The sequence below is a fragment of the Amaranthus tricolor genome, chromosome 17, assembly GCF_026212465.1.
Source record: "Amaranthus tricolor cultivar Red isolate AtriRed21 chromosome 17, ASM2621246v1, whole genome shotgun sequence".
Taxonomy (NCBI): Eukaryota; Viridiplantae; Streptophyta; class Magnoliopsida; order Caryophyllales; family Amaranthaceae; genus Amaranthus; species Amaranthus tricolor.
Window position 1 is genome coordinate 5,250,980 of NC_080063.1, and position 286,966 is coordinate 5,537,945.

At 32.7% G+C, this 286,966-nt stretch overlaps 28 protein-coding genes and 1 non-coding gene across 42 annotated transcripts; 14 read left to right on the plus strand and 15 right to left on the minus strand.

Annotated features, from left to right (window-relative positions):
• Nucleotides 1-8,383: 8,383 nt before the first annotated feature.
• Nucleotides 8,384-36,828, minus strand: LOC130804737 (uncharacterized). 4 transcript variants are annotated; one of them, XM_057669291.1, is made up of 28 exons: nt 36,374-36,828; nt 35,152-35,311; nt 32,334-32,426; nt 32,069-32,195; nt 31,804-31,972; nt 29,900-30,074; nt 28,403-28,528; nt 26,722-27,282; nt 25,256-25,858; nt 23,805-23,873; nt 22,332-22,448; nt 21,996-22,241; nt 18,115-18,162; nt 17,892-18,029; nt 15,338-15,502; nt 15,183-15,245; nt 14,982-15,089; nt 14,777-14,860; nt 14,635-14,682; nt 13,063-13,137; nt 12,382-12,477; nt 12,166-12,246; nt 11,998-12,069; nt 10,629-10,673; nt 10,463-10,546; nt 9,490-9,593; nt 9,239-9,400; nt 8,384-9,115 (listed from the first exon to the last, which is right to left on the minus strand). In XM_057669291.1, exons 1-27 carry the CDS (start codon nt 36,595-36,597, stop codon nt 9,247-9,249), a joined length of 4,035 nt encoding a protein of 1,344 aa, XP_057525274.1. In that variant the 5' UTR covers nt 36,598-36,828; the 3' UTR covers nt 8,384-9,115; nt 9,239-9,246. The 4 variants fall into 4 exon arrangements, with proteins under 4 accessions (XP_057525274.1, XP_057525273.1, XP_057525275.1 ...); XM_057669290.1 differs by having other exon boundaries at nt 31,804-31,978; nt 36,374-36,827; XM_057669292.1 differs by lacking the exons at nt 35,152-35,311; nt 36,374-36,828 and adding an exon at nt 33,479-33,558 and having other exon boundaries at nt 31,804-31,978.
• Nucleotides 36,829-42,329: 5,501 nt separating this feature from the next.
• Nucleotides 42,330-46,141, plus strand: LOC130804739 (uncharacterized). The gene is made up of 3 exons (XM_057669296.1): nt 42,330-42,518; nt 42,612-42,655; nt 44,521-46,141. Exon 3 carries the CDS (start codon nt 45,123-45,125, stop codon nt 45,711-45,713), a length of 591 nt encoding a protein of 196 aa, XP_057525279.1. The 5' UTR covers nt 42,330-42,518; nt 42,612-42,655; nt 44,521-45,122; the 3' UTR covers nt 45,714-46,141.
• A 583-nt stretch (nt 46,142-46,724) lies between these two features.
• Nucleotides 46,725-51,249, plus strand: LOC130804738 (uncharacterized). The gene is made up of 3 exons (XM_057669295.1): nt 46,725-47,100; nt 47,182-47,624; nt 50,631-51,249. The coding sequence occupies exons 1-3, from the start codon at nt 46,936-46,938 to the stop codon at nt 51,067-51,069; spliced, it is 1,047 nt and encodes a 348-aa protein (XP_057525278.1). The 5' UTR covers nt 46,725-46,935; the 3' UTR covers nt 51,070-51,249.
• Nucleotides 51,250-53,390: 2,141 nt separating this feature from the next.
• On the plus strand, nt 53,391-63,902 carry LOC130804741 (PHD finger protein ALFIN-LIKE 1-like). Its single transcript, XM_057669298.1, has 5 exons — nt 53,391-53,735; nt 53,833-53,865; nt 58,792-59,014; nt 61,458-61,578; nt 63,428-63,902. The coding sequence occupies exons 1-5, from the start codon at nt 53,645-53,647 to the stop codon at nt 63,683-63,685; spliced, it is 726 nt and encodes a 241-aa protein (XP_057525281.1). The 5' UTR covers nt 53,391-53,644; the 3' UTR covers nt 63,686-63,902.
• A 2,006-nt stretch (nt 63,903-65,908) lies between these two features.
• Nucleotides 65,909-73,258, minus strand: LOC130804740 (calcium-dependent protein kinase 13-like). Its single transcript, XM_057669297.1, has 7 exons — nt 72,358-73,258; nt 69,992-70,135; nt 69,682-69,834; nt 67,942-68,057; nt 67,690-67,857; nt 66,435-66,665; nt 65,909-66,352 (listed from the first exon to the last, which is right to left on the minus strand). Exons 1-7 carry the CDS (start codon nt 72,998-73,000, stop codon nt 66,203-66,205), a joined length of 1,605 nt encoding a protein of 534 aa, XP_057525280.1. The 5' UTR covers nt 73,001-73,258; the 3' UTR covers nt 65,909-66,202.
• Nucleotides 73,259-86,671: 13,413 nt separating this feature from the next.
• On the plus strand, nt 86,672-90,277 carry LOC130804554 (protein FAR1-RELATED SEQUENCE 5-like). Its single transcript, XM_057669021.1, has 3 exons — nt 86,672-86,974; nt 87,527-89,748; nt 90,128-90,277. Exons 1-3 carry the CDS (start codon nt 86,899-86,901, stop codon nt 90,275-90,277), a joined length of 2,448 nt encoding a protein of 815 aa, XP_057525004.1. The 5' UTR covers nt 86,672-86,898.
• Nucleotides 90,278-91,171: 894 nt separating this feature from the next.
• On the minus strand, nt 91,172-92,742 carry LOC130804742 (uncharacterized). Its single transcript, XM_057669299.1, has 2 exons — nt 91,436-92,742; nt 91,172-91,339 (listed from the first exon to the last, which is right to left on the minus strand). The coding sequence occupies exon 1, from the start codon at nt 92,735-92,737 to the stop codon at nt 92,162-92,164; it is 576 nt and encodes a 191-aa protein (XP_057525282.1). The 5' UTR covers nt 92,738-92,742; the 3' UTR covers nt 91,172-91,339; nt 91,436-92,161.
• Nucleotides 92,743-95,449: 2,707 nt separating this feature from the next.
• Nucleotides 95,450-99,343, minus strand: LOC130804555 (protein FAR1-RELATED SEQUENCE 5-like). The gene is made up of 5 exons (XM_057669022.1): nt 98,753-99,343; nt 97,209-98,200; nt 96,112-96,818; nt 95,979-96,015; nt 95,450-95,599 (listed from the first exon to the last, which is right to left on the minus strand). The coding sequence occupies exons 1-5, from the start codon at nt 98,826-98,828 to the stop codon at nt 95,450-95,452; spliced, it is 1,962 nt and encodes a 653-aa protein (XP_057525005.1). The 5' UTR covers nt 98,829-99,343.
• Nucleotides 99,344-103,859: 4,516 nt separating this feature from the next.
• LOC130804556 (protein FAR1-RELATED SEQUENCE 5-like) lies at nt 103,860-107,750 on the plus strand. The gene is made up of 3 exons (XM_057669024.1): nt 103,860-104,447; nt 105,000-107,221; nt 107,601-107,750. The coding sequence occupies exons 1-3, from the start codon at nt 104,372-104,374 to the stop codon at nt 107,748-107,750; spliced, it is 2,448 nt and encodes an 815-aa protein (XP_057525007.1). The 5' UTR covers nt 103,860-104,371.
• Nucleotides 107,751-108,644: 894 nt separating this feature from the next.
• On the minus strand, nt 108,645-110,323 carry LOC130804743 (uncharacterized). Its single transcript, XM_057669300.1, has 2 exons — nt 108,909-110,323; nt 108,645-108,812 (listed from the first exon to the last, which is right to left on the minus strand). The coding sequence occupies exon 1, from the start codon at nt 110,208-110,210 to the stop codon at nt 109,635-109,637; it is 576 nt and encodes a 191-aa protein (XP_057525283.1). The 5' UTR covers nt 110,211-110,323; the 3' UTR covers nt 108,645-108,812; nt 108,909-109,634.
• A 446-nt stretch (nt 110,324-110,769) lies between these two features.
• Nucleotides 110,770-111,546, minus strand: LOC130804557 (uncharacterized). The gene is made up of 2 exons (XM_057669025.1): nt 111,357-111,546; nt 110,770-111,217 (listed from the first exon to the last, which is right to left on the minus strand). Exons 1-2 carry the CDS (start codon nt 111,512-111,514, stop codon nt 110,770-110,772), a joined length of 606 nt encoding a protein of 201 aa, XP_057525008.1. The 5' UTR covers nt 111,515-111,546.
• Nucleotides 111,547-115,903: 4,357 nt separating this feature from the next.
• On the plus strand, nt 115,904-124,427 carry LOC130804744 (uncharacterized). 2 transcript variants are annotated; one of them, XM_057669302.1, is made up of 5 exons: nt 115,927-116,028; nt 116,243-116,541; nt 123,012-123,394; nt 123,878-123,994; nt 124,089-124,427. In XM_057669302.1, exons 3-5 carry the CDS (start codon nt 123,047-123,049, stop codon nt 124,164-124,166), a joined length of 543 nt encoding a protein of 180 aa, XP_057525285.1. In that variant the 5' UTR covers nt 115,927-116,028; nt 116,243-116,541; nt 123,012-123,046; the 3' UTR covers nt 124,167-124,427. The 2 variants fall into 2 exon arrangements, with proteins under 2 accessions (XP_057525286.1, XP_057525285.1); XM_057669303.1 differs by lacking the exon at nt 116,243-116,541 and having other exon boundaries at nt 115,904-116,028.
• Nucleotides 124,428-127,563: 3,136 nt separating this feature from the next.
• LOC130804747 (uncharacterized) lies at nt 127,564-130,250 on the plus strand. Its single transcript, XM_057669307.1, has 4 exons — nt 127,564-127,778; nt 127,905-128,106; nt 128,185-128,335; nt 129,968-130,250. Exons 2-3 carry the CDS (start codon nt 127,915-127,917, stop codon nt 128,314-128,316), a joined length of 324 nt encoding a protein of 107 aa, XP_057525290.1. The 5' UTR covers nt 127,564-127,778; nt 127,905-127,914; the 3' UTR covers nt 128,317-128,335; nt 129,968-130,250.
• An 818-nt stretch (nt 130,251-131,068) lies between these two features.
• LOC130804745 (protein PNS1-like) lies at nt 131,069-134,549 on the minus strand. The gene is made up of 2 exons (XM_057669304.1): nt 133,704-134,549; nt 131,069-133,148 (listed from the first exon to the last, which is right to left on the minus strand). The coding sequence occupies exons 1-2, from the start codon at nt 133,797-133,799 to the stop codon at nt 131,865-131,867; spliced, it is 1,380 nt and encodes a 459-aa protein (XP_057525287.1). The 5' UTR covers nt 133,800-134,549; the 3' UTR covers nt 131,069-131,864.
• A 127-nt stretch (nt 134,550-134,676) lies between these two features.
• LOC130804746 (thioredoxin domain-containing protein PLP3A-like) lies at nt 134,677-140,159 on the minus strand. 2 transcript variants are annotated; one of them, XM_057669305.1, is made up of 9 exons: nt 139,917-140,159; nt 139,641-139,747; nt 137,325-137,399; nt 136,948-136,995; nt 136,697-136,839; nt 135,531-135,603; nt 135,297-135,358; nt 135,074-135,171; nt 134,677-134,977 (listed from the first exon to the last, which is right to left on the minus strand). In XM_057669305.1, exons 2-9 carry the CDS (start codon nt 139,722-139,724, stop codon nt 134,871-134,873), a joined length of 690 nt encoding a protein of 229 aa, XP_057525288.1. In that variant the 5' UTR covers nt 139,725-139,747; nt 139,917-140,159; the 3' UTR covers nt 134,677-134,870. The 2 variants fall into 2 exon arrangements, with proteins under 2 accessions (XP_057525288.1, XP_057525289.1); XM_057669306.1 differs by having other exon boundaries at nt 139,641-139,740; nt 139,917-140,140.
• Nucleotides 140,160-144,825: 4,666 nt separating this feature from the next.
• On the plus strand, nt 144,826-148,160 carry LOC130804748 (uncharacterized). The gene is made up of 2 exons (XM_057669308.1): nt 144,826-145,760; nt 147,489-148,160. The coding sequence occupies exons 1-2, from the start codon at nt 144,977-144,979 to the stop codon at nt 147,782-147,784; spliced, it is 1,080 nt and encodes a 359-aa protein (XP_057525291.1). The 5' UTR covers nt 144,826-144,976; the 3' UTR covers nt 147,785-148,160.
• Nucleotides 148,161-149,933: 1,773 nt separating this feature from the next.
• On the minus strand, nt 149,934-150,417 carry LOC130803669 (mitochondrial phosphate carrier protein 1, mitochondrial-like). Its single transcript, XM_057667871.1, has 2 exons — nt 150,107-150,417; nt 149,934-150,012 (listed from the first exon to the last, which is right to left on the minus strand). The coding sequence occupies exons 1-2, from the start codon at nt 150,415-150,417 to the stop codon at nt 149,934-149,936; spliced, it is 390 nt and encodes a 129-aa protein (XP_057523854.1).
• Nucleotides 150,418-167,586: 17,169 nt separating this feature from the next.
• Nucleotides 167,587-172,081, minus strand: LOC130804749 (trihelix transcription factor GT-3b-like). The gene is made up of 3 exons (XM_057669309.1): nt 171,536-172,081; nt 170,282-170,396; nt 167,587-168,460 (listed from the first exon to the last, which is right to left on the minus strand). Exons 1-3 carry the CDS (start codon nt 171,860-171,862, stop codon nt 168,012-168,014), a joined length of 891 nt encoding a protein of 296 aa, XP_057525292.1. The 5' UTR covers nt 171,863-172,081; the 3' UTR covers nt 167,587-168,011.
• Nucleotides 172,082-179,840: 7,759 nt separating this feature from the next.
• Nucleotides 179,841-185,326, plus strand: LOC130804750 (selT-like protein). Its single transcript, XM_057669311.1, has 4 exons — nt 179,841-180,100; nt 180,179-180,243; nt 183,418-183,733; nt 184,861-185,326. Exons 1-4 carry the CDS (start codon nt 179,921-179,923, stop codon nt 184,981-184,983), a joined length of 684 nt encoding a protein of 227 aa, XP_057525294.1. The 5' UTR covers nt 179,841-179,920; the 3' UTR covers nt 184,984-185,326.
• A 1,716-nt stretch (nt 185,327-187,042) lies between these two features.
• LOC130804751 (uncharacterized) lies at nt 187,043-204,205 on the minus strand. 2 transcript variants are annotated; one of them, XM_057669313.1, is made up of 24 exons: nt 204,070-204,205; nt 203,790-203,917; nt 202,805-202,889; nt 201,149-201,202; nt 197,852-197,943; nt 197,634-197,737; nt 195,890-195,965; nt 195,206-195,662; nt 192,304-192,639; nt 192,029-192,223; nt 191,824-191,922; nt 191,661-191,733; nt 191,414-191,541; nt 191,024-191,300; nt 190,716-190,933; nt 190,513-190,637; nt 190,175-190,289; nt 188,757-188,812; nt 188,568-188,658; nt 188,302-188,485; nt 188,161-188,214; nt 187,916-188,031; nt 187,729-187,791; nt 187,043-187,383 (listed from the first exon to the last, which is right to left on the minus strand). In XM_057669313.1, exons 1-24 carry the CDS (start codon nt 204,124-204,126, stop codon nt 187,273-187,275), a joined length of 3,294 nt encoding a protein of 1,097 aa, XP_057525296.1. In that variant the 5' UTR covers nt 204,127-204,205; the 3' UTR covers nt 187,043-187,272. The 2 variants fall into 2 exon arrangements, with proteins under 2 accessions (XP_057525296.1, XP_057525295.1); XM_057669312.1 differs by having other exon boundaries at nt 203,790-203,920; nt 204,070-204,187.
• A 94-nt stretch (nt 204,206-204,299) lies between these two features.
• Nucleotides 204,300-204,372, plus strand: TRNAA-AGC (transfer RNA alanine (anticodon AGC)). The gene has a single exon. It is a non-coding gene; the product is annotated as a tRNA-Ala (tRNA).
• A 41-nt stretch (nt 204,373-204,413) lies between these two features.
• On the plus strand, nt 204,414-211,950 carry LOC130804752 (acyl-coenzyme A oxidase 4, peroxisomal). 2 transcript variants are annotated; one of them, XM_057669315.1, is made up of 14 exons: nt 204,414-204,561; nt 205,122-205,226; nt 205,994-206,100; nt 206,378-206,455; nt 206,537-206,660; nt 206,827-206,900; nt 207,220-207,279; nt 207,385-207,494; nt 208,400-208,559; nt 210,015-210,091; nt 210,178-210,349; nt 210,675-210,767; nt 211,479-211,607; nt 211,709-211,950. In XM_057669315.1, the coding sequence occupies exons 1-13, from the start codon at nt 204,528-204,530 to the stop codon at nt 211,599-211,601; spliced, it is 1,317 nt and encodes a 438-aa protein (XP_057525298.1). In that variant the 5' UTR covers nt 204,414-204,527; the 3' UTR covers nt 211,602-211,607; nt 211,709-211,950. The 2 variants fall into 2 exon arrangements, with proteins under 2 accessions (XP_057525298.1, XP_057525297.1); XM_057669314.1 differs by having other exon boundaries at nt 211,479-211,602.
• Nucleotides 211,951-212,088: 138 nt separating this feature from the next.
• LOC130804753 (protein RESPONSE TO ABA AND SALT 1-like) lies at nt 212,089-213,992 on the minus strand. Its single transcript, XM_057669316.1, has 2 exons — nt 213,485-213,992; nt 212,089-212,770 (listed from the first exon to the last, which is right to left on the minus strand). The coding sequence occupies exons 1-2, from the start codon at nt 213,871-213,873 to the stop codon at nt 212,416-212,418; spliced, it is 744 nt and encodes a 247-aa protein (XP_057525299.1). The 5' UTR covers nt 213,874-213,992; the 3' UTR covers nt 212,089-212,415.
• Nucleotides 213,993-222,957: 8,965 nt separating this feature from the next.
• Nucleotides 222,958-233,984, minus strand: LOC130804754 (phosphoinositide phosphatase SAC8). Of its 3 annotated transcripts, XM_057669319.1 has the most exons (21): nt 233,540-233,677; nt 232,785-232,915; nt 232,612-232,686; nt 232,190-232,317; nt 232,004-232,095; nt 231,808-231,865; nt 230,049-230,105; nt 229,903-229,936; nt 229,665-229,745; nt 229,478-229,584; nt 227,077-227,163; nt 226,921-226,998; nt 225,371-225,435; nt 224,890-224,988; nt 224,686-224,785; nt 224,431-224,539; nt 224,245-224,317; nt 224,069-224,162; nt 223,889-223,975; nt 223,283-223,349; nt 222,958-223,185 (listed from the first exon to the last, which is right to left on the minus strand). In XM_057669319.1, the coding sequence occupies exons 4-21, from the start codon at nt 232,313-232,315 to the stop codon at nt 223,058-223,060; spliced, it is 1,542 nt and encodes a 513-aa protein (XP_057525302.1). In that variant the 5' UTR covers nt 232,316-232,317; nt 232,612-232,686; nt 232,785-232,915; nt 233,540-233,677; the 3' UTR covers nt 222,958-223,057. The 3 variants fall into 3 exon arrangements, with proteins under 3 accessions (XP_057525302.1, XP_057525300.1, XP_057525303.1); XM_057669317.1 differs by lacking the exon at nt 232,785-232,915 and having other exon boundaries at nt 233,540-233,980; XM_057669320.1 differs by lacking the exons at nt 222,958-223,185; nt 223,283-223,349; nt 223,889-223,975; ... (1 more) ...; nt 224,245-224,317; nt 232,785-232,915 and having other exon boundaries at nt 224,648-224,785; nt 233,540-233,984.
• Nucleotides 233,985-234,904: 920 nt separating this feature from the next.
• On the minus strand, nt 234,905-240,240 carry LOC130804756 (bifunctional monothiol glutaredoxin-S16, chloroplastic). Its single transcript, XM_057669322.1, has 2 exons — nt 239,754-240,240; nt 234,905-235,569 (listed from the first exon to the last, which is right to left on the minus strand). The coding sequence occupies exons 1-2, from the start codon at nt 240,162-240,164 to the stop codon at nt 235,069-235,071; spliced, it is 912 nt and encodes a 303-aa protein (XP_057525305.1). The 5' UTR covers nt 240,165-240,240; the 3' UTR covers nt 234,905-235,068.
• Nucleotides 240,241-243,534: 3,294 nt separating this feature from the next.
• LOC130804755 (protein trichome birefringence-like 3) lies at nt 243,535-252,572 on the plus strand. Its single transcript, XM_057669321.1, has 6 exons — nt 243,535-243,819; nt 244,760-244,991; nt 245,455-245,626; nt 250,288-250,487; nt 251,262-251,420; nt 252,157-252,572. Exons 1-6 carry the CDS (start codon nt 243,666-243,668, stop codon nt 252,488-252,490), a joined length of 1,251 nt encoding a protein of 416 aa, XP_057525304.1. The 5' UTR covers nt 243,535-243,665; the 3' UTR covers nt 252,491-252,572.
• Nucleotides 252,573-254,129: 1,557 nt separating this feature from the next.
• On the plus strand, nt 254,130-257,497 carry LOC130804757 (uncharacterized). The gene is made up of 5 exons (XM_057669323.1): nt 254,130-254,236; nt 254,359-254,443; nt 256,872-256,933; nt 257,019-257,080; nt 257,166-257,497. Exons 2-5 carry the CDS (start codon nt 254,367-254,369, stop codon nt 257,184-257,186), a joined length of 222 nt encoding a protein of 73 aa, XP_057525306.1. The 5' UTR covers nt 254,130-254,236; nt 254,359-254,366; the 3' UTR covers nt 257,187-257,497.
• Nucleotides 257,498-258,318: 821 nt separating this feature from the next.
• LOC130804759 (protein SCO1 homolog 1, mitochondrial-like) lies at nt 258,319-268,258 on the plus strand. Its single transcript, XM_057669330.1, has 6 exons — nt 258,319-258,736; nt 263,655-263,745; nt 264,093-264,305; nt 264,552-264,641; nt 266,381-266,513; nt 267,729-268,258. Exons 1-6 carry the CDS (start codon nt 258,416-258,418, stop codon nt 267,835-267,837), a joined length of 957 nt encoding a protein of 318 aa, XP_057525313.1. The 5' UTR covers nt 258,319-258,415; the 3' UTR covers nt 267,838-268,258.
• A 415-nt stretch (nt 268,259-268,673) lies between these two features.
• Nucleotides 268,674-281,370, minus strand: LOC130804758 (AMP deaminase-like). 5 transcript variants are annotated; one of them, XM_057669326.1, is made up of 20 exons: nt 280,789-281,370; nt 279,535-279,707; nt 279,153-279,357; nt 278,143-278,321; nt 277,949-278,000; nt 277,691-277,818; nt 277,425-277,604; nt 277,116-277,183; nt 276,863-277,005; nt 274,329-274,390; nt 273,565-273,678; nt 273,251-273,391; nt 272,304-272,456; nt 271,091-271,144; nt 270,731-270,841; nt 270,459-270,632; nt 270,304-270,384; nt 270,014-270,112; nt 269,644-269,770; nt 268,674-269,133 (listed from the first exon to the last, which is right to left on the minus strand). In XM_057669326.1, the coding sequence occupies exons 1-19, from the start codon at nt 281,120-281,122 to the stop codon at nt 269,702-269,704; spliced, it is 2,520 nt and encodes an 839-aa protein (XP_057525309.1). In that variant the 5' UTR covers nt 281,123-281,370; the 3' UTR covers nt 268,674-269,133; nt 269,644-269,701. The 5 variants fall into 5 exon arrangements, with proteins under 5 accessions (XP_057525309.1, XP_057525311.1, XP_057525307.1 ...); XM_057669328.1 differs by having other exon boundaries at nt 268,674-269,191; XM_057669324.1 differs by having other exon boundaries at nt 279,153-279,369; nt 280,789-281,351.
• Nucleotides 281,371-286,966: the final 5,596 nt, after the last annotated feature.

The following is a 286,966-nucleotide window of genomic DNA, read 5'->3' on the forward strand; positions in this document are numbered from 1 at the left end:
AATGGTGAATTAAACATTTGTGAGCATAAACTGGATGCTACCATGTGGAAAAATCTTACAAAATGGTGAATTAAACAGAAATTAATAAGAATTTAACAGAAAATGCTACGGCAGTTATATAGTGCATAAATTGGATGTTAACATGTGAAAAATTCTTACAAAAGTGCTATCACTGGCGTTTCATAATGCTACCATGTGAAATTTTCCAATTCTAATCTTACATAAGCCATAGAGGACAATTTGAAATAAAAGGCTTTTTTAATAGAAAGATAGAAAAATATAAGCTTATTATTAAAAAAAATTTCTCAAAATAAGCTTTTGAAAATTTTAATGTTTGATATAAGCGTCTGTTTGCCCGAGCCTAAGTTCATGTATGTTCGTTGTACTAATAGCGAACAAAGAAACTGGTTATAAAAAGTAAAAATTCTTTGTTCGCTATTACTAACACCGAACAAAAAAGGAAATAATGTCCTAATGTTGAAAGGGATTAAAAAATTAATATATGTTTGTTTGCTGTTAGTAATAACGAACAAAAAACGAGCAAACATGTTTTTACTTTTTTTTGTCCCTTTTAATACTATGATATTGTCTCTTTTGTTCGCTATTAATAATAACGAACAAAGAATTTTGACTTTTTTTGGCCTGTTTCTTTGTTCACTGTTACTAACAGCGAACAAACATGTTTTCACTTTTTTTGTCCCTTTCAATACTATTATATTATCTCCTTTTGTTCACCATTAATAACAGCGAACAAAGAATTTTAAATTTTTTTGGCCAGTTTCTTTATTTGCTGTTAGTACAGCGAACATATCTAACTTTAGGCTCGGACCACTAGTGGAAAAAACATCGTTTGCTGCGGTTTTTTTGTGTAACACCTCGACTCCTCGGATCGCTGGTGAATACTCATGGAGACTGTAGACTGGCCCCACAAACCAACACAAGTCTTTCCAGCGCACTTTGGCCTTACTCGTGCGCACTCGGGAACACTTTCCAGGAGGTCACCCGTCCTAAGATTGCTCCCCACCAAGCACGCTTAACTGTGGAGTTCTTAGCAAATGGGCTCCCTAGAAAAGAAAATGCACCTTATTGATATGAGTAGTCTATCAATCCTTTTTCAAGTTAAATCTGGGGTATTACAAGTATAATAAGCATCATAATAAAATTTTAAATTAATAAGTGCTTATATATTTAAAAACTATGTACCTGTAGCACTGGCTCCGTAGTTGGCTCCGGATTTTGAGCAACGAAGTTTATGTTCTCCGGTGTGGTGTTTTCCCCTTCAGGGGTATTAGTAATGAGCTGGGGTGCTACGGGGGTAATGGGCTCGGGTGTTGGCTCGACCAAAGCGTTAGTATCCCCATGTTGACTTTTCTGATCCTCAACAATCAGGTTTGCCAAGTCCACAATGGGTGCTCCCATCTTCTGCAACACGGCGGCCAGCTTGGCGAGAACGTCCTTCGTAATCTCCACTCGGAGGGTTGCTGCTTCTTCCTGCAGTGCCGTTCGGGATTGAGTAGCAACACACTCTTTGCCGAATGCCTTCTGTAACCCCACGCGGACGCCTTCTTTTCCGACTACCCGCCCACTGTGGTCTTTCCCTAAGACCATATGCAATGCGTCAACATTGCCTCTTGGGGTGAACTCCCCCGTAGCTTCTTTTTCCTTCCAGCCCATCTGTTCAAATAAAAAGTGACATATATAGCAATTAGTATAAGTACATCAAAGCCAAATAATACAAAACAAATGAAGAATATACTTAATAATTTCAAAAACTCACCACAGCATCAGCAACCTTCTTCGTTCCCGGATCATTAATGGTAAATTTACCACTTGCATCTCGAGAATGAAGCCCGCAATACCAATCACGCACCCGATCTCCAGCATGAGTATTCACGGATGCGGAGGTAGTCGTAGATGAGGGCGTGGATGAACTTTGATTGGGGTATAAACCCGCATCCACCCACTCTTTTCGGACCTCATCGTACGTTTTTCTGGCCTAAGTGATGGTAAAACTTTCTTTTGCTTGCAGAATCAGAAGCTTTACCACGCTTTTCCTAATTAATCAATAGAAATTGAATGTCATGTATTAGTTTAATGACTGAATCAAAAGAAGTAAATTCAAATTGGTAAACTATAATATAATATGAAATACTTACAACTTCTATGGGAGTTGTTCTTTTAGCAACAAAGGCCTCCCAATCCCTCTTCGATATGTGACCCCATATTTCGTAGGGCATCTTCGAAGGTGCTTGCTCTCCACCTTCGTTTCCCGTTTTGACCTTTTTGGTCGTACGGGCACGACTCTTCGTAATCCAGCCAGTTACTAGCTTGGATTTGAAATCTCTGAATCTTTCAGCAACAGCTGAAAGAAACATATTCTTCTTGTCCTCATCGCTCTCGATGTGGAAAAGATTCTACAAAAAAAATTTATATTTTTTACAATCAATTAAATTAATTTTAAAATGAAAATAAATGAGTAAAAATAGTAAAGTTGCTTACTACAGTATCATGCCATAGAGAGTTCTTCAAACCCTCTAGAACCTCGTTCCATTCGTGCAATATGGAAAGCTTGCGGATACATAGACCCACTTGTTTTCCATATTGCTTACGCCATTTTCCGCAGGGTTGACCCAATGCATTGTATTCCAAATGCATGGGTTCTGTGACTTTGAGGTTTTTTGTAGGAACTCGCCCTTTTCTTTTCTTACTGGTAGTGGGAGCATCTATTGGTGGGGCGTCTTCAGTTTCAAAATCATTGTCAATCGGTGGAGCGTCTTCAGCCATACGCTCGTATCTCACAATTTGGTCTTCTTCGCTGTCATAACTACGATGCTCATTATCCGAGGTCTCAATCTCGGGGACAATTTCGTCTCTGAATAGATGCATTGTATATCAGTACCTGAAAGAGTATAAATAGAAATATATTAGAACATAAGCTAAGTAATATTAAGAATATGACTAAAACAATTCTAATACGTTCAACACAATAATATATAACAAATAGTGTTATGTGCAATGTTTCATGCAAAACAAACCAAGTGCCAAAAAAACTTTAAAAAGCTTTAAATTCATACCTTGTGAATCACTTAATTCAAATGTATTCCTTCCGTGTGATCTACACGCATATAACCAACATCTACATCATCTACATCATCTTGATCCACTGATTTTGGATAAATAAAGGGAGAGGAGTCTTCAAAAGCATCATATTCTTCCTCATCCTCAACATCACCTATACCAAGGATACTTCTTTTTCCCGGTACAACAATAGACCATTTTTTATCAGACGGGTCGACAATGTAGAATACTTGCTTGGCTTGTGTAGCTAGTATGAATGGCTCCTCACTATCACGCAAACGAGCTAAGTCTACAAGAGTGAATCCACAAGGGTCGTCATTTTTAATGCATCGTCGATTATTATCTACTCACTTACATTTGAAAAGACCAATATTGAAAGTAGAGTAGTCAAGCTCCCATATTTCATGTACCCGCCCGTAGTATACCAATTTAGCATCAACCGACGCTTGATCCTTCGCACTCGCGTAAAATGTAGATGACGCCAAAATAGAAACCCCACTATTCTGTAGATACGATGACTTATGGTCTTGACCCTCAGTCCAAAATGTGAAGCCATTGACATCGTAACCCTCATATTTGTTGACATCATCACGAGGACCAAAAGCTAACCACTTAACAATTTCGGATACACCCTTGAGTTCTTCGCATATTACTCGATTATGAAACTAATTAATAAACGTCTTGTTATGCAACTGCATCAATGCCCTATCCCCTTCAGAAGGATGTTTTGCGCGCAATATATCAAAATGCTCACTCAAAAAAGGATGAACTTCCGGAATATGATGCAACACATACAAGTGTGCTTGTAGAAGGCTTTCTCGAGGAGGTGTGACCGATTTGGAGCCAATTGTTCCTTTTCCCTCAAGCCTTCCTTCATGTCTAGAGGTGGGAAGTCCAATAGGCTTTGCCATGGCCAAATACTCGGCTATAAAGTTACTAATCTCATCGCTCACAGTGCCTTGAATCATACTCCCCTCGGGTTGTGCTGGATTCCTCACCTTGTTTTGTAAAACACCCATGTGTCTTTCAAAAGGATAACACCACCTTAAAAAAACTGAACCCAAAAGCTTGATCTCACGAACGAGATGGACAATAAGATGAACCATTATGTCAAAGAAAGAAGGTGGAAAATACATCTCAAACTTGCATAAAGTTACAATCACGTCGAGTTGAAGTGCATCAAGTTTAAAGGGATCAAGAACTTTACTACAAATTGTGTTGAAGAACGAACATATCTCGGTAATAGCATATCTCACATGTTTTGGCAGTATTCCACGGATTGCAATTGGTAAGAACACTTGCATCATTACTTGGCAATCGTGAGATTTCATACTTCCCAACTTCAGCTCACCATTTAGGCTCACAAATCTCTTCATGTTGGATGAGTACCCAGACGGAACCTTAATGCCATACAAGCACTCACAAAATGTCCGCTTCTCTGCTTTGGACAATGTGTAGCAAGCTGGAGGCAAATAAACTTTGTCATTACTCATCTTATTCTTACTGCCACCAACTTCATCAGCTCTATTTCTTTTCTTACTCACCTTAACATGTGCCCACAACTCCGGACGAAGATCCTTACATTCAAACCAATCTCGCACGGCCCTAACATCTTTTGTCTTACCCGGAATGTTCATAAGAGTCCCGAGTATGGCAACGCATGCATTTTTCTCTATATGCATAACGTCAAGACAATGCCTAACCTGTAGATCTCTCCAATATGGAAGCTTCCAAAAGATTGATTCTTTTTTCCATAATCGGTCTTCACCCCCTTGCACTTGCCCCGTTTTACCAAATACAGTCTCAACTCCCTTAACCTGTTCATAAACCTCATAACCGGTCAACGGTCGACGAGCTACACGGTCCTCAACCTCCCCGTTGAACAACTTCTTCTTCTTACGATATTGGTGGTCTCGTGGGAGGAACTTTCGATGGTGCATGAATACGTGTTTGCACTTAGGAATCCACGTGGATTCCATGTCATCGATACATATTGGGCATGCTTTCTTCCCTTTGTTGTTATACCCCGATAAGTTGCCATACGCCGGAAAATCATTAACGGTGCATAAAAGCATTGCACGCAAGGTGAAATCCTCATTAGCATATGCATCAAACACTGAAACGCCTTCATCCCACATTTTTGTCAAATCCTCAACGAGAGGTGCAAGATACACATCTATGTCATTGCCAGGTTGTTTAGGACCTGAGATAAGAAGCAAAAGCATTATGTACTTACGCTTCATACACAACCAAGGTGGCAAATTATAGATCACTAAAAGTACCGGCCAAGTACTATGTTGAGAACTAAGATTGCCGAATGGGTTCATTCCATCCGTACACAGTCCGAGCCTTAAATTACGAACCTCATCCGCAAAAGTCTTATGCAACCTATCAATACTCTTCCACTCCGGAGAATCAGATGGATGTGTGAGCAAGTGACCTTTCTTCACCCTATCTGCATGCCACCTCAAATTTAACGCATCTTTCTTTATAGAAAACAAGCGCTTGAATCTAGGTATTATTGGAAGATACCACAATACCTTAGCCGGGGGCCCTTTAGCATCCCAAGCCCCTTTACGCTTGTAGCACGAAAACCCACACCTAGGACACTCTTCTAAGTTCTCGTTTTCATTCCGATACAACACACAATCATTCGGACACGCATGAATCTTCTGGTACTCTAAGCCGAAAGGACACATGAGCTTTTTGGCATAATATGTCGACTTTGGAAGTTCATTTCCCTCAGGAAGCATCTCACCTAACGCTTCTAATAACATTGTGAAACTAGCGTCACTCCAATTGAACTTTGACTTAATGTTGAAAATTGTCATCACTGCTGTTAGTTTGGTGAACTTTGTACATTCAGGGTACAAAGGCTTTTGAAAAGCCTCTGTCAACAAGTCAAAAACACGAAGACGTTTTCCTAACTCATCCTCGACTCCCTCCATCATCTCATCAACACGATCCACATCCTCATCGACATTCTCTTCATCTGTCTCATACCCATCAACATGATCTACTACATCCTCATTGACATCGGCCACATTATTGACGTCCTCAACAACACTTTTCTCTTTGTAAACTCCCTCCTCACCATGCCAAACCCAAACATGATATTGAGGCCTAAACCCACGTCGAAGTATATGCTCCCTAAGGATATCAACACTATCTACCTTTGATACATTGCCGCAACTGACACATGGGCAATAAAAACCAACTCCCCCCGTCCTAACTTGATGTTCAACCGCAATACTACAAAATTCTAATACGCCATCAATAAATTCCGACGATTCAATGCTTCCATACATCCAAGAACGATCGTTTGTCATCCTAATTAATGTGATTAATTGATTCAAAACAAAATTAATACACAATTTTTAAACATATATACTTATTTATAACAAACATATTTACTAAATATGCAAATAATTAATTAACAAACCACAAACCACAATATAAATAATAAACAACAAACCACATTCCTAAAAATATATACTTTGAATAATTAACATTGTATAACCTTAGAAATATAACATTCAAAATATAAATAATAAAGAGAATAAATAGAGTAAATTTGAATAGAAAATAGAAATATCTTAAAATAATACAATCTATTCAATACACGATAAAATAACTAACACTAAATTAGCTTTAATACTCCTAAGTTTGTTTATACTCTTTATATAGCTATAATGTGAAACTCAAGTGAAAAAAAAAACACCTTCAATTATATAAAACGACATTTGATATAAGTATAAGAGCACATTTTTTGATTTATACAATTACATATTACATATTGCTAAAAAAATCAAGAAACATAAATAAATATTGAAATGATGAAACATTATTGTAGTTTAGATAAGACGAGCCCTAGTTCCTTTATCTTTTTCCTTTTAATCATATTAATAAACATTAATATAGAAGTATATAGTTTGAATTGTTGATTCTTTGTGAATCACATGAGGAACATTGTGTATTAATTACAAGCATTTCTGTCAAACTTTAATTATAAGGTAATCAAATTCATGACTTTGCACCTTTACGAAATGTTAAATCACAATTTTAATTCTACGATGATCACAAGTGGGTAGTTCTCTAACACAACTATAACCAAATCACAATACATGCCATAGTCTATCTAGTAAGTAGTATCTATCATCATGTACTACAATAAACGTGATTCACCATGAAGCAAGACAGAAGCAAGCTGCGACAGCCAACAAAATTTTGGTTGAATAACAATTAAAAGGTCACAACAACAGCAAAATTAGAAAAACTTCAAAAAACAAATCAGTGAATAAACGAATAAAGAAGATGAACAATCGACATAAGTTTTGAAGATGAAAAATCATATAAAAAAGAGAAATAATACCTTAATTCGTGAGTTTTGAAGAAAAACAAGCAAATGCCTTTGGTTTCAAATGGTTTTGAAGAATGCACACACACGCAGATGAACAAGCAAATGCACGAAACAGCAAGCAAACGTTTGTGAACAACGGTTTTTGAATGAACACAGTAGATCAACGGTTTTGAATGAACAACGGTTTGTGAACAACAGTTTGATTTCTGGGTTTGTGAATGAAAATGAAGATGAACACAATAGAACAAGCAAATGCACGAACGGTTTTTCAATGGGTTTGAGAAGAGGAAACGTTGTGTATGTAGTCGAGTTTTGTGAAAAAAATGGCGGGCTGTGATGAAGAACCGTGTTGTATACAATATTACAACGATTATTTGTTGCGATCACTAGCCAACCGCAGCAAATGATGAGCAGCAAATACGTTTTTTTCCACTAGTGGACAAGAAGACGCTTATTTTAAAAAATAACATTTTCAAAAGCTCATTTTGAGTAATTTTTTTTTGATATCTTCCTAACGGAACGTTTGAAAAAAATAAGACAATTAAACAACTTATTTCCCAAAATAAGTTCCGTGAAAACTTATTTCCCAAAATAAGCGTCTGTACATCCAAACCTAGGTTTGGCAAGAGTCACTGTTAGTAACAGCAAAAGAGAAAAAAAAATTAAAAGCCCAAAGTCGCTGTTAGTAACAACGACTTTAAGGTTAACTGGTAACTCCTTCACCTCGTCAGCTGGAATAAGGAAGTAACTGAAAACTGAAAACTTAAAACGCATTAAGTCGCTGTTATTAACAGCGACTTAAAAAAATAAATAAATAAATACATTTTTTTTTTAAAGTCGCTGTTAGTAACAGCGAGTGATCCCTGAGGCTAAGCTTGGATGTACGGACGCTTACTTTGAGAATTAAGTTTTCACGGAGCGTATTTTGAGAAATAAGTTGTTTAATTGTCTTTTTTTTTTTCAAATTTTCACTCTTTGGTGGGTATACAATTTCCTTCAACCAAGTCGGTAGGCATAAAGGCAAGGAGCCAAAGACGATACCTTATAGCAAGATTAAGGTAATTCAAGATTGTTGGTCTCTACCTTTTGGATTCGGTTTTGGTTTATCAACAAAATTTTATCTATCCTGATTCGCTACACGGAACGATCTTATAAAACATGAACTCAATCAACCCAGTATTATGAAGTACTTTTTAACACCAATTAGTAAAATTAATTACTCATAAGATTTCTTCCATGTAAATTATGTGGAGTAGAACAAGCAAAACTAAGTGAAAATTACAACCGCTGCATTAGAAAATACATATTGTGAAATGCCTTTTTATCTTTTCGATAATTTTAGGTAGAAGGTACAAGTTTACAACTAATCAACAATACAAGGGACGGTAGTATCGTCTCCTGTACTCCATAATTAAGAGGGGACAAACTCCCATAACACACTGTTTGTACTCCTTTATCAGCCTTCCTAAGCCCATTTGCAATGGAGGATACTGGACATTCGCACTGACAACTCACACATCACATTCCGATTTTCTTTTGATGAAGTCTTCATAAAGTCCAACCCAAAAGATCGCTTTCATAATATCTCTATATATGACAAGTCTTATAGTTGACAATTTGCCAACAGCAATTTCATGCATACTCATACGGGAGGACGGTTTTCATACCCAAGTTCATCTAACAATAATTATCACCATGCCGAAAAATTAGTCGTTAGATTTCAATTAGAAAAACTAACTTCATTTATGGAAATAGCTTGAGTTGAATGCAACTAACTAATTTTATTACAAGCACTATTACCATGTCTGTTAGCTCCCACTCCCACCAGATGCTTCTTTACTCTTCTCTGTGACAACATCCTTATCAGAGCTAACTGCATCCCCACCAGCCTCCGGTTGGCCTGATTGTGACTGACTTGGAGCTTGAGATTCAGACGCGATGCCAAGTACCATAAGAACAGACCTAATTTGAGATGTCCAATCATAATTCTCGTTAGTCTAGGATCTTGCGGCATAATTAGTCGCCAAAATAAAACATTGTTTAGGATAAACCTCGGGAGTGTAGATTTTATGTCCTGTTCGTTTACATGCGTAGCTAGTGGTGCCTTCAGTGCTGGAATTTTATTCAGAGCAGCTTCAAGCTGAGCTTGTGGTAGCTGGAAAGAAATACCAATAAATCAAAGCAGAACTCCAAAAGCATAAAAACAAAAGATATTTGCCAATTACACTCCTAGCATCATATAAGGGTCACATCTGCTTTGAACAGAACCTATGTCAGACCATATGAACGCTATACTTCTACAGCTGACTTCCAATGTGATTTATCATCCATATGAAATTTTAATTAACTTCAAATTAATATCCTCACAATCCAATGATATAACAAAAAACTGCAATCATAGAAAAGGAGACGGCAAACTTCCAATGCAATAATACGACTAACATGGTACTGATGGCGACAAACATAACTAGTATCAAGAGCTCGCTTTTCTAGTTCACAACTTATAGAAACTCTGCACATATGTATTTCCTTTGCCCCTTTGAGTTTGCACCATATCACTCAAATATGTGAAAGTTTTTTGGGTCATATGGCACAAAGTGCAAACTCAATGGGACAAAGGGAGTATCAAAGAAGGCTAAAACCTAGGGTTGTTCTTCAAGATCATTCAACAAGAAGACATAAATCAATGAGCTAAGGATCTTAAATTTTATTAAGAGGAGAAAAGAACATTTGGAAGCGAAGAACTAAAAATTTAATAAGTTGTTTTCTCTCTGCATACTGGGTAGCAGGAGGAACTGAGATGCTACTATAATATGCATTCCCAGTAGCCAAATGGTTATTCTTATGTTGCACTCGAGCTTTGCATACAACTATTTTAATGTAGTGGTTCGATCATAATTTTTCTTCAATGCTTTTTTCCATTATAGAAAACGGCACACGTTTTTCAAAAAGAAAGTTTACCATATTGCTTAAATAGACGGTCCATAAAAAACATGGAGCCAGATATTAATTAATTTGCCGTACCTGAAGCAACACTATAAAAGAATGTGGCTGTGTCAATTGCACACATTTGAGGAATCCTACCCATAACTTCGGGTATTTCCATATCTGTTAGACAAAGAGCCAATCATACACTTTAAGATAACAAAAAAAAACTAATATTAGGGCAATTCCTTGTTAAAACTGGTACCTGCTTGCTTACAAGCCGAGAAAGTATGTCCATTATGAAGTCCACCTACAGTGTCAGAGAAGTGTTTTAATGGAATGTTCCGCAAAGAAATCTACGAAACAGTAGTAGCAACACTGACAATTTCATGAAAACTCTTAGTTTGATGAACAAGTCAAAGATTTGATTGTAAATAAAACTCTAAGGTTGATTGGCAAGCAGGAGTAAATTCAGTTATTGGAAGATATCTGTTTACTGGTACAACATATGATAATGTAATCCATTTTTTATTAATGTTGTCCCAAGAACATTTCACATGATGACCAATCAATACATAAAAACTTATAGAATCATAGAATGAAACAAAGGCAGATTTTGTCCCTAACCACAATACTAAGATTAACTTTTGCAAACCACCTAATACACAGACCACTACCACCATCTTTTCCATCTAGTGGATCCCTATTAAGTATTAACACACATCAACTGCCGACCTTTTCTTTTTTGATTTATCTTGTCTTTATTCTATTGACCTAACTTAAAAAAATATGAATGTGCACATTAGCTGAAATTGTGAGAGCACAATCCATTGATATTATTAGTTGCTGTGTGAAGTTTTTTCCTATTCACATATGATGAAAAGGAGGGAAATATGATGATGGGTGGAACCTGCAATATCACAAAGTTGATATCATATAGAATTATTCTTTCACTGGACAAATAAACCTTGAGAAAAGTTGCTTTATCCAAAAACTTGGCTTCAACGATGATATTACGAGATTTCTCTAAGGGAAAAAGTTTTTCTGGGATATTTACATTTCATATTCTTATAGGCATATATTTCAAAGCCTATTAACTTTTCTCAGACCATGTAAGTGCCAATGTCGTGTTGGTTATGTTAATGAACAGTAGTCATACTTTCATTTTTTTCAGATAAGGTGCTAAGGTGTGTCAAATTTGCTCATTTCTTTTCAAAAAACCAAGGAACTCAGTTTCAAGAAGAAGATGATGATTACAATTCCTTGTGGCATAGAATTCTATGCAGGAGTTGAAGATTGTTAAACTGCAATAAAAATAAAAAGTTCCTGTTCGACTGTTACAAGTAAAGGACCTGGCTCTTCCAAGGGTCCTCCCAAAGAAGTGGAAGGACGGATTTGGAACGACAATTTTGGTTTGGAATTTAACAAATCTCAGAATATAGAAATTCAAGGATGAAATCAGTCTGACCACAATACAGGTTTTAGTGAGTTTGGGATTCCTTTATGAAGCCAATTCATAAAGATGTCTAGAAAAGGAATTACAGAACATAGTTTCAAAGGGCTAGAAGGTCGAAAGAATATAGACATTAAATGAGTAAAGACGTGTGAAGAGAAAAAATCCTCATAAGTCGTACCAAAGCTGGGAAAGCACCAATTGCTTGTAGAACTGTTCTCATGAACAATAATGGAAGAGGAATTTGTTCAACCTACAAGAAAAGAAGAAAACGAAACCAAATGATACATAAGTTTAAAGGTCAAAACAAAAGCAAAGCAAGAAGCCCCGAAGATTGTCCAGAACATACCAGCTGGTTCAGAACTTTGGCAATCACTTGCTGTGTGAACATTTGTCTTTGCTCAAAACAAGCATTACATGCATCAGTAACCTATAATGGATAATGAGAAACAAAAGCTAGATAGAGTTAGGGTGGGAATCTATAATCTATGCGTAAGCAGACGATAATAAAAGCAGTCAAGGCTCATCTTTTAAAATAAATAAAAATATTATGTAAGAAAAGTGCCTTCTTCAAAGGGATTCCGTCTTTATCAGGATCTATGCTGTGGATAGCAATTAAGATTTCTGATGGTGTTAACACAGGCCCAGAAGGAGTTGGCCCCTGCAGACAAAGTAGCTCAAGAAGTTACATAATTATTCATAGAAGTATCAGATCTCAGACATTTATGGGTAATTTGTTCATGCTGTGTCAGGTAGACAAGAAACAACAAGGGTTAAGGTGCTTGATGCTTCTCCAAACCTAACTACATTTCATCCATAGCTCTAACTTTGTTCGCATTTTTCACTGATACCCGGGTGAGACTGAGAAAATCGCTAAATATAAGAAACCTAGCAAGCCGAAATTGTTCTATAAAAGCTCAGTTTCACATGTTCTAAAGGATCTATGATACTTCCAAAGACGAAAAATTGGTCAATACAACGACGGAATAATTAACCACTTCCAATCACAAAAGCGAACAAGTTTCATAATTTTTCAGTAAGATGACAACAGCACAAAGGAAGATCTAAAGGCTAAAGCAGCTATTCAGAAACAAACCACAGCACTGAGCAAAAGGAATTTCCTTTTCTCCTGAATTTATCTTTAGTTGAGATGATACAAGGGAAGCAATGATGATTAGCAAGCCACCATTTCTAATGCTTTAATGATCCCCCAGGAAAAGTAGATTTAGTTGGAAGGAGAACATACCTGCAGCAAGCGTGCAAGAGCAGCCTGGAACTTCTCTTGTGGGAGATGAATAACGTGAGGAAAGACCCTCAACACCTGATAATACAGAGTAAAAAATAATTAACCCAATTATTATCTAAGCGACTAAGCCACAAAAAATGATGGAAAGGGCATATTTAAAAATTTTGGAGATGGAAAAGGCCTTATAAATACAGGTAGAATGAAAAAGGGTGACTTGGCAGGCAAGATTTTTTTTTTTTTTGAGGAATGTATCTGCACAAGATTAATTCCAGTTGAGGCCCATAATATGAAAAAGGATTTAAGCAAAGGTGATCATGAAAAACAAGAAAGATGAGACAGGTGCTCTCGAATTTCTAGAAGCCCCTGAGTTAACGCATCACTCTAATATTCCATGGTATAGAAGTGAGCAGCTCCAGCCTCTTATTCAGCCAAAAGGTTACAAAAAATTCTAGGTGTTAATGCACAGTAGTTAGATTGTGATGCTACTTCATTATACAAACTCCTGAAAAGATGACGTAAGTGTGGAATATAAGCCCTTGTGAATAAAATTTAAGATAAAGAATAGAAATGGACTGTAAAGTTATTCTCATATGCTCGAAGACTACAGGCGGTGGAAGTAATTCTCTCAAATATGCAAAATTATTGATCACATTTTTGAGCCACCCAAAAAGCTCATCAAGAAAATTTAAAGCTATTGCTGGCTGTCTTTATGAACAGGCAGTGTCCACTCTTCTGAAGAGGCTCTTGATTCAAGATTATATGTTATTAGTATAGCTAAATTTTTGCATATGAAAGCCTATTAACACTTCTTAGAAGGTGAGATAGGTATATGTTACTCAGACTCTTCATTTTTACCTCAACACCCATGTCGAATCCTAGAAGTTCGGACATGAGTAGGATATTTGACACTTCATTTGAATCAAAATTATGGAATTTTTCCAAAGTAGACTAGTCTGTCACTTAGTTTAAAAACCGTGCGTAAGACGAGCACCTAGGGGTGATGGGATAGAATAGTTGAGTCCTTAAGTCGGTTGCCTTAGGAGTGTCTTTCTTTCTTAATCCAAAAAAACTAATTTGATGCGGGCAGCCAGCAGTTATATTCTCGTCCTTTTTAAAAAAAATTTCCTCTTCTTTATTTTCCTCTAATTGTTTTCAAATTATATTTTCTAGGTTTTGCGCGCCTTTTCTTGAAACCTAAAGCCTAGGCTATGGGATCCTTAGTGCCTAAGCACTCCTCAGGCCTATTACAACCTAAGGTTGACACTTGGACACATATACGTGCCAGCAGAAATAAGTTGTTGTGTCGAAGTAATATAAGGATAGGTTAAACACTGATATGCTTTATGTATTATGGTTTAGCTTTGGTGTGAGTTTCTTTTTTTTTTTTTTTTTTTTGTCTGCCTTTTCTTTCCAGTGATCAAAAATGTCTGATTGCCAAATAAAATAAAACATAAAAGAACACTAGTGTCCCAGCAAATTCAAATGAACAGAATTTTCTAGTTACATTGATGAATAATATGAATAACAGGAACACAAGAGAAAATGAGGGAAAACATAAATGTCAAAAACAACCTCTTCTTTCGGTAGAAAAGACAATATTGGAAACAGAATCTCCATATCCTGTATCATTCAATTGTAAAGATGCATTAGTATGTTTTCCTGCTGCTTGAAAGTAAAAGAGATGCAAAACAATTGGGACAAAATAAGAATTCACCTTTATCTTGGTCTCATAAAGTGTCTTAATTGTAGAAATCAATTCTGCTGAAGGAACTCTGCCATCCGTGAGAGTATGCAAAACCTAATGCGAGAAAAAACTGTGCGCCTCAGTGAAGAGTCGTAGGCCATCTTCAATCCCCTTAGCCCCACATAATATAAAACAATTTTAAATAAAATATTGGGTATAATAAACCCCAGAAAACCTGCATCAGAAGTTTCTCACTTCCATCAGGGGGATCAGAGATAATCTCAAGAAGGGCTGGTGATGCACCCATAGTCCGAATAAGAATAGGCATGTGGCTATGAACAGCCTGTACAATAAATATGATGAAAATAAGAAAATAAGCAATAGAAATACGTCCATATCATGTCTAATAGAAAACACATGCATAATTTGTACATACTTGTCTCACAGACTCCGGCGAGCTTCTAAAAATGATGAATATTTGACGAAGAAGAGAATGTTTCTGCAACCCAAGATTGATCAAAAAGCGTAAATGGTCTATTATTCATTACCTGCCCAGAAATAAATGAAAAAAAATTGTGCGAAAATGTGAACCTTAGTACACAGGGCAAAATACAGTGACATGCATCGTTGTGCATCAGACACAGAAGTGTCAGCAATACTTCCAGGGGAACAAGATTGGGAAGTATGCGCAGAGGGGTCTGTAGCCATTACTTCCCCCGACATTTGATCTTTAGCAGCCAACACTGATTCAGTATTCTGATTAACTCAAAACAAAATACACAAGCACAACCACATCAGACTCATAATTCAGATCAAATACGAACAGTAATGATTCAATTTCACCGAAGCTAAAAGACATCATTTAAAATTCAATAGCAGATTCCGGATACATTACCTCAAGAAGACATGAAAAAGGAACTAAAAATGTTTAGAAAAGTGTAAACTAAAGTGCATCTCCAACCATGAATATAAATCAGTCATTTCTGGGATAAGAAGCATATTTGCAATCATGTCCTTGGAAGGTCTTTCAATGAATGATAGGAGAGATTATTACCAAAGTACTTATCAACTTACAATTTTCTTATTTCAACTCTTGAGCTTCAGTCTTCATTTGCATGAATAAACCTTCACCAAAATCTATTATCCTTTTAAAATATTATACTCCCACCTATAGAACTTATCAATTTGTCCCATTTGAAATTTGACACTATTCATCAAGTAAGGTACTTGGTTTATAATAAATTCTAAATCTTTAAGTTAAAACATAGTCAAGTGAGATCTTGTTTGATTCACCACAATGTAAATTTTACTAATACAAACTATTTATAATTTTTATGCACAATTAGAGTAATTAATGATTAAAATTAGTGCATCAATAAGTGTGCAACCTCAAATGGGACAAATTTCAATTTTAAGGAATGTATATGAATCATCTCATTACAACCTCAATCATAAGCTACATTGTCTGCTTTGTCAATGTGCTTTGTTATGACATATATCTAATTCCAGGGTTCACATTGTATAATGTATACAGCAGTTTTATACGAAAAATTGCATTTCTGAGATTGTAGAAGCTTAAGAAGTTGTGTTTGGAAAAATAAACATCTAGCAGCATACAAGCTTGTCTTTTCTAAAAGACTTTCATTCAAGTACCTGCTTTTAATCAGCAAATTTATTTAACCTTATTTCTTTTTAGCGAGCTTTATTCAGTTACTATCCTTCTGAAAAGATCCTTCTTTGAAGTGATAGTCCTGAATAGCCCAGATGTATAAGCATATAACCAAATGCTGTCTAGAACAACGCTAACATCTCTACCCAAAGACATAATTTTGAACCACTCTAAGGTTAGCCTCATAATAGTACGAAAAAGCTTTTGTTAAGCTTGAGGAGAAGTGATCTAAGTTTTCATTTATTCTTTCCAGATATACTCTTTCTTATAACATCGACCTTGTCGACTGTTAACAATGATTATAATTAGAAGTATTAATTTGAAAGAATCTAAAAAAGCATAAACATCACAAGCACTAAGGTCATTTAAGGATTTAAATGCAAAACTGAAAAAGCAGGTCCTAATATATATAATATACAAATAAATTGGAGAAGAACCACTAAAACATAGTCCAAAATAGAAACATTTCCTTTAGCCTCAATAAAACAATTAAGCAACAGAAACTTTTTAAAATCTGACTTCACAGAAATTATTTACGTCAAGATTTTAAAAAATAAACGTAAAATTCTAAAAAAAAATAGAAAACCAATAATTCACAGGGAAAAAACCTAAAACAGCAAAGGCTAAAGCAGAGAAATGAACAGCAGCCCAAGCAAAGGTACCTGCTTTTCTAGTTAGAATTTACTTTATATGCAACTGATGTAATTGTACGTTTCAGGCTTAGTCATCACAAATTCATAAATGTCACCTTTAATCACATAAAAGTTAACTTTCTACTTCCCAAGAGTTACTTGCAGTGATCGACTTATATGAATTTCAGGGTGACTTCTACATTTAAGAGAATAAATGTATGCAATACCTGCTGACGTACAACATAAGTTGTTCAATTGTTCATGGTAACGGTGGAAATTTATTCGTCTCAAAGTTAAGCATACAAACATCAAAGTTTCTAAAAGTTCCACTTATTCATTTATCAATGATTCTCCTCCACATTTGAATTTTCACATAAAGTTTCATCACTACTTCCATTTCTTTATGTTTATCCATATTAGTGTAGCTTGTGAAAGAGCAGTGATGGATGGACATCGAATGTATATACCTATCCAGATAACCATCACACTACTCAAATTTTTTTGAGTCAACTCAAGTAACAGTACCTCTCTATCAGATCCTTTGGACCTCTGAAACAAGTATGGACACCTCAACACTTCATTTGGAGTAAAATTGAAGGAGTTTTTCACAAAATGGCCAAGTTGGCACTTAGAAACATAGGTGTGTTCAACACAAGTACCAAAGTTTGGATAGTGGAGGAATCACAACATTACATTGCTCCAGTCCCACTAAAGTGGCGTACACCTCGACAAAGTAAGGACATCAAGTGTACCTATACCTATCCTAATAACGGATGTTTTCAATCAAGGGTCAATCACAAGCGATCATAATTGAGAAACAGATAAAAATTGGAAAGTATCACACCTTTTTCCATTGAATATTAGAATTTTCAGTGCCCTCAGTAGCAGAATCAAGTGAATCGACCACAGATAGCAGCTTCTCCTTTGCAAATTCTTCTATTTGCAGGGAAATTGACGACAAAGGATATAACTTATTTGCAACCTGAAAAATAACAATGAAAAGATGAAAGGTTCACTTAAATATAGATCTATTATGGTGATATCCTTAGATAGCATCCTCAGCGTACCAGACGTATTGCCTTCATACGCACTTCCTCCATATGATGAACTGCACTCTATAGAAGAAAGAGAGCTTATTAGTCCATCGTACAATTTCTTACATATTGCATGCATGTTTATCAAGTCACCAATTAAAAAAATCAAACATACATCACAAAAATTAGTACACAATCATCTGTAGTGTTCCACCGATATTAAAAGCATCACCTTCCTATTCTGAGAGAATATATATTCTTTGCTTTCTTTTTGGTAGGTCATTTCTTTTCTGTAAGGGGGGGGGGAGGAGGGGGTCCATTGCTCTCATGTGCATTTGTACAAAACAAACGACTGCAAACATAAAAACTCATTAGAAAACAGAAAGAGATATGAGAACAACATATCCAAATAACCCTCATTTTATCCCTACAATCTTTCCCATTTCTTACTACTTCCATTGATCATATTCCATTTCAAACACATCTTTCCTCTTATGGTCCTAGAACCACTCCTTCCTTCTGCCCCAAACCCTTCTCGCTTCCTTTTCCAAGACTCCCATCATCACCCCCACTAGTCATTAACGCTCACAAAAAAAAGGAGGACGGAAGCAAACAACTACGAAAGAGAAAGAAAACAATAACAAAATTTTAAACATGACAAGGAAAAAGAAATCAAGGAACAATAGAGTACAAAAAAATGAATGTTATACCTCAAGTGATGAAGTTTTCATAAATGGAAAAGGTTAATGATATTGTTACAAAGTTTTTTGTGATCGATGAGATTTCTCTACAATACATATGATTCATAAATTAGCCCAATTAAAAATAAATTGTTAGGTATGCCAAACCATGAATGGCAAAACTAGATTTCTTTTTAGAAGGAATTACAACGTCAAAGTTAAGAGATAGTCATTTAATATAAATTGCACTCTTTTTAAAGGTGATTACAAATTTACAATAAAAAAAATTGTAAATAAAACGTAGTGAATGACATAGTCTCAATGCCATTGCCTCACAAATTTTGTTGTAAAAATGTGTAACTGCTCTAATTTTAGGAGTGAAATATGTTTGCTACTTTAATCTTAGATCAGCAACAGCTGTAAATTGGCATTCTTCGGTCTTTGGAAATTGATTAAACAATCATAGCATTGTTGGTCATTTATTTTCCTTGCACGCCCATTTATGATCCTAAACTCTAAAACATTTAGATTCAAACACTTGTATGGTTATGTTTATCAAGACCTATATTGCCATCGTGGTAACCTCCAAAAACTTTACAATACAGTCCCTATACGGTAAATCGGTGATGCAACTAATATTTAGCACCATGAGTCTGAAAAAATTTTAAATGCAAAAAAATCATAATGTTCTTTGGTTTTGAATTATACAACAACAATGTCATAGTCTTAATCCCAAAAGATTGTGGTCGATTAAATGGACCAATATATTAGTTGCAACTTGCAACTTGCAATGGTCATCCACATGGATTCATCTTTTCCATTCATTCCTATTTTCTATCATCTCAATTTCTGAGTCTAGAATTTTTATATCCTTTTCCACTTTTTCCTTCCAAGTTATCTTTGATCTTCCTCGCCCTCTTTTTAAGTCTCCCAAGCTCCAACTTTCTATCTTCTTTACCGATTCGCTAACACATTGCACATGCGCAAACTGTCTTAATTGACTCTTTTTCATATTTCCGTCAATATTTGCAACTCCAAAATTTTTTCTTATACTTTGTTTTGAATTCTATCCCTCAAGGCATGTCTACTCATACATCAAAGCATTCACAAATCTGCCACTCTCATTTTCTGAAAGACTATAATATAATGGTTCACTAATCATGTGTATTTCTTATTCACATGAAATTGCAAAGGCTATCAAGGATTATTCGAAAAAGAGCTCTTAAATATTACAAGGCTAAGGCTGCGTATATCAAATCCCCTAACCCTACCAAGATGGAGCTTAGAATACTAAGTCACTTACTGGCATTGGGGTGATGGAAAGTTGCACGAGAATTCATGCAAAGCCAAATTATACAGAAGTTTTAACCTATTGTAAATAATACTTCCCCACATTTGTACTATTGCAAGACATGTCCACAAGAAATCTTATATAAGCCTTCTATTTGTTTCCCATTTCCCAAAATTTATTGTTTATACTTTATATGGTCTTATTTTGTCTTTTTAGTCCAATCATAATTACGATTATAGGACCAAATTTCTTTTTACCTTACGAAATGAGAATGAGATACTATAGCAGTGTAATCACTTTTCCTCTAAGAACCCTCTCCTCCTCTTTAGTTTTTCGTCTTTATTGAAACAAAAACCCCCCTCCATGCTAAATGTTACTCCCTCGTTCTTTAATGTTGTTCTCATTTGTCATTTTTGGTTGTTGCATTTGTTATTCCCCTAAAGAATCTTTCTATTTATATCACATATTTTGAACATAATTAACCTTGTGTATCTTCACTTTAATATTTTAGTAATGCTTATGCCCCTACATAATTTCCACCAACTTCATTTTAACATTATATTGCTTATGGTCCCCACATGTTTCTCACTAACTTTATTTAAACATTTCCATATTTATCCCACTAACAGCATTTTAATATTTGTTTGATACTTATGATTTCCACTTTTCCTCCATTAAATTTATTATTCAATAAAAAAATATATCCATCATCTAAACTATTCTCTTTTTCTAAATTCGCGAGGACATTCTTCGTGGGAACAACTTTTAGAAAAGGAGAGAGTATTAGATTAAAGTATATTTCCAACTTTTAGAAAAGGAGAGAGTATTAGATCAAATTATATTTCGAACACTCAACATCTCACTAGCTTCCTTTATGATATTTGTCGCCAATGGGTTATAAATCATCTATATGAATCAAAACAAATTTATGCAAGACATCATTTGTAACAACTTGCCTTTTCTATTAGTTCATATCTAATATTATGGGTTCTACATATTGAATTTGTCCTTATCCTTAATTACTCCCTCCTTTTAACTCATTTTTGGCCTCCCACACCCTCTTAGTCTCTTACTTAGTTGCTTAGTTGTCATCAATCCATCTCTTAATTGTCCTAAATATCAGCTCATTGTCACATATTCCCAAACCATAGAGGTGGATTCTCTAGTGTGCTCCTTCTCAATCATCCCATAGAAATTCTCCTATAAATTTACATAATGATTGTATAAAATTTTCAGTAGCTCCTCTCCGTTATAGTTACCCAAATTGAATTTTATCATTTTATGATTCATATCTTGGTTTCTTATGAAATACAAGGTACTAAAAAAATCGATTGTTGATACTTCCTGGTACTAAAATGCCACTGCATCTTCGCTTTCTACCCTTTATAAATTGAAATTGCATTCCAAAGCTTAAATTTTATTTAGAGTTGGGATTGTCGTCGTATCTATACCCATTGCAATTTGCAACCCCTCTAAATTTGTGTGTGCAAACCATTGGTGGTTCCACGGGTTTCTATTCATAAGTGAAGGCAAATGAAGGAGGTTAATAATTATTTGTAAACCACTAGTTGTCATCTCTGTAAAAGAGGAGAAAGAAACAACGGGATTAAAAACTTAGGTCATAGTTGCACGAGAGAGAAGAGAGAGAGCAAGTTAACAAAAAGTTGACGATACTTAAAGATGCAGCAACCGCTGAACAAGACAACTAAAAGGAGCAAAAATGCACACAAAAGGCTCGTTGGTCTTTTGAAGTAGAGTGCACTCTACTTAAAAATGCACATATTGGAAAACACATAGCCAAAGGAAAACACATCAGGCACCATACTATTGAAGATGCAGCAAAAATGCTGAGTCCAGGTAACGCAACACAATAATGCAGCATATAGAATGGATCATTGTAGTAAAGTTGTCTTTACAAATCTTTAACAAAATGGAAAACAAACCTGCAAAGCAATTTTCAACAGTACATCGCGCAAAGTTGGTCTCAGCATTATCAAGTTCCACACAGCACTAAGACCTTGAGTGACCCGGTCTCCACTGTTCAGTTCTTTTTCTTCTTTATCTCCAATCTCAGGAGAGCATAAGCTTTCTAATAGTTTAAGACTTGATTGGGGAAGATATGGAACTTCACTGAACAATCGACTTAAGGATTTGTCCGATGCCGGAAAAGAATCTTTTAGTGTTTCTGCCTGCATAAATGTTCAAGAGGTTACCTTACCTCTGTAAATTACTTTTGGATGGTATGAAGAAAGAAAATAAAAGAGAGTATGTATACTCACCACTTTAAGAAGAAACGTTTCATATACAGAAGTAGCAGTTGTCGAAGAAAAAAAGTCGCGCTCTTCTTCTGCCTCCCCATACAGCCGATAGAGGACACGCAAGGTCATCTCATGTCCCTAAACATATTATGAGGTTCCGGTAGAGCATATATCAGGTATTGATACGAAGCTAAAACATATATGTGATACTTTAAAGATCATACATTTAGCAATATGCCTGCTCCAAATTTTTCATTGCGATTATGGACAAAAAACTAGATTCTTTATCTATTTGGTTAAATAAATTTCTCTTGAAATCTAACATACAGATAACATCTTCCAAAGCATTGAAAAAAAAATTATTTCGTTCAATCCAATAAAGCTAATCGCATACTGTTCATGATGATACGTTTTAAATCACAGATAAAACTATCTGATCAGAGCCGCAGTCAATGAATCTGTTTTACAAATTAAATTCTAGTATGCCGTTAATATCATTATGTAATTTTCAGTAATAGTTCTGAGATCAGAGAAAAATCAAACCCAATTAAATAAAAGATTTTTATAAATTTTAAGCTGATTGCCCAAGTCAAAAAAAGTTTTGCTGTATCTATACTACTAATAAACAAGATAGGATAAAATTGATATAAAATAGAGATGTTAAAGTGAAGATGTAAAACTGAAATAAAATTGCCCAAGTCAAGAACTTTTTTTATGAGTAGATACTACCTTATCAGTTATCTTCCTCACCTTCAAGGATTTCTTCCTTCTAGAAAGAGTCAAAGATGTAAACTCATGACAAAAAAAATACATGTCCTCAATACTAAAAATAATAGCATCACAAAGTGGACTGCGAACCTGTCAACTCTACCCTAGAATTGCAATGAAGTGGTTTCCTATAGATTGTTTGAATGAAAAACTAATTCAGTAAATTACAAAGAAGTCACAAGATAGACTACAAAGAAACAATAAATTAAGTCCATTGCAAAGGAAACTGAGAAAATAAGTTTACTCTATTGTAAATCTATGCTGTAAATCAATCATTAGATTCTTTCAACAATGATTATAATTTATAAATCTGAGATATAAATAATATTCTAGAAGCATGTTATGCAGCTACATAGCTAAAACAAAGAGGAAAGGCTAGCAGGCTAGATGCTCAAACATTTCAAACTATATTGGGACTCCTATAGATAATAGCATAAGGGACCTCCAAATATTTTCAGAGAATAGCACGTCCAAAGTGTTTCCTTTTACACTGCTGATATTAGTTTTAGTGTTCAATGGCATTAGATGCAAATTTTAGATTCTCAAGGAAACACCAGAGATCAAGAAATGAGGTAGGAGCTATACAAGCAATAATAGCGATGCCAACAACACCACCAATGCCAAAGCCTTAATCCCAACATATGGAAGGGTATAGAAGAGCACATCTAAAAGAAAACACAAAAGGATATCAAGTATCCACAGCAGAAAACAAAATATAACAATCACCTCGTGAATTACGTAATCCGACAATATGTGTGTTTGTAGACATGTCCAAAGATCCAGCTCCAACGATAGCTGCAGAAAGAAGAAAGTAACTAGTCAAAGCACTGCAAATTCCATGTGTTGTCAATAAAAACAGTGAAAACTGAAAACACACCCTTTAGTTAAGATGGTGAAAAGACAACCTGTATGACACCCCCTTGAAAAACATTTTTCCTTCATTGATACATCACTTACAATCTTTCTATTAGATTCCCTGTTATTGATCTAAAGCTGCTTTTCTAATAATTAAGATTCATTACCAATAAATTTTTTCATGATCGGCAAAAAGAGACCTAAAGTAAGATACTAAAACAAACTAGAAAACAGTCCTGCAAGGATGACCTCCTCCAGCATTTAGTTATAGTCACCAAATATTCTCCTCCCTCGGCATTGATGAGCAAAATATTTATCAACAAGAGTGCTATAAAAATAAGATAGCAAAACCTCACAAGTCACAAACGCAAAAAGAAAATCAGAATCCTTCAGTTCCATTTAAATATAGTAATGGTGCACTACAGAAAAAGGGCTTCAAAGAACAGGAAAGAGAATTAAACATCTTTTAAGGCCATCGTGACTCTTCTCTTGCTTTCTCAATTAGTTCAAAAGGCCATCATGTCTGTCACACTCACATCTCCTGGATTCTAATACTTTTCAGGACACTATTTTAATATGTAAGAAAGTGGCTTTGAAGCTCTCTATCCTCTAAATAAATGACAACCAACTCGATAGATTAAAGCTGCGATTTTGGTAATGGTTGCAAAGCGCAGGTTTCTTATATGCTAGAAAGATCCAGACTCAGGCTTTGCAAATGAACATGAAAATTGTTGAGAAACCATGGACTATGGAGGCAACTTGTTCAATGTAACATAATTGGCGTATTTAAATTTCAAATACAGTAATTGAAAACCCAGTCAGAATATCTGATTATTTGATCATGCAACGCATAAGATAGCCAAATTATTTGAAGAGGTTGTTGTTTATAATTGTATTTAGTTCGGGTATTCATGAGAAAAACAAGACAGAAAATTACACTGAAGAGTACAGCAAAGAAGATGACATGACTTGTAAAAATAAGGAGATATCAAAGAGACCAAAGTCACATTTTCATTCGGCATGGTTTCATACTATAATGGACTGTCCTTATATATGAGAAGTTGCTGATGACACTCAAGGTGTCAATCAGAAACATCTTTATTATAGAAAAGGGTAGGCTGCGTACATCCGACCACCCCAAACCCCGCATTGACGGGAGCCTCTCAATAGCATTGGGGTAATGTAATGTTTTTTTAAGAGGGTATGCTTTTCAGGAACCTATAGGTATCACATAAAAGTCAAATACTAATTGCTCAGAAAAGAAACTAACAATTTATGAATAAGCACAGATAAACAATAATACTTAACAATATAACTATTACCTCAACTCCCAAATAAGAAAGTAAAGAAAATCGAAGCTGTGAACCTCCACAAACCGCAACCTGCTTGTATGCTTCCACAATTCGTAAAAAGACCAGCTTTTGAAGCGCATCATTGTCTTCAACAGAAAGTTCTATAGCAGGTGCTGACATCTTAGGCAAGACAAAATTGTGAAGTGAAACTAGTGAAGTTGCTGTGGAGGCCATTCCAATGTTTGCATCAACTGCAGCAGCTCTGGAGCTAAGTTCCTCAGACTTCTCAGTCGACACGGATGGAAGTGATTCTGCTATAGATCTTCTCCCAACACTGGTAGCTTGATCTTGGCTCCCATCATCCAAATCTGTGGAGGCTAATGACGAAGAAGCAACAAAATCACGCAGTCCAACCCTATGAGCATTATCCAAGCCTGGAATGGCAGTATCTGTGGGTCCCACGTCTTGCAACTCAGAGGTACCAGCTGAAACCTTGGGTATTTCCAAAAGATTATCAGAAACAACAGCACACGGTATATCTGAATCGACAAGCTCCGTCGATTTGTTTGAAACAGTACATGCCACATTATTATCAGCAATGTCCATAGCATGTGAATCTTGTAGAACTGGATGCTGTCAACCAAGAAGCAACACAAGGATCTTAATTGAAAATAGATCAACAAATAGAAGTAATATAAGACTTGTAACCTTAGTAAGCAAAGAGCATATACTAAAATCCTATGAGCTATGACATAGGAAATTCACAAGCAAACACGTTCTAAACCTAAGAGAGGATAAGAAGCCATCACCAAAAAACGACAAAAGTTCAAAAATAAATAAAATAAATAAGTAAAATAAATAAGTGATAGATACAAAAAGTTTATAGACAAATGAACTGGAAAACACCCATTACATCAGACCACGTTAAACAGATAGGGCACATATAGAAAAAATCCCAGATTACCCCAACAATATTAGTCCTAACTCCTTATAACAGATATACAAAGATCATGCTCTAAGAAAGACAGCCAAATCACAAACAAAAAGTACATTTGAAGAACACCCTGTGAGGCTCTCATACTTGTTCCTCCCAAAGACAACCCACTTCGTTTGTGGCCTTGTTTATGAACTTGGTTCTAATAGCAAAAATACAAGCATCATGCTCCAAGCAAAGCAACGAAAATGAACTTTTAAAAGAAACCCTATGAGGCTCCAATATTTTTTCCTCCCAAAGCCAATGCACTTTTTCTGCAATTATCACATTAATACATCTGTCATTTACCCTAGAAGCTTGTAAACAATTTTTTTCATGGAAACTTTTCTGGGCCCATCTGTTACATGCTGCTGTATTTGTCGAAGAATCCATGTCCACCACTAGTTAAACTTCCCAACAAAAAACATCACTAAAATTTTCATATACATCAATAGCAGGAACGACTAAAATATTCAAAAAATGAGGGACAGGAAAGATGCAGCAGGACAAGAAAAAAGCTTGCCTCAATGTCATATGACACTAGTTGTTTAGCATCCATTGCTGAGGTTTGTTCAGAATCGCTACAGTGGAAGGCATTTGTCAAAAAAGATGAAATTTGTCTGAAGGGACTTTCAGTATCCACACTACTTTGCTGCAAACCTATATTTGCTTGAAGCTCATCTCCCTCAATCATGGGGCAAGTAGAAGGCAAGTTTCTCAAGTTAGCTATCACCACGTCTGCAAGTAAGTCGGCAGAGATACCTGATATAAGAATCTGCAAAGATGCAGCAGCCTTTTCACCTTGAGCAACCAAATCCCCAAAAAGCCCTATAAGATGTCGCACGGGAGCTGAGTCATCTTCATTAGAAATATTTGCTTTTCCAGTTGTATCAGGTTTAACTTCAACAGCTTTATAAGGAATATTGGACTTATCGGTCAGTTCCTCAGATACAATATGCACAGATCTGGCACGTTTTCCAGGGGTATCATCATCTTCATTTCTGTTACCTACATCCATGTCACTAGATCTTTTCCTTCCCACCTTAGTATGAGCTGCATCATGGTGTTCAAGCGCCAGCTCCTCCTGTCCCATGCCACAGTCAGTTAATGCAGATATTCGTTCAAAAAGTATCCATAATATCCTGCCCAAGTAACAATGGTTTGCTGACACCAACGACACGAGAAAAACATCAATGTAAATTCCTTATAATCTATTATGAGAAGTATCACAATATTCCTAATTTATTTGAAAAAAGAGATTAAGATACACTTAACAATTCTCACTGAAATATTCTTTTATGTCTAAAACTACATGCTTTATAAACAATGGTGTTAATCTAAAACTAATTACTAGTCATAGAAAACATAAACTCTAAACCTCGAGCTTCTCTGTAGTGAAATTGAATCAGTTGAACCCTTAAACAATTTAATATGTAAATTTAACTTTGCCTTGAAGTTGCAAGTGGTAATTAACATAGAGGGCATTTGCACCCTTACTGCAGTTCTGAGATATGACTTATGAGGGAAACAATAATTTTGTGAGAATGTAAATATAAAAGGTATCAACAATTAGGGAAACGAAGATTTATAGGGAAAAAGGTTTGACAAAGCAAGAAATCAAAGAGTGCCAAGAATTTCAAGGAACACACATAAAGAGAAAGTACCAGAAACTTCAAAGAAAAGAGTGTGCTCTTGTTTATAATATATATATAAAGAGAAAGTACCAAAAACTTCAAAGAAACTTCTAAAACTACACTCTACTTTTCCCATTATATTTTCACTTCTCTCTCTATAATAATAATAATAAACAACTCATCATAATGCAAAAACAAGGCCGCATCGCATCGGCCACGTTGTAAAGGTTTTCAAAAAACGAACAGATATTTCCTGCGTTGTAAAGGTGTAAAAAAAACAGCGCTTTGGATCGTATCAAAGGATATCTCAAGCCTTTGAACGTTTTTTTTTTTTTTTGATAAGGATGTTTTTGATCAATATTTAGGCGTTACTATAACCGCATCACTCCCGTTACCGCTTTTTAGCACTATACTTCATGCTACTCCTCAATAATAACCCTTATTCATTTTAATATTCAAGTCATGTAACATTAAAGTAAATTGGGATAAAACAATTGAAATAACAGCTAACAAGTACTAAAGATAGCGCATGACCCGTGTTCAAAACTAATACTACGCGAAAGTGAGTACCTTAACAATTGATATAGGTGTTTCCTGCTTCACATTTCCATTGATATTGGACACTCTTTCAAGGGCCTGTTCTGCCAAATCTCCAACACCCATTTCCCTGAGAGCATCAAGTAAGCGATCCCGCCACTACACAAATTAATAAATCATGAGCTAGAAGCCTGAATAGAATTTCAAGGAAAATTCTCTTATCATGTAAACCGAAGGGAAAAAATATTACACCTGCTAACTAGTAGAAATTACATCATAAATAAACATAGAGAATTGCTCTTTTCTTTTTATTACCATTTAAGCATTTATATATACCATGCCAATCCTTTAAGCTATTTTAAATAGATAGAATTGTCAAAGTGTTCTACTTTTACAATAGGGAAACAAAGAAATCACTCCTTTACCATTTACAGAGGAACACAAACAATTAAACGTCATGCTCTCTCCCTAAAGACAAATCCTTGGGAGTAAAGCAGATAAAATATAACAGTCAAGCACATAAATCAAAAGTTCATTATGAAAGTGCCTTTAGAAAACTAAGAAAACACTAACAAACATATAGGAGAGAGTCAGACCACCACAATTAACTCGATCACAATTGCCTTTATAAGCCAAAGGAGTAAAGAAAAATATTGAAGATATGTTACTAAATGACTATCAGCAACTTCTTTTATTCATCATCCAAAACAACGAGGGAGGCATTTTATGTAGTAAAGTTAGATAGTTTGCTCTAAAAGATAGACAAGGCAATGTTACAGCTTTTAACAAACGCATGACAATAAATCAAAGTAAAGGATTTGTGGCAAATGTTCAATAGAAAGAAGATAATAAGTTGTGTGGAAACTATTCAGATATGGACTGAGACAACATAAGATAGTGAATCACAATTTGTCTACTACCTTCTCCAAATAAGATTTCAAGTAGCAAATTAAGAGAGGGACTGCAACCAAGATTTTGTATTTTTTTATAGTACTTACTACTCCCTTGGTTTTTTAGCTGCCATATTTCTCCCAGAAAGTCCTCATGTGTTTAAAATGAATGTTACAATTAATAAAAGACAGAGAAAGTATAACCAGAAGCTGCAGCGCTAAGAACTTTAACAGCATCCTCGTCACTAGGCAAGTATACATCCCTTTCAATCGGTTAGGAATTTACCATTGTAATATACATGATATCTAATTCCGACCCAAGTACTGGAAGTCACCAACTCACTCTTCAACACTTATATTTCAGAGGTTGTAGACAAACACCAAGACTCTTGTTTCTAACAAAGTGGCAACGGGGATCACAGAATAGTAATTTAACAAGAGATAATCACCAGGTCTAGCAATGATTTTTAAACAAAGTGTCTCCTACATATCTAACATGTGAATCTCTATCTATAGTTTCACATTCAATCAATATTGAGATTCAGTAAGGAACAGGCAAAACAACAACAACAACAACCATGGTAATCAGAATTAAATTTGCATAAGAAACAACAAGCAAAAGCAATACACAATATTATACCGGGGTAGCACTAGGGTGTGCACACTTCAAACACGAGAGAAATGCAGTCTTCAAAGCATTTTGAACTCCATAAGCATGCAATTCCTTTACAACAGAATTTGAAGGATCCAGACCCAGGAGAACTGGAAGAATGCGTCCGTAAAAAGAGGGTCTCTTTACTGCGATGGCTGACAAACTGGTAAAGGCATAAAATAAAAAAGGCCAACCAATTAAATGCAATAATCATGAGGATCCCAAGATTACAACAACAACGCCAAAGCCTTAATCCCAACATATAAGGTTCGCAACATGAACCAAAACAAATCAATGTGCGGCTACAAAGATTATAATTATCATACCCTATCTAATACTAATCTACAACCAAGAAAATCAAATATCAATTTGCATCCACATATAATGTCCTCCTCCACGTAACTGGCGCTTTATAACGGATTTGAACCTACTAAACTGCAAAACCTTGTTATCATTGATTTAAAATCATGGAGTAACTCCCATTATAAGTTGTTATTCTAAATTATTAGTCATTATTATCTTTTTTTAAAATGTATTCTAAAAGGACTATTATAAGTTGTAATTTGAAAATATCTTCTGGAAACATAATTATTATGATAAAATGGATTTTCCTCAAGTTAAAAACCGACATTGCGAAGTCCGCAAAACGAGTTGTAACACTGTGGCATGTCGCATAGACGACATTGTGACCATTAAAGCAATCGCAAGAAACGCAATATTTTTCTAGGAACATAACACTAACACTCTAATCATATAGTAGTGTTGATCCAATGGCAATGCGGTAGAAATTCTCTTTAACCTTAGTGGTGATAATAATGGGGTCGTAGCTCACTATTTGAATGAACTTAATTGTGTGTTTTACATCTTGATCAATATTGCCATCTTTGTGAAAATTTGAGTTAAGGTACTTCACACACTCAAATGGAAGGGGAAGCTTCGTATCTAACTTTACAACACCTTTACTATGATCCTTCGTGCCTAAAAGACATTCATATATTGTCTTACTCATTGAAAAAAATCGTGGATGTTGTCACGATTGCGATAAAGGTCAAGATGCCGCAAATGCAGCACCTTGCAATGTTACAACTCATCTCGTGGTCCATGAAATGTGAATTGTTGACTCAGAACATCAATTTATCATAGTAATTCAAGTTTTCTAGAACATATATCTAAACTAAAGCTTATAATAGACCTTTCTAAACCTAATGCACTTTTAAAAAAGGTTACAAATTGACAATTAAATGACTTCATTAGAAAAGGCCACTAACAAGGCAAGACATAGAATGACTAGGGAGGAGAATATGTATGGATGATCATTGGAATTGTTTTTCTTAGTCAAAGATTAGTATTGAACAGGATCAAAAAAAATATAATCTTTATTACCAACAATCTCTCGCTGATTTTTTTTGGAGAATGTAGACAACCCCATATGTTTTATTTAAGATTGTGGCATTGTTTGTTTATTGTTGTAGTAGAAAGGAGAAATAAGCTTCAAAACCATGGCAATAAAATGCATTTTAATGTTTTCCCCTAAACTATTCCCAAGTAAAAGAAAGCACAAAAAGCATAGGTTGGGAAAGGTTTAGATATCTCATAGAAGATAAATTGTCCCAAGTCCCAACACAAATATAAACATTGTCAAACCCAATACACCATGTTGATACAAGATCACAACAAGTTTAACATAAAAGGATGCCTTTACTTTATCAAAATGTTTGTGTTTATGCTTTATATGTTTGCAGCAATTGAGGATACAACAACCAAGGATCCATCTCTACATCATACGACCGCATATTCAAAAATGCTTCGTTAATCAAAGTGCATGAAGACTAAAATTAAGGATTATAAAATTACCAAGAAACCAAGAAGTTCGTGAAGAGGATATAATTTACCAATTAATGAGCACAACCATCATCGATGTGCTGAGGGATTTCACCATAGGTAAGCGAAGTTGACCAAGCAATAATCCCAAGCTTTGAGTAGCTTCAACAGATAGTTCTCCAAGCTTGAGAAAAGGATGCCCTTTACGGAGCCATGATATATTGAATCCCATTTCTTTACCTACAACTAAGATCAGACTACTAAGCACAATTATATCAGCAAGAAACATTATGTTCAAAATAAAAATCCAGAAAATTAGTAGTCTGTAACAATTACCCTTATCATCACTATCACTAATCGGATGAGTTGGCGGCTCAGTACCACCATTGGGATCTGGTGTATAAATGAGAATGATAGATGCAACAAATTTCAGTGCCAATAATCGTATCCCATCACTTCCAGACTATAAAATATAGGCGGTCATCAGCAATGTGACACGAATGAATAACTAAAAAATGTCTCTTAAAGAAAACAAATGCTCACTTTCAAGAAACGAATAAACAAATAAAATAGGCATGGAACTTTGAGCCATGTAGCTTACCTCAAAAGCAATTGTATAGATCTTTTCCTTTACCTTCAGCATCCACTCCCATGTGGACTCAAGCAAATCATCCAATTTGCGTTCATGTAGACCCTAAAATTGCAAGGAGAAGATAAAAAGAGTATCTTTTCATTACAAAAATTAATTATGAGTGAATGACAAGGGTAGAAGACTAAAACATTCTGGGACTAATTCAAACTAACGGACAACTAACAAAGCAGACAAGAAAACTTGATCAAAAAAATTAAGCAAAAAAGGGAATAATATTCAATCAATCTCCTAAAGCAGTTGTACAACTGCACATTGTGGCCCAAGATACTGTTTGAGGAAAACTAACTGACAAATTAATAAAAAAGATTCAAAGCAGTTTATTTCCTGCACAAGCAAACTTGATACGAATCAAGAAGAATGTGAAATTTTAGGGAATAGTATTTGATCGCTCTCCTAAGGCAGCTCTGCTTGCATACTTTTGCACCAAACAACTGCTGCGAGACTGGACTGGAACTGACAGAGCAGGCCAAGACTTTCAATTTGAGGAGGTGGCAAATTATAATTGATACACAAGCAAAAAAATTACTAATTGAAATATATAACTGTGAAAAGATTAATAGCCGAATGACCGGAACACTAGCAAAAATTTATAGTCGGATACACTAACAAAAAGCCAAAAAGTAATAGTTGAATGACTAATACACTAGCAAAATAGTTATATAAAACAAGTTAAAAAGTCAAAAATTAATAGCTTAAGAAAATTATACAACTGAAAGATTTGAGCCGTAGACCTCAAGTTTGATTTATATTATCTAACCACTAAGCTTTACTAAAATTTTCTGATATTTATTTTGTCTTTGTACTAAATATTATAAATTAGTACGAAGGGTCGCTTAACACGTACAATGGGCTGCGTGTTTGGACTTGAGGAGTTGAGTCCCCCCTGCTCCCCCATGTAGCTACACCACTAAGAAAAGACTCCACTCTCGTCTTATTCGCCTTTTTACTTTAGTGCTCGCCCTCATATGAGGGCCTAAGCACTTCACTCTCTGGGGTCTACTGCTTTCTTTAATTGTGATATTCTATTGGTATTCTCTAGCCCAGTGGCAACAAAAGGGGACTTTGAGTTTATGAGGGGAATAAATTATACATACTTGAAATTAAGATCAGTCACATAGTGAGAACCTCCTTAAAAGCAGCAAAATTAGCTCCTTAGAACAACTGTACAAGCCCTCTATCTAGCAATTACAAAAGGAATTCAATCATAAATTTGGATAAGATGATAGTCTAAGTGTCCATTCTAACATAAAACAGCAATGAGGATCACTCTCAAATAACTCAACAATTTCGAACTCTGTATGATGAGGCCCTGGCTCACTCAAACACTTTCAACAAGTTTGTGTGATAGCCCATTCGAAACACAGTTCAAATACGTGATTTAGATCGCAATTATAGTAGCAATCACACTAATGCAAGGGTGATACATATGTTGTGCTGCCAAAATTTAGGTCAAGACCATAAGATGTCTTAAACCAGTCTAAAATGTGGTTCTATTAAAACCTATGTGTTCAACAAATCTAAAAAACCTAAAACGTTGCCAATATGATATGATATGGCCTTGTTTTGAAACTATGATCCCAAATTCTCATTCAAAAAGATCCTATCCAACATGGAAATTCCTTGATGAACAAAAGGCCCTTTTTTACTGCAAAATGTGGTTTTGGTTGCAATCGTGGTAGCAATCACACTAATGTGGATGGTGTAGTTGCAATTAGACCAACGAGATATCCTTCGAACCGACCTACAAAACAACTTTTACACCTTTATGATACAATCATTATAAATTTGATAGATCTAAAAAACTTATGACGCGATACGATACAACTTTGTTTTTGCACAATGCCTCTTTTAGCCCAAAAAAATTCATATCATCATGTAATATAAAGAGATCATTAAGGGAGTGAAATAAAAGAAGAGCTTCTTCCAATGGAATCTTCAAGAAACCCATATGTACTACAAACCCCCATTTGCATTGCTATAATGAAAAAAGAATCCATTTGCAAATTTTTATGGAGTAGATAAGAGGAGAGAGACGTCTAAGCCATTCTATGCAAGAACACATATGCTTCTAATGACATAAAATCTCCTAGTAACACAAAATCACAGGGTACAAAATTGACAAAGACAATTCATCATCTTGTTTAATAAGAGGACCTTGAACATATGCAAGATAATACTTCAATACATATTTGTAAATCCTTGTAAAAGGATATCAAATAATTATAGTATTTTTGTTTCAATCTGATGATCTAATAGAATCAACAAGCTCAATGAGCCTTTGCAGCAAACGTTAACCAAAATATCAGATTATTCAATTTGTGCTTGAATACAATAATTGATTTTGATCCCAAAGCGATTGACCCCTACCCAAAAGGTATGTGTCTAATAGGGAATAGACTTTTTTATTATTCAAGTTCTAAATATAGACTAGGATCTAAACCAACCCAAATACACCAAAAAATGAACAAAAACAAACCAAATGACTCATCACATAACAAGTCACAAGCTCACTAATAGTCTCTATAGTGAGTTGATGATATAGGAAAACTCAAGGCCTTCCTTAGCAAGGTAAGCAAAATTTGACCTTCAATGAGTCAAAATAACTGTCCATCTCATATTTTAGCCACCTGCGTCATAGTTGAACTATACTGGACTATCCATCTGTCCCACAGTCAGCATTGACTAGCTCTAAGCATAGTCACATCTCCCAATATTTACAGATTCAATTTTCCAGAAGCTATTGATAAGATTATGTCCCAAGGATTACCTGAATTGCTATTTTCTCCAGAGTGCAGCAGAATATATTAGTACATGATGTAATAGCTTGCCGAGCCACAGCTGGAGTATCATCATCCACAACAGTCAACAATGCAGGTATAGTTTCTGGTAAAAACTCCAAATGCTTCAACCCAATTTCACCAATCACCCTATGATCCAAATGGAAAAATGAGATACACTGATTGAACTCTTAGGAGAAGAGAGAAAAAAATTATGGCTAAAATGAACGGTTGAAGGACATAGTAGTTAATAGACAAAGAAAAACAATAGAAGATAATATTTGCATCTTATGGACCGACCTTAACAAATCAAGTCCCAAAGAATTACATCCACCAAAAATCCAACTCATAAGTGATTAATTTTTTGAGGGAAATAGTGTACTCCCCAATCAATCATGATTATTCAAGTAAGACAAGAAGAAAACATGCCAAAAATATGACCAATTTATGTTGTGGAAAATTGAAAGTATTTCCAACTGCTCTTCCATCCCAGCGCCTCCAAAGTAACGAATAAATTCACTGAACAAGAGAGGCCTTATGAAAAACAAGTCTAGTTCATAAGACGCATGTTGTGCTGCCAAACCGCGTGCCCTAGACAAGCTCGAAGTCCTACGTTTGACATCCTCTCCAATGAATTAATCATCTCCTATTGTAGTAACTCCAATAAAAACTAATAATAAGACAACTTCACAAAATTACATTGACTAAACATCAAACAAATTTGTTCATCTAACATCAGCTTAATGAGGTGTTTGGAAAATGGCTTGATCTTGGCTTTTAGGTCCGTCATACAGATAAAAAAAAAATGTTAGAAAAAAGCTGGCTTTCAAGACAAAACCAAAAAACTGCTCATTGCTTTTTTGGCTTAAACAGTATATTTATATGCTAATACTTCCGGTTGGTCGAACCAACCAATACCTCCAGCTCCGGCCAAACCCAATACCAATTTAATTGATCATGGATAATGGGCAACAATCGTTTTGTTATCACCTACAAAGATGAGATTTGCGTACATCCGACCTCAAAACATGGAAGGCAATTAATGTGGTGATGAAATGTTATCGAATATTCCAGTCGAATCAAATTGAACTTATTACCATTATAAAAAGTTCCATAAGCATGAAACTTAAATAAAGATAGATAAAGTAATTTAAACGGAAACTTATCAAATAAAAGCTGAATGAGAAAATCAAAGAGAGAAAAGTAACATACTCAGAGATGCATTTACGAACAGGGCTAAAATCATCAGACAGGAGCTTCAACAAGGAAGGAAGAAAATCAGATAAAGAGATAGAAGAATCTTGAACACTCTTCAACAATTGGTGCTTAAGTTGATGAAGGTTTTGAAACTTGGAAGGGTTATCAGCAGCGAAGGTAACTGAGGCAATGAGACTTCTAATCTTATCTCCACAATCAGTCGCCATGATTCCCACCATTGTTCTTTGAAACTTTAGGGAATTGCAATCTTGATTTTGCAATGAATTTGCTAAAACCTGGGTCGGATGCCTAAATATTCTAGGGAATTATTTGGGGGTGAACTAATGAAGGAAATGGAGTTGGGAGAAGTGAGGAACTAAGAACTACTCGTAAGTCTTAACAAGGAGAGGGATTTTCCAACTCTTTTTTATCTTGTGATTTTGATTTTGATGTCAAGGATTTTCACTTTTGGGTAGTGTTGGGCAAATGGATGTTAGGCCGGAAATGTTGGTTAGTTGTTTGTTCGACTTAAAATATTGATGGCTAAATTAGATTTTTAAATTAGTTTTTATTAGTCGGTTGATAGAAATGTTAGGTAAAAAAATAAGTGTTGATCGTTAGTTGTTTATTAATGAAAAAGTAGAAAAAGGCAAAAGTGAATCGAAAAATCCCTTATAGTTTTTTGAGCTTGAAAATCAGTTTTTCAATTGGCTTAAAAATGTTAGAACAAGCACCAAATCGCCCTTATGTGGAGGGTCTTCAGGGTGTCGTGATGATGGTGCAACGAAGAACACGAGTACGGGTCAAGACAAGGCTCGAGGTGATGATGGTCACTTGAGCAAAGCAGCAGCAGCCAGAGACCATTGAAGGGGCGCTCGACCAATCGAGCAAAGCTGGCTCGGTCGAGCCAAGTTGCTGCAGCTCATCAGAAGGGTCTGGAAGTTCACTCGGGTGGTCGAGCGGGCTTCAGCACGTGTTCTAACGAGTTTATGTTTTAGTTGCGAGATTTGTTTGGGCTTTAATCTATTGATCCTATGGCTTCTAATATGTGCTACGCTATATAAGGGAGTCTTAAAACATTACTAGAAGCATGGGAATGAGGCTAATACACATGAGAGAAGCTAGGGTTTGAGAACCATTAGAGTTTCTTCTTCTTTGTATTAGATTGTGAATGATCTCCATTGTTGAATGGAATAACTATCTTGAGAGCTTGTTCTCAAGTGTGTTTGGTTTGTCATTAGTGTATTGTAGAATATACTAATAAAAGAAATCATCTTTTGAGGAGAAGTTATCCATAGATACCTTTATAAACACATTGTGTTGATTGTTTTGTTGTGTCTCTTGTTTATGCTCTATTTTTCACTCATCTTCTACATCTTATTCTATCATTGTTGGGTTCGAGCCATTCTCTTTCAAAAAACTATTTACTAAATACTTCCTTTGTTCTTAATAATATTCTCAGTTGACTTTTTGGTCATTACGTCTGTTGTTCTTCTAATAAATTTTTCAATTCATATCACAAATTTTTGGATATAATTAACTTTGTTCATCTTAATTTAATATGTTCTTAATGCTTGTTGTCCCCACATCTCTTTTATTAATTTTATTTTTAACATTTTTGTATAATTGTGGTCCTTAAATTTTTTCCACGAATATTATTTTCATATTTTATTACTTATGGTCCACTTTTTTCATCTAACTTTATTATTCAATAAAATAATATATTTATCATCTAAAAGATTTTATTTTACTTAATTACATAAATATTTTTTATGGGAATCTCAATAGGGAACAGCGAAGTACTTTTTTGGATGTTTGACCAACCAAAAAATTAAAAGTCAACAATAATAGACAATGAGGGTGTTTGGGAAATTATTGTTGGCTATTAGACAATGTGGGTGTTTAGGAAATGATTGTTAGCTATTAGTTATTAGTTTTTTAATTGGCTTGTTTAAGCAGCTGGTTTGTTGGATTTTTGTTAGCTTTAACTAGCTGAAGAAGTCAGCTGTATAAGGAGATATTTGGTAAAATTATATATTAGAAAATGGTTGTTTATTAAAGAAAATGTTGGTCATCAAGCAAAAGTCAATTAAAAAGGTAACCAATTTAGCTTTTTCTTTTTGGTTAAAAGACATTTTTTTTAGCTGGCTGAAAAGTTATTAATCAAACATTTTTTTTTTTTTTGTTTTTTGACTAATCAAAAAGCCAAAAGTCAAAAATCAACATAAAAAGACAACACATAAAAAGTCATTTGTCAAACATCTTAAGTATACAATATATAGAAATAAAATAATGCACTTCCTCTGTTCCATTATACTTGCTAATGAAAGTAATATTTTCCCACAAAACATGTTACAATCAGGTGTGAGTATTTTAAAACGGAGAAAGTGTAATACCCCGAATTAAGCTTTAAAAAGGATTGATAGACTACTCATATCAACAAGGTGCATCTTTTTTTCACGGGAGCCCATTTGCTAAGAACTCCACTGTTAAGCGTGCTTGGTGGGGAGCAATCTTAAGATGGGTGACCTCCTGGGAAGTTTTCTCGGGCGCGCACGAGTGAGGCCAAAGTGCGCTGAAAAGACTTGTGTTGGTCTATGAGACCAGTCTACAGTCTCCATGAGTAGTCACCGGCGGTCTGATTACATTATTCTTCATATAGTAATCCCTACAATTCATACCAATTATCCTATTTAGTTTTTATACTCTATTTAATGCACTAATTTATTCTTAAACACAAATTGTTGTAAGAGGGCGTTTTAAAGTGACGGTCTCAATTGGGCCGTCCCATTTGATTTTTAAAAAATACAAAAATGAAAAATGTAGTGTAAATATACTCTTACTCGGTAGTGGTTTAGGATACCTCAAGTAGGCATTTAGGATACGTCAAGTAGGGGTTTACGATATGTCAAGTAGGTGTTTTTAACACGTTGAAGTTGTCAAGTAGGTGTTATATGATGTAGGTGTTTAGGTTATTTGATGTAAGGGTTTAAGTTATGTGTTGTAGGTGTTTAGGTTATTTGATGTAAGGGTTTAAGTTATGTGTTGTAGGTGTTCAGGTTATTTCCTATAGGTGTTTATGTGTTATAGGTATTTTTGTTATGTGTTGTACATATCTAGGCTATTTGCTGTAGGCATTTATGTTATGTGTTGTAGGAGTTTATATTATGCGCTGTAAGTATTTAGGTCATTTGGTGTAGGATTTATGTTATTTATTGTAGGTGTTTATATGTATCTACAGTATGTAAAAATATTCACCATAACTAGATCAAAATGCATACATCAACTATTCAAAATGCATACTTCAGTATGCTAAAATACCTTCTAAAATTAGTTTAAATGCTTACTAAAACTAGTTTTATTTAAATACCTATTAAAAATTATAGTAGAAGTTTTTGTAAAATGCGTGCACATAATAGGTGTTTTTATAAAAGAAACAAGACTCGAAAACAATAAGAAATAACAAACAAATTCAAGGTAAACTATAAGAAATCACACTACGAATTAACGTGGTTTACTATCAATGTGATAGCTACGTCCACCAGCACCGAGATTTATAATTTCACTATAAACCGCGAAGATTACAAAGATGAATTAAGCTTTTCTCTCAAGAATGGCTCACTTCATCTCTTGTGTTTCAACAATAAACCTTAGCCTTGATTGAGGGGTGTTTATATAGTAAACCCCAATTTGAAGATGCTTAGGCTACAAGTAATGCAAAAATGGCCAAAAACGTGAAGAAACTAAATCCGATCCCCGCAATAACCCCAGGTATAGCGTGACACGCGACAACTTTGTCCCTTCGCGAGCTCGTGACTTGCAATTAGCAACATTCACAGATCATAATACATAGCTTCAGTTTTTTGCAGCCCGCGGAAAATCTCCCTGCCCATGACCTCTCACCCGCGACTAAGCTTGTGACGCGCGATCGACATCTTCATAAAACAGTAGCTTTTGTGACATTTTTCGCGAGACAATACCAACCTCGCGACCTGCGAATTCGCCTTCTTAACTTTTTGGAAAAAGTCAAATGCAAATGCCGCAGTCAACACCTACTTTTTATTCATCTTCTTCCCATGACCAAGACTCTAGTTTGGGTCAACCAATCATCAACAGAAACTTTAACAATGTTAACGATTTTATTGTTACTGGGCTTTATTAAGCTTAGGTGCTAAAATGATAAAATTTATAATTTCTTAAAGATTGATGATGAGAATTAATATTGAACAACTTTTTGTATGAGACCTGTCATAGTGAGACAAGCTTAAAACAACTATATCATAAAATGGGTGTACTAATATCTAAAATGTTAATTTTAACATTAAGATTGACGTGTTGTGCATAAAATAAACAACTACAAATGAGTATCATTTAAATTAGTTGGACTATTTATCTCTATTTAGGAGTGTAACTGTTTTATTATTTTAGGATTAATTTGGGCAAATATGCAAAAAAATAAATTAAAAGCACCTATTTGCTTGTTAAATCTAAATGATGATAATTATAATGATTTGTGGTGTAAAATTTCATGAAATATATCCACAATAATGAAATAATCATAAAGAAGTTATTTGTTAATACTTTTTATATCACATAATACCATATCTCCAAATGATAAATAATACGGATATTTCATGATATACCACTGAGTTTCTTCGAAATTCACCATATACCACACTAAATGTTTTAATTCACCATATACCATTGAGTTTACGTCCGTTAGCACAGAATACCATTAATGACAACTGCCGTCAGTGTGCCGTTTGTGGTAAATTACTAGTATGCCCTTACGCATTCAACTGGCGCCATTGTTAGGCTTGACTTCATCAATCTGCAAATATTCTTTGTCTTTACCAAATATTTTAGCTTCATTTTGAATCAACCATCTTGGCATGAAAATCGAGCAAATACTCGAATTCCCCCGAATTCTTCAGTGCAACCAAGCAAACCATACAACTCTTTTCCTCAACCAAAAACTTTCTCTCAGTCATATAATCAAACACCTTAAGTGCATCATGGAATTGCTTATTATCAGCATAAACCCTCATCAAAAGGTCATAAAATTTTGCCACAGTTGTGGGTTTATAACCAAATTGTTCCAAAACAAACGCCATAACTGAAGGTGGGCATTTGAGATTTCGATCAACAGTCATATATTTCACTACGTTTTTGGCAGCTACAAATTTTTTAACTTCTAACAATCTAAAAATAAGGGTAATGTGGGCATGAAGATCGGGTATTTGAGCAAATGGAGATTGTGAATTTCGTAGAAAATCGAAAAAATACAAGCAAGAATTGACGGGATTTAGTGGATCCGAAAGAACCATATGGGTTATTTATGGATTCAGATTGCGAAGGGGAGGTGATTTCAGGAAGCCATTAAAGCTTGAGGATATTAAACATTTGGAAATATTCTCTGTCTTTACCAAATATTTTAGCTTCATTTTGAGTTAGATTTTTGATTTTTTTTTTTTGTTTTGTTTGATCAGGTTGAAAATTGTTCTAGGGTACATACATACTGAAATAGACTAAATTTAACAAAGCTTAATCATAAGTTTATTAAGCTGATTGGGATTGTTAAGTAAGTTAATCCGAGTAATGATATTATTATTTTGATAATATTGACTCAAGTATTTCATTTGTTAATATTTTCAAGAAAAAGGTATATTTTATTTAATGTATAAAATTCGTACAAAGAATACTTCGATAAAAGTGTATTTTGATTATATTTTATTAATTGATTACTATCTTATCTTTATAAAAAATAAATTTAAATAAAGTATTGAAAAATAAATTCCTAAATGCAATCCTTATTCATACTACCAATTATGAAATATTACTTATTTCATAAATCGCCTATTGTACCCTTACAACACGTCTTATATAAGACTGTCTTACGATGAGACGGCTTTAATAGAATTTTATGGGTCAAAGCTAAAGCCATTTTACCACAAATAAACCGACACACCCCTTCCCCATATCTTTCTTTATCCTCATCCATTACCCTTACTCCTTCATTTTCAAACACAAAAACAAAATTAGCTACCTTACTCCTTTCTCCCTCACTCATGGCTGACCCACGAACACAACCATCAACCGGCAGCCCAGCCACGAGCTCCACCACCAACAGCAACCACTTCTCCTCCTTCCTTTATTGTTGGTAACCACTTTTCCTTCTTTTGTTGTTTTGTTTTCAAATTTAAATGTTAGGATTTTGTAAATTGATTTGGGAATTTTGTGACTCAAATTGAAGTTCATCAAGATTGAAAGTTGAAGGGTCCTTCGATGGTGATTGAGGTAATCCACAAACTATTCTTTTTAAGTATTAATTGAATGTTTTAAAGTAGTTTGGTATGTGGATTTAATTTGGGTCGTGGATTCAATTTGGGTATCAACTTGAATTTAATTAGAGTATATGAGTTTAATTAGTAATTGGGTTCTTGCTAGTGTTGATTAGTATTGGTTATTTGGGTTATTTGGTTTCTAGTATGAAATTTAATATTTGGATATTGAGATTTCAGCTCAAAAACTGAGCATTCTGTTTTGGCCATTTTCGGTCAGTTGTAATTGTTTCTAGGTTCTGGTGTCTTCTTAGAATTTGTAGAGCTTTGAGTCGCGGTCGTGTGGGCACTTGAATCGCCTCTATACGAGTTCGTATGAGAGAGTTATGTTTCAAACAGTGGTATACCCGCAGGCTGTCACGAAAATCAACACTGAACCTTCTGTTTTGGCTATTTTGGGATAGTTTTGATTGTTTTTGGGTTCTGGTGTCTTCACGAAATTTGTAAGCTTTGAGTCGCGATCACGTAGGCACTTGAATCGCCCCAAGATGAGTTCGTATGAGGGAGTTATGTTCAAAACAGTGGTATACCCGCAGGCTGTCATGAAAATCAACACTGAACCTTCTGTTTTGGCTATTTTGGGATAATTTTGATTGTTTTTGGGTTCTTGTGTCTTCATGATATTTGTAGAGCTTCGAGTCGCGATCACGTAGGCACTTGAATCGCCCCGAAATGAATTCGTATGAGAGAATTATGACCAAATTACTAACAAGTGTCCTGTTATGGTACTAAATGGAATTTAATATGTGGGATTAGGAAGTATAAAATAAATTGGAGGTTTAAGGTTATGTATTGAGTAATTGAGATTAACTTAGGTTTATTGTGTTCCTTTTATGGATTGGTATTGTTGGGTTATGGATCTTAATTGAATAATATGAGTGTTTGGTTCAAGTATAAATTTGGGAACATATGAATTGATTGGTATTTTAATTATTGATTGTTATTCATGGCGTAGAAAGGTAATCTACAAGCAAACTACTATCCTATCTTTTAAATTTAATTCAAGTATTTCAAAGTTCAAGTTATATTTTATAAGGTGTGGTATTACTACTATTGATATTTGAGCAAAATCGTTTGGTGTTTGAAACTGTGGATTTTGACTTTGTTTGACTTTGCTCCTAGACCTTGATTAAATTATGTTTTGAATGTTCATACGTTCCTATATATGAGCTTTTAAATATATTGTACTATGAAAATGAGTTATGATTGTTGATTTCAAAGAAAATCAGTTGAATTATTGTTTTGTGTTATATTGAAATGTTCGACATTGAAAAATGTACGTTTTTGGGAATTGGCAACGGATATTTATATCCGGATTATTGTGAAATCCTATAGCTTGATAATAGGTAATGGTTATTCGGATCGGTCTCGAGCCCCCGATCCCGTTTCGTTCTTGCAAGAACCGTATTTTCGGTGATGACGATCACCCGTGTTCTCAGGATTTAGATCAAGCCTACTTCCTGACGGTCCATCTATTCCCACGTTTTAAGTTTTGTTAAATTATTGATTTAATAAGAGTTTTGAATAAATACGTTTGGTACATAAAGTTTTGTTTGTTTTGCAAATGATATCATATTTGTCATTTGCCGTATTGTTTCGCTATTGACTTGTAAAGTAATAGCCGCATTTTGATTTACGCTATTAACTTGTAAAGTAATAGCCGTGTTTTGATTCGTTATGAACTAAAGGTTCATAACCGTATTTATGTCGATACCAAACGATCTTTTTAAAGAGTTTTAATTTGGATAAAATAATGTTTATGTTTGTAGTAGTTTGTTGGATTACTCAACAATGTAATTGTTGACAGTTTTTATTTTATAGGGCCTATCTCTCACAGGAGATAGATCCACTTTCAGGTTGCCATCTTTAGTGCAAATGGATGTGCTGCTCATTTATGTGTCATGTGTTGCAATAGCGAGGACATCGTTTTCGGAAGGTTAACTTATAATGACATTTTGACAAATCATGTCTTATTAAATAAAAAATAGATATTTTATAATGTATTAACTTAATTTATAACTGGGTTGTAAGTAATTGTATTACAGTTTTGTAAAGTTTTTAAATACTCTGATATTGGTTGCTGTGGCTATCGAGCCACAGGTCGGATTCAGCCCAGACTTCTATAAGTCTTCCGCTGTGCTTTGTCGACAATATTATTATTATATTGTTTACGCCGGTTTGGGCTGTTTCACATACAACTATTGTTTCTGTAATTGCATAGAGTATAGACTTCCATTCATAAATTTGTATTGGGTCTTTTAGTTCTTTTTACTCTGCAGGATTGTATTGAATTTGGGTGTCAAGATAATCTGCAAAATTGTATTGATTTTGGGTTTCAAGAATAGGGTTTTAGAGGTTATTGTTGGTGCTGTTAGTTTGGTTGTTGTGTGTGTGTGTTTGATTGGGGTGGATAGAAATAGCGGATGTCCGACCATTGCAGCAAAAGCCTGAGAATTCTACCGATGCTAGGGCTGAATTTTGAGCTTGGACTAGAGCAGTTTATGTGTGGTCATTCGGATGATTGTATGTCGTTCACCTTGTGTAGTTCAGCTCGTAATATGGAGGACGAAGATGATGAGGGTAATCAGCTTATGCGTAGGAGGCGAAGGTCTGATCTCGAAGGGGATGATCTGGCTGAGTCTTCTGCTGCTAGGAGACAATCGAGGATTTTAAGTCGTTGGGCAGCTAAACAAGCCCAAGAAATGATTACCACCATGGAGAGGAGAAACCGGGAGTCTGAATTGATGGCTCTTGCAGGTTTACATTCTGTTTCCATGCTTGATTATTATTTTCTTAGGGAATCTCAGTCCCCTTCTTTGCGGAGGCAAGAGACTGTCGAAAGGCCAAGCTCTAGGGCTTCTTCTATTTTCCAAATGTGGAGAGAATTGGAGGATGAACATGCGTTAAACCGTGCTAGAGAGCGGGTTAGGGAAAGACTGAGGCATGAGAGGAGTGTTGATAGCAATACTGATGTCTCAACAATGGCTTATCAGGAACATACCAGAAGAACTTAGCAACATTATTGAAATTCAAGTCTTGTTGGATTTAAGCAGCAACAATATTTCTAGTCCAATCCCACAAGATCTTGTCAAACTGATAAACTTGGAAACCCTCAATCTTTCACATAACCATCTCTCGGGGAAGGTCCCATCGTCATTCTCAAATATGGTATTTGACGCAAATAAAAAAAAAGTAAATGGTATATGGTGAATTATTAATTTACCACAAACGGCGCACTGACGGCAGTGGTCATTAATGGTATTCTGTGCTAACGGACGTAAACTCAATGGTATATGGTGGATTAAAACATTTCATGTGGTATATGGTGAATTTCGAAGAAACTCAATGGTATATCATGAAATATCTGTAAATAATACTATAATATATATTGTGAAAAAAATAAAATGATTAAAGTAGAACAAGTGTTCATTATTGTTCATTATTTATTTTTATTTTATTTTTTATTTTTAAATTATGCTAATGGTTCTGTACTTGTATTGTGAGATGTAGGCTAACGAGTCAAGCTTCACTCATTCTTACTCATTACACGAATCTCTTTATTTGGGCGTCTTTCTCGAACCGATGGGCTCTTTGGCCCCATACTCCTTTATATGTATGAGTTGTCGTCTTTCATATCTCCCCACGACATGATCATATTTTTTATAAGCGATATACACTTGTTATGATGATGATAAAACTTGACCATTAAACTTATACACACATTTTTCTACTAAAATTATACTGAATATTTATTATCATTCACACCATTTAATATCGACAATTAAATAACGAATTTCAGAACTCATTAAAAAGATGAAAATAAAACCAATCCTATGTAATCACTTATTATCTCAGTTAAAACAAATACCACACCTTTCAAACAAAATCTTATAATCAAATTTCAATAAGTTTTTTTTTTCGCTCGGCCTATCATATTAAAAAAAAAATTCAACAAGATTCCAAACTCACGTGAGCAAGTAAATCATAGACTCAAATAATAATGAAATCTGGAGTAGTGACAAAATAATAAAAAAAAAAGGTAATCCAATTCACCGGCCCATATCATATTTTCCTCCTCTCACTGTCCTAATCCTTCCAAGTTCCACCTTCATCGTCATTCATCTAAACATTCTTCCAAAACCCCCATTCTTTCCCTCCCCAAAATCAAAGATTTAGCCAAATTTGTAATTAGATTATTAATCATAAAGATTTGAGATTGATTGAAGAAGAAAAAATATGGGTGTAGATTACTATAAAATTATGCAAGTAGATAGAAATGCTAAAGAGGAAGATCTCAAGAAAGCTTACCGGAAACTTGCTATGAAATGGCATCCTGATAAAAACCCTAATAATAAGAAAGATGCTGAAGCCAAATTTAAACAAATTTCTGAAGCTTACGATGTACTACTGCAGTTTTAATTATCTTTTTTGTTTTTAATCGTTTTTATTTGTGTTTTGATTTATTGTTTGTAAAAAATTTAGGTTTTGAGTGATCCTCAAAAGCGGCAAATATACGATCAATATGGTGAAGAAGGGTTGAAGGGGCAAGTACCACCACCAGGATCTTCTGGATTTTCGGGTGGTTCAGATTCGGGACCCGGATTTACATCTTTCCGATTTAATACTCGTAGCCCCGATGATATATTCTCCGAATTTTTTGGGTTTTCTAGTCCGTTTGGTATGGGGGATATGGGAGGATCTCGGGGTGGTCATGGTATGGGTGGCTCGTCTGCGTTTGGAAGAGGAGGTTTATTTGGGGAAGATATTTTTTCCCAGTTTGGTCGTGGCGCAGGTGGTGGTGCTGAGGCTTCTTCTATGCCTCGAAAGGGGGCTGCGTATGAGAAACCATTGCTTTGTAGTTTGGAGGATTTGTACAAGGGTACCACCAAGAAGATGAAGATTTCTAGGGAGGTTGATGCTTCTGGGTAATTCCTTGCATCTATTCTTCCTTTTTTTGATGTTATTTTTGTTGTTTTTTGTGGTCGCTTCATACAATTGTGAAAGTTGTCATCTCATGTTGATTTACTACTGCCCATGGTGTGCAATTTGGTTGTGATTCTGTTTTTTGTGTGATAGGTTCTACCTTTGTTTGATGTGTTGTTTTTTTGGAGATTTAGGGTATCACTCTTGAAGTATGTTTAGTAGTGATGATTGAAGAGCTCACTGTCGGTCTTCTCTGCTACTAAAAGCCAATAATCTGCTTATGCTGCTGTTGCAAACGGGGTCAGTCGTCGGGTTTGCATTGGTTCACCTGTGAGATAATATGATCTATTTTTGTGCAATATCAAACTAGAATGTGCAATGCAGCTTATAACATCTGCCAATACATTTATTGAAGTTTGAATTTCCTTGGAACTCCCCTCATATTTCAATCTTCCAAGATTTTAAAAGTTGTAATTGAAGTTTCTTACAACTTGTTCATTTGCACATCCATTTTTGGCCTATTTACCTTTTGGTGGTTTTTAAATTAGCTTTTCTATATGTGTGTTTATTCTCTATGCTTTCGATGTGCTACTTTTTTCATATGCACGTTTTATATCCTTTGTGAAAAGTCAGATAGGAAAACGACATAATGTTGGTAGTAATTTATTATTGTGAATATTCATCGCTCTTTTGATAGTTTTGGTTTTTTAAAATGAATGATTTTCTAGAATATTGCTAATGTATGGGAATGCTTTAATGTTTGTGTCTTTCTATTTAGTGTCACTAGTCCATGTGACCAAGTTCCATTGACTCAAGATTGTTCTATATCTTTGATGTTGAGCTCATTAGAATATGATCCTCTTGCTAATTCGCCTTTTCAATTCATAATTTGCTCAAAATGGACCAAAATAGTCGAAAATCGACCATAATTTGTTTATTTGCGAGGCGATTAGCAAATCATGTGACACTGATTGAGCTACTTGTTTGTGCATTAAGTACAAATTTTTAAAAGGTTTTTGGGTTGCCATTCAACAATATTTGTAAATGTTCTAGATGTTCTCAAAGCAAACTTAATGAGCTTGGCAGAGTTTGTTTTATGTTAGTTAGAAGTTTGAGTGATTAATGAGAGTTTTGGTCCTATTTTTGCTTCTTGTACTAGTGTTGGCTTTAGATTTTTCCTTTTGCAAATGCTAGTTTTTTGTCAAATATAATGCACAAAGTTCAACCCAGCAAATGATCATAGATATACCTAGTGTTAGTCTAGGGCACATTCCTTAGATTTCACCTAAATTATAGGTTGGTTTCTACTACAGTAAGATCCTTGAGTGTGAAATTTTTTATGCTTCAACTTTATTTTGAATTTGCTGTTAAGAGGAAAAATTTAAGCTAGAAGTACAAATAAATTAATTACCATATGAGGATGAGGGAGGCCGAAGATGACTTCGAGGGTAGGAGTGAGGTAAGATACGAGTGATTTAGGTCATTTGTTGTTAAAAGATAAAAATGCATGAAGGAGGAGAATTTATGTGGGTGATTGATCACTAGGACTAAACTATTGTGTTAAGTATCCGACCTCATTGGGATCAAGGCTTTGGCATTGTGGTTGCAGCCTTGCATGTGGTGCATTTGAATGATTTTTCTGCTTGTTGCACCATGAATAGGTCATTTTTTCTAAAATGTCTTATAATTTTCTTTTTGTTCATGAGATGTTTAGAAGTTGCTGGTGCTGAAATGTTTCTTTTGATTTTCCACCATCATTTTCTTGATGACATTTATAATCAAATGATGAATGTATTTTAATAACTTGTTAGATTGTTTTTTTCTTTAGTTGAAGGCTTCTGGAAAACTTAAACTAATGAAAATTGTTTGTTTGAAATATTCAAGAAAATTTTCGTGGATAAGTTTAGTGTATTTTCTTTGAGGTATAACACAAATAGAAGTTTTGTGCTTTACAATTTTTGTTTTTATTCTTCAAATCTTCACCAATCTTTTTAAATATCTATAATATATTAAAAAAAGAAAAATTGAATAAGGTTAGTTAAGGCGAAGGTTTTTCAAATGTTATTCTATTTCTGCAGTTTGTGGTATCGTTCATTACATAGGTTTTCTAGCTACGAGGATGAAAAACTATGTTGAGCATATTCTTGGGCATAGTTTTTTTCACCGTCTTTCTTTGGTGTTTTGTGATTATGTCTTCACACCAAAAAAGTTTGCCCCATTTCGATATAAATGTCTATTGTTGACTTCACATGTGATTCAGGAATCATAGTGAATGATGATGTGGAAACTTGCTTAGATGAAAGTAACTTTGTACATTTGCTCATAATATATGGATTTTCACCCCTCTATTTAAATTAGGGGAATGACATTGGAGGCGCATATATCATGTAGACTTCTCATTAGTTATTTGGAGGATAATTAGTTGTGACGTCTCAAAACAAAAGACACATGAGAATTTTGTATGTGACAAATAAAATAAGTGCTTTTGAGGAGCTCTTTAATATATACTCTTGCTGAAGCCCCTGTGACTGCGATTGCTTTTAGAAATACAAGTTCTGAAATCTTGTATTACCTCTATTGATGCTTACCCGACTCACAATTATCTATTATGGTTGACTGTTAGGCGGAGCAAAAATAAACAAATTGTCCTGTGCAATTTCAATAATTATAATATTTTTCTACAAACTTTGTATCTTTAAACACTTAACATATATTACATAATTTAATATTAAGACCCTAAATTTTTTTAGGGCCTATGCAGTTGAACATGTTAAACATGCTCATAACCTCGCTTAATGCTAAAGCTGGGTTTTCAGTGTCCATGGTTTGGATAATTTTCAATTTGGATATTGTTGGTGTCCCTTTTAAAGAATGTCAAATGGCAAGACATTGTATATATCCAGTTATTGTGTTATGGTTGACAAGACCGTATGTGCGTTCAATAAAATAGAGAGAAATAGTGGCTGTTCCAATAGTTTTGTCAAATAACAGTTTTTTTCCTCGTGTAGGAAACCAACTACAGTGGAGGAGATCCTCACTATCGACATCAAACCAGGTTGGAAGAAGGGTACCAAAATAACTTTTCCCGAAAAGGGACACGAGCAGCGGGGAGTTATACCCTCGGACCTGGTCTTTATCATTGACGAGAAGCCTCACAACGTATTTAAAAGGGATGGTAATGATCTTGTCGTCACCCAGAAAATCTCCCTTGTTGAAGCTCTGACCGGTTATACTGCGCAAATAACAACACTGGATGGACGCGCCTTATCAATACCCATCAATGTTGTCATTAGCCCTTCATACGAAGAGGTCGTTAAAGGAGAGGGAATGCCTATCCCGAAGGACCCCTCCAGAAAAGGTAACTTGAGAATAAAATTCAATATCAAGTTTCCAACAAAGCTTACGGCAGAGCAGAAGACAGGTATCAAGCGTTTGTTGTCTTCATGAATAGCGCGTTAACTGTGTATGCCTCATTTCGTCTTGCTGTTTTATTTTGCAAAGAAGTTGCACATTTCCTAGCTAGATAACTTTTTAAAATTTTATTTATGGATCTGATTGTATTTTTCCTCGTTCATGACCGTTGGTTCTTGTCGTATAGAAGTATTTCTGTATTCCATATTTGTTGCATTTGTTTGGTCTCTTGCATGTGGCTGTTTCAACTTTCAAGCCTAACATGAAGTACCCGGAATATTTCTTGATCAACTTAACGATATTCGATTTAGTAAGTTCGTAGATCAGAGTTTATGTAAGTTTACGTTACGGATTGATGTGCGCAAATTTATAAGTGTAAGTTCGTAGATTATTGCCCGTTGCTTTATAGTATTTGGTGAAAGGTTTATATGGGAGTGTAATTTTCTTTCCTTTGTTCACTTCTGTTGCTAATTGTAAGTTGTAAGTCGGGTGATTTTGATCGCATTTGGCTTGGTTTTTAGGTAAACTTGAGGTGGACTCAAATGTGGCTTATCCTAAGTTGGGCTCGAGAGTTAAAATATTTAGACGCATTCTTCGTATCTTTACTTTTAAGCACAAAATAACTCATTACTGTATAATATGTCGAGGGTTTTTTGAATTTTATGGTGCAAACTCAAAGGGACATAAAGTCTAAACAAAGGAGGGTTACTCGAGGTTTTCATTACCAATTTTCTTTTCCCGCTAAAGAGAGGGCAATGAAGTAGCTCGGTCAGACTTCTGCTAAAATTTGTGATAGGGTGTGGCATGTATGGTGATTTGCTCTAGATCATTAATTGCTAATTAATCTTATTTAGTCAAGAGTCAAGACCCCATCTTCATTTCATAAAAAGAACTTAAACCACCTTAACATCATTAATAAATGTACCTAAAAGATTAATATAAATAAAAATACTTTTAAAGTTTATTTAATAAAATAGACAAATGACTTATTATCATTGCAATATAAGAATACAAATATGTACAAATCTTTTAATAAAAATATGTATTTTTTTTGTATAAAATAGAAAAAATTACTCAGAATAATTCAACCTTTTACGGATTTTCCTACTATAATTTTAAGTTTTGATTAACCATGAATAATCCCGACTATGAGGGTTGTTTACTAAGAATACACCAAGTTAACTTTTTACTTATACAACAAGTCATTTTGCATAAAACGTAAAAAGTAAAAATTAAATTAAATTTTAAAAAATAAAAAAAATTATAAAATAAAATCAAGTAAGTTTATATATGATTTTAACTTTTGATCATTAATATTTTTGATTTTTTCTTTTTTTTTTCTTTTTTTTGTATCGATTAACCTGCAAAATAGGTCACCATTCAGACAATAATGTCTTCGGGTAAGTGACCTTAAAATTGAGATTATTCATGATTAATCAAAAATGGGAATTATTTTAGAAAAATTAATAAAAAGTTAGATTATTCTAGTTACCTTTCCTAAAAATATATAAAATATATTTAAGTGATATAAAATATACACCTGATACAATACAAAATAAATATATTTATATATCACATTTTTATGATTTTTGAGGATTAATCTTGAGCCGTGAGACTCTTTGACAGCATTCTACTTTGTTGGGGGTGGTGGTTTCCCTTCCCTCTTCATACTCTGATTGTAGTTTTCTATTGGCGGAATACACTAAGCATAATGATGATCGAGTTTGTATGATTTTACTTTTAGCGAGAAAATTTACGAAAGACATTTACGGTAAAAATCAAAAGTTAGAAAACCAAAAAAGGCAAAATAACAAAGCCAAAGAATGATCACAAAGCTATGATCACATATTCTTGAGAGATTATTTTTAATTGGGTTGACCCAAAAAAGAAAATATAAATCGGTAGACATTTCAAATATTGTAATTATACAAAAGTACATACTCGGTGGACATTAAGTATATTGTAAGTAGGCATTAAAGTTATTATTAATAGTCATTAAAGATATTATTAGTAGGCATTAAGGATATGGTAAGTAGGCTAGTAGGCTAAATTTCTCGGTAGACATTAAAAATATTGTAAGTAGACATTTAAAGTACTTTTTCAGTGGGCATTAACGATATTGTAAGAAGGCATTAGAATTAATATAAGTAGACATTAAGAATACAATAAGACAATAAAGTTTAATTAGTTGGGCAGTTAGGCCTAAGAGAGGTCTCTAAAAGAGACGATTTTAACTGTCTATCATTATTATTATAAGAATTAAAATAGGATATATTTTTATTTTACAAATAATAATATAAATATAATACTATAAAAATAGAAAAAATACATTTATTAATACTTTATTACACTAACCTCTGATATACGACAGACTAAAAAACCGAATTTTATTACATTAACCTGTAAACTCAACTTGTTCTTTCTGTCTTTTGTGGCGATCTCACCGCACTTATTCTCATCTCTCTCGAATGACAACAACAAAACTCCACACTTCTTCCTTTAATTCTTCTCATTCCTATTTTTTCCTATTTTAATCTTCCTTTTTAGGTTTATGTAAAGTCAAAACAATTAAACAATCATATACAAATTCTTAGATTTAATTGCAAATACTATGTCATCGTCGTCAAATCCTCGAACAGTGGAAGATATCTTCAAGGATTTCAGTGCGCGTCGTGCTGCTATTGTTCGTGCTCTTACTTCTGGTACTCCTATTTTTCTTCTTTTTTCGATTTTTATTTTCTGGGTTTTTATTGTAGTCGTTCTTTTGATCTGGGTTTTTTTTTGAAAAAATATTCTCAGATGTTGATGAGTTCTATGGACTTTGCGATCCCGGTATGTCAGCTTTTTTCTTTCATTTTTATAATTTTTTTTGGTTATAATTCATTAATAAGCGGATTGGGTTCTCAGATTTGGTTGTTTGATACAAGGTCAATTTCGGATTTATGCTTTCTCAGGTCTCACTATTTTTTCTTTTTGTTTTTTTTAAAAAAGGTATTTCCTTGGGGGTTTCGCATATTGAGTGTAATGCCCCTAGGAGACTAGAACGTTTGCTCACTCAAGAACAACCTTTACGCATTAGAGTAATACTCTATCATTTTGGTCCGTTACACCTATTTTTACACAATGGTTCACCACTTTCATGAACCACTTTCTTTTAATCTACTTGTATATTTTAATCTCTTTTAATTTCATAAATATAATTCATTCTCTATCATTTATTACCAATTTCTTGAAAACCACACTATTTCCCTTATATTGGGACAGAGGGAGTTTTTTTTTATTTTTTTAAGAATTGTCCTGCTGTGAATATGATTATTAAGATTTTGCTTACAGCACTCTTACCACATTTTAGTCGGTTATCGTAGGTATCTAGTAGCCGTCACACTCACTTTCTTTTCCTCTTTATGCTTTTTGTTGGTCTACCTTTACTTTTTTTGGCGGTAGGTAGGTACTTACGGTAGCCGTTAAAATGTATTAAGGGTGCCGTAAGCAAAAAAAATTTACTAATTTTACTGAGGTTGTATTATTTAAAAATAATCAATAGTAGAGATTATTCATTGTTTGATGGGAAATAGGTGAGATTCATAACACTTCTTCTTTCAACATGAAGTATATAGATCAATAAACAGAGGAATAAATGCTAGAACCAAGCTCGTTTTGAGAATTTGGTAGCTTAAGGGCGAGATTAAAAAGGTCCCTGCTAATCTTGTTCTTTCGCCTCCTGAAATGTGAAATGTTTTGTTTGAATTAGCAGAAAGTGAAGTGATTTTAGTTGGAATATTTTTGTTTAGAATAATCTCAACTGTGATCCATTCGCCCAAAATAATGGTTTCGTAATGCCGTTGTTTTTGCCATTAATGGTTGAAAAACGTGGTGTTTTAATTATTGGTCTTGCTTCCCTTTAGCCTAGAACACTTCTGGGCCACTTGGATCACTCATCATCATTATTAGTCAAACAATGCGATAGTCGCAAACGGGCTCCTCAAGGATATAACTTGCCAAAACAATGACCGAGCAAGTAAGGTGCTTGCATAAGCACTAGCTTGCTCGCTGAGCTAGATTCTTTTTGAAGCTTTTGAAGTCCAAGTCTAAAATGCTCACTCCCAAGTAAAGCTTACTTGGCCTGTTCTTACTATGATGCTTAATCCAGTGCACTCCTTAGTGTCTTCCATGACTCAAGGTATATCTTCAACAATCTCCACCTTAACTTGAGTCCACTTAGTATAACTCTTCAGACACTCTAAATCATTAATCAATCCAATGACCCATCAAAATTTTCATACTACCACCTATGCATGTGTGGCTTATGTACAATCGTTAATTGATTCATAACATGCAAGTTGCAAGACCAATCAAGTCCACACATAAAGAGAATTTGTTGGTTACAAAGTTTTAGTCATCATATATGCTCGAGCAAAGTTTCAACCTCGTCATTCAATTGAATGAAGTGATGATTGACATCAATAAGTTTAGTTCTTTTATGGAATGTATTCTGATTTTTTGCCAAATGTAGGGCACTTTTGCTATCACTGTGCACATGTACCAAATCCAAAGTAGAACACAACTCACCTACGAGACCTTGCAACCACTTTACCTTTTTTAAATGCCTCTACAATGGCTATGAACTCCACTTAGGTGTTGAATATTATGGTAACTTCTTGAAACAATGATTGCTAACTCAACACCATTCCGCCCAATGTAAACACGAAACCCAAATATAATTTTCAACCATCCAAATTACTTGCATAGTTTGAATATTAATTTGTCAATCCTCTAGTGTTCCTCCCAAACTTGAGATGCATATTGGAGGCTCCCTTCAAGTATCACAACACTTCCCCATATTCTTTTTGGATTATCCATGAACCTACTTATATACTCGCAATATACCATAACATAAATCACGCTACTCATGCCATTTGTGTTTGGGATGCCTATCATTTTTTCTTGTTCTTGTTTAAATTGTGGACATAGATCTCTTGAGAGCTTGTAGTGAGCACCAAGTGGACTGGACACTACCTTTAAATTATTCATGGAAAATCATCGTAGAACCTTTTTAATATACCTCTTTTAACTAAGATACAATATTCATTTGTCGTCTCCTAAATATATCCACGTCAAGTGTTTTCGTAGTCTTTCTCTACGAACCTTCATGTCAAACTCACTTGAGAATTTGATTGTCCACCTTAAATGAGTCTTTATAAGCAACCAACATGTCATCAACATATCAATGAGATATTAAGGATCTACTACTTGGACTCTTAGAAATAGACAAAACTATCATAAGAGTGCCTTGTGAAACCATATGTAAACTTGAAGGCTCAAACCTCCTATACAATTGTTTTGGGGATTACTTCAAACCATGAAGCGGCTTTTCTAAGTGACACACATGATCTTTCTTGCAAATTATATTAAAACCCTTAGCTTACTTATAGAATTCTTCCTCCAACTCTCCATGAAAGAATGTTGTTTTCACATCTAATTGATGTCGTTCTAAGTCTTCCATCGCCACCAAAGTAAGTCTAGCTCGAATTGAAGCATATTTCATTGCTAGAGTAGAAATCTCTATTGGGTGATATGTTGTCATGTGAAGCAAACATCCGAGTCAAGATTCCACTCGTTGTTACCATTCTCATGAGTGCTACTAGAACACAACCATTATCGCTATCTTGTGCATAGCTTGCCTCTTTACCAGATACATCTTATTATCTTTTTCGTCAACTAACTTCTTTAATTTCCAACAATAATTTTTAATGTGACCCTTTAACTTACAATATTTGTTAGTCTTGTTCTTGTTCGACCCCTTCGACATGAATCTTTCATCACTTGTAGCACCTTTTTATTGGTCCTACGCTCCTACTCCTTGCAAACAAACCTTCATTGAAGCTATGAGTAGTTTAAATTAATCAAATCTCGTTGGTAAGAACATTCTTCACATCATTGCAACTTATGTTTTTCCATAGAGTAGAATTTTTCAAAAGTTCTCAAATGTGGTAAGAAACACAACAAATAGATGTCCAAATCTTTATCATTAAGTTTCACTTCCATATTTTGCAAATTTATCACCATCGAACAAAATCCATCAAGATGTGCCTTTAAGACATTCCTTATTCTAACGTAGATCGTACACTCCACTCTTTCATATTAGGCGGTTGACGACACTCTTTGTCATATACAAAGATTCAAACTTTTCATATATCCTCTTTATTGTGCTCTCCTTAATGACTTGTCTTACAATTTCTTTCGAGACAGTTAGATTGCCGATAAAACCTTTGAATAAACGTTTTGGACACCTTTAAGGGATTGAATGGACCTTCTTCTTTGGTCTTCACTTTCCAAAGACCGAAATTTGTATTTTAATCAAACTTCTCAATGTCTTGCTTTATTGTAGACAAGATCTTCAACCAAAAAGCAACTCAAATCACCACCTTAAACTTCTTGCTCTGTTAGCATGTAAATTCCTCCATGAATTTTTTTCAATCAAGATCAACCTTTAAGCAATCAGAACTCAACTCAAGAACTATAGTTAAAGTTTTTGTGAAAATCTGATGTCTTGAGATCAATAATTTAGAAATAAATGCAAGAACAATAGAGTCCTACTCTTTTATTAATTGATGAATAATAATGTAGCTCAAAGAATTCTTGAGAGATTAATAAAAGAGTGGGTTAGTTAATGTGTTTAGGGTTAAATTTTTCTAGATAATCATTTGGAGATAATAGGAGGTTATTTATATAACCAACCTAAAAAATATAAGATAATGATAAATCTTCTAGAAAAAGATAGAATTTTCTTTGCAGAAGGTTTGGTCGACTGACCAAAGATATGTTCTCTTGAGTAAACGAGCTTTTGTTGCCATAACAAGAATGCTCAACCGAGCAACATATGTGCTCACACAAGCACAATTGCCCTTGAAGCTTCCGACTAAATCTAAAATGCTCGCCCAAAAACCATGAAGTGCACGCTCCAACACTAGTATGATGTTCCAAGCACAATGTCTTGCTTGTTCAAGAAAGCGTCCATGGACCATTCTCGTTTTGATACTTATCCAGTGTACTCTCGAGCCCTTTCAACGACTCAATGCATATCTTCAACAGAGTGCATGATTTTACGAAGTATATTGTTTAATAGTATAGGGTTACTATAAATTAAATTGTTTTTCTATCAATTTTCGTAGCTCGAAATTTGTAATTTTATCTACAGTTAATGACATTTGTGTTTTTAGACGTCATTGATAAGCACCCTCTTGATAATTTCAACTTTGGAAAATGCTCTTTTGAACTTTGTTTCCAAGAATCAATGGTTTTTGCCTTTTTGGTAAGTATGAAGTTAAAATCTATTGAACAACTTTCATAATATTTTAAATCATCATGGTGATTTGATTGAGATGGTTAGTGATGTTGAGAAATCATAATCAAATAGGTAATCGATGCTTTTCTTTAGTAACATATTTATAAAGGGAGATTTTTCTTGCATAAATCAAAAGTTAAAAACTTGCAAAATGTTTGAAAGGATACATTTTTCTTATATATAGATATGGAGTTATCAACGTTAAGTCTAAGTAGCCATGTTGGTACATTGTCATTTCAAGAATCCAAAGCTATCCGTACTTTGATTATCAATTTAAGTTTGATTAAAGTCTCTACAATGAGTATGCTACACTACTGAAGAATTTAGGATACTAATGATACTAAATTTTTGATTGGCTTTATCAGCTATATTTTGCTATCTAATTTTTTTTTTTGTCATTTTTTGGCAATTAGAAAAGGAGAACTTGTGCTTGTACGGGCATCCAAATGAATCCTGGGAAGTTAATCTCCCTGCAGAAGAAGTTCCACCGGAGCTTCCTGAGCCAGCTCTTGGGATCAACTTTGCAAGGGATGGAATGAATAGGAGAGATTGGCTTTCTCTTGTTGCTGTGCATAGTGATTGTTGGTTGTTATCTGTGGCTTTCTATTTTGGTGCTCGTCTTTCCTCCAATGATAGGTATGTTTTTTATTTGTTAGTAAAGGGATGGTCTCATACGTGCATTCCTATCTTTTGTGTTCTTGTTGATCAAGATGGACACAAAAAGTTACAAGTTGTATATATATTAATTTTTCGAATGCCATACATGTATATTTTGTGAAATTAATGTTGGTACAATGAAATCATCCCATGTTACACTGGAAAAACTATATTTTTATGTAATTGAGCATTGAGCCTTGGGATCCAGTGTAGTAAAAAGGATGCCCATGGGAGAATTCGGATGGGCATAGGTTTTTAAGACTTCAAAGGTAGTGGTAGACTAGGCCACAAGAGTAGATGAACGCTTGAATACATCTTAAGTTGGTGAGAGTAGTCAAATTAGAGAGGAGCATGATTGGTGATGGTGGTGGTGTATTTAGATCTAAAGTATTTTGGAGTAGATGGGAAGGGCACGGAGGTTTAAATAGTCAAAAAAGGTTCGGTTGAGCTGGGTCTAGATTATTGGTAAAGTAAATTACGTGTTTAAGACATGCTGTTGGGTTTCTTGAATCTTAAAGGTCCATATGATCCTTATGAATGCCAAGTTTAATGTTCACAAATTGAAATTCACTATACATGTGCCCATGTGAGAGAAGCTTCTGATCATGGTGATTCATGCATTTTTAAATCTATATTGTTCTATGCATCTAAGCTAGTTAAGGATTCCTTGGGTATTCTTAGGTGTTTCCTTTCTCTTCCTTGCATTTGCTATTTTTATGAAATAGCTTCCATGCAAATTATACTTTTATTATTAAGGATCTCTAGGACTCCCTAATCATGAGTGAACATTCTTATCCACCCATGATTTCTTCCTATTTTTATATTGTTATATGACCTTTTGCCATGGTTTCCCAAGTTTTACAATCTCTTAGCCATGTTCGCCACCAGTCCTCCAGTAAATTTAATTTAACGAGCAAGATGAGGTTATTCTCTTTGTTATGCCATACCATTTTCTCTCTTATTTTTTTATTTATCCAATTTTTAAAACATATATGGAAGGGATGAATTAGAACTGCAGTTTGGGTTTACAACTGTTTGTACTTATCAGTTATATGACCCATTAAGTTGAAGTTAAGAGCAATTGCAAACATAACTTGCAAACATAACTAATAGCACAGGGCATTCTGTTTGTTTAGATCAATGGCTTTCCATTGACTTTCCTGAACTTAAAGCCGATTCTTACTATAGTCTACTGAAAATTGATGCCCAGGAATAGGATTCAACCATTCATAGATGGTTTCTTTTTTTTTTTTTTTTTTGCATAGAGAACCACAAGGGAAATGCTAAAGGTGGCATATGGTTTTAGGTCATGGTTACCTCCCCCATGTTACTTTACTAAACTCATTGATATGTTCATATACTTTTATAGGAGAATGTGCAACTAGTGAGCTGATGATTTAGGATGTGTTTTGCTCGTATCATTATTTTTGTGCTAATACATGTATTGGATACTTATACTAAATTTTAGTGTAATGAATAGTAGTCTCAAACTCTCACTTATTTGAGTTGGCTTCTCTTACAGGAATTGCTATATCTCTTGGTTTGATTATTATCTTTTAGGTTCGCCATCTTTGTTGGTTATCTGAGTTTTTAGAAGAACTTCCATTGAATACTAGAATCCCTGCAAGATGTTGCGCATTTAGTTTTTTGATTTATGTGCTTCCACTTTACAATGTGGATTTGAAGACCTTTCTTGTTTCCTCCTCACTGCCATATTAAGGGTATGTTTGGATGGAAGGAAATGGAAGGAAAGAAAGGAGATAGATTTGGAAGGATGAAGGATCTCTTGTTTGGATAACAAAATGGGAGGGAAGGGATTTGGAAGAGGGGATTCGGAGGGATTAGATGAATAATTTTTGTGAAGGGCTCAATCTCTCCAAAGTTGGAAATATTTGGAGGGAAAACTCTCATCTTTTTTCCTTTCTTTTCTCTTCCCTCCTAAACAGACAACAAATACTTTTACTTTCATTTTTCTTCCCTTCTTTTCCCTTTCCTCATTCCCCTTCCTTTCTTTTCTCTCCAAAATGATTATCCAAACATGGTTTAAGGGTTTTGATTCTGAAACACATTCTGAAAAAGAAATTCAGAATAGAAAAGAAATGAGCATAATTTTAAGGATTTGAATGAGTTATGGTAACTTCAAAGTATTTTCTGTGAAAAAGGATGTGATGTGCTTTTCTCCTTGCAAAAATAATGAAAATTTGCATGTATATTCACTTATAACATCCTAGTCAGTACTTGACATTTTCTATAGTATTTTCTGATGGTTTCAACTGGTATTGTTTATACATATGTATATGATGTTAAGGCTGTGGATTGAAACAGCAAGGCACTTGCGTGCTATTTTTTCACTCTTTTCTCATGGAATTTTAGTTAGTCAATAGATGATTTCTACTGAAAATATGTATTGTTTCTCTGTCAGGAAGCGTCTGTTCAGTATGATCAATGAACTTCCAACTGTCTTTGAAGTTGTGACTGACAAGAAGCCAGTGAAGGACAAGCCTAGTGTGGACAGTGGTAGCAAGTCCCGAGGAAGCGCTAAGGTGAATAAATGGCATTAGTCAGTCTTGTATTATTTATCTTCGTATAATTTTGGTTTGAATTCTTCTAGAGTAATCGAGAAATCCTCAGTCTACCTTTTGGATAAGCTGGATAGCCTATCAGTCTGGCTTTTATTGGCAAGCTGAATCATGAAATGTCTAGCCTTAGCAATTACTAGAATGAAACACTTGGGAAAATAATTATTTAATCATGGTTTATGTCAAAGTTGGAGTAAGATGGTCAAAGATTTCTAAAAATATTGTACTAGTTTTATGGTCTTTCGGGCAATAGCAAAATGTTTAAATTTTTTTATTTGATCCATTTAGGTTGTTAGATTAGTATTTTAGAGGAGGTAAGATCAGGCAGGTGCTGGAGAAATAAAATTGATAAATTTTGTCTATAAGACCATTTTGACATGGTTTAGGTTAGTATTGACGGAATGAAAGATCAGACAAGTGTAGGAAAGGAATATTGATGCAATAGTCAAAGACTTCAGATTTGGGATTGCAAGAGAGTATTTCAATCTTCTTTCTCGAAGGAATTTATAAATAAACAGAACACTTAGATTTAAAAATATTTGCTTTAGACCTCACATATTAAAATAAATATATTTGTTAAAATATCTTCCTTTGACTTACAATATTGACTAAAACTCGACTTGTTCCAATCAGATTGACAAAATCAAACTTTAAGCCGAGTTGAATTCAAGTTGATCAGCTTGACTTGCCCTAGCAAAGACAAAGGTGTTTGATTGAGGCATATCTTAACGGAGCATTATGAATAGAAGCTTAACAATGATCTATAGACATAGAAGGTTGAGGTGACAGATTAGGAAGTATGATAAACTTGACGAGTGATGCCACTTTATAAACTTGAGGATTTCTATATTTTATCACGTCATCAGAAAACTAAAGAAATCTCGGCCTTCCAAAAAAAACTTGCTGGTTCGAAAAGAATGGCGTTCCCGCCCAATTGGAAAAGGGGTTCTCATGTGAGAAAGAGCGTTGGAAAAATAACCCACATATGATCTCACATCGAAAAACTAGAAAAAGGATGACTAACATATTAGCTTGATGGGCTGATTACTCATATTACCAACTGGTTTTAAGATGAAACCTCATCAAGTTTGTGTGCAATCAACTCTCCTCTTATGAGTCTTGTTTACAAGCCCAATAACAAATTCTTTGGATTGGATATGAGATTTTTGTACACATCCATCCACTACAGAATTTTATTTAATCCTTCATTTGGATAAAAACTTGAGAGGGAAAGGAAGAGTAGAGGCTGGATTAGAGATAACCCAAAAACTGAGGGAAAGGAAGTTTGAGGTGGCTGTTTTTTTAAATCAGTGGTTGGGAGGGGAAAGAGGAGAGAAAGTAATTAAAATTAGGGAAGCGGTAGAGTAAAAATGGAGTGAAATTGTTTCAAAAATTATGCTGGAGAAAGGGAAGAGAGAGTAAGAGACAAGGGTCAAACAAAGGAGGCGGCCGTTGTGTTGCCAATGTTCTGTTACATCACTCCATTTTTGGAGAGGTTTGTCTTAAACAATGATGAAAAAATAATCCTTCCTTTTTTATTTTCCTCCCTCTCACCTTGCCTTCAATAAGGGGATTTTAACCTTCCCTATCCCATCTCTTCTTTTCCCATATTATCCTCCTCCCTTTGACTTTGCTATGAAACTAGGGGTAGATATTGAGATTGAGACATTTACACAAGGAATTAGGAGGGGGCATATCTGTTCTTTTTACGATGTTGAAAATCTGGCTCTTGACTGTCTTCTTTATCTGTTCTTTCATGCTATGATTTGCGTGGTTCATTCTTTCGGTTGTGATATCCTTTTCTGTTTTGCAGAGATCAAGTGATGGACAGGTTAAGAGCAATCCCAAGCTGGCAGATGAGGGCTATGAGGATGAAGATGAGGAGCAGGGGGAAACACTGTGTGGTAGCTGCGGTGGTAATTACAGCGCCGATGAATTTTGGATTTGCTGTGATATTTGCGAGAGGTGGTTCCATGGAAAATGTGTGAAGATAACTCCAGCCAAGGCTGAGAGCATCAAGCAGTACAAGTGTCCATCTTGCAGCTTGAAGAAAGCAGGCCGTAGTCACTAATGCTGTAAGGAGAACATAATCATTTTTACCTGGGTTGCTAACATAGTATAGCAAATACTATTATCGTTTACAAGTATGAATCTGTAGTTAAATCTGTTTCGAGATGATGTTTTTATACAGCACCTGCCTTTAATGTGATCGTAACTTTTATGTCTGGAAGTTTCCTTGTCTTTTCTTGTATCAGATAGTTTGGTTTATGAAAATGTATTTGTATCGATCACGTTAGCATATACAATCATCATCCTGTGTTGCGAGTAACACAGAATTTAACATTCTGAAGATTGAAGTGTTACAGCATACATCTGAAGCTGGGTTCTCCAATCCGAAACTCTTTTTTATGAGAGCTTCTTGTCCTAATGGCCATGGAGTTTCTGAATCTTATATAATATCAACTATTCATCTCTTGCAAAACGGGCGACACAGCGACAGGTAGGCAGGGCTGAGTATTATCATTTATATTAAGCAAATATTCACACTTGTTAGTCAATGACGGAGATCTATTGTTTGTTAGTCAAGTTTTGGAAGGCTCTCTTCATATTACATGGTACAAAGCTGTGCTTATCCTCAGCTTATTGTTATCACCGACAGAGTGATGAGCAAACAGAGTGTTCCTTAATTGGTGTTTGGAGATGTATCTTCGGTGTATACGTGGAAAGTAGAAGTTAGTTTTGGCGGGAAATGTAGTTAGGAGATCGTTAGAGCTTTTGTTCTGTTGCATTTTGTTTGTGGATAGTGTATAAATTGATGTATTATTCTATGCATTCGATATCATGATAATACAAACACAAACGTTCTCTTCTTTCTCTATTCTCACTCCTTTCTCTCCTATAAAGCATAGAAAATAATCTTTTCGATTTATTGTTAAATTTTTGGATCCAAAATATTCGAATATTTTTAATGTAGTGAAATAATGTATGACTTCATCGGAGCTCGTCAATTCTGTCTGCTATTCTGTTGAGTTTTACAATTCCTTGCCTAAATTATTTGAAGGATTTCCTTTTCAATAATTCTACTTTTCTTTTCTCTCATTTTATATCTTAATTTTAGAATAACATAATTTATTCATTGCATTTCAAAAATTTTGACAAATGAAAACTTGTATTGATAAGAACGTTGTACTGATAACTGCGGAACTCATTTTGCATTAATTGTGATTTAGGTTTGTTTTATTCATTTTGCATCATTTTTATTTTTGGACAACAGCTCACTATTTTCTTTTAATCTCATCCTTACATACTTTTTTTTTTATTTAATCCACACAATTCATTCTTTCTATATAGTACCAATTTTTAAAAAATTCCACAATTTCTTTTTGCTTTAAATTTATTAGGACAGAAAAAGTATTAGATATCCAACCCCACTATTATTCTACAAGAACTCTTTTTCTATTGTAAAATTTATAAAATTGGTAAATCTATTTTCATTATTTGAAAAAACTATGCGTTCGCCTCTGTTCCTAATAGTCTTTATTTCTTCTATGATTCTATAGTTTCTATTCGATTGTGTCCGAGTACTCAATACTTCTTCCTTGAGTTAGTTGCATTAGCTAAAAGTAGTGAGAATTTTTGCTTCCAATATTATGTCAAAATAATAAATTATTTTAAGCCATTTGATATTTTAAAATTTTAATATGCATTATAATAATTATAATTAGTAAGAAAAATCTAAAAAACTTGGCAATTATATAAAAATAATGAACACTTTGTATGAGTGTAGTGATTGACAATGAAAATCTATCACATAAAATTCTAAATTGTATATGTAGTTGACTTTGACTAAGGTCGTATTATGCGTAGAGGAATAAATACAAACGTCTTAATACTCATTTGTCCCCTCAGTTTGCTATCAAAACTTCTGTCATAAAGGTTAACAAACAATTAAATTGTTGAAAATATAAGAAAAAGATTTAAACTACATGGATAATATTAATAGAAAAAAACCATGAATAAAAAATTATAAAAAGTAAAATGAACCATTCTCCGTAAAATAAATGTAGCAGAGCAAATGAGACGAACAAAAATGAAATAATATCCACCGATTCAAGTGACGGAGGTAGTAGCTTTGGCTTAGTTTATGTTTGTTGAAAAATAGTTTCCATGCTACACGTTACAGGGTTGTAATTTTCAAAATTTTAATATCTTTGAAATTCTTGGTGTAAACTTGCCATATCTTTGCCCAATATTCCCAAAAGTATCAGGGAGACAAGAATAAAGAAGAGATAAGTGGAAAAAAAACCTGATATATTCTTCACCAAAAACCATTACACATTGCTGTAGCAGCAAGAATCATACAATGGTGCCCAAGGCCAATAAGGCAGTGTCTTTTCATTAATATTTGACATGAAATTTTACAGACTTACCTTCTGATTTGCCCTTGCAAGTCAGAAAACACCACTAAATCCAATCAGCAGCCCCCCAAAAATCAATAACGTGATCAACGAAAACAGGTCCAAATATATGCATGGCCAAGTAATTCGGCCATTCAGATGAAATCAAACACAAACCTAAACCTGTTTAATTACTCAGCCCCTAATTTCAAAGAACCGTCCTTCAAGAGTTTCATGCTTAGATTATTGAATCTTCCTCTTGAGTAATGTCGAGACGCCTTTCTCCAATCAGTTCCAGTTTTCATCATAGCAACAAATTCATCAAAGCTTATTTTGCCATCCTGCATGAATGAATCTTGTTTGAGGATTTCTGTATTGAATCAATGAATATGTGGAAATAAATGATAAAGTGAAGTTTTTTACCTTGTCCGTGTCCACCTCCTGGAAGATATCGTTGGCAACATTACTGCAATCATCAAGTCCATCTTCCATCAAGGCATTCTGGAGCTCTTCAGGTTCAATATAACCATTTCCATCTTTGTCGAAGTAGGAGAATGCTTTCCGAAGGTGTTCATCATTGGCCAATTTCTGCAAATGAAGGGAAACAGCAAGAAACTCTCCGTAGTCCAGAGTTCCTTTCCCAAAAGTGTCAACCTGCAGCCAATGAGCCGATAATATTTAGCTCAAAAAAAGACTTGTAAACATTCTATGGTGGACACTCTGAAAACTGCAAAAGATAACAAGTAACAAATGGTGGAGAGAGATCAACAAAGTTTACAAGCACTCATAGCTAGCTATACACTACTGTTCAACTTCTTGCTGAATGAAGAGCACTTAACAGCAGATTTCAGTGGTCTTGATTACTTTACACTTACCTTTCAAACAACCGACTCCAACCTGGATTATTTTGGTTGACTAGATTACAAAAATATCTAATTTTTTGACTAACTTGAAAACCTGAAGCCACAGGGAGTAGACTCCAGGAACTAAATGGTTACTACAGAAATTAATAGAGGTAACCAAGCAAAATATTGTCAACAAAAATTGCAGTTATCACCAAATTGGTTAGCCACCTATTCCACAAACAACTCAGCCTCAAGGTCCCACTCTCATCAAGCAAATCTTCAGCTGTGATTACACGTTGTCTAGACACACAAAGATAGAGCATAGGGCATAGGGCATAGGGAATAGGGAATAGGGCATAGGGAATAGGGCATAGGGCAGAACCAAGTATTTGAAAAGAAAAAAGTTTTACATTCTAAACACCCCGTATACAATATGTATACACAAAAAGGTACAGACAACTTCCTCCACTCCATTCAAGTATTACCCGAAGCATAGCATTGCATCAGATTTATCCAGGGATCCCATTTCTGTTCAAAGACTGACCATATAGTGAAAGCATCACAAACACATGGAAATGTACTCCTAGAAGCTTGAAAAAGTATATGTACATAAACAAAAACCATTTTTTCCATTTCATCTCTTTTCAGTGAGACAGAGAGTTCAATTCTTTATGAAAAGGTGGACATGATATCAGAAAACTAGGAGACTACACAAATATATTAAAGCACAGACATGTATCTCATCTCCTCTGAGTGAGAATGGGACTAGCAGTGCCATAGAAAGGAGGGAATGGAGTTGGGTTAACAGAAAATTAGAGTGAAATGGTGCTTACAGCTTCAATAAGCATCTGTACTTCAGACTCTCCAAGCTGGGAGCCATGCTTAAGAAGTCCAGCTTTTAGTTCTTCAACAGTCACAATTCCATCTTCATCTGTGTCTATCTTTTTAAACATTTCTTTGATATCTTCAACTTCTTCAGCAGACAAGAAATCAGCAATAACCTAGAACATAGTGTTGTCGAATTTGTTAGTAATAGAGCCAAAAATTTGGCAATAAATTGAGCTTCAGAAAAACAGCACACATACCCTCAAAGCTTTCCTCTTGAATCTATTCATCATGGCAAATTGCTTAAGCCTTGATTTCACAACATCTCCAAGAGGAACATTTGGAGCCTTTTTGGCATTTAGTAGCCATGAATGCTCTGTGAAGCATGTACCCATGTAAGTTAGCTGAGGAACCAACAGAAATGCAAGGAACTTATTCACTGATAAAAACGAAACGCTAAGAAAATTACTATATGGGAAAATTCACCATCAGAGCCAAAAGTTCTCAATTTTCAACTGAACTTTGAGATGACAACGGATTCTCTTTAAAAAAAATATTTAGACCTAGAATCAAACTATTTGAACGTAGTGGTGTATGTACAGGAATCCATGTGATTAAAAAAGAGATAGCAAGGGATAACTTTAAAATCATAAAAGAACCACAAGAGTACATAGGTTAATCACCAGACACAATCGTGATTAAATCAATCCAGTTTCCAAACCATAAACTGACTCTAATGATAAAGGGCAAAGGGTTTATAAGTCAAGGCAACTGCAACTCTCCAAGCATTTAATTACAGTCATAATTGTCAGAAGGATTCTGTCATGAATGACTAACTCAATACAAATTACGATAATATTCACATTTCAATACAATGTTTTTTATTCTTGATAGCAGATTCTTGTCCTACACCTTACATCTATCTCCATGGTTCACTCAAGCGGACATAAAGACTACACTACTCTTTAACTAATTCTGTTGCCAAAATGAGGTTAATTTGTATCAGGTCCTAATGAATTTTTATCTCATTTACAAAATTCTTATGGTAAAGAAAAAGATTAGTTGAATGACAATTGATCGAGATCAACTTAAATTAAGGAAAAACTGAGATGCAATCATACAATGATCTTTTCAATCATTAACTTCCTTGCACTACCATAACAATGTCAAAGCCTTAATCCCAACAATATAGGGGTGACTACATAAACCAAAACAAATCAGCAAGGGACATTAACTCCCTTGCACTAGTAGCTATTCAAAACTGCCTCATATAAAAATTTCAACAAATCAGAGAGATTTCAATTATTACTTCTGGCTACCACAATGGGCTATCACTCAGCTCTTGAGCATAACAAAGCACCACCAAACTCTGCAAAAAAGTATATGCTTCGAAGCTTTCGTATGAAATACCTCCACTCCAAGAAATCCAAGTAGATTGGTTCTCTGAGTTTTTTGCAGTACACATTATTCATAAACTAACAATCAAGTTTTCAGTTGTAAAGCCACATGAGAAATTGAGAAACAAAACCGACATAGAGGACATCTTTTCAGCACTAAAGTAATAAACTACATAACGAGCACATTTTAAGCATTTTTTTTCATTTGCAAACTAAAGGAATAATGTGATGAAATTCTAAACTGAGTTACCTTTTCGATGAATATCATTGTTCATAGGGTTACTTATGATATTGGATATAACTTTATGTGAAGTTCCATATGATGTTTGTTATCAAAGGTCAATCGAAACCAATCTCTTAGTTATCACTAAAAAAGGGTAATATTGCGTACATCTGACCTCCCAAACTTCACACTAGGATGGAGTCTCTTGATGACATTGGGGTGATGGGAGGAAATGGAATGCAATGAATATTACTTTATGCACAAATTTTAAACCCGTTGGATAAATTGATGCAAATACTATTGAAGTTAAAATAAATAATCAAGACTAGAAATAAGACATTGACATGACACTATGAAAGAATAAATAGTTGCGCAATTACCAAGTACTTGTTTTGCTGTTAGTCTTTTCTTTGGGTCAGGTTCCAGCATTTGTCTAACCAAACTCTTGGCACATTCTGAAATGTTTGGCCATGGATCCCTTTTAAAATCTATTACACCACGTAGAATGGCTTGTGCTACCCCTTGCTCAGACTCTACAAAAATAGTAATGCAAGAATTACAACACTACAAAATGGTCAAGTAGTAGTAGTGAGTAATGAAAAATGCTGCTTTGGTACAACAAAAGGAAAAAAAAACATGCGCAAATGCCGAGACAAATTAACAAGTTAGTGCAACTATAAAAGATATTACCTGCCCAAAATGGAGGAACTCCACATAATAATATATACAGAATAACCCCTGCACTCCATATATCAATTTCAGGACCGTAATTCCGTTTAAGCACCTCTGGAGCCATATAATATGGACTTCCCACAATTTCGGAAAACCGCTCACCTAAAGGGAAAAAGGGAGTGAGAAAACAAGATATTGGTTAGTTTCACTTTAAGGCTCACAAGTCACAACTAAAAAAGCATCAGACGGGAATCATAAGGAAGATCATTTACAAATAGGTACATAGAATAATCATAGAGTTAGTTCACTGCAGGAAAAGTGCAAAGTAGTTTTCGACCAAAATTCAAAACCATCAAGGGACATGTTATTGAGAATCAAACTCGTGTCTTCTCCTTCGAAAAAAGAAGTCCAGATTTCAGTTGATTCTGACTTTTATTTCTTGCATAGCATAACAGAGGTACATCAAAGTCTACAAGGATGTTTCAAACTCACCATCATAAGAAAAGATGGACTACAAGGATAGAATAGCTATTTCACGCTAATAATTTATTTGAACCATGCAAGATGAATCCCACATGAAATTGTAAAAGACCCAACAAAGAAAGACCAATAGTAACATGCTACTGCCTGAATGCATTGTGGTCTGTTAAGAATTTGTGACAAAACCCAGTTGAAAAAATCATGAAGTAGTATATGTTCCATCTTGTGCACCAAAACATACATCTTACCCAAACATTAGTGCAAAAGCACAGTACATTTCTATGCAAGAAGACCAGTTGAACAAATCATAAAGCAAGAAGTATATTCTATCTTGCGCACCAAAACATACATCTTTCCAGTCAAGTATGTATCAAGGAAAGGAATACAATGCTAAACATTCCAAAAAACGTTGCTCTACATTTCCAACACCGTTCAAGGTGTAGCATACTAGTATACTACATATACTTCCATGAAGGAAATGAAGAGATTGCAAGGGAATGAGAGTACTGCACAGTAAAAAAAGCTAGCATATTCTACAACTACAACCACAGATGCAGCGATAAGATTCTATGGGGATTAAGAGAACTAGACAAATCTAACTTCATGCATCTGCAATCCATCCATCACAATAGAAAAATACTTCAATATGTAAAGACATAACAAGAATTTCATCATACAGGACAAGTGTAGCATTAGGAAAAACATAAGCAACCATAATACAATAACTACTATGTTATCTCCATCACAGAGCACACTCCCATCTCTTCAAAACAATACAATGATGTCAAACCCTTAATCCAATGATATAGAATTCACTAAAACAATACTCTCTCTATCCCTCTCAATTTGCACCTCTTTTTATTTTTGTTTGTCACACTCATTTTGCACCTTTTCTTTTTGGCAATGACCCTACTTTCTTTCTTTAAATTTCATCCACACTTATTTTCTCTCTCCATCTTAACCCCTCCTTTCTATCATTTACTTGTTTTTTGTATTATTCTCAAACCAAATTTCATTTTTCACTAAATTTCACCCGATATAAATTGGTGGCAATCTCATAGGGATGGAGGGAGTAACTATCATGGTCAACATACTTAAAAAAACAAAAAAGGAAGCACCATGGTTATTTTTCTTATTAAAAAGATGTTATATAAACCCTTTGGAGTTCTCCTATCTTGCAAACTTCCAACAAAAATTTGTAATTTCTAACTAACTTTGACAACAGATTTGAGAGATTTTCCAACCTTACTTGCAATGATGTGCCAATCCCACAAAAAAAAAAAAAAAAAAAAAAAGAAACCAACACTACCATGAAATGGCAGATCACTATCGCATTCGCAAATGGCTAACTTGGGCAACTCCAAAATCAAGAAATGACTACACCTTTCTCATTGCACAATAAAAATCATTTAGTCTTCAAGTTCATAACACAAGTGAGCTTCTTTTCTACAATGATGGACACATTTACAAATCACCAATGGATGATAATCATTGAATACAGGCTATATTTCCGGTAAAATCAACCATCAATCCCCCATTAAAGAATACGAGAAGCCTAAAAGACTACCCAAAGCCTCTAGCAGTCTCAGATCCCCTTTTTCAGAAGACAAGAATCCCAAAACTCTTTCTTCAAATTAGCACTTCCTCCACAAAAAACCCATCTTGATTCCTGAACACTCCAACACTTAAATACAACAAAACATCTGGACAACCCAGGAAAAAAAGTACTGTAGGACAAATCTACTATAGAAGTAATAGCCATGACTAGCATTGCATCGACTGTAGCAAAACCTCAAATGAATTTCTACCCCAAAAACCATAAATTGAAAGAAGAACAATTAAGCATACAAACTTACACTTACCTTCTATTTTTCAACCCATATTATCGAAGAAAAACCGTATACCTGGTTTGAAGAATATGGAGAGACCAAAATCAATAGCTTTCAAAGGCGAATTCTCCTTCTTATTAGCAAACAAAAAATTCTCAGGCTTCAAGTCTCGATGAATAACTCCATGTTTATGACAAAGTTGCACCACTTCAAGAATAGTTCTAGTAACGGCAGCAGCAGCTCTTTCTGTATAATGTCCTCTAGCAACGATCCGATCAAAAAGCTCTCCTCCTTCACACAACTCCATTACTAAATGCACCGCATTATCATCCTCACAAGCTTCCTTCAAGCTCACAATACTTGAACTCTTAGGCAAATGTTTCATAATAGCAACTTCCCTCCTAACATCATCAATGTCGACAGCAGTACGAAGTTTCCGCTTGGAAATCGACTTACAAGCAAGCAATTCTCGTGTACCTTTATCAATACATAAGTAAGTAACCCCAAATTCACCTCGACCTAATTCTCTATCAACTAAATACTTCTCATCGATCGATTCCTTTGAAACATCCGGCAATACAGTGATCGATGAAGACGAAGATGACTTCTTAGCAGAAGAATTATGTTGGTTTTTATCTTTTCTCTTGGTATTATCTGATTGTTTGGATTTAACATCTTCCCTTGCAACAGCAGCTGGAGATCTGCAACAATTCCCCATAGATTTGAACAAATTAACAAAATGTTGGAAAGATAATCATAAACCCTAACCCTAACTCACATTATCAGGAATTAGAGGAAGTGAAATAGCAAACCCTAGAATAGTTACAGAAGAAAGAGAAAGTAGTAAGTGTGAAAGTGAAGAGAGTGTGAAGATGAAGGAGAAAGAGGAGAGAGAAATAATGGAAAGAGGAGAGAGAAAGTGAGGTGGTAACGGTTCAGACTTGTTTCAGATACTTTAGCTTTTTTTTTTTTCTTTTCTTTAGGGTTTGTAAATTGTATTGATAGTGTCCGAGTGTGACGTTTACGCCTAAAGTGGGGGTCATTGTTTTTTTTTTAAGTTTATTTTTGTGGTATTACTAGATAATGCCTCGTGTAATATATCGTTTAATTAATTTTTTTACATATTTGTATAAACTTAAAAAAATTAAAATTATGATTTTATGTTTTAAACATCTAAATAAATCCTATACTCATTAAAAAAATATTTTAAAAATTTTATAAATAATTGAAAAAAATAAAAATAAAATAAAAGTACATGATTTTCTAATGCATTAAATGTTGTGACCTAAAAAATAAAAAATCAATCAATAGAGATAATATTATAGTCATAATTAGTAAATAAAAAGTTAAGATATAAACATCAGCCATAACAATGACCTCATCACTAAATTTTGTAGGGAAAATTTTTATTGAAAAAGTGACACATAAGCAATTTTTAAAAGTAATGACATTAGTAGTGTTTTGTTTTAGTATTAATTATGGACTTTTTTAAAGTTTGTTTAATGTGTAAAATGAAATATAGTCAAGTGGAATTTTATTTGAATCATTTAATTACATATTTTTATAATATTAATTTTTTATATTTCCTCTAATTTAGAGCAAATATTTCATTTGGGAGGTGCAAAATATTAAAACAAGAAGAGAATCACAATGAAAGATGTCTATGATTACAAATTAGGTGGGTGCCACAATAAAAAGTTTTCACATATACAAATTAAAGAGAAACCATTACAAAAAGATGTTCACATATGTCAAAAATCCTATCAAATTTGTGGATAAGATTTTGAAAAAATGAGATTGATTGTATTTGGGATATCTTTGAAATATTACGAGAATTAAAAATTCTATTTTTATAGATCATATTGTAAGTGAAAATAAATAAATAAAAATATAAAATAAAATAAAACAATAATTCGTTATATTAGAAAATCTAAAAATAAAACATGTCTCATGTGAGAGAATACAAAATTGTAGACTTGAAGGAAATAGATAATGGAGAAATTAAAATTAGGGAAATGGCCCTACATATCCGAAAATTCATCTTTAGACAAGAGTTAGATGTGGAGACCATGTAACAATCATGTTCTTTGCTCACACTAGTCTTTTTGTCTTTTTTATAGTAGTTTTTTCTTTTTCATGTTTATTTAGAAAAATTTTTATTCTTTCTTTTAACTTTTTAATAATCATTTGTGAATTAATTTAATTTGCAAAGTATTTGAAATTTATTATATTTCCCTAATTTAATTTATACTATATGGATGTATCCTAATCATGATGGGTATAGTATAGGACACAAAATATATGCTACAATTGCCTACAATAGTATTATTATTACTTTATAATCTATCTATAATATAATAAGGGGGCGTTTGGTTGGGGGTATTAAGGAAAGGGAAAGGGAATGGAAATACCCCATTCCCTTTGATGTTGTTTGGTTCGCAGTTAGAATCATTCCCTTTCCCCATATTAAGGTTTTGGATTACCTAAAATGAGGTAATCCTCATTCCCTCCCTCCCCCTCCACTTTCCCATTCCATTCCCTTCCCCACAGCTGCTGCCTTCCCTTTCTCACTCGCGCCTCCTTCCTCACCATATTTCTCCTTCCTCGCGCCTCCATCCTTCCTGAACTGCGACGGCTGGGTTGATTTGGCCGGTGCTGGCGGCGGCTGCTCGGTTGAGGCTACGACGATGAGACAAGGAACAGATAAAGAGATTTGAAACTTGAAATAAAAACAAAACTTGAATTGAAGGTGGGTTGATTTGGTGGTGGGCCGTCGGCGTTGATGGGTCTGGTGGTCTTGATTTCACGTTCACCTGTTCACGGAAGCAGCAGTAGCAGCCAGCAGTGGCTTTGCGAAGTGCGAATAGGCGAACAACGAACTGATTCGCTCAGTGAACATCAGTGAGGGGTGGCGACTGATTTCACGTTCACCTGTTCACGCCTCGTTCATCTTCCTCAACTTCTCTTCTCTTCTTCTCAATCTCGATTTTGCTGCCTCCATTCTTCTTCGTGTTCTTGTTGAATCTGTGTTGTACCACCATTGATGAAAGCCTGCGTTTTTGATTCTTGTTGTAATTTCGTTTCTGTTGCGTTTTTGATTTTTGATGAATTGGATTTGTAGGATGAATTGGATTTCTGGGTTGTTCTACATAGATTTCTGTACCGCCATTGATGAACATCGTTTTGTTGTTCGAGTGAATTGAAGTTCTTCGCCATTGTTTTGTTCCTTTTCTGGGTTGTTCCTAATCTCTGTTGAAAGGGAATCAATTAATCCAACTTGAACCAAACAGTCACAAAGGGATTGATTCCGTTTCCTGAACACAACCAAACGACTAGGCTAAATTAGGGGAATCCATTCCTTTCTCCTTCATTCCCTTTCCTCATTCCATTCCGATTCCCTTGTGCGAACCAAACGCCCCCTAAAAGTATATATTGAATCACTTGCTAGTATAGCCATAATTGTTTTTCTATTTGTTAGTTGTTGTTAATTAAGGTAGGATTTATTGTAAATGTCAGTATATTATCGGACGAATACGAGGTGTACACATTTCATAAGGCAAAAAAAATACCATCTTGAAAGTCTGAAACCATGATATGACTATAGAAGGAAGGGTTCTAATGAATTATAAAGTGTGTACACCATTTTTAATTCATTAATGTGGGATAAACCATTCCAATAATTGAAGAAAATTAATTTTCTATAAGCTTTAGTCATGAAATATTGTTTTGAATATCGTTGCAACCACGTCACCGAAAAATAATTAATTAACAATTAAAAACTTTAATTACCTCTATTAGTCCTAATTTGATCGACATTAGTTATATTTGAGTCTTTGACATTAGTTATATTTTTTGTACATAATTGAGACACAAATCTTCTTGTTCCCCATTCTCCCTCGCTCAATTCCTCAACGGCAACGCCCTCCCTCACCCATGGCCACCTTCTTGTTCTCTTTTATGATCATCATTATTATTATACCTAGTGTATCACGTCCATAAGAAACTATAATTAGGGTTTGAGAAAAAAAGAAAAACGACAATCCATACTCATAAAAAAAATACGGCCAACGAGTCTCTCAACTAAAAAAATTCCTACATAAGTATTTATGCACATTATAATCTACACTAACCACAAAAAACTTAACACATCAAAATCAAATAAAGAGGGACTACACATTTTTTTTAGGGATAAGTAAACAAGTAAAAGTATGGGTGACATAGAAAAGGTACAATATGCAAGATGTTTTCATTAAAAAAAAAAATTGATGAAGAGAGGTTGTCTACTAACACTTGATGTAAGTTTGCAACAAAAGAAACTTTTTGTATGGAGTGAATCCCATTTAGGCTTTAGCTTTTTGTTGCTCAATCTTCATCTTTGAACAATGTAATCATATGTTGACTTCAATTTTATTCTTAGTTGGCAAATCAATTCTACTTGAATTTTGGGTGTGTATTTCTTATGTCCCACCAAATAAACTTTACAAATATTTAGTAGGAAAATAAAAAAACAGGTAGATTGGTAATTTATGAGAAAAAATAAGATAAATGTATAAATGAAATGAAAAAGTAAGTTAAAAGGATTTTTTTTAGCCTTGTATCTTATTGTTCTCGTGTTGATTTAGATCGTCGGATCGATTTTGATTCCGATGTTTTGGGTTGGTTTGAAATTAAATCTTGAGTTAATATTATTTTACGCATAATTTTAAATTCAATTTGAAGTTATGTCGAAGTAGAATTCAACTATAAAATTGTGTAATGTAAAATTATCGAGTCTGTTTTAAACCTATATTATTCGTAAATCAATCCACCAAATCAATCTAGCAATGTTTACATGTACTTAACTGTTACTCCGTGACTAATACTTTAATTAACACCAATATCATTTATCAACTCAACATTTTTTGTTGTTCCCAAAGTCAATTTGGACATTTTAGCATCTTGTGTACTTACCTAGTTACATTACACTCTATTCATTTACCCGCTATTTTAAAAGTAGAGGTATATCTTAACTTAATACACTCTTATTAAAATAAAATATTAAAAAGCTTATGTAGTATTGTATTGGTATTACGTTGCAATACTATATATGTAACTTTTTAGAAGACAAAATTATAAGAAACTATCTAATTTATACCCTCTTTTATAAAAAACTACCTTATGTAAAAGTTTTTGCAAAAAAACTACCTTATATAATACAATTCTTTGCAAAACACTACCTTTTTAACGGTTTTTAGCCTTTGACCGTTAAGTTTAACCCTTGACCGTCACGTGACAGTCACGTGATTCTTTAAACCCACCTTCTTCTTCATTTGATGAAGCTTCCATAGCTGATAAGCTTCTTCATTTGCAAAACCCAGTATTTCTCTCCCCTATTTTTTTCCAATATTCTTCCTTGATAAGCAGAATATTGATTTTTAATAAAATTAAAATTCAAACCCATAATTTTATCTAATTAAACATAAAATAACTCATTTGCTAACTTCTCTCACAAAACACCAAAAATTCATAAATTTTTAATCAGCCATTGTAATGTATATTTCAATAAATCTATAAAATATACTCCATATTATCCCTTTCCGAAGAAGAATTTAGAGTAAATAAAATTAAAATTCTAGAATAAACGAATTGTTAATTAACTCTTACAGAACATTAAAGATTATAGCTTTAAAACATCCATTGTAATCTATCCTTTAAAAAATTTATAAAACATACTCCATATTAGAAAATGAGGAAAAAAGAAGAATTTAGAGTAAATAAATCAAAATTCTAAAAACCCATTTGCTAATTCCACTTACATCAAAGATTCAATCTTTTTAACATTTAATGTAATATAACTCTGAAATAAATTCATAACATTAACAGCGTGAATCTGTCTCATAATCAGTTTTTCGGGTCAATTCCTTCTGCTCTTGGGTCTTTGTCTGAGCTCGATAATCTTAATTTGTCGGATAATCAGCCATGGAAGCTTCATCAAATGAAGAAGGTGGGTTTAAAGAATCACGTGATTGTCACGTTACGGTCAAGGGCTAAACTTAACGGTCAAAGGGTAACAATCGTTAAAAGGTAGTGTATTGTAAAGAATTGTATTATATAAGTTAGTATTTTGTAAAAACTTTTACATAAGGTAATTTTTTATAAAAGAGGATATAGATCAGGTAACTTTTTATAATTTTGCCTTTTTAGAAAAGTTGTAGCAATTTTAGGAGAGTTTACTTTATAAGTAAATACTACTATTAAATAAAATTTAAAAAGATTATACGATATTAGTTTTTTTGCCCCTTCAAAATAACACAATTTAACGCAAAAACAATCACATATTTAAATCAAAAGGTGCAATTCTAAAGGAATAGAAAGAGTACTTCTATTACGTTTACAAGATCACTTAGAAAGAATATACTTAGATTGCGTTTTAGAATAAACATTTCATTTAAATTGAAGTTTTCAATTACGAAATTAGAAGAATTCGAAAATGATAAGATATAGAATGTCATTCTCAAATTCTTATCTTTAACCACTTTTGTAACAATGGTGGACTTGGCTCAAATCCAAATTTGATTTTTATATTTTCCAAACACAAAATTTGAGTCAAATCTATATTTTCAAATGAGATAATTAGTTTGAAACATAGCATTATATAAAAATGAAAAAGACGATAATGCATTTATTTTTGTCCGGGCCTTTTTGACGCAAGATAGTTGTGCGGGTATAACTTGTTATTTGTCTAAGCAATTGTAGTTGTAGGAAACGGTAGTTATACAAATGTAATTACTAGATCGGATATTTACCTGTCTAATTAGCTTTAGAACATAATATTGTTCCATAAAAGTAGTAGTTATAATAGTTGTTGGCATATAATTTGTTTAATATAAGATATAAATTAAAGAAAATTCTAAACTGTTTGATTTTTGAACACTACAAGTTGTGACGTTTGGAAAAATAACTACTTATACCACTAAATGCTATTAAAACTATACTTAATCAAAAATTAATATTTTTAAAAAGTAACATTTCAGTCTCATTAAATTAATAAGACACTAACAACTACTTAAACTGCTATTAAAACTTCAACAATTATAAAAAAAAGACTCAAAATAATATGAGTTTTTAGTGTTCAAATCACTAATTTTCCCTTCACCGTCTTTAACATTATAGTGTTCTTTATTTTCTCAACATATGTCTCCCAAAATTTGTATAAAATTCGATTATCTCTGTTTCAAACATTGTTATCATAGGATAAATTATTTTTTGTTCAACAATATATATGGACATGTTCAATAGCAAAATATATAATCATATATATACTCTGTATAGATATGATACAATTCTAATTAATGCATTTCTTGAAGAATTAAAGAAAGCTAGTTTTAGGGTTAAAGGAATACTCGTTTTGTATTATTTCCATTGTAATTACAGCCCTAATTTATACAAACTCTATGAATTAATTAAGGAAATACAAAACTTGTGAAATCAGTAATTCTCTAATATATTGGACAAATTTGGGAAATTAATTATTTACTAAAACAGAAAAATATTCCCTAAGATCAGAGAATATATTCCCACACTCCCCCTCAAGTTAGGTTATGGGATTCCCAATACCTAACTTGGATAAAGTAGTTTCAAAGGCTTCAACAGAAACGGCCTTTGTGAGAATGTCAGCTAACTGATCTTCTGATCTTACGTGTGGAATGCTGATGATTTCCTTCTCCAATTTTTCTTTTATAAAGTGTCTGTCAACCTCCACATGTTTTGTTCGATCGTGTTGGACCGGATTTTTTGAGATATCAATGGCTGCTTTATTGTCGCAAAATAACTTGCAAGCTCCTGTTGGTGGAAAGTCGAGTTTGTATAAGAGTTTTCTTAGCCATAGGATTTCTGTTATTCCTTTTGCTACCCCTCTGAACTCTGCTTCTGCACTTGATAATGCGACTACCTTTTGTTTCTTACTCCTCCAAGTAACCAAGTTTCCCCCTACAAGAGTGAAATATCCAGATGTAGATTTCCTGCTGTCTCGATCGCCTGCCCAGTCAGCATCTGTGTAAGCTTCGAGATCAAGATGATGATTCTTACCAAAGAAGACTCCCCTATCACTAGTGCCTTTCAAGTATCTCAAGATTCTCATAGCTGCTTCTATATGTGGAGTTTGTGGTAGGTGCATGAATCGACTCACGACCCCAACGGCGTATGCTATGTCTGGTCTAGTGTGAGATAAATAGATCAATTTGCCTACCAGTTTCTGATACTTCTCCCTGTCAGCTGGCTCTCCTCCAGGAGTCGTCTGGAGTTTATGATTAGTTGCGATTGGTGTTTCTGCTGGTTTGCAGTCAATCATCCCTACTTCTGTTAACAGGTCTAAGACATATTTCTTTTGGTTAATGAAAATCCCTTTCTTGGACCGGAAAACTTCTATACCAAGGAAGTACTTTAAGTTCCCCAAGTCCTTCATCTCGAACTCCATGAATAGTTTCCTCTTAAGCTCATTTATCTCCCTTTCATTGTTCCCCGTTATTACCATATCATCTACATAAATGATAAGACATGTGATCTGACCATCGTCTTTTTTTAGGAATAGGGTATGGTCGGAATGGCTCTGTTTATACCCAAATTTCTTCATTGCTGCGGTGAACTTACCAAACCAAGCTCTTGGAGACTGTTTCAAGCCATACAATGCCCTTTTAAGTCTACATCCTTCTCTTGGAGCGAATTCATCCGAGAAACCTGGCGGAGCATCCATATATACTTCCTCTTCGATCTCGCCATGTAGAAAAGCATTCTTTACATCGAACTGGTAGAGAGGCCAATCTTTATTTGCAGCTATGGAGAATATGACCCTGATGGTATCTATTTTGGCAACCGGAGAGAAGGTTTCGGAGTAATCAATCCCGTAAGTTTGTGTGTATCCCTTTGCCACAAGACGAGCTTTGTATCTCTCAATGGTTCCATCTGCATGATACTTTATTGTAAAATCCCATTTGCATCCAACCAGTTTCTTTCCTTTGGGTAGCATACACTTTTCCCATGTGCTGTTTTTCTTTAAAGCTGAGATTTCATCTACCATTGCCTCTTTCCACCTTGGATTTCGGAGAGCTTCTTCAGTACTCTTAGGCAAGGAGCTTGAGTATAGGCTGGTCTGGAATGCTACAGCTATTTGTGCCAAGTTACTCACCTCTCGGTTGATAGGATACCGAGATCTCTGTGATTCGAACTCTGGATCATATCTTTTTGGAGGAATACCCCTTTTGCTTCTTGGAGGTAGTTGGTATCTGCAGGGTGAATTAGCAAAAATAGATATGTCATCATTAGTTTGAGGTTCAGGTTCAGTTAATACCTCTTGAGACTCACAGACAACTTCTTGATCATGAGATGCTTCAGACAAGGTAGGAAGGGTCTGAGGAGAAAGTAAAACTATGTTTTCCGTAGCAATATCTGTGGGATTACCTACTTGCTCTTTGGGGTTCGAATCATCAGTTACAGAATATGTAAGCCAGCTCAAGTCATCACATGTAGTCTCCCCCTGAGGACGAAGCTGGGAGTAAAAGTAGGAATGTTCAAAGAAGTCACAATCCATTATGGTATACATCTTATTTTGAACCGGTATCCCTTCTGATTAGTACCATAGCCCACAAAGAGACACTTAACAGCCCGGGGTTCAAGTTTGGTTCGAGCAGGTTTAGGTAGATGAACATACACAACACACCCAAAAACTCGAGGGGGTAAAGAATGGAAAGATGGGATAGTAGTGTGAGTACAAAGGACCTCCAAGGGAGTTCGGAAGTTGAGAATTTTTGAGGGTAGTCGATTGGTGAGATAGGTAGCAGAGGCGATGGCTTCAGGCCAAAAATAAGGTGGGACATGGGCTTCAAACATAAGGGCTCGACTTATTTCAAGAAGAGTACGATTTTTCCTTTCAGCTATGCCATTTTGTTGGGGTGTGTGGGAACAAGAAGTTTGGTGAATAAGACCATGGGTGGTAAAGAAATCTTTCATGTGATGGTTCATGTATTCTCCCCCATTATCAGATCGAAGTATTTTAGGCTTAGCATTAAACTGTGTGACAATCATATTATAGAACTTGACAAAGACATCAAAAACCTCATATTTGTGTTTCAAGAAATATATCCAACACATTCTAGTACAATCATCAATAAATGAAACAAAATATGAGTAGCTGTGGTTTCTAAAATCAGGAGCAGGTCCCCAAACATCAGAATGTATTAAAACAAACGGTTCATGACTATGATGAGAACTAGGAGAATAAGAATGTTTGTGACTTTTTGCAAGAACACATGCTTCACAGTCCAAGACTACAGTACTTTTAGCTAATGACGGAAAGAGACGTTTCAGATACCCCAAAGATGGATGACCTAGACGTCGATGCCAGGTCCATAACTGATGATTAGGGAACCCATGAGCAAGCAAAGTGTGACCCGTTTGAATCGCCTCGTCCACATAGTACAAACCGTCTCGTTCAGTACCACGACCAATAATCTTCCCTGTCTGGGCATCCTGCACAACACAACCAGAGGAAGACATAAGCACAGTACAATTTAATTCCCGAGTCAACTGGCTAATTGATAATAATTTGTGAGATAGACTAGGAATTAAAAGACAATTTTTAATTTTTAGCGACGAAGAAATGGTAACAGGCCCAGATTGATCAACACTCACACACTCCCCATTGGCTGTTTGGATATAGGTTCGGGTTTTTGGGTTAGTGAGTAAAAGGTCGGAGGGATCAAAGGTCATGGTATCGGTGGCCCCGCAATCAAAAATCCATTGGGAGGAAGTACTAGGTTTACATAAGAGGCCTAATTTATGTGGGTTACATGGGTTGTTGGGCTTAGGGGGTTTATAAATGGGCCGGATAGTGTCTAAGGTATTAGGGTTTTGGGGTTGTGGTATATATAAGCAAGTGGGGGAGTGTTTTGTTGTGGGTTTTGGGTCTTTCTGAGTTCCTTCTAGATCTTTCCCTTCTTCTCTCTCTTTTGGGTTGTTTCCTTTTCTCTGTGCTGTTTCACCTTCAACGCCATTGTTGCCCTCTCTTGTTTCTGTACAGTGGGTTGGTGTGCTGGTAATGGGTGGTAAGCCGGTGACCAAGTGAGCCTTGCCGCCGGTCTGGTTCAACTGGGCCTTGGTGGCGGCTCTACGTTGTCGGTGCTCCTCCCACCACTCCGGGTAGCCTTTTAACTTGAAACAACCATCCTTTGTGTGACGGCTTCCTCCACAGTAGCTACACTTAAGGTGAGTTTTGTCTTCCTTGTCACGCCGGTATGATGTTTCTGACCGGTATTGTTTAACGGCCAACCCACTCCCAATTTCTGAGGGATGTTTTCCCGATGATGAAGCGTGGATCATAATTCCTCGCCTTGAGATTTCACGCCTAATTGTGGCATATGCAATTTCAACTGTTGGAAGTGGCTCTTGATTCAATAGATCCCTCTTTTCTTTGTCAAATGTATCATTGATTCCGGCCAGAAATTGAAACAATCGTTGTTTTTGAATAAAGGTATTGAAGATTGTGATATCTTCAGTATGTTTCATGGGATTTGGTTGTCTTCGATCTATCTCCTTCCAAATCGTGGTCAATTTTCCATAAAAAACCTCTATTGGGTCTCTGTCTTGCTTTATGTTGTTGGCTTGAGAACTCAGATCAAAGATCTGGAGTTCATCCCTTCCACTGTTCAATAGAATTTCGATCCCCTTCCATAGATCCCTTGCAACGGTATAATCTAAGAACTGGTTTATGAGATCTGTATCAATGTTTGAAATAATCCATGATAGGACTATTGAATCCTTCTGCTTCCATGTTTGGTAATTAGGGTCTGTGATATTAGCAGGTTCGTCTATGATGTGGCTGAGACGTCCTCTGCACTCTAAGGCTATTTGCATCATTTTGCACCAGGTTGTGTAATTTTGGTAATTTAACTTTTCGGCCAATTTTGATTCTGATGGTATGGTTTCTAGGTTTGTGTTTGGTTTGTTTAGTTGCTGAAACAGTTTTAACATATGTTCCATCTGTTCCATGGTTATGAGTTGGTTTGGGTTTGTTTCTGCCATTGTTACAGGTAAGTTTTGAGGGTAAAGGATGATGCTGAACAAAGGTTAATCCCAGATTAAACCTTACAGCTCTGATACCATGAAGAATTAAAGAAAGCTAGTTTTAGGGTTAAAGGAATACTCGTTTTGTATTATTTCCATTGTAATTACAGCCCTAATTTATACAAACTCTATGAATTAATTAAGGAAATACAAAACTTGTGAAATCAGTAATTCCCTAATATATTGGACAAATTTGGGAAATTAATTATTTACTAAAACAGAAAAATATTCCCTAAGATCGGAGAATATATTCCCACATTTCTTAGGCGGAATAATATCGAAATCACATTATGCCCCAATTACATATTTACATATATGATTAAAAAAAAAAACTATTTAGCTCATAAATTATAAATATCAGTACATTTATACTTATTTTTAATTTTATATATTTTAAAACTAAGAAGTATGTAGTGTACGTTCGGCACATACAAGTCATATTATAAGTCATATCATAAATATGTGATAGAACATTAACAAATGAAATATCATCACTTATGGTGGAATTTGAATATGATCACAAACTTTTACTCTAAATTAATAATCTTTGAGTGGCTGGTGTGATTCCGATTAGGCTAGTTGCCCTCTTGCTCATCGTTCCTTGTCTGGTTGGTTGGTTTTCTTGGGTCGTTCTCCTATTTTTAGGTCTTCAGCTAAGACAAAATACGATCAATGGCAGCGATTACTTGTGAGCTCAAATGGTTGAAGGACTTGTTGTTGAGTTTGGGAGTGCAACACTCAAAAGCTATGAAACTCTATTGTGATGGTCAATCTGCATTGTATTTGGCTAAAAATTCAGTGTTTCATGAACGCACCAAACACATTGAGGTTGATTGTCACTATTTGCATGATGCCATTCAAGACGGTACTATAAATCCTTCTCATATTCCTACTACTTCTTAATTGGCAGATATCTTCACGAAGGCTTTAGGTCAAAGTCAGTTTTTCTCTCTTCTCCGCAAGTTGGGCATTTGTAATCTCCATGCTCCAACTTGAAGGGGTGTTCGGTTTAGTATTGTAGTATTATCTTGGGCCTTTGTAATATATGTAGTTAATGAGCCCATCTTTATTAGTTGTATATAAATTCATCATTCTTGTAATTCAATAGTAGGGTTTTTATTATGTCACCAAACTTTACAATTACGCACATTTGTACATATTTTTAATTTCATACATAAAATAATTTTCATATATATTTTAAAACTTAAAAGTATGTAATGTATATATGGAACATACAAATCATATTATAAGTTATATCATAATATCATAAGTATGTGATAGAAGGTCAACAAATGAGATATCATCACTTATAGAGGAATTTGAATATGATCACAAACTTTTATTCTATCTTAATAAATTTTGTAAAAACAATTTTTTTTTAAGGAATGTTGCTTTATAAGTCTCCAATCTCCATTATTATTGTATCGTACGACTTAAATCGTATACAATAGTATAAATTATCTGAAGTGAAAGCTTTAAAAAATAAACACTCAACAATTTTTTAATATTTAGTTTTGATATTACTTGACTGAAAATGACAATATGGTTAAAGTTAGTATATGTAAGAAAAAATTACACACCATCCATTAAAATATTATGATTAGAAATTTTATTAGGATCATTTTCATTCTCTTTTTACATGTAGCTATCAGGGATGGATTGTCATGTACAAGCACAATAATTTCAAAGTAAGACAGAAGAAATATAAAAACACTCCATATATTTATGATTCAATGAATTTGCTAACCCAAATATACAATAGCCATATACACTAATTAGCCATTTTTTGTTTCTGAAAAATAATAACCTAACTAGGTCTTGAAATACATATATATATATATATATATATATATATATATATATATATATATATATATATATATATATATATATATATATATATATATATATATATATATATATATATATATATATATATAGGGGAGGGATCCAATGAGAAGGGGTATGAAAATGAGAAGGGTGAGAAGGATTTTGAGCCGTTGATTTCTCAAAGATCTAATGGTCTAGATATCAAGCCGGAAAAAATAGGGCAAAAAAAAAAAAGCCGGAAGAACACAAGCGCCTTCTCTCTTCCAAGCTATACTCTTCGAAAAACCTTCAAAACCTTCGAAAAACCTTTGATTTCTTCTGCGAAATCTTCCTCTTCTATTGAATTAAGGTATGCAAATTAGAAATTTACCATTTTATAGTTTTTATTTTTCGATTTGTTTTGATTCATTTTTTAGTTTTCGTTTTCTTCTGCGAAAATTTCCTCTTCTCTTGATTACTTAGTCTGTCAAAAATCTTTACTTGTTTTCGTTTTCTTATGTGTACCTTTTACAAATTCAGATTTGTTTTGATTGATTTCTTAGTTTTTCATTTTCGTTTTCGATTTAGTATCTTCAAAACTGAGAGTCAGATTTTCATTTTCGTTTTTCTTTGTTGATTTTGATTTACAGACTCAGATCTTGATGTGAATCTTCTTGTTGATTTTGATTAACAGACTCAGATTGAGATACTATGGAAGATTTACAAAAAGTGCTAAATGTGGAAGATTCACCAAAAACTTCCAACAATGAAAAAGAATTGTCAGAAGGTAATGTTATTATGTTCTTCAAAAAAAAAATACTAAGTTATGATTGTGCATATTTTGATTTCGTTTTTTTGTAATATTGAAAATCTTTGTTGCCAAGGTGAATGCTACTATGTTCTTAGAAAAAGATACTATGTTGTGATTAAAAGTTACTATGACTGTGTATAGCTACTGTGTTCTGTTTTGAAATTTTGAAAAATATTTGTTGCCAAGGTGAATGCTACTATGTTCTTAGAAAAAGATACTATGTTGTGATTAAAAGTTACTATGACAATGTATAGCTACTGTCTTCTCTTTTGAAAGTTTTGAAAATCTTTGTTGCCAAGGTGAATGCTACTATGTTCTTAGAAAAAGATACTATGTTATCATTAAAAGTTACTATGACTGTGTATAGCTACTGTGTTCTGTTTTGAAATTTTGAAAAATATTTGTTGCCAAGGTGAATGCTACTATGTTCTTAAAAAAAGATACTATGTTGTGATTAAAAGTTACTATGACGATGTATAGCTACTGCCTTCTTTTTTAATTTTGGAAAAACTTTGGATTGTTATACAGGGACTCAAACTCCAAGAACTATTACACAAGTTACCCCAAATGGTTCAACCCTGTGGATTCCTCATTGTGAGTTTGATAAAAAGCCATTTGTTGGTATGGCTTTTGAAAACTTAGAGAAAGCCTTAGATTTTTATGGTAAATATGCTGAAATTTGCGGTTTTGATATACGTTCATCTACTACCTACAAAAAAAAGGGTATTGTTTTTTTAAAATATTTTGTTTGTAGTAGGGAGGGTATCATAAAACCTAACCCTAAGAAAAGTGCAGATGTTGTTGCACGTTATAAGAGATCAACCAAAAGAATTGGTTGTAAAGCTAGATTGATTTTGAAATATGACATAGCGAAGAGAACATACCATGTTTTAAAATTCGAAGAGGCGCACAATCATTGTCTAGTTAGCCCTACATCGCGTCAATTTTTATTGGGTAATAGGAAAATGACTTTGTTGCACAAAAATTTCATATCTAAGAATGCACGGGTTAATATAGGACCGGTCAAATCCTTTAGATTGTTTAAGGAAAATGTCGGGAGTTATGAGAATGTGGGAGTGACAATGCAAGATTTTAAGAATTTCCATAGGGATTTGAAAGCATATATCAAAGGAGATGATGGGAAGATGTTGATCGAGAATTTTATCAGAAAAAGAGATATTTACACGGGGTTTTATTTTGATTATGCTTTAGATGAGGAGGACCACATATCACGTTTATTTTGGGCCGATGCGATAAGTAGAAAGAATTATTGTTTATTTGGAGAAATGGTTACTTTTGATTGTACTTATAACACCAATAAGTATAGCATGGTTTTAGCCCCTTTTACCGGAGTAGATCATCATAAGTCTTGTATTACATTTGGTATAGGTTTATTAGCTAAGGAAGATAGTGAATCTTTTGAGTGGTTATTTAGAACTTTTTTACATTGTATGGGGGAGTGTATGCCAACATATTTGATAACTGATCAAGACCCTGCAATGAAAATTGCGATTAAAAATGTATTTCCACACACAATACACAAACTTTGCATGTGGCACATCATGAGTAAAGTGACTGATAAAGTTGGACCGGAATTGAACAAAAATGAAGATTTTTTGAAAGAATTAAATGGGTGTGTGTGGAATATTGATCAAGAAGAAGATGAATTTGAAGAAAAATGGGAGGGAATTATGACCAAATACAATCTTCAAACAGATAAATGGTTTACTAGTATATTTAGTATACGAGATCAATGGATACCCGCATATTTTAGGGATATCCCATTGGGGGGGATTTTGAGAACTACATCCCGATCGGAAAGTGTTAATAGTTTCTTCAACCACTTTTCAAACCCTCACATGACACTTGTTGAATTTTATATGAGTTATGAAAGTGCAATGGATGCACAGAGGTACAAACAAGATAAGCTCAATGCTGAATCACTTCACACAAACCCACAATATAAAACACCATTGCCGATTGAAAAACATGCCGGTGAAGTCTATACTAGAAAAATTTTTTTTCTTTTTCAAAATGAAGTTTATAAGTCTTGTTTCAAAACTTATATTCAAAGTATTGAAAAGAATGAAAGTGTGGAAAGTATAACTGTTTTGGACTCAACGGTAAGTAAGATGTACAAGGTGAATTTTATACTGGGAAGTTCGATTGACGAGTTGAAGGTAGATTGTGATTGCAAGTTATTTAAACGGATAGGAATATTATGTTCCCATGCGATTTGTGTTATGAGTGCAAGACAAATAACACAAATACCAAAGCAATATGTTTTAGATCGTTGGACGAAGCTAGCATTAAAGAAGCCTATTTTTGATTTGCATGGGAATCTGATTGAAGAGAGCAAAAAGTGTAACAACGTGGGGAAGTTGTTGGGGGAAGTTTGGTGTGAAATATTCAATTGTGTAGGTTTAGCTCAACGGAGTGAGAGTGATTTACAATCACTTTTACAAAACCTAAAAGATATTAGTAGAAAATTGGAGGAAAGTGATGATGTGAGGGTGGACATTACTAAAGAGCAACAAATCGAATTGTTAGTAGGCACAAGTTCATCTTCGACAATGGAAATACAAAACCCAATCCAATCAAAGAACAAAGGAAAAAGGCAAAGAATAATTGGGGAAAAGGAACAAACTATTGAGCAAAGCAAGAAGCCCAAAAGAAAGTGCAAAACTTGTGGTAAATTTGATTATCATGATAGTCGAAATTGCCCATCAACAAAAGATACCCCACTTAAGGTATAAAATATATATAATTTGCTTATATTATATTGTATCCTTATTAAATAGTTTGATTATGTAAATGAAAGTGCAAAATTTTTGTTATGCAGGAAAATTGATGCTGAAGAACAGATAGATAAAGAGATTATATTAAGATGACTATGGATAGCTACTGTCTTTTGTTTTGTAATTTTGAAAAATCTTTTGTTGCAAAAATGAATGCTACTATGTTCTTAGGAAAAGATACTATGTTGTTATTAAAAGTTACTATGACAATGTATAGCTACTGTCTTCTGTTTTGTAATTTTGAAAAAACTTTTGTTGCAAAAGTGAATGATACTATGTTCTTAAGAAAAGATACTATGTTGTGATTAAAAGTTACTATGACAATGTATAGCTACTGTCTTCTGTACATTTGACTGGTTATGCACACGGATGTTCTGCTGGATTCATAGCATCCTCCTTACTAGTGGATGCACAAGGTTTAGGAACATCAGCTGTTACTGCAATTTTAGGATTCCTACATGCTGCTAAATTTGCCCATTAAACATGGCGGTTTTCTGGTCAATTGATAAACCTTTATTTTTTCTCACCCACTTCGACATGTGCCCAAATTGTTTACATTTGGAGCACCATAACGGGAGCCAATCATACTCGACATGCTGAGTTACCAAATAGGCATTGTGGTTCATCTATTTTTTTTATATGACATCTTTGCATCCAACGGTTTGATAACGAATGCTTCTTTATCAAATAGAATTCCGGTCATACTACATGCTCTCTCTTGTTCCTCTTATGAATTGAGTCTAACCAAGAAAACTCCTTAGTTTACCATACAGGGGGGCGGTTAGCACCAACAACATAGCATACCACTTTGTAATTACAACTCCTTTGTAATTTTGAAAAAACTTTTGTTGCAAAAGTGAATGATACTATGTTCTTAAGAAAAGATACTATGTTGTGATTAAAAGTTACTATGACAATGTATAGCTACTGTCTTCTGTTTTGTAATTTTGAAAAAACTTTGTTGCAAAAATATCAGCCTTGTACTTCATCTTGTACAACCTAAAGCCTAAGCCTAAGTGCCTGATTATCTACTATGTTCCATCAAATGTTTGTACAACTTAAAAATTCACAACTTCATCTTGTACTTCACATTAACGAATCTTTAATCTTCTGATAGAAACTTGTTTGGCAATGGAGCGTCTTTTATCTTTAAAATTGGACAGCTCTTCTAAAACTTTGGATCTTTGTTTGTTCAAATCAGATAACAATAAAGATCCGGCAATCTTAACTCTTGCCACATGTCTCAATGGAGCCTACATAAAAAGAAAATACATTTAGTTTGAATCTTTTAATTAGAATGTCATTCAAAAAAAATACATTTAAAAATAATATTAAGAAGAAAAATCGTAACTGCATTCAATATTGGACACTGGAAATCAACTGTTCCCTCGAAAAACAGCATGCTCATCATCATAAATACATCACTTTCAATGTTTGTCCTAGCAGTCATTTTCCAATCGGTGGGAACTCGTTCCATTTTCCATAATGGAATAACATGAGTAGCTTGCATCTTATCATCAAAAATTGTTGACAACAAATCTTTCTACAAAAGTTTCATTTAAATATTTATTAATAAATATTTCATAATCTTAGCAACATAGGCAAAAGGTTTTTCAGGATAATAAAATGCTACACATACCATAGTGTCACCGAGCTTTCTAATTTCTTCTTCTGAAACAGCAGTATGGTTCACATTGTCTATCCATTGAACCATTCTTAACTTCATATTCAGAAGAAGTAAGAAGTACTGACTGCCTTTCAATATCGGGACAACAATCTGTATATTATATATCACTGAATCAATAAATATATCTAAAAAAAAGTGACTGCACAAGTACTAACTACCTATTAGTAGCTATAACAACTAAAATAGTGACTATATAAGCCAATCAATCATTAAAAAAATATCTTACCAGATCAAACTTAGTCAAATCAACTTGGTTGAAATCCACCCATTTGACCCAAGAATCACAAATTAAATCAATTTGTTCAGAACCACCATTATTATTAAAATCCAACAAAGCAAGCTGTAAAAAAAAAACAATGAAATAACTAAAAATAATTCAAAATAAAAGAAAAGTAATTTAGAATAAAAATGACAAAAAACGTACACTAGAACTAGCACTAAAGAAGAACTTTTTTGAAGATTGCTTGTTCTTTTCATTTTCATTGAGCAATAAACACCAACAATCCACAACAGAAACATGAGTACACTTTGAGGGATCCCCAAGAGTATAAAACTCTTCCCTTTGAATCCTCAAATTGTCCTCATAATTAATGAGCAATTCACTGTCAAATAAAAAGGAATTAAATAAGTATAATAAAAAACAAAAATCACATAAAAAGAAAAACCAAAAAAAAAGACTCACCTATTGTCAAAACATTGATCAGAAACAAAACAATAGTCAACTGTTTCTTGAAGTAACGAACCAAGTTGTCTCATATATTTTTTGTTTGACTTCAGCAGATGTGAAACATATGTAAATTTATCATTCACACCTCTGAAAGGAATGGAACACTTAGCCCTGCCATGTATTAATACATTCTCATAACCATGGCTTTCAAAAACAGTGATATTATTTACAACATCATCATCACCCTCATCAGCAACATTATTTACAACATTATTTACAACTTGATCCAATTCAACCTCATCCACTACATCTACATCTACATCACCCTCATCAGCAACAAAAACCTCATTCACCATCCTGGGAATAGAGGTAACCCATTTAACCGTGTCAACTATCTCATCGATAGTATTGAGCACGGTAGGATTCATGAAAAAACTTTGGGTTTCAGAAAAAGGTGTGGATGAGGTAGAAGGAACATCAGGAAAAGGGAAAGGAGGAGAAGAAAATGAACGTTTTTGTTCTAAAAACAACTTAATTTTCTGCATGTAAAACTCGGAGACAACTTGAGTGTCTCTCCTCATCAGCATCAGCAACTCACATATTTCCTACAAAAATAAGTAAAGATAAAGTTAAATGTTGTTCAAATTAAAAGTAACTATGTTCTTAAAATACTATGTTATGATTATTTTCCAAAAGTGAATGCTACTATGTTCTTAGAAAAAGATACTATGTTATCATTAAAAGTTACTATGACTGTGTATAGCTACTGTGTTCTGTTTTGAAATTTTGAAAAATATTTTTTGCCAAGGTGAATGCTACTATGTTCTTAGAAAAAGATACTATGTTGTGATTAAAAGTTACTATGACAATGTATAGCTACTGTGTTCTATTTTGAAAATTTGAAAAATGTTTGTTATACAGGAGAATGCTACTGTTTGATCATACTTACACTTACATACTTAAAATGCTACTGTGCATATCATTAAAATGTTATCATTAAAATGCTACTGTGTTTGATCATACTTAAAGATACAGGAGAATGCTACTTTGTTATCATACTTAAAATGTTTGTGATTAAAATGCTACTGTGTTTGATCATACTTAAAGATACAGGAGAATGCTACTGTGTTATCATTAAAATGTTTGTTATACATAAATAAGTAAGATCATACTTACATCCTCAGCTACTTGGCGTATTTCAGAATTACGCATTGCATTTAACGGCAAGTGAAACTCAATTTTATCTTCGTCTTGCACTGTTTGATCTCTGAAGGGTTCTGCATTTACACTTCCTTTCAGAGGTGTGAATGATAAATTTACATATGTTTCACATCTGCTGAAGTCAAACAAAAAATATATGAGACAACTTGGTTCGTTACTTCAAGAAACAGTTGACTATTGTTTTGTTTCTGATCAATGTTTTGACAATAGGTGAGTCTTTTTTTTTGGTTTTTCTTTTTATGTGATTTTTGTTTTTTATTATACTTATTTAATTCCTTTTTATTTGACAGTGAATTGCTCATTAATTATGAGGACAATTTGAGGATTCAAAGGGAAGAATTTTATACTCTTGGGGATCCCTCAAAGTGTACTCATGTTTCTGTTGTGGATTGTTGGTGTTTATTGCTCAATGAAAATGAAAAGAACAAGCAATCTTCAAAAAAGTTCTTCTTTAGTGCTAGTTCTAGTGTACGTTTTTTGTCATTTTTATTCTAAATTACTTTTCTTTTATTTTGAATTATTTTTAGTTATTTCATTGTTTTTTTTTTACAGCTTGCTTTGTTGGATTTTAATAATAATGGTGGTTCTGAACAAATTGATTTAATTTGTGATTCTTGGGTCAAATGGGTGGATTTCAACCAAGTTGATTTGACTAAGTTTGATCTGGTAAGATATTTTTTTAATGATTGATTGGCTTATATAGTCACTATTTTAGTTGTTATAGCTACTAATAGGTAGTTAGTACTTGTGCAGTCACTTTTTTTTAGATATATTTATTGATTCAGTGATATATAATATACAGATTGTTGTCCCGATATTGAAAGGCAGTCAGTACTTCTTACTTCTTCTGAATATGAAGTTAAGAATGGTTCAATGGATAGACAATGTGAACCATACTGCTGTTTCAGAAGAAGAAATTAGAAAGCTCGGTGACACTATGGTATGTGTAGCATTTTATTATCCTGAAAAACCTTTTGCCTATGTTGCTAAGATTATGAAATATTTATTAATAAATATTTAAATGAAACTTTTGTAGAAAGATTTGTTGTCAACAATTTTTGATGATAAGATGCAAGCTACTCATGTTATTCCATTATGGAAAATGGAACGAGTTCCCACCGATTGGAAAATGACTGCTAGGACAAACATTGAAAGTGATGTATTTATTCGAGGGAACAGTTGATTTCCAGTGTCCAATATTGAATGCAGTTACGATTTTTCTTCTTAATATTATTTTTAAATGTATTTTTTTTGAATGACATTCTAATTAAAAGATTCAAACTAAATGTATTTTCTTTTTATGTAGGCTCCATTGAGACATGTGGCAAGAGTTAAGATTGCCGGATCTTTATTGTTATCTGATTTGAACAAACAAAGATCCAAAGTTTTAGAAGAGCTGTCCAATTTTAAAGATAAAAGACGCTCCATTGCCAAACAAGTTTCTATCAGAAGATTAAAGATTCGTTAATGTGAAGTACAAGATGAAGTTGTGAATTTTTAAGTTGTACAAACATTTGATGGAACATAGTAGATAATCAGGCACTTAGGCTTAGGCTTTAGGTTGTACAAGATGAAGTACAAGGCTGATATTTTTGCAACAAAGTTTTTTCAAAATTACAAAACAGAAGACAGTAGCTATACATTGTCATAGTAACTTTTAATCACAACATAGTATCTTTTCTTAAGAACATAGTATCATTCACTTTTGCAACAAAAGTTTTTTCAAAATTACAAAGGAGTTGTAATTACAAAGTGGTATGCTATGTTGTTGGTGCTAACCGCCCCCCTGTATGGTAAACTAAGGAGTTTTCTTGGTTAGACTCAATTCATAAGAGGAACAAGAGAGAGCATGTAGTATGACCGGAATTCTATTTGATAAAGAAGCATTCGTTATCAAACCGTTGGATGCAAAGATGTCATATAAAAAAAATAGATGAACCACAATGCCTATTTGGTAACTCAGCATGTCGAGTATGATTGGCTCCCGTTATGGTGCTCCAAATGTAAACAATTTGGGCACATGTCGAAGTGGGTGAGAAAAAATAAAGGTTTATCAATTGACCAGAAAACCGCCATGTTTAATGGGCAAATTTAGCAGCATGTAGGAATCCTAAAATTGCAGTAACAGCTGATGTTCCTAAACCTTGTGCATCCACTAGTAAGGAGGATGCTATGAATCCAGCAGAACATCCGTGTGCATAACCAGTCAAATGTACAGAAGACAGTAGCTATACATTGTCATAGTAACTTTTAATCACAACATAGTATCTTTTCTTAAGAACATAGTATCATTCACTTTTGCAACAAAAGTTTTTTCAAAATTACAAAACAGAAGACAGTAGCTATACATTGTCATAGTAACTTTTAATAACAACATAGTATCTTTTCCTAAGAACATAGTAGCATTCATTTTTGCAACAAAAGATTTTTCAAAATTACAAAACAAAAGACAGTAGCTATCCATAGTCATCTTAATATAATCTCTTTATCTATCTGTTCTTCAGCATCAATTTTCCTGCATAACAAAAATTTTGCACTTTCATTTACATAATCAAACTATTTAATAAGGATACAATATAATATAAGCAAATTATATATATTTTATACCTTAAGTGGGGTATCTTTTGTTGATGGGCAATTTCGACTATCATGATAATCAAATTTACCACAAGTTTTGCACTTTCTTTTGGGCTTCTTGCTTTGCTCAATAGTTTGTTCCTTTTCCCCAATTATTCTTTGCCTTTTTCCTTTGTTCTTTGATTGGATTGGGTTTTGTATTTCCATTGTCGAAGATGAACTTGTGCCTACTAACAATTCGATTTGTTGCTCTTTAGTAATGTCCACCCTCACATCATCACTTTCCTCCAATTTTCTACTAATATCTTTTAGGTTTTGTAAAAGTGATTGTAAATCACTCTCACTCCGTTGAGCTAAACCTACACAATTGAATATTTCACACCAAACTTCCCCCAACAACTTCCCCACGTTGTTACACTTTTTGCTCTCTTCAATCAGATTCCCATGCAAATCAAAAATAGGCTTCTTTAATGCTAGCTTCGTCCAACGATCTAAAACATATTGCTTTGGTATTTGTGTTATTTGTCTTGCACTCATAACACAAATCGCATGGGAACATAATATTCCTATCCGTTTAAATAACTTGCAATCACAATCTACCTTCAACTCGTCAATCGAACTTCCCAGTATAAAATTCACCTTGTACATCTTACTTACCGTTGAGTCCAAAACAGTTATACTTTCCACACTTTCATTCTTTTCAATACTTTGAATATAAGTTTTGAAACAAGACTTATAAACTTCATTTTGAAAAAGAAAAAAAATTTTTCTAGTATAGACTTCACCGGCATGTTTTTCAATCGGCAATGGTGTTTTATATTGTGGGTTTGTGTGAAGTGATTCAGCATTGAGCTTATCTTGTTTGTACCTCTGTGCATCCATTGCACTTTCATAACTCATATAAAATTCAACAAGTGTCATGTGAGGGTTTGAAAAGTGGTTGAAGAAACTATTAACACTTTCCGATCGGGATGTAGTTCTCAAAATCCCCCCCAATGGGATATCCCTAAAATATGCGGGTATCCATTGATCTCGTATACTAAATATACTAGTAAACCATTTATCTGTTTGAAGATTGTATTTGGTCATAATTCCCTCCCATTTTTCTTCAAATTCATCTTCTTCTTGATCAATATTCCACACACACCCATTTAATTCTTTCAAAAAATCTTCATTTTTGTTCAATTCCGGTCCAACTTTATCAGTCACTTTACTCATGATGTGCCACATGCAAAGTTTGTGTATTATGTGTGGAAATACATTTTTAATCGCAATTTTCATTGCAGGGTCTTGATCAGTTATCAAATATGTTGGCATACACTCCCCCATACAATGTAAAAAAGTTCTAAATAACCACTCAAAAGATTCACTATCTTCCTTAGCTAATAAACCTATACCAAATGTAATACAAGACTTATGATGATCTACTCCGGTAAAAGGGGCTAAAACCATGCTATACTTATTGGTGTTATAAGTACAATCAAAAGTAACCATTTCTCCAAATAAACAATAATTCTTTCTACTTATCGCATCGGCCCAAAATAAACGTGATATGTGGTCCTCCTCATCTAAAGCATAATCAAAATAAAACCCCGTGTAAATATCTCTTTTTCTGATAAAATTCTCGATCAACATCTTCCCATCATCTCCTTTGATATATGCTTTCAAATCCCTATGGAAATTCTTAAAATCTTGCATTGTCACTCCCACATTCTCATAACTCCCGACATTTTCCTTAAACAATCTAAAGGATTTGACCGGTCCTATATTAACCCGTGCATTCTTAGATATGAAATTTTTGTGCAACAAAGTCATTTTCCTATTACCCAATAAAAATTGACGCGATGTAGGGCTAACTAGACAATGATTGTGCGCCTCTTCGAATTTTAAAACATGGTATGTTCTCTTCGCTATGTCATATTTCAAAATCAATCTAGCTTTACAACCAATTCTTTTGGTTGATCTCTTATAACGTGCAACAACATCTGCACTTTTCTTAGGGTTAGGTTTTATGATACCCTCCCTACTACAAACAAAATATTTTAAAAAAACAATACCCTTTTTTTTGTAGGTAGTAGATGAACGTATATCAAAACCGCAAATTTCAGCATATTTACCATAAAAATCTAAGGCTTTCTCTAAGTTTTCAAAAGCCATACCAACAAATGGCTTTTTATCAAACTCACAATGAGGAATCCACAGGGTTGAACCATTTGGGGTAACTTGTGTAATAGTTCTTGGAGTTTGAGTCCCTGTATAACAATCCAAAGTTTTTCCAAAATTAAAAAAGAAGGCAGTAGCTATACATCGTCATAGTAACTTTTAATCACAACATAGTATCTTTTTTTAAGAACATAGTAGCATTCACCTTGGCAACAAATATTTTTCAAAATTTCAAAACAGAACACAGTAGCTATACACAGTCATAGTAACTTTTAATGATAACATAGTATCTTTTTCTAAGAACATAGTAGCATTCACCTTGGCAACAAAGATTTTCAAAACTTTCAAAAGAGAAGACAGTAGCTATACATTGTCATAGTAACTTTTAATCACAACATAGTATCTTTTTCTAAGAACATAGTAGCATTCACCTTGGCAACAAATATTTTTCAAAATTTCAAAACAGAACACAGTAGCTATACACAGTCATAGTAACTTTTAATCACAACATAGTATCTTTTTCTAAGAACATAGTAGCATTCACCTTGGCAACAAAGATTTTCAATATTACAAAAAAACGAAATCAAAATATGCACAATCATAACTTAGTATTTTTTTTTTGAAGAACATAATAACATTACCTTCTGACAATTCTTTTTCATTGTTGGAAGTTTTTGGTGAATCTTCCACATTTAGCACTTTTTGTAAATCTTCCATAGTATCTCAATCTGAGTCTGTTAATCAAAATCAACAAGAAGATTCACATCAAGATCTGAGTCTGTAAATCAAAATCAACAAAGAAAAACGAAAATGAAAATCTGACTCTCAGTTTTGAAGATACTAAATCGAAAACGAAAATGAAAAACTAAGAAATCAATCAAAACAAATCTGAATTTGTAAAAGGTACACATAAGAAAACGAAAACAAGTAAAGATTTTTGACAGACTAAGTAATCAAGAGAAGAGGAAATTTTCGCAGAAGAAAACGAAAACTAAAAAATGAATCAAAACAAATCGAAAAATAAAAACTATAAAATGGTAAATTTCTAATTTGCATACCTTAATTCAATAGAAGAGGAAGATTTCGCAGAAGAAATCAAAGGTTTTTCGAAGGTTTTTCGAAGGTTTTGAAGGTTTTTCGAAGAGTATAGCTTGGAAGAGAGAAGGCGCTTGTGTTCTTCCGGCTTTTTTTTTTTTGCCCTATTTTTTCCGGCTTGATATCTAGACCATTAGATCTTTGAGAAATCGACGGCTCAAAATCCTTCTCACCCTTCTCATTTTCATACCCCTTCTCATTGGATCCCTCCCCTATATATATATATATATATATATATATATATATATATATATATATATATATATATATATATATATATATATATATATATGTATTTCAAGACCTAGTTAGGTTATTATTTTTCAGAAACAAAAAATGGCTAATTAGTGTATATGGCTATTGTATATTTGGGTTAGCAAATTCATTGAATCATAAATATATGGAGTGTTTTTATATTTCTTCTGTCTTACTTTGAAATTATTGTGCTTGTACATGACAATCCATCCCTGATAGCTACATGTAAAAAGAGAATGAAAATGATCCTAATAAAATTTCTAATCATAATATTTTGATGGATGGTGTGTAATTTTTTCTTACATATACTAACTTTAACCATATTGTCATTTTCAGTCAAGTAATATCAAAACTAAATATTAAAAAATTGTTGAGTGTTTATTTTTTAAAGCTTTCACTTCAGATAATTTATACTATTGTATACGATTTAAGTCGTACGATACAATAATAATGGAGATTGGAGACTTATAAAGCAACATTCCTTAAAAAAAAATTGTTTTTACAAAATTTATTAAGATAGAATAAAAGTTTGTGATCATATTCAAATTCCTCTATAAGTGATGATATCTCATTTGTTGACCTTCTATCACATACTTATGATATTATGATATAACTTATAATATGATTTGTATGTTCCATATATACATTACATACTTTTAAGTTTTAAAATATATATGAAAATTATTTTATGTATGAAATTAAAAATATGTACAAATGTGCGTAATTGTAAAGTTTGGTGACATAATAAAAACCCTACTATTGAATTACAAGAATGATGAATTTATATACAACTAATAAAGATGGGCTCATTAACTACATATATTACAAAGGCCCAAGATAATACTACAATACTAAACCGAACACCCCTTCAAGTTGGAGCATGGAGATTACAAATGCCCAACTTGCGGAGAAGAGAGAAAAACTGACTTTGACCTAAAGCCTTCGTGAAGATATCTGCCAATTAAGAAGTAGTAGGAATATGAGAAGGATTTATAGTACCGTCTTGAATGGCATCATGCAAATAGTGACAATCAACCTCAATGTGTTTGGTGCGTTCATGAAACACTGAATTTTTAGCCAAATACAATGCAGATTGACCATCACAATAGAGTTTCATAGCTTTTGAGTGTTGCACTCCCAAACTCAACAACAAGTCCTTCAACCATTTGAGCTCACAAGTAATCGCTGCCATTGATCGTATTTTCTCTTAGCTGAAGACCTAAAAATAGGAGAACGACCCAAGAAAACCAACCAACCAGACAAGGAACGATGAGCAAGAGGGCAACTAGCCTAATCGGAATCACACCAGCCACTCAAAGATTATTAATTTAGAGTAAAAGTTTGTGATCATATTCAAATTCCACCATAAGTGATGATATTTCATTTGTTAATGTTCTATCACATATTTATGATATGACTTATAATATGACTTGTATGTGCCGAACGTACACTACATACTTCTTAGTTTTAAAATATATAAAATTAAAAATAAGTATAAATGTACTGATATTTATAATTTATGAGCTAAATAGTTTTTTTTTTAATCATATATGTAAATATGTAATTGGGGCATAATGTGATTTCGATATTATTCCGCCTAAGAAATGTGGGAATATATTCTCCGATCTTAGGGAATATTTTTCTGTTTTAGTAAATAATTAATTTCCCAAATTTGTCCAATATATTAGGGAATTACTGATTTCACAAGTTTTGTATTTCCTTAATTAATTCATAGAGTTTGTATAAATTAGGGCTGTAATTACAATGGAAATAATACAAAACGAGTATTCCTTTAACCCTAAAACTAGCTTTCTTTAATTCTTCATGGTATCAGAGCTGTAAGGTTTAATCTGGGATTAACCTTTGTTCAGCATCATCCTTTACCCTCAAAACTTACCTGTAACAATGGCAGAAACAAACCCAAACCAACTCATAACCATGGAACAGATGGAACATATGTTAAAACTGTTTCAGCAACTAAACAAACCAAACACAAACCTAGAAACCATACCATCAGAATCAAAATTGGCCGAAAAGTTAAATTACCAAAATTACACAACCTGGTGCAAAATGATGCAAATAGCCTTAGAGTGCAGAGGACGTCTCAGCCACATCATAGACGAACCTGCTAATATCACAGACCCTAATTACCAAACATGGAAGCAGAAGGATTCAATAGTCCTATCATGGATTATTTCAAACATTGATACAGATCTCATAAACCAGTTCTTAGATTATACCGTTGCAAGGGATCTATGGAAGGGGATCGAAATTCTATTGAACAGTGGAAGGGATGAACTCCAGATCTTTGATCTGAGTTCTCAAGCCAACAACATAAAGCAAGACAGAGACCCAATAGAGGTTTTTTATGGAAAATTGACCACGATTTGGAAGGAGATAGATCGAAGACAACCAAATCCCATGAAACATACTGAAGATATCACAATCTTCAATACCTTTATTCAAAAACAACGATTGTTTCAATTTCTGGCCGGAATCAATGATACATTTGACAAAGAAAAGAGGGATCTATTGAATCAAGAGCCACTTCCAACAGTTGAAATTGCATATGCCACAATTAGGCGTGAAATCTCAAGGCGAGGAATTATGATCCACGCTTCATCATCGGGAAAACATCCCTCAGAATATATTCCCACATTTCTTAGGCGGAATAATATCGAAATCACATTATGCCCCAATTACATATTTACATATATGATTAAAAAAAAAACTATTTAGCTCATAAATTATAAATATCAGTACATTTATACTTATTTTTAATTTTATATATTTTAAAACTAAGAAGTATGTAGTGTACGTTCGGCACATACAAGTCATATTATAAGTCATATCATAAATATGTGATAGAACATTAACAAATGAAATATCATCACTTATGGTGGAATTTGAATATGATCACAAACTTTTACTCTAAATTAATAATCTTTGAGTGGCTGGTGTGATTCCGATTAGGCTAGTTGCCCTCTTGCTCATCGTTCCTTGTCTGGTTGGTTGGTTTTCTTGGGTCGTTCTCCTATTTTTAGGTCTTCAGCTAAGACAAAATACGATCAATGGCAGCGATTACTTGTGAGCTCAAATGGTTGAAGGACTTGTTGTTGAGTTTGGGAGTGCAACACTCAAAAGCTATGAAACTCTATTGTGATGGTCAATCTGCATTGTATTTGGCTAAAAATTCAGTGTTTCATGAACGCACCAAACACATTGAGGTTGATTGTCACTATTTGCATGATGCCATTCAAGACGGTACTATAAATCCTTCTCATATTCCTACTACTTCTTAATTGGCAGATATCTTCACGAAGGCTTTAGGTCAAAGTCAGTTTTTCTCTCTTCTCCGCAAGTTGGGCATTTGTAATCTCCATGCTCCAACTTGAAGGGGTGTTCGGTTTAGTATTGTAGTATTATCTTGGGCCTTTGTAATATATGTAGTTAATGAGCCCATCTTTATTAGTTGTATATAAATTCATCATTCTTGTAATTCAATAGTAGGGTTTTTATTATGTCACCAAACTTTACAATTACGCACATTTGTACATATTTTTAATTTCATACATAAAATAATTTTCATATATATTTTAAAACTTAAAAGTATGTAATGTATATATGGAACATACAAATCATATTATAAGTTATATCATAATATCATAAGTATGTGATAGAAGGTCAACAAATGAGATATCATCACTTATAGAGGAATTTGAATATGATCACAAACTTTTATTCTATCTTAATAAATTTTGTAAAAACAATTTTTTTTTAAGGAATGTTGCTTTATAAGTCTCCAATCTCCATTATTATTGTATCGTACGACTTAAATCGTATACAATAGTATAAATTATCTGAAGTGAAAGCTTTAAAAAATAAACACTCAACAATTTTTTAATATTTAGTTTTGATATTACTTGACTGAAAATGACAATATGGTTAAAGTTAGTATATGTAAGAAAAAATTACACACCATCCATTAAAATATTATGATTAGAAATTTTATTAGGATCATTTTCATTCTCTTTTTACATGTAGCTATCAGGGATGGATTGTCATGTACAAGCACAATAATTTCAAAGTAAGACAGAAGAAATATAAAAACACTCCATATATTTATGATTCAATGAATTTGCTAACCCAAATATACAATAGCCATATACACTAATTAGCCATTTTTTGTTTCTGAAAAATAATAACCTAACTAGGTCTTGAAATACATATATATATATATATATATATATATATATATATATATATATATATATATATATATATATATATATATATATATATATATATATATATATATAGGGGAGGGATCCAATGAGAAGGGGTATGAAAATGAGAAGGGTGAGAAGGATTTTGAGCCGTCGATTTCTCAAAGATCTAATGGTCTAGATATCAAGCCGGAAAAAATAGGGCAAAAAAAAAAAAGCCGGAAGAACACAAGCGCCTTCTCTCTTCCAAGCTATACTCTTCGAAAAACCTTCAAAACCTTCGAAAAACCTTCGAAAAACCTTTGATTTCTTCTGCGAAATCTTCCTCTTCTATTGAATTAAGGTATGCAAATTAGAAATTTACCATTTTATAGTTTTTATTTTTCGATTTGTTTTGATTCATTTTTTAGTTTTCGTTTTCTTCTGCGAAAATTTCCTCTTCTCTTGATTACTTAGTCTGTCAAAAATCTTTACTTGTTTTCGTTTTCTTATGTGTACCTTTTACAAATTCAGATTTGTTTTGATTGATTTCTTAGTTTTTCATTTTCGTTTTCGATTTAGTATCTTCAAAACTGAGAGTCAGATTTTCATTTTCGTTTTTCTTTGTTGATTTTGATTTACAGACTCAGATCTTGATGTGAATCTTCTTGTTGATTTTGATTAACAGACTCAGATTGAGATACTATGGAAGATTTACAAAAAGTGCTAAATGTGGAAGATTCACCAAAAACTTCCAACAATGAAAAAGAATTGTCAGAAGGTAATGTTATTATGTTCTTCAAAAAAAAAATACTAAGTTATGATTGTGCATATTTTGATTTCGTTTTTTTGTAATATTGAAAATCTTTGTTGCCAAGGTGAATGCTACTATGTTCTTAGAAAAAGATACTATGTTGTGATTAAAAGTTACTATGACTGTGTATAGCTACTGTGTTCTGTTTTGAAATTTTGAAAAATATTTGTTGCCAAGGTGAATGCTACTATGTTCTTAGAAAAAGATACTATGTTGTGATTAAAAGTTACTATGACAATGTATAGCTACTGTCTTCTCTTTTGAAAGTTTTGAAAATCTTTGTTGCCAAGGTGAATGCTACTATGTTCTTAGAAAAAGATACTATGTTATCATTAAAAGTTACTATGACTGTGTATAGCTACTGTGTTCTGTTTTGAAATTTTGAAAAATATTTGTTGCCAAGGTGAATGCTACTATGTTCTTAAAAAAAGATACTATGTTGTGATTAAAAGTTACTATGACGATGTATAGCTACTGCCTTCTTTTTTAATTTTGGAAAAACTTTGGATTGTTATACAGGGACTCAAACTCCAAGAACTATTACACAAGTTACCCCAAATGGTTCAACCCTGTGGATTCCTCATTGTGAGTTTGATAAAAAGCCATTTGTTGGTATGGCTTTTGAAAACTTAGAGAAAGCCTTAGATTTTTATGGTAAATATGCTGAAATTTGCGGTTTTGATATACGTTCATCTACTACCTACAAAAAAAAGGGTATTGTTTTTTTAAAATATTTTGTTTGTAGTAGGGAGGGTATCATAAAACCTAACCCTAAGAAAAGTGCAGATGTTGTTGCACGTTATAAGAGATCAACCAAAAGAATTGGTTGTAAAGCTAGATTGATTTTGAAATATGACATAGCGAAGAGAACATACCATGTTTTAAAATTCGAAGAGGCGCACAATCATTGTCTAGTTAGCCCTACATCGCGTCAATTTTTATTGGGTAATAGGAAAATGACTTTGTTGCACAAAAATTTCATATCTAAGAATGCACGGGTTAATATAGGACCGGTCAAATCCTTTAGATTGTTTAAGGAAAATGTCGGGAGTTATGAGAATGTGGGAGTGACAATGCAAGATTTTAAGAATTTCCATAGGGATTTGAAAGCATATATCAAAGGAGATGATGGGAAGATGTTGATCGAGAATTTTATCAGAAAAAGAGATATTTACACGGGGTTTTATTTTGATTATGCTTTAGATGAGGAGGACCACATATCACGTTTATTTTGGGCCGATGCGATAAGTAGAAAGAATTATTGTTTATTTGGAGAAATGGTTACTTTTGATTGTACTTATAACACCAATAAGTATAGCATGGTTTTAGCCCCTTTTACCGGAGTAGATCATCATAAGTCTTGTATTACATTTGGTATAGGTTTATTAGCTAAGGAAGATAGTGAATCTTTTGAGTGGTTATTTAGAACTTTTTTACATTGTATGGGGGAGTGTATGCCAACATATTTGATAACTGATCAAGACCCTGCAATGAAAATTGCGATTAAAAATGTATTTCCACACACAATACACAAACTTTGCATGTGGCACATCATGAGTAAAGTGACTGATAAAGTTGGACCGGAATTGAACAAAAATGAAGATTTTTTGAAAGAATTAAATGGGTGTGTGTGGAATATTGATCAAGAAGAAGATGAATTTGAAGAAAAATGGGAGGGAATTATGACCAAATACAATCTTCAAACAGATAAATGGTTTACTAGTATATTTAGTATACGAGATCAATGGATACCCGCATATTTTAGGGATATCCCATTGGGGGGGATTTTGAGAACTACATCCCGATCGGAAAGTGTTAATAGTTTCTTCAACCACTTTTCAAACCCTCACATGACACTTGTTGAATTTTATATGAGTTATGAAAGTGCAATGGATGCACAGAGGTACAAACAAGATAAGCTCAATGCTGAATCACTTCACACAAACCCACAATATAAAACACCATTGCCGATTGAAAAACATGCCGGTGAAGTCTATACTAGAAAAATTTTTTTTCTTTTTCAAAATGAAGTTTATAAGTCTTGTTTCAAAACTTATATTCAAAGTATTGAAAAGAATGAAAGTGTGGAAAGTATAACTGTTTTGGACTCAACGGTAAGTAAGATGTACAAGGTGAATTTTATACTGGGAAGTTCGATTGACGAGTTGAAGGTAGATTGTGATTGCAAGTTATTTAAACGGATAGGAATATTATGTTCCCATGCGATTTGTGTTATGAGTGCAAGACAAATAACACAAATACCAAAGCAATATGTTTTAGATCGTTGGACGAAGCTAGCATTAAAGAAGCCTATTTTTGATTTGCATGGGAATCTGATTGAAGAGAGCAAAAAGTGTAACAACGTGGGGAAGTTGTTGGGGGAAGTTTGGTGTGAAATATTCAATTGTGTAGGTTTAGCTCAACGGAGTGAGAGTGATTTACAATCACTTTTACAAAACCTAAAAGATATTAGTAGAAAATTGGAGGAAAGTGATGATGTGAGGGTGGACATTACTAAAGAGCAACAAATCGAATTGTTAGTAGGCACAAGTTCATCTTCGACAATGGAAATACAAAACCCAATCCAATCAAAGAACAAAGGAAAAAGGCAAAGAATAATTGGGGAAAAGGAACAAACTATTGAGCAAAGCAAGAAGCCCAAAAGAAAGTGCAAAACTTGTGGTAAATTTGATTATCATGATAGTCGAAATTGCCCATCAACAAAAGATACCCCACTTAAGGTATAAAATATATATAATTTGCTTATATTATATTGTATCCTTATTAAATAGTTTGATTATGTAAATGAAAGTGCAAAATTTTTGTTATGCAGGAAAATTGATGCTGAAGAACAGATAGATAAAGAGATTATATTAAGATGACTATGGATAGCTACTGTCTTTTGTTTTGTAATTTTGAAAAATCTTTTGTTGCAAAAATGAATGCTACTATGTTCTTAGGAAAAGATACTATGTTGTTATTAAAAGTTACTATGACAATGTATAGCTACTGTCTTCTGTTTTGTAATTTTGAAAAAACTTTTGTTGCAAAAGTGAATGATACTATGTTCTTAAGAAAAGATACTATGTTGTGATTAAAAGTTACTATGACAATGTATAGCTACTGTCTTCTGTACATTTGACTGGTTATGCACACGGATGTTCTGCTGGATTCATAGCATCCTCCTTACTAGTGGATGCACAAGGTTTAGGAACATCAGCTGTTACTGCAATTTTAGGATTCCTACATGCTGCTAAATTTGCCCATTAAACATGGCGGTTTTCTGGTCAATTGATAAACCTTTATTTTTTCTCACCCACTTCGACATGTGCCCAAATTGTTTACATTTGGAGCACCATAACGGGAGCCAATCATACTCGACATGCTGAGTTACCAAATAGGCATTGTGGTTCATCTATTTTTTTTATATGACATCTTTGCATCCAACGGTTTGATAACGAATGCTTCTTTATCAAATAGAATTCCGGTCATACTACATGCTCTCTCTTGTTCCTCTTATGAATTGAGTCTAACCAAGAAAACTCCTTAGTTTACCATACAGGGGGGCGGTTAGCACCAACAACATAGCATACCACTTTGTAATTACAACTCCTTTGTAATTTTGAAAAAACTTTTGTTGCAAAAGTGAATGATACTATGTTCTTAAGAAAAGATACTATGTTGTGATTAAAAGTTACTATGACAATGTATAGCTACTGTCTTCTGTTTTGTAATTTTGAAAAAACTTTGTTGCAAAAATATCAGCCTTGTACTTCATCTTGTACAACCTAAAGCCTAAGCCTAAGTGCCTGATTATCTACTATGTTCCATCAAATGTTTGTACAACTTAAAAATTCACAACTTCATCTTGTACTTCACATTAACGAATCTTTAATCTTCTGATAGAAACTTGTTTGGCAATGGAGCGTCTTTTATCTTTAAAATTGGACAGCTCTTCTAAAACTTTGGATCTTTGTTTGTTCAAATCAGATAACAATAAAGATCCGGCAATCTTAACTCTTGCCACATGTCTCAATGGAGCCTACATAAAAAGAAAATACATTTAGTTTGAATCTTTTAATTAGAATGTCATTCAAAAAAAATACATTTAAAAATAATATTAAGAAGAAAAATCGTAACTGCATTCAATATTGGACACTGGAAATCAACTGTTCCCTCGAAAAACAGCATGCTCATCATCATAAATACATCACTTTCAATGTTTGTCCTAGCAGTCATTTTCCAATCGGTGGGAACTCGTTCCATTTTCCATAATGGAATAACATGAGTAGCTTGCATCTTATCATCAAAAATTGTTGACAACAAATCTTTCTACAAAAGTTTCATTTAAATATTTATTAATAAATATTTCATAATCTTAGCAACATAGGCAAAAGGTTTTTCAGGATAATAAAATGCTACACATACCATAGTGTCACCGAGCTTTCTAATTTCTTCTTCTGAAACAGCAGTATGGTTCACATTGTCTATCCATTGAACCATTCTTAACTTCATATTCAGAAGAAGTAAGAAGTACTGACTGCCTTTCAATATCGGGACAACAATCTGTATATTATATATCACTGAATCAATAAATATATCTAAAAAAAAGTGACTGCACAAGTACTAACTACCTATTAGTAGCTATAACAACTAAAATAGTGACTATATAAGCCAATCAATCATTAAAAAAATATCTTACCAGATCAAACTTAGTCAAATCAACTTGGTTGAAATCCACCCATTTGACCCAAGAATCACAAATTAAATCAATTTGTTCAGAACCACCATTATTATTAAAATCCAACAAAGCAAGCTGTAAAAAAAAAACAATGAAATAACTAAAAATAATTCAAAATAAAAGAAAAGTAATTTAGAATAAAAATGACAAAAAACGTACACTAGAACTAGCACTAAAGAAGAACTTTTTTGAAGATTGCTTGTTCTTTTCATTTTCATTGAGCAATAAACACCAACAATCCACAACAGAAACATGAGTACACTTTGAGGGATCCCCAAGAGTATAAAACTCTTCCCTTTGAATCCTCAAATTGTCCTCATAATTAATGAGCAATTCACTGTCAAATAAAAAGGAATTAAATAAGTATAATAAAAAACAAAAATCACATAAAAAGAAAAACCAAAAAAAAAGACTCACCTATTGTCAAAACATTGATCAGAAACAAAACAATAGTCAACTGTTTCTTGAAGTAACGAACCAAGTTGTCTCATATATTTTTTGTTTGACTTCAGCAGATGTGAAACATATGTAAATTTATCATTCACACCTCTGAAAGGAATGGAACACTTAGCCCTGCCATGTATTAATACATTCTCATAACCATGGCTTTCAAAAACAGTGATATTATTTACAACATCATCATCACCCTCATCAGCAACATTATTTACAACATTATTTACAACTTGATCCAATTCAACCTCATCCACTACATCTACATCTACATCACCCTCATCAGCAACAAAAACCTCATTCACCATCCTGGGAATAGAGGTAACCCATTTAACCGTGTCAACTATCTCATCGATAGTATTGAGCACGGTAGGATTCATGAAAAAACTTTGGGTTTCAGAAAAAGGTGTGGATGAGGTAGAAGGAACATCAGGAAAAGGGACAGGAGGAGAAGAAAATGAACGTTTTTGTTCTAAAAACAACTTAATTTTCTGCATGTAAAACTCGGAGACAACTTGAGTGTCTCTCCTCATCAGCATCAGCAACTCACATATTTCCTACAAAAATAAGTAAAGATAAAGTTAAATGTTGTTCAAATTAAAAGTAACTATGTTCTTAAAATACTATGTTATGATTATTTTCCAAAAGTGAATGCTACTATGTTCTTAGAAAAAGATACTATGTTATCATTAAAAGTTACTATGACTGTGTATAGCTACTATGTTCTGTTTTGAAATTTTGAAAAATATTTTTTGCCAAGGTGAATGCTACTATGTTCTTAGAAAAAGATACTATGTTGTGATTAAAAGTTACTATGACAATGTATAGCTACTGTGTTCTATTTTGAAAATTTGAAAAATGTTTGTTATACAGGAGAATGCTACTGTTTGATCATACTTACACTTACATACTTAAAATGCTACTGTGCATATCATTAAAATGTTATCATTAAAATGCTACTGTGTTTGATCATACTTAAAGATACAGGAGAATGCTACTTTGTTATCATACTTAAAATGTTTGTGATTAAAATGCTACTGTGTTTGATCATACTTAAAGATACAGGAGAATGCTACTGTGTTATCATTAAAATGTTTGTTATACATAAATAAGTAAGATCATACTTACATCCTCAGCTACTTGGCGTATTTCAGAATTACGCATTGCATTTAACGGCAAGTGAAACTCAATTTTATCTTCGTCTTGCACTGTTTGATCTCTGAAGGGTTCTGCATTTACACTTGGTTGACCAATATCAACGTTGTTCACCTTTAACCCAACAGCTTGACCATACTCAAAAACCATCGTCTGACTCACGGGATATGTACTCAAAATTAAACCACTGCCAAAATGATTAGCAGATGTTTCCTCCTTAATACAATCTACAAGCCAACCAAGCATTGCAGATGGATTTCTACATAACTTTAAATCAAGAAGGCCACCAAAACCAATCTCTCTCACTGAGATTTTTTGTTTCTCAGTGAATCCCTTCATCAATTTGATCAATTGAGAAGGTCTACTTTTTGTCTGGAATGTAGATCTCAACCTGCAACAACAAAAAAAATATACAATGTTCTTAGAAAAAGATACTATGTTATCAATAAAGGATACTATGACTATGAATAATTACAATGTTGATGACCTGGAATACTTTGTTGGAATTACAATTTTGGAATTCAACATACCTTACAGACCTTTGTTGTACATTGTCAGTTTCCTCAGCTCTTCTCTTTCTTGTGTTGGAATTCAAATGTAAATTAGAAGTGGAGGGAATATCAACTGGAATACTGCGACCTCGTTGATGACCTGACTTCGAAGTTGACGAACCTCTTGTTTTTGCCATGACAACTAAAAAAAAAAGTGATAATCGAAGATTTAAAAAACCAGAATTAAACCAAAAATAATATCAAAATGTCGAGACTAAAAAAATCAAAACATTTGAAGTAAAGTCGCAGAACAAGATGAAGAAATTAACCCTAAAAATCGAATGAAAATGAAAAGTCGCAGAACAAGATGAAAATCGAAGTAAAGCAGAGTAATATCAAATAATATCAACAGAAATTAACCCTAAATATCAAATACCAGAGTAATATACAAATAAACACCAAAAATCGAAGAAAATAAACCCTTAAATCAAGAACTGAAATACCTGAAATAAAATCCAAGAACGATTGAAGAACAATGAAAATGTCGAGATTCAAACGAAAGTAAAGCAGGATGGAACGGTTGAGATTCAAACGATTGAAGAACAAATAAAATCCAAGAAAAATGAACGGGAGGAAGACGAAAATTCTTGAGGATGGAACGCAAAGAAAATGTCGAGAAAGTAAAGTAGGAGAGAGAAAAAAAAAATTCTTTATATATTGAACCGGTTAATCAATAAAAAACCGGTTCAAATTACATGAAAAATCCAAATTGAACCGCGTGCAACTATGAAAAAATGCTAATTAAATCTGTCCGTTGATCAAAAAAATGAATGGTTTAGATTACTTCTCACCCTTCTCATTTTCATACCCCTTCTCATTTGATCCAAAATCTATATATATATATATATATATATATATATATATATATATATATATATATATATATATATATATATATATATATATATATATATATATATATATATATATACACACACAAACACACACACACACACACACACACACACACACACACACACACACACACACACACACACACACACATATATATATATATATATATATATATATATATATATATATATATATATATATATATATACTCCTATATACATATATATATATATATATATATATATATATATATATATATATATTGTAAAACTCTCAATAGGGAGTGTTACCGCCACATCTATTTCTAATAAAATAAATATAAGGCTTAACGACTAAGAAATAACTTAATAATTTAAATGCAATAAAGGGTCTTACAACATAAGAGAAGACTGAAACGCAATCTATGTCTATAAAATAATTTAAACAACTAAAAAAAATTAAACTAAAATACGACTCTAATAAAAGCTATATTTCTAATTGATCTTCACTCCACGATGCCCACGCAATCAATAACCTGCAACATAAGAATGCAAGAAAAACATGGGAAAGACTCCCAAAATCAGAAAATTGAGTAATTCCAACTCCATCCCGTAAAACGATTAAGTTTGAAAATGATTTAAAAAATAAAATATAATCAAATTGAAAATAATTTTAGAAAATAATTAATAGCTGAGTTTAAAAGAAAAACAATTTGAGAAAACAATATATATAATATCACATAAACCAATTTATTAATTTGATATTTAATAATGACAAACACATAATCAAATTTTTTAATTTGAGGGAACGAGATCGCCAGTAGGCCGAGGCTTTACCTCTATACCTACTTCATCAAGAGGTCGTCACCCCAAATAATTCAAAGCCAGCAGAGTAGTCTCAGGGAACCCTAGTGTGCACACTTCTTCTACTTGGATCACAACAAATAGAAGGAAGACCAAACATCGTATCAAGTATCAGAAATAATAATACCTGTCGGCAACTATACTAACCAAACAGGGCAACCTGTTCATCGCCCTTATACTTAGATCACAACAGATATAAGAGCTTCATTTCCCCCGTGTTACACTTTACGTGATTTAATATATTTTAATAATTAGTGGCGTGCACACAAACATATAATCAAACATATATTTTACATTTTATTTTATGATCCTAGGTTTTCCCAAGAAAAATATATCTCAAGAATATTCAATTGCAATATTAATATCATAATATTTTTCTCCCAAATTCAATCGCATTTAAAAACATCACTAAAATAATAATATAACCTTCATCAAAATAATAATATTATAAGTATTTCCCTTTCAAATTAAACCGTATCTAATTTCGTTATCAAAATAATAATATAAATTTTATCAAAATAGTAATTATAAATTCAAGTTTGACAAAGATAATAGTAGATATAATTTGAGAATATATAAAACATAATATCATACAAAATAATGTCATATAAAATCATGCATTCTATTTAAACACATTAATTATCACTTAGCACATAATATTAACAGGATAGTCCTAATTAGATGGACATTGAGAATTACCTTGTCACGCGATCTTAGACAACGTACGCTCCTAATAATCTCTGTCTACGAATTTGCTATCTTTAATATCGAAATCTTGCGTTTTCTTGACTGAATTTTAAGCAATTGGAAGATGGAGGAAGTAGTTTGTAAGAGAAAAGAAAAAGAAATGTGAGTAATAATGTGAATGAATTAAAATTGGTTTAATTTATAATAGGTAAGTGAGGTTAGTTATAAGATTTAGAGGGAGAAGTGGGAAATTATTTATTAATGGGAAGTTTTTTTTAAAAAAATTTTTTTTTGAAATTTATTTATTTATTATTATTATTATTATTATTATTATTATTTAAAAAAAAACAGATGTTACATATATTGTATGTACATAGATTTTTCTTTTAGAGGAAAACATAGTGTTTATTTATTTATTTATTAATTTAATACTCCCTTCTATTTATCCTAATAGTTTCGTCTGACTTTTGATACTGTTCATTAATCACTTTTAACTTGTACTTTATTCTTAATTTATAACTTATAAGTGTGATCTTGTTTCATTCATTTCAATGCACAAATCATTAATATATGAAACTTTTATAATTTTTAATAATATAAAATTAGAGATATTAATAATAGAATTATTGTATTAGTAAATGTGCCCAGGCAAATGAGACTAATGGGGTAAATACTAAATAGGAGGAGTTTAATAATGATATTTTCTCCTATTTACCATATTTGTCCTATTTATCTTTACATTCTATCCAATGTATTTTTTATTTAAAGTATTTCTAATTTTATATAACTAAAAATTATAAAAAATCAATTTTAATGAAATTTACATTAAACAAATAAAACAATAATCTACTTGACTATGTTTTAAGTTAATAAATAGTACTCCCTTCTATTCACCTTAAGTGTCCCATTTACTTTTGAGATACTATTTATTTATCACTTTTAAATTGCATTTTATTATTAATCTATAAGTTAAAACATAGTCATGTGAGATCTTATTTGATTCGTTTTGATGTAAAAGATTATTAATATCAACTTTTTATAATTTTTAATTATACATAACTCGATATATTAAGGATTGAATAAGTGCATTGGATAGAGTGTATAAAGTAAATGAGACACTTAAGCTGAATAGGAGGGAGTATTTAAAAATCAAATGAGATAAATATAATGAATAGGATCAGATTCAGAGAGTTTCAACAATTGACCAGCTTTTATTAATTGACTAATTTATTGCAACACTCTAAATCCCGCTCTGTGCATCACACTGAACTGTTTACATAGCTGAATAAACTATTACTCCCTTCGTTCCTATTTGTTCTTCCTATTTGGATATTTCACAAAGATTAAGAAAAAGAGAATCTTTGGTGGTAGTGGGTATTATTTTAATTATATAATAGTGGGAAGTAAGGATTGCATTGGAAGTATAAGGTTGTAGTGGGTATTATTTTAATTAAATAGTAGTGTGAAGTAATGATTGTATTGGAAGTATGAGAGAGAAAATAATTATAAATAAAAGAAAATGGGTACATTAAAAGAAAAGGGGGATTTTAAGGGGTAAAAGTGAGATAAAAACTTTCTAAAAATAGAAAGTATTCTAAAGTGAAAGAACTTTTGAAACTACCCGTTATAGTAATGTGGAAGATCAAAAAGGAACGGAGGGAGTATTATTATTATTATTATTATTATTATTATTATTATGATGAAAAATTATTCAAAATAATTCAATCTTTTACTAATTTTTCTATAATAATTTTAACTTTTGATTAAACATGAAGAGTCACAACTATAACGTGTGTTTGCTTAGAATGAACCAATTAAATTATAAAAAAATTAAAACTTATTAAAAAATTTTAAAAGAGAAAAATCAAGTAAGTTTATTTTTTGATATTAACTTTTAATTTTTAACCCTTTAAATTATTTATTTATTTATTTCTTATTTTAATAGCAATTAATCGGCAAAAATAGTCACTATTAAGACAATAATGTTTTTGTGTGAGTGACCCTAAAATACCCTAAAATTAGGATTATTTATAGTTAATTAAAAGTTGAGATTATTGTAGGAAAATCAATAAAATGTTGAATAATTGTAGGTTAATATTATTAGTATTATTATTATTCAACATTATCCTTTATTTTAGTATTTTTAACGCCAAACTATGTCATAGACACTTGACATGTGGCTATGATTATTTTTGCTTCATAGTTTTGTCCTGAATCCAAAACCCATAGAAGCACAGGCGAGTTCATCTTTCACTCTAAGCCAAAAGGTATGCTATTTCTGAAATTCTATTGTACTACTGAGCAATTACCTGAATTCATTTCAATTATTTATGCTAATCAAATGTTAATTTTATCTAAGTAGTTTGTAGAGTTGTTCTATTTGAGTTCGTAATATTTCAATTTTTTCAAAGCAGAAATCAATTTATTTTTCATTTTAATTGTTCAATATAATGATTGTGTTCTTCTTTGTGTTAATAACAGCAATAAGATTGTGGTTTTTGAAATGAGAAGATACAATTATTGGTGAAATTGAAGAAATCGATTCCGCAATTTCAGATTGCGAACTTAAATTAGTTGTAGAAATTGCGAAAATCAATGATTATTCTAAAGAATTAGGTTAATAGCAAGTGTTTTCCGATGAATGGTGAGAACTCGAGAAACAATGAGTTATCCTTCCGTCCTTTGCTGTGGATAGTTTTACTCCCACTTTATGATTTTGAATTTCAATTCGATGAAGATTGAGAAATGTTGGTGCAGTAGGAACTAGGAAGTGAATAAAGGTATAAATACAATTATAATCTGTGAAGTGCTTGTTTAAACATTAATTATTTTAGTTTGTATTATATGTTATTATTTATAAACATAGTCCTTGTTTGCTCAACTCATTTGGCCTGTTGATTGATGACTCCCTTTGATGGATGTTGAGCTGCAACCCGCCCCTTACCCGCTAAGTTATACTATTGCCCCGCATATGTAGACTTTTGGGTTTTGTATGCTCTTGTATCTCAAAATTGATTGAAGTACTCTTATGAAATGGAGTTGTGGCAGCTTTATGAAGCACTGGAGTGTAAATGGTAGTAAATTGTATTCTAATAACCCTTTGGTAATAACCTAAAAAACCCACACAAAGCACAAGGGGAACCCTCGTGAGAGCCAAAAGATCCAAAATTAATGCAAGCAAAAAGTTCTCAATCCTTGTAACGAGAGCTAGATTAGAGTTTGAAGTACAAAACTCAAACTCTTATATCGAACAAATTATTCTTTTAATGAAATGACAATGTAAGTAGGAATAAAATACAATAAAAAATACAATGATGTACGAGTTCACTCAACTTGGGCTACGTCTTTGGAGGTGTGCAGTATCTTGTTTATATTATAATAATCGAGTTTGAAAGAACTTTTACAATGAAGAATTACAATAGAGAATAGAATAGAAGAATAAGACTTTGCGTTTAGGTCTATGGGTTATTTTGTGGACGATTGTAATGAGCATATGAGCTCTCTATTTATAGAGTCTAAGTACTAAATGTATTACATAAATCATGAGAAATTAAAGTCATAACAGCTGCAAGCATTCCAATTGAAAAAACAACATTCAAGCCATTCTGACAACCCTGGTCGTTTGAGCCAACACAGTGCTCGTTCGGGTAGGATCTTCTAATACTCACTGGATGCAGCACACTGAAGTGCTCATTAGAGCCACTTAGGCGCTCGTTCGACCGCAGGCTTCTAGAATTTACTGTCTGCTTTTGATCTTGCGCCTCATTCAAGGCTAAGTACTTTCTTCAGTTGCCTTGTTTGAGCACCTTGTGCAGAATCAAACTCTTGGACTTCTACGCTTCCTCATTAAGTACATTCATCATGCATCACAAAACTCACCATTACTCACCATCATAATCACATGTTTAAGACAAATCTTCAATGCAATCATAGCTTCATGCATTAACATACACTTAAACACTCTTAAACACACACTCTTAATGTGCACCCTTAATGCACACACTTAATGGTGCACTCAAGCCGCAATTGACACTAATAATTGGAATGTAATTGGGTAAACAATGCCAAATCAAAAGGAGATCTTACAAGCTTACGTAAAAACATGCCTATAGGAAATGTTATTAAAATTGTTGTAAGGAACGGGAGAGGTCACCACGACACTCATTAGATCACCAACTCGAGACAATCCTTCAAATATCCAAACCAATCAACCCAAAATATCACTCAACAAGAATATGAAATGTGGACAGCAATATTTCAGTCAAAAAGCATCAATAATAAGCGGAATAAGATGCAAGCAACACACACAAATTATACGTGAAAAACCCCTTCGATGTGATGGATAAAAGCCACGGGACCTCTTGAGGAGTCCACCCCTTCGAGTAGCATCATCGATGAAAGTGACAAAATATCTATTGCCCCAAGGGATTCAACTTCAATGGGACCACAAACATCGGAGTGTACTAACTCCAACTTGGCTTATTTTTTAGTAGACTTTCTGGAAAAGGAAGCTCTATGCTGCTTTCCTGCCAAACAATGATCACAAGGGTCTAGAGAAACAGTTTTATCAACAGGAATCAATGTTTTACCTGCTAGAAGTTTTAATCCCTTGTCACTCATATGTCCCAATCTTCGATGCCACAAGTTAGGAGAGTTCTTCTCTTCCACTGCATTAAGCTCACCAGAACATACACTCAAATATGTCTTGTACAAAGAGCAACACAACTCACCCCGTGCTACCGTCATCGAACCCTTAGACAACTTCCACTTACCATCACCAAAAGTATGTCGGAAACCCTCTAAATCAAGAACATTGGCAGACAACAAATTAAAGCGTAGATCGGGAATATGGCGCACATTCTTCAATGTAAGCATGCAACAAACACTTGTCTTCACACGAATATCACCTAACCCAACAATGCTTGCTGAGCTCTGATTTCCCATCTTCACACTACCAAAATCACCATACTTGTAGTTTATGAAGTACTCTCTTTTGGGAACACAATGGTATGAATCACCTGTATCTACTAACCATCCTATGTCTGAACCATCAACATGATGGCACTCACTAGTTGCACAAATCAAAGTGACCTCATCATCACCCTTAGAAGCTGTTGCTGTAGTATTTTTATCATCTCCCTCCTTTTGTGAATCATTCTTCTTTCTCTGTTCCTTTTTCAAACGAAAACAATACTTTTTGATATGACCAGACTTCTTGCAGTAGTGGCATGTAGTCTCATTTCTTCCATTACTGAATTTGGACCTACTCCTTGAGTTATCGCGACCTTTAGGGCCCTTACTCTTACCTCTTCCTCTGTTCTCAACAACAAGAGCATGTGAATTATCAACTCCCATCTCCTTCCTTCTAATTTTTTTCATTAAACATGCTATCTTTGATCACATCCAAAGATAACACGCCATCAGGAGCAAAGTTACTAATAGTCACAACCAAGGTCTCCCAACTATCTGGTAAAGAACTCAACAAGAACAAAGCTTGCAACTCATCATCAAGAACAACTTTCATAGTGGTCAACTTGTTAATTATATCCTGAAAGTCATTAAGATGCTCAGAAACAGACTTTCCACTTTTCAATTTCAAATTAACAAGTCTTTTCATCAATGAAGCTTTATCATGAGCGGCCTTTCTTTCACAAAGGCCTTCCAACTTCCACAATTCATAAGGGTCGGACTCTTGTGACACATGGTTGAATATGCTAATATCGACCCATTTCCTAATTGTGCCCAAAGTCTTTCTTTTCAACTTTTCCCAATCTTTAACTTCCATTTTATCCGGTTTAGATGGTTTGGAAATACTACCATCTGGATTAGTAACAAATTCAATTGGGTCAAACAAGTCCTTGCAATATAGCAAGTCTTCCATTATAGGTCTCCAAATTGAATAGTTAGTTGATGTCAATTTAACCATCGAGCTACTACTACTCGACTCCATAATGTGATTATATTAACCACGGCTCTGATACCAAGTTGTAAGGAACGGGAGAGGTCACTATGACACTCACTAGATCACCAACTCGAGATAATCCTTCAAATATCCAAACCAATCAACCCAAAATATCACTCAACAAGAATATGAAATATGGAAAGCAATATTTCGGTCACAAAGCATCAATAATAAGCGGAATAAGATGCAAGCAACACACACAAATTATACGTGGAAAACCCCTTCGATGTGAAGGATAAAAACCACGGGACCTCTTGAGGAGTCCACCCTTAATATTCTCTTATTGATGATAAAATTGAGGGTAAAATGAACCCATTGTAGTTCACAACAATCTACAGCCCACCAACAACAATAAACAATAAGAGATTGGAATTAGAGAGCAACAGAAGTAGAAAACACCCCAAAACAACACTTCTGTCTAGAGACAACTGTGACCTAACTAGAGCTCACAACAACGATCCACCTGTTCAAAATGAAGCTCTTGATGTCAGAAACAAGCTGCCAAAATTTGTGATTGATCTAACGATGCAATTTCCGGCAACAGACAGATTACTGAAGCCTGCCCTCAAAACTCCGAAAATGAAAACCTCACTTTTCTCTCTATTTTGTGTGTGTTCTTGAAAACTACTCACCCTCTCTTGGTTACATGTTTACCACAAGATAACCCCTTTAAAACTTCTAGAGGAAGTCACAACTTAAGTCTCTAAATTAGACTTAATCCAAGCTAGTAAAATGTAATAAAAATGGACCAACCAAGTGGACCAAAACAAGAAACATTTTACTTCAATTGGGCTGGACCCATAACAATTGTGATATGTATAGCTCGATAAAATCGTCCATAGAACAGTTGGAATCGCATGAAGTTGCTGAAATTGCATTTTGTTTTTGTTTTGATGATTCCAACAAACCTTAAAAATCTTAGTCAAATGGGCTAGCATTTGATAAATAAATCCTAGCCCACTCCATTTTCGTTCATTTTTTGATTCACGCCCGAGTCTGGTTTCATTTTCTCATTGTTTATTGCCATTTTCTTCTAATACAACCAACACGAGCTTCGATTCATCTTAATCCAATCTCCGCCATTTTGAACTTATTTTTCTTTTCCATTTTCGCTCATTCTTCTACGCCATTCCTGTAAGTGGTTTTTCATTCATTGTCGATCTTTGATTTAGTTTGTAGATGATTTTTGATTTCATTTTGTATCTCACGGTTGATTTCACGATCTTGTACTTTCGCCTCAGCTCTTTGTATTCTTCACCGCCGTAATTTTTGTTTTTGTTGATTTATATTTTTTTTGTTGATTTCGTTTGTACTTTTAATTTATATAATTTTTTGTTGATTTCATTTTTATTTGGTTTTGTATAAATTTAATTTCCTTTGATAGAGTTTTCTTCTTCACCGCCATTATCTATAATTTTTTTATTGATTTCATTTTAATTTCATTCTCTAATTGATTTTGTTGATTTCATGATTTGCCTATGTAATTTTAATTTTAATTTTGATTCCAATTCTGTAATTGATATCATTATTTTGATGAGTATGAGTTGTCTGATATTAATTTTGCTCATGAGTATTTGTTTCTAATCTTAATCATTTTATGATCTATGTTTTTTTTTTTTTTGTTAAATAAGAATGTCTAACTCTAGTACGTCCAAAAATAAGAGAAAAATCCATTTGGTAATAGGAGTGACCCAGGTTGGGAGCATGGTTGCGACATTGATTAAAATTCTACGAGTGTAAGGCGCAATTATTGTGGAGTTGTGCATTCGGGTGGAATTTATAGACATAAACATCATCTAGCTTGTATTGTAATAATATTGGAGCTTGTTTGCAAGTCCCCAATGTTGTCAAGCATAAGTTTGGAGTATTATTACAAGCAAGAGAGGAACAATCTAGGAGGAAAAAGAAAAAGTTAATGACATAGGTGAAAAAGAAGAATATCATGAAGGTAATAATCAAGGGGTGAAGGAGTATTGATGCTTTTGTTAGTAGAGGTAAATTTGGCATCCAAACAACACTTGACCAAAAATATGAAAAGAGAGAAAGAGTAGATTTTTTAACAAATTGCTCCTTTTTTTTTACAATGATGCTTTTCCATTCTATGCAGTTAAATTGACATTTTTGTCGAGTTCCCTCAATTTGTTTTTATTTTTAAGATAAATAAAAGTCATTCCATCACCAATCCTCTATGTCGTGTCTGGCTGAGAAATCTTGCCTTTCTCTCTCTGAATTCTAAAAAACATCTGAGTGAGTGAAGATCTTTACTCATACTTCAAGTACCTTGTGGCCTGTTCACTTTCCCTTGCTTTTGAAATTTATCATCTCAACTGTCCATTTTGAAGGTAATCTTTCGCTTCTTATCTTCCTATGTTCTCAGAAATTTCCCAGTAATCAGTTTATATTTATATTTTTATTTTAACTTACGTATCATTATTATTAATATTATTTTGATTTTCCGGGAAAGTGTGCTCACTCTGATCAATTTATATTTTTATCGGCTCTATAGTATGCTGCAGTTTGTTCATACCCGATTCTCAATGTATATTTTTATTGGCTCTATAATATGCTGCTGTTTGTTCATGATTAGTTTACCTAAGTATTTAGTTTTTTAGTTCTTCTGGCAATTCAATTAGTGTGTATGGGTTTTCAGGGATGTTTAATTCATCAGTATCTAAGTGGGTACTCACGGATGTGGATGAAAATGGTAATGAAGTGCTCAGATGAGATTCTGAATATTAATGATTAGTTGATGATATTGATCACTGAATGATTATTATGAATAGCATGCTGTGTGTACTAGGAAAATAGGACTTTGTGATTCCAGTTAATTGGCCGTCATTTAAAAACAAATGTAATAGCAGCAATGAGAGAGGTGAGAGGAGACTAAAAAATGCATTTAGGTTTTGAGAAAAACCTAGCAACTGATACCATGATAGTATATTTGCCATCATCGGTGGTATTCTCATTAATCTGATTTAATGTTCCTAATAGATAATGCAATAATAAGTTATAATAATATAGGTATTATTTTGCTAATATATTTATCCTATCGTTCATATGAACGATCGCTGAGACTGATTATTGGTTCATGCAATTGACCCCAATATTTTGAGATTGCTCGAACATTGTTGTTGTTGTGTACCACATGGGCAGCTCAAAATTTATTACTTTTTTATATACTGTAATGTGAGTAGGATTTCCATATTTTTTTCTCATAGTTGATCTGTTGTGTTTCAGCTTAATTCTAGTTTAATTCATGATCTCTCCCTTTTAATTCTGTCATTTCAGCTCCACATAACAAGAACATAAGAATTATATAAGTTATGGTTGCAATCATATCATCCCCTTGTTCTCTAAATTTGATATGTGGGAGGAAGAACCATCAGTTGCTCCACCAAAGATTTTCTCAAAATGCTGCTTTTACAATGCTGAATTTGCCTTCCTCGGGAATAGATATTATGATTAACCATATTATTACTAGAAGGAAAAAGGCTCCTCTCTTTGCAAAGTCTAGCGAATCCGAGGAATCAGTCCCTTCATGGGCAAAGCCTGACTCTGATGATCCACCGCCTTGGGCTCGTGATGAGGGCAAACAGAATGACTTGAAGACCGACTTTGATGTCCCATTCTATGTTTATCTACTCGCCTCAGCTATCACTGCTATAGCTGCTGTAAGCCCCTTCACTTGAACCTGTCATGTATAGCTATGATATTTGCCTAATGATTTTGTGATCAACTTAGTCTATGAGAAGACTTCAATGCATTTGAAAGATAACTAGCTCTATATGAATAAGGCTGCAATGGCTTACAAAGATAAATAGCGCCATGGAAAGACTGCAAAGCCTTACAAAAATGTGAATATTTTGATAGAGTAACAACATGTAGGTTAATTTTTGCGATATTAGATACTAATATACTATACTAGTTAGGTATTCTGTAAAAATGTGCTATAAAGTGATTAATCATGTCAACCACAAAAGAAAAAGGTTCAGCATGTGGGTTTTATCCATTTTGTGCTAGTTACTACATCACCTGGGAAGTGTATCTTATTATTTGTGAGGTTTTTCTATGTTTATTGTACAATTTGAAGGTAGAATTTTCTTATATTTGGATATCCATGCCTTGGGGATTGATATATTTGTCGAAATTTGCAGATTGGTTCAATATTCGAGTATGCAAATAAAAACCCGGTTTTTGGAGTTCTAAACTCAGACAGCATATTCTATGCTCCTTTGCTTGGATTTTTCGCGTTCTCTGGAATTCCAACTTCGGTATGTTCCTAAAATTAGTGATAATGTAAGTTGTATCCAAATATTTTTCTGATCAACTTTTTATGAATACATGAATCATACTTTGATATCGCAGGCTTTCCTTTGGTTCAAATCCGTTCAAGCTGCCAACAAGGAAGCCGAAGAACAAGATAGGAGAGATGGCTTTCGATAAGGTCACTAGATGTTAGGCATTTGGTTCTTGTTTCTATGTTATTCTGAATCATTTGTAGCAATGGTAAATTCCATCTTGTAATTAGCTCAATCTTGTTGCTTTTCTGAAATTTGCAAAAGAAAAGTTTGTACGAATAATCCAGTTGTATTGTTTAAGCTTATTCTCGTTTTTGTCATTCTTGACACCAGAATAAAATCCACATAATCTGTCATCTGGTAATGGTTGATTGCTCTATGTTGAAGATTGGTGCTTTTTGTTGCATGTAATTATGTGTATTTGGATAATGAAAGGACTGGAGGGGAGAGAAAAGAAGGGGAGGGAACACAGATGAAGTTTTCTTCCGAATTTGTCTAGTGTGCGAGTAATTTACTTGTTATTTAGGTAATTATCGTCTTAGCTAGGACTAATTTTTTTAGTCGTTTTAAGATTTTTGTGTTATACAATCCTTAGGATATTCAAGAAAGCTAGACAATTGTTCCATGATATCTTTTCTATTTTAAAAGAGGGAAATTTTTGTAAAAAACATAAAAAGGTTTGCTTGTTGGTAAAAAGAATAATTTCGTAACAAGAAGCCGTTAGATTTGTAGGATTGTTATCAAGATACGTTGTTTGGATTGCAATGTAGGAGGGAAAAAATATAAGGGAAAGGAATGAATAATAAGGAAAAGTTTACTTGTTTGTTTATGAGGGAAGGGAAAGGACAGAAAGAGAAAATAAATTTCCTACCTAATATTTGACTTTTGGAGAAATTTGTTCATTAACTAATTAAGGAATTAAATCTCTCTAAATACCTTTCTCTTTAACCCTTTTCCTCCAAAATTATCATTTAAATAATGGAAAATACATCCTTTTAGAGTTATTTTTTTCTTTCCCTCCATTCTCCTCAATAATCTATGCCTTTTCTTACTCTCTAATCCCCTAAATCTAAACATAGTGTGAGTGTTACACACGCCTTGAAGATTATTGCATTTATTAAGGAAAGGTAAGCTGGTCCCACGCAAGGAAAGAGAGGATATATAATATAGAGACGAGAGATTAATCTATATTGCTAATCATGCCTTGAAGTTGGTAGTTGAACTTGCACAATAAGTGATTCCCTAACCCTACTTGAAAGTTGAAACCAAACAAATGATAACAATAAAGGTTATTGTTGCCCTTTTACCTCCTTATCTAATTTCGTTCCCTTATCGTTTCAAGACTATACCAAGCATGCCCTAAGATTAATGTCAATTTAGTTAGTATTTAAGATGAGGCTGATGGCTATAGTCTTATGTCTCATGATGATTGAAGCCACATGATACATTATATACTCTAATATGTATGTCATTGAAGAAAATGCAATGAATGTTGAAAATGATGTTGATGTAAGGCTAGGTTGGTTTCTAAATGCTGCAACTAGAGCTATTAATAGGGTGCGTTGGGTAAAAATTTTAGCAGGTCAGGATGAGGTGAGGCACGATAAAATTTTAAATGGGCCGGTGCGGCTCAAAGCCTATTAGACTAGACTAGTCACGGAATATTAAAACTTTTCATTCAATGATCTTCTAGTCCGATTTCATAGTCTGTTGGGTTGACTCACCTATATATAATAATGTTTTACAAAAAATAAACACGAGAATGTTTTATGAAAACGATGAAGCAATTCGACCCTTCACATCAAAGCTTGATAATGAGCCACATTACCGACCTGACATACATGTTAATGACCTATTAAAAAGTGACACAATTCTTTACCCATTTGATCGACCAGCTCTAATGAATACCTCTAACTACAACAAAAAAATTTGGCATTAATTATCTTGAGATATTTTTACCAGCGGTGAAGATGTCTACCATGAGATGGTTGCAGTTGCAACTAGGGCTGCACACGGTCCAGTCTGGTTTGGTTTGACAGAAAAATCAGACCAGACCAGTCAAGAGACCAGACCGGACTCTGGTCTGGTCTACGGTTTTTTTTTTTTGTATTTTTTTAATTGAGTGAGAATTTAAGATAAACGATAATCTGTAAACAAAATACATCATCAAATCCGAAACGTCACAAATTTTCAATAAAATTAAGTACATCACGAATTTTATAAGATAGTATATAAAGTAAATTCATAGTAGTCACTAGTCAGCACTCAGCAATAGCGACTTCATCCATGAATATGCATCATTGCATCAAGGAACATCAATAACCGAAGGAGCCAAATTGATTTACGATAACTCTATACAATAAAAACAAACATCAAAAATATGATTTTATAAAATAAACATAATACTAATCATGATATGAAAGATCACATACCGTTCTCTAGTTGTGCTATATCCTCCAAGCACTCCTCAACTTTTAGAGAAGAAGCACGAAGCCAATCTTGACAAGAAATAAGAGCTTTTGCCATCTTTGGACTTAATGAACTTCGAAATGAATCTAGAACTTGACCTCCAGTGCTAAAGGCACTTTCCGATGCAACTGTGGATACAGGATTGACTAGCACATCACGAGCTACAAGAGAAAGAATGGGAAACCTTGAACTATTGTTTTTCCACCATCATACCTCTCAAATGCCAATATAAACTTCAAAGCAATGCTTAACATCAAATAAGTTGAGTTCCACCGTGTGACCACATCAAGAGACAACATGTTTTTTGATGGAATCTTCTCATCTGAGATTCTACACTTAATTCCGTGGTGACTGGTGAGATTGGAGAATGAAGATTAGAGGAGGAGCGTCGAAGCCTCGAAGAAGCACAGAAGCACAGTCATCTGGCGATGAGTTGAAGGAGGTCGTCTGTCGTTTGGCGTCTGGCGTCTGTCGACTGTCCATGGGTTGAAGGCTTGAAGCTCGAAGAGTTGAAGCCTCAAAGGAGGCGAGGAATCAGAGAGGAGGCGAGGAAGATAGAAGAATGTTACGAGTTGGGAGAAGGAGGCAGCCAGGCAGGAGTAGTAGCCCTAAGCCCCTAACATTTGAATAAAATGGAACTTACGGGACCGAAATTTATTACAGTTTTCCGGTCCGGTCTGGTCTGAAAATTTTAAAATCGGGACCGGACCGTAAACCGTTAAAAAAACCCGGACTAGACCATTTAGACCGTAGACCAGATCAAATATTTAAATTATGGTTTGGTCCGGTTTGGTTTACGGTTTAGACCAAACTCTGTTCAGCCCTAGTTGCAACAAGAAAATGATGATTTTTTAGACAACTTGATTATCTTATAGTTTTGAAATGGTTGTGCTTGAAAAATTAATATGAGAATGAAATTATATGTTAAGTAGTAATTTAAAAGGCTTAAACCACTTGCTTTAAAAATTAAATTGCACTTAATTTGTTAGACATAAAACCTTTTAAGCGTGCAAATCTCTAAGTAGAAATACAACAAAAATTCTCTCAATTACCTTTCTCGATTACCTATGCTAAAATAAAAATAAAAAATAAAATCTGAAATTCTCCTAATATTTTCCCCCATCATACAATCCTAAATTGCGCCCTATTGAAAGAAGAACCCTAACCCGAACCCTAACCCCTAGCAGCTCAAACCCTAGAATTGTCCTCTCCATCCACCGGAAATCTACACCATTATCAGCCACTACCAGTTGACGCAGCAGGGATAAGGCAGCCACCACACGACCTGGTTAATCTCTTTTTATTTGGTTGATCTGGTTATATCTTTTAGAAGATTGCTGATCTCTTTTTATTTGGTTGATTCTGGTTATGTCTTTTTGAGGAATGCTGATCTCTTTTTATTTTGTTGGTAAAGATTGAAAGAGATGAGTGCTTACAAGGCTTTCAAGGCACAAGTTCCAATTGCATTTAGCAACAACCTGTACATTACACTGGTGAGAGGTATGCCAGGAACTAGAAAACTCCATAGACGAACCTTGGAGGCACTGCGTCTTGGCAAGTGCAACAGGACCGTGGTGAAACCGAATACTCCAACAGTTAGGGGAATGCTACAGCAGGTCTGAGAATTACATTTCTACTAACATTTGGTTGTTGAGATCTGTTGACCGTCACTTTACAATTTCATTTTTGGTCAGGTTAAAAGGTTAGTGGTTGTCGAGACTGAAGAGATGTACAAGGCCCGTAAGGAAAATGAGGAGAAACATCGAGCTTTACGTCCTCCTTTAGTTGTCACTCATCTACCTGCCCCTGCTACAGAATCGTCTTAGACCCGTTGTTAATTCAGAGGTTAGCTTTTCTACTTTGATATACTTCCCTCATTTCATGTATGATTCTTGTGATTGACTATTGTTGTGATTTCAATCTATGTGAAATTGATTAAGCTTTCTGTAATTGTCGAATTGCTACTTTTGTTGGCAGAGATAACAAAAAATTGAACCTAAAAAGGGATAGTATGACAGCTTTTCTCGTAAGTCTGCATTTTGATGGTTTGATATAACAAAAGTCAGAATTTGCTCCAACCTCGATCATACTCCACAATTTCAATTGGGAATTGTTGTCAATGTCTTAAACTCGTTTGTGTTTAAAATCAGGATTCACCCCTTTCTTTTTCTCACGTGGTTTGAGTGTAACTTTCAATTACTTTGCAAGTAAAAGCGCGCCATAAATAGGGTTCTAATCAGTAAAATAGTAAACTTTTGAATTTCATTCATGAATTACATCTTGAAGGTTTTCTTGCTCGGTTTTCTTTGAGAATTTTTGATTATTCTAGTGTAGTGAATTAAAGGTAGAATTAGTAAATTGGGTGGTGGTGGTGGTGGTGCGGTGGTGAAGCCGATAAGGTGGTTTGTGAGGTGGGATTATGATTTTGGTGGTGGTGTAGATAGGGGTTGTGGCTTTTGGCTATGGTTTATGGAGAGTGAGTGTAAAATTAGGAAGTGTGTTTCTTTTCATAATAAGTACTAGTATACCAAACAACTTATAACCATAACAATATAACACTTGGGCATTAGGTTTGTATTTCTGTATAATGGAAGATAGGTGTTTGATAAAATTCCAACTTCTGAGATGGCACTAATGTGAGTTATAACCTACAATGTACAAATGATCTGTATGTTATGAGTTCAAGCTTCCGTAGTTCAGTACTATGCTAATCTATGACTTGAACTGTTCTTCTGTCTCTGGCTCTTAATCTGCCGATTGGACAGCCTTTCTTTCTGTGTTGGTTCGGGTCATATTATCATTTATGGCAGCCCACAAAAGACATCTAGCACACATTGAATTTATTGTGCTAGTCATCAAGTAGATCCAGTGTAACCATCTGTGAACAAAAACTCTATAGCAAATAAGGAGTTGAAGGCAACAACAAAAGAGTTGCAAAAATTTAAAAATTATGAATCACCTGTTATTAGTACCAGCAGCGATTCCGCTCCTGATTTTTTTTAACTTTTTTGACCACCTTTTAAATGGCCCATCAACAGCGGGTTGTTTTTGAGTTGTTTTTATACGACCCGCTATATAACTGCGTTTGCGTCAAATAAGGAGACGTATTTTTTGGAATTAAGTTTAATGGACACTTATCTTTTTCTTTTTATTTATTTGGGTTACTTTTTTCAAAAGTTCTCATAATTGCCTTGTCAATTTGCCATTTGAATTTGTAATTTACTCAAATCGCCCAAATCCTAAGACCATAATCTGCTTTTTACTATTTGCAATTCACAAGAATAGTAAGTATGTAGCACTGAGTGGATCTATCAAGACTGTAAGGAAGTTGATTGGCTTCTTATGTGCGATCCATCTTTGCTTTCATTTTTCCAAAATGTGATTTGCGGTTAAATCAGTGTTTCATAATACAAGAGATTTTTACTTGACAATTGTTTTGGGAACTAATTTTCTGATGAAGTTTTTGTGGCCACGCAGATCAGTATAATGCGATAGGAGTCAACTGTTGAAGACCACTCGCTAGGGTCCTCTTCCCAAGTTTTTATGGATTTGGTGCTGATTTTGAAGGTTTAATTTTTGCAGTGTTTTGATGTAGTCCGCTAGTCGCCAAATCTGAAAAATGTCATTCTGGAACAAACTGTGTAGACAGTTTTTATAAGCTGTGGTCAGATAAAATCATTTTTATAGAGAAAATAAAATTCACTTCTTTTAAACCTGTTGAAACTCTACAATGTTAACGAGATTTCTGGTTGCTGCACTATCACACTTTGTATTTGCAGTGTTGTAGTCCCTCTGTTTCTAAAATCTAAGATGCATTTGATTTTTGTGGTTAAGTTCTGCCATTATTTTACTAATAATTTCTATATAAGATATTTACGGCATAGTTGATTAATGACTATGTCTATGACTACTATGTATGATTTATGCCATAATTTAAAACATACTTCCTCTGTTGTGAGGTAAGAGAAGATGTCACAAAAAAGGAAGATAAAATTTTAATTTTCAAAATAAGCGTCTTTGGGTCCGAGCCTAAGGCTATGTAAGTTCGCTGTTATTAACAGTTAACAAGGAAACTGGTCAAAAGAAGTCAAAATATTTTGTTCGCTGTTATTATAAAAACATATTTGTTTGCTGCTAATTTTTATTTGTCCATTTTAATGCTATGACATTGTTTTTCTTTAGTTTGCTGTTAGTAACAACGAACAACGATTTTTTACTTTTTTTTGACCAGTTTCTTTGTTTGCTATCAATTTCAGTGAACATACCTGGCGTTAGCTCGAATACGAAGATTTTACTTCCAAATTTTCCGAAGCTTATTTTAAGTATTTTTTTATAATAAGCTTAGTTTAATCAATTTTTCTCTATATTCCACATATGCTGCCAAACAAGCCATGTCAATGCAAATGGTTTATGCAGCTCACCAACCGGTAATACCGTTGAAAACGGACATTAAAGAACGGAGGGGATAAAGTTAAGCCTAACTAAAACAATTTTTCCTTTTAACATTTTAATGGTTGAAGTTTTGGACTACAATGTCTGCTAATCAACTTATTAGGGTTATTAGCAAACATCGATAGTCGGTAGATAATACTCCCTCTCTTTTGGTATACGTGTCTCATTTTGTTATGCACCGTTACTAACACACTAATTCAATCTTTAATATCTTTTATTGTATATAGTAGGTATTGTACTTTCAAATTGGTACTTTTCACGAAATCGAAGTTTAAATCGTTAACAAACGATTGGAAACAGTAGCTTACATTCTGCTTTACTGCATCAGTTCTTATACTTGTATACAATAACAGCAATAAGAACTTTATACATTTCAGTTTTTCAAAGAATATCAGGAAATATCCTTTAAATCTCTTCTACAAAGAAAAATGTCACTTGCTGTGTTGTCCCTTTTTTACAGCAATCTAACATATACTTCACTCTCATCTCAGTAGAGTTTTTATTATTATTTTTTTTTTTTTGCATATTTCAAAATCAGGGCCGTTTCGGACCCTAGGCAAGATACCTAGGCAAGATAGATATTTGCCTAGGCCCATAGTTACTAGTGTCCAATACTTCAATTCAGCAGTGTTGTTATCTAGAATGTAAACACTGCTTGTAAAATTGTAACTTTACTTTAGTCAAATGCCCATCAAAGACCGAAATCGACCCTCTATAGAAAATGCTCATTTCTTTCATTTTGCATAGGGCCCATAAAGTATCAGGAACGACACTGTCTAAAATGTGAGTTATGAACGTTTAAACTCACAACAGCAAGCATGCAGTAGGCAGTAGCACAAGAAATTGCCATTCTAGTTTCATGAAGGAATCCATTCTATCACCCAAATCCAATGGCGAGACTATTCACAAACCATCATGATGGTCAAACTGTCTGATTAACTATCTGGTTTCTCTGAAGCTCTTGCAACCGAACTGGAATAGTTGCATCAAAACGAGTACTTTGGGGGTTCTCGGCAAATGCCACATAGTAAGCTGAAACACATGCTTGGTGCGAAGCCATAGCAACTCGACTCACAAAATAACCGATTAAAAACCCATAAACTGAAATCTCAATCGTATATTCCCTCTGAACAACTAGTGTCCAACACCCTCCTACAAGTGCACTAAGAACACCCCCTGCAACCCCACAAAAGAAGCAGAATGAGCTAGTTAGATCAAAGTCAATGAGCTCTTCCATCCCTGCTCTTCGAAACATCTCCCACGTGTCACACGATGATTGAACAATCCCCTTTCCGTATATTCCAACATGGACAAATCCCCATCGGTTTCCATACGTTATCAGTCGTGTTGCTATGCCCGAGTAACAGTCTGCACAAGAAAACAGGAACTCGTCAGAGTCCCCTGCTATAAGACCGAGTGCCCTAGAAGACCCTCGCACAAGGGTGAAAACCGGGACTAGGATTGATCCAAAGCAGACCGTCCCAACCATGGGACCCACCACTTCTTTAAGCGAGGTCCATGTATCTTTTGTCTCATCCCCACATGCAAAGCTCAGATACCTCACTCGTGAAACCGCCACCTGCACAAAATTCTTCATTACTTGCAGAGTCCAGATCATGCTCAAGACGATTACAACAATCAAAACCTTATCAACGTTGCTGCCAATCTCGATGGCCCCACCAATTCCGACCATCAAAACAGCGATGTAGACAACTGCCACAATAACCGACAGGAATACCAGTAAGATAGTCCGAGGAGGGGGTTTTGCAGTGCACACACAGAGCACAGAAACTGCATGATCGAAACGTGGGTTCGCCCAACAAGCATATAAGGATTGAATAACAGCTACTAAGATCGATAAAACACCGAAAGCTAATCCTGCCGCATAGCCAACCGATATCAAAAACACACCCATGGCACAAGTAAGCATAGGACAGAACCAAAATGCTAGTTTGATTGCCCTTGATGGAGAACACAGAGTAACAATCTGCCATGCTATTCCACTGATTCCGGCCAATCCAACAGATGTGAGCATGGGGGGATACCAATTTTTACGAGAACGATGGCTCGCATCGAAAGAAATGAAGCCTCTTACACAAAGGATTATTGCAAGAACAGAAATTACCAATAATTGGAAGTAAAAAACAATTCCAAGAAGCTTTCCTGTAATATTTGACTTCTGAATATGAATTCTTGGATCTTCTTCCTGCATTGATAATGATTTTTCTTAGAAATTATGACGCTGAAACATAAATTGCTAGCTAATTCGCTCAAAAATGGCGCAAAATAGCTATAATTCGCTTTATTCGTTTTGTAATTAGCGAGAAGATTTTCAAGTTCTTGAGCTAATCAACAAGTTTATCAACAAATTCAAGAACAACCCATTAGTAATCTTGAGCTATAATTCGCTCAAAAATAGCCCAAAATATCTATAATTCGCTTCATTTGATTTGCAATTAGCAAGAAGATTAGATTTTCGAGTTCTTGAGCTAATTAACGAAAATATCAACTAATTCAAGAATAACCCATTATCAATCTTGCCATATACTAATTTTTTAGCTATTGAAAAAAGATTTTTATTTTCTATGATGCAGTAAAATTTGTGTTAAAGCAATTAGGAAAGACAAACAAGAAATGGAATAGAGTAACGTGTAAAACTTAAAGAAAGAGTGAAAAGGACTGTATTATATTGATTAATAATGATAAAAACAACAAAAATAAAAAAAATATATTTAGAAAAAGATAGAAAGTAATAAATTACTTTGGTGGGATTCTTGTGATGATCATATGCTTGAATATGAAGGGGTTGAATTCCCTGATTTAATGGAGTTACAGAAGAACTCATGATTCTTGACATGTGATACTATTAACTACTTCTATTAAGGATTGATTACTTTATAGGTTTCTAATTATAGATGAAGAGGGAATTCTAATTGTGGAAGTATGTGAATATTTTCAGTTGCTTGTGGCTTAAATTCAGCAAAAATAAAAGGAATGCCTTGTTTTAATATTGAAAGTCAGTTGGTAATTAGAATTAGAGTTGGGAAAATACCAACTAATTTGACCAATAATGGGTTAGTGGGCTTTAGTTTAGTTTACCTTCTCTTAAGACTCTCTTGGGATTGAAGGGATATGTTTATGACTTTTGTCATAGTCCGTGACCATTCTTAAATTGATCACTTAAAACCTTAAAATGATCACTTTTAATTTTTGAAGTAATCATTTTTAATGTTAAAGTGATCACTTTTTATAGAATGATTACTTATAACCTTAAAGTAATAACCAACAATTTTAAAGTGATCAATTAGAAAAATTGACTATTATATGGACTCATCTAATGGTAAGACGATCTCATATAATACTTGCTGATTTTTTTAATCATATATGATGATTTTATATGCGATAATGTATTAACATTCAAGCTTCACACAAACCCGATATCCCAACCAAGTGTCGATCAAAACCTTATTACTAAGGATATTGAATTTGATCTAAATCGTATTGACTTTACTTGAGCCGAACTCGAATTTGACTCAATTTAATATCGTCTATTGCAAAGATCCAAACTTAAAATGCCCAAACCTAACCTGAGCCGACCTAAGTCAAACATCTGATGTCTCTAATCTTAAACAACAGAACCAAAAACCCGACCATGAAAACCAATGTCAAAGCCTAACACAAACAACACCCAAAAACAAACTGTTGCACCAAGATAAACATGTGCTCAAGATAAATTAGGCTAACACAAACATCATAAACTATAAATATAAGTATGGAATGTAGAACCAAAAGGGAGAGTTCTTTGTCGATGAGTAACTAGCTAAAATCGCAGTCCTCAATCGAAAACATATAAAAGATACAATCGTATCAATTTCAACAAAGGAATAGTACAAGACCCGAGTATTGTGCCGTCTTTTTTCTTCACTCACTAATCGGAATCAGAATCGGGATTAAATGATGATCTGACTGACGTTCGTTTACTTTCAGAATAATCATCCTCCTCGTCGTCATCTTTTTTCTTCTCGTTGATGATACCTGCAAATAACCAATCAGTGGCAGATATAAAATCAATGGCCAATTTGCTTCATTACTGAGATAGAAGAGAGACATAGGCTACATGCGTCACGATACCTTTCTTGTTCAGCAGATTTTCCAGTTTCCGGGTAGGAAAATCATCTTTTCCGCCAAGATCTTCAAACCCTACTAATCTGTCAAATGCAATTCCTTTCCTGATTCATTCAGAAACCTCAGATTAATTACTGTAAATTTTTGATTATACTGCAGTTGAATGCTTAATATTAATTATCGTCGATGGAATGATATTGAACAAAAGTGAACTAGACAGCATACTAACCTGAACAATATTACACACGGCAAAGTTTTGATTCCGAGCTTGGATACGAAGAAGGGGGCATTCTGCATATGGTACATATTAGCATGCCATCAGCTAACCATTTGTTAAAATCTTAGACTTCATATCGGTAGAAGCACAAAAAATGCAAAGCTTAACAATAGACCAAGCTGCAAATCGGAACGAGTCAAGGAAGTTCATTATTTAAAATCAGCAGCAATTACTAAGGACACTAACCTCTGCATCCAGTTTGATAAATTTTGTATCAAGGTACTTTGGTGCAAGCGCCTTAAGATGCTTATCCATTATCCTGAAAAAGAAAGCAAAAAGAACTCTTAAATCTAACAAGGCAAACAACTATACCAAAGCTTTAATCCTATCGACGTGGGGTTGGCTACATGAACCATAAGCGTGGGAATGTCAACTCTTCATGGTTCATGGTTTGCCTTGTTATTCAGCTCTTATGTCATGAGCCAAATAACAAGTAAACCATGAATAAGTATCTGCAGCAGAGAGGAACTATAATCACGCTTAGAATATAAGTATAACGCATAGCAAAAGAAAACAGACTTCTGAACACTCTTTCAGTAGAAGAATAAATGTTGAGATATAGGGATTAGGGAAGTCCCTGTATTTGTTTATATGAACAACAAAAACTAGACGATCATACATGGGCAGTTATTTAGATGTGTATAACTGATGACGCGAGTATGCGAACAACAGATGAGTAGGGAAATTTACGAAAAATCCAAATGGGTTAGCTACCTCTGCTCCACTTTCTCTATTGAACTTGCCCATTTAAACAATAAATCTATTTCTTAAGATCTCAATCCAAGAGATGCACACATCACGAATAAAAAAACCTTAAATGATTACACAAGACAAAGCAGAAAGTGCAAGCTGATGAGATCTGTGCAAAAAGTTCCATATCCTTCATTCTAAAGAAAGGACGGTACATAAACAGACAAGCATTGGGAGGGGGAAAGGGGCAATTATATAACAAAATCAATATTTGAATAGACAGATGATCAAGTTGGGCAGGATGAAAAGAAAAAAAAGAAGCTGACGAGATCCAGGCAAAAAAAGTCCATAGCCAGCATTCTACAGAAAGGAGGGGAAATAAATACAAGCATTGGGGGTGAGATCGTGAGAGTGGCAATCAGATAACAAGCTCAATGTTTGATAAGATAAATGATCAAGTAGCAGGATGTATAGAGCACCTAGTTCAATAGACCACAAAAAACGACATTTCAACCAAACCAAAGGATTGTTAAAGATTAAAGAAGATAGGGGTAGTACATTTCACTAAAAATGTATTTGAAGAACAAATGCATCAAAAATCATTTCAACAAAATGAATGTCGAATACCAATATCAAAATAGAAAGTTAAACTGGAGATTTACTTGCATCGATAGAACTCTCGATGGTAGAAATGGCAGATAACTAGTTCGCTGCCAGTTACTTCACCCAAGAAATCACCTTCAGTTATCTCTCTATATTCTCCATGGCCCTGAGTCTTCAGTTTTTGTCGCTTTTCGGCTTCTTTCTAATCAGAGAAACTCTCATGTGAATACTTTAAAGACGTCAGCAGAAGACACCAAATAAAAAAAAATTTTAAAAGGTGATGTTGGACTAGAAAAAGTAGAAGTAAAACCTTCAAGGATGCGATTCTCTCGGCATGTAGTTTCTCTAGTTCTGGATCCTGGCATTACAACAAAAAATAGTTGAGCTATTCAGAAGTACACTTTTGTCTTTTTAAGTTTCCTACAAATATATGTAATTTATTTAGTTTTGGTGAGCTAGTGGGAGAATAAGAGAAAAAACAAGAAACGTGTGAATGAAATGAGGAAGGAGATTGAGTTTGTGGATACGAATACAGGATAAAGTGTTTGGGTCCACTCCCAAAACATAAATATAGCAAATTCACCGAAAAGGACAAAAATAGCAAATGTATCAAATTCAAAAAGACAGACGAAAGCAAATCATAAGCAACGAATATGCAACCAAGAAGCTAGGGACTCTAAAACTTACGTCCATTAACTCATCAAGATCAATCTCATCATTAGCAGAACTTGATGCCTGTGTCTTCTCTTGAGCCAACATTTCCTGTAACACCAATTTAGAGAATTATTTAGAACTACAAGCCAAACTTTCAGCATCGAACCCCAAAAAAATGGCTTGAGGTTGGATAACTATAAAGCAACAAACACGAGATTGCATCATGTGTTTCAATCAAAGTCAAAGCTAAACCGCTTAATCTTTCAATATCGAGATTACAACAAATATTATGTAACTGAACAATCATCAACATCAGAATGATGTAAACAACGAAAGACGTTTATTTAATTAACTACTTGGTTCATTAGTTAATAAGAGACTCTTGCCAACCCATGTTTAGTGAAATTTGAGTTTGGAAGGGAGGAAAAACAAATGTTTAGTTCTGCCCCCTCCCCATATTTCTCTTGCCAAACTCTTAGGCCAGGATAATCAGCCCAAGAAACCTGTAAGTCTCCTTAAAGTAAAATGTGCACCGACATGATAACAAGAAGCAGATTCTAGAAACATGTGTTAACAGAATTGAAGAGTATCAAATCAGGATTTTGGGTGAAGCTAGTTAATACTATGTATTACATTTGGATAGAATTGGACAACCATTATGATATAAGTACCTCATTAGTATTATAATTGGCTTAATGTGCTACTTTATGGAGTCATGGGAAAAGGGAAAATTAAATTGACATCTAGAAGTTTCTCCATTTATAGGCTATAGTGCATCACATATTATAGTTCTTTGACATGGAGAAGCTCAAAACTGATGAAAACTAGTTAATAAGATTGTTGCATTAGCAAGGCATTGTAAGTGAACAATCATCAAGCTTTTGAATGAGGGGTAAATTATACACACTGGAACTTCTTGCATGATAATGAGAGTGGATTTACAAGTGTTGACAGCTCTATTATAAATGCTTTTTCATAAGAGATATAACAAGGACAACACATTTTTGCATGCCTTCCATCCCAAAAAGGCAGAAACCAAAAGAAAAAACAATCTTGTTATCAAATAAACCAAAAGAAAAAAAAACATGTTTGTGCATGTTTTAGTAGATACTCATAATAAACAACAATTCCTAGTAGATAAAGTCTCATGATTTATAAACTGCAGTTGCTTGCCACCAAAATATCCCCACACAAATAATATCACTATTAAAATCCCATTCTTCTCATTCATTGCTGCAATGTGCATTGCTTCAATTCCTAAAAATTACTACAAATGCTCCATAACAAACTGATGCAACAGGTACAAATGCAATCCTGACATCTCTCACACATGAAGCGGTCACATTGGATTTGGAAAATCTCGGTTTTTCTCCTTCAACTCACAAGGGGGCCTTCCTTGATTGCTTGAATTGGGAAGTTCACTGAGCTCAAGCTACGATTCTCAGTGATACAATAATGGTCACTCAAACATAAATAGTTCATATACTTCTCACAGAACTCCCAACACGATTCTTCATTCATGTCTTTATGTTCGTGCATATTAGCTTGTTTCAAGTTTGCAAACCATCACATTAGGTAGACGAGGTGAAAAATAACTTTCTACAATCGAGAATCCAGTGCAAACTTACCAAAAATGGTGAGATTAAGAATGAAAAATATATTGTAACTAAGAGTGTAAAGAGAAATTGTTTTGGCCTCAGCCCAATTCGCATGAGTTGATCAAGATGCCCTCAAATGGGTCTGATCCAGCACTCATTCATAGCTCCATGATGACAAGAAACACAAATCTCTATAAATACTCCGCAAAATCCATTGTATGGAGAAAGCTTTCATAAATTGTCACATCAATTAAATCACTTTCTCTCTAGGATTAAGCTATTACTCTCCATCTCTTCATCTATTCCATTTGCCAATTTAAGTATCAAAGGGCCTTTGTGAGATAATTAGTATTAAAAATCATGGGGATATAAGACTTTCTCTTTCACTCCAGTGAAAAGACTTCGACTCTCACCACCTACAGCTAAAATTAAATTCTCCTTCCTCTTGATTGTTGGCGACTCTCAGGCCTTACCCGATATTACGAGACGATTAGAATTCTGTTTGGTTTTGCACGTCATACTTGCCAACGCTCTACATTAACAGAACATCTCTTCCTCCCTTATTACCCTAACAACTACTCTTCACACACTTAAAAATTTTAACCTAAGTTTCACCAGAAATAGAAATATTATACATCAAGCATGATACAGGAAATGAAGTATAAACCCAGATAATGTTAAACTTTCATTGCACAATAATGAACTATAAGAACATCATAAATTGAAGGGCAGAGAAAGTAAAAAATTGAACCTTCTGAAGATTGCGAGCAGCGGCAGCCATGACATTACCCATAGCTAAATTGGAGAGAGTTGATTTTACAGAATCTGGCTCCATTTTTTATGATCTTACTCTGATCTCTTGCAAACAGATTGAAAAGGTTCCTCAGATTCAACAAAGTTTGGAGCAAAAATAATGAAATATACAAAGGATTTATACTCTTCGAAGAATTACTTAAACCCTGTGGAAGGCAAATTGAAATGAAATAGCTCAAAATCAACGCAGAAATTGGTTTTCTGTAACACTAACCTTAAATCTTGGAGATGCCAAAATGCAGAAATTAGTTGAACGAATTGCACAATTGTGAGAATTCGAGATTTGCGGGTTCACTTGTTCCAATTCAATTCAAGGGAGGAATTGAGATTTGAGGAGCATAGATTAAAAATTACATTTAAGGTATAATGATCTGTAAATTTTAGGATATTCTTCTTTTTGCGAAGAACTTTTGCAAAAAGTTACATAAAAAATTAACAAAATAGTATTGTATTTTTCAAATTCCACAAAATTAATCGAAATTGATTGGTATATTTATTAAAGATTTTTTTACGGTTGCTAATTTTAGATAATATTATAAATCATATTTTAACAAATTTTTTTATTTTGTAAACTAAATCTATGCAACTGATGCATATGTTAGAAACACCGACATTAATGTTGATAGTCTATTTTAGTCATTACGTTCATCATTGATAGTAGAATTGTTAAACCCCACAATAGAATTTTCTCCAATATGCCAACAATGTTAGAATTTTGATGTGTTGATTCGAAAAACTGTTATTGCTATGAGTTTGCTTCTTGTTATTAAGTGAAATTTAAATGAATCATAGCATATTGAAATTATTAAGTTGAACTATTAAAACTATATTTGTTTGTTGGGTAGAATTTAGACAAGTCGTTGTCTATTTAAAAAAAAATCTTCTTGAGAGTTCTCCTATTGTTAAATGGATTTGATTTTCAATAAAATGATGACATAAGAAGATGACGTCAAGGGTTTGACAGTTCGAGTCAGAGTAAACTATAAAGTTTGAGTTCAAAACAGAGGTGGAGGTGAAAAAAGTTAGACTTTATTTAGAGTAAAGTCGAAATGTGCATAATTTGATCCGAGTTTGACCCATTTCAAACTATGGTTGTTTGGCAATTGAGACTCCAGAATGAAGATTGTGAGATGTGAATGTGGGTGATGCTAGACCTGTCAATTTTTTGACTCAATTTCAAATTTCATCGGAAATTCAATCAAAATTTAGTGGCACATACTCCATATATTTTGACCCGTAAATTCTGTACAATTAAATTGAAAAGTAGCCCATCTTTTTTGACCTGCTTGCCCGAATTTATCCACTTTTCAAGTATCATGTCATTATTTTTCGTCGAAATCTACTTTATTTTGTTGCAAATCAAAGTCTACCGATATTTCAAAATTGGGAGGAAATTTTATTCATGGCTTGTTTTATCCGAAGACATCAACAACATCATACAAGGGAAGCTTTCGTTTGGGTTATATCAAGCCATCACTCAATTTTATTTGCAATTGTTGGCGCCACACCCTCATGTAACAAGCACTCATTTAATCTACCTTTCAAAGATCATTCGTAGTCAAGCATTGTTTCTTTCAAACTTAATTTTAATGTTTAGTTTCTAGTTTGTGTTTTATTTCATGTTTTTATTTTTTAGATCGATCCATTTATGTTTTAGTATTTAATTGTAATTAAGAAAAAAGACAAAAATATGTCATGTATTTTAAGTATTGTCAAGAAGAAATTAAGGATGGAAATCAAATCAAAGCACGGAAGTTATTTAAGTTAAGAGGAAATCAAAGACGGAAATCAAGTCAAAGCACGAAAGCTAATTTCATCAAAAAAGATGCCAATCTAGGCGTGTGGAAGATCATCTCTTTGAAGTCATTTTAGTCCAAGTAGCTATGTAGTTATTTCCATGTACTCAAATTAAAAAAAAAATCAGAAAATAGGTAGTTGTTAGGAGTTATTTTAAGAGTTATTTTCAGAAATATTAGGTAGTTATTTTTTGGTTTTTAAGTGGTTAATTTCTGAATTATTAGGTGGTTATGAGTCGGGTTTGTAATAAGCAATAATGAGACTGAGGTTACGTGAGAAGTTACTCACAAAATGGACGGTTACCAAGAGTGATAACTGGCCTCATTGTGTAACTCCCACACATCACTCCAACCGGTTATGCACGGTTGTGGGAGTCGGCTTTCGAGTTAGTTTCTTTCGTTTTTGTTGTCTTTATAAATAGCTTAGCATGTAATGTAATTTTCAGAAGAGTTGATTAATGAAAAAGAAAACTCGAAACGCTTTGTTTCAATCCTCGTTGTTTGTATGATTCTTGGATTAAAGTCGTATTAGCAAAAGTTCTTATGCTTGGTGTATTTGGCGCGTGCAACTATGCCTTAAGAGCGTCGTTACTTGCTACGTAAATTCATAGTGAGTTTCGTTTGTTAGCCATAACTATCCTCCATTTGCATTTTTCGAAAATCAATATGAAAACACAAACAAATTCAGTCCTTGCATTCGACATACACTACCTTTCATTTCCTTCCATCGTTCTTTCATCGTTCTTTCTTTTAATCCGTGATTAAAGCTTGTAAGAACCCCTGAGAATTAGGCGATCTTACAACATATTTCTATGCAATTTTTATGTTTTAAGTCAATATTTAGTCGAAATCTATTCAGATCTGAATTTAGTATCCAGTTCAATAATTGGAAATCCGATCCAAATTATTCGAGTTTAAAAAATCGAATAAATTATCCTAACTAATTCTATATTGTATGATCTAAAAGACTTTCTAAAATCTACAAAACCACAAAATACTCACTGAAAAGACCAACGGAGAACATACACATGTTAAGGGAGCAAAACTATAAAAATTGCTTTACAACTTTACTTAAACAATAGTCTTTTGGTTCAAAATTGTTTCACAAATCCTTATTTATTAGCTAATTTACCAAAGAACTCAATTGCACGATTTTAATAAATTCTAAAGATTGTATTGTGCAAAATGTTTAAATGAGAAAATAACATGATGGTATACAGTATACTAAAAAAAAGGATTGTACTGTATTGACGAGATATTTTAACTTAATGGAAATGTTACAATATTTGACAAATGACAGTAGTTGTTGACATTTTTGTTGACTTATTTAATAAGCTAAAAGTATTGGTTCAACTAGTTATAGAAATATTTGTTTAAATTAAATTAAAAAGTTGATTGTTTTTACGAATATAAGGTAATAAACTAAAAATCGATGAAAAACTTAAAAACTAACACCAACCTTTTCTTTTTTAAAAATCATCTTTGCAACCCATTAAACTGTTAATCCCTTCGTTCTTTGAAGATGTTTATTTCTATTTGTTATTTCAGGTTGTTTTATTTATTGTTCCCATAAATTTTTTTTCTATTTATATCAAAATTATGGACAAAATTAACCATGTTCATCCTGATTTTAATATTTTAATTATGCTTATTGCCTTTACATATTTTTCACTAACTTTATTTTTATTTTTATATTGCTTATGTCCTCGTATGTTTTCCACTAACTTTATTAAAATATTTTTTTAATAGTGGTCCTCCTATTTTTCCCACTAACTTTCTTTTAATATTTTTTAAAAATTTATTGTCCTCACTTTTTTCTTTCAAATTTATTATTATATAAATAATAAACTTACCATTTAAAATATTCTATTTTTATAATTTTGGTGAACATTCCTTGTGGAAATTTTTTTATGGAACAAGAGAGACTATTTATTAAACATCTTTTAAATTTTTTAATCTATTAATAAATTTATTAATGAGTCAAATATAAAAGGAAAAATTGTTTTAAATAATCTCACATATTGCTCATCTGCTGTGAATAATCTCTACTATTGATTATTCTAAATAAACCATCTTTGTATTTTTTTTGCTGACAGCACCTATTGTTATATTTTAATCGACTATTATAGGTACAGATCGACGATGAGGAGTATGGGTAGACAAGCGAAGAAACATAAGAAGGTAAAAGAAGTGAGTATAGCAGCTAGTAGGTACCATCTAATATTTATAATAGCCAACCTAATACCTATAATAGCCAGTGAAAATGTGACAAAGAGTGTTGTTAAAAGAATATACAAAAGTTAAAATATTTTAAAATAATCAATAGTAGAGATTATTCAAAACAAATAGACAATATATTAGATAAGGTTTACTTTTCCAATAAAAAATCATGAACCAAACCGAAAATAAGAAAGAGTAGCACTCGTAGAAAGCCTTGAGTTAAAACATGAGCCTTGAGTTAAAACATGAGCATTGAGCATGGCCATGTAAAAAGAACCGAAAGGTCAACATATTCGGCTCTGCACACGCTAGTCACCACGTGCCGACACTGACCAGCACCCAGTCTCACACTCAGATTCACTACACGGTCTACTTCTATACCCTCGCCCACACCAACCATTTTTTTTAATTAATCATTCTCCTCCTCGTCTTTTCTAAACTTCTCCTGCTCGACCACACATTTTTAATTATACTTCCGTACGTCAAACCTTTTGCTATTACTCATTAGTCATTAGATTAAATGTGTTTTTCCTTTTTATTTTATTAACAGGTAGGTCAATAATAAAACTTTTTATACCTGATAGGCTAATAGTGGATAGTCGGTTAAAATAATGATTTTGACCAACTCATTTTATCAAGTGTTTGTTTAATTAATTTTAAATATGTCCGTATAAGTTTCTTGTTTAAAAACAGTTTATTCATAATAATAACCTATTTCAACTAGCTAATTCATTAAATATTGTCTAAAATAAGCTAAAATTATCCAGTAAACTATTTTGCAAGATAACCCATATACAAAAATCAAATCCATAATTTAATCCAAGAAAATAACACTTTATCCATTTCATAATACTTGCAACATTTTATTTTTCACGCAATCCAAGCTAATTCAATTCTTAATATATAAAAATTATAATAATTTAATATTAATGATATTACTTTAAGACAAATCAAACAAGATATCACTTGATTATATTTTAACTTAGATTTAATTACAATATTACAAATAATTTAAAACATCATGGTACAAACTTTACAAGTAAGACAACTTACCCTTCTCAAATGTGAACTCTTTGACTAAAAATTCTCCACAATTTACATCCTTTTCACATTAAATTCAATTCCATTAACCCTTTCATTTAATTTCCTCTCTATATTTGTTTCAACTTCATTGTACAAGTAGAAGTATTTATCAGTCACTCTCTTTAAAATTCCTCTTTTCACAACTTATTTTCTTTTCTTTTCTTCAAAATACCAAATGACTAAACACAATGCAGATAATCCACCCACATCTTGCTGTTTCACTACATTTTACAAAAGATTCATTTGCACCACTAATCTTATTCCTACCCACCCATCTCCTTCTACCCATCATATACCCCTCCAAAAACCCATCAAAATTGACCCGTTTACCCACCCATTAACCCATGATCCTTCCACTATTTCAATCAATAACAACAATAACCCTGGAATCATTGCAAGATTAATGGGTTTAGACTCATTACCTAACAATCAAAAAAACACCACATTAAACTCACTTTTCAGAAGCAAATCATTGAATTCAATACATTTTATACCCAATTTTGATCCAACCCGAAACACATTTCATCGTCGGGCTCGAACCTCTGCTTCTTTCAATGAACAAGGGCATAATTTTTTGGTTAAAATAGATGAGAATTTGGAGGTTTCTGATGATCATATGATGTTAGAAGAAACAATGATGTGTGATCATGAATGTAAGAAGAGTAAGAGAGAAAAAAATACTTGTAGAAGAAAAGATAATGGTTATAGGAATGGGAGTAAGAAAAAGTATGAAGAATGTTATACTTCTAATTATGGAAAGTGTAGTAGGAGTAATTATAGAAGGTCTAGATTTAGTAATATTAATTTAGAGGAGAAGAATGTAATACAAAAAAGAAAATTAGTAAAGAAAGGGAAATTTATTGGATCAAGGAAGGAAGTTCAAAGTGATAATCTACTACTATCATCAACTCCTGTTTCTGTTCTTCATCTTCAAAAGGAATTTATTCCTTTTTCTAAAGGTTTGTTTTTTTGTCTTTTCCTAAATAATTAATGCATCATATTTATTTTTTACTAATTATTGAGGGCTCTTTTTTAAATTGTAATTCAGAAACTCTCTTTAACACGACGTTAAAATAAAAATCTCATATTTTAATAATAATAATATTAATTTGCCTATTCAATTCATGTAAGAAAATTGTTTCACGGATGATGAGAGTTACAAACAAAAATTTGTGTTTAAAAATGAGTAGTCTCATTGATTAATGTACTCTTGTTATTGAATTATTTCAATTTTATGGTGTTTTTTTTTTCTATATAATTATACGTGCATTACATTATGGAGTACTAATATATTAATACTAGTTAAGCTTTATTTTTCTTTATAAAATTCTCTAACTTACTCCAAATAAAAGAAATCAATAATAAAGCTGTCATTTCAAAAAATAAGTTGTATTAATACTTTCTCTATTCTGTTTTTGTTGCTATATTTATATGGGTATAAGAATTAAAAAAAGGTGGGCACAATATATAAAAGACAATTATTCCTTCTATTTTAATTCTAAATTGAACATGAAAAAAAAAAAAACTTTTGTACTAAAAATAGGGGTAAAGTAGATATTTAGATAGTAGATATAAAAGTTAAGGAGGTATAGAGTATGATTAAAATAGGGATAAAGTAGATATTTATATGGTTGTTTTATTAAAAATAAAAATATAGCAAGTAATTTAAAATTGCCAAAAAAAATATAGTAAGTATTATAGAACGGAGTAACTATATATAATAAGGTCACACTTGAGAATTTTTTAGAATGTTTTGGAAAGCTCAAAGTTAATATTGTTAAATAGGGAGTTAGGATTGCATTTATTTTACTACATTTTCTAATTTTGAAGTATTCTTTATTTTGTTTTATTTTTAAAATTATTAATCAAATCATATTATGGCTCTTAAACCTTAATCTTATATACAAAATGCATTTTGAAAAGGATAAATCTTAAATGTGGTATTCCTATAGTATAGTATTCCTATAACTTACTTGAGGGTAATCTAGATTCAAATGTTGAATGAATATGGGGCAAAAGGAATACTAATTAACTCACCGTGCTAGTTTAAATAGAGGGAAGTATATAGTTTCAAAAAATATGCATATATTGGGGGTATGTTAATTTAAATGATTTATTATAATTTATTTAGAAAAACTAAATTGAATCTCGTAGAGGCTAGCTAATCCTAAGAAAAGCCACATAGCTTTTCCTAATTAGTTATTGTATATATTTTTATTTTAAACTTCTTAGAGTTAATGTTAATAAATTAATTCAACCAAAAGCTTAAGTTGGTGATTGCGACTTCATGTATGTTATATATTCTATTATACCCTTAACACGAGAGCCTTTTAGGTTAAAAGTGTGGATACGACATAAGTCTACCTCATACTTACAGCAAGTAGTTCCACCTAAAAGGAAGGGTGAATAAGATTATAAGATTCGAAGCTTTAACATGGGCTCTGTTACCATATAAAAAAAAATCAATTCAACTAAAATCTTAATCTGATGGTTAACACCCTCATATATGTTATATAATTTATCATATATCCTTACATAAAGCATTTGTCTATTTGTAAAAAAGCTAAAATTATTTTCATTCATTTACATTTTTTACTCTCCATCCCAAAATCAATCTATTCTCACAAGGATTACAACATTTTATAACAATGATATTTGACACTCATTTTATGATTGTTTGGAAACAGGGAAAGGAAGAGACATAACTAAAAATTCAGCAAAGAGAAAATCATTACCAAAAATGAAAAGTAATGAAAATCTACCACAACCAATTATGCCAAAAATCAAACAAAATTATTTTGTGGAAATGTTGGGACAAGTTTGTAAGTTGAGTGAAGAGAAAGCATGTGAACCAAAGTGGGTTACAAAGTGTGAATCAATGAAGTTACATTTTGTGGAAGAGTTGTCTAAGGATTTGGGTCAATATGTGCTTAACTTCTTGTTAGATGAACTTATGTATGAGATTTTGATATCATGTAATTAAGGAACTTGTATGGTATCCTAAAACAAATAATGGATTGTTAGTTAGTAATTACTTTCTCTGTATTTTTGAGTTTGCATCTTAATATTAAAAAATTCACAATATATAAGATTTATAATGCGAATTTAAAAAGACATATGAAGTAGTATATAGTGATAGTGACTATTATAGTTAGAGAACATGTAGAAAGCAACAACTATATGAGAATATAGAACTCACGTTTTTAGCTCATCCATTTAGGTTTTGAGATGATTTGGTTTGTAATTCGAGTCATGTTTCAATTAAAGTAATTATTACTTTTCTTTATTCAGATTTTAAATTTGATTCTTACATAAATTTTTCTTTTTTTTAGTGTATCATGTAATAAAAAAAACTTTTAGAAAAATATTATCTAAAATCTTTACGCTGCTAAAATTTTTTGTTTTGTAATTTTGGATAAGGTTGATTTCATTATATAGTACTAACTCCAATTGGAATCATCAGTGGCTACACTTACATAATAACGACTATTCATCTGTTGATATTGTTTTACATTTTATTGTTTATGTACTAGAAAATATATAATCAATTGAGATTTTTTGATTCCACTCAATGCAAATCTAAAATAAATCTATAATGTATTACCCGAAACTAATTATACTACATTGGATAATGTGAAATAAGAAATGTACTAAGTAATATCAACCATAGGATAGGAAGTATAATTCATTCATCTTAATAATTATTTGTAGAGTGAAACTAAGTTTTAAATTTTAAGAGATGGAATATAACCAAGACTATATATATACTCCAAGCAAAATTAAAGTTTTTCCATATGAGAACTTTTTGATGACATGTTCAAAACTCTATAAAACTAATAAATTAATAGTCTAAGCGCCAATGATTAGGTGTCTAATTAAGAAAATTTAAAAAAAATAAGCAATTTAAAAAAATAAGCTTCGGTTAAACTTAATTTCAAAAATAAGCGTCTCTATCTCTAAACCTAAGGTCAGGATTGTTCGCAGTTACTAACAGTGAACAAAAAAGTTGGTCAGAAAAAGTCAAAATTGTTTGTTTGCAGTTAGTATGTGCGAACAAAAGAGAAACAATGTCATAACGTTACAAGGGACAAAAAAACAAAAAAATTATTTGTTCGCAGTTACTAACTGCAAATATATCTGACCTTAGACTCGGACATGAAAACGCTTATTTATGAAATTAAGTTTACCTAAAGATTTTTTTTTATTTTATTTTATTTTTTTATTAAAATTGCTTATTTGTTTCAATCTTTCTCTAATCAGTAGTCAAGTCGTTGATGTTTAAGCAATAGTTAGAATATAGATAGCTGTTGGTGGAAGAAGATTTTGGATAATCATGTTGAATTCATACAAAACAACAGCGAAAAGATTGAAAAAAATAAGATAAATAAACAATTTAATTCCGAATATAAGATTCGGGAAAACTTATGTCCCAAAATAAGCTTCCGTACATCCAAGCCTAGCCTCGGATAAGTCTCTGTTAGTAACAGCGAATGAGGAGAAAAAAAAAATTAAAAGGCCCTAAGTCGCTGTTAGTAACAGCGACTTAAGGAGTTGACCAGTCAACCCCTTAAGTCGCTGTTACTAACAGCGACTTAAAAAAATAAATAAATAAATTTTTTTTTTTAAAAAATTTTAATAGTACTGAACTTGAAGTCGCTGTATTTTTTTGTTTTTGGAGCAGCTCGTTTTTTAACCTTCAAACAGTTATTTAATAGTAGATGAACTAACTATATAAACTTGTTATTGTTTGATTAATCTTCCGATGTGGGACTGTTATTGGAATACATCAAAATAAATGAAACCAAAAATTAGCTCACGAATAGAGCACCGATGTGGGACTAATGTCGGCTCATCTTTGAAACAATACTACCCACTGCTCCAGCTGTATATCCTGCTAAACATGTTACACTAAGCTGCCTTGCTATGGAGCAATCTTCTGTTTTTTGACTTGAGAATATTAGAATATAAGAAATCCACAGTATGCTCAAATGTCGAGAACATCACCATCGAGACTGCACCACAAACATCGAGGTATTGAATGATCCTTGCACTATGTCAAAGTCGACTTAAATTTGAAATCTAAAACCATATTTACACAATTCGAATGATCCTTAATCCTTACAATATAATGATTAGTATATGAATGTTATAGAAATGCAGGGTTTACATGGAAGGTTTCGACCCCAAAGTGGAATAAGCCCTCGGTAAAAACTGCAAATTGAAATGAAAAGGCAGTAGCAATCAATAGAAGAAATTAACACAAACAATTTATCTATATAGTAAGTTTCAATTACTAAAATCATACCCATGGAGTCCTTCGGCAGCATATAGTTTTGGGAATCCATCTAGCAACCCTTTACCAAAAACAGGTGCAACCACCTCTGCAGAAGCACTACTAGCAAAGAAAACAACATTTCTGTTGCTGTCTGCCAGCATATTTGAATAGAGATTCTTGAAGTACTCGTATAGACCGAACCTACAACCACCTTGCATACCATAACCAAAGAATTTGGTAGCCCACCCTCTCCAAAGCACAAAAGGCCCTTGTTCTCTAAGTAAAGTTGATAGGCATAATGGGCGGCAAGGGAACACACAGAGAGTCTTCATAAAGCCCATGGGAACAACTACAAGGTCCCACACTCGTCAATTCATGTACAAGTTTAAATTCTCGTCGAGCACTGGAGGTGCCTGCATGTACAAGTCCCACATTGGAAGGGAGGATAGGGAATTGAAAGGAAAAACCCACAGTCCCACATCGGAAGATTAATCAAACAATAACAAGTTTATATACTTAATTCATCTACTATTAAATAATTGTTTGAAGGTTAAAAACGAGCTGCTCCAAAAACAAAAAATTACAGCGACTTCAAGTTCAGTACTATTAAAATTTAAAAAAAAAAAAATTTTTTTTTTAAGTCGCTGTTACTAACAGCGACTTAGGGCCTTTTAATATTTTTTTTTTCTCCTCATTCGCTGTTACTAACAGCGACTTACCCGAGGCTAGGCTTGGATGTACGGAAGCTTATTCTGGGACATAAGTTTTCCGAATCTTATATTCGGAATTAAATTGTTTATTTATCTTATTTTTTTCAATCTTTCAAACAACAGCAACAAACAGTCCAATACTTGATGGGCCAATGCTAGTCATTCTTGGGGCTTTACCTCCCCCTAGCCCTCAAAATTGGGCTAGGCCCAAATTTTCAAATGGACAAATCTCAAAAATTTGAAAAATTTAGCACATTTTAATAAAAAAATTCAAAATAAACGCAAGGTCAAACTAATTTCCAAATTAAACTATATGAGATAAGGATTTATTCCTTTTTAGTAACAAAGAACGAGACAAACCCAGTTAACAATTAAAAAAAATCTTCTAAGACTTTGTCCGTTGTTACTAATAATGAAATAACGAACAAAAATGACAAAATCATTATATTTAAAAGAAAAAATATTGTATTACTTATTCGCTGTTATTAATAGAGAACAATTAACAATCCTTTTTTCATCATCATTTGAATGGTGTATTTTTTTACTTCCTCAATCGACATCACAATTAAATTGCACATTTTTGGTATTCTTTTTTGCTGTTAGTAATAGCGAATAAAGTTGTAATAAATTTTGTTATCTGTTGAGTGAATGAGCCTTGACCTTATGCTCGTACAGAGTATTTCATATCATAAGTGAACAAATTTTAAATTACTATGAGGCCTTTTGGAAATGTGCACAATACAAATCCATGCATCGAACCAAAACGGACAATATCATACTTATGCGGATCATTTACGATTGGTGAGACCAACCTAAATAATTTATTTTTTAATTACGCTAACTCAGTTTAGGCTCCGACGCAATTATCCTTCCTAGCTAGCTACAATCTTACATCAAGCGAATTAATAGTGACTAAGATTATTGCTTTAACATTGACAAGTAGTTAATGAGGAGGAGTTAGTAAATAATGGTGATTTGTGAATTTAACAAATTATTTTTATTTGGAAAGATTTAAAAGGATGGGAGTTTTGTGATTTAAATTTACGGCTCGTTTGGTTAGTGGTACTAAATAATGGTAATGGGAATGACTTATAGTGTAAAATTTCATCAAAAGTTCAATGTCATTTTCATGGTAATGAAACTTTGATCACAAAAAAGTTTTTTGTTCACAAATTTCCATCACCATCCAATACCACCTATCCCAATAATAATGATTGGAATAAATTTTATAAAAAAATGAGATGATTCAAGATGGACAAGCATGGACATCAAGATAGCCAACAGATTTTTCAACCAAAATTACACTAATTTTCATTCTCATTACTACCGTTTATTACTACCTACCAAACATATTGTTACTTTTTTAGCTATGTATTATTTTACTATTATTTTTTTTTATAGTGATTATAAATCAACTCATGAACGAAGCCATGGGGAAAGTGGTCTATTATAGCATTTGCAATCATAATTAATCCCATGGGAAAAGTGGTCTCTTAAAGTATAGGAGTATTAGAAACTTTTAAGGTTGGGTCTCAAGGTGGTCAAAGTTATTATTTTTAGTTGTCCCCTTCGTTCTAAAGATTATAATATTAACCATAGACATAAATATTAAAAATTTAATAAAAATTATATTTTTAAATACACTTATTTTTCCTTTTGGTTTTATGCTACATAAATATTTTGCATAAGAATTAAAAAATCAATGATAATTCAAAAAATTATTATAACCTAAAAAAAAATTAGAAGTTAATAAAGTATATGCAACGAAAGACAAACTGGTCAAATAATTTGGCAAAGCTTGTGGATGATAAGACTAGTCAAGTCGGCAGTTTGTAAAGTATTAATTCCCAATCCCCATGAACCAAATCTTTTTTTAGCAAAAATTTTTCTATACCTTAACATTAGTAATTTATCATAATCAAATTAAATGTATTATTTTTCTTTATATATTTCCTCCATTCCAAAATACTTACAACATTTGGCTTTTTACGTAATTCAATGCACTAATTCAATCTTTAATATTTTTAATTATTTATATTATTAAATTATAAAAATTTGATATTAATGATCTTTGTATTAAGATGATTCAAACAAAATCCAACATGTTTATGTTTTAACTTATAGATTATAAATTAACCACAAATTAAAAAGGTAAATTAATAGTGTCATTTTTCTAATGTTCCGGACAATATGGAACGGAGAAAGTATTTACGTTAATCATTTTATTTTTTTATACTCGCTCCAATTTACAACTAATGCCCCATATTGATTTGTCACAAATATTAAGAAAAGGTAGGGATCACTTTAAATAAGTAGATGACATGTGATTTTAAGAGTAAATTGGTAAAAAAAATATATTAGTACTTTTATTTTTAAATTAAAGTGAAATTTTAAGGATAAGCTGGTAAAAAATGGATGCTATAAATAGAAATAGGATATTCAAGGTAAACTTACCTAAAAAAAGAAATAAGACATTTCCTCTGAGAGAGTGTTTTTCCTTATTTATACTCTCATTGTACCGACTATTTATATACCGTACAATTGTCATTAGATTATCACTTTTTTCTTACTAATTTTTTTTACTATTCTCTTCTCTTATGTGGTCTCATATTTTCTTACCCAATTTTTTTTTATAATTGGTTTTAAACCAAGTTAATCAAGTTGGACATTTATTAAAATATGAGCGACTACTTTTAAGGGAAGATGGTTAAAAATAAGCCAAATTTTCCTTTATTCATCGACAATAAACTCAATTATTATTTAGTTGAAATAAATTCACCTATTAAGTATATTTGCTAAAAAATAAACTAACCAATTCTTTATCTTTATTTTCAAAGCTTTTTTGTAAGTAAAAAATTAAGAATAAAACAATAGTTAGTTTATTTTCAACAATTATACCAAAAAGGTAAATTTAATTCCGTCTAAAATGAAATTCAAATAAAAAATAGTGAATCATCATCCAATAAATATTATGTATGATTGAAAATGAGCTTATCCATGAGCTATATTCTCACCTGAGAGCAAATGATTTGAATAATATTTTAAAATTTAGGTTTTATTTTTTTTTTTTTTAGTTTCACCCATTATTTTCCAGTAAGAAATTAAACCAAAATTATCCAATAACATACATTTCTATATTTGTTTTTGAGTCAATAATCTTTTTTTTTTAGATGAATTCAAAAGTCCTTAAAACATGCATAATGGTGAAATATTGGGTCGTTATTACTAAAAAAAGTCAAAATTTATAAAATAAATTAGTTACACTCTAATATATATTTATTTTCCGACTTATGATAAATAAATCAGCTCGTTTTGTATGAGATTGTTTCACAATTAAACGGACTATATAATTAGATTATTTTTCTAATTAATCACTTTAAAATTATAGTGATGCACTAAATGTACACGTGTAAATCCATTTAAAGTGGTAGGGGTGTTGGTGTTAGGTGGGGTGTACGATGAAGGGGTGTCGACACATTTTCTCCAATTAAAATTTTTTTATTTCTCATAAAAAGATGATATAGTGATATATGATTTTGTTTTTATTTTTATGAGGTGATATGTTGGTCATTTAGACTTTTTGAAAAAAATAACATGCAAATGTAGAACCTTTATATAGAATAAAAAAAATGAATCTTTAAAAATAATCATCTCTAAAGATCAAAATTTTGAAATTAAATTTTCCAAATTACTAAATGATATCCATTCGTTATGAAGTTTTCTCCATGTAGGATGCCAATTTGAAGTTCCCAATAATGCCCGTTAGGTGTTACTATATTTTTTGAAAATATTTGATTATTGTTCACACAATAAATAAAATCATTTTGACCATATTTATACAAACTACTTATTCTTTTTTTTTTTCATCTTTCCATTTAATTTTTTATTTTTACAGTTTTTAATGCAAATACAAAAATTAAATTACTTTAATTATGGGTTTAAAATAATTATAAAAATTAGACAAAACATTTATTGACGAGAATATATATACTTTCACTTAAATATAATTTTTTATGTGGATGGATGAAAATTTATATTAAACTTTTGACTCTAAAATTTTGATTATTTATCCGAGAATAACAATAAAAAAAGAGCACTACTTATAAAAGTTAAAACTGAAATAATTGTTAAGACCGATACGATGCGAAGTACTTTGATGAACGATAACGATTTCAATGAACTAACAAACGTTTGACGGAAATAAAATTGAAAAATAACACAATGATTTAAAGAGGTTCACCCAATGATGGCTTCGTCCTTCAGGATGTGTAGTTGCTTGTTTGTATTATTTCAATGGAGCAAAACACTCTTATAATGAAGTATTACAATTGAGTAAGAAATAAACAAAGGCTGTGTGTTTGACTTAGAGGTTGTGTTTGATGTGTTTTGGTTTGCTAATGAGCTCTCTATTTATAGTGCTAAGTACATTCAATGATAATTGCTCACTTAATACATCCTTAATGCTGAAAATGAATAATTTGTAACAGCTCCAAGAGACTTGATTAGTCAAAGAAAGCATCTAAGGCATCCAGACAGTCACGCTCGTTCGAGCAGTAATGGAGCTCGTTCGAGCAGCTCCAAGTTCAAACCTTTTAATCAGTGCAGCACACTACGCTCAACTTCATTCGTTCGAGCGACTGAAGTCTAGACTTTCTATTTGCTCCTGTTTCATACGCTCGTTCAAGGCACAAGGGATTCTTTGGGCTACCTTGTTTGAGCATTTAGTGCAGAGCCATAGACTATTCAACTTCATTCATCAATCATTTTAAGGTCCATAATTAAGTGCTACCATCAAAATATCCATAACTCATGCATTAACCAACACACTTAATCATCACATTTAACACTATATTAAGTAACCAATTTAAACACCCATATTAACATACTCATGGAATTTCATCCCAAGAGTCCACTTATAAATGCACACTTTAATTTGTGCACTCAAGTCACACATTCATAATAAAAATATGAAAGAATTATTATATGGAAAAACTATTGGTTAAGTAATAATTTAAGTCAAACTACTAAAAAGTGAAGTATCTTAAAGCGCAGCCTACGCAGAATTGCCAAAATCTTCATTGCTAGAATATTAAACAAAATCTCAAAAAGAAAAATATTAAACAAGACAGGTTTTATAACTTTTACTTTACTAGGGTGTATTTAAAATGAATGGTCTATAAATTTGATAAAGTCTTAGTAAATAATAATTATTTATAAGGTTAATAAATTACTTTTATGTGGTAGGATGTAATATGGTGAGAATTTTATTATTTTAATTTATCTTTCTTGATTTTGTTTATTTTAATATTATTTTTTTGTCTTTTTATAGTGATTTATAAATCGCAGTTATTGATTAGGAATTTTTTATAAATTTTGGGTCCTCTCGAAAGGGAGAATAGTAATTAGTAAGGTAGACTGTGTCTATTCGGATGTTCGCATGGGTTTTCAGTTAACATTTTGAATTGGATTACTTTAATTCTTGAGCTTATGTGCCCATTACATAGGTAAACATCTTGACAATTTAATTTTGAATTTTGTATATGGATTATTTCTGATTAGTCAACTCATATTTAATTTCAGTTAATTAGATCAATTTTTAGATAAATGTCGTATTATGTGTATACTTAAAATGAATAAACTACAATATAGTTTATAACAATGCAAGCAATAGTTATCATTTAATACCTCTATTGAACGAAGTACAAAAATCTAATTTTATCATAATAACTTAATATGTATATTATGTGGCTCTTGACTCTTAATTACCCCCACCTGTTTTAATCAAATATCCCAATTGATTTTTTCATATTTATCGATGTATTATTTTAATTCAAAATAAAATCTCACTTGATTATATTATTAATTTTGAAGTTTGAAAATAAAATATAAACTAAAAATAATTAGTAAATAATGTCACAAAATAATTTCATATTTATCGATTTATTATTTTAATTCAAAATAAAATCTCACTTGATTATATATTAATTTTGAAGTTTGAAAATAAAATATAAACTAAAAATAATTAGTAAATAATGTCACGAAATAAGTAATACATTTGATCAGATAAGAGAGAATTAAACAATTAATCATTTAAATTTTTTGTATACTAAATTGTTCTACAGAGTTGGATCCACTGCTTTTTCATGAATAGCTTATTCTCTCATTTAAAAGAGCATAACAAATAATACGATTACCTATTACTAGTATAAAATCATTAATATGATGGGTAAATTATTAATAATAAATTAACTTTTAGTTGATCGCTAAAAATAAACTCATATGAGGCATATCTCACGGTGAAACCGTCTCATATAATTATTTGTGTTTTTATTTTTAAAGAAATTCACCTATTACGTATATTTGCTAAAGATAAATCAACGTATTATTTATAACAATCTTCATAGCTTCTTTATAAGTCAATAATTAGAAATAAATACTAGTTTAATTTAATTTTCAGTAATTATATCAAATAGGTAAATTTATATTTTAAAAAAAATAATTTATTTTTAGCAGATCGAGCAAATATTAATTATTTTTTAAAATTTCCCCCAACATAAATCGTTATATAACCATTAATATATATCGAGTATTACTCTTTTTATCACATACTATGTTCTTGCACTTTTTTTTTTTTTGATTTGCATGAATTTTCATGTCAGTTTGTTCCATTAATTTTTTATATTTTGAATTTTTTTGATAATAATCTCACTTTTGTTTTTTTAATCTCTTCTATCAATTTATTATTTTTTTATTTTATCTCATTTTTTTTTAATCCATTCCAATTTCCAGTTTAACTAACTTCACAAAAAATATAATTGTGCATTTTGAGAGAAATATATGGATTTTTCTTTTGTAGCTTGATCATATTTTTGGAGTATTTTAATAAGACTACAATTCAACTTTATGTCACAAATTGTGAGGAGGTTTCTGGTGTTTCAAAACGGCGAAAAGATAAATTACAATATTGTTTTGTGTAAAGGAAAACGCGGAAACTAGAAACTACCAAAAGTCTTGGTTGATATCCTTATTGTTTTGACATATTGATCAGTCTCATTAAAATTATAATATTTCGTAAATTTATGTGAGAGTTTTTAATAGGATAAAATGTTGCAATTTATAATGGGATGGAGGAGTAGATATTTTACATTTAATGTAAATCGAGGATAAAAAGACTATGTGGGATTTGATTTTAAAATCTTGTCTAAAAAAATATGTATTCTATGTAAATTGAGAGTTTGAGACCCGTGTCTCAAGATAAAGCAATCTATATACATATATTACTTCCTCTATTCCAAAATATTTGCAACATCTGACTTTTTATGTACTTTAATAATTCTACCCTTGATATTTTAATTATGTGTAGCAAAAAAATTATAAAAAGTGCATATTAATAATTTTTATATTGAGACGAATCTAATAAGATTTTATTGAAATATGTTTTAACTTATAAATTAAAAACTAAATGAAAATCAACGAAATGAATGAATATGTAAATCCTAATGTTACATTTATTTTGAAAGGGAGTAAGTATTAACCTATATTCCCCAAACGGAGTAAGAAAGTACTTTATATAGCTTCCTTTGTACAATACTCCTTCATCTCCATGAATTAGCATCATTGGCTTTAACACATTCTCTTGATTTCTTTTTATTTATCCACTTTAAATTTTTTCATTTTAAGAAAGAAAAATTTAAATTTGACTTTTGAAGTATATAATGAAGAGACAATATATTCATTTGAGATCGTGTTTGATTTGTATTGATGCAAAAGAATTTTAATATATAGTGTTTACAATTTTTATAATGCGTACTAAAAAATATTAAAACTCAAAATTTAGTTTAAAATGCGTTTAAAAGTAAAATTGACAAATAAAAAAAATTAAATATTATAAAAACTTGGATATAGGGATTTATTGATTTAAAGTAGTGATATATCTAGATATGGGAGAGAAAATAAAAGTAAAATGAATGGTAAAGTTTTGTCTAAAACTAAAAATAAGGAAAATTCATTATGGCAAAATAAAAATTGGCAAAATTCATTATGATGAAGAAGTAGTGACTTTTGCAAAAACTAGTGACCTATTTGGGTCAAACCACCTAAAGAGGAGAGCTTCCTATTTGTCAAAAGTTTAGTTATCTCTCTTTCTATCCCATTGATCAATTTACTACGTTTTTCATTTTCATTCCTATCCATTTGCTACTCTCTCATATTAATGGATATTTGGGTTTTACACCAAAATTAAAGAGAGATGAGGGACCACTTAAAAGTGGGTGGAAAACTCTATTTTTTCTTAAAGAGCATTGATATTTATGTGTTGTTGTGTAGTTGTATGGTCAAAAGATTAAAAAAAATGGGACATAATCAATAAATTCACCCAATAAAAAAATGTTCCTAAATCAATAAATAGGAGAGAGTATATTTTAATTTTAAACATAGTACTATTACTTTTATTTTTTATATTCTATCTTATTTTTAAATACTTTACTATTTTATTTGATTTGTCATTATATTCAGTTTCTTAATTTGATTGGAGTAGTACTCTCTATTTTCTGAAATAACACCACTACTACAACAAAATCAACTTTTTGCGACATAAGATTTAGTAACATTAAAAAATATCACTGATTTATATTTTTAGTATAATAATTATTGATTTTTATTTTAAGTTCTACTAAAAAGTGATTTAGTGACACTTTATTTGGCTTTTAGCAACATATGTAATTGTTACTATAGTCTATAGTGGCATTTATGAGAAATGTCACTAAAATTTATGTCACAAAAAGCTTTAGTATGACTTTAAAGAGTATAATAAATGTCACTAAATTCACTATATATACCCTTAAAAATTTAAAATAGTGACATTTAAATTAAATACCACTAAATATACACTACTAAAAATATAAATTAAATTGTAGTAACTTAACTTAAAAACTATCATATTTTTTAGTCAAATAGTACTGTAGTCGGTCTCCTGAGAGATCGTCGTTTTGTGAGACGTCTTTCAATCCCAACCCATTAAATCTTAATGTCCATTTATTGTATCCTTAATGCTTAGTTGCTTGCGTATATTATCTTTAATGCCTACTTACAATATACTTAATGCCCACCGACATATTCTTAATACCTACCGAGAACTTAACCTACCAGCCTACTTGCCATATCCTTAATGCCTACTTACAATATCTTAATGCCTACTTATAATATACTTAATGCCCATCGAATTAGTACTTAAGTATTTACAATATTTTAAATGTCTATTTATAATATTTTTAATGTCTACTAAAAAATTTACTTTATATATTTTTTTGGGCCAGCCCAATGAGAAATAATGTCTAAAAAAATTGTGTCACAAAAATTTGTAATAATACTATTTTGAGAAGGACAAAGAGAATATTGTAAACATGGAGAAGGAAGACTAGTCATCCTATATACTAGTCGCAACATACTTTGTCTCTCTTGAACTTTCCTCCAAATGTATGACCCTAAGCTTAAGCCTAACCCACGTGGCATCTGAGGGTATATCAGATACGTGAGCAATGAAGTATATAATTCATTCTTCTACTTTTGCTTTTCTAGTTTTGAATCTTCCTTCTTCTTTCTTTACCAACTAATCAAACATTTTATTTTTTTTAAACTCAAATTTGCTTTTAAGTTCTTTCATTCCATATTCTTTTATTTATATTTCTTTACATTAAATAAAATTTTCAATATTTAAATTCTTTCATCTTGTCTTGTGTGACACTATTTCACATCTTAAAATTTGTGAAATTCTTATGTTTAAACTTTTATAGGCATATAAGTTGCAAACAATATAAGACAAGGAGAGTAGTTATGTCATACTTGCTCCGTTCTTATATTGTTGCTACATTTCCATGGGCACGGGAATTAAGAAAAGTGATTGACCTACACTGTAGCTGATTGTTTACTTTATAGAGTATAGTATTTTATTATTGTTAATTGAAAAAAAAAAAAGAAAAAATAGGTTGTTAGGTTACTTTATAGAGTATAGTATAGTGTTTTATTATAGAGTATAGAGTAGGATAAAAATAGGGGTAGGTAGAACGTTAAATGATTGTTTTATTACTAAAACTGAAAATGTAGCAAATAATATAAAATTGTCAAAAATAAAAATGTAGCAGGTATTATAGAACGGAGGAAGTACATGATTGAATATCTAGATGATATGATATTTTGTACTATATGCTCCATTAAAAAGTAAAACTAGAAAGCACAATTCGGAGCATTGCACATTGTGAGTTTTTATACATTAGTTAATATGTTTCGATCATTTTAAGACTATAAATTTGAGTTGAATTGATTTTTTAATATTTGTATTAAAGATAATGTGATACAATTGATAAAAATCATAAGTTTGAATTTATTGTACCATAATACCTCTCATTTTAAGTTAAATAATAATTAAATCCAAGTATCATTAAGTCATGCTCTGTTACGATCAATACTTTAATTTGAATCCAAAGACACCCTTATACGAAGGATCTGTGATAAAGTATGTGAAATATATATATATATATATATATATATATATATATATATATATATATATATATATATATATATATATATATATATATATATATATATTATGCCTTATACGATAGTAACTACAAATTAGGTTTAGTTAGTTCCGTAATAATATTGAAATACGAACAATTTTAACATTTCTAATAATCATAATTAAATTATAAACTAGAGTAATATCCATTATACAGATATAAAATAACTAATAGTTAAAAAATAATTGCCACCAGCAATCCAATTTTATTATTAACATTTCACAATTTGTGTGTTTATTAATAATTGATTACCATGCAGGAATTAATCTTTGTTATAATAATAATTCTTGTTTAATAGTGTTTTTATTCATTTTGTAGGTCCAATTTTACTATATTTTATGAAAATGAAATGAAATATAGTAATTATTATGTTTACCATTCACATAATATAAAAGATTTGTAAGAAGAGAGTCAATCGAAATGCACCTAATAAAATTATGTACTCGTTAGGAGCTAAGGTACATTATTGTTCTAGATGTTGACATATTCAAGCCATGTGGTTTGACATGGTTATGCTTGAATATAATTAGTTAATGTTCAAATTTAATTTTGACACATAGATTATAAATTGCCCAAAGTTCTGCATAGAGGTGATCATGGGCGGCCCGGCCCACCGGCCTGGTCTGACTCGTCCCGAAAAAGAAAGGATTTGGGTACCAAAATATGGTTCGATGGGCGGGTTTGGGTAGAAAATAAGTGGCCCGATTTTTTTGGGACGGGTTTGGAATTTGGTGTTTGGCCCGCGGCCCGGCCCAAAAAAGTGTGTGTTCATGATTTGTTCTCTTCTTTGCAAGTCAACAATAAACAAATACCCCACTAGGAATATTAAGCTCAGCATCTAATATTGCACCTACATAATTCTCGGCACATAATTCTTAGCTGCACTACTCTTCTGAGCATTGAGCATCTAAAATTAAGCTTATTTTCCCATATGGCCATATCACATGAATTGTATCATAAGCACAACCAATTAATTGTAATTTGTATAATATGTAATATGTAACAATTATTTGTTTATTTCAATTATTTGTAATTTGTGTTTTAAATTATGTATAATATGCAACAATTGTATTTGTTTATTTTAATTATTTGTAATTTGTGTTTTAAATTATGTATAATATGTAACAATTATATTTGTTTATTTTAATTATTTGTAATTTGTGTTTTTAATTATATATAAATAATATATAATATAGGCCCGCAAAAAGCCCGCATAGTACGGGTTTGGGCAGGAACTTTTTGGCCCGCACTTCGGCTCGGCCCACATTAATGGGCAGATTTTTGCCTCTCGGCCCGGCCCGGTGTTTGATTATTAATTGAAAAAGATACATAAAGTTCGGTATTTCAAATAAATTTAATTATCACAAACTTAAAGGAAAATTCCCTTGTAGTCTCTATCCATCAAAAGTACTTATATTAACTACAATCAATCAAATTATAAATATAGGAGCTTCAATTTAATATCTTATGATATGTATTACTTTTGTAATGCAATATTAGATAATATTTGAACAGCATATTGATAATTTTAGATAATGTAGTTTCTCTTTCTTAAGTGCATTATTTTCCCTTGATGAGTAGTTTAAGAAAAAAAAGATAGTACAACTCTATCATAATGCTCCGTTTGTCGTATAATATTTGGTACAAGTACTTGTAGCAATGACAAGAAAATGAAAAAAAAAAGCAATATTTTATAATAAAGTGAGAGAAATCTATAAATAAGATGAAAAGAAAAATTAAATGTGTAGAGAAGAACTACAGAAAATATAAATAATAGCTAAAAATACTTATGTTCCTCATGTAGATGTATAACGTGAACCATGAATAATAGTCTTTCACACAAATATTTGCATGAAAAAAAGTGTGCATAATTAACAAAATTCCAAAAATTGAGAAATATTTAAACATGGACATATATACTAAAACATCATATGAATTGTATACATATGGAAATGTAATGACTAGTAAGACTCTTCACTACTTGTAAACCTCTAACATGAATTCGATCTATACTATTTTTATTATTAGCTAGATGAAAAATCCGTAAATATACATAACACTTATTAGTGTTACATATAAAAATATAATTTAATCGTATAATATAAAAATAACGATCTAAAAATTAAACATTGCTAGAATATATAAAAAAAACAAATAAAGTAACAAATTTTTGTGAAGATTTGATATTAAAAATCAACGCAACCAATTTTTTTATTTCAATTTATTTAATGACCTAATTAGATAGATACTACTACAATGTTTTTCCCTTTTTAGTTAATCGTAGAATTAAAATATTATTCCTTATCAAATAAATATTTGGCTTTTTTAGGTAATTCTAGAAAAAGGAAATACCTTTAATGATCTAAACAGATTGTCTCACATCAATACATTGTTAATACGATTAACTAATTTGATCATTTCATAAGGCAAATTTAATTTTTCATTCACAAGCTCGTACTCCTCATTTTCTACTGTGATCAGATTTTTTAACTCACACTCCTTATAAAATAATAGTACAAGACCTACTCCAACTTCTTTGTCTTCTATCACCATATTCTAAAATCAAATTAAAGTATAAGTATTCTAAAATCATGATTAAAAATTAGTTCTACCATTTGATACTTTTTCCCATTACACTCTCTAAAACAAAAACAAATAATGTATAGAAAGTGAATTAAAAGGCTTATCAAGAAAGCAAGAAAGGCTAATGTCTTAAGAAAGAAGCTATCAATTATACATGATCAAAACTAGTTATAAGATGACTAGAAAATTAACATGCAAATAATAGTTGAAACCTAAGCTAAAGTCATTATCTAGCCTCCCTTTTAGGACACATAACTGACGTCCATCATACATGCACCCTTAGCTTGCTCTTATTGCGTATGAGTTACAAACAGACACACCATCTTAAAAATCAATGAATTCAACTAAAATTTTAAATTGATAGTTGAGACTGTCGGGATATTTTATATATTTTAATATAATTCCTTACGCAAGAGTTAATTAGACTGGAAATGTGAATGCAACATAGATATTTCTTATGCTTAGTGCAAAATATTTTACTTTAAATAGAGGACAATTGAGATTTAAACCTACTCTCATCTCTTGTAACGTTTGTTTATTTATGATATCATGTTAAAAGACAAATTATTATTATTATTATTATTATTATTATTATTATTATTATAGTTAAGTGAGATCTTGTTTAAATCGTATAATTGTATATTTTCATAAAATTAAATTTTTATAATTTTTAGTCAAGCATAGTTTAAGATATAAACGATCAAAATTACTCATTGGACTGCGTAAAAATCAAAATGTAACAAGTGTATTGGAACAGAGAAAATATTATTATTATTATTATTATTATTATTATTATTATTATTATAAGCTAACGTACACTTAGAGACGCTCGTTAATAAGGATAATAATATATATTTAAATAGAGTAAAATAAGAAGTAAAATTAAATATATAAATAAAATAATATATTTTAACACGTAATTTTGTGATAAATTATAAAATTTGTAATATATAAAATTAATACTATACAGAAAATTTAAACTCTATTCTATTTAAAATTTTCACATCTTTAATACTCCTACCGTTAGCAAAATCCTTGTTTAATACACAGAACTTACAGTATCTACTTACAAATGGAGTCGTAATGAGATCAGATACTGATATTGTTGGTCCCAAGTGGCAGTGTGAAAGGTGGCTACACAATAAGTTGCGTACAAGAGATTTAGACTCATGCCAACACATTACGCCACTACGTCTTTTACATACACACCCTTCTTTTTTATTTCTTCTATTTTTCATGTCAAACTCTTCTTCCACTCCCAATGGGCAATATCAATTATTAGAGATTTATACGAATCGGGTTTTATCTTACTTAGAGTAAATATTTATATTTTTCAGGCAAAATTCTGAAATCGAATCTGATCACATAATTAACCTTCCACTTTCCTCAATTGAATATATTATCTTATTATCATTAATTCATCACATCATTAAATTAAATTAAATGGTAAGTGTATATCACAAATATTTACTTCGTCAATTATACTATCCATTCTTTAATTAGTCAAAATAACAATCCCTAAGATTGTGCTAGATCTCTAGTTATAACTTGGAAAAGAATATTTGTATACTTGTTCCCTAATCCCCATATTCATTATCTATGTACTATTTATATTATATTCTTTAATCTATGCTATAATATTTGAATACTATTTCCTCCGTTACATTAAACTTGCTAAATTTGACTTTTTACGCAAGATCCCACTAGACTATATTTTTACTTATATATTAGCTACAATATATAAAATAAGCTTGAACGATGAATAGTGCCCAAAACTGAAATGCAGCATGTATTTCAGAACGGAGGAAATATATACTAAATTCGTTAATTTCAATGACATGTTTTGCAACTATATATATTTATTTTTCCCTGCTAAAAATTTTAAGAGTAAAAAGATAAATATTTAAAAACTCATAAAATATTATGATAATATAAAAATATTTAATATGATAGATATATATTGCAATATAAAAGTAAGAAAGAGAATATAAAAAATAAAATTAGTATAATTATATTTTAAAATAAAAATAAAGTAAATTTAGTAAGAGGTATCATGAAAAAATAAAAGCAAATTTGTTGAAACGGACAAATATGTATCATTTCATGTAATATGTTTTAGGCCATGATTTGGACGGAAAACCCAAATATTCCTAATACAAGTGTCAATAGAAATAGGGCAAAAGCTGCATTTTTAATGAATATTTTGTCAACGTATGATTTATCGCGCGACTTCTCTTTTGATTACATAAAATCTCTATTTCCACGTACATACTTTTAAAAATTAAGATTTTGTTTTGTATCTTTTAAATTGCCGTTAATAATGATATATTATGAGAAAAAATATTATTATTATAAGTTATAATCTAAAAGACTATTTAAATTGCTATTAATAATGATATATTATGAGAAAAAACATTATTATTATAAGTTATAATCTAAAAGAGATAATCATATATATTTTATAATGATTAAAACTTGAAATATATTCCGATCTGTCCATTTGAATTAGAATCAAAGAGAAAATTGAATATTTTTTAAAAAAAGGTAGTTGTTTGGTTATAAAATAAAGAGATTAGAGATTCATAATGGTATAGATAAAATTAAAAGACTTGATGTATGAATAAAATTAAAAAAATAAATATTAAATTTATTTTTAAATAAGAAAATAATGCAAATTGATCAGATCTATTTCAAATATATTTCTTGATTGCAAAGTTTACCAATAAAATTCTCTGATAACTTGATCATTACAAACCAAAGTAGATAAAATGTAAGTATATAATAAACTCTCAAGAACAATATATATTTGCCAGGGAAACTAACCAAAATAATATTTGTTAAGGGTATTATTTTTCAAAATATATATGAATAAAATAATATGATGCCCTAGCCTCTACAAAGTTATTTACGCTTCAAAACAACAAATGGGCCAAGAAAAACTAAATTTGATGAATTCACAATTGATCATAATATCACATAGTATAGTGAGCTAATTAGCAAACAAGACGTGTTGCAATTTATCTAACTTAAATTACAAGGAGTTATTAGAAATTAAAATAAGAAAATTACAAATAACAATTAATAACTCTAATGTAAAAATTTACTCATTAATAACAAAATTCTATCAAAATGCTAAAATTACTCAATAATTCATAAATCATACTTCGCGATCCTAATTGCCTTATATTTTATTTTAGTTTGTCCTAATAAATTTACTTGATTTTTTTAGACATGTCTGATTTTCAAACATTTACTCTCTATTTTACTCTTTTATTTCTAAAATACCCCACTACATAACCCAGCAAAATAGACTTCTTAATATTTGTGTCAAAATTAAATGAGATTTAAAAAAAAAACATAATATATATAAATTTTATAGAATATTAGCTGAGTTAATTAATCATAGTGGGTGGTCAATTATAACAATAATTAGTATCATAATGAAAGCTAAATTGATCAAGGAGCTAGCTAATGCTATAATAACTAGCTAGCTTGTGCTATTGATTACCCTGCAAAGTAGAAGGGGGATTAATAGCCAAGGAAATACTCCACTTTCATCATTATACGTTTTAAGGGTAATGTAATGTAATAATGAATTGTAAATTGTATTGAATGAAATAATCAAAATTACAAAATAATAAACCTCAAATCCAAGCATTAATATAGCTTTATATTAATATTTAACATTATTTTGTATGAAAATTGACAATTCTAATTATTTTTTCCTACTTTTAAACTAGATAGACAATAAAATACCAAAAACGCTCTTATTTCAATTTATATTGTATAACAAATTCAAAAGAACAGAAAACTAATTATTAAATTAAAACTAACATAAAATAAAAATAAAAAAATTATAGAAATTAAGAGATAGTACTAAGACAAACTAACCTTGCATGATCTAGCTAAGCTAAGGTACAACACTTGAATTAAGGAACCAAGAAGACTAAAACTTCAAGCTTTTGGTTAAATTTATGCTTCGATATTCAACCAAAAACTTAAATTAATAATCAGCGGATCAGAATATATATTATCTTATATACTCTATCATAAATCCCCGAATCATCAAACATTGGAATCATCGTGATACCGTTTAATTTGATTCAAAAGAGAAGTAATAAGAGCATCTCTTTTTTCAGCCCTAGCTTCTTCCCTCATTTTCCTTTGATCATCTCTTTCTTTCCACGCTCTTTCCATGGCTAATCTTTCATTCTCTAAAGCCTCCATTCTTTGTCTCCATTCCATCTCCATTCTCATCCTTTGTTCCTCCCTAGCCTCGTACGCTTCTTTCCATTGCATTTCCATTTGTATTTGTTGCTTCATGAAATCCTCCAACATTTCCTTAATTGCATTAATATTATTATTAGTATGTATATTACTTGTGCTTGATTGATGACCTAATTTGGGTTTCTTAGCTTTCTTCTTTTGAATTGTAGTTTTTTCTCCATCTGATTCTTCTTCTTCTTCCTCTTCTGATGATAATGCTTGACCTTTGTTCTTCTTTGAAGATGTACCTATACAATATATCCTTTAGCTTTTAAAGCATTATTTATTTGTCCTTTTTATTTGCATTAAGGAGAAAATGAGTAAATTTTAAGAAAGTGGTAATAAATAATGAGAAAAAATGAATTGCGTGGATGAAATTAAAAGAGTTAAAATGTATGAATGAGATTAAAAGAAAGTGGTGGGTCATTATCCAAAAATAGAAATAATGCAAATAAAGTGAAACGGACCAAAATGGAAAACGCTGCAAATTCAATGGGACGGAGGAAGTATATATGACTATCGTACCAGAAAAACATAGTCATGTAAGATTTTATTTTCTTCGTCTCGTTGCATATTTCATGATATTAATTTTTTTTAAAAGTTTTACTTATTTATATCTTTAGTTATAAATAATCTAACGAATGTATTGGACAACATAAAAAAAACGAAAAAAGTATATTCTTTTATACTTCCTACGTTTAATTTACTTGCATCAAATATTGTTTATGATTCTGTGAAATTTATATATTGCGATTATTAAATAAGGAAAATATAGTTTAGAAATTTTATTTTATTTTTTCTTGTTGCATATTTTCATAATATAAATTTTTTTATAATTTTTATTTATGTATAACTTTAGATATAGATAATCTGACAAAAGCATTGAAAAATATACAAAAATGTTTAATTTGAAGTAAAAAAACAAAAAAAAGTATATTCTTTTATATATTTCACATCACTAATTAATCCCAGACTCAAACTTCAATATTCACTGATGGCAAATTAATTAGTCTCTATTTCTATTATTTTAATGAGCCAAAAGATTTAAATTTCTTTGATTATAAATTATAATCGACTAAAATAATTTTTTTTATAATTTTTATTTATGTATAACTTTAGATATAGATAATCTGACAAAAGCATTGAAAAATGTAAAAAAAATTTTAATTTGAAGTAAAAAAAACAAAAAAAAGTATATTCTTTTATATATTTCACATCACTAATTAATCTCACTCTCAGACTCAAACTTCAATATTCACCGATGGCAAATTAATTAGTCTCTATTTCTATTATTTTGATGCGCCAAAAGATTTAAATTTCTTTGATTATAAATTATAATCGACTAAAATAAAATGATAATTTATTATTTGTGAAGCAACACACCATATTTACTATCAAGATTTAATAAAAACAAACTCTTTATTAATTTTATTATTAACAAGGATAAAACCTATGTATCAAATCCTACTAAACTCCAATTCTGAATCGGAACCATTTAATTAACGAATTTGATTAGATAATGAAATGGTTATTAATCATGATTTAGAATAACTTTAATTTATGGAGACTCAATATACACTCGTCATTTTTTACTTCACCAACATTGTTAGCCTTCTACTCCAATATATATTATTAATAAGGGTAAAATCGTGTATATCTAACTCTTTTAAACCTATTCTAAGTAGAAGTCACTTAATAAATAAATTTAATTAGGATAATGAAATGAAATGGTTATTATCAGTGTTATTCCTGATAATTTTTGGGCCCTGGACGAAAATAAAAAAGATCCTTATATTAGCAAAGTTTCAGTTATTTTTTCTTACAACCATGTAGTTTAGTAGTCATACGCTTAACTGAAAAACCTAATGGTGCAAGTTCGATCCATACTAAAAGCTACTTATGCAAATACTAATTTTTAATTATAAAGATTAACTTAATTTGAGCCATTGTTGTTATCATTTTCTTTACTTCACCAATATTGTTATTCTTGGGTAAGATTAGCATTGTTGACACCTTAATTTATTGCGAAATAAAAAAAAAAATTTAATGATAGTATGAAAGCTTAGTACCTTCTTCTTCAGCCCATAACATCCTCTGCATTCTTGCAGTGAAAATAGCTTGCATTTCATTGTAGAATGGAAACTGTTGTGATCTTATTGCTTCTGGTTCCATTGTCTCACAACCCTCAACAATTTACAAGCAAATTAATCAAATTTAATATAAATTCTCTAGGGTTTTTTTTATTTTTACACTAATCTAAAAAATAATTATATTATGCATGTCTAAATCAATACCATTATTTCAATATAACACTTCAGGTATAAAAATATTATTATTTTATATAAAGGAAAATGTATAAACTATCCTGAATCAATGTTTTTATGTCTCTAACTTTATAGACAGCTAGATCCTTAACGCGCTATCATAATTTCCCCCTTTTTTTTATTTATAATAAAACAGTATATATTTTTTCAATTCTGAGTATTACATTACGATTATTAATCTATTTATCATTTAATTATATTTTATTTATTAACCTTTTATTTATTGTGGTTAATGTGTAAGAAAATATTGTTACGTGAGATCTTCTTTAAATTACATAATCGCATACTTTCATACTATTAACTTTTTCAAAATTTTATTATATACTCCCTCCTATCCATCCAATATGTCTTATTTGGTACTTGCAAGAAAAAAATATAGTGTTTTTAAATTTTTATAGGGTAAAGTGGGATTAGTAGGTATAAAGGGGTGAAAAAGCTAAGTTTAGTAGGGGTAAATTAGTAAAGGTAACATACCCAAAATAGAAATGAGACATTTAAAGTGACTTGACGGACACTTAAAATGAATAGGAGGGAGTATAGTTTAATATATTAATGATCAAAATAATGTATTAGATTGCATAAAAAGATAAATACTCATATAACAATTACTTACTCCATATCGATTTGTATCCTTTATAGTTGATATATTTGACACTCCATATCGATTCGTATGTTTATGTTATTCAGTATGTTATTTTGACATTTATATATTGACTATACACATTTAAAAATTATAAAAAATTAATATTGTGAAAGTATGCGATTAGATGATTCAAAAAAAAAATCCTAATTGTCTATAATTTTTCTTATATATTAACCGGAATATATAAAATAAGATTAAAGGAACAAGTATTTCAGGCTTTCAGCCCGGAGAAAACATATTAGAGCGAAAGATTCTCATCACTTAGGGAAATAATTAATTTCTTCAACGCTATATTTTTCATGAGTGACTTTTTTTTATAATCTGAAAAATTTTTAAAAAAAATAATAAAAAAGAACCTTGTAGCGAGTGACGAGGTTTTTCCACTTGCATTTACACTGCTCAGCGCTACGAAGAAAGCCTTTATCTTTCAATTTAGTAGAAATAACTTCCCAAAGAAGCTTATTTCTTTTCGTCTCCATAAAATTCCGGTCTAAATCAGCCCTTATTATAAGAAACTCTTTTGTTTCTTGAATACTCCATTGAGGGAATCTATCCCCTGCATCACCTCCCACCGTAGTCGTCGTCTGTATTTGATGCATTTGATGATGTTGTACTTGTTGCTGCTGAACATGATATCCACTATGATGCTGATGTTGATGGTGTATATTATGGTGCCCTTCCATATGATTAATCAATCAATTAAATGATCTAACGAACCAGAATAAAAGTATTAGTTTATTATTAATTATAATTATGAGGAATTTATAATTAATCAATTAATTAATTATGAAGGGAGGTTAAAGGTTTGAAGGAAGAGGGGAGATATCATATTTGTAGATGTTGATGACAAGAGCGAATGAATGGGAAATGGAAAGAAAGAGTAATAGTAAGAGAAAGAGAGGTTTTCTTTTTCCATATTATTATAATTATATTTATATTTATATATTATTTGAAATTGTCTCTTTCAAAGAAGTCTTATTACCTCATCTGTCTACGCGGAATTCTTTCCATCACTTTTTTCATTTCTTTTCTTTTTTGTTTTAGAAAAATATTAAAAAATTAAATTTTTTTTAGAAAAAGTGAATGCTTGATAATAAAAAAAAAAAATTAATGAACTGTGTGAATAAAATTAAATGTGTGATAATTAGGGCCATTTGAACTTTTAAGGACACCAAGCGAAAATTAGATATGAGCGTCTTTAGTATAAACGTGTATATCAATTTTTTAGGGACAATAATATATTATTATATTATTTTTATTAAATACAGTATTAATTTGTTCAATTAATTTATTTAATAAAGAAAATAAACAAAATATTAATAGCATTACTTTTTTGATATGAATAATAGAATTAACTACTTAATTAATAGATTGTAAAATTATTAATGAAATAAAAATCAAATATATTAATTTTTTAGAGCCCTTAAAATAATGAACCTTGAGCCGTCTCTCATACTAAAATAAAAAAAACACTATAAAAAATAAATAATGCTAAATAAGTAGAGCAATCGGAATGATCATTTTGGAGTTTAATATCGTCACAATGTGAGTTCAATTTTTCTTTCGTCTTGGTTATTTAAACCAATTGTATCTTGTTTTGCCTTCTAACACTCAATTTTTATTTGTTTCACATTGAAATTGAAGCAATAATTATTTGAGCTCAATGATACATTTATATTTATAATACTCCTAACACAATTCTTAATACGAATATATTTTTTAAGCCTGGTAGTATAAAGTGCTCCATAAGTTATTGAGAGTTTTGGGTTACTTTAGTAATTCATCAAGATTTTTTTTTCTGATCGCGGTTGCGATGGAGGTTTGCTTCTCATTACATATAAAAAGTTGTATTTATTTTCTCTCAATTTTGTTGCCTATAAAGATATTTTATGTAAGAATCGAAATTAAGATTTTATATGCGAAAATCGATATTTGCTTTAATTGAGATAAAACCTGACTCTCTGGTTCAAGCATTTGGAAAAAGGAAAAGGAGATGAATGGTATATAGCTAACTATTTCTTGAGTACTTAAAGCTATAAATAAACTAAAATTAATAATGTGAAATTTGTAATTATACTCATCCTCGGAAAATAGAATATTAGTTAGTCAATGCCTCAATGGGACATTCATAACTATCTTATTTTTGGTTTAAATTAAGTTTTGTTTTATGTAGAAAATAATAATCAATAAATAAAACATGAAATTCAAGTCTATCCCTAGTATTAATTACTTCCACATTCTAAAATAGTCAAATAATTTCTATTATATTCATTGCAATTACTTTACAAAATCTATTTTTGTTGTCTATATTTTTAGTAGGGTCCCTACAATTTTTCAATTATATATTATTAATATTAATTTATATTTTTTTGAGTTTTTAAACTTTTATTTTCTGACTTTTCCTATTAGCACCGACTAACCTAGCTTGAACTATGGGATTATAAAACTCCTACCTCATAAGAAATTATTTCTCTTATAAAAATTATCGAATTAAGAAATATATTTATTTCTTAATTACATTACATATACTTCAGAAGGAATAAAATTTTATTCTCAACCATTTGTGATTTCTAATTTTATACACTTGTATAATTATGTTACTACCAATTTAATATAGTTTTTATTTAAGGAAATCTGTTTTTCAACTAAAAGTTGTTGGACTTAATGTAATGGAATATATTATTGTAGACCTCAGTTCTTTTTTAGTTTGATGCAATTTTGTTGAACTCCATTTATTTATTCTAATGTGAATTTAATTATATTTATTGAACTCGATTTATTTATTCTAATGTGAATTTAATTATATTTATTGAACTAGATATAGGTTTAATTACACTAAATTCAAATATAACATAATAAAAAGTCAATGAGTGGCAAATCAAGGTTAAGATACAAAAAAAAAAATGATGATTATGTGATAGGAGTACATTATTTACGCACTAATGTCGTTGGAAAGTGATGGAAATAGTGGTAAAAAATCCAAACTTTATTACTATTATAAAATTTGTCTCACTTTTTTTTTTTACTATTATTTAATTTTTTTTATTTTTAATTATAATTCATATTCTTTTATTAATTTTAACTTATATATTTAATTTTTTATTTATTTTATTTACAATCACATAAAATTCTTTTACTTGTTTTTGTTTCTCTGTTAAATATTAATGAGACAAATTTAATAAGATAGATAAATCGGAGAATATTTTTGTATAATAATAGGATTTGTTTCTTACGATCTAAATGGGGTCCACGCTCTTACTTTTAGAGGGGATTTTCTCATTTGTTCCCACCTTGAGATGGCGTTGAACTGAGGTCATGGTGACGTAATGATGGATAAATGAGATGAAAGAGCGTGTTTGGGGAAGTGCGAATTGAATGGATATTTGGAATTTTCCGAAAATGAAAATGAAAATTGAAAGTGAATGAATAAATGAATAGTACTTCACACTCTATCATTGTACTTCTTCTGTTTTATTTTATAAAATTGATATTTTATAATAAAAAAAACATTATAACCTCTAAGAATATAAGTGTAAAAGTGAATAAATTATAGGGAAAAAATAGAGGCAAAATAAACTGTAAAAATAATAATATATCAAGTAATTTAAAACAGTTAAATAAAGAAAAGTGTACCAAGTATAATGAAACAAAGAAAATTTGAAATTAGCATCAAGTACATATTTTGTGTAAATTAAAAAAGGGAAAAGTGGAAAAACAATGTATTTTTGTTCTAAAAAAATACCCTCAAGTCCAAGTCTTCCAAGTATACATTTTGAGGGTGTTTGGTAAAATAACTTATTAGACGTGTTTGGCTAGGGGAGTTCAAAACCGGATTTTGGACCGATTCGGATCCGGATACCCAGTTTTTTCCAATAGTGAAAATTACCATTCAGTTTCGGTCCGAAAAACGTATATCCGGCTTAATCCGGATCAGACACCGAGTATCCGATTTTTCTTTTTTTGTGTTTTCTTTTATACAATTTTACATTTTTTTCCACATAAATATTTAAGCTTACTTCGTGTTCTCTCTTTAATCAACTTATTTTTTAAACTTTAAATACAAATCGTTTCAGAAATATGGTTAGATTTTTAAATGTCTAAATTAATTAACAATAAAATAGTTATATAACTTAGTTATAATTGAGAATTGTACGTATTATTGAATTTAACAACCTAAACAAAAACTTTTATTAAAAAATATTTATATAATTTTAATTAAATAAAAAATAATAAAAAAACTAGAAAATCGAATACCCAGTTTTGCCAATAATTCGATCCGAATCTAGGATCTGATTTAAAAATTGGATACCTGATTCAAATTATCCAATTTTCAAAACCAAATAATTTATCCAATTTCTAAAACCGAATACCAAATATTTTGGATCAGATATTTTTTAGCATCCCTATGTTTGGCTTATTTTGGCACAAATATAGAGTTAGGTGGTCGAACTATTAACCTTCTAATTTCAGTGTTTTGTAAATTAGCTGGCCGAAATATTAATCTAACTACTTATCACAACGAATTCAAAATCAACATGGTTAAACCAAGTGATAAAGTCAACTAATCAAATTTGTCATTCTAATCAATTATTTGTTATCAGCTATCAGATATTAGTTATTATGTAATTCAAATAAAGCAATAAAAGTAGTTAAAAGATAAACTTTAAAGGTGGGAGAATATATAGATAAGATATAAAATTTAAATTAAATATATAGGTAAAATATAAAAATGTAATAAATATATAAATAATGATTATAATAACTCAAACATTCCGTCTGATATGAGACCGTCTCACGATAAGATGACCACAAAGCAAGAAACCCATAAGTTAAAAGCTTTTATTATTAGACTGTTTAATCAAAGTACGAGGCATGTCTACAAGAATTTGTGTAACTAAAAAAAGAAAAAGAACACTCTTAGTACTGATATCTATGCCCAGTAGGATTCAAACCTCAAACTTTCTACTTCACTTGCAGATGTTCAATCTATTAAGTAAGGATCACTTTTTTTAAATACGTCATAAATAAATTACAAAAAAGTAATGTATTCAATTTCATTGTGGTCGTGGTAGTAAAAGCCTAGAAGTTGCACTGCATAAGATAAAGCGGGTAAAAAGTGGAAACTTGCCCCGTAAGGAAATGCTTCCCTCACCGTGTGTACAAATGATTAAACGGCTTATATTCACAACTCTGAAGTGTACGCATCGGTCACCACAATTCACACATTAAGTCATCAAGAAACTACTATAATTGAAGTACAATACACGATTACAAGATAAATACCATCGTTTTAAATTTAGAAAAATAAAATATATTAAATGGTAGTTATATTAATTTATTAAATAATAAATTTAATGCAGAAAAAATAAAGACCATAAATATTAAAAAAAATATCAAAAAGGTTAATAGAAAAATTATAAGATCCATAATTATTAAAAAAAAAATACTTCTATTTTAATAAAGTAAGTGGGGAATAAGTGAAAACCATAAGCAATAAGATTTTTTATGTGAAAAACAAATAAAAGAATCCAAAATGGCAAATGAAAACAACTTTAAGGAAGAGAGTGTGTATATTACTCCAATGTTGTTAAGTATGAGCTACTATCGTGAGAGATCGTCTTTCGATGCGACACAAAACAAGAAGTTCATATGTTAATAATTATATTGATTGAGTTATTCAACCTATGTATGGAGAACGTCTCACGGTGAGACCGTCTCAGTCTCACACAAGAATTTATGGTTAAGCATTTTAATTATTTATTTGGCTATTGCTTTTTGCTGTTGGCTGATAGCCTTTTTAATTGGCTTATTTGACCAGCTGGAAATGTTAAAAAATAATTTATTGTAAAAAATAGATGAATGATCATAATTCACTACTTTTGATTTTCAGACGCTACATTTAATAACATTCTAAAAAGAATTATGTAAACCAGCAAATGATAGTCAAACTGCTATTTTATCGAAAAGTTACTATTTAAATTGCTATGCACTTCTTAGGCCTAGGTGTGGTGAAAAACATGCAAAGTTTGCTAGGTCATCACCTGGAAAAGATGCACCACGTTGCCCGAGTGTAGGGTCAAATGAGTAAGGGCAAGTTACTTATGTTAGGACACCGTCTAGAAACGACAGGTTACATGGCCTAAGTGTGGTGTCAAATGAGTAAGGGCACACAAGTTTTAAGCATATAAGATTAAGGAAAACCAATGATCTTGGGTTTAGAATAATTTTGGAATATTAATAGTTTTATTGGTATGGTTTTAGAACCGGTGGATGTAATAGAAATGAGAAGATAACATTTTAAACAAAATGGGTTAGTGACAGAGCCAAAGAGATAGTAGGTGAAAGGCAAGAATAAAAATTTTAGTTCTTATGGGTGAATGAACATTTATGGATGTAGTGGAGTAGAGGTATGTAAGAATAATGATAAGATTATAAGAGTGAAATTGTAAATGGTAACGAAATATTTTGAATGTCATAAGTGCCTATGCACTATAAGTGGAGATAGATAAACCACTTAAACTGAATTTTGGGAGGATCTCGATGATACGGTGCAATACATACCAGTGAACGAGAGCTCTGTATCGAAAGTAATTTGAATATGTGCACGTAGGGGCATGTTGCAGTGGCTATAAAAACTTTCTTGGAGGTTTTGACTATGGAATTAAGAATACATATAGGGTGTTTGGCAAATTAACTTATTGAGAAAATTTTGCTTACTTTGATATAGATAGAGTTGGGTGGTCAAACCAGCTAATGCTAGTGTTTGGCGAATTAGTTGGTTGAAACATTATTGATACGAATAAGCTGTTTTTGAACAACCTGCTTATAGCAGCGGGTTCAAAATCAGCTGGTCAAACCAGTTAATAAAATCAGCTGGTCAAATCAGTAACTATAATCAGCTATTAGCTACTAACAGCTATCAGCCATTTGCCAAACATCCTCATAAGGAGAGTCTATTTTTTAATTTGCACTCTCAAACAATTTGTTTGTTTCTAAAACATTATTTAAGAAGATAGATGATAGCCACCTGGCATGACTTTTGGAACTAGAGTAAACGCAACACAAATTGAATATTTATTCACAAGGTTGATAGATAGAGTTAGTTGCATGTTTAAACAGTAAGATTATCCTAGGAGAGTGTGAACCCAACACAAACTCCTCATCTTATATGTTCTCCTTCAAAGTAAGACCAAAGGTAAAGAAAGCAAAAAAAAAAATATAGGATTCATTGACGGAGATTTAATAGGAAGATGCAAAAGTTTTTGTCGATAAAGAGAAGCATATTGGGAGATGACTTCGATTGTAGAAGATACTTGGACCATGAAAACTTACATCATTCAAATAGAGTAGGAGATTTCAGGAGAATTTAGTTTCATGATAAAGAAGAATACAACATGGTGGAATGAGATGGTCAAAGCAATTATCAAGCAAAATAAAAAAAGATATTCTATATGGTAGCAACATACTTTTATGAAACGCCAGTAGTAGCAAATCTTAAAAAAAATCCACAGAATAACATTATAATGTTGTATTTAAAGCTTTAATGACATTGATGGGCTAAAAACCATCGACTCGATTGGAATCTAGATCCAACCCCATAACACGAATCTAAATTTAGGTTTGTATAGACTCAGTTCAAAACCGAAGCGTTGTGGGGGAACAACACCACCATCAAATCATAGTAATTATTATCTAATACAATAATCATCTTGACACGTGAGTGACGTGACATAGAGATTAGAGAATGAGAGTCAGAGAAGTATAAGGCGTTGCCACGTGTACCGCTAAAAATGAAATTTCTAATACCTTCCTCCTCTCATGATCTTTCTTAATTATCACACCTAAATAATAATTAAGCCTTTAATCACATAAATTGAATAAGAACCGCTTTCTTAGTTTCTAATTATGTTTCCTAATTTTAGAGATGAATCAGATGTTATCATCTTTATATGCATATTTTAACTGAATTTCTTATAAATATATTAAATTTATTTTTACCATTGTAATATTAAAAGGTGACTTGTCAATAACTTACATTACAATATTAATATCTACTTTTGATTGAATTGGTGAATTTTTTAATATGACTATTAAATATCTTTTCTTTTTGTATGATTATTATTTATGCTAAAAAAATTTATCAAAATAGATATATATATATATATATATATATATATATATATATATATATATATATATATATATATATATATATATATATATATATATATATATATATAAAGTTAAAAGGAAAAATTACTTAGAATAATTCAACCTATTTATGATTTTCTTATAATAATCCCACCTATTGATTAACCATGAATAATCATAACTTTGATGGCTATTTTTCTAGTGTAAACCCGGTAAACGGATGATTTGCTATAGCAAGTTTTATTTTTTTAAAAAAAGATAAATTAAAATAAAATCTCAAAAAAAATGTTAAAAACGTTTTAAAAAATTTTATGATTTGTTTTATTATTCAAAAATTTTCTATGTAAATTTTCAATTTTTTTTTATTTTAAATAATTTTCTATTTACTATTTTAATGAGTTACTACTATAATAGGTCATTGAATTATCCAAATCAATAGTTAAATTATTATAAAAAATTATAAATATATTAAATTATTCTAAGTAATTTTTACATCCGCATTACGCTGGTCGCATATAAAAAGTCAACATAAATTAGTATAGAAGAACAAATATTGTGAAACACAAATCTGAGAGTAGAGTAGAGAGACGATGGATCGAATTCAGCTTCTGTTAGTGGGATTTCCTCTTTTCCTCTTCTCTACTGACATTTTCAATCTATTTCTCTCTCACCCTCCTAAACCTTCATCTAAGCACCACCATCATCATCATCATCATGTCCCTAAACCTTCTTCTGTTCACCAGACCTTAGATTTACAGTTACCTACTCAAGTAAGATTTTTTATTATTTTTTTCAATTTTTTTGAATTCAATTTGTTTTTGTTTTTTGATTTTATTGTTTTTTTGCAGCAACGCAATTCTGTTGGTTATGGCCATACTGTCACCATCGATTTCTGTTCGTCTTGCTCTTATAGGTAATCGTTTCCCCTTTTTTGTTAGGGTTGGAAATTAAGATCTTCTTTTTACTGATTAACACTATATTGGGGATTAATCAATTATTTCTACTATTATTATGAATTATGATAGATTATTGGTTTTCCTTTGTTGCAATTTTCATCTGGTGTTAGTGATTAGTGTGATGCATCAAAATTCATGCAATACTGTCAAAGGAGTTAATTTTGAGTTTGAATTTGGTAAATTATGTAATCTTACTTGTACTCCATGAATTATGAAAAGTTTGATGTGCTTACTTTTCGATTGAGATGGTTTTTTCATGATACTTGAATAAGTGTTGTAGGCGAATTTTTATTGTTCTGAAATGGTCATATCAAGTTATAAGATATTGAGAATTGGGTCATATCTCACTTGGAGCAAGTAACACTTTTTTAAGGTAAGGTCTGGGTTTGATTTTTACCTAGCTCTCCCCTCCCCAAGCCTACACCGTAATTCGAAAAAGAAAACATAATTTACTATCCCCCCCCCCCCCCCCCCCCGCATGAATGCAATTATAGTACTAACTGGGGGGTTTGGAGGTCCTTGTTGCAAGTTACCACCCTCTAGGTTGGGACCCCGAGAGGATGAAATCTTGAAGAAAGTTACGTTACCGGGAAATAGAAAATTACAGTAATGTTTTTGATGACAGGATTGGCTTAGAGCATTCCTAATTTTGGGTAATATACCCACCAAAATTCTTATCTCATGATTTTTCTTACCATCTCATTGTTTAAATTACCATTGCTATCCATTCATGATAAAAAAACTCTCCATTATACACTTTCTTTATAGAGAAAAAAGTGATTTGCGCATCTTCGTTCAAGTTGAATTTGCATCCTCCTAGCCCAATCAATTTCTTCAACGACTTTATCTTGCGCGGGCCTGATTGCACACGATCATCGAGGACTAAGAGTTTGTGCTGGGTGATCCAGTATATCCTCTTTGTTAAGAAAACTTCGCTATCGTCTCTTAGTCAAGTAATATTCCAATCTGATAGCATTTGCTCCACTTCTATATGCAAATGATTTTCACCCTTTTTATACTGCGTGTCAAGTACTTTCAAATCATATGCTCATGCAACTATAAAATAGACTCCCTGTACATTTCTTGAAATGTTTCCTTTACACTCACAAAGCCACTAAGTGTGCCTAACATGATTGTTCAGATCTCCGGCTTATTGCCAATATGCAACCTTTTGATGGTACTTTGCATTATAATATTTAATTTTCTTTGAGTGCTTCTTCAACTTCCACTTGAGGGGCATATGAACTGTTTTAACATGTAATGTTTTTCTTCAATACACAAGCTTGACCTTTATAATTATCATTTAATCTAGACTTCTCTACCTTATCATTGTCCTTTTTCATTGTTTAGTAACGCATGCATCATAATACCAACTTTATTTCTCTTGTCTTACCCTAAATACCACACTTAGCGTTACTTTGCATTATATTATTTAATTTTCATTGAGTGCTTCTTCAACTTCCACTTGAGGGGCATATTAACTGTTTTAACATATAATGTTTTTCTTCAATAAACAAGCTTGACCTTCATAATTATCATTTAATCTAGACTTCTCTACCTTACCATTGTCCTTTTTCATTGTTTAGTAACGCATGCATCATAATACCAACTTTATTTCTCGTCTTACCCTAAATACCACACTTAGCTTAAATATCCTCTATTTTGAATGTTCTTTTTTCACTAAATCCACTTGGCCCCCTGCATGCAAAGAATGTTAATCTTATGTTTTCACATAGCATCTACCATTCTAATTATTTCCTTGAAAGAGTTAAAACATTCCAAATGTCATTTGTTAGCTTAGATTCAAATACATATATATATATATATATATATATATATATATATATATATGTATATATATATATATATGTATATATATATATATATGTATATATATATATATATGTATATATATATATATATATATATATATATATATATATATGTTATCTCTAATATTTGTTAATCTTTACTCATTTGACACCTTATTCGTGCGTGGATTTTGGTCTCTGACCTAACAACTTTTACATACTTAACACTACACCTTAGTTCTCGGACAACTCTTTGTCATTTGCAATCGACTTTCGTGGTGCACCACTTTTGAGTGACTAGCTAGAAACCATCGCATACTTATCACTCCACCCAGTCTTGTGTCTCTCCGTTAGCTGAAACCCCATTAATTAGAATTCAGCGTATGGCATAAGATATGACAGTGTTACATTAGTTGTCGGTTATCCATCACATTCCTTTTCTTCGGCTTGGAATGAACAATGAATGCAAGAGCCCTCCCATGTGGAGTTAAGATGTAGAATAAGAGTGCCACCAAATGCTTATAAGAGAAGAATCTTTGTCAAAGGATTATATTTCTTAGGTGCCCTTTTCCTTTTATCTTTCGTGTACTTCAATGTCTTCACAAAGAAATAATATTGCGCTAGAATCGAAAAATAATTATTACTTGAGAGTAGATTTTATCCTACATTATCTTGTTTTATGTACATATATCAGAGGATACTCGGGATTTCATATCATATACGATGTGATTCAAAATTCTCCTTAGTGTTCTCTATATATCATCTTTTAACATGTTTTACTACAACTCTCCCAAATAGAAGAAATGTGAATTAAATTGATAGCGGTTCTTTTATGTAAACATCATATACGTAAAGCGGTAGAAAATTCAATGATCCATCTCATGTCTTAGTGTTTAAATTTGTATTTTGGACTCACGATAACCAGGTATCGTCAAACATCTGGATGTTAGACCCAAAATTCCCATGTTTGTTTTGCCTTCTTGATTAATCTTTTGATTGAAGGCCATCTTTTTTTCATAATGCTTTGTAGCCCTCTGCTTTTTGGTGTATGTGGAAAATTTTGCAGCAGGTTCACTGTTAGAAATGGAATGTGCAGCTGTAACTACTTGTCTTATCTGCTAGATCTTTAAAAAGTAGATTGTGGGCAGCGGTCTTTACTGCACTTCATGTGGGGTACAGGGTGAAAGAGTGCTAGCTGTTCTGCTTCTTTTCTAGATTTATATCAAATACCATCAAATACCATACAACTGTTATTTGTCTGCATGTCTATTTTCAGTGTTAAAAAACTTTACCTGACATCAAATTATTTGATTACATCAGGGGTACTGCTGTGGCAATGAAGAATATGCTGGAAACACAGTTTCCTGGAATTGATGTTGTTCTTGCAAATTATCCGCCTCCAGCTCCAAAACGCATCCTTAGCAAATTGGTACCTGTTGCTCAAGTTGGAGTATTTGCCATTATAATGGCAGGAGACCAGATCTTTCCTAGATTGGGAATGTCTCCACCTCCGTGGTATTACTCATTACGTGCCAATAGATTTGGAACAATTTCTGCAACCTGGCTATTCGGGAACTTTATTCAGTCCTACCTACAAAGCTCTGGTGCTTTTGAAGTGTTTTTTGATGGACAACCTGTAAGTTCTTGGATGGTTGCTCAATTTATTTTGCCAAAATATTTTGTAGTATGTATCTATGCATGGGGTTACTCTTTTTTTTTTTGTAAGGGACCTCATAGGCTCATATATTGAATTCATTCTCCTTTCTTTGGGTAGTTTTGGGATGCCTTCACTACGTTGCAAATTGATGTATAGCTTAGTTTTAAGAGGCGCGAGGCGCACCGAGGCGTAAAAGGTCCTTTTTTCTGAGGCACATGGCGAAGGCGCGGGCTTTTGTATGTGAGACGCACAATTTCGCTAAAAAGCTCCATAATCAAGTTTAAAACATTCAATAATAGTTAAAAGTCAAAACAACATGAAATTCTTATTATAATAACATACAAGTAAGCTAAACTTTAGCTCATAAAGTCATACTATAATTCGATAAGTCAATAACATAGTCTTGAGTTCACAAAAGAATTATCATAGTCTTGAGTTAACAAAAGAAATGAAAACTAAAACAAAGACAAAGGAAAAGAAAGAAAAGAGTGGTTCTTGATGCTTGAAATGTTTTGTGACACTTAAACTAACATTTAAAATCTAAATCAGAATCATATATCGATCGGTGAAGATGGCGACACTTAAAGAATATTTCTACTCTTTCGTTTCTCGATCCATATTTTTGCTTTAGGGCCAGAAAGGGGTTATATATTGCTTTCCATTCAAGAAACAACTAAGAATTGAGGGTTATTTTAGTAATATGAGGCAAAGACATGTTATTTATAAAAAATTCACATTTAACATATACGAGGTGCGTGAGGCGCAAAAGCCTCATGTATTGTGCTGCGCCTTTGAAGAGCCTCATGTATTGCGCTGCGCCTAGACTCTAGGAGGTGTTTAAGTGGCGGCCTCTTAGTGCCTCACGCCTAGGTGTGCATCAGGCGCGCTTTTTAATACACAGATGAATAGATGTTGAAATTTATCTGATGATTCGTAGTGAGCTTGATGCGTGGTTTTTGTCTTTTGGAATAGTGTTGTTTTGCAATTACACTAGAATATAGGCAAGTTTATCCCCTTCTCAAATATCTTGATTACATAGGCAAGTTTATCCCTTTCTCAAATATCTTGATTACTGCTCATCTATTTGTGTTTATTATACAATGTAGGTGTTTTCGAAGTTGGGGCAGCAAAGATTTCCTGGTGAAATTGAATTAAGGGACCTTATAGGCAAAAGGCTTGCTGGTTCTAATATTGTGGATGCAGCTGGGGCAACTATGTGGTCGGCTTGAAGCTCCTCCTTTCTTAAACCGGGAAGAAAAGGGAAAACCTCTTGGACACGATCAGATGTGTCGACTTTTGAGCAGTAGATTGCATTTTCTAACTATAGCATGGTGAATGCTTATGTTATTTTTTTGGTATCAGGTTTTAATGGAACTGTCAACTTTGCCGAAGGAACTTCAAAAATGGTGCTCTGTATGATTAGGATATGATACTTTATGTTGTCTTCCATTGTAATCCATATCAGCAAATGAAGGATGAGTTATTTTATATTTTGTTTCATATGTGCTGGAAGCCAAAACACAACATACCCCAAGTTCACTTTAATAAGTTAAAAGCTTTTGATTATCAAAACTGTTTGATGATATACGAGTAATGGGCACATTATTAAAACTGTGGTATATGTTATTAGCTTTAGTGCTTATCCTACTTTGTCTTGTTTTGCTATTTGCTGGCAAGTTAATTTTGAGTTAAGGTTTTCACCGATCACAACCTCTTACCTCTTTGTCTCCTTTGATAAAGGTAGGCTTGTCATCTTTCAAGCCTCTTCAAAACCCTAGATCATAATTTCTATTAACTAGATGTACTGAGTAAGATGATGATGCTTACAGAGGACATCAGATTTCAAATGCGTTGAGACTAAAGATGGTCACAATCTTGAAATAGAAAAAAAAAAAAATTCAATTTCACACATCTTTGATAAGTGCAATTGTTTGCACTTATTCATGTCATTTATATACTCCTTATGTGATGTTTTAGTGGGTTTTAGGTAGTGTGATAGTATTATTTCATATTTTTTGTCTCTTATGTTTAATATTGTATCTTGTGTAATTTTGAGGTGAAAATCGAAGTTTATTATTAGGTTCCGGGAGTGATAAGAGGATGAAGGCTTGGAAAAATGGCATAGGACCCCTAAAGAAGTGAAGAGATTGAGCCAAACAAGCCCCAAGTGAAAGAAACGAGTGGTAGCTAAGCCGTGTCAAAAAGCCACGACCCGTCGCTGAGCTACTGGAGTCCAGAACAAAAGTGACGAGTCATCTTTAGGATGCCACGACTCATCGCATATCTATTGATTTATGCAGAGCAATCCAGAGACAAAGCGACGAGTCGTCCCCAATTTGCCACGACTCGTCACCAACCCATTGAAGTCATGTACCCAGGCAGAGACAAAGCGACGACTCGTTGCCCCTGATGTCACGAGTCGTCGCCTGCGCGTTAAGTGTTTTTCATGTGCATTTTTCAGTTATTTTTTAGGAAATACTATAAATAGAGGTAGTTATTTTTTATCAAGTGTCAGTTTTTATTTTTATTTTTAGAATTCTCTCTTTTTGTTCCTTCTTTTGAGAGCTTTCATTGTTGAAAAACTCCATTGTTATGTTTAGTTTTATTACAATTTACATTTATGTTTTGCTCCATTAGTAAGTGTTCTTGATTTACTACTTCATTACTTGTCTTTTTGCATTAAATTATTCATCATTTTCATGTGTAGTATTTCAATTAGGTTTTCATTCATCATTAATTGCATGTTCATCACCATGTCTAGTGAGTAGATTTTTTCTCTAAAGTTAAGAGATAAACCCTAATTCGAAGCATGAAATGATATTTTATCGAATAATTGTGTGAAGTTTGAGTCTATGATTAAACCTATGCTTAATGAATCTTAGTTTAAATATCTTTATTAACTTTTTCAATAAAACGGAAGTTTGAAGATTAATACTAGTAAGGTCTTAAATTGATATTGATCAATAGAGCGAAAGCTTGAAATTAATTAGATCATATTTAATTATGCCAAAGACTCAAATTCATACAATTATGAGAGTAATTGACTCCCATGTTAGAATTAGGTGATTCCCGACACCCTAGATTTGTCATATTATTATCGTCTTCATATTAATTATTGTCTTACCTTTAATTATTAGTTTTATTTGCATCAATTTAGTTATTGCTTACAGTAGTGTTAGTTTCTCAATCCAACTATTTGTTGATCCGTGTCTCGTAGTCATAAATCATACAAATCAGTTAACTCGCTTCCCTGAATTCGACGCGTATTACTACACGTACACCGTACGGTTACGGGAATTTAAATTTGCACATCAATTTTCCGAAAAGTAGATTTTGGTATACAAGTTATACAATAGTTTGGTTTGTACAAAAGTAAATTTCACACACCTTTTTCACTTATGTTTTTCAATATTTTTTACATTAAGGTCCTCAGAATTGAGTTTCAAGCTTTCAATATCCCCTTGTAATCACAAATCACGCTGAAGAAAAATTACCGTGGATAAGTATGTATATGAACTTCATATCTTCCACCATTTTTTCTTACGTTCCATTTGTTTCACAAGCTCATTAGCCATTGATGCAAAATTTTCGGCTTCATATCGCAGATCTTCTGATCTTTGATTGATTTTCTGATCAAAAGGATAGGCAGAGATTATTCACATATTGCTACACAAGATGTGGTATGGCACTCAATACGAATATGACATTGACAACAAAGAATTTGACACTACATCTTTCAGTTTGGACTTTGGACACTAATCGTTTTAGAACGAGGAGTTTAGTTCGCATGAATTCTTGACCCTATAATCAAAATGTTCTTCTCCCCTTTATTACGATTAGAAACAAAAAGAGAAAGAAAAAGGAAATGCAAGACATAAATCTTCGTTGGGGAACGTTCAATAGGGTTCATTTCTATCCAAATTCGAATCATGTGAAGTATAACCTCAACAGAAAGTTTGTCTAACTTATATTACCTCAAGTTTCTCCTGGCGTTCCAAAAGCTTGTTTCTTGCACGTTCAGCTGCAGCCGATGCATACTGGAAAAAACATACAATTAGAAATATTTAGTAACAGAGTAAAAGAGAACTAGGGTGTTCTATAGAGTGCAAACGGGAGGAAAAGCGATCCAAATAGCTTCAAAAAGTGAAACACTTCAGTTACCTCCTTTCCTCTGTATGCTGCCATTATTTCTTCAGGTGTTCTGGTTCTGGGTTTTGGATCTTCATGACCACCTTCAAATAACCTTTCTCTCTCCGTTTTTGTAAGTTTTCCCTTTGCTTCAATGGCAATGCAAAAAAAAAAATATTGTAACAAAATACGAAGAAATTTTATTTTCGGACTATAACAAACCATCTCTTCAAAGGGGTTATGTTGACTTTTTAACAGACCAAGTTCATCAAACTTACCTTGATAGGATGAAGTTGAAGCCACAATAACTGGCTCATCAATTTCGATATCATCTGATTCAGAAGAAAGAAGATTAATAGCGGAAAAAATACAAATAAAAGATTAAGCATGCATCGATTTCATTGCAAGTAGCCTAGCACCTATGTCAAGCTCTTCTGTTCCCTCATCTTCTACTGAGGTTATTGACATATCAGACACAATAGGTCGGGCAAATATTTCCCCTAGTTGAATAAAGTTGCATGCAGGAGGATTAACGTTTGCGGTATCTGATTTTTCCTTTTTAAAGCCCTTCACAATTTCGCCAATCATATCTGCAGGAGGAACCTGTCAAAAAAAATGCCACTAGTATCAGTATTAAAGAACACCAACAAGTTTGGATATAAAGCATTAAGAATATGATTCTCACCTGTTTCTTCTGCCTAGTAGAGAAGGAAATAGCAGCATCTGCAGCTGCAGCCACTACTTTATCGTGAAGTGAAGGAAAAGATTCAAGAAACCTAGTCAAATCAACAAAGTAGATTGCTTATCAACATTTTTTTTAAGAAAAGAGTAGTGTACAGAAACAGCATGTTAGAATCGACAATTTTGAGGGGACCTGGTCTCCGTTTCATCTGTAGACAAAGAAATGAACACCAACTCGCTCCCATTTGCCTGCAATAGTTAGATCACCAATTATTTACATCCTTGATGTCAAGTGTTCAGTGAGAACAGAAATATGTTCAATCTGAAAATCATAGTCTCTTTTAGATGTTATTAAGGAACATTTTGATAGATGGAACCTTTACTAAATTATTTTCATCAAAAGGCACCACAAACAAAATAATGCTGAAAACGTGAAAAGACAACCTATAATTGCAAAGACATTAAGCCAACTTTCCAGCCATTTAAATTTAACTTCTACTCTTTCTACTTCCACAATGCACAAGAATTGTGAAACACCCTTAATTTACTCTACTAATTCATACTCTTCTATCTCTACCATCCAAGCACTTTCAGATCTAATCTCATGTTTTTTTTTTTCATTAATCTCTGTTTATTTTGTCTGCTTCTAACTTGTCAACTTCATTCTCAATCTGATTACCAAAAAAGTCCGATGAAGTAAATAGTAGTTTACAAGTACAACCCAAGTGATACTAAGATTTCTAAAACACCTTCTCACAATCAACCTCCATGATATCAATTATAAGCTATAACGCTATTTTCACAAACTATTAATTATATCCGAAATTCGAACACTTCTATAGAGTATAGACATCAAAGAAAGCCATGGTTTTTGAGTTTAGCAAAATTATCTTGGAATTTCAGCAGGGAAGACAAAGTAAGCAATTTCAAGATGTAGCTACTTTTACCGTTGAGATATTCAAATGTAGCTGATTGGAAAACCAATAGTAATGTAGCTGATTGGAAAACTGGGGATTTGCGGAAGTCGAGGGTTATATAGACATTGAATTAAGTGCCATTTTCTATTATATTATAGTTGGAATCAATGGTTCCACCAAAGATGAGGAGACAATTGGTATTGGAGACTTGAAAGACATAGATTGGTAGAGATGGAGGGTAAAATCAAGGGTGCTAATTAGGGTTTGCCATGACAGTGTTTTAGATATAAAAGGCGGATCTGACTTTTGAGATTGAGGGTGTCCAGTGGTTATTTGTGGTGCTTTCAGGCAGCTCAGGCGTAGTGGTGGCAGTGTTTTGGGGATTTGGGGGTGGGTGGCTAGAGGATTTTGTAAGAAATTGAACAAAACTGGAGTGAGGGAGGTCTTCTGGGGTGGTGGTTTTTCTAGTTGAGAAAGTAAACGGCAAAATGAGCAAAAGGGGAGGGAAATTGAGAAGGGGGGGGGGGGGGGGGGGGGTGGGGGGGAAGGGAACACGGATAGGTGTTTTACACGCACGGTAAAGTTGATTTAAGGTGTTATTTTACAAAAAAAATTAAAGGTGCCTTTTGTTAAATGATTCATGAAGGGTGCTAGTTGACAAAAAGTCCTTTATGGCAACACAGAAGCATGTTACCAAATAGATCTCTCCATGATCTGTAGAAGCTGCCAGCTTCATGTTGGGCCTCACATTCCACCTTAAAATTGAAATTAAAGAGCTTTCTGTAAGCAGCTCCAAATCAGGCAATGATCTGCAACAACAGTGTACGACAGAGCACTATGAACACGCATTTCGATGGAGAAAATAACATTACAGAGGGTGTTCAAAGAGGAGAGAGAGGGCTGGGTGGCAATGAACGATGACAGAAGAAACAGAATACAGTACTTACATACAAACATTTTATAATCCTATTTAAAGACAAGAAGCCCAAACTGTGATATGTGAGGTCTAAAGAAGTACTTTTGGCTTTTTACCTGACTTCAAACGCCCCAGATTGGTAGACCAAGATGATCGCAACCACCTTGTCATCTTTCTTGTAAATGGAAGTCCAAGAACAAGGTGCTGCAAGTTTCACTTTGCTAATTGGTTTATCTTCACCCTAGACATAACACAGATAAGCTTGGTAGCAGATCATAGACATTCAGAACTAGAATGAAAAAAAAGGCTGTTTTGTTACCTGCATTATGGATTTGGTATGGTATAAACGCAATGTGTTCTCACAACAAAGCAGAAAATGTGAATCCGGCAACCTTTCTCCATCCAAGGAGAGATTTTCAGTGTCTTTCAAGTTGCCTATTTTTATAGAAATGTCTTGCTTAGACTCCTCTAAAGTTTTTGTTTCTATGTTTGGCTGCTCATGGTGCTTCAATGATGCAGACATGAATTCATTGCCATCTAAAATGCAAAATGAAGTTTAAATGACAGAACCCAAACACAAGAAGGTAACAATCAACCAATATCTTTTATAGATGACCAATGACTTGCCTAAGACATACATGCTAATTGCTGTATGCTCCTTCAAATGCAATGACCGGGAGCTGATAGGGCTGTCAGGCTTACAATCAACAATATTGACTTTTGCATCCTGGGTTAGAGTGAATAAGTACTCTTCTCTAACCTGTTCCACATTCTTTGGGCTTCTGCTCAAGTCATCAGCATCTGTAAATGTTTTTAAAAAAACTGAAATGACGGGAAAATTAGAGCTGGCTTCAGAGTCTGTTGTAAGGAGAACCGATAGTGAGATCATATCGAGAACTGATACCTGAAAAAACATTTGAACACGAGAGACACCGAGAGCAGAATCAGATGAAATAGGAGAAACGAAAGGAGATTAAAATAATGGCATATGATAATAATTGAAAATAAGCAACTGACATGACTGTTTGCAAAACCCACAGCAAGTTTGGTTCCAGAAGCAGAAAATTGAAGTGACTGCACTGGAGAATTGACCAATGAAAAAACAACTATGCATTGAGGTCCCTTCTGTAAGGGTACATCATAGACTGCAAATAAGAGATCGTCTGTTAGCTATGGTTAAGGTGATTAGGCTAACAATATTGGAATTTGGAAGAAATTACATGGAAAACATAAAATGTATGAATACATTGCTTTAATAATGTACCTATATGTTCAGAATGTTTAACCCAGTGAAGCTTTGTCCCTTCAGCATTGTTGTTGAGACTGTAGATACGGATCTATGAACATGATTGCAAGGTGAAAATCAGACGTAGAAGCTACCAAAATTTTACTAGCAAGTCATCGTGAAGATGAGAAGCAATTCTCACCTCACCACAGTGAGTGCCAACAGCCAAATTCATCGTTGATGCGCAAAAGTCTAATTTTGTTACAGCAACATTTGAACCAGCATTAGCTATACCATGCACCTGCCAATAATTGACAAATGCTTTAACAAGAACAATAACAATTCATCTTCCACATAGCCAAGTACTAAGATCATAAAGAACGCATCTGGGTTTTTTATTCACTAACCTGACCTTCGATAGTTGAAATGAGAGGAAATATTGGATCAGTAGCATTCCACACTCGGACAGATCCATCTTGGTAGCCTATAATGTAGATCTTTTCCTGCAGCCTTTCTTCAGCTGAGAGTTCCCTTCGTACACCCCCAGTTAAGGGCCACTTCCTCCCTTCAGCCGGACTCAGTGTTGAACTAATTGAAGCCGTCTATATAGAAATAAATATAATGAAAGCTGAGAATTGACTTTGTAACAATCCATAAGACCATTTGTTACACTGAATAATACCTCTGAAAGCCATATAGACGAATTTCTATGAGAGGTTTGCAAGCTGACTTTAGCAGCTGTCATTTGAGGATCTGAAGTAGGAATTACCACAGGAGATTCTGTACCGGATACAGATGATTTTCTCTCTGGCTGAGCAATTAAAGCAGAGAAACTCTCTGTACAAAAAAACTGTACTTTGCCCGGTCTAGTCAATACAAAAAGGCCATCAAAATGGCTCTTTGCTGCTGTCTCTAAAGATGAAAATGGAACCATATCAGCAAAGGAACCAGCAAGGGAGAAGTCCACACGTCGAACACTCTTTAACTCCATGCCTGGAGACCATTGAAGACTCACTACCTGTCAAAACCCATACGGCTCTACAAAAATGAACTTAATTGAGCAAATTCATTAGCCAAAAAAACCCCTACCCCAGCAACTAACAGGGGGAAATATAAAACCAATAGAAAGGAAAAACAAGAGGATAAGAAAGGCCTATTTGACCCTTCTATAATCAACGACAACATTCCACTACCCCAATGTCATTAAGTGACTCCCATCTAGGCGGGTCTGGGGGGTCAAATATATGCAACCTTACCGTTGTAATAACAAAGAGGTAGTTTTCATGTGACCCTTGATAGAAAACACCATCAACATTTTCACACAATAAGTGCATATAATTATGGACCATTTTACTATGGTTCAATACAATCCGTAACCAAAGAACTATAAATCGTTGGTTCCATTGACAATGGGCAAACCTTGTCAATAACCTATATAGTTCATTTTAGGGACAAACTTTTATGATAAGTTTGGGTAAGTGTCAATAGGGATCATTCATTCAGAACAACAATAAATTACAATAAGTTTGAAGAAGAGCTAATATGTTCATATCAGTTCATAAAAGGGCTAATAACAAAAAAAAAAATGGATAAGGGCTACTAAAGGTTCATATGAAAAATAGCCAAAGACTTTAAGTCATGCATGCAACCTAACTCAGTGAAATTCACAATACCATGGAAGTGTTACCACTGAGCTTTAAAGTCCAAAGAGAATGAGCAGAAACTGGGGAGCTCATATTTGAGTTGTGTTATGGGGCTGCTATGAGATGGGAATTATCCCCACACATACTTTTTGGCTCAAACGGTCCACAAACCTAGTGCCTATAAGGCCCACACTCTAAATTAGAAAATTATGAAAGTACGGGTTCTCATACGTTCGGGGGAGGGGGTGGGGGGTATGGTTCTCTCCCAGATCCCAGCCACTAAAGTTAGGTTCCAAAAAATAAACATTGAAATTGATTCCTTTTTCATCTCCTTCATTGCCAACACTCAACACCACCCACACTTCATTTTTGTTAACCATCAACAGCCACCATGATTATCATGTTTATTACTATCACAAATTCACTATACCACCATTGAAGATGCCTACCTCTTTGACAGTCACCACCACCAATTAAGGGTGTCTTCTTTAACGTAGAATAGAATTGGAATAAATACAACTGAAATCAATTTAAGTGAATAGTCAATAGAGTATATTAAGCGAGAGCATTAGTCTTCCTTCTAAAATGAGTCACCATTGGAATTTGGAACCACCACTAAACTCAAATTGTAGCCATGATCAACTCCAGTACAGCCTCAATTTCACAGTAACTTAGCTTATGTATTTTCCTATCTCATCCTCTGTGTACCAGAACAACCACGTACCTCCCCAGTCCCATGTCATTGCCAATAAATTGATCCAGGTATTGTTATTCTATTAGCTATGATGATGAAAGCGATTGGCAAAGTTGTTGATTAAATTGTCAACTACGGTGATGGTTGATAGGGGTGATTTGATATGGTGATGGGAACAGGGATGAAAACGGTAATAAGAAACTGCTTCATCGCATAATATGAGAAATGATTGATAAAACAAATAGGGATATCACTTACATACAAATCTCAGCCAAAACTTGCCTTGTATCATAAAATCAAGTTTCATTAATTCAATACCTCGAGGTTTCATCCTCAAAACTATTTCCTGACACCATATAAGAACCAAAACAAGGCCTATAAATCATCAACAAAACCCATCTTATAAGATAAGTTGCAGATCTTGAACATTTTTTGTGGGGTGGCCAACTATAATAAATCAAATAATTCAACAAATTTAAGGAGGGTCAAATTAGAATTTAAAGCATTACTTTCTTTTGGGGGGGGGGGGGGGGGAGCTGGTTATTAGAAGGTCCGCCACTTCATAAGATAGAAGGATTAAACAAAAAAAGTTATATCAAAAGGTTTACACTAACCACAAAACAATATCTTCTTCAGTACTATTACCCCATGACCAGTCTTTTCATGATGATGTTAAAATAATAAATATTTGATATTTCTACCATAAGCAACTTGTGAGTGTTCTGTATGGATGATGAGCATGCGTATAATCCTTAAAAGATATAATACTACAAGTATTGTTCAAGGATGCACACATTCGTTCTCCTTTTTATCATTTTCACCCTTATTTTGAAAAATACTCATTTGGATACAAATTAACAGGTTTTTATACACTGTTCCGAAAGAAGTTTCAACGAAGCACATACATACTTAAAATTGTTACTACAAAATACAGCTATTAAAAAATTCACTAGATGCTTTTGGAAGATTGAAAAGAACTAGTAGTTCTAATATCTAGTAGCACGGGAGTATAGATTTACGTAAAGAATATCAGCTTATATTCAGTATCCTCTATGGTTACCCAACCAACATGTAGACAACGTTCTATAGCCAGTCATAATTCATAAGCTCATTGAACATATAACACAGTCTAATAAGAGCTTTGTTATCTACAAGAAAAACGATGAACAATTGATAGCATTCAGAAAAAACATGTGCAACAAAAAATCACCCAGAAATGAAAAAAATGAATAATCTGAAAAACAAACCGTTATAACTTCTTCTGATCCTATTTCACAGCCACCATACACAAAAAGTTGGCCACCACAGCTGCTTTGAGGTGTGCTACGCTCACCCCAGCACAAAAAGATGACAGGAAGTCTCTTGTCAGCTGAAGATAATTGTAGCTTTACAACATCATCAAATGATACACCAGCTTTTTTGCGTTTAGAGCAAGCACCACTAGGTATATTCCACAACAATATATCTCCGTCAATATATCCAACAGCAAGCATCGAGCCAACAGAAGATGCCCAACAGATGGCACTTATTTCTTTATCCATCATATGTTCATGTGCATTGTCAAGTGGTTCAGCAGCTGATTCACTTGGAGAATCAGATAAGTGATCCTTTATACGCAAGTCCTTGTCACCTTTAACTACTATAACCTTAGCGTCAAGAACATCCCATAGTATGAGTAGCCCATATTGATAAGCAACCAGTAATCTGTGATATCAAAATATTGAAAAGGAATTATTAAGTGAATTGAACATATTATGCCAACAAATTGACTTGGGTAGTAATTCAGTTTCCTTGTTGCTGGTGAAAGGAAAAAAATTGTAGCTCATTTAAAACAACAAAGTATAGCCTTCTTGTTTTCTCTATTTCAAGCCAATTGAATGATTTTATTTATGGTATCTGGTTAGCTGAGGAATGTTCATTTTATTACTTGCCTGTTGCCAAAATAAGAAGGTTGAGGGAGAACTCCAATAACAGACTGATCATTAGCCAGTGAGATGCCAGTCTTTTCTGTTAAGAAAGCAAGAGAACTTTAACAAACAGTACAAATCCAAAAAAGGAAAAAGCATTGGAAAGCAAATCAAGACAAGCTACCAGATAATCCAAGTAGGATTTTACACAATAGATCCAAGTATCCAACATAGGGAATAATTCAAATTTTTATTGAAAAATTTGACACCGATAATCCCAACTTTTGGTGTAGTACTCATATTATTTTCTGTTACTTCCTTTGTTCCTCTAGAAAACCACTATTTGAATTGAATATGTGGGAGCTTTTTGAGTCAAATGATGCTTTTTCAGAGGGATGAAGGGAGTATATCATAATAATCCCACCTATTAATGCACCCTTCCCGAAACTTTCCAAGCTTACGTGTAATGTCTAATACCTGTCAACATTTTTTTAATAAAAATATTGAGGCATTAATCAATTATTCATTCATATCTGCATATCTTTTCTCACCTCGACACTAGTCAATATCAGCTTAGTTAAGATTTAAGAGCCACCCCTTGATAACACACCCATAGCCCAACCTTTTCTAGATTACAACCACTCACTATTCTCTCCTCCTTTTCTCCTTCATGGCCTCTTGCTACATTTACAATCACTAAGGGTGCCCAGAAGCCATAGGTTAGTGGGTGGGGATAGGTTTGAATATTGTGGGTATGAAGATTTGACCTGTCATTGGCAATGGGTATGAAAAGTTTAGGTGGGTATGGGTATGGGTATGGGGGAGGGGTACCGCACCCACCCGCTCATTTTGCCATTCCTAACGTGATGTGGCATTTTTTGGTCTTTTGAGGAGCTTTTAGTTTGAATATACTCTCAAATCAGAGTTTTATGGGTGGTATTTCTATGTTGTGAGATTTTGGGGAAGCAAAATTTTGTGTAAAGCGTTAGAAGATAGAGGTGTTTTGGAGGAAATGGTGAACTGCCACTACTTGGACCTTATCTTTCAATTTTCCTTCATCAACTTTCTTTTGATATTTGGAGATGGAAAGCCTAAGGTGAGAAGATATGGGAAGGATCAAATTTGGATTTGAGTATTTAAAGTAGTTTGATAATATCATGATATTGAAGACTGAGAAAAATAAGGGGTGGAAGAGAAAGACACGGAAAAAAAAAAAAAGATTTGGCCAACTACAAATACAACAATATTGCCAGAGCTTTAATCCCAAAAGATTGGGGGCGACTACATAAACCAATATAGTTCCACTGATCATCCAGATAAATTCTTCTTCTCCGTTAATTCCAATTTTCTACCATTTCAATTTAGAAATCTAGATATTTCATATCTTTTTCCACTCCTATCCTCCAAGTCATCTTCGGCCTGCCACGCCAATTTACAAATAGCCATCATTAATGATACCAACGTCATATTAGCTTAGAATACATTTTAATCATTCAATAGTTGGATTAATTTGAGAAGACCACCCATAGGCCATAGATATAATTATTCTGTCTTCCAACATAAATAGTCTAATAGTCCAAAGCACAGCCTAAAAATACTGATAGCTATCTAAAGAAACAAACCAATATAGACACTAGAGAAAAATGTTTCTAGAGAAAAATTTTTAAGTCATTCGCCAATCTTTTGAATCTCTGTAAATGTCCAAGTACCTACCACGAATATCATCATTAGTCATAAAGCATATAAAAATAAAGAGCGAGAAAATCACCAAGTAAATAATCAGGAGAAATATGATAAGCCATTTTCACAAGATTTTCATCTTCGGCAGCGTACTTCAATACATGCACCATACCATGCTCATCTCCCACAAACCTGCACAATGAGTTTTGAAAAAAGCTTCAAGAAATGAAGAGTAAACTCCCAAAAATAAGTAAACTGAAGCCCAACAATGAATAAATGTTTTAAAGGTCAGTGCTGATATAATACATGAATGAGGAACCAGAAATCACACAGAAAGCTGTTATATTAGATTCCCATTGCAGACTACATGTAATGCACCTGTTCTCCAGATTCCAAACCTGAAAATTCAGGCATTAAGTATACGTTAAATCAATGTTTTCTAGAATATGCACATGTACAGTTGTATGTATCCCTTGTAGCTAACAAAATGCAGCACAGCACAAAAATACCAAAGATATAAAAAGGTAGTGTTATCAAAAGCATAGTTGTTCAAGAAACCACAATGCAGCCTACTGAAGTTCGAAATAATCAAATGACAATCTATCACATGCCTTTTAGTTATATAGTTCAATGAATAGTATCCACCGTGGATACCATACTAAATTTTACTTCATAAAGTAATGCTCATCAAAAGATGTGGCCATTAGATCTTTCAAGATTTGTTAAGACTGAATAAGTGCAACTATGTACGTCTTAATTCAAAAGAATGGCTCACCATCTTCATCACAAATGCTTTATCCACCTTAATGAAATTGCATAGAATAATTGGACTTGCAAATAGACTAACATTCCATTATCCTAATGCTATTAAGTGGCTCTCATCTAGACTCCCACCTAGGGTTTAGGGGGTAGGATACATGCAACTTTTCCCTTGTGATAGCAAAGAGGTTATTTCCAATTAACTTTTGAAAAAAATGAATGATATGCAGTTTCACATATATAAGAAGCATGGGATAAATAAATGAGGCCATTACGTTACATAACGACCGCTTTAAAATGAATTTTAAATTTATTGAACCAAAAAACCCTATTACGTAACATGTGATTTAAAATCATGGAGTAACGACTACCATATGGTGTTATTCCAACATGTTATCCATTGTTATATTTTTTCTAAGAGTGTATTAGGCTCTAAAAAACCTATTATAAACTTTATTTTAAATATAAGTTCAATGAAACTTGAATTACTATAATAAAATGAAATTTTACAAGTTAAATATTTACATAGCAATGTTCGCGAAACGAGTTGTAACACCGTGAGGTGCCGGGTCTCCGCGACATAGCTGTTAGTACCATCGCAACAACTTCAAAGATTTTCTTTTATGATAAGTGCACATGATTTAATAAACCATCTTACTATAGTACATCATAATTTGAAACAAAATAATACAAATTTTTGGCCCCATCGCAAATGGATAAAAACTTCAATTTCTTATGAAATTCATTTAATTTGGCAATGATCAAAAATCAAAATCATAATGAATTACTTTCCCAACATCAAATTGCTCAAATTCCTAACATCACTCTTTCTAGTGTGTGTATCTATAAGTTATGTGATTTACTAAGCCCCATAATAGTGTTAAACAAGGTCGTATCGAATTGTATTGGCCGTGTTGTAAAAGTTTTAAAAACAAACAAACCTATTTTCCACGATACAAAGGTGAAAAAAACAGCGTTTTGGGCGGTATTAAGGTCAAGGGATATCCTATGATTCAACCGATATTTAGGCGTTAGGATAACCACATCATTTCGGTTTTTGCATCATCGTTCCGTTGCCGCAAACGCGACCGGTACTACATTTTTACATTATGCACCACAAGCACTGTTAATCTCCACAAGCCCTCCCCTTCTTGATAACATGCATAAAGGAATGTCAAAAGAAACACAAATGAAGCATTAGGCACACACAAAAAGAAAGGTAAGAACCAAAGCATGCCATGCGTCCATGATTCAAAGAAGTTTACAAGTCTAAAACCCAAAACAACTCGTAAACAATTGATGAATCTTAATCAAGAATCATATGATCTCATCAACATTAAGAGAACAACTAATGTTCATGTTGAAGCTTTTGATCCCAACATTCCAACTATACACATTTACAACACAAGAAACATCGATTTGTTTTTTTTGAATACTGTTACAACGTGGTTGATGCGAAATAATTGTGATGTAACCTTCTTTATGCATTATATTTGGTGTTTAACGCGTGGAATAGCTCCAAAGTCACAAAACTTTAAATCAAAAAGAGGTAAAGCTAATAACCATAATCAGAAATTTTTTTACCAACGAATTTCTCCAAACACATCATTTAACCATTTCTAAACCAATCATAACACTCCCATTCTACATCAATAGCGAAGACACACTTGATTACAATTATGCTAAAGATATATACCCTAGCATTTAAATATGCTCCATTGGAAAAGGTGAGGCAAAAAATATTTCGACAAACACGAAGGTAAGTCGTTAATAATTCTAATGGTTTTGAATTACGCATTGGGATTCCCAAATTAAGCATCCATAATTGGATAGACATCATGACTCCTGTTATTCTAATGAAGTCCACATTGCTCAAATAGCATCAAAAGTAGTGAAGCCTTGAGAATCAACGCTTTTAGTGGTACTTTCTTCAAATATTTTGGGATATTATTAAGGATGATTTTTTTGATGCAATCTAGGACTTCTTCAACGTTGTAAAATCCTAAAAGCTTATAATATTTTTGGGATATTATTAAGGATGTGTAACCTGTTTTGTCATTTATGTGGCTTGGGTTGCCAATAACCTTGTGTATGTTGATCAATAGGTTCAACCTAGAATCATGTTTGTGTTTTTGTGTTGTAGCACACAACAAGATATTAAAAACATTTGCATTTTGTTGGACTTTATTACTAAGGGACTGCTATATTTTGGGTTGTAAGAACACTTTCTTTATCTTTAGTTTGGAATTATATTTGTTTGTTACTTTCCAAAACATCTCTAGTATTATGCTTTCCACGGGCTTATATGTTAATTTGTATTAAGACTTCATAAGTAAGTTGATTTAAGGCTTTAAGCTTAGGCTGTTACAATACTCCTCCGTCCCCTTGAGTTTGGTTCTCAAGGGGCGGTGGCACAAAGATTAAGAAAAATAAGGAAAATGGGTATTTAAGTGGAATTTTGCAGGTAGAGCCATGTTCTTTATTGGGATAATTATAGATTTTAACGTAAGAAAGAGAATTGTATTATAGGTTCAAAATAGTAATGGGGAAAACTCAATGGGACAGACAAAAATAATATATGAGGCAAAATCAGGGGGACGAAAGTTGTAAGTGCTATGGAAAATGGTCACCACTCACCACATGTGAAAATGCATGACCAACTCAACCTACAACTTATTATAAATGGTTTAATTAAAACGCTGATGCATTTCTAGCAACTATGATGCAAAAACTCAGACATGAGATATTGCATATAACCCACACAGTATTTGACTATCAGCCTTCTTTGTATTCAAAAAACTTAAAGCAAACAACAAGTACTATGAAGAGATAATGAACCCTCACCTGAATATCATTGTCATTTAAGACGCCAACTAGATAACCTTGGTTTTGCAAAAACTGTCAAAAAGCAAGAAAGAAATGAATTAGAATTTTAACCAAATTACAAAACTCCAAAAAAGGTGATTAGTGTGTAAAGTTGTAAGTCAGAACTCCGCTTGAATTTTGAATTTTCAGTCCAAGTTGAGTGATTCCAAGAGCACAAATAGAGAAGTAGACTATTGTGTTTCCTTGCATCTAATAGAAGGTCATTTGACTAAAAGGGCACCAACAATTGAAGAAAAAAGCAATTCACAGTTCTGGCATGTAATTAGTTATGGGACATAAAAATAGTCAACATTCCAAAATAAACGTCTTCCAATAATTTAGAGGCCAGCACCTCTTCAAAACCCTCTTGAATAAATTGTTGAAAATATGATCTTTTAAATGTTGACATTTAAAGATTGTGGGCCATTATAAAAGTGAAAATAAACGAAAATAAACTCTACTAGGTATGGAGTAGCATGAATGGAAGACAAGAATCTAAAAAGGCATACAAGAAGATTGTAATAATATGAAGTTGCGAAGAAAAAATAAGTCACACACCACTCATGTCCAATGATTCGTACATGTGAAACAAAGATCAAAAAACTAGTTGAAAAGAAATGAAGGCAAGGAATCTATCCAGCAATAGAAGTCAAGATGGTCAAAACAAAGTCAAAATAAACAGGTAGTTATCTAATTGCTCATCAATGTATACACATTGAACTGTGTTTGTCTTGTGTGGTAAGACATGAGAGCCATGTTTAAGAAGCCTTAGTTGTAATTTTGTATGTCAAAGACATTTCATGGTACATGAGAAGTTCTTGTACATTACTTTAGAATTGGAGTATTGCACCACTTCTAGCACTATAAGGACATAGGAAGACAAGAGGATGACAAGTACTTATGAAGGAATCTTTAATTGCCAACCTTATAACTGTTGTGCAGGGGCAGATCCAGAAAAAATTTCGAGTGATGTCACTAATAGCAGTATTATAAAGGGCATGCGTTTTAGAAAAAAAAAATATTAAGACAAAAATCAATAAGAGTATTATTAAGGTCATGTGGTTTTTTATAAAAATTAAGAAAAAAGAAGGAGTGGGGAGTCTATTGAATATAAGTATTCTTGTGTTAAAAATGTGTTTTTAAACAAAAAATTAAAATAAAAGGAGGAAGCAAATTGTGCAGCCATCATGATTTGAACCCTAACAAGGTGTGCGAATAAGTGACCAGCTCAATTAAGTTCATTTTCTACTCTTTATTGTAGTACTATTAGTTTTGTAACATATTATAGTGATGTCACTTGTCTACCTAGACCACCCCTTACCTCAGCCCCGACTGTTGTGACCATACAAGAACAACCACTTTTCAGATTTTTTCTTCATGATACTAATCTTCATTGAAATTAGACATTGTGGAGCAAAATTTGTGTCTCATGAGCATTTTGGTATGACAACTAAAATTTTGAAGACATTATCAAAAAATTCCTTCTCTTGTCATATTGTAAGACTAGAGAATCTCTATGTTAGCTGCACATTCTATAATATAATTTTACACAAACAACTAAGGCAATATTAATTGAATAATGAGAATAAAAATTATTATCATTTCAGGTTACAATATGTATCTTAGACGAAGTACCTCTAAGTTTTTGTATGGCAATTGTTTTGGAGATATAAAAAGAGCTTCAATATTATATCCTCCAATAACTTTGATCTTACCATCACTGCATACAACATACAACAGAGTTGAAAGCGGCCACATCAGTATTCAAAGATATAGAATAAACCCCCAAAACCCATGCAGACCCTACCATTTAAGAGGCAAAGAAGTACATAAAAACATACATTTAAAAAGGAAAAACTGCAAAAGATTGAGATCGATTAACGATTCATTTTGAATCATGTCATTCTTCAGCTTCTTTGTTGACGTACTCTTAGGAGCAGCCAAGTTCCAAAATCTATTAATCTCTTAAAGGTTTCTATTGTCTAGGTGCTTCATCTATAATTTTCAAATTGATCCAAAATATATATTCTTAGTAATATATCAAACAGAAACCTCAAATAAAATATGCCAGTCTCTCAAAAAATTTGCTCATATTTCTTTCTCTTTCCCAATGCTGCCACTGGATTACCAATATCCTTTTGTTGGCTTCTATATGAAGCAAATACAAATAAAATTTACCTTTTAAGAAATATAATTTTTGCCATTCCCTACTAATTGCGCTCAACAATAATGTTTTCCAATAATGCATTGAAGAAACTTTTAAACAAATGATGTGAATCTTCAAAACTTTACATGGACCTAAAAACAGTTTGATGTAAAACAACAACTTGAGAAGATACAAGAGTTAGCTAGAGTCATCAAAATTGTTAACTTCGCTTAACTAACATGATACTATCTCCGTCCATATTTGGTTGTGAAGCAATTGACAGTTCATCTTAGGTTTAAATAAATAGTGGCATAAATAAACCCCCACTAGTTCTTTAATATCTATCATCATTTTCATTTCTAAAATTGAATAATGTCCAAAAATCAAATGCAACTTTCCTCAACATCCAAAACCTACTGCACACATCAATACAACAAAAACAATTGACAGCATACGGATAAATTATGAACTGACAGTGTTCCAATGGCTAACAGCTGCTGAATTGGATCAATAGCAAGAATAGAACTGCTACTGGGAATGCCAAAGTGCATTAGAATATGCGGATTTAAGTCTTCCGGCTTAAGATTTCCATGTTGTGCACCCTGCTTCATTACGAACAAAAATCGTTAAATGCTAACAATTATACACAAAGAGAAGAACAAAATAAGGTTTGAATCTGATAATTAAAATGATTGCAGATTAATGAAATTCAGGGCAAAATTAACTAGAAATCACAAAGAGAAGCTATGCATACCTTATGTTGATGATGATGACGATGAATGGCTTTCTGTATGAAGTGTTTCGCGAACATTGTCGTCGAAGAATCTGAAATGGAAGATCAACACTGGAAATCAAACAGGACATTACAACTTTTTGGGTGATTAACAGAATTTAAATTTGATTTTTCTCCTCACATTCACTGATCTCAGCTATGTTTTAGATTTATTGTCTAAAAACAATTAAAAAAGATTGGATGTAACAAATGGGGATGTAGCTCAGATGGTAGAGCGCTCGCTTAGCATGCGAGAGGTACGGGGATCGATACCCCGCATCTCCAAAATTTATTTTTTTCAATTTTGTCAAACACCATCACTTTCCTTCAAATTTGGATAATTATTACGAACTGTTCTATATTTTCTTCTCTTAGAAGTTCGTGCCATTACAACTCTCTATTATCTCACATTTTTTTTTTTCAATCACCCAAATCACTAAATGACTATCCAATCTTCTTCTCCTACAACTAAAGGTGTGTTTTTTCTTTTTTCCCACCCTATTTTTGTTGATGTAATTGTATTTCATATGATTTTGTTGCATGGGTCTATTTTAATTACATGATTATGCATTTTTTTCATTGTTAATGCAGTTTTTAGCTGAATGATTTTTTATTTTGATGTAAGAAAAACTTACCCTTTTCTTATTTTGTACTAGTATGAATCGTTTCATGTTTGGATTGCGAAATAGAAGCGTTTAATTCATCAAATTCAGGGAAAATTGAAACTTCATACATATCTTCGATTCATGAATGATATGGGTTTTTGTATTTGATTTTTATGATAGATCATTCATGTTATTTAAAACAAATTCTGAGCTGATCAATCAATTTGTTCCTGTCATGTTTGGCAATCCTTTGATGTTTAGATGATTAATTTCCTAGGTCATTGTTGGAGATTTATGTGAATTTGTAGATTGAATTTTGCATATTATCTTTATTGGCTGCCTTATTTAACTAATTTGGGTTAAACTTAATGGACTGATTTGTGTGATCTTGAGATTTGTTGATTGAATTTTGTGCTGTTTGTTGAGCAGATCACCTACAGAAGGAACCCAGGAGTTCATATTTCAATCTTCCACCGCTTGATGTATCCGTTGCATTTCCACAGGCTAAACCTGCATCTGTGTTTCCTCCTTGTGGTGATATTCCCATTCAAGTTTTTGTTCGAATTCGGATAGAGTGTGTTGTAGTTTCTGGATCGAGTTCCAAATAATTGTTGTTTTTGTTAAAGAAAATGTGTTGGATGCTTATGTGTGAACATAAAATGCATTTGGAAATGACTTTGTATTACACTTGTTAGGTCTAAGAGGGCAAGCTACCTAGAGCGAGTTTCCCACATACAATAATTGTGCAAAATACCAAAGCAAGAACAATTGTGAAGCAAGAAAGAACAATAGAATAGAACATAATTTTGAAGAATAAAGGTGAATAAATAAAACAAGAGCGAACACACCAATTTGAGAGGCGGGGAAATCTTGTAATTTGATGTCGATTCTCAATGGAGCGGAACATTTTCAGTTCTTTGGTTTCAAATTATTATGGGTTTTAGTAAAATAACGTTCAAATATGTGTGCTTCATACCTATGTGAAATTGTGGATGATGTTTGCAATCAAGGGTCTAAAACACTACAATTTCTCTATTATTACAACATACAACAGTTAGGTAGCGTACGTCCGACCCAATCCCAACTAGGTGGGAGCTCTTTAGTGGCATTGGGGTAATGATATGTAGTGTTGTTGTGTGTGGAACTTAATTTTAGTATCTTTATCAACTATATGAAGCTTTGCCTCGATTATCACCATTTTTAGTTATCAAGCTCTATTATTTAAAATCTTTTACTTCAGGAAGTTTATCTTTGGTGTTTAACCAAAAGAATTACTCATGTAGTTTCACTTTGCATTGTAGTATCTGACTACTATCAGTTTGATGAGTTGTTGAATGATGAGGAGAGGGCTATTCGCGCAAAAGTTAGAGAGTGCATGGAAAAAGAAGTTGCGCCTATCATGGCAGAGGTGGTTTGCATACATCCTTGTTACTCGGATTCTTCTGTCATATCCTTATTTGGGTTGTTTTGCTATGGGTTATTCTCTCTTTGTATTTTCTTGATGGTTTTACTCATTGTCACGTGATTCACTAATCTCCTTGCGAATGGCGAATCAAAAAACAAATTATGATTGGTTTTGGGCTATTTTAGTGTTGTTTTGAGCAAATCGCAAAATTGAAAAGCGAATTATGTTACGCTGGTTTCATTATTGTTTGGATATAGTAACACATTTTTCTCAAGTGCAGTACTGGGAAAAGGCAGAATTTCCATTCCAGATTATTCCAAAGTTGGGGGCCTTGCACATCTCCGGTGGGACAATTAAGGTGATTAGATCTATTGTGCTTTACTTTTTTATGTTTTGGCCAATTTGCATGGGATAGATATTTATGTGTTCCAGTCATCAGGGTTATGGTTGTCCAGGCCTATCCATTATCGGAAGTGCTATTGCTACAGCGGAAGTTGCTAGAGTTGATGCCAGTTGTTCTACGTTTATACTGGTGCATTCTTCTCTGGCAATGCTAACGATTGGTGACCTCCTGAACTTTCTTAAAGTTTGTTTTTGTTTGCTTGTACGTTTGTTAAACTTTGAATTTAGTTCATACCTTATATCAAGCCTCTTAATTGACGTTTATTGGATAGCAAAATTTGATGATAAATTATAATTTTGGGCAATTGTGGTTTTCTGTTGATACAGCATTGTGTGGATCAGAAGATCAAAAGCAGAAATATTTGCCTTCTTTAGCACAATTAAAAACTGTAGCATGTTGGGTAATATTTTCTTCTTCAACTACTAATTTCTTTGGTTGGGTTGTGGCATAAAGTACAAATGCGGTATGCGGTATGCAGTATGCGGTAATGGGAGTGATGCGGTTATCGTTACTCCTAAATATCGGTCAAAACCGTAAAATATCCCTTGATACGGCCTAAAACATGTTTTTTATAGACCTTTACAACACAGGAAATAACGGTTCAATGTTTTTGAAAACCTTTACAACGCGTCTGACGCGATGCGATGCGACCTTGTTTTTATTCCGTGGGTCGTGGAAGGTTTGTGTATAATCTTCATTGTTCTCTTCATTTGGGATAGGCATTGACTGAGCCTGACAATGGAAGTGATGCAAGTGGGCTACAAACAACTGCTACAAAGGTTTGATCTCCCTCTCTACTCTCTCTCTCTCTATCTATCTATCTCCTATTTGTATGTAGTTTCCATTATTTTTCTGAATGAACTATTTGACTTGGCCTCATTTAGGTTGCTGGGGGCTGGATTTTGGATGGTCAAAAACGCTGGATTGGTAATAGTACATTTGCAGACTTGCTCATCATTTTTGCAAGGAACCCTGCAACAAATCAGATAAATGGGTGTGTTAAATTCTTGTAATATTAAATCAATGAGTAAATTTTTAGCATTTTGATCACATCCGTGGAAAGAAACCCTTGCCAGTTTACGTAGAAGAGCTAAAAGATTGATAGAGTTTCTGCTTAATATGTGCATGTAAACTAATATGAAAATTTTATTGGACTTTGTTTATACGTCTTGCGTTAGTGGACTGGTAGTCTGTCATGACTCTTGGAGATGCAAAATTAAATGCTATGTTGTATCCTAATTTCTAAGTACCTAAGAAATGTATAATCGGTGATCCGCTTGAATATACCATATTGAAGTAATTCTTGAATCCCAAATTTGTTTGTGCCTATGTTACTAGGACTGTGGATATTGTATCCAGCACGAAAACAGGTGTCCAACACTTCAAGTGTCAGACTTGGCTAATTTTTAGAAAAAAACCTTAAGTTGGTCGAAAATGAAGTGTCCAAGACTTTTAAATGTCCTAGCAATGTCCGAGTGTCGAGTATCCAATACGGATATTAAGGTAAAAATGTAGAGTCTGAGTAACATATGTATGAACACTTATCATGAGATTGGTTGTCATTGGTCTATTAATTGGCTATGTTAATAATAAAGCAAATTTGGTGGAAGCGTATTTCTAATTGAATATAACCGAGAGACAGAAAAATGGTGCATCCAAAGGGAGGGAAGATGTATTATAAAAATAGCGGCTCATTCCGAATGTATTCCTACTATTCTAGGTTGGATGTAAAAGGAACATGTAATTTTGACTCTCTTGCTTATCCAAAGTTAGAGCTTCCTTGCTGTATTTTAGTAAGACGTCTCGTAAAGGATATTATATGAATTTTTTTCTTTCATGTTTAGTGCATGATGTTTGTTATACATCTTTTTGGCTGATCAACTGTCTTATTCTCTTCAGATATATTGTTAAAAAAGATGCACCTGGGCTCACTGCTACTAAAATACAGAACAAGATAGGATTGCGGATTGTTCAGAATGGAGATATCATCCTAAAGAAGGTTTTTGTCCCTGATGAAGACAGACTACCTGGTGTCAATTCTTTCCAAGATACAAATAAGGTAATCAAAAGTATATGTATCAAATTCAAATCCATGAGTTCATGTATTTTCTTTTCATTTGTTTTTAATTATGTTTTCCGACGTCCATACTAGTGTCATATGATTCGCTAATCTCCTTGCAAATCGCGAATCGAAAAAAGCGAATTATAGTCGGTTTTGGGTTATTCTTGGACAAATTTAGCGAATTCCGAATTCAAAAAGCGAATTAACTAACGAATCATGTTACACTAGTCCATACTAATATGTTAAGATTCCTTTCTTCAAACTAACTCCTCTTGCCTTCTCTATAAACCAATTCTGAGGCACATACCCCACATATGTCAAGTTTTTCCTTTGCAGCTTGTGTTGGCTCACTTGGTTTCTTTCACGTCTCTGATCAATCCTTCCTTTTACATGCCTTTCCCAACAGTACAAATTAGTTCTAATTACGATTTATCATGTCATGTTCATCTTTGATTTGAGGTCAACTTTTGTGTTGTGCTGAAATATGGCAATATAATTGCATAGGATATAACTACAAACTGTATTACTGTGTAAAATTGGGACAAATTCAAGTCAACTGTCAATATAATTTATGTTGGGTAAGTTTTAGGGTTCTCTCAGCTTCTTCTTTTTGGGTTTGTGTCAGGTTAAAAATTGCCAGCTCTAAGCACTAGTAGTAGTTTTGTTCTTATTCAGATCTAGGGTACATCTTTGATAATTTTCTCTGTTTCGACTAGATGGCGAGGAGAGTGAGGATGGAGAGTAAACAAGCTTCGCTTTAAAAATGAAGGTTTTGGAAATTTATTGGTATTGATGTTAGTGGGGAGAATCGAATAGAGGAAGGCATATTGAGTTTATTATGGAAGCGTTCCTATTACAGCCAACATATATCCATGAAGTGGATTGTATTAATGTCGTATTCAACAGTTTACTAGTGATGGAACTATTTGTGATAGAACTCCTTGCATCAGCTGCCTTATGTAATCCTTTTACCGCCCGTTTGGTTAATGGGTGGTAATGGAAATGATTTACAGTGTAAATTTTAATGATATATATCATGTCATTCCCATGGTAATGAAAGTTTGATCATAAAAAAGTTTTTTTGTTCACAATTTTCCATTACCATCTAATACCACATGTTTCAATGGCAATGCATTAGAATAAATTTTGTGAAGAAAATGAGATTGTTGAAGTAGAATAAGCGATATTTCTACCAAAATTACATTAACTTTCCAATACCATTCACACCATTTAGTACCGATTATCCAACGGGTCGTTAATGGACTGAACAATGAACAACAAGGTTAAAAAGGAGAGAAAGTGTGAGGCTTTGGAAGGAACATGAATTGATATAGTTCTTTCTCATAATATATGGATTTAGCATATATCTTACTTGAAAAAACATTGATGTTCTTCAAATGTTTGTATTGTTCGTTGTGCATTACTTTGATTATTAACACTCTCTAAGAACAGGTACTTGCAGTTTCGCGTGTCATGGTAGCGTGGCAACCTATTGGAATTTCCATGGGTGCTTACGATATGTGTCATAGGTACTATGATGAGTTACAGTGTTTTATTGTGAATCTGTTGTTCCATAACATATAGCATGACGTGACCTGGAATTTTGTTTGGTAAGGTACTTGAAAGAGAGGAAACAATTTGGTGCACCTTTGGCTGCCTTCCAAATTAACCAGCAGAAACTCGTACAGATGCTCGGCAATGTTCAGGCAATGTTCCTTATTGGTTGGCGTCTTTGTAAATTGTACGAAAGTGGGAAAATGACTCCTGGTCAGGCAAGCTTGGGAAAGGTGAAGTCTGTTGACAAACTAATTAGGATGCGTTTGGGAACAAGTATTTCATTTCAAATTATAAATTTTAATTATGAAATCATTAATAAGGGGATTTGAGAATGACAAAGTTTGGAAAGTCATTTTCAAATCGTCATTATTAACCACTTTTATAACAATGGTGGATTTGACTCGAATTCAAATTTAAATTTTTTTATTTGCCAAATACTAAGTTTAAGTCAAATCTATATTTTCAAATGAAACCGTCATTTTCAAATATAACATTATGAAATTTGTCTTTGGCATCGCTTATGATGATAAAATTTTGAATTTGTTTGTTAATCAGTCATGGATAACCAGCAAGGCAAGAGAGACAGTTGCTCTTGGTCGAGAATTACTCGGAGGCAATGGAATCCTTGCCGAGTTCCTTGTCGCGAAGGTCTTATGCTTTGCCCTACTTTCTATCTCATTTTTTGTCTAACATTCATCAACACTTCGCTGATACACTTTTGACATACCTTGATCATTTTTTATGATAGTATCCTTATATGATCTTTAATTTGATGCATTATCCGATATATATTTTAAATTTGAGATTTATCTATCTATAAATATAACTAAATAAAAACACCGTTCAGATCGTCTTTTTTCAAAATTGCATGTGTCACTATCTTACTCCGTATGTCCCATGACTTTTGCTACAAGTACAACAAACCAAGGAAAGTAAGGAAAGGGAGTTAAAAGGTGTAATTTATTATTAGGAAATGGGAAAAGCGTGTGAATGGGATGAAAATAAGTTACTCGTGTGCATGAATATTAAAGAAAGAGTGGCATGGCCAAAAATAGCATTGTAGCAAACTCATAGAACAGACTAAAAAGGAAAATATAGCAAAACTCACGGAATGAAAAGAGTATTTAATTTTTTTTCATTGAAACGCATTATTGTCGTCGTCGTCATCATCATCATTATTTTTATTATCTTACTGAACGAGTTCATTATTATCTATGTTGGTTGACTTTGAAATTAAAGGCGATTAACGCACTAGTGCTCAATTGATTTGTTGTTATCGTCTTGTGTTTCATTCAGCCCTCTCGTTTATCCGACCCCTCTCCTTTCTTTTCCTTTAGCTCATCATAGTTCAATTTACAGGCGTTCTGTGACCTTGAGCCCATCTACACCTATGAAGGAACATATGATATCAACACATTGGTGACAGCAAGAGAAGTCACGGGTATCGCCAGCATCAAAGCTCCTGCAAGGAGCCGCCTGTAGTGTTAAGTATTTTTCTTTTCTTCTCTGATTTGCCTGCTGCATTATGTTTTGCGTGTGTACATGTTTAGATGATCGGTATTTATCTAAACATGGTGTGCTTATTTCAGGTATACAAGGTTCGAATCAATAAAGCGGAATTCTGATCTAGGAAGTATTTATTCGCTGAACTCGAAAAATTGTACTGCTCTTCTAGTTGCTCCGATGAAGAGACGCCTTAGTACGTGTTGTATGCTTAAACTTATGGTAGTATTCTACAAGAAACCGAGCACGCTTGTAATAATAGCATGAAAGTTCTTGTACATCTAAGATACGAAGGTTTAGTTCGATTGAAATATCTGGTTGGTCTTTAGACCCCGACTCGTAGACCCCAACATGCATCGGCCTGTTGCACAGCCAGATCCAGTGTCTGATCGTACAAAGCCACTGACTTGATTTAGCTAGCTATCAAAGGGAGCCATTAATACATCTATTCTAGATGCCCTACGACTTTCACAAGCTCGATACTATCTATAGTTACGATAATTGTAACCGAAATGCCAAATTCGTCACGGAAATCTAGCGATTCAAAACGGTTCTAAAAATCGTTTTGAATCACTAGTTGGATTTCCATAGTCATATAGTTCTATAAGATCATGGAAATTCTTCACATGTTCAATATTTCATCTCAGCTATAATCATTACAACATACATAACTTGCTTCGTATTTTTTCCTATCTATTTTATCATATGATCAGTAAAACCTGGCTATATATGGAAAACTTCATTGATCGATCGATGAGCCAAAGTCGAAAAACGGCATATATCAAGCTGTAGTTTATGTAGTGTCACTGCCAGTGCCAGCAAGAACATCTCTTTCCCTCCCAGATATCCTGAGACTTTGTAGGAGCCTGATGGCTGGTACAAGAAACCTTAAACATTGGTATGGAGTAAGAATTTCAGCTACTTTTGCACCCGTTGTCACCCTTAAGGAGTCGGCATTGGCTATCACCGTTTCAAGTGCCCTACTTAATTGCTCCATTGGTTCGCTTTCGGTGTTTGAGGTTTTCATTTCTGCTGGCCATGCAGCTTTCCTTATGACATCCATTAGTGGTGGAGCTGCTACGGTTTCTTGAATCCTCGCTAATTCATCCTCGACCACCTTTTCATTTATTCTCGTCTCTCGTTTCAACCTGGTTAAATAACTTTGATGAATGTCTATATGCTACACTTTTTAAGCATATTCTTCATTTTGTAAATCAATTCTACCAAAAGTTTAAACTGAGCTTTTAAGCTCAAAGATATATTTATACACTATCACGCTCTTTTACATCAAGGGCCTTCGGAGTCTTGATGCAACACACATTTTCATATGTTAAAACTAATGTGGATACAAGACTCAATTTTGAACCAATTCAAAACATTTGATCCGAAAATCGACCCAATCGACCTAATGTTAACTATACACTATCTTCGTTTTTTCATTTTCTGTCGTATATATTTCATTTGTTATTTTAGTTTTATGTGTTTTTATATATTTATTGTTATTTTAATTAAAATAAAACCTAAAATCTAATTATAAACTTTTTTTTCTTATTAATTAATATTAAAATACTAATAATAAATTAATTAATAATATTACAATATCAATAATAAATAATAATATTAGAATGTAAAAGGAGGTTAGGGATATGGCGATGGAATCAAAATCTAATTGACATAAATAGCGACGGAATGGCTACGAAATTTGTATGTGGCGACACGAAATATGGCTACGGGTCCCCTTCCGTCACCATATGGGTGATGGCTACGGAATGGACCCGTAGCGATCTCGTGTTTTTTTAGTGAAAGAGACGACTCTAAATATCATGAATTAAAGGTGTGAAAGTGAGGGAAAGAATAGGTACCTTTCAAGGGCAAGAGTTTGGTCAGGGGACAAATCCCGAACAGAGTCGGAAACAACCTGCAAAAGAACGGTGGGCTGAAACCCGGCGATCCAAAGGAAAGAGCATTCAAGAGAAGAACACCAGGTAGGGGAAAATAGAGCAAAACCATTAAGATTAGCTGCACGAGACTTATGCTCATAATACTCTTCAAAGTGGCCCAGAACACGGGCTATAAGAAGACGTGCCGCTCGCTCTTCAATCACCGGCCCTTCATCGCCGGACTTTCCGTGTACGGCGGCATTGATCTCGGCTGATAGTTGTGCTTGGCGGTGGCACCAACCGTGGTAGAATTCTTCAAATGAGTAAGAAGATATTAAGCTATTGCTACTGTTTGGTGATCCACTGGGCATGTTTTAGAGAGAAATTAATTTTATTGAATGATTCTTGTTTGATAATTGAACTAGGAGAGAATATTTGGAGTATATAGTGTAACATGTCTTTAATTGAACATGTTCAATGGTTTTTATAATGTTTCACTTAATTTTGAGTCTCATACAAGTATACATTTTGTTATTTTTCTTTATTAATTTAGTAATAATTTTTATGTTTTTCGGATATAAAGTTTAATTTATAAAGGGGAGCTAAATAATATATGAGAAATACGTGGTATGGTTGATTTGAATAGGAAATAATGATTGGGATAATGAGAGAAATAGTATGATTGATCTAATAAGAAATAATGGTTGGGATAATGAGAGAAATAGTGTGGTGGTATCGAAGTTTTACGGATGAGGTGACAATTTTAGATTTGCCTATTATTTAAACTCGTGTAAAATTTAAGGTATTTTCGATATTTAGGGTAATTTTGTTGACTTTTGTTGACTTTGGCTAATTGGAATATAATAAAGCACTTTTGGAAGTAACGTGGGCTAATTTGGCCCATAAAAAATTTAATTTACAAATTTATTTATTTACTATTATCTTATTACTCTTTTCAATGAATTTTTGGATTAATAAGTGTAAAATAATTAATATAAATAAACAAAGTATTAATTGTGAGTGAAAAATTAGGAGGTGTCTTTTTTTTCCATATTGTTATATTATATTTGGATATTTTTGGGGGTGACGGGTGACAATCATGTACGAAATTTAGTTGCATGTTGCCGAACAACAAATTAGAAAATTATAAAAATAAAAGAAAATAAAAGGGAAAATAGAAGTGGATAATAACTTGTTTTGAATTGGACAAATATTTCCTCTATGTATTTGAGAATCGACACGATGAATGATGATGAAGGTATGATACATACTGGTTTATGGGTTAGGTATTCATATTTGTATTTGTATTTGTATTGGTATAATTGGTATTGTTCCAATTCACTACAAGTGCATCCATGTTTATTGTTTATGTTAAGGTAAGGAAATTTGGATTTTAGGAATGGAGTATAAAATTGGATTCTTTAGCTTTGCATCAACTACTCACACGTCGAAATCTGACTTGTAATGAATGAGATATAAAATTTTAAATGTTATAACGAACAGACAGTTGTGAAACAATATGATTAGTCCATCTTGGCCTAAACCACTCGGGCTAGCTATCTTAGGCCACTCTAGCATACCTCTCTTGCAACATCATTTTCATGGATAGAGACGGTCGGTCCATCATGGAATAATCGGTCAATATACACTAATCCTATAGAGTGAGGATTTTAGTATTTGTTTAGTGATTTAAAATTTCAGAGTGTGAACCAATCGATTTATCTGATTCAACTTGCTCAAGACAGCTCTGCATATCCCTATTTTTTTTATTTTTCATTTCTCATCTATTTTGTGATTAATTATGCTTATTTTAAGAGAAATATTCTTTGACGCCTTAATCTTAACCCATTCACCCCAATCCATACAAACCCTTAATTTGAAATTAATTAAGGATTATAATGAGCAGTTCCTTTATCCAATTTTACCATAAACTTAAATATCCACCTTTTCTCTTTTTGTAATTAGCTCTATTCTACCATTTTGTAGGGGAGCTTTTTGGGTTAGTATGTAGTAGTTTAATCTCTATGTATCTTTCTCTTTCATTGTTTCTAATTACATTTATTATTTTTTTTTATAAAATTGAAAAATGTACTAAAAATCTCCCTTTTACCTTGTAAGCTTTTAAAGTCTCACCTTTCCTTTATCTATAATAAATTCTATCACTTTCTTCTATTCACGCTCACACATTTCAACTCTCCTCTTTAATATCATCTACACAATTTAAATGATCTGTATAATTTTTAATTTTGTGCAAATTCTCATTATTATATAAACTCCACAATGTCAAGTTTTGTTGTTAGATTCTCACTTTTATAGTTAAAATAGTTACTTGGGATTTTAAAGTGAATGCTAAATAACTAAGTAGACACAATTTTTTTACATTCAAAGTACACCTTTAAACAACAAAAGTGAATGTTTAAATATACAAAATATCAATTTTTACATTTTAAATGACGTGTTAAATATTAAACAACTAAAATTAAGTGTTTTAAGTAGGAAAGTAAAAAGTAATTGGAGTTTCTTCTCTCTCCTCTTTTCCGTTATTTCTCAAAAAAAACCTTACTCTCCATTGTTTACTTTGGGGGCTTGGGGCTACTATCAACCATCAGCTTGATGATAAGTCTCAATCTCTTTATTTTTGCTTTTTTTTTTGTTGCAAATAAAGTGTATTCTCTTTATATTATATAGTTATTCTATCCATTTTTGGATTTGATCTACCCATATATTTGGTTTTAAAGTCTCTCATGGTGAAAGTTTGGAGTCTTGTTATCAATTCGATATTAAAAAAGTATATGACGTCATCATAGGTGTCAGTTCGGCTAATACAATCAATATTATCAAACTTATCTCTACTTCAAAGCCGCACCAGATTTAAAGACCCCAACTGAGAGGGTTGTATCAAACAATGATGTGATAGAGGGAATGCTTCGGTATTAAATCTCTTTTATAATGATCGTGACTTTTTCTATATAAATTTTTTTAATTAAATTTGTTATGTATTTGATCGATTGTTACAATTTGTTGTAGATGTCCTAGAATAATTTTATGAATGAATTATTAGGTTTCGTAAATGTTTTGATTATTTAATTTGAAAATTTAGGCCAATTTGAGATTGTTTGTATTGAAAAGTTATTGTACTTATTCCATTTATTAAACTTAAATATCTCTTCATGTGAGAAATTTAGGGTCCTAATTATAATTTAAGGTAAAAGTTAATTTGTTGATGAAGATTTTTGCTTTGAACGTTAAGGAAGATGTCAATCTCGCATCAGCAACAAAGTTTGTTAGATTCAATTCAATATGAAAACTACATCTAATCGAACGACCTCTTCAATGAAACTTATATCAAATAATATGAAATATGACATACGAATACATCATTTATGATTTATCATCTACAAGGATCGTAGTTTTATTTATTTAGATAATTATTTAATGGAAAATTACGTAACTAATACAATTTTTTATTAATTTTCCTGCATTAATACGAATTTTTGATTAACCATGAATAATATCAACTTTGAGGGTCTTTTCCTAGAATAATACAAACTTTAGTTTATTAACTAACTTACTAAATTTTTTTGTCATATAATTTCCTATATTTTGATTTTTAACATGTTAGGTATATTCTAGAAAAACACCCTCTTAAATTGGTATAATTCATGATTAATAAAAGTTGATATTATTGTAGGAAAATAAGCAAAAGCTTGTATTATTCAAAATAATTTTTCCTTATTTAATTTCAATTTTAATGACTATATGTTTGCGTGTTGTTAATTCTAATGTGAATCTTTTCCCATATTATGGCTAAAAAAAATTCACACTTTGCATTATGTGGGAAAGTATTTCCCACAATACCGTCCACGTGAAATTTTTTTTTTTTTTTTTTTTTTTCAGACAAAACCGCCACTTGAGATGGCGGTTTGCCTTAAGCACCAAACCGCCACATGAAGTGGCGGTTTGGTCAAGGCAAACCGCCATCTCAAGTGGCGGTTTGGTCCCTGGTAAACCGCCACTTCATGTGGCGGTTTGCTTGTGGCCTGGATTTTTTTTTTCTTTCATTTTAAAATAGTCAACGCAACATGCATTAAACTAGTTCAATACCATCTATTCCATAATAATCAATTATGAACCGGCTTGATTTGAAAAAATTAATTATGAAAATAATGCAAAGATATATTACAATTATGGAAAGTCATACAAGAAGTTCAAGTCATATAAGAATATACAAAGTTTGTTAAACTACAACCCCCGGCCCCTTTTGTTTTGCGCACCGGTGGATGATGATGGTGTGAACTCGTCAACCTCCGCAATGACATTAAGAGCAGGAGCTCGTCGTTGACTAGCACGCTGATATGTGATGATCCTTTGCGGATTTGCGGAGGCAATGGATGTGGAGGAGGAGTGGTGATGGAAGTTGGAGGAACGAATGGCGATATAGTACCAGATGACGATGGCGATCTGGAAGACCGACCTCGAGTAGATGAACGCTGGCGACCTCGTGTGGACCGAGAACTGGATCCTCCGGAAGAGCTACCTCTATGGGCTGAACTCCTTGGAGAAGGAGTGTGGAATGTGTCATCTACCTCGCCAATGACGGGTGGAGTCGGTATGAGGTACTCATACCCCGCCTGACTCAATGCATCGGTCAATGACGCGGTGATGGAGCCTAGGGTCTGAGAACATAGCCGATACCCCACATCAACTGGCGATGTAGCGGCCCCTTGAATCGTGTCATTGCACTGTATGAGCACCGATCGGATGCGCTCAGCCTGTATGTTATCATTATGTTGTTAAAAGACTGACATTAAAGTATTACTATATGTTATGAGTGTTGAAAAAAGACGTACCAGTAACGTAGATGTCGGATGGTAATGTGATCCTGGCTGCGCAAATGTGGTGTTCGTTAGGCGTAATATGGAGATACGCCTGTACCAACTCATGTACATGCCAGTGCTATGACCTGTGAAGTTATCTCCTCGAACCAAACGAGATGCTCGGTCATTCCACGCATCTACGTGCGATCTATGTCGTAGGACGTAGTTCTTATCCCCAGTCCATCGATCGATCGCATGTAGTTGAGGTTGGGTGTCACAGGCATTCGGAATAACCTGCTCCAAACCGAATTGACGCATGCCACGATCTGGAAGATGTATCTCGACAATGTCAAAGCAAATAAGTGGACAACGCGATCTCCAAATCTCGTGGCCCGATGTACATATGTGCGGTAGAGCGTCCATCTTAGCCGCTGTGTAAGGCTGCCATGTCATCTGTAATAGAAATCAATATGCTCAGTAATATATACAATTTATTAATAACTAATACAAATAGTAAATGTTAATAACCTGCTCGTCTCGTTGTCGATCAAGTGCGTCTCTGTAGTAGACGAGAGTATGTGGGGAGTGGGATCTCAAAAGATATACGCGAAGCCAGCTGCAAACAAATGAACATTGTTTAACATTTTGATGTATCGTAAAAAAGTGCAATTATGAATTTGATTAGTGAGTTGAGTGTTGCTACCTTACTGCTAAAGGATCCATCCCGCGCCGATGCTGTGACCCTAACACCGGTTCAAAATCATCCGCGTCGTCTTCCTGATCATGTTGCCCATCGGGTCGAATCATCCGAATAATGGGCCTCCCTATATGAATGTGCTCCCATGACCATATCTGTAACAACATCAAGCAGCCACCAATGTCCTTGGCACCCTTACCAGATGCTCAACATAAGTTACGATACAGATACGCTAGGGTAGCACTTCCCCAACTGTACTCATCTATGCGCTCCAAGTCTCCCAGTAGAGGGAGATAGATCAACTGTACCGAGTCACCGCTCTTGTCTGGAAACAAGATGCATCCAAACAGGTACAAGATGTAAGCTCGCGCATGTCTATCAACCGTCACATCATCCGCGTCATCCTCCAGCGCGCTAAAATGCTCTCAGAGCCAAGTCAGCTTCAATGACGATCCAACGATGATCTTCGGCTGTGTGGGGTCTTGGGGGTTTTCAGGCCAAACCCCTAGTAGCTCATGAACTAATGCTGACCAATTTCCCTCTCCATGGCCTATCACTGCTTGACCTTCGATGGGCAGTCCCATTATAACTGCCACATCTTGCAACGTGATCGTTGCCTCGCCAACTGTGAGGTGAAAGGTATGAGTCTCCGGCCTCCACCTCTCCACCAATGCAGTGATAAGAGCTCAATCGAGCTCTAAGCCCCCGCCCAACAACCTATGAATGTATCTGAAACCAGCTAGTTCGACTACCTCTAATACCCTGTCATCCACCTCCCACTGTAATGTACTCGCCTGGTAGTGCTGACTAGTAACCAATTGGGCAGTGGAGCCCTCCCACGCAGCTACGCTCCTGTGTGTCGCCTGAAGCGTAAGCACTGATGGATCAACTGGGCCCGGCATCGCCATAATCGCTGTTACATACATAAGTGTTATAAAAATCATATAAATATCATGACTTCCCTCGCATTATCCAAATTTGCAACCAATTCAACATGTTTTTCAACAGGATAATGATCTTTCATGTGATTTCCCCACCAATTTGCTACCAATTTGCAACCAATATCATGACTTCCTCACCCCAATACACTATAACGGGAAGTGTAAATTTGAATACAAGAATTTGTGATACTAAGGTATTAGAACACTTATTATAAGGTTCATTTCAAATATAAAAGCTAAAAATACCATGAATATATACTAAAACCCATTAAACTAACCCTACAAAGTAATAAACTTTCATTGAAGCATTTCATCAAACACTTTATATGCATACAAACCAAATCCTAAAATTCAACTACAAATGTGTAAAATGTAAGCTTAGATCATGAAAACAAGAGAATGTAACAAACAATCAACGCATTTATAACTTCAATTGAAAACAATAATGAACAAAAAAATAATTTGCATATTGAAAAAAAATTAGGGTTTTACTCATACCTTAAATGAGGATGAAAATGAACTAGTACACAAGAAGAAGATGGGAATGTAATTGATTAGTTTAGTTGAATGAAAGGAATTGTAAATTTGAAGTAAATGAGAGCGAAGAATTTTTTTTTTTAAGCTAAAACACCGGCACCAAGAAGCAAAAAGCAAAGAGGATAATGGAATGAAGAACCAGGCTCGTCATTCTGTTTTGTACTGCTACAAAACCGCCACTTCAAGTGGCGGTTTACTCAACATAATTTTTTTTTTAAAAAAAGATTAAAAACTAACAAACCGCCATTTCATCTGGCGATTTACTTCAGCTCCCTAAACAAAACCGCTATCTCATGTAGCGGTTATATTAAAAAAAAATTAAAAAAAAAATTGCTCAAAGCTATCCTATGTGGATGGTAATGTGGGAATTAGTTTTCAATTTCAAGCAAAATGGAAATTACTTTATAAAATTACATTATTCTGGAAAATTTCAAGCAAGATGTTGTATAACCTTTTAATTAATAAATTAATTTTAATTTTAAAAATTATGTAATGGTAAAACCTTAGTCCTTAAATATAAATTTGTGAAGAAAGAAAAGGTTATAAAAGATAGTTACACGTGGATATTTGCACCGCATGAGAAAGAATGAGTAGGACCTAATTACCTAGACGTTTATAACAGATGCATGCATGTGGGAAGTCTAAGAAGTTGCAGTTTGAGAACTTGTGCTCGTGCACAAACAGATGCATGCATGTGGGAATTGGGATCAATTCTACTTGCACCCGAACCAAGTTACTCACTTCACTCAACAAACTCTTTTAACAGTTTCTTTGTGTTTACTTCATAATTTTCATAGCGCTTATATATTTGAGTTATATATTGTAAATTCAAGAAAATAAAAAAAATACTAAATAACAATTTACTTTTTAATGGTCTCGCTCTTCCGTTTCTGTGTGTTGGTTCCATATTTTTTATTTGATCTGAACAAATACCAAAAATCTTATATAATCGATATGATAGAAAAAACTCAAAACTTAACAAAAAATATTATGGATAAAAAAGATAAACATTTAACAAGAATAATATCACCAATATTTGTTTTCATTAATACTTCTATTAAACAAGATGTTTTTAACCATATTTATAAAGATATTGTATGTTATAAATATACATTATAATAATAATATGTATTTACAACAAATATACATTATAATAATAATCAAATCAAAAGTGAAGTTTCATTAAATAGACATTAAAATAAGATATTTTTGGAAAAATTAGTTTACAACTTGCTAAATTTTGTTTTATGTTGAAGCATGGCTATCATCCTGCACTAAAAAATAGAGTCATCATCCTTTTTATATCACCAGTTAGTTGACTCAGGCACGTGGCCTCCTCTAAAGTTCTTATAAGATGAGGGACTCTGTACTTCATCTTCAATCACCATGCATGTGCCTCCAAAGCTTAAATCATCCTTCAAGAAGACCATACTACCTCTGTTTCAAAGACTTATTAAAATTACTCCATTTTAATATTTTTGGTTATGACGTATATTCTATTTGTTTCAAAGATGAACCAAATTAGCTGCCAAATGGTGTAGCTATTAGCCTATTACAACATACACCAAGTAGGCTCACAGGATGCACCTAATACTTTTAATTAGCGCATGTGCTTGCTCTTTTTTTTTTTCTCTAAATTTTCTTAGCTTATTAAATAATATGTATTATATATTTATATAATATTACAAATAATATAGAAAAAATTGTCCAGAATAATCTTATCTATAGTCCATCTGATAATCCCTACTATCTTTTATATATTTTTTACTGATAGCACCCCGTTTCACATTTGAATCAATTACCGTAGGTACCTGCTAGTCGTAACACTAACCTTTTCTTCCTTCTTATGCTTCTTCATTGGCCCCCTACTCCTCTTTGTTGGATAGTATCAAAAATAGTCGGTTAAAATGTGCAAAGTAGTGTCAGCAAAAAAATATACAAAATTTGACTTATTTAGAAATAATCAATAGTAGAGATTATTCTTGACAAATATGTAATAGATAGGATAATTCAGGATAATTTTTCAATAATATTTGTTACCGAAAATCAATTTAAACGTTATCTTTTTATTATCACTAACTAAACGTAAAAAACAAAATAAGGTTAAAAACTGCGTACGTATATATGACCCAAAATCCTGTTTATGATGCTAATTTTCTTTCTGTCTAAAATATTGTAGCAATACTTTACGAGCCTTAGGAGTATTTATCTTGAAATTGTTCTATAAAGTAGCTTAATCAAATAATTGAATATGAATCAGAAACGAATATACGAGTCCAGGTATTTGGATTCCAAGTTTTATCAAACTCAGTTATTACAACATTTATTCAACATCTATGACATAATTACTTACAGAATTACAATATAAATACCAGGTAATCTTAATTTTTTAATAAAATGTTTTTGAGAAATTCAAAGACCTTTAAAAGGCTCCATAAGTAAGACGTTTCGAGTTCTGTAGTATACTGGTAGTATACTTGTATAATGATCTAATAATATATTACAATAAGTGTAATATTATACAATAGTGTAAGCCTTTAATATGGCAATTTGTTTGAAGGTTTCATATTAGGCCACAAAGACGAGGCCTACTACAAAATTGTCTTCCATTGGCTTTCACCAGCGCCATAACTCCAGCGGTTACACCAGCCCAGAGAACAGACGACACAAACTGGTGTGCATTCCGACCCACTAAAGTAACAAAAAGAGAACAATGATTAATCGAGGTGTTTTTGATGGGTTATATATAAGCATATAGTGAAAGCAAGGTTGGATTTGGCTTCCGAACCTTGGTTAAGCGAAAATGATGTAAATGTCAGGCCTCCGATCAACAAGGCTGAAGCCACCGGAAGATACTGCAATGACATGAAGTCGTTTAGATTAGTAGAAAGGACTACTACATTATACATCACATACAGCTATAGGAAACGATCAGAAACCTGAGAATTTGTATACGATCAGAAGATGATCGGAATACATAAGCAAGCTTTCTCCACTACGATTTTCTTGAAGTTGGAGTCATACTTTGAGAATTATGCTTTTTTCCTTTTTTAGGTTGAAATTAAGATGCTTTCTTTTTAAAACAAACTACTCCCTCCGTTTCCTAATGTTCTTCCCGTTTAGAATATTCTACTTTGGAGAGAGAAATTTAATTAAAATATTTAAGACATGTATAGATGATAAAATATATCTATGTGAGATCTCGTTAGATTTGTCTTAATGTATACTTTTTTATAATTTTTTATGATACGTATTTAGAGAAATAAAGACAAAATTTACTTTGAAAATTGTGCAAAAAATAAACGAGAACAAAAAAGAACAGAGGGAGTATAAATTATCCCAGAAGCAAAGTTCATAAGATAATGCCAAAAGTAAGGTTTACTCAATAACTCACTGAAAGGGATTCGAAGGCATTAAGTTGAAACGGTGAAGGATTATTTCTGCCAACAGAGTAACGACCACTGATGAGATCAATTGCATCCTGATAAAAGACAAGACTAATCTTAGAAAAATATTCTTTATTCCCAAAATAACAAAAGAAATCAACATCGTAAAGAATGCCATGGTCGCTTGCCTGTCTGACACCATCCTGAAAATTATTCAGATAATATCTTGAAAGTGCGCTCATTCCATCTGTAATAAGTCCCCCAAGAGTCTGCTTTCCATATCTGCAAATCCATCTCACGTTACAAGGTAGATATTTAGATTCCTACTACAAAATGTCAGACTTTTAAAGATGATATTTTATACCTTACGAGGTCTCTCTTGAGGGCATGGGTACCCGTATATTCTATGCTTAACTCATCTCCTTGTTCAACCCACACTAACAGCACCAGCAGATATAGCGACCATGGCATTAGAACATTTACAAAGGCTTCCATTAAACATTGTTGGGCTAAAATAAAATTAGCTAAAATACAATTACAGAGAACTCACAGATTTTAAACTTGTTGTACTCATCAGAACAGGTAGAAATGGTATCTTCAAGAGAAAATATGCCAATTCTCCTTAACTGTATATCTAATGATGTTCGAGCAAGATAGCTCTACATTTTAGAAAGAACACATGGTATATGTCAGAAAGAATATATAAAATGCTAGAGTCCAACTGTTTCAACATAGATAAATCAATTCAGTAAGTCGTCAATAAGCACCAGTGCACATTAAATAAACTGACAACGGTCCTTTAAACCTGGGTAACATTTGTTCGATCAAGGCAATCTATGCAGTTAGATCTAATGACTCCCCTTTGTTCTTCCAGCACTTTTCCGTTTGAATCAACAAGGAAATACCTGCTCATAAAGAAAATAAATGATGAGAATAAAAATTGAGCAGTGGAAGAGGAAGAGGAACATGATCCATAAGAATGCTACAGACAAATTAAACCTATAATTACCCCTGGTTTCCAAAATCTTCTGATATATCATCGTAGAGAAGGTGCAGTTTATCAAAATTTGAGTTACCACATATGCTGTGGAAGCGGAAGGCGACATATCTGCTAGTCCACCATGTACACTACATAGTTAGAAACATGAGGTGAAGAGAAACCATCTTATTAATCAAAGTGGTAATCTGTAAAATAAGGTCAAAACATGAGTGAAAAAGTCGCAATTGAAGGAAAATTGAGAAATATGTTCGACTCTTGTTTTGTTGCAGGAGGAACACCAAGACGCATTTACTAGTAACTTAATTACTTAACAAATCAACCTGAAACTCCAAGAGCCATTTGCAGATCAAAATTCCAGATTTTATACAAGTTTTGACAGAAAACTGTGTACTACATCTTCAATTCAATTTAAATCTATCACCAGGCCTTTTCATTACATGTAGACCATCTGAATCAGTTATAACTTAAAATGCGCAGCAGAGAAAGTCACCTAACGTTTGGCAGCTTTTCCATTTCAGCAGCATATGCACTACTAAGTTTCCCTTCATCACCATGCTAGAAAAGTAACAAAAGGACAAAAAACTGTCAAATTCAAATCACTAAAAAAAACAAATGTATGTTAAAAAAAAAAGATTGGCCTTTAAATTTCAAGAGGTATAGCTAGTAGCTACTCAGTTACAATTATTCAACATCATTTTAAGAACTAAAACTTAGTTTGCTTTCGATATTTTATTGAGTGTATAGAACATTAACTATCGGCATAAAATTTTGTTTGACTTGTTCGTACCTTAAGTATATTAGAAAAACAAATTTCAAAAGATTTTGAGCTACAATGGGATCCTCTCGATACCAAAAAAGCAGAAAATTTCAGCTCAAGGTACTAGGACCTTGTAATTAAAATAGAAACAGAATTATTAGAATTGGTTATGAGGATCAAAACACAAAAAATGCAAGCAAAAAATAAATCCTTTCAAGAAACTTATTTTCTCTGTCTATCAAACCTATGTGTCCACATTTCATACCTAAAACATTTACATCAGTGTAATGTAATTGATAATACAATGAATTGGGCCTCCAAGTATAAGTTAGTTACTCTAGTCCTTCAATTGTATTTCATTCTTTCATAGACCACTAAACTTATGTAACTCAAACTCATTATTTCACGTAAAGTATCTATTTGAATTTCTAAGATCTTTGACACCTAATTTTGAGCCCAAATCATGGAGAAAAAGGGTTGAACTGTACACTTGATCATGTACCCGTGACCGGTGGCGAATTTAGAAATTTGGAACAGGGGTAGCAGAAAACTGGAAATATTACTTACATTATTAAAAAAAAAGCTCAAATATTAAAAAAGCCAATATAAAAGCATGAAAAAAATTATTTTAATTCCTCTTGACAAGTTTTCAGATGTTGAAATCGACTTACAACTGCATCTAATTTAACATCTAAAACAAATCTTCTTCTAGAAAAATTTCATAAAAAATATATTTTTATCACTAAACATTCTCATAATAATATATTTTTGATTTTTATAAAATATTTTCTTAAATAAAAGGACCAATATACAAGGCGTCAACAAAAAAATATCAACTCAAAATACAAAAACTAAAGAGTTTCAAAATGATTACATAGAATAGAAAAATAAAAAAAATGAAAAGCATGTCAAAGCGGTTGAGTTTGATCAAGTTTTTTCTATTTCCCGGGTTTGATTTTTTATGGGTTACGGGCCAATGTTTTTAAGTTATAATCTAACCGAATTTCAATCGAATTTCAAGTTAATTTTGGGTCCAGGTCTAATAAAATCTTTTCATTATTTTTTTTTTTTATCCTTTTTGGGGTTGCACCCGAAATCCCTACAACCATGTGGAGCCGCCAATGCCCATGACTAACACAAGTACCTTAATTGGAGCAATATCGCATTGCACAATCCAATGCATGTTGCTCATAAATGAAACAAAAAAATGAACGAGAATCAAAAACCAATATATTTTTATATTGGTAATAGTACCAACAAGTAGAAGACAATCTTATTCTTACTTCATCAGTTAAGTCTAGTGCCAATATCTCCCCATATCTTTGTGATAAATCAAGGAAATGGTGCTCCACTATATTTGACTGAAAAGAAAGAAAGGAAGTTACTAAAACTAATTACCCAAGCAAACTCAATATAAACGCTACAAGTAGGAGCTATACCGTATCTTGATGATTGATAATATTCAATCGTGGTTTGTAGCTCAAATCCACAATTTGCTCCCAAAGAAGTGGGATTGAACCTCGGACCTGAAAATTCAATATTTGAAGAAAAAAATTATAAGGAGTATCATTATCAATAGATAAAGATATACAATGCATAATATAGGTATCATAACACAACTATTCAGCCTTCTTTAGGCTTCAATCTTATTGAAACAAGAATCTTGACTATAAAATACTAACTAAACAGTCCAGAACAATTTAAAATAACCACACCTTATAGACATTGAAAGAATAAAAAGTTTGAACGACTGCTAGGCATAAGCTCTGGTAAAACAAAACTACTTATAAGTTCAGCTAAATTCAGTTCAAAAGTAATAAGTGCGGTTCAGTACTTGTAATTTGTAAGTGTGGTTCAACAGTTACTAGTACTTGTTCTCTCAAATTTTCAATAATTAAAATTTACTTTACTTCAGTTTTGAACTGAAAAGGTCAGTTAAATTCAGTTCACTTCAACAAAATTCAGTTAACAAGAACAAACCTAAGTGATTGTCATCAATGCATACAAACTACCCGAATGTGTAATTGCATGACATTGCCAAAACAATATGGTCTACCATTTAAAACGGCACTCATCCCTTTGGTATGACGTAATGATCAAGAATCACACAAATTGAAGATACCAGAAAAATAAACAAAATTTTGTTATCATACAACAAACGAATTCAAGCTTGGAACTGCCAAATCTTTGTACATTCTTCACATCCAGTGAATGGAATGTTCCACATGAACGAAAAAAGTTAATAAGCCTCCATTCTCATAAAGAGTAGCAGTAATTCATTATTGGGAAAGAAAATTTTATGTGAATCCAACAATAAGAATTGTGAATCCACTAAGCAAGACATTGATTAAAATCAAACAAATAGACTTTTCAATATTAAGTTAAAAATAGTGTCACATGATTCGCCAATCTCCTTGCGAGTTGCAAATCGAAGTGAATTATGGTCAATTTTGGGTTATTCTTGGGCAAATTTGAGCGAATCGCGCATTCAAAAAGGGAATTAGCTAGCTAATCATGTTACACTGGTTAAAAACAATACCACAAGAAGGAAGACAAAATTCATAACTTCTCAATGATCAATAACAATTAATCCATTTCACTTAGACGAGAAGTGTAAATATTCGACACTGGTGGTACTCAAATGATTAACTTGTTTGAGCGATTGGCTCCGATGCTAGACGGAGCTAAGACCAATCCTAAAGATCTTATATATACATACTACATAGAGTACATGAGATATAATATACCATCAAAAATCCCATACTCCCTCCTGTTTAGCATAAGTGTCTCATTTCCTTATATGGTTAAGTCACTCTAAATGTCCCATTTCTATTTTGGGTATGTTAATATTACCAAATTACCTTTACTACTTTCACCTTATTTACAAATACACCCTTGTTAAACCCAAGTTAATTATCCTAAACTAAACACATTAACCTAATAAATCATCCCACCTACCTAAACTTTCCCTCCCGTTTTAAGAAACCCTACACCTGTCATCTCATCATCCCATCGCTTCCCTCTAACTTTCTGGGTACTCCTTCAAGAACCCTAAATCCAAAATGAACCCCATTCAACAATCTTCTCCATTTTGAAAATCAATAAACCTCCCTCTAACACTTTCATCTCTCTTTCATCTCCAACATGGCTTGGTTTTTCACGTTTCTCAATCAGGGTTCTTTAATCTTGAAGCTTCTTCAAACTTAAATCTATTATCAATAGAAGATGAAACCCTCAAAAATGGTGATGATTTACGAGAGATTGTGAAGGAAAAACCTATATTTTTGCTTTGAAAGAAGATGGGAATCATTTCGATGATTCTTCTTATTTATGAAGATTTGTCTGTTGAAATGGATTTGCAATGGGGAAGAAATCTTGATTCAAAGGGTGAACCCATCTATACTATAGATGCGTGGGTGAACCCACAATGTGAAGTTGATTGGGTTGAGGTTTTTGCGGATAGTGATGTTGAGGAAGAATGGTTTGATAGCTTGGATCCATTCACACGTATGTAAGGGAAGTATGAATTCAAACTTCAAACCAACCATGCATGTGACTCATCAATAAACAACAGGCCAACTACGAAGCAGAATCATTACAGTGTATGCAAGTTCAATGCAGAACATAAAAAGAAACAAACACTGATAATATAAAACTCTTCTTCTCAAAAGAGAATTGAATTATTAATGAGCTTATTGCTTACTACAGCATATAAATTTCATATTCAAGAAACATAAGTTAATCTATCAAAACAGGGGGAGTCTGGAGTTGCAAAGCAAAACAGAAAATTGAGCAGATTTGTTTAAAAAAATAAGCAAGATATTGATTAGACATTAATACCTGCAAAAAGGATGACCTGAAATCCTTTGATTCCAGCAACTGCTCTGTTTCAATGAAATTAGCTGCATCTCCCTCCAAGTTAGCTCCCCTTCTCCACATTCTGGTACCTTCAGTAATATAACGTAAATATTGAATAGATATATAGCCTTAAAGCTAGAGTAACAGGGTATTTCAGAACTTCTAATACCTAGCCGCCGCGTGCATCGTCTTGATATCAATGTTATGGTAACAGGAACATTTTTTAATGTTAACTCTGCAGTTTGGAAGCTTGAATCTTTTGTTAAGAAAATCATGACAGTTTTATTAAAGGAGTATGTTGGTTTACCATTTGAACATATAGGTAGGGAAATGCTCCCGTACTGCAAGGTGAGGATTGAAAAATCTAAATTCTTACATGACAATTAAAAAGAGCGATGAAAGGATATTTCCTTGCACCAGAGGCATAATGAATCCATCAAGCTGTAACACAAAGTGAAAGAAGTTGAAATATTAGCTGCTGGTGTAAGACTTGCACCAAAAACCATAATACGAGAGATCAAGTAATTCAATATGAAGAATCATAAACAGTTACCTTACACTCAATAAGCTCATCCAGAAGAGCTCTGTTCCATACAAATCGGGGATCAGCCTAGAATAGATAACAGATCAGACATGAGACAGAAAGCTGTATCAGTTTCTTATAAACACAAAATTTTCAAAGAAACAGAGTGTAGAAGCTAAATAAGGTAATGGCTCCTCAACCTTCTATGGGAGTAGTTTGGAACCATGAGTAGTTAACTAACTCTTTTTCCCAGAAAAGACCCCTCAATAATAAAGTAAATTTTACAGCACGATGCTAACAACTACTCCCTGCATACCAAATTAATTGAAGCATAAGAATTTTGGATCCTTTTCTTGTAGTGTAGAGTCGGGTGTTGAAAAGTTAGGATTGAAGATTGAAACGGTAGGGTTGAATAGTAGACTAATGAGGCAGGCTGCGGTAAGGAAGTAAACGTTCAACTAAATCTATAGAGTAAATGATTTGAAGTAGATAAGGTAAACTCACTATAAAAAAGAAACACATTTATTAAATTGAAAAAACATAAAAAGGAATATGTATCAAGTAATTTTGGAAGAAGGGGGTACAAATGATTATTTCTAAAAGTGGAAGTAAAAGAATTTGATGACAGAGAGTATAAGAAGATGTCTATGAAACACCCATAATGCTGTCATTTTGCTTGTCCCAAAAAAATTAGATTACACAAGAAGAGAAATGGGAGGATATATGACAAGTGTGGATGATTGCAAAACAGGAGATGGAAAACTAAGAGCATAAGGCTTCATGGCTGAGAAATTTGAGCTCTTCTAGTCTAAGCATACATTAACATTTTTCACTTATCCTAAATCACAAGCCATGAACTCCTTACACGAGAAAGAGAGAATAATAGAAATAACAAATTAAATAAGTACAAAGAAGTGAGATGTTACAATTTTTTGCACTTCCAAGTCAAATTGACATCAAAAAGAGACACAACAGAGCAGAAGATGTATAAATGGATTTATGAACTGAAGAACTAGCCATAACTATGCAAGTGACAATGATACTATGGTTACTATGATCTGAAAGGATTATGGAAACAAAGAGCAACTGTCAAGTGTCAAGTGTTCCTTGACTTCACCCACTTCCAAAAGCTGAAAGCTTTACTGAAAAAACCTCTTGATTCATCTCTTTTTACTTTTCTTTTTTTTTGTTTATAAAATATGCTAAAGTTCCCTTTTCACTATTCTCCAGTTTTTTCTCAAACCACCCCGTAACTACACTACAATGTCAGGCCTATCTACCACTCCCACTTATGGCTAGTTCATTGACACATCTCTCACCAAATTCTTTGGATGTACGAAAGATAAAACAATTTTGAAAAGGGATGACAAAAGGAAAATAGAACTCTTAGAACCAAGATACATAAACAAAAATACTGTTAACCCACATTCTAGAAACCCAATGAAAATGATTTCAACAGTGGAGATATCTTATTTTAGGAGCCATTTATAACATGAGTTATAAATGCAGGCAAGTCGTCTTATGGACTATGTGCTTATATAAAGCTATAAGCATTAAATTTGTTAGTCAAAATGGTATTGGATTGCGAGCTTAGGAATTTATGACAAAAGACACACGTCAATTGATGTTATACATGCTAAGTCGCTCCCCATTTAGTTGCTTGTTATAACCCTTAGGGCCACAAACAACATCTCCATTCAAAATATAATCACCAACATTCATACTCAGTTATTCATTAATCCTACAACTTACTGTAGATAAAAGTTATAGATATACAAAAGTGAGTTACCTGCTTCCAAATTGGTTTGGTCATCCACCCTTCTGCCAACTTCAACCTTCTCTGTAAACTAGTATTGTAAAATGGTCAGCTAAAACATGAGTATTGTTGAAGTCTAATCATTTATGTTGCTCGTAACATGACAGTGTGTTCTATAATAATCAAGATAAAGATTATGGAGATTGGAGAATACAAAAAGGCAGCATACTTCACAGTTATATCAGTTTCGTAGGAATAATATAATCCTGGAGTAGATTCCACAACTCTCAATAAATTTCTAAAGTATGCCTCATCTTTTTTCTGCACGACACAAATCGAGTTTTCAATCAAGAAAATGCACATGAACCATGGGAAGAAGAAAAAAAAGGAAAGTAACAAGAAAGCAAGACCTTACTTCCTGAGTACCTAATTCCTTTACAGCCTTATTACAAGGCAAGTATTTCATAGATTCAACTCGGAAAATAGGGAAACCGTAATATTTGCCCACTTCCTTAGAGGATGTTATTACAAGTATATACATACCTGCAGAGAAAAATGTGAACAAGAATCAGACAACAAATGTACATAAATTTACAAAAGTTCCTATGATTTATCTGGAAACAAGTTCATGCAACCAAATGTCCCATGGATGTTATCAATTGTTTTCTTATTACTGCCTCATTTTCACTTATTCTTTCTAGTGAAGACTCACACCATCATTGTTCCCACACAATAATTAGTAAAATGCTAAAAAGACAAACACAGGTATACTACATTTCTCTCACTGTCAAATTGATACAACAGCATATACAAAGTGGAAGAAACAGATCTACATACCAGCAACTAAACGAATGGTCCCAACTACACCGCATATTTTAGAAGTCTTGACAGGGTTTTCCACAACATCATCACCTGCAAAAATGGGAAGCAAAATCAATTGCCACTCAGCACACAAACAATTTCATCCGCCTAGAATAACAGAATATATATTTGGATTTCCACAACAGGACCTTCTTACGTAGTATACTGTACTAGGAAAATGGTGCAGCCATCATAATAGGGTCTTTGAATTAAATACAATCATATGCTTACTAGCTCCGGTTTGGAGGAGTGGGTAAAAGTGCGATCACCAAGGACCTACCTAGCAAAAGAGCCCAAAACACAGAAAATGTCCCTTTTATTGTCAATAAACTTTCTTATTTGATTGATGTAACCCACACTTATCACATGTTCTTATGACTGAAATGCATATTTTTCTTTTGTATATGATGGCCTTTTTTTTACATTTAAGTAAGGCGCCTAAAAGTCAAGAAAACCGCATTAGTTCTTACCATGTTTACATACTAACTCTGTTGGCTACAATTCACCCTTTGTGAGAGCTTTTTTGGGGGAAGTGTAGCTATTAAATGTACAAGAGTATGGTTAAACACAAACATTACAAATAAAATGCCTAAAATGCGCCAGGCATATGGTAATGGAAATGAATGTAGCTCCTTCGTGATTATCCTTATAAAAATTCAAATCACAAACGGAGACCAACTTATATGGAGCAGCACCCCATTAATAAGTTTCTACCCTTAGCACGAAGTACAACTGATTTCAAATTTGTAGCACAATCTTCTACCATTTTAGGAATTTGAGAAAAAAAGCATAGAACTTGTGATTGACGATACAGTTTCCAAAAATTGAAAAAATGGGAAACGTAACAGACAAAATTAAGATTATAATTTCCAGTAATGAAAAATAGAAGAGAAATGATCTTAACTGTGAAGTGGCTGAATATCGCCATTAAAGAAATTTGCGGAGAATCCATGATCAGGAGAAGTAACAGCTCTAATCACAAACTTATCCTTGAACTCAAGTAGCTCCATTTCATCAAAAAGACGAAAATTAGTGGCCGACAAAGGAGGAGTCGAAAGAGAAGAAGAAAATTCTTCTTCAATCACCATTTCTGTTTCTTCGATTTAAATCTCAGGGATTGAAGATAATGAACAAGTTTTCTCTGATTTAGAAGGTGGAAACCCTATAAAGTAGAAACTACGAGAATAACAATTGAGAAATGATGATGCCGAATAAGAAAGTTAATGGCGATTTAATGGATGTGAAAAATGGATAAGTCAGAAGATTTTCAATTCAGGTTGCACAGCTTTACGAAGACACAATTTTATCTGTCACGGAATTGTCTGTTACAACTTACAGTTTACAGAAATACAAAGTAATTGTCTTTTTTTTTTCAAGAAACCAACTTACAATGTCAAAAGGTTCTACTTCTACACAGAGAAGCACCAACAATCATAACGGTTTACTTTTATATGTGCAACTGTTAATAATATTAGCGATTTTACGATTATGTTAATTTTACAATACGAATTATTTCAGGTAAGTTCGTACTTAAGTTCAGTTAATTGAGTCAATTTTAGACAATTATAGGTAAAATGCTATAACAACATTTATTAATCAATTTGAATGAGTATAAATGTATAATGGGCTATGGATTTTAGTTTCAAATATCTTATATTCAGTAGGCAAATATAAATTACTATTTTTCTCCTAGTTTTCAACAAATAAATTTTTGGCCAATTCAAATTAACATAAATTATTCGACAATTAAACATAAATTGACAAACTAATGTGGACATTACTAATTGCAAAAATTTTGATTATTCGACACTGAATTTATTATTGACTTTGACTCTAACTTTTTAAACTCACTTGTTATAATATCTAGATTTGCTAGTATATAGTTCCTTGATCCCATGAACTTTGATTCCTCATTGGCAGTGGGTGGGGAATTAAGAAAAATAGATAAATTGGTATTTTATGTAAAAATGGGAGAATTATGTAAATGAGATGAAAAAGTTAAATGTGTAAATGAAAATAATAGTGTGAATCATGATAAAAAATAAAAATTGAACAAATTTTATAAAATAAACTAAAAAAGAAAGTAAGACAAATTTCATGTACCATTCAAATTATTAAGTTTACCTTTCGTAGATTTTCCTCTTAAAAAATTAGATTTTCAATTAATGGGGTTTTAGGGGCATCCGAGCTGTAAGCCTGTCCTTGCCAACATTCCACTGTACAGCTCAAATAATCTGGATTCAAGAGTTATGTAATTGTAGTCAAATGATTAACTAACAATAAGGAGTACATTTGAATTTTGAACCATCAAAATTTAGGTGTCAAAAATTTCAAGCTCACCAATTTTGGTTCATTATGCCATCTTTATACTCATTCTATAACCACAAATCAGTATTATAGTTCAGCACATTGTTTTACAAGGAAAATAATCACTCATTTCAATAAACTAGTAAGTTCACCCTTCTCATACATGGAGGTTAAGATGTCACATCCTCCGATTAGTTCACCGTTGACGAAAACCTGGGGAAATGTCGGCCAGTTACTGTAGCTCTTCAGGGTCTCTCGTAATCCGGAGTTATACTCCTCATCCAGCACATCCACGCTTTCATAATCCACTCCTTGGCTGTCAAGGATCCCGACTACCCTTTGTGAGAACCCGCATGAAGGGGCGTTTCGAGATCCCTTGATGAAAGCAACAACTTTATTTTCTTTAACCAGTCTATCAATAAGCTGTTCTAGCGGAACTGTCAGCTGCATATGGCGTCCTGGAGTTAGACGGAGATCAGCCTTCTTCTGAGGTGGTGGACGAAACCATGTCGTGTTCCCTGTCTCATTTCCTGGTGGAACCTTTCCTGTGCCTTTAATGTGTTCTTCCATCCATGATTTCCATGCTTGGGTCAGGGAATCTCTGGTAGGATCATCAATAACTCCAACCTACATGAAGTACAGGTTTATGAATGAGAAAATAATACCAATCAATCTCTTTTGATATGAAGCAATCACGGAAAAGAGAGCACAAGCACAAAAACATATGACTTTTCCGATTACAACATGAGTTTGTAGATCTCATGCACACACATAAACTCGTACTATGTGAATTGTATGTACAATGAGCTGAGATTCAGATTTAACATTTCTACTTTTACTGTCTCCAACTGTTCACTAGCTTTCTACTGCTGTACATTGCCAATAGCTATAATAAATTTGAACAGACCTTGCTTTCTAAAATAACCCTTATTACCAATTGGGGACAAGCTTGTTTCTTGAGCTTTATTTACATTATCACATTAATGACTACTGCAAGGTTTATATCAAACACCTATAAGCCGTTCATATAAGAGTTGAACACTTGAACATACAATTCCTGGACACCATTGCTTGAGTTGAATAATCCTCAAAACAAATATTTTCCGCAAAGCACGTACAACTAAATGAGTAATTTTAGGATGGTGCAAGACGCCAGAAGCACTTCAGTTTAGTGTGATAAGAGAAGCTTCTGTTCGTGGTAGCGATCGCATCGCGACTATATCATAAAGCTTTTTGAGGTTGCCGCAGTATAGGCAGAGTAATAGCGAAGCCATCCACAGACCATGAAATAGCTTGATACCATTACCGCAACCACAAATGAATTCAAGAAGTTGCACTATATTGTGCAATGATAAAATTTTGGCCATTAGTTTTTGATTCCTTTTTTTCAATGAGAATTTTAAATATTCAACTTCAGTTATCTTGCATTAATCATGACGACTACTTTTGGCCCAGTGAAATGAAGTCGCAAATTCCCCACATTAAGCAAGTTGTAAGCTAGAAAAATTTTTTTGGATGGAGATATGAAACTAGCTACACTGATCAATAAAAGTATGTATTATGCCCCTAGAGAAAATTGATATGTATGAAGAGAATTGATTCTTTGTAAGGATTTGAAGAATGACAGAGCAAACTCAATATTACGGTAGTGATGATACAAAGCTTGAAGGAAGTCATGAGTGAAAAAAGCACTCAAATGCACAGCAAAGTAGCATACATTCCAAACTGTCGTGAGTTAGTTTGTTTCAAATAGCAAGTACAATCAAGCTTCAAGCATGATGCACCATCAGCATAGTACATACTACATACATATGCAACAATGGATGAGTTCAGAGTGGGAATTTTGGTTTTTTTAAATTTTTTTATTACAAGGTAGGCTGAGGGTAGGGGAATTCTGGGTGAGAATCGAATTTACGACCTTATTTAGAGAATGTGGTACTTGCTCCAACTGAGACAAAACTCGAATGTGTTAACAATGACCTATGTATCCAATTAACAAAGTTAAAATGGAGTTCAAACTTTTGTAGAAGATTAGTTGGGATTCTGCAATTGCATTTCTTTTTGTTGTGAATATAGAAACACAATGCAAGAATAGAAGATGAAAGAGCAAGACAAAAACCGAGAAAAAAGCGCACATAAGTAAACCTTGCAAGAACAAGCAAGAACAAACACACAAGTTTAATGGTACCTTACCTCCCCCACAAAAATATTTTGTGATTTCTTGATTGGAATTCGAAGATTACAAAGAAGAAATTACTCTCTAAGCTCATTGGTCTTAAAATACTACAATGGAGTCTCTCACAAAGATACAAGAAAAATCTCTCAAAACAAGTTCAACAACTCTAGCTTACTTGCACTCTTTACACTTGTTCTGAACTTCTATAGACCTTTTCATAGACTTTACAAAATCATACAAGCAATCCTAGAAATCTCCAAAAAGATCACGTGTGACTACAACGAAAGAGATGTTTTTGACCTACTTTGTTCGAACGAGCGCACCACTTGCCCATTCCAGCAAAGTAGGCTCGAAGTTCTAGGTGGCATTGCCCAAGTACTCGTTCAAGCAACCCCCCCTCCGCTCCTCTTGTTTGGATTCTTTGAAGCATTCTTCCCTAGCAAATCAATACATCATGCGGTCATGCCCATTGTTTCTTTCACTTCCTTCATCAAGGCAAGCTAAAGATTGGCACCTTTTTTTGAATCAGTGTAGGAGAAAAGAAATGGAAGAGAAAGGGAAAGGAAAGGAAGGGGAAAAAACAATAAGGAAAGTTTCCCTTATTTGTTCAAGAGGGAAGGGAAGAAAGAGGAAGAAAAAACTCATGTTCCTTTCAATTTTTTCCTTTAGGAGAGATTTGTCCATCAACAAAATTAAGAAACTAAATCTCTTCAAATCCCTTACTTCATAATCGTTCGCCTTCAAATTTGTTTTCTAAACAAAGGAAAATAAATTCCACCAACTCCCTCTCTTTACTTTCCCTCCAATTAGCTCGATCCAATATACAACGTAAGTGATCGAACTCATCACCACATGTGGGTGATTTGGTTCTTCCAACAACAAATTCCCACTCAAGAACAATTCTACCCCATTCATCAAATGTCACCTTCCTTGATGACTCAACTAAATTCTCATTAACATTGTGGTCGAAGCAACTACCATCAACTTGTAGCATATACAAGTTACTCTTACTTCTCCTTCCCTTTATAAACCGTTGAGCACCATGCTCTAAAATAACTTTTAAGGACTCTCCACAAGCCTTGAAAGAAAATCCAGTAGCATATACAAATTACTATGATAAAATTATTTTTAAAGTTAACAAATTACATTGCGATGTCCGCGAAATGAATCATAACAACGTGAGGTGTAGCGTGTGCAACATCGCGATCGTTAAAGCAATCTTGATGATATTTTTTTTCCTATGGTTCATACAATCCAACCTCAAGCGAAGTTTTTTAGAGAGTTTAAATCATACACCGCTTGAAGCTTCTGTAACAACTTATCGGGATTGGTCTCCTTAAAGTAATTGTACTTCACCTTTGGGGAAATGGCAAGCCATGTAGTATTCATCACCTTCTTCTTAATGAAGGCCACTTACGCTTCTCAGATTGGCACACAAGTGATTGAAATCATCAGCCCATGTGGGTGATATGGTTCTTGCAACAGCACTTCTTTTTGTTTTTGAACTCCCAAATTTATTTACGACTTAACGTATTTCTAATCCTTGTATAACTACTACATGAGCTTTACTCACATTAAATGGTACTCGAGTATTATCTAAAATCCATATGACTCAAACTTAATCAATATTGGGTCTTTATCGCCCTCTTTTTTAAGTCTACCAAGCTCCAACTTTTTATGTTTCTTACCTCCCAAATCATGTTAAATGATTTCCTTTTATCTTTTTCTCAATATTTACAACTCTTAAATCTTGAGATGCTCACTCATTCATCGAAGTATTCGCATTTTCACCACTACCATCTTTCTACTATGAACATTTCTAAAAGCCCAACATTTTGTTCCATATGGTAGCGTTGTCTCATGATTGTTCGATAAAACTTTCCCTTTTAACTTAAAGGGTACACCTCAATCACAAGATATTCCATTATCCTGCTCTCCATTTTTGACACCCTACTTAATTCTATGGTCACATCTTGTTCGACATTTCCACTACTCTAAAGTATGAACTCAAAGTACTTGAAGCATTTACTTCAAGCGAATTCTTTCATTCGAGTTATCAAAGCTAAAATTAGATGTTATTGTAACACACAAACATGTGTCAAAGAAGGCACTTTTGATTTGGTATAATCAACAAAAAATAAAATAAAACTATGAATGCAGAGCTAAAAAATATTATTTCATTTCTTCAATCTATCCAAATCCTCCCCTTTAATCCTATTCCTAAGAATTGTTACACAATCCATAATTTAAACTATTAGCGACACTTTTAACAAACAACATTACCAGACAAATGGAATCAACACCTTCAATACATCTGGTGCATTATTCACCTATTTTTCTCAATTAAACCACTAAAGCTAGAACTAGAAAAAAATAAATAAATAAATAACACAAGTTTCTATGATTTCAGCATCATAAACCTTGATCCAAATTTTATAGTACTAATTAAATATATTTTTGAAGTTTATCTATACACTTTCACATACCTTAAAAGTTTTAATATTTCAATATATATTTATATTGTTATCAAAGGTCCTGCGTAAGTAAAGGTCATATAAAATTCGCCCAATAGGTCACTAAAATCTCAGAAACAAGAAACCAACATTTATCCAAAACAATACAAAAAGGTAGAAACCTTAATCGAGGAACATAATTCCGGCACTTTCTTGAGGTGAGAATCAACACTGGCGGCGACATTCTTAGACAATCCAATAAACTGAAGCTCGCCATCGGAATCATAGACCGCATAGACACCGGCATCAGAAGTCAAGTCTCCACCATTGGCCGGCGACAAGGATATTGAATCTAGTTCTGAGAGTTTCTTGAGAGCTGAAACAACAGAGAGAAAACGAGGTTTAAGCTTGGGGATGGTTGCGATAGTAGTAGTTGTGTGTTTTAGAGAGAGAAAGTTGTGGGTTGTGAAGGAAGATGGAGTTGAAGGAGAGAGGAGAGACACGGTTGGAGATGGAAGACGTTGAAAAGAATTAGAAGAGGTTATATGAAGTGATGGAGAGAGTTTAGGAGATATTGAGTTCATTGTCGCCATTTTTGAAGATAGATAGAGAATGAGAAATGGAAGGGGCAAAGCTCTCGTAAGTTTGGGGTTGTATTGGGGTGCTAATGTGCTAAACCTTGGTGATTACTCGTAGCCTTGTGGGTCCTAACCAAATATCATCGGTTAGATAGAGATGTTCACTCCGTATTCGGATTAAATGTTTCAGATCGGTTTCAAATCGAATTTTGTTTTCATATTAATTTTTACATTATTTTAAATTCATTTTGAAATTAGGTCAAGTCAGATCTAGTTATAAGAGCAGGTAAATATCGGATTATCGGGTTTGTTTTGAACACTTCTTGAGAGACTATGAAATTAAAAGGTTGTACAATTACGCCTGAAATTCATCTATTCCACTCAATTTGCATCTATTTCATTTCGCTAAAACAATATGAGTGGGTACAATTGGGCCGATCCATAAGCCAAAAATTTGAAAATAAAATTAGCCTAAAATGCAGAATTTTAAAAATATAAATTTATTTTTGACCTTAAATAGCCCAATTAATACAATTCAATTAATACAATTTAAAAAGAAAATGAGAATATAGGCTTCATGTTTTGAGGTTGTCTCTTTGAGAGACGAACTCTCACAAGAGTAGTTGTTCTGACATTAAAGTAATAAAATTTCAACTTAAGTAAACCCTAAAATATATCAATTAGAATAAAAAATTTCAATTTTGACTTGAAAGTGATCAATTTTGACATTAAAGTGTTTGAATTCTACTTAAAAGTTTATGACCTTAAACGGGTCAATTATTTTAAAGTTTTTGATTTCGACGTTAAAGTGATCAATTCAGACCTTAAAGTAATTAATTACTTTTAAAAGGAGTAAATAAAGAAAATCGATTTTGAGCTAAAATTGATCAATTTCGACATTAAAGTGATAAATTTCCACTTACAAGTTAATTAACTTAAATGGATCAATTATTTTAAAGTTTTCAATTTTGACATTAAAGTAATCATTTTACACATCAAAGTGATCATCACTTATATATATATGAAGTGATCAATTAAATGATCGATTATAACTAATAAAAGAAATCAATTTTAACCTTAAAGGTATCAACTATAACTTTAAATTGTTCAATTACTGAGCATATATTGGAAAAAACTATAATTAAGTTGATTGTGCTATTAGTCTCAATATGAGACAGTCGCTCTCAAGACCTGTTATTTTCATTTTGAGTTATTCCACTTCTTATATATGGGCTTTTTGCACCTAGGAAATCTTTCTAGGAGGTCACACATCCTAAGATTGCTCCCCACCAAGCACGCTTAACTATGGAGTTCTTAGCAAATGACTCCTTAGAAAAGAAGATATGCCTTGTTGATATAAGTAATCTATCAATCCTTTTTTCAAGCTAAATTTGGGATATCACATGACCCTGTTTTTATGCGGGATATTGGGTTGATGACCATGACCTTACCACATTCGTTTAATTTCAACCACACATTTAACCTTTCTTTTGACATTGTTTACACATTTAATTCTCTCTTTATTTAATAATATATTATATTTTCACAATTTTTCGTACTTTCTTTAAAAATCAAGTTCTTATTCTTTGATTTATTTCTATTGGAAGAAAGGGACGCATATAAGTCTGGTTGCAATAAATTCATTTATACTATGTTTGAAAATGATGACTTCATTTAAAATATAAATTTGACTCAAATTTAGTTTAGTGTTTGGCTAATATAAAATTCAAATTTAGATTTGAGTTAAATCCACTATTGTTAAAAAAGTAATTAAAGGTAAAAATTTGAGAATAATTTCCTAAACTTTGTCACTCTAAATTTTTCATTAATAATTTTATTATTAAAATCTACAATTTAAAATAAAATACTAGACAATTAAGATATCAAGCTTATGGATGTAATAAATACGCTTCTCTTTTATTTTATTGTGTCAAAACATATAAAAAAAACTAATATGCTACATTTTATGCCTCCACTATTGATTTCTTTGCAATTAATTTGTTGCTAGTGTTGAATTATCTTTGAGTAACAATATGAACTTTTTTGATTTGAGGTATACGTAGGATATCTTAAGGTGTTTATTAAATATTTATTATCTTTTTTTTTCCAATAGTTTTTCTCTCCGATTTTAATTGTTGTATCCATATTCACAACACATTTATTAATAGTCTAAGAGAACGAACCATAACCTCTTAAAACATTTAATTTCCCAAAACAAAAAAAATAAGAAATGATAAATGAGATTATTCTTCCCAAAAAAGAAAAAGACAAAAAGAAAAACTCCTAACTCACCTACAAATACCAACCAATGCACCACAATGATAGAGTAAATTACATTGGATTTAGAAGTGTTCATTCAGATAATTAGGTTGATTTCGAATTATATGTTTCGGATCAATTTGAAATCGAATTTTGCGTTTATATTGTTTTTACGTAAGTATAAATCATTTTTACGTAAATATAAATCATTTTTAAAATCAGATCAAATCAAATTTAATTATAAAATCGGATTAATTTCGAATCATGAAATCTTCTTTGAAACCTCTATTCCCACTGTATTATTAACCTTCCACTAGCTACATGGAGAAAACGTGAGACACCCAACTCACTTCTTAATAAAACAAATAATAATAAAATAAATAAATAAATAAATAAATAAATAAATAAATAATCAACCTTCATGTTTAATTCTCCCTTTATTAATACAATATAATCACTGTAGATTCACCACTTATTAATACATGATCAGTGTAGATTCACCCTTTATTGATATATAATCACTGTAGCAATGATATTATTTTATTACTTAAATGCTATTAAATACTCTATATATAGTGAGATTTATAAATCAAATATTCACAACCTTATCCTTGTTATTGATAATAAAGTATTGTTTTCAATTGATCATTGGTAAAAAATTAACAATCATTATTGACAATTTCACATAAATAAGAAGTACAAACGATATAAATGAATCATTTTACTATGATTCATTATAATCCGATATCAAATACTATAAATCTTTAATCCCATTAAAATAAGATACAAACCCTCAATAATGACTATATATACTTAATGTTCTTACTTTTTAGGGTAAAATTAACCATAGCATTCTTTTTAAAGGGAGTATATGGAGATGAATTGTCGGTCACTTTTCTCATCCAAACCCTATTTTCAAGCGGAATATTGAGTTGATGATAATGAATAAGTATTTTATTTTATTAAATATCCTAAAAATATAAATAAATAAAGGGTTTTGAAGAAGGGTGAAAAACCTACCCCAACCATTTCAATTCCTTTAGCTTTACATTTACTCAACAACCTATAAAATAATTTAATCATCTACCACTTTTTTGTATGTGTCTTCATCATTCTCTTTATTTTCAACAACTAACAATTTATTAATTAACCCCCCAACTCATCAATTGTTTTCTTCATGTTCTCCTTATATCTTCACTAATAATCTCAATATTAATCAACTAGCTTATTATTAATTACTTCCTTAATTTCATCAAAATGATGAAATCATATAGAGGAAAACTACCTCTCCCTATTATTGTAGGAATAATATGTGTTCTTGCATTCTTTGTTTTCTTGTACAATCAAAGAATGATCCTTCTTTCTTCTACTTATCTTGTAAGGATTAGCACTTGTGCTAGACAATCAACAGGTAATTGTAAAGGTTTTCTTATGTATATATAGTATCATGCATGCATGCATATGTATAAAAATAATACTCTTCTGTTTAAGTTTGCTATCGAAAATAACATGTAAAGGAAAATGTCATTTTCAGTAGCGAACTCAAATGGACAGAATGGTATGTAGATTGTAACTTATTTTGTAACACGACATATATATTTGTCTATCAGATTCGTATATAATTACATAAGAGTGTATTTGGACAACAATTATACATTCAATGAATGGCGTACGTGGTGATCGTGAATAGAGGTATTCAACAAGTTGGGGTCTCATTAAAAATTCATCACCTAATCTATGAAGATTAGGCATGAAATTTGTTCTTAAAATTTAAATGGGTAGTCAAGTATTGGTTGGTTGTATAAAATTTTATGATAATTATTTACTCAAGTGTTATTTCTTTCATATATTCTATTTAATTTTTATTTATATATTATAACCAACTACTTAGAATAGATTTAGTTGATGAGGTTGTTGACCGATCCAATACGTAAATTGAAAAATAAAAGAGATTAATTAACATATAAGTTTGATGGACTAATACTCCGATTCGATCCACCTATTATCAATTGGTTTTATAATGAAACCTCGTCGAATTTATTTCCAGTCAAATTTCCTCTTTTATACAAGTCAAATAACAAATAAAGTAGGTTCGAAAAATTAATAGCGTTCCCAATCAATTATTTTTAGTAATTAAACTTTGTAATTTGGAGTAAGACTAGTAAATCCCTTACATTTAATTAATTATTGTCGTAAGTCATGAGAATTTAACACATATCACAATTCACATTAAGTTAAAAAAAGTTTTAAATTTTTATTTATACATTTATTTTGTTTTTATGTAAGCTTCTATGTATTATAATTTCATCTAATTAATTTTGGTGATCATAAATGGGTGGTAATTAATGCAGATGGAACACGAGCAGGAAGAGATGGGATGGAAGACGAAGATAAACTGGAGTATGATGCAGATATTTGTGATATAAGTGACGGTAAATGGGTGTTTAATCGGTCAATTAAGCCACTTTACTCGGATCGAACCTGCCCTTATTTGGATAAACAAGTTTCTTGTGTTAAAAATGGACGTCCTGATTCTAACTATCGCTATTGGCATTGGCAACCTGATGAATGCTCTTTGCGAAGGTACGCTTGCTTTTAGACTGATAAATTTGTTATTAGGCTAGTAAATAAACTTACAAAAGAGAAGAGTCATTGACACAAATTTAATAAGATTTCATCTTAAAATCAATTGATAATAGGCGTTATATTAGTCAATATCTCTCTAATTTTTGACTTGAGGTCACAGGTTATTTTTCTAAAAATTTGCATTATATGATTCATATATGTGCAAGTTGTTTTATGGATATGATGCAAACTATATTATATTACTTCATATTTTGTAAATATAGTGATTATTATTTCATATTGTAAAATCATATTTATATAAGAGTATTTTTTTATTAAAAAATTTGTGTATTACACGAAGATTTTATATTAGTGTTTTAAAATTCTTACTTCACCTTTGCATGCCTATTTAATCTCTTGTTCATAACATAATTAATTAAAGAGTGATAATGGTTGATGAAGTTTGTTAATTACACTCCAGATTTAATCCAGAAAGAGCATTAAAAAAGCTAAAAGGAAAAAGATTATTGTTTGTGGGAGACTCATTGCAACGAGGGCAATGGCAATCTTTTGTTTGTTTAGTGGAATCAATTATACCGGATGGACAAAAGTCCATGAAGCGTGGACGTGCTCATTCAGTCTTCAAAGCCAAGGTAAGTTTTACTTTTTTTAATTGGTTAAATTAGGTCGGATCTATTGTGAATGCCAGCATATTAACAAAGAGACACGAGGTGCACACACTTCATAAGCCAAGGAGATAATATTATCCCAAAATTATATGGCAATGGGAATAAGGCCTCCAATAGCTTATAAAGTGTGCACACCATTTTTAATTTGTCGACGTGGGATAAACCATCCCAACACCCCCTCACATGCAAACCCTCATCAAGTTTGATGTCATTAGGGTAATTTCTGACCCTAGGCAAGATAGACATTTCGTAGAGTCCATAGATAGAAAAGAGTCTAATTAATACCTCAATTCAACAATGTTGTCATGTAAGATATAGAACGTCGTTTGTAAAGTTGTAACTACACTTTTGCCAAATAGCCAGGAACAACACTGATATGATATCTCTTCTACTATCAAATGGTGTTAGAATTGAACCTTATCGGATTTGCCTCTTATGTGGGTTTTATTATGTGTAAGCTCTATAACAAATTCATCAACTTCTTCGTCATAAGAGTAGAATGTTAAAGATAAAAGTCAATTGAGAATCGAGTGTTGGATCAATTGGCGTGTATGTATAACTTTCTTTAAGTAAAGTCATGAATTCGATTTTCCATGCCTCCTTCCCTAGCCCTCCTCTTCTTTCAACAAGTCGACATAACTTTTACTGAAAAAAAGTTTAAATATTTCCATGATTGTTTAACAAAGTAATAAAAGGAATTGCATCTCAGAAAAAATATGATGTGAGGGTGAAACACAAGCAAGTTAGTTTCTTTGAATCTGGACATCATGTGAATGCTTCATCTTTACTGTTGTTTGGTGCACACTATTGTGTTCTATCTATTTAGCCTTATTTAGTTTTAATACAAAGACTAAAAAATTAATATAATGAGTTAAAATAATTGTGTATTTAGAAATAAGAAAGAGAATATAGAAAGTAAAAGTGGTTGGATATTTGAGTAGTATCGAAAAATAAAAATATAGTAAATATATTGAGACAAACTAAAATTAAAAATGTAATATATTGAGCGGGGACAAAGGAGTATGCTTCAACTCTACTCTATGATTAGAGGAAAAAACGAAATGAATAAGCTAATTTATTAAAAAAAAAGCACCAAATAAGTGATAATTCAACTGATTTCCAAAAATAAGCGTATAATTTCCAAGCCTGAGGTCTGGGGTTGTTCGCAGTTACTAACTGCGAATAGAAGAATTGGTCAAAAAAGTCAAAGAACTAGTCAAAAAAGGTCAAGTCCTCTTCGCAGTTAGGAACTATGAACAGCTTTTTGACTTTTTTTTACCAGTTCAATCTTCTATAAATACCAAAATCTTATAACTCAATTCATTCATTCATATTCACCAATTTATCATCCTAAGTTAAGGTAATTTCTATAATTTAGATTAATTCTTTATTGTTATTGTTGAAATGAATTATTGTTAATTTTGTTAATGCTTCTAAATATATACAAATGTTGGAAATGTACAACTAAATAAACATATATATCGATAGTCAATCAAAATACACAAAAACCTAAAGCTACGATCATCACCTTCATCTACCCTATCCAACTGATTTGGTCTCCTACGCCTCCTACGGTAGTAAGAGGCGTTCGTGTGTCACTCTGGTAGGGGAGGGGACTGGTATTTTGATGGCTGGCATGGCCCAGGTTGCGAGGTCCCTGCAACGTCACCGGGGTATGACAAGTCCATCTCCTCCAAATAAACGTCATAAGAAGGAGATAAGACGTGCACATAGGCGGTAGCCAATGATGACTCCGTAGCTACTTCCGGTCTGAAGTGCTGGAACTGCATGCCAAGGAGCATGCCTTGCGCAATCTCCCTCACTGGCTCCTCATGGCTAGACCGAATCACGGTTGCCGCACCTTGTGCCTGCAATTAATAGTTAGTTAATATAACATTATATTATGTAATCTGCAACATGAATCATTTAAATGCAAATGAAGACTTACAAATTGGGTCATCGTAGACGCTGCAGGAGCATAATGGGCCGCTGCAATGATGCCACGTGGTGTCATCCATCAGCGAGTGATGGAGAGGAACCACGGCATGTAGTCACGTGTAGTAGGCGCGCCAACAGTATCGGTTGGCGCACCTTGGGGTAGCAGCTCCAGTCTATGATCCCAACGAGCGATGTGGCGCCTGTTGATCTCCATCCAATTCGTCGTACCGTGATTCTTGCGAGAAATCAGGTGCAAGTCGGGTTCAGTGTCGCAAGGTGGTGGAATGCCTTGTACCCACCCATATTGGAGCAGTACGCGCTCCGGTAGATGTACTTCGACAATGTCGAAGCATATGAGTGGCACGGAAGCGCCTCCACGCACCTGACTGAATCCCCGAGAGCTCAGGCACATCTACGTAGGCTTCCGCAGGCTACGGGTCCAATCCAATCTTAGAACATATAAAACGTTTTAAGTGATTCAAATCCATGTTCGAGTTGCCCCCCAACATAATGAACTTGGCAACTACTTTCTCGAATAGAACCATTCCAAAAACATACTATAGTGACACGAAATGATGCCATTTTTATATGAATACAAACAAAATCAACATCATCATCAACTTCATGTCAATACAACTACATTATATTCATTTGATTATAATCTTTTTGATATATAAAGTAATAAAGTACATAATGTAACTAAGTTTATACATATATAATGTACATAAAATTCAACTTATAAATCAATTAATAACAACATTAAAATTTCTAATAATATATATATATATATATATATATATATATATATATATATATATATATATATATATAATTCAAATAATAAATCAAGTAATAAGTTCATAAGTAATATTTCTAATAACAACATCAAAATTTCTAATAATATATAATGTACATAAAATTCAAATAATAAATCAACTAATAAGTTCATAAGTAATACTTCTAATAACAACATCAAAATTTCTAATAATATATAATGTATATAATATTCAACTAATTCAATATACTCATCAACAACAATACTTCAAAAAACAGCAAAATAAAGCTATTAAAACAATTAAACATTACCTTGATCAGTTATGGATGAATAAGAAGAGTGTAGATTTTAGAACTAGTGACCTACATTTGAGTAAATAACCAAACTTCATTAAAACCCTAAAAAACAATATATATATATATATATATATATATATATATATATATATATATATATATATATATATATATATATATATATATTAAAAAAAATGTATAAAAGTTTACCTTTGCGCAAGCTAGAGTATCCCAGACTAAATTTGAAGTGCCAAATTGAAAGAGGAATGTAAGAATTGATGGATTGAAGATAGTCTAAGATTGGTTTTTGAAAGGAAAATGTCGAGTTTTAATAGGTTAGGGTTTTGAATTTGGGAAAAATGGGGAAGAAGGGACCTGCAGCTGTGTTTATGCTCGATGGTGTTCGCAGTTACTAACTGCAAACATAAAACAGGCCTGTTCGCAGTTATTAACTGCGAACAACTTTTTAAAAATTTTTGTTCGTAGTTAGTAACTGCGAACAACTCAAACCTCAAATTTAGAAGTTACACGCTCATTTTTGGAAATAAGTTAGATTTTGACTTATTTTGTGCTTTTTTTTAATATATTAGTTTATCCATTTCATTTTTTCATGATTAGAGAGCATTGCATTTATATAAGCATTTGAGGTTAATATCTTCATTTTGAATTTAAATATACATATATACTAGTATAGATAATTTTGTTAAGGAAAAAAAATAATTATTCAGTGAATATATATAATGTAAATGACTTTTTAGAACTTAATGTTTTCATATTATACTACATAAAGACAATATGATTAAAATTATGTAAAATTACTTAATATGGATAAATTTTTGGGAAAATTGTCAAAAAGTACCTAAAAAAAATTTTTTATTCCAAAAAGTACCGGATAAAAAAAAATTTGCCAAATTACCTAATAAAATTTTTTCTTTTCCAAAGAGTACCAAGTAACGTTTTCCTTTAGCTGACTGTTAAAATCAAAAATTCTTTTCCTTCATTTTCAATTTCTTTTCCAATTTAATTTTGATTTTGAGTAAAAAGTAGAGGAACAAGACAATGAGAAAATTGAATTGGAAAAGAAATTAAAGATAAGGAAGAAAAAAATTTGATTTTGATAAGTCAACCGTTATATTTGACGGTCAACTGAAGGAAAACGTTAATTGGTATTCTTTAGAAAAGAAAAATTTTTATCAGGTATTTTTTGACAAAACTTTTTTTGTTAAGTACTTTTTGAAAAAAAAAAAATTTTATTAAATTTTTTTTGACACTTTTCCCTAAATTTTTTGATCGTTTACTCAACTTTAAAGTTTTAACATCTTGTTTATTAGATTTGCAACTTCTTTATTTGACTAAATAAAATAATACACTTATCAATATCATTTTCCTGGAATAAATATATGTAGTTAAATAGTGGATTATTTGGTTCTCATTGAAATTAAATTTCCATGATAATTAATGCACGGGAATTTAACTTCCATGCTTATCCCCTGTGAATTAAACAATATTGTTTAGTTGACACAGAAATTCGTACAAGTTATAAAATTAACTTCCCTTTAAATATTTAATTGTGTTAGCTGAGAATTGAGGTCTTTAATAAATTGTTGTGTTAACAGGAATACAATGCAACAATAGAATTTTACTGGGCCCCATTTCTGGTAGAGTCAAATTCAGATCTTAAGATTGTAGGTGATCCAAGGAAGAGGATCTTGAAGGTGGATTCTGTTGCTAAGCATGCCAAGCATTGGTTAGATGTTGATTTCCTTGTCTTCAACACCTATGTTTGGTGGATGAGTGGCTTGAAGATCAACTCTTTGTAAGCTTTTCTATTTTCAAACCAAATATCCTAACGGCCCGTTTGGTACATGGTATTAGAGGACGGTAATGGTAATAAAATTAAGTAATAAAAAATTTAGTTGTTTGGATGCCTTCAATGGTAATGGATGGTAATAAAATAAGGTAATGAAATTACCAAAAAGGGCCATTTTTATTACCATCAAACAACCTGGTATTAGGCTGTAATGGTAATGAAGTATTACTGTGGTAATAAAATAAGGTAATGTTGTTTCGAGCTAAAGAAAAAAAATAATGAAGAAAAAAAAAGGTAATGTATGTAATTATCCAAAAAAAATATTATTATTAAAAAAAGAATCATTAGATTGAATAATTTAGATACAATAATGCTTTTAGATACAAATATAGAATAATGAAACTAAGAGTCATTACCGTTTTTTATTACTAACAACCAAATGCAATCAATGAAATATTATCTTCCATTACCATTCTTTAGTCATGCACACCAAACAAAAGAATATTTATTACCAATTCTCATATCCATTCCTTCATTACTATTGCCATTATAACATTTCACTCCCATTACTTCATTACCATCAACCAAACGGGCCGATAGTAACAATTACTCTTTTATATATATATTCTTGTTCCAAAAAGGTCTTATAGACCATAACTGTCTTATTTTTTTGATAAGATTATAAGAGTATGATTTGTGGTCATCAAATACTTTTTAAATTCTGATCATAATTTTTATAAGCGTGTTATAATGACTTTTTATTGTGATTGTTGAGTACAGATGGGGATCATTTGCAAATGGAGAAGAAGGGTATGAAGCATTGGATGCACCTATTGCATATAGGCTTGCTTTAAAGACATGGGCTAATTGGGTTGATTCAACTATTAATCCTAACAAGACTAGGGTGTTCTTCACTACAATGTCTCCCACTCACATGAGGTTTACACTCTTTCCTTCTCGAGATTAATTGATGCAATTTCATCCGAGTTATTGGCATACCAATTTTCATATCTTTTATATGCTTTAGCATACATAATAACATTCGTATTTTTAAAGCTTATTAGACTCTAAAGAGTCACGTCTTTATAAAAAAAATATCTCAATTCTCACTTAGCCAACACTCTTACTTGAGCCCACCATGAAATCAATAAAAAAGCCTATTAGAATCTATCCACTCTACTCAATTTAAGGCAGTCTAAGCCAATTAAAGTTTCTACAAATATATACATAAACAATCAAAAACTAATCTAAAGAGAAAATAAGATTAAATACACATTTACACACACAATGACACAAGTCTAGGAATTTGAATCCACAATAAAAAATGATTGATCAGGTCAACCTAGCATGTTTTATAACATATCTAAGGATATAATGTCTAAAAACCAACTCAATTAAAACCTTGAATCGAAAGTTGATTTCAATATTATGGAATTTAGCTCAATAAGCTTTTGAATATAAAAGACAATAAACATGTTCAAATACATAGGCAAAGCCATAAGGGAGCTAGCAGAGGCCTGATCCCACGGTTCACCCTCGCAGTCCATTTTTTAAAAAGTTTAAGAACATTCATATCGCACGTGTTAGCAAATCAAGTCTTCTTAGCAACAACTTTTTAATAATCTTTTAATTTTTATTTTCTGACTTTGCTCCGTTCAAAAACTTCACATTACAGACCAGTCGAGTGGAACAACAAGGACGGCATAAAATGCTTCAATGAAACAAAACCAGTAAAGAAAAGAGGACATTGGGGATCCGGTTCCGATAAACGGATAATGCATGTAGTTGCAGATGTATTGGGTAAAATGAAAGTCCCAGTGACAATCCTAAATGTGACTCAACTCTCAGAATACAGAGTAGATGCACATACCAAAGTGTATACAGAGACAGGAGGTAAACTACTAACTGATGAACAGAAAGCAGACCCTTTACACCATGCTGATTGTATACATTGGTGTTTACCTGGTGTTCCCGATACTTGGAATCAAATTTTTCTTTCCTTTTTGTGATATTGTGTAACCTTAAAACAAATATGGTTACTTGTCAAGTGATTCAACAACCTTCAATTATAAATAGTGCTTTCAAGTTTCATTCTTTTGTGTTATTTTTTCCCTTTTTAAATTTGCATAATATGATTTAAAAATATATTTTGTAGTGTAAATTTAAATGGGCAAATAGAGTAATTTTATTTTGAAAGTCTAGTTTTTGATTTTAATATTGGGTCAAAGCATGTAACAAGACATGTATACAGCCAAAAGCGAAGCTAAGAAGATTTGAAAAAAAAATTTCTTCCTTTAAAATAGCTATTCAATCTTCACATGTAAAATTGGGGAAATTAATCTTTCATTTAGTTAGTAAAAATCGAATGTTTATTACAAAAATAAAAAAAAAATGTCCTCAACATTAGGCTAAATAATGATTCTTGATTTGATATCCTTTTTAAATTTACATGAATATGATTATATAAATTACTCTTTTTGTCTCTAATAGATTGTCTCAACTCAACCTTACGAGCATATTAAAAAAATAGTAGAAAACATTAAATTGTGTAGTTAAATATTAATAGAATAAATGAAAAAGATATGTAGATAAAAAGTGTTGCGATTTTTAAGAACAAAGATAATAAATAATTAGACGAAAGCTAAACTAAGTTACATGTTTATACGACTATACGTCAAGCAACAAACTTATCTATATGTATCATTTGGTAAAATTGAACATGTCCTCAAATATATTATGAATATAATGGATAAGAGTATATTTTTACCTAGTCATTGAAATTACTACATTTGCAAACTAGAATTTTTATAACAAAAAATTATTAGGCTTAAGAGTGAATAAGACAAAATTTTATGATGTCCAAATAAGATGGAAAGGAAAAAAAAATACATGAATGATAATAGGAATTTAGGTGTAGGCCAATATCTTAAAAAATATATATGAAGTTTAAAAAATAAAGATATATTATATTATGTTAAATTGATTGAATTTTTTTTATAAAAAATAGAGTTTGAATTTAAGTCTAGTTTGATTTAATCTTGATTCAACTAAAATTCACCGGATTATCGAACACATGTGGTTGAAGTTAACGAGTAACTCAGACATTTTGTGTAATATTCAAAAATGATAGATATATACAATTTCGATTTTCACCATCTATAATTTATTCCAATTTTATCCACAATAATTCTCTAATATTTTGTTTGTGAGCGATTCATTTAAAAATCTGGAATTCACTTAAATTTGGTATGTGTCAAATAAAAAAAATCAAATTTAAAATTGATTTAATTCCACCATTAACATCCTAAATTCTTTACTTATATATAATTTAATAATTAAAATATATAATTTAATTTTAATGATCGTAACTTTTTCAATATAAAATTTTATTTGATTAAAACTATTGTGTATTTAATCGATTATTATTCTATTGTAAATATCGTATAATATTTTTATCAATGAATTATTAATTTCCTTTAAAAAAAATATATTCAAAAATTGAACCGCAACCGTTTGTGGCCTTAGATCCGAATTGGTTTTTAGTAACATACCCGATACCAAAAATCCAAAATCACCCTACAGGTCGGCATTTCTTACCCTATATGTGTATATATATATATATATATATATATATATATATATATATATATATATATATAATGGGCCATCTACTTTAGACGTCGACCTTGAAATTCATACGGATCTGTTTGTTCTAGAGGTTTCGATAGTTTAGGTTTTTTCTTCTACTTCTCCAGGTAAGAAATCTGTGCTCAAATTAAGATCGTTCATCCTTAATTTGTTTCTCAGATCACTCGATACTTTCTAATTTACAATTTATAAAACCCTAATTTCCAATTACCTCTTTTTTTTCTTGCAGCGATTGAAATGGCAGGTGGCAATTTCATGGGCAGATTGATGTCATATGTCATCAATGAAGTCCTTGTCAACAGTCTTGCAAATAGGTTTCAATTTGATTATCCATATAGCGATGTGTTTTTAGAAAATTACATTATTGCGTGATGTCTTATATGGTGATTGGTAAATTAGGGTTCTCGTTCAAATGTCTGGATGCGGGTCTTTTTCGTCTGGGGGTCAATTAGTGATTTGCAGAAGTTTTTAGATTGGCAATTATGATTTTGTAGTTTTTGATATTGGTATTCATTGCAGCAAAAGGATTTTTTAGGTTTTTAATTTTACATATTGGGATTAATTTTTTCTTGTGCTGCAAGTCTGCAACACTTCTATATTGCATGATTATTTTTTTGATTTCATGCTTGTTTGGGGATGATATATAATCTTATTGTTATTAGAATCAAGCTAAGCTTCTAACTGGTTGGTCCAATCGAAATTTTCCGTTTCTTTTTGGACTTTCGTTGAAGCAAAAGACTTTCAAGACTTTCTTCAATGCTATTCTGCAGTGCCATGGTGCACTGCAGCTGGAATGGTCTTGAGTATATTGTTTTACAGAAGTAGTTTTCAATCTGCTAAATTGATGTTTTCTCGTTGAAATATCAGGATGCATTTATTTTTTATTTTTTTACGTTTAGAGATCAATGAGTAGTTTCTGGTTTGTTTTTTGTTGGCGAGAGATTTTTCAAGGTTTTTCGTTTTTGTTCATTATGGTTGAGTTTCTTGTGTTTAAATATTTGCATTTGATAGCGTCTTATTTCAAAATTATCTTGTCAATTTCCTGCTGGATTGGGATAATTTTTCATCTGTTTTTAGAACCAACTAAGCTTCTAACTGGTTGCCCCAATTGAATTCTTGGTTTCTTTTATGGGCTTTCTTTGGAGCTAAAGATATTCAATACGTTCATCTATGCTATTCTTCAGTACCATGATGCACTGCAGGTGGAATAGTTTTGAGTATATTGTATATTTGTATTACGTAAGTGATTTTCAATTGCTAAATGAAGGTTTTCTAAAAAAAAAGTTATAATTTACATAAGCTTCTAGGATGGCAATCAGGATGTTATAGTTCCTGAATTTGGTTGTCTTGGCAGAGGACTTCTCATTGTTTTTTTAATACACCGTGACTGAGTGTCTTGTGATGTATCATCTGCTTTTGAGTACATCTATATTTAATACTCCCATTTACTTTTTGAGATACTATTCATCTAACATCCTTAAATTGTATTCTATTATTAATCTATAAGTTATAACATAGTCATGTGGCATCTTATTTGATTCGTTTTAATGTAAAGTTTATTAATTTATTAATATTAATTTTTTATAATTTTTGAATTTATATATATACCAAGGATAGACTAAATGCATTGGATAGTGTCTATAACATAAATGGGACACTTAAAATGAATAGGAGGGAAATGGGACACTTAAGATGAATAGGAGGGAGTAATTATTTTGTTGATTCTTGCTGGGTTGGAAATGATTTTATCTTTTTGTTATTAAGATTTAACTGAGCTTCTAACTGGTTGGCCCAATTGAATTTATTGGTTTCTTTATGGGCTTTCGTTGAAGCAAAAGATGTTCAAGATTTTCATCTATGCTATTTTGCAGTACCATGTTGTTCTGCAGATGAATGATTTTGAGTATATTGTATTACAAAAGTAGTTTGCAATCTGCTGAATGTGAAGTTTTGCAAAATGAGTGTGATTGATGTTTTCTATTGCTGTGGAACATTTCTTTTTGCATATAAATTCTCTTGCTCGGTCGTATTATTCCTTTTGTTGTTTTGTTTTTTTTTGTTCAAAGTATTGAAACTTTAGGTAATATATATTGTGTTTGCGTAAGCGGATTTGTTTTTGCCTGAATGATAAATGACAAGTCATAGCAGGAGAGGGTGTGTGCAATAGTGGAGCTCTAATTTTTTTCCTTTCTTCCATGCAGCTCAAATAAGCATTTTGTTCATACATCTTTGATTGCTTGTAATAATGCAATTTTGTCAAGAGCCTTGGTTCAAAAATGTATTTTGATTGCAATGGTGCTATGTATTCATTTTTCTGCATCTCACGTCTCTTATTTTATGGGTGATTTTTTATCGTTGAATCATTGCTTCTTTCTCTGGCCATATGGATCTTTCATTTCCTGAATGGCTCGTTCCCTTGAAGCTAGATTAAAAGCGGAAGCTTCTGTAATATTTTTGCTGCATTGTGAAATTATACCCTGTTCTATTGCAGCTCACTAGAAGTTCTGCGAAATTTCTTCATTCATTATTGTTCTCTAAAACTAGAGGTGCTTTCAGTTTAGTTTGTATGTCGGATACGACTAGTGCTTTTGATTGAATGAGCTCCTTTTCTCATTATCATTCTATTTGTAAGGTGGGATTTTGTGCTTGTGATTGAATGCACACTTTTTATCCTCATAAATCTCTGTAAGGTGTGATTTGGCTTAGAAGGCATGTCTAATAAATGTTAATTGATTTTCTCAGTCATGCTTTCCAAAGATTTGCTGTCAGGACCTCCAAGAAGATTGAAAACATCTCTAAAATAGGTAGAATTTCATTGTATGATTTCATGTCCTGTATATGAACTGAAGGTCTGAATTATGCCTAATTATTACTGTGATTCACCAACAGCTCAAGAGAAGAAAGTAGACATGAGTGAGCAACTGAAAGATTTCTCAAAGAAAGTTGAAGAGGTTGAAAAACTTTTTATTGCAACAATTTTCTTCTCATAATATCTACAATTAAGCAACTGACAATTTCACTGCTGTTTGTTTGCAGAACTTGAAGAATCGTCAGTAATTCAATTGGATACCGATACTTCACCCGCTTCTCATGGCGCTAGCATAGAGATCTTGAACTGTGTAAAAACATACATATTACGACAACCTGTGACCAGGTTGTCGGCTCTGTAAAAAGAATGCTCACGATTTTTGTCAATTCCTTGAATCAGTTTGGAACCTGATGTATTAAGCACTGTGTGACAAGCTAAATAACGCCCATGAGTGATGGGCATTATTTATAATAACTTAGATGCCAGAAATTAATGTTAATTACCGAATTGCTAGTTTTTAACAGATAATAAATCAAGCTAAGGGCTATGCAAAGAGAAAGTTAATGTCTATTTATCTATGTCAACTTTACTCTCTCCTCCATCATGAAAAGTACCCTCTTAACCTCCTTACCTTCAACTGGGATCTCATTCGGGATACACAATGCCCTCCCGACCAATATTAACCTATACCACGAATGCATCCTATCCCTTGTTGAAATCATCCTCCACTACCTCTGAGATTGCTTCATAACAAAGAAAATTTGGCTTCTTGTTACTCGATTTTACCCAAAGACTTAATTTCCTAAAACCTTTCCACATAACTCTCAAACAACCTTTCCTCCCCATCTTATCTCTCTATATGTTGGTCCACCTGAATTACATTTGCCTTAAGGTGCCTTTGAACTATATGAACATTAGAATCTGACTTTAACTGCTTATTGGCATGTAATGAAATTGTCTTCTCTTTTGTTGTTGTGATCTTTGCTCCTCCCTTGGTTTAGAGGATAACTTCATGTCTTGTTTCTACTTTTGCGTTGCCTAACTTTTGTTATTTTAATATATAATTGATTATTTTTAAGAAAATATAAAATTTACCAAAAAAAATAAAGATCAGAACTAGCGGCACATTTAGTAGTTGCCATTTGCGTAATTTTAGCAGGAATATCTCTTAATAAATCATTATAATTTGTTCTCCTTTAACAATCTTATTTTCTTGCAAAAATTTAATTCAATATTATCATTTGAAAATATAATACTAAGAGATGGTGAAAAATTACGAACAATTTATTTAATAATTAAAATTTAATTATTAACAAATATATCATAATAATTTTACATTATAAATTATTCTTTATTATAACCTATCAGTAACCGTTTAGTATAACAAGACGCAAGATTAGTAGCGATTAGGAAGCAGAGAAGAAAGACAAGTTAACATTTCAAAACCCCTAAACCCTGATTTTCTGTCAAAACAAAAATGGCAGCTTACTCCGCCATGTCGAGAAATTCAAGGACTCTCATTCGTTTAAGTCTTTGTCAATGGAGGTCCTTCGCTACTGCTGCTGCTTCTACTTGCTATTCATCTTATCTCCCATCATCTTTGTTGCAACGCTCTATCCCTCTTCGAGGTCAGGGATTCAACACTTATGGAATCTATCAAAGATATCTCTCTACTGCTTCGTCCTCTTCTTCTGGAGGTCCTCAAAGCTCAGAAGTAAAAAACTCTTCCAGTACTGATTCTGGTGATGGCGGCAACTCTCAACAAGCTGGTGATGCGGGTAAATCTATTCGTGGATCGGTAATTTCCTTTTTGTTTTATAGGATTGCTTTATTTGTAGCTGTAATATGGAATTTCTTCTAATTTTCTTTGTTTTCTGGTATTGATTGCAAATGCGTTTGTTAATCTTAAGATTGGAACAATTTTTTGTCATTGAGTTGTGGGATTACAATAAGACTGGAGTTTATGCACCGAAATGGCTATGATTTGTTTGAAATTAACGGAATCAAATCAAACTAAACTGGATATGGATCTTCCAATCCAAGTCCTACTCGCAAAAACTGGGAATAATGTTTTATTTTTATTTATTTTTTTACTTTTTTGATTGTTGTGTAGAAGGAATATCTCGCATCTCTAACCACTCTAGTTTCATAATAAGCGATTTACCAACTCACTCTCCAAGGCTGAGACAAATCTAGGTAATGCACTTGTAGAAAGGTTCGGTTGCTTTCACATGATCACAATTCAATTATTAACTCTCTATGTTACTAACTCACATATCTCTCAAAACTTTGAATCATCCTACATCTTAATATCCTATTTATACTTTATAGAATAACAGTCCTAACAAAAACAAATAACTAAACTCTGAATAACTCTAAAATGAATAAAGATAAAACCTTAACTCTAATTCTATCTAATAAAATTCTAAGGATCAAATGTTGTATCTAGTAAGTTAAACGATATAACATTAATCCTAAACACTATGAAAAATGCAAGAATGACGAAATTTAGCAAGTATAATAAAGTTAAAACTAACGCTAAAGTAGTCCCCAAGGCGATATTGAGGGCTTTCAAAGAGGCGTTGACAAACTAGACAATAAAGAAAGAGAAAAAGATATCTATAGGATGTTGAACAGGAGGCAAGCTAAGACTAGGACATATGTTTGGTGAAGCGTATTAACTGTAAGGATCATAAAATTCCAGTTTCTGATTATAATATCAAGGATCAAAGGAGAGAAACTATCCTAATGAAATAGAGAAATAATGCGACAAACCAAGAAGTCGGAGGTCAAGGTAGCTTTGAAGAAAATGAAGTTAAAAAACGGTGAAACTAAACTGTATTCCTATTAAAGTATGAAGATGTTTAGGGTTGATTGAAGTAACTTGGTCTTTAATTTATTCATCAAGATTTAGATTTTAGAGGACAAACAAAATGTCTTAACAGCGATAGAAGTTTTCTAATACCAATTTATTAGAACAAAGGACATGACAAAGATTGCTTCAATTACCAAGGAAGTATCAACCGATTTTATCAACATATTATAGAAATATTTTGGATTAAGGAGAGGAGATTTATAATGAAAACAACTCATCTGTTGAGACAATCGATGGTCTACTATAGGGCTAGAAAAAAGAATTTCCATATTGTTTTCATTGACTTGAAAAGTCATACTACAAGCTACCAAGAGGAATACTCTTGTAGGAAATGTTTAAAAAGGATATTCATGTGAAATACATATAGTATAAGATACTTATCGAGAACTGAAGAAAATATTAGAGCATTTGAAGGGACAATTAATGATTTATCAATCACAATTGGCCTTCATCTCCTAAAGCCATTTTCTTGTTTTTGTGATCCGAGATGAGATAGTTTTGTTTTAAGGACACATGCCTTGGTGCATGTTGTTTGAGAGGAGGTTAATGATGATTTTGAATAATGATACAAGAGTTAGAGTTGCAAAAGTTCAAATTAAGTAGGAGTAAGACGAATGACATGAAGTGTCATTTTAGCACAAACGACATAAATAGAGAACTATGAAGTTTGAAGGAAAAGAAATGGCTCCAAATCAATTCTTTAAATATCTTGGGTACATATTTAGAACGGTGGAAATATTCACATGATGTAATTTTTTAGGATAATTAAGGGTGACTAAAATAAAGAGCAATAACTTGGATATTATATGATCAAGGCGTGCTTCTAATGCTTAAAATTAAGTTCTATCCAACGATCATTAGACCAATGTTACTATATGATCATAATGATGGGCTTTTAGGAAGGATCGTTGTAGCGAGATGGGAGTAACCTAAATGTGGATGCTTAGATGGGGGTGGAAATAATTTGAAAGATAAAGTTTGATACGCAAACATCTAAGAGATATAGACACCGTACATATTGAAGATAAGGTGAAAAAGAATCGTTTAAGATGGTTTGAGCATGTGCAATGACAAAGCATTGGTGAATTAGTTAGAAAAATAGAATGTTTGAACTTAGGATTTAGAAAAAAAGGGCAAGAAACACCAAAGACCACATAGAGAACTACTATGATAGATTATCAAAATAAATGAGGAAAACAGTTCATGTGTATGACTAATAAGATTGATCTATTGATTTATGTAGCCGACCTCAATCTTGTGGGATTTAGGCTTTAACATTGTTGTTGTATATAATATTAATCCTAATAAATGACTAAGATTACTATTTAACGCAACATTGAATAGCTTGGTATTTCACTTGTCTTATTACTAGCACAAGTAGTTCCATGGCCTTGCACGAAAACCTTCATATGCATAACCGTGTACATAGTCCTTTCCACCTTCACACATTCTAGCTTTTGAACAAGCCTTGGCAATCCATTTCAATTCCAAACATACCCATAATTTTTTTTCGGTAAATGGAAAAATTCGTTTCATCATAATGCGCAACAGGAATATTAAAACAAGGTAAAAAGGGCAAGGGCTAGACAACTAGATTGAATTCTCCCCGAGACCTAAACAAGCCAAAAGACCAAAGGGAAAGTTACATGTTTTTCACCGCAAAGTATCTTTCCTTGATACATTCTTTCTAATAAAACCTAAGGACCTAGCTTTAATACTATGTTGAATTTGACAAACTAACATCTTGGGAGCTTGTATTTTGAGTTTGACTATCAAATCCAATACAAGATGCTACAAGGACAACACACCCAAGTTTTTGCCTAGTAATATATTTAGTAAGCCAAAAAGGAAGAGCGGAAGCCTAGCAGGGCCATCAACCCATTTCATGGCAGCCTTTCTAACAATACTGCCAAGAGGGCACTCAAAAAGCTATAGAGAAATAGACTCTTCTTGGTGGAGTCACAGATAGACAGGGCACAAAGGAGAGTCCACCATATCCCATTTTGCATGTCTATCTCTGTTCTTCAATCTATTTTGGACTTTAAGTCGAGCTATTATCCTGTGCTTGGGAAGAACAACTCTACACCATACAACATCTGAGGCTTGAACCTTGATGGAGGAACCAAGTACCAAATGAAACGTTTTTCCTTTTCAGTTCATCTTTAACTTTGCAGATTTGTCTAAAGAACCAGCTCGCATTAGCTTTAGGAACAAAACTCTACCAATTGATCTCCCTCAAGTATCTTTATGGATTCATTTGATCTTATTCCACAGCTTCAAGCTATTAATACCCAGATCCCCTAAGAGAAGAGCACACTTTCTGGTTGTCAAGAGTCAAGACACCCAAACCAAAAGGAACCTTCTACAAATAGAGTTAAAAGATGGATGAAATCCTTAGGGAAGATCAAGAGTTGAGTCTAGTAAGTCGTAATGCTAAGAAAAATGGACGTAATCAGCTAACATTTAGCTGCATAGAAAAAGTTCTTGTCCATCCAACTATTGATTATACAAGCCGACACAAGGAAAAAAGATTAGTTTATCCAACTCTAAAATTTGATGTCATGATTGTGATATTATCTCCCAATTAAGATAACATTGACACTATTAACTTATATCTACAACATCATACTTTTAAGAAAAATGTGAATTTCTCTTATGTTGTGTTTGGAAACCATGTGAATGACCATTAGAATTGGTTTATGTAGCCGACCCCAATCTTTTGGGATTAAGGCTCCGACATTGTTGTTTTTGTGTTTGGAAGCCATGATTTCATTTTAAAATATAAAATTGGCTCAAATTTAGTATTTGGTTGTTCAAAAAAATCACATTTGAATTTGAGCTAATTTCACCCTTATTTTAAAAGTAGTTACAATTTAGAATATGAGAATGACTATCCAAACCTTACCATTCTCATATTCTCGTTCATGATTTCATGAGTAAAATTTACAACTTGAAATGAACTACATGTTTCCAAATACAGCTGGAATTAACATCACATCGATTGTGATAAGTACTTATTTATTTTGGTACAAAAAAATGCTAAAATATTTGTTGATTCAAATGAAACTTGAATGCACACCAATGCAATCAAACAAATGGATGTTCATCTACTTTAGAGTCTTTCCTATAAGCGATTCATTAGCAGGTTTCAAATAAAACAATCATTTGCTTGAGAATTTCTTTTATTCCTATCCATATGACTATCTATGGGAAATTCCTGCTTTTTAGTCATAGTTTTCATTGCTAATCGAGGTTTGTTTCCCTATTTGTTCTTGGGCTACCATTTGGTACATTTAGCTACCCTTTTTTCTTGTCCCTTAAGTGTACTTTTTATTTTTATTTATATATTTTTGAAATATTTGTGAAATACAACGTTTGAAGTTTAGGTATTTTGTGAATTATAGCCTTTATGTTTTTTTTTTTTTTGTGAATTACAGTCACCAAAGTATCAAAGGTCACAACGCTCAGGCCAAATCATAGAATTCCGACCATTTAGTGGTTGAAATTTTAGGCTGAGTGGTCGAAATTTGCTCGAACGTTGTTTACATTGATACTTTGGTGGCAATAATTTGCAAAAAAAAAAATAAAAATAATTGACGCTGAAATTCGCAAAAAAAAAAAACATTTGAGGTTGTAATTCCCAAAAGTCCTAAACTTTAAGATTGTAATTCGCAAATTATTCTATATTTTTTCATAAAAAAAATCCCTGTTTGTTTAGTGTAGGTTCGTGGACATCGGTTACATGCGTTAGATTTTATGATTTCTATAGAATCAACTTTCGTTGTTGTTATTTAGTAGTACCTTATTCCTAATACGTGGCTGTGATATTGGTTCTGTGTAGCCTGTTTCGTGGATGAGCTTCTTTTTGTTACTTGTTACGGGAGCAGGGATTGTATACTACTATGACAAGGAAAAGAAGCGACACATTGAAGGTAGACTACTGTGGTGAGTTTTTTTTTTTTTTTTTTTTTTTTTTTGTAATTGACCTAGCTAACATCAATGGAAGTGTGGGTTTAAAATGGAAGCCTTTTTGGAATTATTTAAAGCAGATAAAGTGCTCAAGAAGGAAAGAGAACATTTGAATGGATACTTAAATCTAAAAAATTTCGATCTTAGGATGTTTAGATCATAAGGGTTCAAATTAATTTTTAGTTTCATTTGATTACTGTGAAATCATGCGTAGTTCTTTTCAAATGTAATTCCTCTTTAGTGTGTCTTTGTCTTGTTTGACAATGTATGCTGATCAATGTAAGTCTAAGCAATTCGACTTTCCCTGTAGAAATAAGCAGCTCATCAAATGCAGTCAGACAAGGTCCATCTGTGGGCCAAGCAGCTATCGGAGGCCCATTCAACCTTATTAACCATCACGGGAAACCTGTCACTGAAAAAGATTTTCTGGGTCAATGGACAGTCTTTTATTTTGGCTTTACTCATTGCCCTGATATTTGCCCTGATGAGCTTTTCAAGCTTGCTGCTGCAGTCGATAAGATAAGTAAGTAACTGGATTATGTGTTTGTTACACTTGTTTCATTTCATTGTGCAATTTTGCATGCTTGTTTCTTTTCCATTTTTACCTCTGTAACTAAATTTTTAAATGCTTCTAAATCAGATTTTGGCTATGTAGTAGTTTTTTGCAAGCATTTTATGCCATCTTCTGGACAACAGTTGAATGAAGTCTCTTATTTGTATGCTTTGACCAAATATTATATTCTCATTATGTTATTGTCTTATTGATCAGAAGAAAAATCAAAAATTGATATTGTGCCAGTTTTCATCTCTGTTGATCCTGAAAGAGATACCGTTGAGCAAGTCAGAGAGTATGTAAAAGGTACTGCCACTATTTCTTCCTTTAAAAATGTTCACTTTATTGGGAATTGGGAAGGGGGGAAATCAGCTTTGGCCATGCGATTCATGAGCTGTAAGGTAGAGCCTACGATCAGTGCTTTTCTTCACTTCATTGGCGTATTATGTATATGGCTTTATGCTTTATCTGTCTTGAGAAGCTAGTCATGAGATAGAAACTAAGACTGCTGCCCCTCCTTTCCTTGACCTCTTTTTGATCTGTCTTTGTATCTTGAGGATTTAAAGATACAAAACCCATCAAATTCCTCGACATATTAACTAAACCAAATCCTCATAAATCCCTAACAGCAGGTGCTGAAGGAGAGTGCAAAAAAGCAATATGAACAATAGTTCATGACTCTTGTTTCAGATGCTTTATTGTTTTTGTTTCCTACCATACTCACAAAATTAACTTTTGCTTGATCATTTCCAAATCTCAAACAAATTAACTTTTTTCACTGTTTTTAAACCCTTGACAACTTGATGCTACAAGAGAATCCAAGAATGAAATCGTTACCTTTTTAGGATTAAACTAGTTAGATTCTTAAATTGAGAGGTTAAAATGCTTAAAGAGAAAATAGGAATTAGGTAGAAAAGCCCCCAAAAATTTCGTCACCGTCACAGATAATTAGGGTTCTTGATGGCGGAGTGACACATTTAACTAGCTTGCAAGTTCCTACCTCTTGATCTTCAAGTTTCTCTTGAAATTTGAAGCCCTTTTACATACTGACATCGACCAGATTGGTCAATAGGGAATGGAATGAGAAAATAAAAGTTAGAAAGTGAAGGGGGATCATAGTACTTGTTGATTTAAGAAACTGCTCAGAACCAAATCTTACCTCGTATACCTTACATGTCAGATAAATAATGTGAATTAAGCTTCTAAATGTGCTTTCTAACAATCAAGTAACATTCATTTGGAGCACTTGTTCTAGCTTTACCTGATTTTAACAAGTTATTTGAGTTTGAGGCGTATGTTAGTGAACTTGGTGTTGGTGTTGTACTTCATCAAGAAAATCGTTTAATTGCTTGCTCTAGTGAAAAGTTGAGTGTTGTCAAATTTAACTCTTCACTATCATATGTATAGCAAAGAAGTCTATGCAATTTTTCAAGCTTTGGATCATTGGTGATTGGTCACACTACATGAGACAAAATCGGTTGTCTTGCATCATGAGAGTTTGAACTTTGAAGCACATCCATGGTCACGGATTTTAGCCAATACTAAAAGATGCTTATATCTTACTCTTAACCTTCATAAACCCTATCCAGCTATCCCCTTTCCCCGAGCAAACAATTTTAAAAAGAATAAAAAATAATGTTATTTGTCTACTGCCAAAGAATAACTAGCTGTGGTCTATGGTAAGATATAACAGACGCACATCTTTCTTAACCATTTGACGTGAACATGTTTACTTGTAGCTATATCTAAGACAAATGTTCATTCATTGGAATCATGCATTGTTTCCTTGTTGGAGGTGGTTGGAGAATTGGGGAGGAGGAGTCTTGAGCGCTTAATCTCCCCTTTCTACGTTTGTACAGCCTTGTATAGTATTATCTGTTCTTTATTGCATAGTAAGAACATGTGTAGCTGATATAGTATTATCTGTTCTTTACTGCATAGTAAGAACATGTGTAGCTGATATCATAGTCTTTATTGCTTATTTAAGCATGTCACATGATTTTTAGCTTGTCTGAACAAATATATTTTGTTCTCTTAAAATGCAGAGTTCCACCCAAAATTGATTGGACTAACTGGTGATCCCGAAGAGATACGGAAAGTTGCTCGTGCTTACAGGGTGTACTACATGAAGACAACAGAGGAAGGCTCAGATTATCTTGTCGACCACTCTATAGTCATGTACGTATAAGTTCATTGCTTTATTACTTTTCTAGAGTGTTGATTTTCTTCTTGATTGAGTCACATAGTACTTCCTGATGTGATTACCTGGAAAAATATTGTTGAGATTTTGACATCTTTGCAGGTGATTCCTGAATAGCATCCTCACTATTTTGGATTTAAATGCAATTATCTATAATACGCATTATCTTTCCACTTGCAGTGTGCTTGGATAGAAATGGAGGGGAAGTGAGGTTAGCAAAGAGAGGGGAGGGAGAACTAAGAAGTGTTTATTTGTATAACTTTACAACTTTAGAAGGTTATGATTTATTGAAAGGGAAAAGGAGATTGGATCCTATCATCTTTCCACGTGTAATCCTTCTCCCTCTTCCCCTACCCCTCCCCATATCCCCATCAATATCCCGATGTAGGATAATTGATCTATTACTCCTCTCCTTTCTCTTCAAATCGGGTCATCCTATCATGCTGATCTCTTATCCCTACTTTCTACCAGATGTTTCCCTTGTTACAAATGGAATTGTTGTACTTTGGTATGTTCTTGATTATTTTTAGTGTTTATGATCTAAATGAAGTATTCAAGTGTCCACTCCCAGTGCCATAAGGACTAACTTGGATACATAATGTTAAATGAAGTTCCCTGCTAGGCGCCAACAGAACATATGGAGGTACTGCCTGAAGGGAAATACAAGTTGTCTTTTGGTTTGACTATGCATATGAATAAGGAAGCTTTCTTTTTCATCATACGGTGTTGGGAATTCCTTGGCAAGATCAACTGGGATTGTTGGTTACTGACTGATTGTTCAATGATTATGGAATTTCATAGGGGTAAAATAATTTCTTAAAGCTAGTCCTGAGACCAGGGAGTGCTTATTAGTGCTGATTCATATTATTCATAAGATCATAATACATTCTGGCTCTCTAAACCCTGAAATTAATGTGAAATCTTGAGGGCGAATGAATGATTTGGTCTTTGTGATTGTTGCGAACTAGTATTGGGCTTATAAAAGCATACTTCATTTTCTCGAGTTTTCCCCATCTACCTTGATCCTTCCTCGTCTTACAAGCTTTTTAACATGTACGAGACACTAAAATGAACAGAGGAAGTAATGATCTACGGCATGTACCACTCTATGCTTGTTCATCAATTGCATGTCTCACTGAATGACAATTGTAGGAATACTGTTATGTTGCTTACATTCATCTTGCATATTGCAGGTACTTGATGAGCCCTGAAATGAAGTTCGTAAAATTTTTTGGAAAGAACAATGATGTTGATGGACTTGTTGATGGTATGATCAAAGAGATAAAGCAATACAAGAAATAGGCATTACATGTTAGTATCTAAAAACTTGAGGCGTTTGTTCATTTCCGGGATGATATTTGTTTTGCAATATGGATAAGTTTTGAGAAAATAATGTTGATGGGTATTTTTCTACTTTGTTCAAACTGGGAGATGATGAATAGACTCAACTTCTTGCCTCCAAAAGTATCTTTCCCTTGTACACTTGGAGCAAATGCAGTGTTGCTAGCATATGCAAAGTCATGTACTCTGTAATCTAGCCATTTAGGAGGGAGTCGCTTCTTTTGGATTGCAAAACTGGTTTGGTCATTTCTGATATCTCTTTACATTATGTGGACACAGATAGTTCGGTTCTGTAACAAATTTGAGGATGCTCATATTTTTTTCTTTGTTGGAATAATACAATGTTGAGGGCCTGGAAACCTGGTTGTAACCTTCGTAGCTCCTTTGATTAAGGGTATGATTTGCCATTATCCAATGCTTTACGGGGGATCTTATGGTCATAACTTATATGAGCGAGATATATTAAGTATAATGATGATGATTACGAAAAGAACTTATGGGAGAAATTCAAATCTGTGGGGGAAATTTTACTCCATGTCTTCCATGGAGCAATTATACAGAGAAGTTGAACCACATTGCAGGGATGCGACTTTTGTTTGAATCAACAATTAAAACTAGATGGCTATACGTACAAATATATTCCTGCCCTCCAAAATTTGTTTTATTGTGGGTTGTTTGGAACACTTTATCTCAAAATCATACACATGATATATTTAAGTCAAATATTACAAACTCAAAAGGATGAGTAAACAACATTTAAATAAACAATCATACATTTAAATGTGAACTGATAACAATTCACCCACAAAGAAATTCATTTATTTCTTAACTTGGATTGAATGATGTTCAACATCTTCAAATATAAATTACTTTTACATAATAAGACCTAATCAAACCCCATCATATATACAATCAGCAGCATCCCCATAAGTCGCTGAAACAACGGCAGGCAACGAAATTTTCTATCAATAGAGGGAGCAAAAAAGGGCTTCATAAGGCCAAAATTTTGTGGACATACTTTCCACTTTTATCTTCCAAAATACTGCTACTTATTTATATATAACAAGCACCGTTATAAATTACTCGAATTCACTATGATTCTAACCTATTTAAATAATTTGATATTTTCAAACAATTGCAATTCCGCAACCTTTGACAGGGGGTGTGTAGCCCAACTCCACACCTCTAATCACTAATGCACAACATTAGGATGCATAGGAGTATCCTGTAGCTTCAACAACGCGCAGCACCTGGTATCTGAAGGCCAGAACAGAATGCGTATGAGACGCTTGCCATTGTTGAGAACAGAAAATAGCTGTAAGGATCAGAAACAAAATCATGGTCGCAAGTCATGGTCGCGGCACCTCATGGTGTTACAACTTGTTTCGTGGGCATTGTAATATGAATCATTAACTTAAGAAATTCAGTTTATCCTAATAATTAAAGTTTTCTAGAACATATTAGACGTTTTAGAACATATTACACCCTGAAAATAGGATATATGGATAATATGTCACAATAACAACTTAAATGAATCTTACTCCACGATTTAGAATCAAAGGTTACATAACGAGGTTTTGCTATTAGGCAAGCTTAAAATCCGTTATAAAGCCGTCGTTGTGTAACCGAATTTAGCGGTTTGGCAAGCTTAAATCCGTTACAAAGCGGCCGTTACGTAACAAAAGTGCCTCATTTTTATTCTATAAGCCAAATAAGTGTTTCCACAAGATGAAAGAATCAACTCCAGGAGATGGAACTAATTAATACCTCGGTGAAAGCAATTTGTAGTTATCTCTGACCATTAAATACTTAAAAAGTTCTGGTATCACTTGTCTACTTCTAGAGGAATACTTGCTATTCCCAGATACACCTGCTGCATCTCTTCCCTCCATATCTGCAGTGTTCAATGATAGCAATGAGGAAATGGCCTTCCATAATAGTTGGTTATAATATTATTATTATATTTGGTGAATAGTTGAGTTATTTCAAGCCTCTCTCCATCATTTTAACTGGTGGCATGTAAGAAAATCTCATCATAAATCATTAAAGAAAACTAAAACTTATCGGATATCTCAAATTTGTGTATATGTCAACATTATCCAAATTCCTTCACGTTTCCAGTCATCAGCAAACTTACCATGTGACGGAATTCAACTCGTATATGAGGTACATTTGTCTTGTGGATGTCATTCCCATCTGGATCTCTTTTGTAGTAGTTTTCACCAATCCAGTGCCTCTGAGATAATAATAAATAGAAGTTACAGATCAACCACTATTATGCCATGTTATAAATGATGTCATGTTCCAAGGAACAACAAAAACTATAGACATCTCCATTTAGCCTTCCATATCGACCTGTTCGCAAAATTTCAATTTCAACCAAGAAAAATATATTCATAACATGGAATTATCCCATAAGCGAAGTACCTTCAAAGCATGAGAGAATCCAGATTGGAGGACTGAATTGCGTGCAATTTCACATAAATCACAAGAGCTAAGCTTCCACACCTGTAGGAAGAGTAAGAACTTCAGATCACAACAGTATAGTTCATCAGCAATTACACAAAACAAGGATAACTCACCGAAGCAGCAATGCTATATTCTTCCACTAATGGCTCCTTGGTTAAATGAATTTGTAACGGATCATCAGTTGATAGCGAAACATTAAGTCCACGTGAGAAGAACATGGGGAAAGGATTGCGATGGTAATCCAGGAATAAAGAATTGTTGCTAAGAGGAGACATTGCCAGACCAATCTGCAGAAAACAACATAGTACAATTCTCATTTGTTTGATCAAACCACAAGGTAAAAGATGGCTCCTGCCAATCACACACAGCTGTATCTCCAGTGTACCTGTGCTAAATAATAGAGGTACTGAAGTACAGGGGATTTCCTTAAATTTATCCCATGGGCAATATTATGGGCAGTGAGAAATGTTGCCGCCAGATGGTCAATGTCACCAGCCTGGAACAGCAGATAAGAACGAGTTAATATATAAGCAAATTGCTTCACAGCGTGTATATTGGAAAGGACTGGCTCATTCCTGAAATAAACTATTTAATACCGACCTCGATGGTTCCACTTATTTATTAAAAATGACATTTTCAAGTCAAAAATCCTTACTGTCAACACACATTTACAACATTACATGCATGTAACTTTCAAGCTTAGGGAGAGGGGATGTATAGCAAAAGCAGGAGATTGTACAAGTACCTCTCCAGCATGGGGACGGAATTTAATAGTCGTCATACCCTTTGACTCCCGCAGCTACAACATAAAACAAGATACTCATTAAGTAAACAATATAGAGCAAGCATTTGTAAGAGCTACAATGGAGTGACCATGGACAGGTCCAGAGATAGAAAAAGTGATATGGCCTAGGCGCAAGACTAGCCAGTTAACTGGTTCAATAAATCAAATAGGAGGAACTGATGATCCACTCAGTTCAACAAATGAGAATTTTAGGTCCTAACTTTCGACATCCTTTCCTTAAGTATCATAACCTGTGTATCCTTGAGGCTAGAGGTACTTTCACATCCATCCCTCATTGCGGATGTCGTTGCGATTGTGGTAACTGTCGCAATGATGCAGAAGCAGCAACTCACAGTGTTACCACTCATTTTGTGCATCGTAATGTAAGTTGTGTTAACTTGTAAATATCCACTTTATCCTAGTATTTCAAGTTTCTAGAGCATGTATTTAAATTAAAGTTTATAATAGACCTTTTACAATCTAATACATATTAAAAAAAAATATGATGGCCAATATGTTGTTAAAATAAAAGCTTATAATGACTCCTACTCAATGATTTTAACTCACGGGTTACATAACAAGGCTTCACAAAACGCTAAGATGAAAATCCGTTATAAAGAACACATTATTTGGCGGAATGGCATCATATGGGTCAACACACAATTGAAGATCTCAACTATTTAGTTACCGGACAGGCTCATAGTGAATTTCAACTACTTTTAGGTCCATCACTTAGTCATAATAGAAGTTTATCCTCGAGAAACTCAAATATATCGAGTCATTTTTATAAAAACTAGGTCCCTCACCACACACCTATTACAAAGCAGTTAGACTGAATGTCGTGGTCAGACATAACTGAACTCATATAACAGGTGAGAATAATAGGAACACAAAATTAGACAAGTAAAAGATGACAGAAGGCATAATCGATTCAGTATCCATCAAAACCAGGATTCTACAGGTAGCTTAAAAAGAGTAGCTAGGGGGTGCTTTCTCCTACAAATTTTTTTTTTCTTTTTTTTCTTTTTTATTTTTTTTTTAAAAAAAGAAAAAATAAACCGTGGGAGGGTATGTTTCAAAAATGGGGAAGGAGAGGGGGTGAGTACAGCATGAAGAGGAGGTATGGAGATGATAAATGATTATGAATCATAGTGTTTAAAGTTAAAGAAAAAACCTTGTTTAAAGTGTAGAGGTTAGCATAACAGTAATAAGCATAGTATGAAAAGGCGGGATTAAAGATGTTGGTCCACTTTTCTGGTGTAGGCATATGTTTTGTGGGACGTCGTTCAGGTTTACTTTCATCATCCACCAAATCGAGCCCAACAACCTAAACAGAAAAACAGAACTTAATATCATAAAAGCATATTTAAGAAAAAAGTAAATATTGTTAAGATCTGCACGTTTCGATGCAAATGCAACATGAACATGAAATTTTCTTACTTAGTCCCTTCAAGTTCCGTGAGTCCTTACGACAAAAGCAAAAGTTCTGTAGGCTATACTAGCACATGAATCTAGATAACAATTGCCAAAGTCAAAAGCTCAAATTCAGTTAATTCCCTCTTCACCATAAGTCGGTGGAGAAAAGTATTCATGTTAAATCCTGTAGTGAAAAAATGTACAGACTACAGAGAGACGCTAAACAAGCGGCAAGTTTGCAACAATGTGATTAGCAGTCACTTAAATGGCATATCAACCAATACAAAACTATTTTCCTAGTAGTCGAATCCATTTCAGTTTGTAAAGAGAAGTATAGCACCATAAGCAAGAATCACACAACTGATGCGGCTCATACAAGATTATTATGAGCTAAAAGACCAGCGGTAAGACAGACACATCAAATAAAGTTATGCCATGCCACCACAGGCTCGACATGGTGCCGCAAAATGAAGTATGATTCTGCAATGCAGGTCTATAAGCAGTTTACTGCAGTCATCACCACAAGCACAATTTAAAACACTGAAGGACTCCTATTGGAATCTTTTTTCTTTTGCCTTTCTACGGGAATTGGGAATAAAAGCAGAATAAAAACACTTTAAATTCATTAGTTAGAAAGTTTGACCTATTTAAGTAGCCTCTATGACAGCATGATTTAATAATGAAAAGTTGTGACAAAATGCTTACCTGCTTCAAGAATAGGTGCAAATGAGGATGTGAATCTGGATCAACAGTAACCTCAAACAAAGGAAGGAAAATGTTGTCAAGCATGTTCTGAAATGATGTCACTATCCCCATTCCCTTGTATACATTGTACAATCTTGGAATCTGAAAAAAAAGATAGTTTCAAACACAAAATTGCAAAAAAATAAAATAAAAAAGGGAACTCTAGAGTCTATACAACTAGAATTCCATTATTTGAAGTTCAGAAAAGCTTATGAACAAGAAACAATATAAACAACATATTTTACCACATTTCGATGCAGTAGAGAAGAGCGTACCTGAATCAACCAAACAACATTTTCACTGTACAAATCATTATTAACAACCCAACTGGCCAATTGGTCCCACTCACTTTGCTTTCTACCATAAATGGATACCCTGTATTCTGCCATCTGTTAACAAAATCATAATGCATCAATGAACTCTTCAGAACAGTAAAAACGCTGAGAACCAACACACATGCAAACCTCCAATAAGAGAAAAAAATCAAATGACAACTCACATCTTACTTGTGCGCCAGCAACAACAGCACAACAAAGTTGCACAACCCAATGCCTCCAAGTAGCTGGGATCTCTCTCAGACAATTTACCTCAAATGTAAACCCCTTTATTTGGTAAATGAAGTTAAAAGAAGCGCCATTTTACTGACCTCTATTTTAAAAGGCAACACTTAAGGAATATGAGATTCTCATTTAAGTATCTCACATTATGCTAACGTTAAGTAGCTGACTAGGGCAACAGAATGAATTGTTGGAAAAATAACCCGCATGTAACCCTAGATCAAAAAATGATTGTCTATGAAGAACACTCCAAAATCCCTCCCCCAAACAATCATCACAGACACATGCTGTACAAGAACTATTCTTCTGCAAATCTTCTTTTAAGGCCACAAACAGGTCCAAAATCCACAACAAACCACTTAGATAATACTAACAATTCTAATATTCTATTTTAAAAATCAGTTCCAAGGTTTACGAAAATAGCACTAATGTATCCCTTACTACACTAGCAAACTTAAAAAACACCTTATGTAAAACATGACCTGATATTTACTGGAAGCAAGGTCACTGAAAACTTGCTTGGTCAACTCCCCAAGAAAACGTCCTGTTACAAGAAAATAGAGATAAAATGAATGTAAGAGATGAAACCCTTTTCTTTGAAAACAACATAAGCCAAAATTGAACCTTCAAAACAATATAAGATTACTTTCTAAGTAACAATGTCGAAGTTTTGATCCGAACAAAATGGGGTTGGCTATACGAAACAAATAGAATAATGTAAGAGATATCCAGTAACAAAGATTATATTGTATTCGGCCTTAACTAATACCAATTTATAAGAAAAGTATTTACAGTGACTTTACGCATTCTATCGCATGAGCATATGACAATAGCTAAGAATGAATGAAGAGAAAAATACAAGTGGATAATGATTGAATACATTTTTAGTTGTAGATTAGTATTAGATAAAGTTGAATCCAATATTATCTTTGTGAGTGATAATCGCACATATTGATTGATTTGATTCATGTAGGTGACTCCAAATAGTTGGGACAAGGCTTTGACATTATAGGGTTAAAAGGAGATCATAAAGCAATAAATACAAAAGACAAATAGAAATAGGGAAAGCGGGAGAGAGGCATTTCTTATATCGAACTCTTAGGTAAAAGTCAAAATAGTGAGCGTGGAGGGCATTTAGATGAAAAAACATTAAGGATAACTTACTTCTCTATTGTTTTATAAAAAAGGGTGAGCAATCATGACCAGTGTCACATGATTCGTTCCTTTTACCCACGAATCGCGATTCGATTCGACCAGCCCGAACCGGAATTCCTTCGCCGGTTGATTCGCTTTGGTTAGCGATTCCGATCGTGAAGATCAATAGGCCCATACTAGTTGTTCCATGAAAGGATGAGAAGGAGAAAATTGAAAAAAAAAAAGTACTCGAAAAATGATAAAATAGAAAAAGACAAAGCACGGAAAAGAGATGAGGAAGAAGAACAAGATAGAAGAAAGCACACAAAGGTGTTCAACGGGTCAAAGGTCGAGACACATTTTAACGGGTCAGGTCAATAGCGGGGCAGGTCATTAACGGGCCTTGGTATAGAGGGCCGGGCCGGGTCGAATATTTATAAGAATTAATTGCAAAAAAAAAATTACCACTTTTTTATATTTTAAAATGATATTATTATATACATAAGTGGATCGATCCAACGGGCCATAAAGTATAATGAAAAAACTATTTTATGAACTTTTAAAAATCGAGTCAAAGTGGGTCGGATTTAAACGTGCTTTGACCCGCCCCGAACTGGCCCGTTTAATTTTTGACCCAAACCGCCCCGGCCCGGCCCATTGAACACCTCTAATCATGGCCAAAGACGGTCATGTGTTAAATCTGGGGCGAGTCAGGTTTATACTTTGGGAACTAGCAAGGCTAGGGTGCAAAAATGGTTCCTAATTTTTTTCTTAACATATGTTTATATCTCTAATTATTTATATCGACTACGTCTATGTGCAACGTCTTAATTTTGTTAAAAAAGAGAGTCAATAGAGAGAGGCATTTTCGAGATCGAGATCCTACTTAGAATCGATCAAGGGATAGAATCAATGAGTGAAAACATGAATATGAATAATAAATTAATTACTAAATATGTTCTAAATTAAAAGTTCTTCATTTTAAAATAAAACAACTTTCCAAAATTATAATTTATGACATATGACTAACACCAACTAATGAAGTAAAAATAGATATAAGTTAAATGTTATAACAATAGTAGAAATTTATAGGGTTTTAGTTAAATATTTTACTCAAATTTTAAACTTTTTTTTTTACAAATAATTAGGTTGTAGAATTGAATCTAAGTTTGAAGTTTAGACTTGCACCCATACTATATTCTACCACCTAGACTTAGACATCTAGACCTTAAACCTAAAATCATATATTAGGTTGGTTGAATCCAACAAAGTGTGGGATTTTAAACCCATGATCATCCCAAGTAATGACTTCAACTACCCTCCAACATAAGCACACAAGAGACAGAGAGAAAGTGAGAGAGGAGAAGAAAGAGCATTACCCTTTCGAATTTGAGTCGCCAAATAAGTACCAAAAGTAATTCTTTTATATAAAGGTCACTCATAAAAGTCACATCAATACTAACAACAATCAATTTGCACATTCATCGGTATCAACTTGCACAAACAGATGATGCCTTTTGCTAATAGAAACAGTGAAAATCAACCATAGGAAGTGATGCTAAAGCGAAAGCATGGATAAAAAATTTCACATGAATTTTTATCCTAAACTTGTTCCGTTAACATAAAATGAGGTCATAACTTATTGCAATTAGAGTTAGTCACTCCAACAACACCATTTTGATTTTTTCCCCAAGAACCTAAAATAAAAAGTAATACATTTTGTTTGCATGCACTATAATTTCATCAATCACTAAATTATAAGAGTAAGGACTCTCAAAATGGCATAATAGATTAACAAAGTACGCATGACATTACTTACACAAAGAATGGAAGCTCATACGCTCCAAATTAGCTAAGTGAACATGAAAGCAACATAACAAACCTTGAATAAGATTTTCTTGTTTTAGGAAAATCTCCCTTAGCCTACTCTGACCACACGGATTGTATTTGAGATTGAACTTGTCAAAACGATGGAATGTACTCTTGTCAGCATGAACATCCAAAAGGTCAACGTTAAGGTCATACCTAAAAAACCAAATGACATAAAGTTATGATAATGCTGGTTGCTTTAAAATTTTATAATTCATGAAAAAAAAATACAACAGATATAAACTCATCCTTGATCACTTGCTTACCCGGTCAAATCCAAGCTCTCAAAAACCTCTTTAAGAGTCAAATAGGTCCCATCACGAAATATCACCACCTGAGTCACATGTTCATTAAGAAAAACAGTGAAACATGAACAAATGTTCGAAGGAGACATGGTGCATAAGCTAGCATGAGTTTCGAGATAGTTCATTATAAAATTATGTCCAGTAATTAACTATCAAGTTGTTTTAGGTTGAAGTAATCAAACAGAAAATACAAAAGTGGAAACATGATAATTCTTAATATGAAATAGAAGATGATGATAAAAGAAAAGATTGCATTGATTTGGGCATCACCTCATCAGGTTCCTTCCTCAACTTTGACTTAATAAATCTCAAAAGATGCTTTTGGTTCATGCATGCTGAATGATGAACATGTGTGTCAACTTTCCTAACATTATAGAAATCACGATGTGGTGCACTCTTTTGGGCAAGAAATTCCCTATCCGCGTTTAGCATCAAATGAAGATTGAATTTCTAAAAAGAAGTTAATTAAAACTCAAATACAAGTCAATGTAGGAAACATATACGCATACATATGTAGACTATGAGAGAATATATACTTGTTCAAGTAGAACAAGTCGATGATGGCATAAGGTTCGAATGTTGCCAGCTGCTATGACTCGGAGAATGTGATGCAAATCAGTGAAAAAGGTTGTTGCATCAGCAACTGGGAACAACTTCTCCTTTGCTAAGCAAAAGAACAAACAAATAGAAACGAGATGGTAAGAAAACATATAACATGAAACTTTATGATAGCCCAAAAGAAGTAAGTAAACATCGAAGGAAGCAATAAATAAAGAGGAAAAAAAGGTACATACAGTCTTTGCTTGGATATACTTGCACAACTCCATCCTCCATTTGGAAATAGTGCTGTCAAACCGAGCATTATACATTAAACAAACAAACCAAGAAAAAAAGACAAAGTAAGATTCTCAACAGTTGCTTAATTCTTAGCTATTCGGCTATTCCACAAAGCAATGACACTAATAGAGATATGAGTGAGAAAACTCACATTACTTCTTTTCTCAGGAGTATAATAGAATGGATTTGGATTCGGCTTCGGCGTACTAGGATCAGATATTATTTCCTTTTCCCATGGAGCAATTGCTTCCCTGAATACATAACACTCTCGTAGCTCAAGGCATTCTTGAAGAACCAAATATGATTCCACTTCATCAGGTGTTGGTGTCTCTGCCAAGAAATAAGATAAATTATCAGAATAACACGAAAACATCGGTCATGAAATGTAGATGAGAAACCTGCTAGTCTGTATCAAACTAATTGGACAAAAAATAAGTATCTCCAATAGTTCAAACACATCATAAATAGCTCATCATATTACTACTAATAATATTATCATCATTTTTATTATTAATATTATTATTGTTACAATCATAATACTAATAATAATAATAATAATAGTAATAATAATAATAATAATAATAATAATAATAATAATAATAATAATTATTATTATTATTATTATTATTATTATTATTATTATTATTATTGTTAATATTACTAATATTATTATTATTATTATTATTATTATTATTATTATTATTATTATTATTATTATTATTACTACTACTACTACTACTACTACTACTACTACTACTATTATTGTTGTTGTTGTTTATTGTTATTATTATCATTGTCATTTGTCATCATCATGATCCTACTAGTATTATTTACAACATATTGTTTCCTTTCCTCTCTTGATAATATCTGTGGAGGTGGAGTCTGGCAACGAAGAATTCTTAGAATTCAGACTAAAGGATTAAAAAAGGAGACAGAGTTCAAAGGTACAACGATGGTGCTTAAGGTTCTAATTAGAATGATAAACTAGAAATATATAAAGGCAATCATAATCTTTAAAGGTTCTCTCATGTCCTAGGAAAAAACACACAAATATGTAAATCAATTAGGAGAAAGCCTAAAATAGAGAAAGAGATAATAGGAACAACTCCAAACAAGGGTACACAAGTTTCGTCAAAAATCTAATTAACAAAAAATAGGTACCACGTGGAGAGATTTTGAGCCGCACAAATGTTTCATGCTCTGGCTCTTTCCTCAGGATATCAGCAGCTATTGGGTCAGGTTGAACGCCATGCAAGTCACCAGACACGCTGTGAGAACGAATCATGCTTGGAGTAGTTATCGGAATTTGATCTCCACTATTAGTATTTTGGGGTATGTCTTGATATTGGTTTTTCAATTCTGGGTCCTGCTCAAGAAGCTTCAAATTTATTACAATGTAAAACAAAAGTAGGCTGAAAAACGAAGCGAGAAATCATGAGAACCAAAAACAATTATGCCAACTCTACAACCCAAATAGTTACCAAGGATAGACTGAAAGCTATTTGGAAAGATAGAAGAATTACTTCACTCAAAATCAACTTACAGCATCTCCATTAGTATCCAGATATGTAGGATCCAACTTCGAATTATCTGTGAAGTCTTCTTCTTCATCAGATGCTTCTACACTTTCAAAGACACTGGCAACAGGGGACTTTGGAGAAGTGGGTCTCATCAGAAGAGATCTGCTAGCTGAATGGGAAAGGCTAGCACCTTTTCCTGATACAATAGTGATAACACAAATAAGAAAATATGTTTTGTTAAACATGAAAGATCAATCTAGAAGAATGTCCAACACGGCAAAGCACACATAAGCAGTAAATACAAATGATTCCCTCACCATTGCATAAGCAAAGTTCATAATCATTCTACTTAACATACAATGATTTAAATCATAAATAATATTTATTGCATTTAGTTTTTAACGCCCAGCAGAAGAAAGGTGGGGAGAAGGTTGGCACAAAAAACAAGCAGGGAAGAAAGACAGAGTTGGAAAAGGTAGCCCATGTGAAAAACCAGATAGAAATAAGGCAGATCCAAAAAGGAAGTGTTGCAAGGTACTTACAACTTTCATGAAACAGAACTGTCAAGTTATGCAATTCTGTAAACAGGAAGTGTTGCAAATAGATTGTAACTTTAGTGAAAGGGTAAGTGTTGCATATCATTTACAAATACTTCTGTGAACAGAAAGTGTTGCAAAAAGGATGGACAATCAATGTAACATCACCAAACCTTTTAATCCTCCTTTAGTACAATGTACCATGAACACAGATTTCAACTCAACCGGAAATTCAATATGCAAAAATCAGAATATGACGGGAACATGCTGAAGTGCACTATTATGTGCACCGTTACCTTACCTCACCTCACTATAGACTATAGTTATGAGTGATTCACTTAAGATAAAAAGCGGAAGGAAAAAAGATCAAGAATGAACCAGCACTCCTATAGATTCAAAGTTAAATCAAAACTATTTTCTTTCAAATCATAGACCAACAGACACTTCAATAGGTTCAAATTTACAATACATCAAATACAATTAAGCAAACTTCAACCATAGATACACCTACTTGACTTAAAAAGCACTATTCATTAAAGTATTCATAAAACTGATTCTGCAATCTCAATTTCCAAATACATCATTAGTTAACAGCAAATAATAATCAATTCAAAATCTTATTAAAATTTTGTAAGATTTTATCTAAATTGACATTATCACAACAAATTACAACTAAATAACACTATTACCCAAAATTACACTTCACACACAATCAAAAACCTCTAAAAACTCAGTATATACCTTCAGTAAGGGTACGAAGTCTGGGCAAGCCATCAGGAATACCAGTAACACGAACAAAACCATTACGCTTTTCAACACAATCAACCTCACCAGAAATCGCAGTAACATCAGGCAAAGACGCCGAAGCACGACGACAAACTCCAATATTCCTACGACGATGACGATCCTTCGAAACATGTTGTTCATCATCTTCACCTTGTTCTTCCTTCTCCAAAGACTTGGCAAACTCCAGAAATTGTGAGAGAGTTTTGCGGTGCATATAGTAGGCAGAAACCGCCACAAAAGATGCTCCGACTAGCGCCGCCATAGCCAAGTGAAGCGAGTAAGTATCCATTGTTGTTTCAATGGAATTGAATGAGAAACAAAAAGGAAAACCGTACAAAATTGGAATTGAGAGTGAATGAAGGGAATCGTTGTCGTTTATTGTTATTTATAGGAGTCGGGACAGAATCGAGAACTTATTTCTCTCTCTACAAATTATCTCTTCTACAATTGTTTGACATCTTTAAAACGAGAAAATATCAATGCCGATTGGGCATAGGGATAAACACAGTGATATGCCATCTAGTAACGTAGTAAGTATTAATTTCATCAATTGTTTTGGTGAGTAATGGTTACGTGACTCCATTAGATGTGACTCCATAGATGTGAGGGCTAATATACAAAAATTTCTAATAAATCATTATAATTTGTAAATAAAAAATAGAAAATACTAGTCGATTAATGCGATCGGTAAGTCATTATAAATTACAATTTAAGAAATATCACTCTATTAAATCCCTCCACATGGGTGTGATTTGTCAAGTTGATAAATAACAGTTATTAACCTAGAGTTGTTCATATTTTTATGGGAGGGATACACCGGGTAAGTTGATGATGATAATGAACTTAGAGTTGCTCAATTTGTAAATCACCCAAAAAAAACAAAACAAATGTAGATAAAGTAAATAAAATAAAAAAAGATAATTTAAAATCTAAAAAGTCTCACCCTATCGAATTCTTTCAGTAATTTGCCGATAATATACATCACCATTATTTACTTAGACTATCTTGCTAAATTATATAATTTTTTTTTTGTATTCTATGTATGTTCTCAACTTTTGGTGTAGAATTTCACAAAAATAAAGAAAAAATAAAAATTTTAAATAGTAGATGTAGTATTTTAATGAATAATAAAATTTGATAAAGAAAAAGTTGAGAGCTATAGGTATTAAACAAATATTGAAATAAAACTTGTGGAAAAAACATTTGGATCACAATTATCTGATAGGTTTTAATAAAATTAATAAGAAACATATGAGATAATATAAATATGTTGAAATAAAATTTATAGAAGATATATAGAGACCATGAACATTAATAAAATATTTAACTTATGATGAACAAGTAAATAAGTTTAATTATGTCTAAAATTTGTGACAATAATAAAAAAATTCTTTAGAGAAACAAGGGGTATTAGCCTCTTATATGAGAGCATCTCATCATGAGATGGATCATATAATTTATTTATTTCTCTAATAGATCAATTTAAGATTGTAAGTGATATAAAGTTATAAGTGATCATCTTAAAATTAAAAATTAATTAATTTGAAATTGTTAGTAATTACTTTAAGGTTATAAGTGATCACCCTAAGACAATTTATGTATATTAAGTCGATCCAATAGAAATGACCTCACAATAAAACCATCACATTTAAGAATTCATTAAGTTTCATGAATATAATACTAAAAATTTCCAAAACAAGAATATTAGCGGTGTTTCATAATGTATAAATTTGATGCTTTGTCCTTCGTTTCCACTCACATCCAAAGAATAAAAGACAAGCAATTTTTTCTAATTGAATGCATTTTCTAAAATTTGAATTGGGTTTCTACCAAATGGAAATAATACATTATATTCTCCTATAATAATTATCCCTAAAAAAACTCTTTTAGAACAATTCCGATGTGAATCAAGAGCACTATAAAATGTAAGTACATTAGACAATTCCGATGTGAATCAAGAGCACTATAAAATACAGTATTTTATCTTTTTTTATGCATTTATTTATCTTTATTTAATATTTAACGATCACGTGTGGGTGATAAGGAGTTAGTGTCAGCTTCACTCAGTCTTATTCTTTTCAGGAACTACTCATGATCTTTCTCGAGTTAAGGGATTCATTGGTCGCGCTCTCCTTTATGGGATTGTCGTCGTCCTTCCCTCCCCAAACTCTGCTCATAGTTTTATGGGCGGGATACACTAATAAGATGATGATGATAATGATGATTACTCGCATGAGATGTCAAATGATGATTAGTTTAATAAATAATTAAATATATTTTTAATATGTAGTTGATAACTAATAAATACATGTAATCTTTATATTCTTAGTACTATTCTACATGGGTAGTAATATATATATATATATATATATATATATATATATATATATATATATATATATATATATATATATATATATATATATGAAAACAATTTTTCAAAATGTTGTATTTTGGAGATTTGAAAAAATTCTATCGTTATTTTGAAAAAAAATATTCAAATTATTAATGATTTAAAATGTATATTTGTTAGAATAAACTTGTACTTCAGATATTTAATGAAATTGAAGTTTTCCTTTATGATTTTTTATTTTATCTTTACATGCTTAAAGAGTGTTATTGTAGCAGGAGCGGCACTCTCGTTACATAATTAACATTAATAATTATACTTAAGATAAATAATGCGGAAGTGTAAAACGCCGAACTGCTAAAAACCATTTGAAATAAAAAAAATGTTCAAAACATAAGTAAAAATATATCTTACAACTGAGAAAATATAAAATAAGGTTTACTTAAATACGATAAAAAAACATAAGTACAATATAGTCATCAAGTAAAATCATTGAAGCTAAGTCCTCGATAGAATAATTAAAGTTGCGGCCTGGATCGAAACCTGAGCTAATTTTTTTTCCTGCAAAATACTGTCATCCATAATACGGATGACAGCCGATTAAATCGGTCAGCGATAAAGCCGAGTACAATTTTCTCAATAAGCTTATGATGCGATAGTTAAATCATGCTTACAAAATAATCATCAAGCACAATATAGAAGGTTATTACTCATTATTGACCTTTACTAAGCCATTAAGTTACATTCTCAATACTTGCAGAAGTTCATTACTGCTACTAAATACTTGGTAACCTTAATGCTTATTTAATCAAGTTCAATTAAGCCTCATAGCTTTACCATCATAGCACATCACAAGATCACAACAATAATGACAACTGATATATGTAAGGGTCTGGTTAGGTGAGGACCGTAGTCCTAATTCCTAACTGTGGTGGGAGTCGTCACTCCTCTCAATACTGTTATGCTCGAGACTTCACAGGATGGGTTTTTCTCGGACCCCCTGTCTGACACCGCATTTTACGTGCCGGCTAACACGGACGCCGGGATTTTACATGCCGGTCCATGGTTCGACGTTACCTTACTATCAGAGTCATACAATCAATATCATGCAATATCAAACAAGACTCTAAACCGAAATAGTTTACATTCTTATAAGTCAAACTTCCACTAGTCAAATTTTTGACAATTCTACCCTTTTAGTAGAAACAAATTACTAGTATCTAATAAATTAATATTTAATTAAATAACAAATTTTCGTAGCTATACTAAGATTCCTGAGGCTAAACTAAGTCATTATTGTGTCATAAATAATCATAACAGTCAAGGGTAATATTTCTAAGTACTTAATAACATATTTTATCAAATAACCAGTAAAATAGTAAAACGGATCTATCATCACTATAAAAATAACATAATCCGACAAATTATTAAGGGTCCAAAATCTATATGAAATGAGTTTTCAAGAAAAACAATGCTAAGCATTTTAACAAATTTGTTTGACTATTTTACCGATAAACCGATTAATAATTCTTTATAATTACTTGAGTCCAACAAAAAAAATATCAAAACACCAAGATGATATGAAATCATTTTAAACACATAAGTTTATTTAACTAGTAAAATTCATATATATCTATATTATCATATTAATCAAAAATTTCCATATATATGACTTTTTTTTTTTGAGTGTCCCAAAAGTATTATTGTTTTGACGAAAATATCACTAAACTGGATATAACTTTAATATTACCATATAAAGTTTAAATGACTAAAATAAAATCATGTTGATCATGCTTTTATATTATCGAGTAACCATAAATAAATATCACATAACGAGAGAGTTAAGAAAATGTGTACCATTTTCCTCCGAAGGTGGTGCTAAACCAAGTAAGAGAATAATAATAGAAAAATAAGAACTTAAGGAAATAAGTTCCAAAAGAAAGTCTTCAAGGTTCCAAGCTTCAAAGAAGTAGATCTTCAATTACCCAAAAGAAAAAGATATCCAAGCTCCAAAAGATAATACTTGACTTTTTAAAAGTTGATGATTATCGGCTTAAGAAGTGATAAGATCAAGCTCCATCTTCATTTGATTCTTCAACAAATAAAAAGGGTATAAAGTTAGTAAGATGTTAATGAAGTGAAGATATAAGAAAGAATGGTAGAAAGATTTGATGATGGGGGTGTAAGTGATCTCATGGCTAAGGAGGGGTATTTATAATGGGTTTTGGGCAACTTTTTAGTTCATAAGATTGTATGAAAAAGAAGGTTAACTTGTGTAAGTGATTTAGAGTGTGTAAGTGAATGTGTAAGAGTTGGAGTGTGCAAGTGGATGTGTAAGAATTTGGAGTGTAGAAGAAGGATAACTTGTGTAAGGAAATGGTGATAGCTTGTGTAAGTGATGAACATTATGGATTGATGTAGAAAGGATTTTGATTCATCAAATTTTTGTTCTAGTTTATGCTAGTGAAATGTTTTAGATTAATGGGAAAGTATGATTAAGGTTTGATTATGAAAATATGAAAGTTTACTTAGAAAATTTTAGTTAAAACTATACTTAAAGTTAATAAAAAAATATAGTTAATTTTTAGGTATAAAATAATTAAATCAAAGTTTTAAAGTTAAAATGATAAGTAGTAAAGTTAGTTTAAGGAAACGAAATTGAAACGTAACGTTTTAATAAAACCGTAAATATAATATTAAAATTTTACTTTTTGTAGTATAAAATAATAAAATAATATTTTAGTGCTTATAAAGAAATTTAAGAATATATTTTTAAGTTTAATATTTGGAAGAAATTACAAAAATCGGAATAAGGTTTAGAATTAAAGGTGATTTGAATTAGATAACCAAAGGATTAGGAATTCGAAAAGAAATTTCGGAATAATTAATCGGAAGATTAAGATTAAGAAATTTGAGCCTGTTACAACTCTTTCCCCCTTTAGATAGTTTCGTCCCGAAACTAGGACTTACCAAAAAGGTTAGGATAACGCTCTCTCATGTCGATCTCTTTTTCCCAAGTCGCCTCTTCAACCCCGTGGTTTGACCACAAAACCTTGACCAATGGAATCCTCGAATTTCTCAACTCTTTTACTCGGGTATCTAAGATCCTGATTGGTCGTTCCTCATACACCAAAGACTCTTCAATCAAAAGCGGCTCGTGAGCTAGAACATGAGACGGATCATGAACATACTTCCTCAACTGTGAAACATGGAACACATTATGAACTTTTGCTAAACTTGGAGGTAAAGCCAACTCATAAGAAACTTCCCCGACTCTCCTTAGGATCTCAAAAGGTCCAATAAATTTTGGACTCAACTTTCCTCGAACTCCAAAACGCTGGACACCTCTTGTAGGTGAAACCTTTAGGAAAACCTTGTCGCCAACCTCAAATTGCAACATCTTTCGACGATTATCAGCATAACTCTTTTGTCGGCTCTGTGCTGCTCTCATGTTCTGTTGAACAATCTTCAACGCATCAATGGATTCCTGAATCACATCTGGACCTTCGGGAATGGTCCTATCCATCAAATCCCAACACAAAGGTACTCGACACTTCCTTCCATAAAGAGCTTCATACGGTGCCATCCTAATACTAGATTGGAAACTGTTGTTGTAGGCGAACTCCACCATCGGTAATTTATCTTCCCAAGAACCCTCAAAGTCCAACACACAACATCTCAAAAGATCCTCTAAAGTCTGAATAGTTCTCTCAGTCTGACCATCAGTCGCAGGATGAAAAGCAGTACTCAAGCACAACTTACTCCCAAAAGCTTCCTGCAACT

Coding starts and splice junctions, on each gene's coding strand:
- LOC130804756 (XM_057669322.1), bottom strand. CDS start 240,164: ATGGCGACAATGAACTCAATATCTCCTAAACTCTCTCCATCACTTCAT. Junction 235,570..239,753: donor AATTATGTTCCTCGATTAAG/GTTTCTACCTTT, acceptor TACTTCATGTAG/GTTGGAGTTATTGATGATCC.
- LOC130804753 (XM_057669316.1), bottom strand. CDS start 213,873: ATGCCCAGTGGATCACCAAACAGTAGCAATAGCTTAATATCTTCTTAC. Junction 212,771..213,484: donor CAAACTCTTGCCCTTGAAAG/GTACCTATTCTT, acceptor TTATTTAACCAG/GTTGAAACGAGAGACGAGAA.
- LOC130804751 (XM_057669312.1), bottom strand. CDS start 204,126: ATGTTCGCGAAACACTTCATACAGAAAGCCATTCATCGTCATCATCAT. Junction 190,638..190,715: donor ATACCAAATCCATAATGCAG/GTAACAAAACAG, acceptor TGTTATGTCTAG/GGTGAAGATAAACCAATTAG. Junction 188,215..188,301: donor AACAGAAGAGCTTGACATAG/GTGCTAGGCTAC, acceptor CTTCTGAATCAG/ATGATATCGAAATTGATGAG.
- LOC130804746 (XM_057669305.1), bottom strand. CDS start 139,724: ATGGAGCCAGATTCTGTAAAATCAACTCTCTCCAATTTAGCTATGGGT. Junction 136,840..136,947: donor AGAGAATCGCATCCTTGAAG/GTTTTACTTCTA, acceptor TTCTCTGATTAG/AAAGAAGCCGAAAAGCGACA. Junction 134,978..135,073: donor AAATCTGCTGAACAAGAAAG/GTATCGTGACGC, acceptor GGTTATTTGCAG/GTATCATCAACGAGAAGAAA.
- LOC130804747 (XM_057669307.1), top strand. CDS start 127,915: ATGAGTGCTTACAAGGCTTTCAAGGCACAAGTTCCAATTGCATTTAGC. Junction 128,107..128,184: donor TTAGGGGAATGCTACAGCAG/GTCTGAGAATTA, acceptor ATTTTTGGTCAG/GTTAAAAGGTTAGTGGTTGT.
- LOC130804755 (XM_057669321.1), top strand. CDS start 243,666: ATGATGAAATCATATAGAGGAAAACTACCTCTCCCTATTATTGTAGGA. Junction 243,820..244,759: donor TTGTGCTAGACAATCAACAG/GTAATTGTAAAG, acceptor TAATTAATGCAG/ATGGAACACGAGCAGGAAGA. Junction 244,992..245,454: donor GATGAATGCTCTTTGCGAAG/GTACGCTTGCTT, acceptor ATTACACTCCAG/ATTTAATCCAGAAAGAGCAT.
- LOC130803669 (XM_057667871.1), bottom strand. CDS start 150,417: ATGGGCTTTATGAAGACTCTCTGTGTGTTCCCTTGCCGCCCATTATGC. Junction 150,013..150,106: donor GCTGCCGAAGGACTCCATGG/GTATGATTTTAG, acceptor TTCAATTTGCAG/TTTTTACCGAGGGCTTATTC.
- LOC130804738 (XM_057669295.1), top strand. CDS start 46,936: ATGGGTGTAGATTACTATAAAATTATGCAAGTAGATAGAAATGCTAAA. Junction 47,101..47,181: donor AAATTTCTGAAGCTTACGAT/GTACTACTGCAG, acceptor TAAAAAATTTAG/GTTTTGAGTGATCCTCAAAA. Junction 47,625..50,630: donor AGGGAGGTTGATGCTTCTGG/GTAATTCCTTGC, acceptor TTCCTCGTGTAG/GAAACCAACTACAGTGGAGG.
- LOC130804556 (XM_057669024.1), top strand. CDS start 104,372: ATGGAAGATTTACAAAAAGTGCTAAATGTGGAAGATTCACCAAAAACT. Junction 104,448..104,999: donor TGAAAAAGAATTGTCAGAAG/GTAATGTTATTA, acceptor ATTGTTATACAG/GGACTCAAACTCCAAGAACT. Junction 107,222..107,600: donor CAAAAGATACCCCACTTAAG/GTATAAAATATA, acceptor GACAATGTATAG/CTACTGTCTTCTGTACATTT.
- LOC130804745 (XM_057669304.1), bottom strand. CDS start 133,799: ATGTCAAGAATCATGAGTTCTTCTGTAACTCCATTAAATCAGGGAATT. Junction 133,149..133,703: donor ATCACAAGAATCCCACCAAA/GTAATTTATTAC, acceptor TTATCAATGCAG/GAAGAAGATCCAAGAATTCA.
- LOC130804554 (XM_057669021.1), top strand. CDS start 86,899: ATGGAAGATTTACAAAAAGTGCTAAATGTGGAAGATTCACCAAAAACT. Junction 86,975..87,526: donor TGAAAAAGAATTGTCAGAAG/GTAATGTTATTA, acceptor ATTGTTATACAG/GGACTCAAACTCCAAGAACT. Junction 89,749..90,127: donor CAAAAGATACCCCACTTAAG/GTATAAAATATA, acceptor GACAATGTATAG/CTACTGTCTTCTGTACATTT.
- LOC130804758 (XM_057669324.1), bottom strand. CDS start 281,122: ATGGATACTTACTCGCTTCACTTGGCTATGGCGGCGCTAGTCGGAGCA. Junction 270,842..271,090: donor TCCGTCCCCATGCTGGAGAG/GTACTTGTACAA, acceptor CTGCTGTTCCAG/GCTGGTGACATTGACCATCT. Junction 269,771..270,013: donor GAGTTGAATTCCGTCACATG/GTAAGTTTGCTG, acceptor TGAACACTGCAG/ATATGGAGGGAAGAGATGCA.
- LOC130804743 (XM_057669300.1), bottom strand. CDS start 110,210: ATGCTGATGAGGAGAGACACTCAAGTTGTCTCCGAGTTTTACATGCAG.
- LOC130804557 (XM_057669025.1), bottom strand. CDS start 111,514: ATGGCAAAAACAAGAGGTTCGTCAACTTCGAAGTCAGGTCATCAACGA. Junction 111,218..111,356: donor GTACAACAAAGGTCTGTAAG/GTATGTTGAATT, acceptor TTGTTGTTGCAG/GTTGAGATCTACATTCCAGA.
- LOC130804555 (XM_057669022.1), bottom strand. CDS start 98,828: ATGGAAGATTTACAAAAAGTGCTAAATGTGGAAGATTCACCAAAAACT. Junction 98,201..98,752: donor TGAAAAAGAATTGTCAGAAG/GTAATGTTATTA, acceptor ATTGTTATACAG/GGACTCAAACTCCAAGAACT. Junction 96,016..96,111: donor TCAAAGAACAAAGGAAAAAG/GCAAAGAATAAT, acceptor TTATCATGATAG/TCGAAATTGCCCATCAACAA.
- LOC130804737 (XM_057669290.1), bottom strand. CDS start 36,597: ATGGTGGGAATCATGGCGACTGATTGTGGAGATAAGATTAGAAGTCTC. Junction 28,529..29,899: donor CACACCCTAGTGCTACCCCG/GTATAATATTGT, acceptor TAATTTGTGTAG/TGGCGGGATCGCTTACTTGA. Junction 13,138..14,634: donor CTTTTCTACCGAAAGAAGAG/GTTGTTTTTGAC, acceptor CTGTATTATCAG/GTGTTGAGGGTCTTTCCTCA.
- LOC130804740 (XM_057669297.1), bottom strand. CDS start 73,000: ATGGGGAATTGTTGCAGATCTCCAGCTGCTGTTGCAAGGGAAGATGTT. Junction 67,858..67,941: donor TCAAGAGGAAAGCTTTGAGG/GTATGTGTGCTG, acceptor ACTATGTTCTAG/GTTATTGCTGATTTCTTGTC. Junction 66,666..67,689: donor TACAGATGCTTATTGAAGCT/GTAAGCACCATT, acceptor CATTGGCTGCAG/GTTGACACTTTTGGGAAAGG.
- LOC130804742 (XM_057669299.1), bottom strand. CDS start 92,737: ATGCTGATGAGGAGAGACACTCAAGTTGTCTCCGAGTTTTACATGCAG.
- LOC130804752 (XM_057669315.1), top strand. CDS start 204,528: ATGACTATCCAATCTTCTTCTCCTACAACTAAAG. Junction 206,901..207,219: donor TAAAAACTGTAGCATGTTGG/GTAATATTTTCT, acceptor CATTTGGGATAG/GCATTGACTGAGCCTGACAA. Junction 208,560..210,014: donor CTTTCCAAGATACAAATAAG/GTAATCAAAAGT, acceptor CTCTAAGAACAG/GTACTTGCAGTTTCGCGTGT.
- LOC130804749 (XM_057669309.1), bottom strand. CDS start 171,862: ATGGAAGGGCACCATAATATACACCATCAACATCAGCATCATAGTGGA. Junction 170,397..171,535: donor ACCTCGTCACTCGCTACAAG/GTTCTTTTTTAT, acceptor TAAATTGTTGAG/GGTTGTGAGACAATGGAACC. Junction 168,461..170,281: donor GTTATGGGCTGAAGAAGAAG/GTACTAAGCTTT, acceptor TATATTGTATAG/GTACATCTTCAAAGAAGAAC.
- LOC130804744 (XM_057669303.1), top strand. CDS start 123,047: ATGGTTGCAATCATATCATCCCCTTGTTCTCTAAATTTGATATGTGGG. Junction 123,395..123,877: donor CTATCACTGCTATAGCTGCT/GTAAGCCCCTTC, acceptor CGAAATTTGCAG/ATTGGTTCAATATTCGAGTA. Junction 123,995..124,088: donor TCTCTGGAATTCCAACTTCG/GTATGTTCCTAA, acceptor TTGATATCGCAG/GCTTTCCTTTGGTTCAAATC.
- LOC130804741 (XM_057669298.1), top strand. CDS start 53,645: ATGTCATCGTCGTCAAATCCTCGAACAGTGGAAGATATCTTCAAGGAT. Junction 59,015..61,457: donor CGTCTTTCCTCCAATGATAG/GTATGTTTTTTA, acceptor TTTCTCTGTCAG/GAAGCGTCTGTTCAGTATGA. Junction 61,579..63,427: donor AGTCCCGAGGAAGCGCTAAG/GTGAATAAATGG, acceptor TCTGTTTTGCAG/AGATCAAGTGATGGACAGGT.
- LOC130804748 (XM_057669308.1), top strand. CDS start 144,977: ATGACTAAACACAATGCAGATAATCCACCCACATCTTGCTGTTTCACT. Junction 145,761..147,488: donor ATTTATTCCTTTTTCTAAAG/GTTTGTTTTTTT, acceptor GTTTGGAAACAG/GGAAAGGAAGAGACATAACT.
- LOC130804754 (XM_057669317.1), bottom strand. CDS start 233,723: ATGGTGATTGAAGAAGAATTTTCTTCTTCTCTTTCGACTCCTCCTTTG. Junction 229,746..229,902: donor TATGCCTCTGGTGCAAGGAA/ATATCCTTTCAT, acceptor CAAAAGATTCAA/GCTTCCAAACTGCAGAGTTA. Junction 227,164..229,477: donor TCAGGTCATCCTTTTTGCAG/GTATTAATGTCT, acceptor TTGAATTTTCAG/GTCCGAGGTTCAATCCCACT.
- LOC130804759 (XM_057669330.1), top strand. CDS start 258,416: ATGGCAGCTTACTCCGCCATGTCGAGAAATTCAAGGACTCTCATTCGT. Junction 264,642..266,380: donor AGTCAGAGAGTATGTAAAAG/GTACTGCCACTA, acceptor CTTAAAATGCAG/AGTTCCACCCAAAATTGATT. Junction 266,514..267,728: donor GTCGACCACTCTATAGTCAT/GTACGTATAAGT, acceptor TGCATATTGCAG/GTACTTGATGAGCCCTGAAA.
- LOC130804739 (XM_057669296.1), top strand. CDS start 45,123: ATGTCCGACCATTGCAGCAAAAGCCTGAGAATTCTACCGATGCTAGGG.
- LOC130804750 (XM_057669311.1), top strand. CDS start 179,921: ATGGATCGAATTCAGCTTCTGTTAGTGGGATTTCCTCTTTTCCTCTTC. Junction 180,244..183,417: donor TGTTCGTCTTGCTCTTATAG/GTAATCGTTTCC, acceptor TGATTACATCAG/GGGTACTGCTGTGGCAATGA. Junction 183,734..184,860: donor TGTTTTTTGATGGACAACCT/GTAAGTTCTTGG, acceptor TATACAATGTAG/GTGTTTTCGAAGTTGGGGCA.
- LOC130804757 (XM_057669323.1), top strand. CDS start 254,367: ATGGCAGGTGGCAATTTCATGGGCAGATTGATGTCATATGTCATCAAT. Junction 256,934..257,018: donor TGAAAACATCTCTAAAATAG/GTAGAATTTCAT, acceptor ATTCACCAACAG/CTCAAGAGAAGAAAGTAGAC. Junction 257,081..257,165: donor TCTCAAAGAAAGTTGAAGAG/GTTGAAAAACTT, acceptor GTTTGTTTGCAG/AACTTGAAGAATCGTCAGTA.